The sequence below is a fragment of the Hippopotamus amphibius genome, chromosome 12, assembly GCF_030028045.1.
Source record: "Hippopotamus amphibius kiboko isolate mHipAmp2 chromosome 12, mHipAmp2.hap2, whole genome shotgun sequence".
Lineage (NCBI taxonomy): Eukaryota > Metazoa > Chordata > Mammalia > Artiodactyla > Hippopotamidae > Hippopotamus > Hippopotamus amphibius.
This window is the reverse complement of record NC_080197.1, coordinates 12142349-12430706: the sequence shown is the minus strand read 5'-3', so window position 1 is coordinate 12430706 and position 288358 is coordinate 12142349. Positions and strand designations below refer to the sequence as shown.

The window sequence follows — 288358 nt, the reverse complement described above, 5'->3', positions numbered from 1 at the left end:
GGAGGGAGGTTACAGTTTTAAATAGAGCAGCCAGGACTTCCCTGGTGGCGCAGTGGTTAAGAATCTACCTGCCAATGAAGGGGACACTGGTTCAATCCCTGGTCCAGGAAGATCCCACATGCTGCAGAGCAACAAAGCCCGAGTGCCACAACTACTGAGACTGTGCTCTAGAGCCCATGAGCCACAACTATTGAGCCCATGTGCCGCAACCACTGAAGCTCACACACCTAGAGCCCGTGCTCCACAACAAGAGAAGACACTTCAATAAGAAGCCTGCGCACCGCAACGAAGCGTAACCCCCACTCTTCTCAACTAGAGAAAGCCCGCATGCAGCAATGAAGACCCAATGCAGCCAATAAACAAATAAATAAATTTATAAATAAATAAGTAGGGCAGCCAAAGAGGGCCTTACTGAGAAGGCGACATCTGAGGAGAGACATGAAGGAGGTAAGGGAGAGAGCCACACAGACAACTGGGCAAAGAGCAGTGCAAGCACAGGGAACAGCAAGTGCAAAGGCCTTGAGGCCACGGGGAATTTTAACTGGCTCGTCCTGGCTGTTGGGGGGAGAAAGGGATTTCATGCGAGAAAAGTGACAGTGGTCATCCGGGCAGGAACCTGCCCTTCCCAGCACCCACCACCCTGCCAGGTGTACAACTGTCAATAAATACTTGAAAAATGAAGGAAGCTACAGAGCTGGGTCTCACTCACCTCCCTGGAAGGGTCCTGGCCTCTGTCACAGGATCTCTGACTGCAGCACTTGGAGGGTCTCCATACACCCCCTCCCACTACCACAATTTCCTTTCTTCATGCCTCTCGTGGAAGTTTGCACATGCAACCAGCTCCTTTGATCTGTTTCCGGCCACTTTTTCCTCTTGCCAAATTCCTCTTCCCTCCTCTTGTCAGGTTTGGGAATCCTCAGAGGACAACATCCATCTGGGTCTTTCTGGCTGGACCTGAGTGAGGTCCCGACCATTTCTCCACAGGCGTGCTGTGAAGGGCTTGGGCTCCTCGGTCACCTGGGGACCAGCTCCTCTTTGCAGATTCAGCAGAAGGATCCAGAAGCAAGAACGATGCTTCTGACTCTCCGGACTACTGAGCTGTTTTCAGAGGCAGCTGCCAAAGCCCATGAGAAGGTGAAGAGAAGGGGTGATGTGGCCGTGAGCGGGAAATGGGGACCAAGAGGGTGTCCAGCTGTGCTGTAGACGGGGTGTCAGATCAGCCGTGTCCTGGACATGCTCTTGGCTCAGCCACTTTAAGTCTTTTACTAGAAAGAAAAAAAAATTTTTTTCATGTCACTTTTCCATGACATTTTATTTTGAAAAATTTTAAACAAATTTTACAGTGTAGACCTTATACCCACCACCTACATTCCACCATGAGCATTTTACTATAATTGTTTTCACTCTATGTTTGTCTCATATCCTTCCAACGATTTCCTCAGTATCTGGAGAGAACACTGGCCCTAGGCCAGAAGGAGAAGGAACTGAGGGATTTCCTTAGAAACCAGCCCATGGATGGCTCCATTTGATGGCATAATTCTCTCTGGTTTCTCTCCAGCCACTGCTCACAGAGCAGGAAATAAGACTGATCCCAAAGAAACCCAGCTGACTGATAATTGATGCCTGGCAGTGCTCTGAGAGGGTCAGCACCAGGGACAGGGCTCACCATGACCGTCTCTCTAGCTCCATCCCACCCAGCCCAGGGCAGCAGACACGAGCTGCAACTCCAGCCTTCCTTTCTGAGTATCACAGACCCCAGGGCTGTAAAGTCTTTTGAAGGACACAGGCCAATTTTTATATTTGTTTTTGACAAATGAGGAAACAGAGGCAGAGGACTCTCAGGGAGATCATGTTTCCACACACGCCTTGGGCTGCGTCTACTCAGAGTCACAACGCTGGGCCTTGGGCTCCTGGTGCAAGGAGACCAGCAATGACATGTACAACAGGCTGGTAAGTGGATTTAGACCAAGACATGGGGATTGCAGTTGGATTCACAAGGATAAGCATCTCTATTCCTTTTCTAACATAAAATTGTTCCTAGATGTCCCCAAAGCCTTAGGCAGAAGAGATGTTAAGACCAAATCATATTTCCAACAAATATCTTTTGAGTCCTTCCTTTGCCCGGCAATATTGCAGGGCCTGGGGCTACAGTAGTGAATAGAGCAGACACAATCCCTACTCTCAAAGAGTGGAGGAGACAGATGATCACGCTAGAAAATGAATACATGTGATAATTTCAAAGAGGAAAAATGCAAAATAGGAAATAAAGGCAGGGAGGGATGTCAGATGTCAAGGGTGCAGGAGGCTGCTGCAGATGAACAATCAGGAAAGACTGAGCAAGGCCATGGGGAGGATCTTATTCTATTTAGATTTTTTTAAAGTTTTTTTTAGTGTGGACCATTCTTAAAGTCTTTATTGAATTTGTTACAATATTGCTTCTGTTTTATGTTTTGGTTTTTTGGCCACAAGGCATGTGAGGATCTTAGCTCCCCGGCCAGGGATTGAACCTGCATCCCCTGCATTGGAAGGTGAAGTCTTAACCACTGGACCACCAGGGAAGTCTCTAGATATTTATTTTTAATTTATTTAGACTTTCATTCATTTAGATTTTATTCTAAATGGATGAAAATCTGGGAAGAGGCTTCAAAGGGGGAGGGATGTGAGCTGACATAGGTTCCAGCAGGGAAGCCAGTGGGGCTGGAGCTGAGTGAGGGGGGAGGGGTAGGAGTTGGGGTTGAAGAGAGAATGGGCCATCAGATCATGAAGGGAAGGCCTTGGTGAAGACTTTGGCTTCTATTCTAAGCAAGAGTGGAAGTCAGTGCAGGATTTCTGAATGATAAAATATGATTATCTGACTTAATGTACTGAAAGAACCACTGGCTGTCAAGTGGAACATACAGGGTGGAGGTGTAGGGTGGATGCCGGAAGGCCAATTAGGAGACTCAAAACAGTCCAGGCAAGAGACAGCTGTTCGCACAGATTTAAGCCAAGACCGTGGGTCTACTGACTCCAGCTTCATTATTCTCACTCCCAACCTCCCTCTCTTGACTTTCCCCCAAAGCTCCTGCCATCACATAATCTACTTACCTATACAGTAAAGGCATTATCACATTAGTTCTCTACCACACATGGTCCTCCTGTGTCCCCCTAGTCCAGAATTGGTCTGGAGGTAGCCCTGTGTGTATCATCTACCCAGGTGAAGCAGGTCTCCTGGACAGAAGTCTCTGAACTGGAAAATTAGGTCTGAACCATCAAAATGTCTAGCAAATGCCAAATCCCAGTAAATGGTAGCTGTTGGGACCCAGTCCTTCAGAATACCCAGTTAATTCAGCATTTCCAAAAGTAGGTGCCCTGTCATGTCCATAAACATTATTTTTAAGGAATGCATTTATTTCAATGCATATTAGGAAAAAATAGAAAACATGGACATGAGCTCCATAATTTCACAGCCATAGCTGCATGGGCTGAGGTTTAATTTAAAAGAATGAGTCAATTTAAGGAATAACATGAATCCCTAGTACAGGCAGTGCACTGAGATGGCCCAGAACAACGGTCGTGAGGTGGGGTGGGAATGGGTGCCATGCGGGAACTGCTGTTACTGGCAGGCTGGTGTTTGGGCGTTGGAGTTCAAGTCCCATCAGTTGGGGGAGGCCTCACCCCCACCCGATTAAAGTCAGAGAGAGCGGTGTCAGGGTGACCTCACCCCCAGCCCAGTGAGGTAGGAAGGTTTGGTTGTGGAAAGAAATTGGGTCTGTTTTTCTCCACACGTCCACAGGCTAATGCTGGAGAAAACAAGTTTTGGTTGGCCGGCCTGGCTTCACTTAAAATATTTAAAACCGGCTTCTTTGGCCCTTCATGGCAACGTCTTCCAGGCGCTGTCTGTCTGCAGCAGGGCGGGGCTGCAGAAAGGGTATAGATCATATGTTTTTGTGTAAAAGATGCTGATTTATAAAGCCTCTCCATTAACGGCTGTTTTAATGAACCAGGTTACTGTCCCCGCGGGGAGGCTTAACATACAGTGTTACTTATGCATAGATGCTGCTGTCATTTAAAAGGATTGTTAAAATTGTACTTTAATAGCAAGTTCTCATAAACCTTCCACTGGCCTATTTGGACAGGCATGGGTGCATCTAACAAGTAAGCGTGCAAAGGGGCTTACAGGCAAAGGCACCCAACAGCTGACTGCCTCTGAAATGCGTAGGACGGAAACATAAGCACCCAAGACCCTGGTTTGATGCCTGGTAAAAAATAAGAAACGCCTCAGCAGCCTGCTAGCTTTTTGCCAACACAGCATTTGGAGCTGCTGACTGCAGCAGGTGAACCACTCACCAGGTGGCGGCTTCCCCTGCGCTTGGCGAGATGGGTCTAACAGGTGGATGGACGGCCAGCTTTTGCTCTTTTTGCTTCTAAGGGAGTCTCTGGAGACCCACAGAGGACAAGTTCTCAGCACGAACTACTTCATCGTGATTTGCGAAAAGCAGGCAAAAGGTGAATTCTGCCTGAGATGCTCTGGTTTCTGCAGTCAACAAATATTTATTGAGCACCTCCTATGTGCCAAGCACTGTACTTGACCAGGTCATTAAGACCTTTTAGTGGAGAGATAACATGGACTGCAATCCCCCCTGGCTGCGGGGTGGTCCCTGGGAGGGACCAGAGGGGTAGAGTGGACAGGATGAGGCAGGTCTGGTGGCGCCTCCTCCAACAAGTAGCTAACATTTAGCTCACTTTTAAGGAGCCCTGTCCCACACTGTAGGCGAGGTGTGGTCCTAAGCCATCCACCTATATGAATCACTTTACTTAACCCTCACAACCCAAGAAGTGCACAGCATTACTAACTTCATTTTATAGGCAAGGAAGCTGAGGCACACAGACATTAAGTAACTTAATCTAGTGAGTAAATGGCATGGTCTGAATGTGAACCATAGTTCATTGAATTTCACAGTCTATTTTAGTCACTCTGCCATTTTGCCTCTTCTCCAAGGAAATGCAATGGCTCAAAAACAGATGCTGAGCCCTAAAATTCAATAATCAGGACCTGGCAAGATTTTGCCAGTCTTGTATGGCAAAAAAGAGACAGGAGCTGGTTGCTAAGTAACCCACTTGTTGTCAATGAGCAACTCCTGGGAGCTGGGTCAACGTTATCATGTGATCAAGATCTGACCAACCAGAGCACCGCATCCTCCAGACTGTGGCGACTGGCTCAGGATGTGACCCAAGTTTCTCCAGATGCAGTTAGCCCGCGACTTTTCAGCAATGTTGGGAAAGAGGTGCTCTCCATCTGCTGGGGTGGCTAAACTGAGAGGATATCAGCCCAGAGCTGCTGGGGGTCATCCCTGCTGCTTCCAGGGGAAGGCCTGCTTTAGCATAAAGCCACTATGGAGATAAAGAGTCCAGATAACATTGGCAGCGTCCAGATTAAGCTGAGTTTTATATGATCAATAAATTCCCTTTGTGCTTAAGCCATTTTAAGTTGGTTTTTCCATCACTTGCAACCAAAAGTGTCATGACAGATATTGTAGGAAAAGCATTAGTGCTCCCATTTGACAGGTGATAAAACTGAGGCTCCAAGCAGAAGACAAGAAAAGGGAAGGAACTGATAGTTATTATTTGCTACTTGCAGTCCACTGTCCCACTGCTTTATTTAAGATTATGAAGCTGGGTTGCAAACCCTAGTGTGGCACTCACAGTGAGAAACTGCAAGTCACCTCATGCCAAGCTCAGTTCTCCATCTATGCAATAACTGAGCTGGGCTCTATCCATTTGTTCCCAAGGATGTTCCTTGTGTAAAGCTCTGCTATAGAAAAATTCCATGGTCAATGGGTCCGGGAAAAGCTGCACCCTCTGGCTTCCTCTTTAGAACATTAGCATGTTAAAGGCTCTGAAAAGCCCTATAGCCAAGACACATGTGTGGTTAACCTAGCATTTCCAACATGTATGAGTTTGCTTCTGAAGTTATCATGGATGTTAAAAATATGAAGAGAGGGACTTCCTAGGTGGCGCAGTGGGTAAGAATCCGCCTGCCAATGCAGGGGACACAGATTCAATCGCTGCCCCAGGAAGATACCACATGCCACGAAGCAACTAAGCCCGTGTGCCACAACTATTGAGGCTGCGCTCTAGAGCCCGTGAGCCACAACTATTGAGCCCATGTGCCGCAACTACTGAAGCCCACACGCCTAGAGCCCATGCTTTGCAATAAGAGAGGCCACCGCAATGAGAAGCCCACACACCACAATGAAGAGTAGACCCCACTCGCCACAATTAGAGAAAGCCCATGTGCAGCAACGAAGACCCAACACAGCCAATAAAATAAATAAATAAATAAATAAATAAATAAATAAATAAACATTTATTTATTTATTTTTAAAAAATATGAATAGAAAGAAAGAAAAAAAGAAATCCAATAAGTAAAATTCTGTTGTCTTGACATGTCAAAAACTTTCATAAGGATTGAAATCTTTGATTCACTTTGGAAAAGCTCATTTCGAGTCTAAGGGAATAAGTGGGAAGTCACCAAGCTGCAGCACGTGAGCCACAGGTTAGACAAAGAGAAAGACTGCCCTACAGAGCACACTGTCAACCTAGACATGGAGTAGTAAGCCCTTGGTCGGGAGATGTCCATCTGTGATAGTCCAAGGACTAGCTGACCTCCCCTTGAAATAGAAGGCAGAAAACAAACTCAGAAAATTCTTGTTCTAACAACATAATGCAGAACACAGAGGGGCTACCTACAGAAGCCCACTTGATCGAGACACCCCCATTTCTGTCCATTCCAGTTATCTAAGTTTCCTCAGTATTATTATCCCAAGTAATTAACCCCAGATGGGTTGGGGGTGGTGGGGGCAATATGCCCAGGGGCAACCTTTTCTCTGACTCTTGCTTTGTCTCCACCGTGTATGAAGTTGAGCTTTCCTCTGCTGGCTTACCTGTGCTTGTGTCTCCAGACAGACCTCATACCAGTGCTCCAACAGTCTGCCCCAGGCTGGGTCCTAGCAGGAAACAGATGGCAAATCTCAAGAGGGAAATTGAGGAGGGTGTGATGGAGGGAGTGTTTACACAGTGACTGCAGGTTAAGGAAACCAAGAAGGGATGGTGAAGGCCCCAAGGATTAGCATCAGAGGGAAGCTATTACCTCCCCAGGCCTGAAGACTCAGAGGAGGAAGTTGATATGGAGCCCAGGGAGGGCTGTGGTTGCGGGAGAGGGTTGCCTGACATGAGCAAGGGAAGGAAAAGAAACTCAGCCTTTGCCAATCTCTGCACTGCAAGTCCTTTCCCAGGTATGTTGGGGGGTGGGGGAGGCAGAAGTTTTTAATTTTTGTGAAGTCCAATTTATCTTTATTTGTAATTGTTATTACTATATATGTCCTAAGGAATATTTGCTTTCCTCAATTGCTCAAAGATTTCCACCTGTTTTCTTTAAGAGTTTTAGCTGTTATGTTTAAGTCTATGATCCATTTGACGTTAATTTTTATATGATATGAGTAAGGGGTTGAAGTTCATTTTTTCCCCATATAAATATTCATTTATTTCTGAACCATTTGTCAAAAAGACTTTCCTTTCCCCACTGAATTACCCAGGCACCTCTGCTGAACATCAACTGAATATATATGTGTAGTGTATTTGTGGAATCTCTCTTCTGTTCCACTGATCTATACATCTTTCCTTATGCCAATACCACCCTATCTTGATTATTATAGCTTTGTAATAAGTCTTGAAATCAGATAGTGTAAGTCCTCGAACTTATTTTTACTTTTTTTTTTTTTTTTTTTTTTACTATTCCAGGTCCTTTGTGTTTTCATTTAAATCTTATAATCAGCTCATCAATTTCTCAAAACGTCTCCTGGAATTTCAGTTGGGATTCCACTGAATCTGTAAATCAGTTTGGGGAGAACTGCTATCTTAATGATAATACTGAGTCTTCTAATCCAGGAACCGAGTATATTCTTGCATTTATTTCAGTGTTTAATTTCTGCTTGTAGTTTTTAGAACCCAGGTCTTGTGCATATTTGGTTAAATATATCCCGAGGTATTTTAATGTTTTCTGATGCTATTGCAAATGGCATTTTAAAATTTCATTTCCCAATTGTTCACTGCTAGTATATAGAATTTAAATTGATTTTTTCTATTCATCTTCTATCCTGTGATCTTTCTAAATTCATTTATTACTTCTTGTCAGTTATTTTGCTGACTCTTTAGGACAAATGTCTCTATAATCCAGCCGTGGTCCCCTCCTCGGAAGTAACCTTTGTCATCTGTTAAATGCATCTTTCCAGATCCTTTCTCATATAGTTTCCCCACATAAACATGGGCCCACAAAATCACATATTTTATCTTATTTCATGCAAATGGTATCAAACTGTTATTATTCTTTACCTTGTTTCACTCTTCAACTCGCTTTCACTCGACACCATGTGTTGAAAATGTTTCCATGACAGTAATAAAGATCTAAAAATTCTGTTAAATCACTGTATTCTTTAGTTTGGAGAAAATCATATTTATTTAGCTATTCTTCTGTTGAGGGATATCTAGGTCATTGGCAATTTTTTGCTACTATGAGCACTGCTGCAATGAGCATCCTCAGACGTAGCTCCATGTCCACGTGGATAAAATTTTCCCCAGGACAGAGTGTGACTAAGGTGGACTAGCTAGGTCATGGGATACACACACCCGACATTTTCAGAGATGATGACCTCCCTCTGCCTGGGGCCCCTGGTGAGACTCAGACCTGCAGGGTATTGTGTTGAGTCCAAAAGGGAGGGCAAAGAAGAATTGGCCCTGCTGGGGAGAGGACGAATGTGTGCGGGCCTGGGGAGTGCGTGTGTGCATGGGGGACACAGATTGTGATATGCATGCACGCATGGAGATGCGTGTACATACGGCGTGCCTGGGTATATATATGCATGTGAACACATGTATGGTGTATGTGGTACATGTGGGGTGCTGATTTGCAGGAGTAATGTGCAAGTGTGCAGCCTGGGCTCGCTATGCCTGTGCACACGTGAACATGCATCTCCACGTGTGTGCTGCCCAGGCCAGTGTTGGTGCAGGTGTGGGAAGCGCAGGTGCATGCAGGTAGGTGCTCACAGGGGACGCAAGTGTGGAAGTGTGTGTGCACCTGCGCAAGGGACTATGATTATGACTGGCACCTGCTAAGTGCCCATTGTTTGCCAGACAGTCTTCTAAGCACTCTCCGTGTATTACATGATGCGTATAATCCTGGCAAGAGCGTTATTTGGGATAGGTTCCTAGGTTCAAGGAAACGGAAGCACAGAGGCGATAAATCACACGACCCAAATCACAGTTTGGTGCTGGGATCTGGATCCAGATAGCCTGGCTTCAGAATCAGTGATTCAACCCCCTATATGTGAGGGTGTATATACACAGTAGGGCACTGTGCATAAAACTGTTACAGGCAGTGTCCACAAGTGTGTGTGAGACGGTAGGAAAATGCTCTGCGTGTGTGCGCACGCGCACGTGCATGGCTCCTGGATGTGTGCATACCTGGGGGTGTACGTGCATGCAAACACACGTATGTGCTGTGGACAAGCTTTGTACACACGTGGATATGCGCTCACACGTGTATCCACAGCATTCCCGTGGCTGTTGTTCAGTTAAGCACGATCACTTGGGGACAAGGTGTGGATTTGCACCCAGGGGTGATGGAGGGATCGCAGGGCCCTGGAGGAGCTCTGAGGGAGCCCGACATCCTCCCTTCCCTCCTCCCCACACTCCTTGCCCTGCGGCTTCTCCTGCTCCTCCCTCTGTGTCGCTGCGGGTCCTCTCAGCTGAGGAGGAGGGAGGCAGCCTGACTGATGAGTCTGCATTCGATGCTGCTCACCTGTGTTTCCCAGCCTGGGGGTGGAGCACTGGTGGGGTGTCAGCAGCCCCCGGGGAGGAGGGCGGGCTTCCTGGGGTTGCTCACATGTCACAGGTTGCTTTCAGGGTGTGCATATGAGGCTTGTTCTCATGAGACAACGGGTTCGGTTTCAGAGAGAGGCCCCCACCCATGACCCAGTGCCTCCTGGGAATTTCATGGGTGTCATGGCTGGAAAAGAATGAGGACGCCGCACATATCCAGGACCGCTGGCGACACCTGGGCAGATGGTACCCGCACAAGGGGCTAAAATCCCTGCCCCCCAAGCCCGTGTCCTGGCACAGGGCTGCTTCTCCCAGGAGAAAGGGGCACCTTTCCTAACTGACACCAAGACACCTCAAGGGGTAGCCCTGACCAGGAGCAAATCCCATCACACTGACCCCAGTTTTTGGGTCAGAGATGGGCATGTGACCAGGTTGGTCCACAATTCCTGGGAAATAGAAATAGAATTGTGGGTAATGAAGTCTAACCTTTTTCTTTTCCTCGGTGCTTTGCCTGGTTTTGCTCACGCGTGCAGAGGCCTCCGTGCCCTGCCCTTCAGGCCAGACCTCCTGGTGGGAAGGGGCTGCACGGGCCCTTCAACCCCCATGGCGTGCAGAAGCACAGCCCGCGACACTCAGTCCAAGATGGCGGTGAAGAGCCGTGTGCAGACGTGCGCCGAGCGGCACTGGGCGTGAGCAGCACAGCTGCGCCTGCGCCAGCCCTGGGAAAACTCCGCCCCCTCCCCTCCCCACTGACCCTATAAAGCAGCCCCGCCCACGGCCTATGGGAGGTGTGGGGGGAGAGCGTGGGCTCTAGAGCCAGAGCTCATACCTCTCCATTCTTTGATTAAAGAATAAAGCTTTGTTTTGCTTCTGAACTGGGCTCTGTCTCCTTCTATTGGCTCAAACAACACAGGCGGGAAGACCCTTGTGCAGACTGGACTCAGGAGGGTGGAAGGAAGAGAACATCTTCCCTCTAGGGTTGCTGCACTGGCAGTGGCTCCTTCCCCCAGCAAGGGGAAAGGAGGGCTGAAACTGACTAGAAAACCTGGATCCAGCCCTCCCTGAGGCCAGAACTATCCTCGGGCCTTTTCAGTTCTACGAGCAACCATACGTTCCCACTTGCTCGCATCTGTTGGCACTGGATTTTCTGTCAGTGACATCTGCTGGAAACCTACCTGTTTGACCCAGGAAGCGGGGCAATGATACCCTGCAGGGCAACTGGGTGGTTAAATGAGACCTAGTCCTTGAAAAGCACTTTGTCTTTTTTAAGCACTTCATGTATAGGAAGGGCTGCTTGAGGTGCTGGCAGACTCTGACCTCATCCCCACCAACCCTCCTCTCCCCCACCCCCCCACCCCCAAATTGCTCCCTTCAGGAGTCCAGACCCCTCCCCAGGGCAGCCGTTGCCTCCTCCTCCAAAGGGAATTTCAGGTGCTCGCGACTCCTCTCTTTCCGCCCAGTAATTTTCTTCTTTGCCATTCTGTCATTTGTAAAGATGGCAAATCGAAGCACTTAATTTTCCTTCTCCAAACCAATTAATATGAAAGTGCATGGCACTGAAGTATGACAGCGAAGGCAAGACATTTATATCAATTAGCAAAAATAAACATGAGCTTTGTGCAAACTCAGAATAAAGAACAACCTTAGAAGCATGAAACCCAGCAGGAAAGCCCAGGAATTAAGACCTCTGGAATCTCTTGGAGCAAGTGGGGGTTTGGGTGCCATTAAAATTGCATCTCATCCCTCACCATTCCATGAGATCCCAAGGTAAATATGTCCAGGAATCAAGAGAATTTCCAGGCAAAGTCACACCTCACTGTTCCCAAATGTCAACTCAGCCAAGCTGGAATGCTGAGTCTATCTCCGAAGCACGTCCTCTGTTCACCCATGTTTCTCTATGGCCACTTCCTCTCTGGGCTGAGCCCCATCATCCCTCATGACCTTCCTGGAGAATTACAACAGCCTCCTTCCTGGTCTCCTGGCTTCCACTCAGCTCCCTTCAACCCAAACCCCTAGTCGTTCAACACACATTGCAGTCAGGGAGAACTTTAAAAATGTAAATTAAATCACGTCACCCTCTGCTCCAAAACCTTCAATGGCTCCCCACTGCTCTTAGAATAAAATCTAAACTCCAGATCATGGCCTCCAAGGCCCTGTATGGTCTGGTCACCTCTCAGAGTCATCTCCCTACGGTCTCCCCTGGCTCACTCCACTGCAGCCACACTGACCTCTTTATTGTTCCTCCAACTCACCAAGCTTAATCCTACCCCAGGCCCTTTCCACATCTTTTCCTGTTGGCCCTTTCTTATCTTGCATGTCTCAACTCAAATGTGACTCCTCCACCACACTCCCTGCAGTCTAGTGTCACTGCCATTTATCTCCTTCACATTCATTCAGTCCACACCCATCTGCTGAATGTCTTTTGTGCTCCAGCCACATTCTAGGCCCTGGGGATACAGCAATAAACAAGACAGAAAAACACCCTGCATGGTGGAGTTACATTCTGGTCTGGGGAATGGGGTGGATAAGAAAAATAGCAAGTGCTCCAAAAAAAATTTATCAGGGTGAATCCCCTGAGTACTGAGCAGATGGAAAGCCCCTTGTCAGGGTCAGGGTTGACTGGAGAAGAGACTGGGATAAATGCCAAATTCCAGAAACACAGATCAAAGAGGGGGGTGACAGACTGCCTGCAGGGAACTGAATCGCCCAGCAGAAAGTGACAGGTGTCACCAGACCTCCTTCTGAATTCTAAGAGGGCAAGCAAACAAGTGTTAATGTAACGCTTGATGTCTGCTCCAGCAAATTTATGGGCCAGAGAGAGCTGTATTTTAAAGTGCTGTGTATGTGTTTTATTACATAAAAGAAATTTGTGTAATCAATATGTTTCATTAAGTCCCAGCGCATATGTTCATTGTTTTAACTATTGATGGAGATGGAGGTATAGCATGGGGTCTCTGCCCCCCAGGGAGTTCAGCAGAGCCCCAGGCACTGGGGGTGCTCCCCAGGGGGCAGAGGGAGGGTGTGCTGGGTAGCCAAATAGCAACTAAGTCTTCTGATTTAATGAGCACATGTTACATGCCAGGTCCCATGTCAGCCTTCACATGTGTGATTTCATTGACTCCTCAGGACAAACTGAGTCTTGTTATTGTTTCCATTTTACAAATAAAGGACCGGAAGAACATAGTCCTATGCAATTGTATCACATATATAGGTTCATGTAACCAAGACAGCTGTCAAGATATAGGACTATCCCTTCACACAAAGAAAATCTCTTGTGCTGCTCCTTTATATTCACACCCACTCCACTCAAAACCCCACTCCCAGGGGCTTCCCTGGTAGCACAGTGGTGAAGAAACCGCCTGCCAATGCAGGGGACACGGGTTCCATCCCTGGGCCGGGAAGATCCCACATGCTGCAGAGCAACTAAGCCCGTGAGCCTGTGAGCCACAAGTACTGAAGGCCTGTGCTCTAGGGCCTGTGCTCTAGAGCCTGTGCTCTGCAACAAGAGAAGCTACCGCAATGAGAAGCCAGTGCACCACAACGAAGAGTAGCCCCTGCTCTCCTTAACTAGAGAAAGCTCGCACACAGCAATGAAGACTCAACACAGCCAATAAATAAAAGTAAATACATTTATTAAAAAAAAAACCCACTCCCATCTCTAGCATTTTTCACAAGGTCACACAGCTCTTAAGCAGCCAAGTTGGGACTTAAACCCAAGTCCACATGACTTACCCAAAGCTAGGGTGATCAACTGATCCCAGTTTGCCCAGAACTGTCTCAGCTTGAAAACTGAAAGTCCCACATCCTGGAAACCCCTTGAGTCCCAGAAAACCTGGAACTTTTGTCACCCAAAACAATGCCCATACATTGAACCACAAAGTTGAACATCTTTTTTTTGGGAAAGCACACAAGAAGGTGGTAAGGGTTTCCCAGGAGGTAAAAAACTCATGAATAGGACAAGAACCTCGGGAAGGGATGAGAATGCTCGAGGAATGGGAAGCAGCCATATTTCATTGGCATTTTTAAATTTTAAAGTAATTATAGGCTCACAGGAAGCTGCAATTAATATTACCTTGAGTCCTGTGTTCCTTTCCGGCATTGTCCCCCATGGTGACATTTTATATAGTTGTAATTCTATATTAGAACCAGGAAACTGACCTTGGTACACAACTGTGAACTAGACGACAGACCTTATTCAGTTCCATCATTATTTCCATGCATTCATTTGGGTGTCTGTGTGTGTGTGTGCATGCCTGCAAGTGCATACAGTCCTATGCAATTTTATCACATGTATAGGTTCATGTAACCATGACAGCCATCAAGATATATTTCTTTCTTCATGACGAAGAAAACCTCTTGTGCTGCCCCTTTACATTTACACCCACTCCACTCAAAACCCCACTCCCATCTCTGTCACCTGGCAACCACTAATCTATTCTGTCTCCATAGTTTTGCCATTTCAAGAGTGTCATGTAATGGAATCACAGTTTGTAACCTTTTGCAATTGTCTTTTTCATTCACCACAATGCCCTTGAGATCCATCGGGGCTGTTGCACGTATCAATAACTCACTCTGTTATGGCTCAGTCGTATTCCATAGCTCCATGACACGGATGTGCTAGAGTTTGTTTAAACATTCACCTACGGAAGACGTCCGGGTTGTTTCTTTTTTGTTTGATTTTTTTAAGCTCTGTCAGAGGTAAAGGAAGATGGGCCTGACTGTGAGGAGCCCAAGTGCCAAGATGGAAAGCTGGGGCTTGATCCTGCTGACCCTGTGCAGTCAGAGCAGAGTTTAAATGAAGGGGCAGCTGGGATGTGGGGAGCTATGTGTTAGGAAGTATGTTGTTATTCAGTCACAAGTCACAGAAACCCAAAGCAAAACAGAAGAGTCCAAGAATTGTACTGCTTCAGGCATGCTGGATCCAGGGATTCCAACTATACCATCAAATCTGGTCTTCCTCCTCTTCTCTCTTCTTCCTCCTCCTTCTCGTCCTTCTTGTTTTTCTTCTTCTCCTCCTCCCTCTCCCTCTCCTTCTCCTCTCTCTCCCTCCTTTTGGCTCTACCTTCCTTTCTGTTGACTTTATTCCCCACAAGCCCACTCTGAGTAGTGCCACAAGAAGCCCCCAGCCTCCCTCATACCCTCTCAGATCCTCAAGGAAAGGGAGTGCCTCTTTCCCGCAGGTTCCAGGAGCTCTACCTCCTGAGCCAATCACTGAGGCTGGGGGAATGCACTGCTCTGATTGGCTAGACCTCGGTCATGTGCCCTCTCCCAGAGCCAGAGTAGAATTGGCCTGATAGTGGGGAGGGGAGATTCTCCAAAGGAAACCTGGGGGTCACTGGCACCAGAAGGCAAAGGAGGAATGGATGCTTGATGGGCATCTACATCAGGTGACCACTGCTGAAGGACTGCTCTGCCAGCGTGTTTGGGATGGGTTGCAGGTGAAAAGTTAGCCATTGTCATAGGCCAGTGGAGAGGTGAACAAGGCACATTGGGAACAGTGTCTTCCCAAAAGCCCATAAAAAATATTTTAATTTCTTTGAAAATCATGAAGAAAAAAATGAATATAATCCTTCCTGGAATATACTCATCTGTATACTAACATTGTCATAAAACATCATTTTTAATTATTTATTTTAGGAAAAGGGGCCCATGAAGGTTAACACAGTAGGACTAGGTGTTTGCTTGGACGTGGCGGACAAAGGCAGGCAATAGGGAAGGTGCCCAAATTTTGACCCTGGCATCATCTTAAGAAAGTTGAGTGAAGAGTTACGTCTCAGCTGACTTAGTTGGAAGGGCTAAAGGGCTAAAGTTATAGCCTTTGGAGTTTGAATCCCAGATCTATGACCACCTGGCAAAGCAGCCTTGAGCAAGGCCCCTTACTTCTCTGAGCCTCCTGTTGCCCATCTGTAAAATGGACACAAGAATCATCTTCTCTGGGTTGTCATGGGGATCAAATGAGACACTGTATGTGCTTAGCAAAGAATTCAGCATATAGCAGGTGCCTAATAAATGGAGTCTGAATCTGAGTTTGGGGAAACCTATGATTAGAACTTGAGAGAGGTGGCGGGACCAGAAATGAGGACACTTGAAGCTTTGAGCAAAGAGGAGCTGCCCAAGGGAGCATGTGGAGGGAGGAGAGGGGGAGGCAGAATCCTGGGACATGCTGCCCTTAGGAGCAGGAGGAGGGAGGCAGCGAGAGAGGAAGGAGGAAAATCCTGACATTGGGATCTTGGAAGCCAGGAGAGCAATGAGCATGAGGAAGTTGGAGGTCATTACCAGGGCTGGATCTGGCAAAACTGTCCAAAATAACTGATGGGGAAAGAATTTGGGAAGAAATGGACATCTGTGGTATGGTCTGCGCAGTTTCTAGGCCCCCTCCTTTTCATTCATTATTCATTCATTCAACCAACAAATACTCACTGGGCTCATTCCATTGTGTGTTGGTCTCAAGGTCACCCACTTAGGGAATTTCTGCTGCAGGGTTGTTCTGGAACGCTCCTGATGTTCACCTGTTCTATTTCCCAGCCATCTCTGGTCATCTGAACAACCTTTTTGCATCCAGTAATTTCCCATTTTGCCTCAGTTAGCTGAATTCAGTCTCTGTTATTGGAAACCAAGGAAACCAAATGGATAGCTCATCCCCCACAGTTGGTCCATGTGTTTTGGGAGGAGATGACTCCCACAGCCTATGTAAGGGTGGGCATGTGACCTGAGCCTGGCCAAGCAGAGCAGACAACCCTTTAGCCAGAGTGATGCTCACTATAGTCCAGTGAGAGTCGTTTTGGGATACTGCTGGAACTCTCACAAAGGAGAAAGTATCATTCCACTGGGGTTGCTGCTCTATCACTGTGAGAGAAGAGCCTTCCAGGGAATGAGGGATGAGAGATGGAGACAGATGCTTTACAGTCACACTCAAACTCCTGGATCCAACTCTTGGACTTGCCCATGGCTGGGCCAGTAACTTCCCCTTTTGGCTTAAGTCAGTTTGAACTGGCTTATGTCCTTTCAATCAAAAAACCTTCTATCTACTACAAAGACTACAACGCCCTAGAGCAAGTGGCAATCTCCATGATTCTTCATGGACAAATGGCTTCATAGACAAATGTTAGAGTAAATGTGAGCACACAGCACACAGTAGATCCTCCATATTTGTTGCTCACCTCCCACATGAGACTTACACGTGAGTTTGCCAGTAAGAAGAAAGGGTGGGGGGTGAGGCTGCAGGCTATTTTTTCAAATAAACAACATTCCAAGGTCAACAACAGGAATTTTATATCTCCCTGCTAGCTAAACTCACACACCTACCCCCATCAGCTTTTTATCACAGTCTTGGGCCACCCAAATTATTCCAAAATAGACATCCTAAATTCTAAGAAGACAAGTAAAGCTAGTGTTAATGAAATGTTTAATCCTGTTATAGCTCATATGTTAGTTTTACATCAAATTTATGGGCCTGGAGAGGTACATTTATAATGTATGATGTGTACATTTTTATTACATTGGAGGACCTACATGTAATCAACATGAACTCCTGATTTACGACCATCTTTATAAAACTTGGAGGATAATGTCATTACTTTTAAATATTTACAGAGGTTCAAAGTTGGAGCTTTCCTTTTACGGCATATTGTGACATAACATGGTCCTGTCTGTGACTTGTTTGATGCTAAGCCCTTGGTTAGGAAACAATCCCCAAAAAGAACCTTGGGTCTTTGGGGGGATGTGAGTAGTGTTCCCATGACCCTGGGGAGAGACAGTGTCCACGGGCAGGGCCGAGGGAGGAGGGAGGACGTTTAAGTGGAAATAAACCCCCAGTGAGCGGGCCAGCAGGGCTGCCTCGGGGCTCGGAGAAGACCTAGTCTGGTGAGCCAAGAACTGCAGAGCAGACTCGGGGGAAGAGGCAGGACTGGGCCAGGTCTTGTAGGGCAGGTGGGGCCTCAGGAGATAGGAGCTAGGGGCCGAGCTTCCCAAGGGAACCATGTGACATTACCTATGTGACAGTTGCCATCATGGGAAAGTTTCCTCCCCTCCCAACATGCTGTGGTTGACAGCCCCAGGTTCTCAGGAACTCAGGTTTCACTCCGTTATTCCTTCCATAAATCTTCCCCAGATGCTCCTGGAGTAGAGAAATGAAGGGACAGAACATAAATCCACAGGGGGATGATGACACTCTTTGTCCAGAGGAGGGAAGAGTCTAAATGAATATCTTGCTCTGGGTGCACGGTTGTCAGTGGGCCTTGTGAGTGGGCACTGGCTACAAAATGGGATCAGTATGCAGCTCCCCGCAAGGAATCTGGGTGATGTCATCAGACAGAACGCAGCCTCCCAATGGTTTCCACAAGTAAGGAAAAGAGACTTGTGTGTGTATGTGTGCGCATGAATCAGCAGTAGATTCAACTGCAAGAGACAGTAAATCTATTTTAAAAGTGCCTTAGGCAAAACACAAGATTATTTTCCTCTCTGGTAAACAAAGCCCAGAAGTGAGCAGCCTTGGGATTGCTTCACTCTGATCAAGGATTCAGGCTCCTTTTATATTATTATTATTATTGTGTCAACCATAACACGTGGCTCCCACCTCATGATCCAAAATGGCTACTTGAGCTCCAGCCATCACACTCACATTCCAGTCAGCAGTGAGGAGGAAGGTACAAAAACGTGTGTTCCCCTTCCTTTAAGGCACTTTCTGAAAATTACACATGGTACTTCTGCTCTCCATTGACAATTACTTAATGGTCACATCTAACTGCAATGGAAGCTAAGAAATGTAGTCACTATTTTGGGCAGCTATGTGCCAGCTAAATTCTTTCTTCCCTAAGGAAGAAAGGGAAAACCACATTGGAGAAACAGTTAACAGTATCTTCCATACTTTGCCTGAGCGTTGAGGACCCTAGCTGTATTGTTTGCATGTGTCCCTTCCTGTGGTTGTAACAGGGGTTACTATCAGTTACTAAACACCCACTCCATAAACACTGCTGAATGAATGAATGAATAAATGAGTAAGTAAGTATGGGCCATGACTGTCTTAGAGATGTGCATGTGTACGTGAACAGACAGGGATTAAGCATGAGTGTGTATGCTCACACACGTGTGTATTCACTACTTCACTTACGTACTCATCTAATATTTATGAGCACCTACTATGTGCCTGGGACTGTGCTGCGCACTTGGAATCAGCAAGTTAACATGGCAGTCAAGGTTGCTGCCCTCATGGAATTATAGTCCAATGGAAGAGATGGACAAAATCCAAGTACACCAATCACCAAGTAAGATAATATTATAATGACATTAGTATGATGAAGACATCCTTTAGGGATAAATGGGGAAAACAGAGGCATGCATTAAGGACAGAAGGGTTGTGGGGGGGGGGGGTGTCCCTGAGGTGACATTGAAGGAAACATGCACCCCTAGACATCCGCCTCCAGCTCAGACCCTTCTCATGGCTCCAGCCTCTGAGCTCCAGATACTAACTCAGTATCTCCTCCAAGGTCCATTCTGACCCCAGGTCCATGTGGCTGAAGGGAACTTCTGTTTCGCTTGCCCCAAACTGCCCTTCCCCCTGCTCAGTCTTCCCCAGCTCAGTCTGTGGCCCCACTATTTACTAAAAGATGGAAAGAGCTAGTGTGGGAAGAGCCAGGGAAGAAGAATTCCAGATAGAGTGAGTGGTAAGTGCAAAGGCCCTGGGCCAGGCATGGTCTTCCTGGAGTGGAGGAACAGAGAGGAGGTCAGGGCAGGACCTGCAGGAAGGTGACCTGCTCCAGTGTGGACTGGAGCAGCACCATCCACCTGAATCAGGTTCAAACCCCAGCCCCACCCCTTGCCGCCATGTGACCCTGAGAAGTCGCCTCCCTGCTCAGGACTCAATCTCCCCATCTGTAAAAAGATACATCTGATACTTTATTGTCAGAGTATCAGAGTCAATCTGTCAATGTGTAAGCCAGCCACATCCTCCACACGGGTCCAGTCTCCTTGTCTGGAGTCTCCCCAGTGGGGCTCATGGGGAGGGGGGACCCCAAAATGCTGCCCTCACAGTCTCACCACAACCTTCTCTGAGCCAACAGCCCCCCTGGGGACAAGCCTGGCCTTGTGGGATCTTCATCTCACTCACATCTGGAGGAAACGCTGGGTGGGGATGTGGGCAGAGCTGGGATTTAGCACCAAACACACCAGAGTGCGTGGCCTCCCTCTGGAGCTCACTGGCCACGTGATCCAGGATGACTGTGTGACCTCCCCTCTCCGAGCCTCAGAGTGCCGCTCTGTGAAATGGGGATGATGGAAACATCGGCCCCACAGGGCAGTGGGGGCCATGTGTACAAAACTTCCTGGTATAAGTGTGTGTCCTGGTCCCCAGCAGAACAGCGCAGACAAAGGTGTGCAGGTAGAAATGAGTCTCCCCTCCTGCCTAAAGTGCAGAGAGGGACAGGAGAGAGAGACGGCTGGAAGTGTAGGGGGAACCAGAACTCACAAATGACTGACACTGATTGTGGACTCCACATTCCTAGCTTGGAGGGGTCAGTGGTAGGAATTCTCAGCTGGGTGGTCCCCTAGGAGTGTTCAAGAATTGTAGAGACATTTTTGATCATCATAATAATAGGGGACCCCACGAACAAGCATGGGTGGGGCCGGGGATCCAGGCATCAATGCTCTTGATGTATGCAGGACAGTTCCTCACAACCAGGGCCTGTGTCCAGCCAAACTGGGTTTCCCATGCCTGCAGACATTCACGGAAGTGAACGCACCTCGTAAGGATCTGAACCACAGTCTCACTCAACTGGGTCTTGGTTTGGTCTCCTCAGAAACAGACCCTGAGTCAGGCTTCTGGGACAAGGACCCCAGGACCCTAGGGCAGGTGTGGCGGTGGGGGAGGGGGGAGGCAGAGGACATGGGGTGTCGATAAGCCTGTTGCCTGTGATGGTGCTGATTCTGGATCCAGAACGCCTGGTTTGCATCCATTTCCTCCCAGCTGTGTGAACTTGGCCACTTTTACTCAAATGCTCTGTGCCTCGGTTTCCTCACCTATGAAATGGGGCAATAATATTTTCTCTTAGTGCGGCTGAGAGGATTAAAAACATGTTCCCATAAAAGCACTTAGAAAAATGCCTGCCATGTTAGCTATTTTTATTTCTGCTTGAGTCCCTTTTCTGCATGGATGGTGGAAACTTGACCTCAGACAATTTGCGGCTGATCCTTCCCCTCTCCTGAGGATCTACCTGGTGCTAGGTGACAGGGTGACCAACGTGGTCCTCAGGCACCATCTCTCTGAGCCAGAACTCACTGAGACGTCCACCCTCAAGTGGTTGCCATGGAGACACTCCTTTCACCTGTCCCTCCTCGCCCGACCATTCACTCTATCTCCATGACATCTGGGGCACATGGAAATCACCCCACAGCTCTGGCATTGGGGGAAACAGGAACTCTTCGCCATCTTCCAGTACTTGACCACTCAGGGCAAAGTTTGCAAATGCCTGAAGGGATGGGCTAGTGAATGGGCCAGTGAGGGGTGCAGGGGGGCATGTGCCCCATGTGTAGGGGTGGCCGCGCCCCAGCTCTGCCGGCTTGTTGTGTAAGGGAAGCCAGGCCCTGTGTTGCTTACTCCTCTGGTTTTGAATGAAGCCAAGGATTATGATATGAAATAAACTAGTGTCTTTTTTAAAATATTGGCAAAAATACAATCTTAAAAAGCAGCATGTGAAGGCAAGAATAAATGGCATATAGATTGGAAAAGAAGAAATAAAACTATCCTTATTTGCATCCATATGATTGCTTATATAAACAATACCAAAAAATGTACGCGCACACACACACACACACACACACACAGAAATCTCCTACAAGTTGATAGTGAGGTTAGCAAGGCCTGCACACAAATATCAACCATATTTCTATATAATAGCCATGTACAATTAAAAAACAATTCTAAATACCATTTATAAAAGCTCTCCAAAAATGGAATACTTAGGTACAAATCTAACAAATACGTATAAGATTTTATGCTTTAAACTATAAAACACTGATGAAAGAAATCAAAGAATATCTAGATAAATGGAAAGATATACCATGTTCAAGGATTGGAAGACTTAACTAGTAAAATGTTAATTCTCCCAAATTTGTTTACAGATTTAACACATATCAATCAAAATGCCAGCAGAGGTTTTATACATACAGATAAGCTAATCGTAAAATGTACAGGCAGAGGCAAAGGAACTAGACTAGCTAAGACAGTTTTGGAAAGGAGTAATAAGGTTTGAAGAATCGCTACCCTGTTTTAAGACTAACTATAAAGCTACAGTGGTCAAGACGGTGTGGTATTGACGAAGGAACGGGCACACGGGTCAACAGAAGAGAACAGAGTCCAGCTCAGTCCCACACTAATATCGGCAGCTGTATTTGACAAAGTACAAAAGCAAGTCAATGCGGAGCAGACAGTTCACTCCACAGTGAATGGACCTCAACGTAAGCCTCACCTCCTGTATAAAAACTAACTCAAAATGGATCACAGATCTAAATGTAAAACACAAAATGATAAAATTCTCTCACTTCCAAAGGAATGGTGGCTTGGCATAAGAAATTAAATTGAGGTGGGGAGGGGAACAGGATAGATTTTCTGCTTACCCAACTGTATGGACGTGCATTCAACCCAGAGCCTGACTTACGTCCCTAGCTGCGGGACTGAGGGTGGGGACAGGGTCCCTTTCTTCCCTGCGTCCCCAGCACCCAACCCAGCCCCAGCCCACGGGTGAACACACACTGCCGCCATGTGGCACGTCCCAGTGAGTGGTCTGCAGGCCATGCTCCCCCCCTCCACCCCCAAGACTGGGGGCTGGGGCAACCCCCCCGCCCACACACACACCCCACAGCCTGGAGCCCAACAGCTGCTGGGGAATTCCTCAGCCCCAGTCTGTCTGCCCAGACTCCACAATCCCTGACCTTTGGGGCCTGATCAGAGAGGGAGGGAGGGCGGGAGGGGCAAAGTGAGAAAAAAGACAAGCAGACAGGAAATCCTTCAAGGCCCTGGAAAAGGCGCCCCTTCCGCAGCTGTTAGAGCTCGTGGGGCACAGTGACAGGCCTCACCACCAACTCAATAATATGTACCAAGTGCCCACCGCAGGGCTCACAGCTGGGCATCTCAGGGCAATTCCAGCCTGCAGGTGCGCAGGGGTAGAGAGTGTTCAACACTCAGACAACAGGTAAATCACGACGGACAGCAGAGCTGAATAAGCGGCACTGCCCAGTCGGTGCCCCCCTGTGAGTAGCTGCCCTGCCCTGTGCCCTGTCGTGCTGCCCTCATTCGCCTGCATATCCTAGGACTCTGCAGTTGTGACTGATGAGGGCTTTGTCAGAGCCACTTTCAGAGACCTGTGTCTACCCACCTGCCAGGGCATCCCAGAAGCCAGGTCCCCAGCGTCCCTGCCTGTCACAGCCCTCGTCCTAAGTGTCCAGTTCTGGGAAGCAGTCCCCTGCCGGGAAGCTTCAGCTGACAGAGTATTGATCAGAGTACTGGTCGATGGGAGCCTTGAACTGCCCAGGCTTCCTGCAAGACCTCCGTGACCCTCCACTCCAGGAGCCCAGGGCCAGGAGAGCATCCCAGAGGCTTCTGCAGGAGGCAGGTGGACACAGGAAGAACAGGACCCCAAAGGAGTCATGAGCTGGGGTTCTGCTCTGCCACCATCGTGGCCCCAAAAGTGGGCATCTTTATAATAAGTAATTAATAGGAGCAATTTACTTTCTGTGATTTACAAATGCCTGGAGTCTAGGCACAGTAACTTGAAGGTCCTGGGTCTCATGCTGCTGGGGCAGGAATTTAAGGCTTTTTTCCCCACTGCTGTATTCACACTGTCTAGAAACAGCACATGGCACTTAGTAGGAGGTCAAAAGACAATTATGGAATAAATGAAGGAAAGAAAATGAAGAGAGGGAGTAGGATATGGATGGCGCTTTGGTAACACTTCTAGGGAGCCTATCACATGCAGGCACCTCTCTGAGGGCTCTACGTCTTATTCATTCATTCATTCACTCACCATTCATTCATTATTTCACCTAAACAAGTCTTTACTGAGCGCCTACTATGTGCCAGCAACTGCTATGTGTCTAGATGTAAAGCAATGAGCAAAACAGATAAAAATCCCTTTATTCAGGGACTTGACGTTGGTGGTTGATGGGGGTCAGGGCCATGGAGAGAACTGAGGGGGAGAAGGGAGGAAGTGGTAAGGGGCGGGGTTGGGACTTTAAATGTGGGGGCCAGGGACACAGTCTCGCTCAGAAGTGACTCTTGAGTCAAGAGCTCAGGAGGCTGTTGGATCCTTCCAGCAACCCTAGGAGGCAGAGGCCACAATCATCTTTATTTTCCACGGGAGGAAAGTGAGGCTCAGAGGGGTTCGGTTACCATCCCACAGCCACACAGCCGCTGAGGGACAGAGCTGGTTCCAGCCCCGCAGCCTGGCTGTGACTCTGCTCCTTCCCCTGTGTCCCCCAGACCCTCGGGGCGCTCCGGGTCTGGGGGCGTCCTGGGCTGTGTCTCTCCGCCCCCCCAGCTCTGGGACGGCTGCCAAGGAAGGAGTGGAGCACCCCTCATGCTTCCTCCGGGGGCTCCTCTCCCTCCAATCCCCCCAATTTTCTAACAAGCAGGGAGGAAAGACGTTGCGAGCACAGCTAGAATTCATTTCAATATTAATTGTGGAATTAATGTTGAATTTTCAGCAGATAATTAAATTACTTTTTAATTAGAAACAGACTATGTGTGCATTCCCTGTGAGTGGGCTCGGGCGGGTGTGGAGGGGGGACATGAGCCCAGCTGGGCAGGAAGGGGCCGGGCTGGCATGTCCCGTCCAGGTCCCCGCACGGCAGAATCCACACCGGCCGCCCTGCTGGGGCCCAGCGAGAATGGTCCCCTCCTCTGTCACGTCTGAAGGTCGTGAGCCTGTGTCCAGGTGCCCCTCCTGCCCGCTCACCACTCAGACCCCTCAGATCTTCCCGCGGGCTCTGCGCCACGTGGGCAGCACATCCTCCCGCAGCCCGCCTCCTCCCCGAGGCCTGCAGCTGCTCCAGAAGGGAGCACCCGCCGAGTCCCCGCTAAAACAGGGAAAAGCAATCACTCTGAGGTCAGCGCTGTCAGGTGGGCTCAGGCTCAGAGGGGCGTCCGCAGTGAGACAGCGGGTCATCCTGACCCAGGGGCGACTCCCGCCCCAGTGCGCAGAGTCCCTGCAGAGACGCAGCCCGCAGACCTTCCTCCCCGGAGACGCAGGTCTGCAGCGGAGCTGGCAGGGGAAGGACCCTCCCCTCTGGCTAGCCCCCTGGGAGAGCCCCTCCCTGTGCCCTTGACCTGGGCCGCCCCTGGCTGGAGGGTCCAGCGTCCAGGCCAGGTCAGTGCCGGAGGGAGCCTCACGGGGCACAGCTTCCTGGTCACCCAGCAGGTGCGTCCTGGGGACTGTCCCCAGCTCTGGCCATGAAGGGACTGAGACAGGATGGCCCGGTGGGCAGACCCTGGAGCTGGGGGGAGGCGGTGCAGATCCTGGCTCCTCGGCTGCCCCCCTGAGAAGGGCTGAGTGGCCGCTGCATCGGAGCAGCCTGGCCCTGGGCAGGGAGGGGACATCTGAGTGGAGCTGAGCGAAGACCCGCCTGGGAGGGACGGGCACAGATGGTGACAGCGGCCCCGAGTGGCCCTGCCCCTCAGAGCCACCCTCGGCCCTGAAAGCTCCTTCTGTTGGCTTCCTCGTCGGCCTCAACCCTCCGCCCTTGTGATGAGACCCGGGGTCTGAGCACAATGTGCTCCACGAGCAGATGGCGGCCCCCAGTCCCCGTGTCATGTCCTGCCTGCCTTTCACATGAAAATGGGGGGAGACAGCCAGACAGATGTCCACCAAGCCAGCCTGGCCAGGCAGAGGGGACCCACGTCCACGTCCACACCAGGTGCCTGGAGCAGTCCTGGACACACAGGTTCTGGTCGGTGCACCTCCCGCCCATCGCCTCGCTCCCTGCCAGCCCTGTCCATCCTCCACCCAGAAGAACCACCCCTGTTTCCTCCCCCTCCTCCATCCCCAGCCCTGCCTCTGAGGCCACAGGATGTGATCTCCCAGGGGGCTGGACTGCCTGGGCCTGGTGAGTGTGCGCAGGGCCTCCCACTCTAAGCAGTGCCCCCCAACAACGTGAAGAGCAGAGTGGGCATCGCTGCTGGACCAGAAACAGCTCCCAAGGGAGGGACTCCCACCCGAGCCCATCACAAGCCCCTCCTCTACACCCTCACAAGACCTCCCGGGCAGCAGAGAAGGGGGTCATCCCTCTGTTCATTCATTCATTGTATCGTTCATTCATTCAACTAGTGCCTTGGGGGGCTCCCTAATCCGTAGGTGAGGATGACGACAGTCCCCACTGAAAGGCAGATAGAGGATTAACTCAAAGGTGCTGGGAGCTCCTGGCAAGGCCTGGCTCAGAGGGTGCAGCCACTAGCGCATCCTCTCAGGCCTGAGCTCTCCTGGAAGCCAATGGTGATTGGATTCCCCTATCCACCTTTTCTAGCTTGTCACTCTGAAATTACCTTATTTATTTGTTTATTTGCTCATTCTCTATTTTCCCACCAGAATGAGGCCCCTGAGAGCAGGGACCGCGCCTGTCGTGTCTACTGTTGGATTTCCAGGCTCTAGAACAGCAAGTCCTGGCACGCAGTCAGGCTATAAAAGTATTTGCTGAATGAATGAATAGATTAAGTGAATGAATGAACAAATGAAGGACTTTATACGACCTTGGCCTTGCTCCTGGTCTGGACTCGTCACCCCCCATCCTCCCTCCCCCTCACTCACCCCTGCCTCAGGACTGCCCAGGAACACCTGCTCTTTCTGCTCCTGAAACACTCTTCCGCAGACCTGTGTCTCACCCCTTACCTCCTTCAGGTGTCTGTTTAACCGTCATCGTCTCAGGCCCTCTCTGACCACCTCACCTAAAACTGCAAAGCATCCCCAACTCCTGGCATTTCTTCGGCTTTCTTTTCTCCACAGCACTTAGCATCATCTAACATAATAATAGCTTCTCTGTTTTGTTTACTGTCTCTCACTCCCCATGAGAACATCAGCTCCAAGAAGGAAGGGACTTTTTTCTGTTTTATTGGCTGATCTACTCCCTGCTCTTTGAACATAGTAGATGGTCAATAAAAATGCCACATGAATGAGTGAACTAGAGGTCAAAGGAGCTGAGGTAAGTGGGCTTGGGTGAACAGAGAGGACTTCCTGGAAGAGGGGACTTGAGTTGGGACTGATGGGATTAGGAACGGCATAAAGTTGGTGGGAGAAAATTCCAGGTAGCATAAAGGATTCGAAACCAAACGCAGTTTCCCCGGGGCCTGGAGCTGGGATAGCACAGGTACAGACTTCCTTTTTGTCCCCCTTCAAATGCTTAGATCTTATGCTGTCTGACAACAGTTCTCTGAAAATTTATTCAATGTTTTATTCATCTTTAAATTCTTTAAAGCCGCAAATCACACAGTCACAGGGTGCTTTACTAACCAAGTTCCAGGCTCCTGTGTTGCAAATAACTCTGCTCTTTTGCATACCAAGCAGACCTTTCTCTGTCCCTGGAAAATGAATTTCTCCTGGTGTTCATCGCTCTAATTGCACCCACAGTGGGGCAGAGCAAACATCTTCTCTTCCCGATTTGCATTATGCAAAACCTTAATCTCAAGTTTCTAAAAGCACTGTGAATGATTCACAGCCTTCCGACGCCAGGAAATGCACTGCTTAATCTGCCAGTTCATATAAATTAGATTTATTGGGGGAAAATAAAGGAGCCTTGATACTATAAACTATTGGGGAATAATCATCCCTGAGTGTGGATACCCCATAAATCTGCTTCTTAGGGAAAAAAATGGGGCAGCTGACCACACACATATTGCTGGATTTACAGCCTTCGTTCAATTATCGAATTGAAAAGGACAGTGGACTTCTGTCTCGGGCAAACTCCTGTGCTGTCTGGGGCGGGGCTGGTCCTCTGTGAACTGGGGGCAATCTGGCCTAAGAAACGCCCCTGGAAGGTAAGACAGGAAAGGAGGACGCTCAGGGTTGTAGTAAGAGCACAGTATGAGAGATCTGGCTGTGTAGCCCAGCTGTGCACGTTCATTGCTTTGTGACATTAGGCAGATGACTTAACCCCTCTGGGCCTGAGTTTCCTCATCTGGCACTGGGGATAACAAAACCTACCAGTACAGGTGGTTGAGGGTTAAATGCAGTTCTGAATGGAATCTTTGTTGGGCACTTTCTCTGTACCAGGCCCTGGTCTATGCTCTGGGGAAGGAGGAGAGACCTGGATGGACACGCACCGTGACCTTAGGGTGCTTGGAGAGAACAGCCCAGGGAAGAAACCTGCTGCCTGGGGAAGCTCAGACAATGATAAGGTCTGGGAAGTGAGAGCAATGGGACCTGTGACAGTGACTAGGGAGAGGGACAGTAACATTAGCTAAATAACACACCAGACCCAGGACTGTGGCAGTGAGTGTGGGTGAGAACAGCCCTCTCACGTGCTGGCCCAGGTCGTTACAGCCAATTAAAGCCATAAATCCATGCAGATTTGGTCTTCAGCAGCCACCAGCCAGGGGTGTGCTGAGTTCTGTTGCTAGGTATCAGGACTGAATGCGACCAAATATATTAACTGACCTATTATTATCATTACTATTTTCATTACCATTGTACAGATGAGGAAACTGAGACCTACGGTGGAATCTACAACCAGCAAGACATTCCTATTTGATACATACCCTGTCTTCCACCTCTAAATTCACTTGCCTGGATGACTAAGGAGAGAAATGCCTTTTACCAGTTCTCCTTTTACCAGTTCTTAAGCTACTGTCTCTCCACTGAGAAGACTCCCTCCACGTGTTACTTTGTGATACTGGGGTTGTCTCTGCTCCACATTTCAGCTTTCTTAGTGCTCCAGCAGGGAGGGCTAGAGGAAGACCTGGAGACTGGACAGGGAGAAAGGATGTGCTCTTTCCTGTCTGCCATCTGTCCCTGTTTTGCTGCTTCTTCCTGTTTGTTTTACTGACCCTGTTAATGTCACCTTAGTGCCCTCAGACAGGCCAGCACCGACCAGCCAGGGCTAGATGATTATCAGCCCCCGTGGTTCCAGCTCTGCAAGGTCCCTCTTCTAAGCTTCTGGTTTACTCATAACAGCTCTTCCCTTGGTTCCCCAGCCTTAAAGGGGTAGCTGATTCCTGCTGTTGCCACCTCTGTGACACCTGAGTGTAGGGGTGGCAAGTTTTTTTGTTTTTTAACAGCCATACAGTAAATACTTTAGGCTTGCAAGACCCGTGACCTCTGTTGCAACTACTCAAGTCTGAAAGCAGCCACAGACAATATGTAGACAAGTGGGCGTAGCTGTGTGCCAATAAAACTTCATTTACAAAGACACACTGCTCACCTGTGATCAGTGGTTTGCTAATCCCTACCTCTCCTTGCATTGCAACTTTTCAATACCTAGTTAACAATTATAAATATATCCTATTTTTATCGTTGTTAAAATATTTGGCATGGTTTCTGTCTCCTGACTGGACTCTTCCTCTACAGAAATTGCAACCAAGATTAGGGTTCACAGTTCACTTACTAAATAAGGCATTTAATGTGCTTGTTACTTTTTGCCCATTGAGACTAAACAGCAGAATGCCAACCATGTAGTGGAGGAGCATGATGTTTGGTACAATGAAAAGATGCTCAAGAATCTCTGAAGATGATATTTTGGCAAAAAGCAAGAGAGTTGACATAGATCACAGGCAAGACTTTGAATGTACACGCTGGTTCTGAGCAATAAAAGCTAACTGCTTCTTATAGTCCTTGCAAACTGGTCTAGAAAAAAATAAAGCATCTGCCAGGTCAATAGCTGCATAGGAGGTGTCAGGGGGGTTGCTGATCTACTCAAACAAAGATAATACGTCTGCAACAGCAGCTGCAACTGAAGTCACCACCTGACTAGGTTTATGGTAATCCACAGTCATTCTCCAAGGACCATCTGCCTCTGAAGAGACCAAACGGGTAAATGAAATAGAGATGTGATTGGATTCCCCAACCCTGCATCTTTCAAGTCTTTGAGGGTGGCATTAATCTCTGCAATTCACCCCCAAATGCTATCCTGGTTAGGAAGGAGATTACCAAAGGGTTTCACTTGGGTCTTATTACTACCACGGACTTTACTCCAAGAGCCCTTCTAGTTGCCAAGAAGCTTGGGAAATGGCCTAGGGTGGATCTGCAGACCTACTGGGTCCACTGGGATTTGAACTTGGGTCAGAATTCAATTTATTACCTGATCTCTCAAAAAAAATTAGACAAGAGGTCAAGACTCTCCTTTGTAATGCTTTCTGGCCACCAGATCTTTCTTTATTGTATAGTTCAAACTATATAGTGATTCACGGCCCATCTATTTCGTTTCTAGGGACACCGTGATGAATAAGCCATGAAAAGATTTCCTGAGACATTCTGATGACCACTTCTCTTCTTCTGGAAAATACAGTACGTGTGCCCATCTTGTGTTCGGGGGATAAATGCTGTCACTTGTCCTCATCCCTACATCTCCCACCTGGCATCTCCCTCTGGCATTTCCACCATTACATCTGGCCTACTGAGAACAGCCACACAGAGACACTCAAGGATACAGGTGCCCCCTTGCTGATGCATTCCTCAATGCCTTAGGGAAAGGAGTGTCCGCCAGACCCTTGGGGGCAGGCAGAGGGCTGGGGGGCTGGTCGTGCACGTCATTCACAATAAAGTCACTCCAGCATCCTTGTATCCCTCGGCCTTTGGATTTCTTCCTTTACATCATGCAAGGAACATTGTCATCCCAAACTCATTAAAGGACGGCCACCATTGAGACCAAGGTTTGTCACCAACCAGATAAACAGAGCCACTTTCAGCTTCATGAGCTAACCATTAAATTTAGAATCCCTACTAAGTGTACCCATATCAAAAATGTCCCTTGATCCAATGTTATTAGCTGTCCTCCTTAGTATGTCTTATAACCTATTCATAGACGTACTCCCCAGGTTTCTGCCAATGTGAGTCAGCCAATCTTGCAATCACTTTGGTGTATATGCTGTTTCCTTCCAGGCAAGACTTTGTACTTGTCCCCCTGGAACATGTTGACCTCTGACCCTAGTCTAGTAGCAACAAGGGTAGTTGGGGTGGGGCTTGAGGGGAGTAGGTTGTTCCTTGCAAGGAAAACTTGTAACAACCTTGCAGGGAGACCTGGGAAGGAGGCTGCTTCTACTTAGTTCCACCTGCTTCTACTTGGTCCCTGTTCCTTTTTTTCAATGTTTGTGTGATTACCAGTGCCCACTACAAGGGCAGGCACTTAGTAGGTACACAATAAAAGTTTTTTGGATGGATTAATAACATTTTAAGGTAAGAGTCAAGCATTTGAAATTCTTGTTTTTTTTAAAAAAGTGTACAATTTGATATTTTTTTCCTTATTAGTAATGTATAGATGGCAATCCCAATCTCCCAATTCATTCCCCACCCCCCCCACCCCCCTGCTTTCCCCACTTGGTGTCCATATGTTTGTTCTCTACATCTGTGTCTCTATTTCTGTCTTGCAAACCGGTTGATTTGTACCATTTTTCTATATTCCGCATATATGTGTTAATACACAATATTTGTTTTTCTCTTTCTGACTCACTTCACTCTGTATGACAGTCTCTAGGTCCATCCATGTCTCTACAAATGTCCCAGTTTTGTTCCTTTGTACAGCTGACTAATATTTCATTGTATATATGTACCATATCTTCTTTATCCATTCATCTGTTGATGGACATTTAGGTTGCTTCCATGTCCTGGCTATTGTAAATAGTGCTGCAATGAATATTGGAGTACATGTGTCTTTTTGAATTATGGTGTTCTCTGGGTATATGCCCAGTAGTGGAATTGCTGGGTCATATGGTAATTCTATTTTTAGTTTTTCAAGCAACCTCCGTACTGTTCTCCATAGTGGCTGTATCAATTTACATTCCCACCAACAGTGCAAGAGCATTTCCTTTTCTCCACACCCTCTCCAGTGAAATTCTGTTTTATTTTTAATTTGTAATAAGCCATCTATCAAAACTTAGCCTTTTCCTCTAGTTAAACCTCATTTAAACAAAACCCCCAACTGTCCAGCTCCTCAGAAGTCCTCTCTGGCTAATGGGAAGCCCCTAAAGGGCAGGCCTGATGCCTCCCAAACCTTCACATCTGGGAACATGATTCTTGGCACCAAACAGATGCTCAGTAATGGCTAAGTGAATGAATGTGGGGGATTGCCTCCAGAGGCCTCTTCCAGAACCATCCATCTCTGCTGGGTATCAGTCACACTTTTGCTGCCCTGTCTCCTCTGGGTCTTGCTCAAAGAGATAAACTGATCTTTCATTCCCACCAGCAAGTTCTCTCTCAGGTGTAAACTGATGCAGTTCTATGACCAACAGCTGGCAGGCCATGAGTGTGGGGGGTTTCCACTGTCGGGTCTCAGGGCTAAACACAAACCCCGCTCAGCCTCAGTGGCCCTCTTGGCATCCTGGGGCCTCTTCATGGCACTCCCTCCCAGACATGGACTGTGACTCAGTGGCAGCTAAGGGGCTGTGCATGGGCGATACGTCTGACATCATGGGTGCCAAGCTGACAGCCACTCCCAGCCTGCAATCTCAACCCAACTCCGATGTGGTTCAGGTACCAGGAAGCCATGAGTTTCAGAGTGCAGACTCCCCGCCCAGCCTCAGGATGTGAATCTTGATGGATTCAAGCCAGTGGTTCTCAATCCCAACAGACCCAATGACCTCTGCAAAGAAGAAATGTACTTAATGACCTTTCTACTGCCCTGAAATGAATGTCATAAATAATTAACCTACAATATCACAAGTACTTAAAAACCCATTATAATGCTCTAAGTGGATTATATAAAAAGAAATAAAAGGAAAAAAATTTGTAACAAATCATATTTCAGTATGCAAATGAACAGGCACAGAAACATGAAAAGACATGATGAAAAGTTAGATCCTTGACGACATCTGGAGAATAAGTTTGGATGTAAGAGAAGTGAGATCAGGAGTCACCCTGCAACAGGAGCGCAGGAAAATGAGAGACTAGACCATAAATAGCATATTCAGTCTACATTAAAATCTTGCAAAAATATTTTGTTTGGATATAAAGTTAACATAGGTTCTAGGCTAAGATGATTAAAGTGGTTCTTCACACATGTGAACGACCAGTTTGTCCTTTATAGACTGTCCTACACAGTGTAGGCCATCCAGCTTTCCTAGCCCCGCCCTCTTAAATGCCAGCCATGTCACCAATCATTGAGACAAGCCAAAACACCCCTGTTTCCAAGATGTTTCCTGGGGGTGTACCTCTCTGGTGGAAAACCACTGGCCAGTCATGACCAGCCCATTTCTTCTGCCAGCAGCTGCTCTAGGAATAAGCACGGGATGCAAGTTTGGCTGAAGTAACATGAGAAAAAATCTGCTGGGGGCCTCTGCGAAAAATGTCCTGAATCTTATAAAGAAGCAATAAGAAGAAAAACATTTTTCTTCTCCTTCTACTTCCAGGCACCGTCGCATGAGGTTGTGATATCTGGAGCTGTGGAACCTTCCTGCAATGATCATGCAGAAAGCCTGGGAATCTTGCCAATGGAAGGAAGGCAGCACAGCCAGAAGCTGGAAGGAACCTGGGTCCTTGAGACATGGCCTCTGAGCTAGCTAAACCCACAGCTGCCCAGAATGTGCCCTGGATTCCTTGGTTTATGATATAATAAATTGTCCTTATTATTGAGCTATTTGTCTGGGAGTTCTCTGTTTCTTGAAGCCAAAAATACCCCATCTGTGACAGGTAGGGCCACTTCTGCTCATTACCATAATCCCTTCTACGTGGTGAGCCGAGACTGTAATTTACAAAGCACCAGAACTGCATTCCTATCACCCCTGTGAGGTGTGAATTACAATCCCCATTTACAGGTAGGTATGTTGAGGCCAAGGAAGTCAGACACACAGGTAGCGGCTGAGCTGGGATTTGCTCTGGTCCTGTGCTGAGTCCCATGATAGAGTTCCCCCCTGACAGCCCCCACTGCATCCAGAAGGCCTCCTTACTTCTGTGATTTGATGCGTTTTCCAGGCCTCTGTGCCCTAAATAACCACATTCCCTCATCACCATCACTTCACATTCTCATTAGTGGGGTAACCTCCCTGGATTAAAAACCCGAGTCTCTAGACAGTCCTTATTAAAATATGCATATCTCATCTTGAAAGAACTAATACATATTTATTAGCACAAATGAGTTCTTCATTAGTTCTCAGATGTGGCAAGCTTGGAAAGAAACTGGACACAGGACAGGTGAGTTTTGAGCTGAGTCGACTTATGGTACCAGAGTCGTTCTCATTCATTCACTCATTCTTTCCTTCATTCCTACATTCATTCGCTCAGTGAAAACTTATTAAGTGCATCCTGTGTCCTGGAGTCCCAGTCTCGGGCCCACCACGGTCCCGCCCGCAACAGAGCTCGCATTCAAGTGGGAGGAGACAGTCAATAGTCACATGAGTAGGACTTGATTAAACCCCATGAAGGAAACAGTACAGCGTGACGGAACAGGAAGAGACTCCATAGGAGACGGGCTTCCTTAGACAAGGTGGTCGCAGAGACCCCAGGGAGAGGAGCTAAGACCTGCCTGATGGGCAGACCTCTCTCCCTCGACAAGGCGGGCCTCTGAGAATGGCCCTGTGTGCCCAGGAGCCCGGCGTGAGGAATGAACAGGTGACGCCAGGCAGAGGGGAAAGTCGGATAGAAAGGCAGGAGGCCAGAGACGAGCCCCCTCATGCACACTCCCACGGGGGGCCTGGAACTTGGGAGCACTGTGGGGCCGGGCAGGAGCACCAGGGCGACCCGGAGCCAGGCTGAACGGCCTTGGCTCTGGAATTTTCTACGCCCAAGCTGGCATCTCCAGTGTGCAGAGTGGAGCTGGAGACGCACTGTCCAAAATGAGGAGGCGTGAGGAGCATCTACACGGGGCTCCTTTCCCACACCTGCTCTCGGGGAACTTGTGTTTGTTTAATCGGGGCTCCGTGGGCCGGGGGCACTGCTGGGGGGCAGGGCGTGTGCAAGCTCCGAAGGCTTGTGAAAGTCTCACACACACACCCCCATACATACACATACACTCACATCCATGAGGGAGACTGTTTAATTGCTATAATTAAGACAGAAGTTCTTTCCGCAGCAACCACTTCTCTTTGGGAACTGACATGTAGGCAGAAGCACACGATTCCTGCAGAATCAAACAAATCCTGTTTTCACCTCCTCATGGGGTTAGTTTTGCGACCTGAAAGGGATTATCCAGGAGGGGAGATCTGAGGGGGAACTAGCTACAGGCCACGCTGTTCTCCACGAGGCATCTACTGTTGAACGTGCGTCACGAATGAGGAGGAGGCAGTGGAGGCCCCGCCTCCCTTCACCGCACACCCTGAGAGGGCAGCACCGCACTGTCTCCCGCTGGTCACGCTCTTGGAGGCAGTGACCAAGTTCTAGTTCCTGGGGAATCTCTGGAAGTCAATGGTGGTGTCCCCCCTCCAGGCACACACAGGGCTGCACTTCCTGGTCCCCTGTGACTGTGGCCACGTGACTCCTTCTGGCCAATGAGCTGTGAGCAGCGATCACGCCACCCACAGGCTGGGGCGCTTAACTGCCAGAGTGAGCCTCCGCCCCCCAAGCTCGTCTTCTTTCAGCCAAGGCAGTGGTGACACTGGACAGGGCGGCTGCCCCTTCACCCTGGGTCACGAGGAGGAAACTGAGCGTGGCTCCCAGCTGCCCCTCTGCGGACCTGCAGTTTGAGCAAGAAATCAGCCCTGATGGGTCAGGCCTCCTCGCGCGGGAGGCTGTTTGTTATGCAGCATAAGCCCGCCCTGCTGACAGGGTATCAGGTGTTCAGAGGGGTGATCCACCCCCCAAGGCGAGAACCATCCCCATTTGTGGAGCCCTCCACACAGTGCAGGCCCTGTGCTTGACATATAATGCATATAATACGTACTACAAATATCAAATTTTACAAAGGAGGAAATAATAGCAACAGCCCACGTCCGCTGAGCAGTGACGGCGTGGTGGCGGGGACTCGCTCTGTACCTTAACAGAACTCCTTCCAGCCTCACCACAGCCCTGGGAGGGAAGTGCTTTTATTTATTCCCATTTTACACATGAGGAAACTGAGGCTCAGAATGGTCATGCATGTACCCGGGACCACAGAGCCTGTACGTGGAAGCACTGGAATCTGAACCAAGGCCCATCTGACTCCTCATTTCCGGTTCCTGCTGAAGTCACCCTGGGGCCCTGGAGGTGACCTGAGGGCTGGGGCAGGCTGGGGGGTGCCGATGCCCAGGGGCTGTGTGTTCTACACCCTCTGCCACCTCTAACCCTGAGGGTGCCCGCAGAGGGCGCTAGTGTCAGAGCAGCACAGGCTTGAATCCTGCAGCTCCTGGCGGCTGGGGGGAGGGGACACCCCTGGGCAGAGGGCTGTGTGGTCAGCACAACCCTTCACCCACTTTGCATTCAGCCAAGCAGTCTTCCTCCTCTAATCCCCATGCCTCTGGGTCTGGAAAGGACCCCTCTTTTGAGTAAACCTCGTTGATTCCGCCTAAACAGCTCCGCAAATGAAATCGGGGTTATTTGGGAGCAGCGTCCTCACGAATGTTTCCCTGGAGCATTCAGGTGGGAAATGCAGATAAACACACCTCTTTGTAAAATACGTGAATGCAATTCGTTCCCAGGGTCCAGCCTATCCCAGGCCTGGGCTTCACTTTCACAAAAGGGGTGAACCTTAGACTAAGTTGCCTCCAAATGAGGCTGCATCTTGAGTCAAAGAGACACTGTGGGATGTGTGGCCGAATAACCATCGTGGCTTCCTGAGCAGCTCCTGTGACCCGGCGCGGATCAGAGGCTTTACTGGGACTCACACAGCCAAGCCCCACACCAGCCCCGTGAGGAACAGCAGCTGTGAGCCTGTGTTACAGATGGGGAGGCTGAGGCACAGAAAGTCAAGTCACTTGTCTGGGAATTTGAACCCAGGAAGTCCAGCCACAAAGTTCAAACACTAAATCACCTACATCTTCAACTGTCCCTCCATCCCCATCCTCATGCCTACGTGCACCTGGAATTGGTGTGATTGTTTTTAATCAATGTCGTTCTTACTTTGTGAAAGTATTCACTTGTCCACCTCAACAATTCAGCCAGCCCATGATTTTCACAACACTGTTTCGCCGTTTCTTCATGTTTTATATACCAGGAGCCCCAGGAGAGAATCACGCTGAGGCTCCCCTCTGTGATGGACCCTGTGTTCTGCAGCAGCGTCTCTCATTCCACAAGTGGCCGGCAGGCCCGGGGGGTAGGGAGCAAGAACCTGGGACCAGACGCCATGCACCCAAACCCTGGCTCTGATGCTCCTGAACCTTGTGACCCCGAGTGAACCCTGCAGCCTCCCACCTCCTCCACCACCTCCACCTCTACAACAGGAGGGTGCTGGTCACAGTGTCCCTTCCTTGGGAGGAATCAAGGAAGTGACAGGTACATGTGAACACCAAGCCCAGCGCATAGTAGCTGTTCAATTAACACTGCACATCACATCAACTCTCCAGTCCCAGATGGGCACGGCGATCCCACTCCTCTGTTATTGGGAGGAGAGAGGCTAGATTTCCTCTGATGCCCATCAGGCAGGATCAGGCATTCTGGGCCTCCACCATCAGGCAGGGTCAGGCATTCTGGGCCTCCACCATCAGGCAGGGTCAGACATTCTGGGCCTCCACCATCAGGCAGGGTCTGACATTCTGGGCCGCTGCCACTGAGTCGGACCCCGCTGGCACAGAGGAGGGCTTCATGGGTGAGGGAGGCAGGGTGGTCCCGGCCCCTTTTTACAGCTGAGGCTCTGCACCCAGGACCCTGGTCTGGCTTGGCTGCTGTCAGGACACAGACTTGGCAGCCCCACCCACAGCCCCCCAGGCAACAGCGGCCAGGACCCCCGCCAGCTCCCTGACAGCGAGTGGCGTGATGGATGGAGGGGCAGCACTGCCACCCCACCTGAGCTCCCCACCCCCTCTCCTGAGGCTGGTCCCCAGCAGCCTGTAGCTCCTCGTCCTCCAGTGTCAGCCACACACCAGGAAAACAAGTCCCACCTGCCAGGGTCATCCTGTGTTCTTTTCCTAAGAGCTGTTTGGGCCAAAAGCCAGGAAAGAGAGAGGCGAGTCTGCGCGGCCCCCGCAGGGCTGGCCCTCCCCCAGCCTGTGGGCCTGCAGTGTTCCTGTCCCTGAAACAGCCCATCCCCCGCCCTGTCCTGGTGTCTGAAAAGCCCCCATTCGTCGCCCACCCCAGCTCAAAGGGGGCTCTGGTGAAGCACAGATAGTTTCCTGGGGGCAGTTCCCTGTTACCCATGGGCCCCGTGCACTGTGATGCACGTCCCTCAGCAGGGCCAGAGGGAGGGGGACGGAGGGTGGGTAGGCTTTGATTGGAGAGAGGGTCACATGGTTGAAAGGATCTGGAAAGATCTGGAGGCTGAACCCAGGGCAGCAGGGATGGACCCCATGGTGGGGATGCTGGGGCAGCTCTGCACTGGGAACCTGGCCTGGAAGGTGCTGGACGGCAAACAGCAGGGAGGATGGGGCAGTGTCCTCCCCACATGCTGGGCAGAGGCTGGCAAGGCCCACCCAGGAGGGGACTGACTTGTGGGACCAGGCCCCTCACTGGAGCCCCTCGGGTCTTCTGGGCAGGAAGGCAGAATGGCCGACCCCTGCCGCAGAGATTCAGGGAGAAGAGCCTCCATCCACCCGCACCTCCTTAGACCCCAGGACCTGCCCCGGGGCCACACCCCCGCTGGAACCCTGGGCTCAAATCCCAGCCACTGTCCCTGTGAGAGGATTTCAGCTTCAGTAACAAGAGATGACACTGGTGAAGGTGCTGACCCCCAGCACTTCCTTACCGTCATCGAGGAGAATCTGGAGCAGAAGGTCCACGGCTGACAGGGGATCCTCTGAGTCATGGGGGTCCCCGCCCAGGCTCCCCATTCAGCTCTGCCTGACTGGCGAACAGAAACCTGAAGGAGTGGGGGAGGAAGCCAAGGGGATTCTCGGGGAAGAGCATTCCCAGCACAGGGGACAGCCCGTGCAAAGGCCCTGAGACAGCTGCCTGGTGATTTCAGAGAGACCAGAGTGACTGGAACAGAGTGAGGGGGAGAGAAGCAGGGCAGGAGGTCAGGGAGGGGGTGGGACAGGGATGGAGTGGGGCCTTGTAGGGGATGGGGGGTCTTGGGCTTTCACTCAGAGTGAGATGGGAAGTCCCTGGAGGGTCTGAGTGAGGAGGACATGGCCTGACTTAGATTTGACAGGATCCCTCTGGCTGCAGTTCGGGGAAGGGGGGCGGTGTGAGCGTGGGAGCAGGGAGACCAGTGAGGAGACCGTAATATTCGATGCAAAAGATGATTATCCGGATCAGGGTAGTAGCAGTAGATGTGGAGAGAAGTACTCAAGTGTCCAAAATCTAAAGCAGGGAGGCACAGGGCCCAGAGAGAAGAGAAACCTTCCTCACCTACCCTCTCTTTCCAGGGAAAAGAGACTTTCCCTGAATCCCCCGGAGCACAGTGCTTACATCTCATTGGTCAGAGGTGGGTTAACATCCACCAATCTCAGCAAAGGGGCGGGATCCTATGATTGACTTGTATCCTCATGCAAGCTCCCCTTCACAATTTGTGGGGTCCAACGCAAAATAAACATGTAGAGCCCCTTGATTAAAAATTATTACGAATTTGAAGACTGTGACAGCAGAGCCTTAAGCCAGTCACAGGCTCTTCTGAGCACAGATCCCTGTGGAACTGCATAGGTCACATGCCGGTGAAGGCAGCCCAGACCCCAAGATTCACCCCCTCGGCTGAGCATGGGGCCCCCCAGACAGACTGCAGGAGGGAGGGCAGTGGGGAGGTGGCCCCGGGGTGGGCTGCAGCCTCAGCAGCATGAGATCCAGGTACCTGAGTTACTGTGTCCGGCTTTGCTGGTCCCTACAATGGGCTAACGGCCCCGGGAGCTGCTGGGAAGATGTTTGAGTGACACACACCAAGTGTTTAGAACAGTGTCATTTATTATTTTCGTCACCTCTAGGGATGAGATCCGCCTCGTGATCAGCCTGTTGGTGCCACAGAGTTGTGACCCCAGGACTCCAGGAGAACTTCTCTCCCCCCCCCAACCCCCCCACCAGCCTGAGTGCCTGCAACTCCCCCGTTAGTCACCTGCAGTGTCTCCAGAATAGCCCTGAAGCCCCTGCTTTGGAGTTCATCAGAGAGGTGGCTGCAGAGAATAGACAGAAATATAATTATATGTCACCATAATGCTACACATTTCATAAAACACAATAGGAAAAGCACAACATACTATAGAAATAAAATGTTATAATACCACTTTTGCTCTGGAGAGTACTCTCGGCTTACTTTTGAAAGCACTCAGAGGCGGGGAGCTGTGACTGCTCTGTTTTCATATGAGAAAAGTGCTTGTTGTTTGCTCAACCCACCCCCAGTGCTTTCCCGATTCTAGACATGAACTCCGAAGCCACCAGCCACCTATGTGCCTTGGTCCTTGCCTGCTCTGTTACATCCCCCTCTGCAGGCTCCCTGCTCCATGGCCTTCTCACTCCTTCTCCAACTCACCAGGAGAATTCCCACCGCCGGGCCTTCACACCTGCTGTTTCTTCTGCCTGGAACCAGCTATCTGCTCCTTATGTCTCCATTCACGGGTCTGCCCTGCAGAGGGCTTCCCTGACCATCTATTAAAATAGCTCCCACACCTGTCCCTGTCCTTCCTCCTGCCTGATGTATCTTATTGGCATTTATGCCATTTGACACATTACACACCCACATGTCCACTGGCTTTTTTGTCTGTCTCCTTCCAACAGAAAATAAACTCCAAGAACCCTTCACTCATGTGACTATGGGCCTAGAACAGGGCCTGGCACTCAGCAGGCCCTCAATAAATATTTTTTAATGATGTTGATGAGCATAACAGGGGAGCCCAAATGAGTTACCAAACCAGACCTGGAATCACCTACAGGCAGACCTCGGAGATATTGTGGGTTAGGTTCCAGACCATCGCGATAATGGGAGTCATGTGAATTTCTGGTTTCCCAGCATATGTAAGTTTTATTTACACTATACTGCGGTCTATTAAGTGTGCAATAGCATTGTGTCTAAAAAAACAATGCATGTGCCTTAATTTAAAAATACTCTATTGCTAAAAAATGCTAACTATCATCTGGCAATGCAGGGCTGCCATGAACCTTCCATTTGTAAGACATGCAATATCTGCGAAGTGTAATAAAGCGAAGCTCAACAAAATGAAGCAGGCCTGTATGGGTTTCTGCAAACCTCTCGTGTGCCAGAGCGCTGGGTGAGGACACGTTCTGGACACAGTGGGTGTCCTCAGCCCATGGTGGCTTTGCATCAGCAGCTGTGCCCTCCTGCCAATCAGACCCAGCACTCAGTGACTCAGACCCAGCCTGATGGAAGAACATTCTTGGGGGAAGAGTCAGCTCTATCCTGGTTTCCTGCAAGGGACCTGAGACCACAGTGAGGGTGGCAGCTCAGCTGTCAATCACCAGTGAAGGAAACAGAAAGAGCAGAAAGGCTTCGAGGGAGGCTGGTTCAGGGCCTGAATTGCCACAGCCAGTAGAGAGATACAATTGTGGACTTTACAAAACCTGAAGATTAAACTAGCGTCAACATCTCTCATGGGGGGGGGGGGGTGCGGTGCAGGGCGGGGCGGTGTGTGTATTGATCAAAATCCTCCCTCATTCACTGATTCAATCCACCAAAGTCAACAAGGATTGACTGAGTACCTCCTATGCACCAGCCACTGTGCTAGGATACGGCTGTGAGCAAGGCAGGCAGGGCCCCTGCCTACTGGTTGGAGTAGACAGACAATACATGAGTTTAAAAATACAAAAGTAAACTAAATAAAGACTGGGATCCGTGCCATGGTAGAAGGAAAGAAACAGTGTGCTGTGTTAGGCAGTCAATAAGTGATGCTATTTTTACTCAACCAGGAAGGCTTCTTGGAAGAGTTGTTTCCAACTGAGACCTGAATAGCAGGAAGGAGGCAGCCATGGAAGAGTCAGAAAAGAAGAGGGCTCCAGGCAGAGAAAACAGCAAGTGCAAAGCTCCTGCAATGGGAACAAGGAACGAGACCAGAGAACTTGAGGAACAGAAAGAAGGCCCTGGCGGCTGACAGCCAGCCCAGTGAGGCAGAAGGCAAGGGGTGGGGGTCAGGCTGGAATGGTCAGCGCCCCTGCTGGCTGTTTGGCTGGCCCAGGAGGCCTTGGTGGTGCTGAAACAGCTGGGGCTTTGGCATCAGTCACTCTCGGTTCAAACCCCAAGGCTATATGACCTCAAGGAGGTCACTTACACTCTTGGTCTCTGTTTTCTCATCTGTAAAATGGGACTAATAATTGTCTTTTCTCACAGTCCCCATGAGGACGGGTGAGGTTTAGTGATCAGAATCCTTGTCTGGGAGGCTGATCTGTCCTCCTGGCCTCGACCACTCATTCACTGATTCGTTTCACAAAAGCCAACACGTAGTGCTTGAGCACCTGTGACAAGTACTGACTGGGCACTGTGCTAACATGTCCAGAACGGCAGCAGGCACACAGGAGATGTTCAAGGCACAGCTGCTGTAGTGTCTGTGGTCCTTCCCACTCTGCCAGGCCTCAAGTGGGTTTCCTCTCCCTCCACCTTGGCAACAGGCTCAGCATTTGGGACACACGGTGGGGGCAGCCCAGAGCCAGCACAGCCCTCAGTGCTGAAGTTACTAGCCCCTCTCTGGGAGCTTTAGCCTTTGTATCCAGAGGGGAGACTGTCAGGGACTCAGGAGGCTGCTCTGTTATTAAAAGGCCCTTCCCACTGTCTTGGTCCGAGCGCAGATTGGGAAAGAATTTCCGGATATAAAGCAAGATAATAAAGAAGATAGGATTTATTAAAGAGAAGGGACACTGCTAGAACCGCGGACCGACTTCCTGGTAGCCAGGGAGTCGACGATGAGCACGGGTTGCTTGTCTGTTTTTATAGCCAGGGAACAAAGGGACTTGAGAGTCACCTGCTAATTGGGTAGGGTCTGCATGTTTCCAATGAGCAGAGTGAGGAAGAACGGGACGACCACCTTTCCTTATACGGGACGGGAAAGGAGCAAGGCATGTGCTTGGGAAGGCTCAGAGATGTTGCAAGGGTATCACTGTGTGACACAGTGATAACGGTCCGGTAACTCTCTGTTCCAGTGATGGTTTCGCCCTTTGAGTTTATCTTGTTCTCTGTCCTTGGAGCACACCACACCCACCACATTCCCAATGATCTGGGGTCACTAGTAAGTGAGACAGACAAGAATCCCTGCTCTTGAAGCACAAGAGACAGAAAATGACCAAATAAACACATGACAGATTTCTGCCAGGTGAGAAAAATAAAAAGGGTGAGGGGAGAAAGGGTAATAGGAAAGAATGGAGGGTGTGGTGACATTTGAGCAGTCCTGAATGAGGGAGCAAAGCATGAGGCCATCTGGAGGAATAACTCGTGCAAAGACCCTGGGGCAGCACCACGACAAGAAGGCAGCAGAGCACCTTCTGCTTTCCCACCACAGCCATCCTTTTGTTAGTCAGGCAACCTCTTCAACTCTTCCGTTCCCCTGCCCCCATTTCTGCCAGGTTCTAGGAGCAAAGCCAGATTCTCCCATGATGCACTTGGGCAGAGAGTCCACAAAATCCAGTGACCACTGTGTTTCCCACTTACTAAATGTAATATTGCTACCACCACCCTGGAATCACCAGTATTTCTGAGCTGTGTGACCATGGGTAACTCACTTAACTATCAGAGCCCATTTCCTCCTCTGCAAAATCAGGCCTTAGTAATACCTACCTCTAAGGGCTGGTACGTGTATTCTATGAGATGATGACTTTAAGCAAAGTGCCCAATAGGTACTAGGCGATCAACACACGTGAGAGATTCTGAATGTTGCTATTGGTCCTTCAGAGACGTCTACGAGAGGCTGGCTAGAAGACCAGAAGTCCTTTTTGAGGAATTGAGTTTATGTCCTCCCATCACAGGTGGGAGAACTGAGGCACAGAGGAGGACAGGGCCCTGCCCAAGGTCACACAGCACATCAGGGGACTCTAACTTGGGCCCTGTCCTCTCCTCCTCCCAACCCTCCAGGGATGGGCAGAGAGGGGCAGCTTTTGGCTAGGCTTTCTGATACACCTCCCCTCAAAGCCTCGAAACCCTGGAGACTTAAAACGGAAGCCCCTGCAGTTGCTCAGAGGCTCAGCCAGGACAGCCTGGCCCAAAGCGCCACCTGGTGGTCAATGATTCCACACAGGTCAGGGCTCCCGGACAAGGATGGGTGTAACTGCGGGTTCCTGGTCACAGCTCTCACGAGCACCTCACTTTGCAGTTTACAAGGGTTTTTCACATCCTCCTCATACATCCAGTTGCAAGGGAAGAAAGCAGGGAGAGAAGGAAAAGCACACAAGAAAATATAAAAATAGAGTGCAGCTCACAGATGAATGTTATAGGACAAAGGAAAAAAACTGAAAAGCTAGGAAGGAAAGAAAATGGAGGCGGAAGATAAGAATAAGAAAGAGAAATAAAGAAAAAAATGTTTAATAGAGAAAAAACCCATACCAAGTTAGGCCAAGCCTGGCCCAGAAGGGCCGGGGCCAGTACCCATCATCCAGATGTCTCAGCCCCTGCCTCCAGGCTGCCTGCGCCCCAAATGTGGGCACCCAGGAACAAGAGTTTGGACTGGAAGTCAGGTAGGCAGGATGTGGCTGGACTCAAACCAGTAACCGCAAGCTCTGGGCACTACATGGTCCCTCGCGCCATCTGCTGGACAGATAGGGCACAGCATTTATCCCCTGGGAGTTAAACTTGGCGTAAACGTTTCCATTTCTCAGAGAAGGAAACTGAGGCTCTGAGAGAGAAGGTGACGTCCTATCTCAGCCTGCCAGGTCCAGGGGGCAGGTGAGGGTATCTGACTTCAAAGGTCTCAATCCAGACCCTCCTAGTCAACAACCCAGCCTGGTCTGAGAACAAAGCCAGGTGCAGAGCATGTGGTTAGAGGCATGTGCCTTGGCTGCACACAGTTGGGGTGTAGGTTCTTGGCTCTGATATTATGAGCCTTTTTTCTTTTATTTAGCCGTGGTTCACTGACGCCCAACACAGGGCCAGACACTGGGACACAGCAGACAGGATGGATGTGACTCCTGCTCTCAGGGGGTAAATATAAACAGATTTAGATAAAAATCACAAAGTGGCCAACACACTCCATCCCACCTTTGGCTTCCTGAGTGACCCCTAACACAACCTACACCAAAGGACCTTATCTGAGTCGGCTCTGAGGCTCAGAGGGAGCAGAGAACTGGGGGTTCGAGAGACTCATCAGCTGTGGGGATTCACCCACCACGCGATGCTCTGCTGGTCAGCACGGCAACTCCTGGTCACCAGCTCCTTCCTCAGCCAACATCGCTGTGGCAACTCCAGACTGGAAGATCTGAACGGTTAAGAGGCCAGCGCTGGCCAAGCTTGCCTGGGAAGGGCCATCCTGGAGCTGAGCAGGTCAGGTACTGGGCTGGGGGGGGGGGACGGAAAGCTGGCACGCTGCCCAAAGGCAGTGGCCGCTCCTCAGCTCCAGTGGACACGTGACCAGGCAGGACACGTGGTCCCACAAGGGCCACTGAGACCACAGACTCTGAATTGTCAAGACAAACCCCAAATCAGAATTTGCAAGTGAAAGCTGCTGGTTCTTAAGTATGAGTGTCTAATTCAAAATTGTAAAAACACCACATCAGGAAAACAAAAACAAAAGCCACAGCAATTTCCAAGTTTCAGCCCGCTGGCGGCCTGTTTGAGACCTCTTGTCTCTTAGAAAACACCCTCTTGCTGTAAGCAGCCCTTCATGCTCCGTTTCGTGCTGAGAAAAAGGCCTTCCAGAGAAAGAAACAGCCCCAGGCTTTCACCCCGTTTGCTGATGCAGCTCTGTTGTCTGAGAAGGAATGTGACCCGCTTAAGGCCGCAGAGACCCCACTTCTCAGCTCCAAACCAAAGCTGCCCCTGTTCATCACTGCAGGAGAATTCACTTCTCTCGTCGCAGGCCCTTGGGGTGCAGAACAGGCAGACACTGCTGCTTCCTGTGAAAGTGTCTTCCTGGAGAAAAGCATCAAATCCTCCCTGTTAGAGATGGAGGTGATGCCCCTCCCTTTAGAGTGATTTTCCCTGGATCCAAACACTGGCTTCAGATAATCCAAGTAATCAGTCCATTACTGTGCCTGAAATCCCACCAGGATTCCCTCTCATCAATTACAGTATTGAGTCTTATGAAACCTGTAATTGAAAGACACAGGGCTCTCCCTCTGGGAGGGACCCCGTCTGGGCCTGGAGAGAATGAGCTCCAGACAGGCAGTTTGGAAGAAAAGAGATTAAAAGAGAAGGGGCTCTGGTCCAAAATATCAGGACTCAGGGGAGTCCCAAGCGTGGCCATGATAGTGGGGATCCTTCAAGAGGAAGGCACCCCAAAGAAGCCTTTCAGAGGTCAGTGTTTTCCAAAGTGTGGGAAAGGAGGAAAAGAGAGGAAGGAGGGAAGAGGGCGGGATGGAGGAGAGGGGAGGGAAGAAGGGAGGGAGATAGCGAGAGAAAGACAGGCATAGGGCAGGCCTGGCAAAACAGGTCTACAGGCCAATTCTGCCCAGGGAATGAGAGTTCTCAGCCTGGGCAGACGGACTCCCGCAGCTCCATAAAGATGGTCCGGCTCACAGCCTGGAACCCAGACCACAGGTCCTGGTGGGCGGGCACCGTGTTTGCACTGGCGTCTGTTCCGATTGGTCCGTTTGCGGCCAGCGTACATTCTGATTGGCCGGGAACCAGCCCAATCACATGTTGAGCACCTGGAACTCCACATCCACGAATTCCAGATGGAATGGGGACTTGCAGGTTGGGGCGGAGGATGGCTCATCCCTGAGACCACCCTGATCCGCGGGCACATGTGAGAAAGGGAGTCCTGGTAGTGATACCAGGAGAAGGCAAGGAAACGCCTGGAAGAATAATCACATTTTCCCACCATCACAGTGAAATGGGTACTGAGAATTCAAAATAAAGGTGAAATACAATATAAAGACGGTAATTTCCCTGGCATACTTGAGGTGCAGACCCGCCGCACAATCTCGGGTAGTCCTCACCACTCCCCTGCAGGGATTACATATATACTACCCTCATTTTAGAGGAGGAAACTGAGGTTCAGAGTGGTAACTCACTGAGCAGGGATCGCTGCCTCTAGGACCCTGATGGTATCGATGAGAACCGTCCTCCATTGGGGTCTTCAAAGCCGTTTCTCACTCCGCCTGCGACGCTGCACAGCCTAGTCATCCCCACGCCACCAGGGTCGGCCCCAAAGGAACCCACCACAGATCAGGATCTTTGTATTATAAACCGACTTTTAATAATAATTAAAAAAACCTATCATGAATTGAATGAGATCTGTACATTTGAAAGTAAACCAGTGCACGAGGCCCTTGCCCTCAGGGACCCCTCTCTGTTTCTGCCGCGGGGTCCTAGTTTGTACCAGCACCACCTCTGTCCAGCAACAAGCCCACCTCTTGCAATCTGCTACAGGGTGGCCAGAGAGGGAAGGAGGCCCCTGGGGGTGCAGGGGGCCAACATGGTGATGGGGCTTCAAGCCTCTAGGCCGGCAGGAAACCTACATCTGATCTCACCCATCAGCCAAGGCTGGAAGGACTCCTCCCTTCTGTCCCAGCTGTGACATTTCCCTGCTAGCGAGCTGGAAGGGACAAACTACTGAGGTGGGGGGTGGGGGGGAGGAGAGGATGAGGAGGTCCTGTGTGGGTCCCTGTGCCCAGGTGGGTAGGGTAGCTTCCCATCTCTCTGGCTGGCTGAGAAGTCCCAAATGCCCTGCTCTGAGTTAACATCAAAAAATAAATTACAGAAGCTACCACTCAGTGTTTCCCAGCGGCCCTTCTACCCGCAGGGGACAGATACTGCTATGGGACTGCCTCTCCAGTGGATGGTTCAAGCCCCTCCAGCACCCAGGCCTGCCCCAGCCACCTCGCAAATTGGCCGTTCAAGAACAAAGTAATTCACCCTAATACAGCTGGTCGTTCAAGAAGAAAGTAATTCACCCTAATATAGACCAACCACTGGAGAACCGAGGGTGGGTGGGTGAGAAAAGGAATCCTAGGTGATACCTGTAAGCGGTATCTTAAGACCCTAAAACTGAAAAAGATGAAATACTGCCATTTTTTGAATTTTCAATAATTTAGTTTTTCTTTTTTTCTTTTTTTTTTTTTTTTAGTAGAATCTGGAAAAGTTGTCAATACTACCTTATGTTGGTCCCGTTAGACAATATAGTTTTCTTTGAAATTTAAAATGTCAAATATATAATCACACAACCTGGGGGAGAAAAAAAATCTCAACAACACCAACGACAACATAAAAATCCCCAAATAAGTCACAGAGCGTTCACGCCATATAAATAAAGTCAGAGCAAATCTGGTGCCCAGGGCCAATGGCTCCAGTGCCAATGGCGCTGATGGCTGAAGCCGGGCTGGCTTTCGACCGTCCTCTTGGAAACAGGTGTTGTGCCCTGTCCCTCTGTCATTCCTGGCAGAGGCCCGGCTTTTCCAAGTCCATCGGGCAGGTTAGTACAGGGTGGGGGGGGGGGGAATCTGGAAGCTAAGGCGGGGGGAGGAGACACATGTGGTCGCCTGGAATGTGGACATAGAAGGAAACCAGAGGTTTCCAAAGTGCAGGTTGAACCATCCCGAGGGAGCTGGGGCCGCAGGCCTCCAGCTGCAGCACCCCGACTTCTCCCGTGTGTCCTGCGGGCAGAAGCCCAGGCCCTGGCTGCACCCATCAGTTCTGTGGGTCCCCAGCACCCCTCGGGCTTCTGGCACACGTGTGGTGAACATGCCAGCCCAGGGCCCATCTGCCAGCTCATCCAAGAGTGGGGGCACTGCTTATCCTCCCAGGAGACGATGGAAGAGGCTGGACAGATCTTGAAGCAGGCGGGAGAGGAGGCCTCGGGCCAGCTCTGGAGAAGTCCGCAAGGCCCCCTGCGTCCTCCCAAATCCCGGTTCCAGAGGCTGCAGCTGAGCACCAGGCACCTTGGTGTCTAGAGGTCTCCATCCACCGGCGGCTGGCAGAGGCGGTAGAGCCTAGTGGATGGAGGTGAAGAGGGTGAGGAGTGGCCCTGCAGGCCAAGGCCTATTATTATTACTGCAACACGTGATTTATGTGAACGTGTAATCCATGCCCAGAAAACAAAACTCAACAGGTGTAAAAAGACGCAGAGTGAAAAATTATTAATGCTACCCACACTTTCCCCTAGTGGTCCAGTCCCCGCCCCACAGAAGTCTTGCTCCCTCTAGACTGGCAAGGGGTTTACAGAAACAGACACATACACGTGCGCGTTTGTGTGTTAAGATACATGTGTGGGTGTGTGATTACATGTGTGGGTATATGTGCATTTTTCCACACTAACGGTGGTAAAGTAGACCCAGCACGCTGCTGCTGGAGTCTTTTAATTAATGTATCTTGGGGGCCTTTCCCTGCAGCACACGGGGAGCTGCCTTGCTTTTCTTTCTGCAGTGGGAGGATTCTGAGCTCCACCCTCGAGTAAGGAGGAGCCACTAATGAGTTTCAATCAGGAGAGAGAGCAGATCTGCCCTGTGGAGAAGGATGGCAGGGGGACCAGACAGGAGGCTGTGGCAGTGACATGGACAAGACAGGGAAGCCAGGCGGCCCAGGGGTCAGGAGCGTGGCCTTTGGGCCTAGATTGCTTGGGTTCAGAAACGCAACTCTGTGATTCTGTGTGCTAGCTGTGTGACCTTAAACAAGATACTTAACCTCTCTGGGCCTCAATGTCCCCATCAGAGGCCCAGATAATGATAACAGTACCTTGCTCAGAGTTGTTGTTTGGAACAAATAAGTTAATATAGGTAAAGGGACTAGAATGGTGCCTGGAGCAACAAAAGTATTTAAAAGTAATGAGGGGAGAGACTTCCCTGGTGGTCTGGTGGTTGCATCCATACTTCCATGGCAGGGGGCATGGGTTCAGTTGGGGAACTAAGATCCCACATGCCACATGGCGAGGCCAAAAAATAAAAATAAAAAAATTAAAGTAATGAGGGGAATTCCCTGGCGGTTCAGTGGTTAGGACTCTGTGCTTTCACTGCCAAGGGCCCAACTTTAATTTCAGGTTGGGGAACTAAAATCCCACAAGCCACACTACATGGCCAAAAAAAAAAGTAATGAGGGCTAAGAGAGGGCATGCAGAAACTAGTGAAATCTACATGAGATCTGTATCAGTTCTTGTGTTGCTGCAGCACCGTTTCCTGGTCTTGACAATGTCCTGTGGTTACCTGAAACATTATCTTTAGGGGGATCTGAGTGAAGGACCACATGGAAACTCTGTGTACTGTGTTTGCAACTTCTTGTGAGTCAAACTATTTCAAAATGAAAAGTTATTTAAAAATCATGGGCTGATGTCAACAGCAAAGCAGGGCAGTGTGGACAGAGAGAGAAGATGCTCTAAAATGAGTTACTCCTGGGAAAGAGGGCCATACATGGTACCACGAGAAGGTCTGACATCAACGTGGAGCCAATGGGCCACGAGGACAGGAAGAAGCAGGTGGGCTCAGGGCTCTGGGGGCAGCAGGGTGGCAGAGAAGAGCGGTGGCTGAGCGGGTGGGGGGCACACAAATCGCTGACCCATGGCTCATTTTGGGGTCCCTGCCTCACTTTCCCAGCCAAAGAAGAAGCTCTGGGAGATAACAGACTGAGTCGTATTTGTCGTTTCCCAAAGTGGGGTCCCTGTAAATGAGAGGGGAAGCCCCATCTGAACACGAGGGGGTCTGTCTGGGGTGAGGCCCAGCCCAGGTCCTGGCCTTCACGGAAGGGGGGGGAGGGAAGGAGAAGGGGAGGGACAGCCACTCACCGCGGTGCACCCTGGGGCATCTGGTCCTTAACTCGGAGGTTTTTGGCCAGAATCTCCACCCTGGGGCCCTGGGAAGAAAGAACAGTGAGGCCCCGGGCAGCCTCTGCAAGGAGTCCAGGGCACTTGAGGAAGCATCTGGGCGCAGGAGGGTCACGGGAGGCCCCCCAGACAGGGAGACCATCATCAGCCCAGTCCCCAGACGGCTCCTCATCCGCCTGGGCCGTGAGTCCACCTTGCCCTCTGCCCACCGTGCCCAGGCCTGGGCGCCCCGCACACAGCCTGGCAGGGCCCTGGCGACGGGTCCCCTCACCTGCTTCCGCATGATGTCCGTGGCCTGCATGATGCACTTGGGCAGCAGCCCGTGGCTCCGCGCCAGGATGGCCGCCTGCTCCAGGGAGAGGCTCAGGGTGCTCCTGCGGGGGGTGGCAGGTGAGACGGGGGCGACTTCCTGCCTCCCCCACGGCCTCCAAGACCCCAATCAGAGCAGCAGGGACAAAGGACAGAAGCGGCAGAGAGTCCAGTTCTGCCCCCGCCAAGAGGCGTGATCGTCCCCATTCATGCTGAACAGACGTTCCAGCAGAACCAGGCTGCGCAGACGCTCAGTCACACCAACCAGAGTGAGAGAACCGGGCAGTTCACAGCCCTCCCAGGACCACCTCCTCCCAAGGTCCCATCTCACAGCAGACAAACTGAGGTGGGGGCGGGCACGGCCCTGTCTGGGCACAACAGGCAGCGGCAGAACCAGGATTCAAACACGACCTCCAGCCTCCCATCCTGAACCCCAAGCCGCCCAGAGGCCCGCCCAGGCCCCTCCTCGGGGCCCGGCGCACCTCTGCATGCCTGTGCGGCACATGGCGATCTGGCAGGCCCCCAGGCGGTAGCAGAGCTCGGAGGAGATGGGGATGAGGCCGGCGCCCAAGGTCCCAGCGGCACCAGGCTTGGGGTGGACGAAGGACTTCATGAGGCGGCAGAGCTCGTCCAGGGCATTGATGGGCCGGATCAGCTGCGAGGCACACATGCCTGGACGGTCAGAGGTGGCCCCCCTCGGCCGTCCCCCCCTCCCATTCAGCTCCGTTACAGCAGCGGTCCTCCCGGCTCACCTCCTCACGAGGGTGACGGCCCCAGGAACCTTCCATGACCCCTGTGGCTGCCCCACAAGCTGGCATTTGGCACTCACCCTCCCATCTAATTCTCTTCACCTGCCCAGGTGTGCCCGCAACCAAGCCTAGCAAATGCCCCCTCCTGTCCTCTCCGAACAGCAGCACCTTCCCAAGAACAGCCTTCCCTCCTGCTCTGCACCCCCTCCCCTTTCCTGCGTCACCTGTGCGGGCACAGAACACTGGCTAGTGCTTCCTGTGTCTTCTTTAAGACTCTGCCAGCCAGGCTACAAACTCCCAAAGGGCCATGCCCACCCCTTCTCTCAGAACCCCCGGCTTCACAGTCCAAGGCTAGAAGCCCCAAAACCACTGTCACGATCGAGGCCTGATGGAGCCTGGGAGGAGGGGAAAGGCCTGCAGCGTGCCGGGCGGGCCCAGCCCCTGGAAGGCCAGGAATGTGGCCTGACAGCCAGATCTTTGCACTGCTCAAGAGAAGTTAGAAGCTTCGTTTTATGGGAAATCTTTTGACTTTTAAGTGCTGGCAACAAATTGGAAACAAAAAGAACACTGTATGGCCACATCCGGTGTGGGGCTCCAGCGTCAGAGAGATGCTGCGATGAGCAAGAGAGATGCAGGAGGCACAGGTGAGTGGCTGTCAGCAAGAACACATCATTTAAGGAATTTCAAAGCAGGTGGGGAAGATGTTGGGACTTCTAGAATGTGGGGGGAGTTATCCCAGAAGACTTCCTGGAGGAGGGACTGCAGAGGTCTCCGGGGCATCTCAACCAGGGTGCTGGCTGGGGTGTGACCCTGGGCCCTGTCTGACCCCATGAACCCCCAGCCCTGCCCAAGCTCCACGGTAGGTGAGGAGGAGGAGGACATACCTGGTCTATCTTCACTGCCGTGGTGCTGGCGTCCGTGGGCAGGTTAGACCGTTCCAGGTAAAACGCCCTGGGAGAGAGGGATGGGGGTGAGAGTGGGGCCGCCACGCCCACCGTCCTCCTGGCCCCTGGCCCACCGCCCACCGTCCTCCTGGCCCCTGCCCCACCGCCCACCGTCCTCCTGGCCCCTGCCCCACCGCCCACCGTCCTCCTGGCCCCTGCCCCACCGCCCACCGTCCTCCTGGCCCCTGCCCCACCGCCCACCGTCCTCCTGGCCCCTGCCCCACTGCCCACCGTCCTCCTGGCCCCTGCCCCACCGCCCACCGTCCTCCTGGCCCCTGCCCCACCGCCCACCGTCCTCCTGGCCCCTGCCCCACCGCCCACCGTCCTCCTGGCCCCTGCCCCACCGCCCACCGTCCTCCTGGCCCCTGCCCCACTGCCCACCGTCCTCCTGGCCCCTGCCCCACTGCAGCCTCTTTGGCCTCCAACAACTGGAGGAAACAAATTACCGAGAGCGGCTGGCACAGCTCTCCATGCCCACAGTCACCTGTTCACCCAACAGCCCTGAGGGAGGCAGGAAGGGGCCTCCTGGGCACTCCTCAAACACCACCTCCCCCCAGCTGCCTGTCAGAATCAGCACCGGACCCCCCACTCTCTCCCGTCCCCCTCTGAGCACCCTCCTCACTTGACACATCACCGTGCTATTTACTGGGTTATCGCCCATCTCCCTTCTAGAGCAGCACTCAGCCAACTTTCTCTGCAAAGGGCCAAATGGTTACTATTTTAGGCTGTATAGACCAGTCAGTCTATCGAGATGCTACTCAGCTCTGCTGTTGCAGCACAAAAGCAGCCATAGACAATATATACATGGATGAACGCGGCTGTGTGCTAATAAAACTTTACTGACAAAACAGGAGGGGCGGGCCAGACCACGGCTGCTCTAGAATCTATGCTCCATGAAAAACAAGCTTTGTTTGGTCACTACCGACTCCTAAGAGAGGACCCAGGACAGAGCCTGGCCTACAGAAGGCCTCGACGGACAGGCGCTGAATGAAGGAAGGGATGAATGAATGATCACGGAGGCAATGTTTTAAATATTCAGCAAACAGCATGGGACAGACTGATGGCATCAAACGATCCAAAGAGATGGCAGTTGTAATAACACAGGTGGATGTTTTCCCTGAACAGACATATGAAAGCATCATTCGCCCATTTCCAAATGGTAAAGCCAGGCTCAAAGACAGTAAAGCCCTAACAATACCCTGAAACCCCGGTCTCCTAATTCTCAGCCCACTTTCTTCACGGAGGGAGAAGGTGAGACAGAAGCAGGAAGGGACCGGGGTGGGGGTGGCAGTAGCGGGAGCTGCTTCCTTGGGCCCCAAGCTTCCTTCTGGTGGATGTGACCCCTACTCTCCTCTTCTCTCTGGGGGTCTCCTCTGAACAGGGCCAAGGCTCTGGGGCCACACCCCTCACTCACAGCCTCAAGAATCCCAGGGCCCCTGTCCTGGCTCCCACTCCCACGTAGAATGAAACACATCTCCTCCCAGATGGAAGGACCTGCTTTGAACCCAAGTAGATGCAGTCCAGCTGTGTGACTTTGGCAAGCTGAGTGTGCTCTCTGGGCCTCACTTTCCTCATCTGCAAAGTGGGTTAGAATGGCCGCCAGTAACTGTTGTGAGAACCCGATGAGCAAGTGTAGCGCAGCCGAGCTGGCGCACAGTAGGTGCTCAATAAAGGGCACGCTGCCCACCCCTGCGCCGGGGGCCTATCTGGTGCCTCACACACTGATGCTCACTCCCCATGACAGTCCAGAATCCTGTCCCCAACATGCAGTCCATGCAGATACCTGAGTTTGCGGTAATACTGCTGAACCTTCTCCAGGGACTGGGCATTGATCTCCTGCTGCAAATCTTCCGCAGCCTGGCTGCCTGGAGGAGGCGGCCCCTCCACATTCTCCAGAGCTGTGAAGGAAGAAGAGCGAGGGCAGGTGCTTGGCTTCCAGGGTGCCCAGCCATCCCCCATGGGCCCCACTCAGCCCATCCCTGCCGCTCACCTTTCGTGAAGAGCACGGTGTGTAGCCTCAGGCTGGCCCCGCTCTCCAGGCGGGAGGGCAGCTTAGAGAAGTGGTAGCTGTCCAGGTAGAAGATAACCTTCAGTGCCTGCCGGCTCCCCTCGATGTGGTAGAAAACATTGGTGTCTGTGGGGGGATATGGTGGGGTGGGGGGCTCACCATCAAGGCTGGAGGGGCCCTGCCCCACCTTCACGAGGGCAGCTTCAGACCCTCCTTCAGACCGCCACTGTGATGTCCTGGGACCTCCCTTGTCTGCCCACCCCAGAGCCATGGCTTCAGACGTCCCTGGCCTCCCACCATTTTGGGGCACTTCAGACAGCCCCATCCCCTCCTACTCAGAAGAGCAGTCTCTGACCTCCCTTTGCACCTCTCTCAACAGGTCCCAGTTTCCACTGCCTAATTCTTAGGCCTGACATTGATTCTGCCCAGCTGTGGAGTTGTCCGTGTTTGTCTTCAGAGCCTCACCAATGCTCCTTCTACCCCTCACCTGGTAGCCAGGGTCTCTACCTGGCAAAAACTGCCCTCAAACAGCACCTGCACCTTATTTACACCCATAGCAAAGAGCTATGGCAGGGGTGGTATTAACACCCCATCCTGCACCCATAGCAGACATCACTAATCAATCAATAATTCTGCCTGAGCCCAAGCTGGCCTACAGACAGGCAGCCACTGCCAACCAATTCCAACTGATACCCAAAACGAAACCCATTGTCCTTCTAGACTCTAGTCTACACATTCTCAACAGAGTGATACCACCTCCAAGGAGGTAAAAACTGGTTTTGAGGGCAAAGACTAAAACAAACAAATGAAAAATGACCTTCTTATGTTTTTTATATATAAAGCACATATATACACATAGTACATAGACAGATATATAGTATATTCATGATATTAAATTTTCATAGGGGTGTGGCGATTAGGAAAAAATTGTCTAAACAGACTCCTTAGGGAGGTGATAATTTTAAAAACAACAACAACAAGAAAAGAGCAGGGGTTCTCAAACTAGCATGCTTCAAAATCACCAGGATGGCTTGTTAACACACAGATTTCTGGGCTCTACTTCCAGTTTCAGATTCAGCAGGTCTGGGATGGGGCCTGAGAATTAGGCTAACAAGCTTCCAGGTGCTGCTGGTCCAGGGCTCACACTCAGAGAACCACGGCTCTAGAACTGAGCCCAGTGGTTCTCGGTCCTGGCTGTACATCAAAGTCACCTGGAAAGCTTATCTAGAATCCCAAATGCCCACAATCCACCCCACAGACTGAATCCAAATCACCAGGGCTGGGACTGGGACTGGGACTGGGGCATCAGTAGGTGTAAAGCTCCCTGGGTGATCCCAGTGCAGCCAGGGCTCAGACCCACTGGGCTACACTGGGAGCTCCAGGAAGATAGAAACCATGGCCGTATTTCTCTCCACTGGGGCCCCAGACCATAAAACTGAGCCTGACACATACTGTGTGCTCATCATTATGGGTCTGTGGATAGATGGATAAGTGTGTGGGTGGATGGATGATGGATGGAGGAAATGGTGCATGGATGGATGATGGGTGGTGGATGGATGGGTTGAATGGGTAGAGGGATGGGTGGATGGGTGGATGGATGGATAGATGGGTAGGTGGGTGGATGGATAAACGGATGGGTGGATGGATGAGTAGATGAATGAGTGGATGAGTGGGTGGGCAAGGGGAAAGATGGGTGGGAGGGAGGGAGAAAGAAAGAAGAAAATTATGGTGTAAGTTCTTAGAAAATCTTAACACATCTTCATTCCAAAGAAGGATATCTCTAGGAGTTTTACTAAGAACTGGGTACTGGCTGTTTTTCCCTCTTAAGTGTTATTGGAGACAGTTGGGTTTATACAAAAAGAGACCCTCTCCTTCCCTGTACGTTGGGAACATGAGGTTTGAAAGCACTGGGTCCTGGGTCAACTTTAGGCAGCTGGCCTGGTGGCAGGGGGAGTGGCAGGGTGACCCCAGAGCAGTCCTTTCCACCCCAGAACACTGACTCTCACAGTGAGGATAGGAGAAATCACTCACTGGCCACGTAGTTCTCGTCAAGCTGCTTGAAGGAGAAGGTGACATTGTCCAGCTCTGACAGAGTCACCCAGATGTCCTCCAACATGGTCCGTTCCTCCTTCTGCAAGAGGAAGATAGGGTGGAGGAGTCACAGGTGTCACCCCTGCCCCAAGTTTCACTTCAAGATGCTGTGATCCGGCTTCCTAGGTGGCACAGTGGTTAAGAATCTGCCTGCCAATGCAGGGGACTCGGGTTTGAGCCCTGCCCCAGGAAGATACCACATGCCGTGGAGCAACTAAGCCCGTGTGCCACAACTATTGAGCCTGCGCTTTAGAGCCCCGAGCCACAACTATTGAGCCCATGTGCCGCAACTACTGAAAGCTCATGTGCCTAGAGCTCGTGCTGCTCAACAAGAGAGTCCACAGCAATGAGAAGCCTGCGCACCACAACAAAGAGTAGCCCCCGCTTGCTGCAACTAGAGAAAGCCCGTGTACAGCAACGAAGACCCAACACAGCCAATAAATAAATTAATTAATTAATTAAAAAAAAAAAGATGCTGCGATTCAACTCTAGTTGACACACCAGGCTGCGGCTCTACCAGGCACGAGGTCCTGCACGGGTCTCTCTGGGGCTGGACATGAGATCATGTTCACTCCAGGCCTGTCCTGCACCTCCCAGGTCAGGGCTCATTTCTGTCCTAATGTGCCGGGTGGCCCTCTTACCTGGGCCCACCCACCAAGCCCACTGAACCATCCAACCCAGCACCCAGCTCAGAGCCCGCATATCCTGGTGACTGCTGAATTAACACACTGGGCCCCGGTGCCCTCATTTGAGAAGAAGAAAGTGAGGGCTGGGTGTTCAGTTCCAGAAACCAAGTGAGAGGGGTTCTCCCACCAGGCGGGCATCTGTCTGCAGCATCAGCCAGCAGAGGGCGCACCACGGCTGCTCTCTGCCAACCCGCCACAGCTGTGGCTTCCCTTCTGGCCTGGGAAAATGTTTAAGAGGCTCAGGGCTGCAAGGTGGAGGCAGCGCGGGCCTGGGCACACAGGTGGAGGAGCAAACAGCACAGAGCAAGTGCTTCTGCTGGCTTGATTTCTGGGGGGCATCAGCTCTGGGTACCAGTACCCTACAATGCTGAGTTGTTGGCTCTGCCTCCCCCCCGGGGCTGGTAGAGGGACCCGCCCAGATTCTGAGCCCTGCGAGTGGATGGACAGGGCACTCAGAGATAAAAGAGGAGATGCAGAGAAAGCAGGGCAGCCTGGGGGAATGGGGCCTAGAGTCAGACTCCCAGGGTTCACAGGGCTCCTTGGGCCTCAGTGTTTGCATCCTTTAAAGCATCTGCCTCAGGGCTACTGCAAGGACTAAACAGGATGCTATCTGCACCAGCAAAGTTCACCTGGATTATCACAAAAGCCTGCTCACTGGTCTCCCAGCTTCTGTCCTTGCCCCTCTACACCTCCCCACCCCGCAGCCTGGGTGATCCTTTAAGTATCAAAGTCAGATCCTGTCCCTCCTCTTCTCAAAACCCTCCCGACTCCCACCTACTCAGAGTAACAGCCAAAGTCATACAACAGCCTGCAAGACCCCACACAGTCAGACCCCAGTTAATTCTCAGGACTCACCCCCCCCACCCTCCTCTGGCTCACTCACTCTGTTCCAGCCACACTGGATACCTCGTTGTGTCACAAACACTGCATGCAAGCTCCTGCCTCAGGGCCTTTGCACCTGCTGTTCTCGCTGCCTGGAGGACTCCTCCCCAGTGTCCTCATGGCTCACCCCCTCCCGTCCTTCGGTTCTTAGGTTAGATGTCACCTCTCACTGAGGCCCTCACTGGCTGCCTTATCAAAACTTTCAACTGCCGCCACCCCAGACCTTCCTGTCCCCTTCCCGTCTCCTTTCCTGCTTAATTTTTCCCCTTAGCCCTTAACACTATTAGGGTTTCTCAACTGTAGCACTACTGACACTTGGGGCCAGATAATTTTCTGCTGGGGGCAGGGGGCGGTGAGCATCCTGTGTGTGTAGGAGGTTTAGCAGCCTCCCCAGCCTCTACACACCAGACGCCAGTAGTACCTCCTCTTCCCTCAGTTGTGACAACTTAAAATGTCTCCAGACATTGTTAAGTGTCCCCTGGGGCAAAACTGCCCTGGTTGAGAACCACTGGTCTATACCATCCCTTGTCCTTGTTTATGTCTTTCTTCCTAAAATCAGGATATAAGGTCCCTGAGTACAAGACCTCTATTTTGTCCACTGCTGGGTCCCCAGTGCCTCTGACAGTGGCACACAGTAGGTGCTGGATAAACAGCTGCTGAATGAATGAATGGGGTGAGCGACAGTCTGAACAAGACCTCGCCCCCCCTCCCCCCGCCCCACTCACCATGGCTGGCGAGAGCAGGGACTGGCAGTGCAGGAGGACGCCGGTGGCCGCCACCTGCTCCAGCCACTTGCGGCTGGCGTCCCGGCTGCTCTCCTCGTACTCGCCGTTGTTGTTGTAGCGGTAGCTCAGGGCCGCCAGCAGCTGCTCAGAGAAGGTGCACACGGCGGCCACCAGGGCCTGGCAGAAGATGCTGTCCCTCCGCAGCTGCAGCTCCGTGTCTGTGGGCAGAGGGGGAGGGGCCGTGCTGGGCAGGGGGCTCTTGCGCCATCAGCAGGCCCTCACCCCAGAGCTTGGGGCCCAGAACCAGCCCCCTCTCCCCATCCCGACCACCCATCTGGGACCAACTTGCCAAACAAAATTAATTCCTCCCAGGCACCAAAACCCAATTCCACAGAAATCAACTCTCCAAAAGCAAGCCAATTTTTGGAAAACTCAACTCTCTCAATGACCCATCCGCCTATTTAAAAAAAAAAAAAAACCACCTGTGATTTTCCTAAGGCTTTCCCTAAACCCTTACCCTTAGCTGTTTATTTATTAGAAATTTCTTGGCCTTGATTAAGAATGACAATGATGCCAAGCTCCATGTTTTAAGAAATGCAGTCATTCAGGGTGCTAATATTCCAGAAGGGATTTTTTTTTTTTTTTTTTGGCTGTGCCACGTAGCTTGCAGGATCTTAGTTCCCCAATCAGGGATCAAACCTGGACCCTCAGCAGTGAAAGCACTGAGTCCTAACCACTGGACAACCAGAGAATTCCCTGGAAGGGATTATTTCTGATGACTGGCTCTAGCCAATGGTTTTTCAGTAACCAATTGTGACCTAGATCCTACTCTAGCTGGCCTTGGCTGAGAATTTCTGGAAGGAAGGGAGGGAGAGAAAACACCTCCAAGGTTCTCCTAGGCCCCCGTCAGCCCCTCCTCCTCCCCACCGTCTGCAGGGTAGGAAGCCCAGGCTGGGGCTGAGGGCTCTACCGGCAAAGAGCCTCCCTAAGCGTTGGTGCTCTATCCTGTGTCCTTGTCAAGATCAGCCCAGGCCTCAGAGGTGGCAAGAGATAGAGCTCCTGGCTCCAGGGCCCTGAGACTTGTCTTCTGGACACAAAGGGAAGAAGTGAGGTCTAAAGAGTTCTTAGGGGCCACAGTGCTACCTCCCCCCATCAGGCTCTGATGACCAGGAGAAAGTCAACCTTGGCCGGCAGAAGAGGCCTTCCCTGGCCTGCACTCATCAGCGAGAGGTTGGCCTCTTTCAGATACACCTGGGTGTATGCAAATCACAGACAGTTGCCCCTTCAAAGCCCTCACCTGTGCATTTCAGCAAGGCCAGGAGCAGCTGGTTCTTTCCATCTGGAAGGAAAAGGGACCAAGAAAAGAGATAGGCTGAGTTGACGGAAGAAGCCAGCAGAGCCAAGCCCTCCCCACAGCCCACATGCTCTGACCCCTTCGTAGTGAAGCTCTGGGTACACACAGCTGTGCTCAAGAAGCTTTGATTGAATGTTGAGCAGATTCCAGAAACCCTCGGACACCCAAGGGATGCAACCCCAACTGTTAGCTTCACCCCAACTGTTTATACGACGGGAGTCAAAATTTATCCGCACTCTGGCTGTAGAATTTACAGAAGTTTTAGCATAACCAGAGTGAGGATAATTTTTGACTCACTCTCATATGTACCCGCCAAAAAGAAACAGAAACCAGCCCCTCCAACTCCTGGGCCAGAGCCCCCAGCCCACACCTTGTACCTGCACTAGGACACACACTGACACACGTACAAACATACACGCGGGTGCATGCTCAGACCACATATGCTCACACGTGTCCTCAAGCACTTATTCACATCATGCTACACAGCCAAGCCCTGCCCATGTGTAGACAAAGCTCAGACCTTCCAGATACAGGCCTAACATCCTGGTCTCTTTCCTTCAAATAAAGGCTCTTGGTCCCAGAAGGGGCTTAAGTGAAAAATCTGAAAGGCCCCAGGATTTGGCCTCTAGTGATACATTCTGCCCTGGGGAGGCATTAAGATGCAGGGCTGGGTGTGGTAATAACACCAGCATATGCTTACTGAGGACTCACTGTGTGCCGGGCACTGTACTATGTGCCTTATTTGTATTGACTCACTTACTCCTCAAGACAACACATGAGGGAGGTAGCCCTATGAACCCATTTTACACATGAAGAGACTGAGGCACAGAGAAGTCAAGGAACTTGCCAAGATCGCACAGCCAATAAGTGTCAGAGCTGGAGTTCGAGCACTGGCCATCTGGCTCTAGAGTCGGTGCTCTTAACCAATGACAGTTTTGGAAGACAGGACGGCTCAGGGCCAACACAGACTTCCACCTCAGAGGGTGCTGTTCCTGGGGTCATGACCCTGGGGCCAAGCACCTCCTGCTATCCTGGTCAAATGTCTCCTGGCCTGGGGTCCTTCTAACCTAGGGGTCCCAGGCTCAAATGCTACCACGGGCCAGGAAGGTAACATAAGGTGGGAAGCAGACCCCAGGAACAGGGCATGGTGGGTCCGTATGGACTGGAAGGCACCCCACCTAAAGATGGCAGCCACCACTCATCTCCAGCCAAGTGTGAATGTGGGATTGCAGCCCTGTAATTGCCAGATCTTCTGGTTGTTCAAGAATAGTCAGAAATCGGGACTTTTATGTGGGATTATAAATGCCCACAGCAGATTCACATTTTCTAATGCGATAGCATCAAAAATTATCTGGGGGCCCATGTCTGATCAGGACTCACCCACCCCACCCCCAACTTATAACCTTGATAATAAACAAAGGGAACTGAACTACATTCACAGTTTTGGAAGCTGAGAAGGAAAAAGTTCAGCCTTCTTAGCCTCCTGACTCTACAAGGAAGCCCCAGGCACCCCCAAATCAACATTTCCTTGATCAAGTGTGTACTGCTCCAAGGCCCTGGCCAGGGCAGGACACGGCTGAGAAAGGGGAGCTTGCCCTTCCTGTCCTCTCCCTGGGCGTGGAGAGACATGGGGCACAGAGATGGACCCATTTCTGATCCCTCCACGTTCCACATTAAGAACCAAAGGCCACAAAACCTCCACATTCCAGCCTTCCCTGCCCAACTGACCTTCCACGTATCTCTGAATGTTGTCCACTAGGGTCTTGATGGAATTGGGGAGGTTCCAGGGGTCCTCCTGGATGCTGATCTGGATCAAGCTCCGGCCACGGATTGTACACTCCTCTTTCTGTTTGAATTCTGGGGCAGGAAAGTGATGTGAGGGCAGGAAAGGGACAATTAGGTAGCTTCGGAAAATGGTGGCACAAAGGCCTCTGTCCCATCACTAGATTCCAAAGCTCAGAATCTTAGGTCAAGGATGCTGGCAGGACTCTTGGGTATTATCTGGTTCATGGAAGGCAAATACGTGGTAAGTGTGCTACTAACTCATAGTAGCACACTCATGGCAGACATCACTAATCAATCTCAGCACTCCTTCCCGCTAGTCTGAGGCTGTGACTCCTCACAGATGCAACAAACCCAATGCAGACATCACAAATCACTCATGGCATTCTTTTCTCCTAAGCCTGAATATAGTCACAGGAGGATTCTCAGATACTACCTCCTCACTGCTATAACCAATCAGGTTGGCACATGAGCTGTAACCTAGTGTAACCTTTTCCCTATACACAGGAAGAAGTCCAGCCACAGAGTGGGAAAGTGACTTGTCTAAAGTCACACAGCAGGCTAGTGACAGAGATGGGACTTGAAACTGACCCCAGACAAGCAGACACAGACCACCCACTCCTCTGGCTCCTTCCCTGCTACAAAGTTGCAGGTGTCTGAGGTATTTGTGGCTGTGGCTCCTCTGTTTGACAGTTCTCCTTTCTAAGGTCCATCCCAGGGAGAGATATGATCCTGAGACAGCAGGAGGAGCAGCTGAACTAGGGTGCCCCAAATCTTCACCACTTCTGATTCTCGCTTAGGAGCAACTTCCTGTTTCTTTTCCTATCTCCTGAACTCTTCTGGAAGCTCCTTGAGGTCAGGGGCAGTGTCCCATTCACCTCATGGGCCCCAGGGCCCAGCACAAAGCCTGGCACAAGCTGGTTCTTGGAAATTATTTACTGGATGTATGAATGCATGGATGCATGGGTAGCCAGATGGGTGGATGGGTGGGTAGGTGGGTGGGTGGATGGATGGATGGACGGATGGATGAACAGATGGGTAGACAGATACATGGGTAGGTAGATGGGTAGGTGGGAGGAGAGGTAAGTAGAGAGACATAAAAGTCAATCTTTTTCTCTCAGTCACTTCTAGGAGAAAGTCTCCATGTGGTGCTGGTAAGTCTAGCATTTCTTTAACTCACTAATCCCTCTTGTGAATAAAGAACAAAAGCTCTCTGGGCAGGCAACAGCGCCTAACTACAGTACAATGACATTTTGTTGTTGTTGTTGTTGTTTCCATTGGATTTATCATTATTTTATGACATTTTATACTGGTTTTCCATTTACAGGGAGTTTAGTAAGTTCCATTGGAAACTGAACTTTTTCAGACAAGATCTATCAATAATAACATGGGCAGCAAATGAATATGGTTTAAAAAATGTAAAGATGTTGGCAGATTCTATGAATATATATAAAATGATGAAGAGGGTGTCTGAAGTTTGGCAAACTGTGCTCCAGTCCTTCCCCTCATGTTATAAACAGGCAGACAGAAGCCCAGAAAGGCTCAGGGACCAACCCAGGGGTCCACACACTTTTTCTGTAAAGAGTCAGACAGGAACTGATTTAGATTTTGCAGGGCGTATAGTCTCTGTCACGTATTCTTTCTTTCATTCATTTTGGTTTGACAACTCATTGTAAATGAAAAATCACGCTCGGCTCACAGTCTGTACAAGAACAGGCCATGAGCTGGATCTGGCCCATGGGCGGAACCTGCTGACCACCTCTGGACTGGCCCACGGCCATTCAGCAGGCGAGGGGCAAAGCTGAGAATGTGGCCTGCCCCCCATCCAGCACACGTCCCCCACTGCAGGTTCTCTCCTTGTGGGATGCTGGATGTCATCCCTCGCCCTGCCTGGGGACTCTTCTCTGCTCACCTTGTAAGCTGTGGTCCATGGGGAAATGCTTGGTCTCTTCAAAAGCCCTGCTCATGACTGGCCCCTTGAGGAGTGCATGGATGGAGTCCACCTGGGCGGCAGGAAGCTCTGGGTTAGTTAGGCCCCCAGGGCCCTCCAAGTTGCAGGGACCCATGACCCACCGCCCCTGCCCTGACTCCTGGCTTATGGGTAGTTACCAGAGATGATGGGAAGAACTCGAGGTCAGGCCAGGGTTGGGACAAAGGTCCTACCTGGTTAAAGAGATGCTCCAGGCAGCCATGAAGCTTGTCCTGCTTGTCTGATGGGATCCTCATGTCACACGGCAGCTCGTCCCCTGGCAGGAGGAAGAAACCACAGTCATCAACTATTTCTGCCCCATCTCACACCTTCCCAGCTTCTTTCCCAAGAAAGCAACGTAGCTACAGAGCTCCAAACCCACAGCAGACCTGGAGTCTGATAGACCCAGGCCCCAGCTGTGTGACACTGCACAAATCACTTGACCTCTCTGAGCCTCAGTTTCTTCACCTGCAAAATGGACAACAGGAACTAAAACATTACACAATTGTAAGTCGTTACTATTTTTCACTCTGCAAACAAGGAGATGGAGAGCCAGAGAGAAGGAACCGGATCCCACGTCTCCTGATTCATCCCCCAGCCATTTCATTTAGATCAGCTGCCACATGTCAGCGCCATCCTAAAACCTCCCCAGGGATAGTTTTTGCAGCTGAATATCTTATGTGATGAAATATTTATCTAAAGTTCAGAAATATCTCTGATTTTACTTGAGCTTCTTTTTCTTCTGTTAAACTGAAGTATAATTAAAATTAAACTTTTATGCACAGATTCTACCTCTGGAAGGACACACAGAACAGCAGTGACAGTGGGAGCTTGGGAACCGGGAGGCTGGGTAACAAGGGCAGGAGGGAGGTTTGTCACCACCCAGCCTCTCATGCCTTTCGAATATGAACCATGTGAATGTCTGTCCTATTCACAAAATTTTTAAAGGCTGAAATCAATGAAACTAAACTAAAAACAAATTTCAGTCTTTCAGTGAAAGTTCCAAGTAACATAGAATCTAAGTTATAAAATCTTATTTACGTCTGTCTCTCCCTCTAGCTGTCCACCCACATTTCTCCACATCTGTGCAGAAATGCATGTGCACCAGTGATCCCCAAATATCATCAGTGGTCATTTCCAGGGGAGAGGTTGAGATTTTGGCTGATTTTCATGTACTTCTTTTGAACTTTCCTATGTCGTCTGGATTTTTGGTTTGAATGTGTATCATTCATGGAAACCATTAGGTCTCCCTATTTTAGCAACATTGGAGCCCTCATCTCAACCTGTAACTGAATCATGTATGTTTTGCTCCATGCCTGTGACATTCATGGAGAACGTGAGCTCCACAAGGGCTGAGATTTCTGTCTTTCATGCACTGCTGTGGTCCCAGCACATAACAGATGCGTAATAAATGTTTGCTAAATGAGTGAAGGAAAACCACTCCCATACCATGCAAAGTAATAGAAGACAACATAACATGAAGTAAAGCCTAACAAAATAAAAATAAACAAAACAAAATCTCGCTGGGGGATCCCCTCTGCTGGAGCACGAGCCTCTGCACTCACCAGACCCCATCTCATCGCTGCCCAGGTAGGAGCTGTTACTTCTCACGCTGGTGTAGGACAGGACGGAGTCCCGGTTGCTGTTACACTCGCTGCAAGGCAGCAGAGAGGAAGGCATGAGTCACCCTCCCGCTCACAGCCTCTGGTCCCAGCACCCAGAACCCACTTGCTGGAGTGTAGACAAAACCCACGGGTGGACAATTGGCCCAGAGAAGGCACCATGGGCCAACTGCCAGGGCCAGACACAGGGAGGGTTGTCCTGGTGGGTTTTCTAGGTCTGACGCTGGGGAAACATTTCTAGGCCTCGGTACAGAAATGGTAGGTGGTGAGTGAATCATTTTCGCTCCGGTGTAACTCCTGTCACTCCCTTTGTGGGACAGCCTTGTCCCTGGACACACCTGCACCGCCACTCTCAGCCACACGGCTCCATGTTCTGTCTCCCAGCCTGGCTGGAAACCTCCTAAGAACAAGGACTGTGTTTGCTTAGCGTGTGTCCCAGGAACTCAGGAGGTACCGGGGATCAAAACCCACAACCCTGAAATTCTTCCCTTCACCTTTCTGACAATTAAAGGAAAAAATCAGAGGACCCAAAAGGGTCAGAATGGAAACCCAGAGAGATGGACAGATCTGGGTCTGTGGACATGAGGCTCCAAGAACACACGGTACCTAGTCAGCCAGGCTATCTCGTTACACAGACACCAAGACACACCGACCAATCAGGTCCCTTGAAGACTGAAAGGATGTAAATGCTGGGAGGACGGGGCCCAGGGCCTTTCTTGCCAAATTCTATCAGTTCTGTATTTTGTCCACAAACAACTGAAGTCCCCCTCCAAGATTCCACTTTCACCACAAAAGTCAGATGTTATATAACATTTCACTGGAGGCCACGGTGCTTGTTTATTTGTGGTAAGGAATTCCATTCACTCACTCTATGGTTTAATACAGAAAATTGGGTTTTTAGTCTATTTAACCCACTAACTAAGACTTCACTGACCTTGTAAATAATTAACTTAACCAGGAGAAAACAATTCAGATCCTCCGGCTTAGGAGGGAAAAAAAAATAGTCTTACTCCCTGGATCAAGTAACAATAGTGTTTGCTGCAGAAACCAGAGGTCTTACGTTGATTTTAAAACACACAAGATTTAAAAGATCTTGACTTTTCCTTGGACCACATTCCAGCAACGTGTGCAGAGTGGAATCGAGGCAGAAAGAATGGGTGGTGTCCACAAGGGGACAGGTCCTATGACATTAGCCTGGGGGCAGGGGAGCCGAAGGGGGGGAGGTGGGGCACGCTGTGGAGCTCAGAGAAGCAGCCAGAACCACACGGCTAGGCAAGAGTGCCCCGTGCCACTGCTTCCGGGGCAATGTCCTCTGATTCTGCCTCTCCCGTGGTCGGGGCCTCAGCTGTGCCACTGGCCAGCCACACCCAACCCCACGAGACACTCCCAGCCGGCCCCCACCTGTAGGAGTCCCGGTAGCTCATGGTGTCGTGACCTGAGTCCTCCTGGTCCTCCTCGGACACCTTGAAGCACACCTTCTTGCTGCCCCCGTGGTCGGTCCTGTCCATCTCGCTCTCTTCGCTGACTAGTGGCGGGGACGAGGCCTCCTCGGCCAAGGGTGGATCGCAGGACCCGCCCGAGGTGGGCTCCGTGATAGTGGACAGCAGCCTGTGGGAGCAAAGACTTTGAGCTTAAAGGCACAGGCCCGTGGCTTCACTCGCTTCCACGGAGGCCCCAGACAAGGCTCCAACCTCAGGCCTCACCTCGTGACCCTAAGCAGAGGGGACCATCCAGCGCTCTGTGTCCCTTCCCTGAAAATCCCCCAGCAACTCTGCAGACATGAATACACTGTCCCTCCTCTAGGGCGTGTGACACACAGAGGGTCTTTGTTTCACAGCCAAGCTACACAAGGCTCCAGAGCAAAGAAGGCAACTGGGAAACATGGTCTCTAAGCGCCGCACGGTCTCAGTTACAACTAATCAACTCTGCTGCTGTACTGTGACAGCCCCATAGACAATATGTAAAGAAATGGGCATGGCTGTGTTCTAATAAATCTTTATTTAAAAAGAAAAAAAAGGCAGTAGGCCGGATTGGGCCCATAGGCCCTACTACGTCACTCCCTGGCAATTGTTAAGACTATAGATTTTTAAGACAGACAGGCCCCAGATTCAAATCCTGATGCTACTATTTCCTAGCTCAGAGACCTAAAGCTAATTACTAAACCTCTCTGAGACTCAGTTTCCTCATCTGCAGTAATATCACTATCTATGTCCTAAGCTGCTGTAAAGATTAAGGGAGTGAAAATATGTAAAGTGCTTAGAAGAGTGTCTGGAGCCTTGTAAGTGATCAGGAAACCATGGCTGATATAATTCTACTACATCTCAATGAGGTCAGTATTATGATTAGCTCCATTTTAACAGGTAAGACCATCGAGGCTCAGAGAGGTTAAGTGACTTGCCTAAGGTCACACAGCTAATAAATGGCAGGGCCAGGATCAAACCCAGGCCTCCTGGGTCCAGATCCTACATTATTTTTTCTTTTATCAGGGACAATTTCTATCACACACGAGAGGAGAGGGGCCAGTACGGTGAAACCCAGGTATACCCAGCTGCCAGCTTCAACAATGGCAACTCAGGATCCACTTCTCCTTCCTCAGTCTTTCCTGGCGCTTTTTCTTTTGCTGGAGTGTTTAAAACAAACCTAAGATAAGACACAATTTCCCCTATAAACACTTCCACATGTGTCTCTAGCACACAAGGAATTATTTTTAAAGCAATGGGTCTCAACTGGGGGTGCTTTCTGCCTACCACTCCCCCATCCCAGGAAATGGTTAGCAATTTAGAAGTTTCCTCAGGAGCAAACATTTAGCAACGCCCAGAGACATTTTCAGTTGTCACAACTGAAGCAGGGCAGGGGTGGGAGGGGTGAGCTACTGGAATCCAAGGAGCAGAGGCCAGCGGTGCCATTAAGTACCCCGAGACAAAGAATTATCGGGCCCAAAATGTTAACAGCACCGTGGCTGAGAAGCACTGCTGTAAACATAACCAGTTGCTATGACCACACCTAACACAATCAGTCATTCCATAACACCATCTAGTTCCCATCAAATGTCCCTGATGGTCCCCAAAGTGCCTTCTCACACATGCTGTGTTAGAAACAGAATCTGAACCAGGTTCAGACGCTGCATTTGGTTCGTGTGTCTCTCAAGTCCCTTCCCTAACAGCTCCTCCTCCCCACTGTACCTGCTCCCCCTCCAATCATTTATTTGTTAAACTGCGTCATTTGTCACCTAGAACCACCCACCCTCTGGATTTAGCCAACAGCGTCCCTGAGGTGCCATCTCATCCTCCCTTATAACGCACGTCTTCTAGCTGAGTAGTGAGACCTAGAACTTTGATCGGAGAATGGCGTGACCTGGGTTGGCAAGAACACTTTGTAGGTGGTGTGGTTTGTGCCTCCTGCTGCATCGCACCCAAAGGGAGATCACATCTAGCCGTCTCTCTACATTAAAATGATCAAGTTCCCTGCAAACCTCTCACCAGTTTTAGCCTCTACTGACAATGCTGCCTACATCCATCCTTTATTAGATCAGTGGTTCTCAATCAGGGGTGATTCTGCCCCCCCACCCCACCCCCGCGAGGCATTTGACAATGTCTGAAGACATCTGTGATTGTCACAACTGGGAAAGGGGGTGCTACTGGCATCTAGTGGGCAGAAGCCCGGGATACCACTAATAGCCTATAACGTACAGGACAGCCCCCCACTCCAAAGAATGATCCTACCCAAAACGTCGATGCTGCTGACATTGAGAAATCCTGACCCTGACGCTTGGGCCATTCCTTCCTAGGCCCAGGGCTCACCTGTTGATCTGGGTGACATACTGCTTCATTTCCTTCAGGGCCACATCCAGCTTAGTAAAGAGCTGAAGGTAGGCATCCTGGATCTCACGGTCCTCCTGCTTGAGTAGGAAGCTCAAACCCCGGTCCTCCTGGCCAACGGCTCCATGGGCTGGCCCAAAGCTGCTGTCGTTGGGACCCTGGCGCTGGGGGTCCCCATCCGCAGCAGGCAGGCACTTCCAGGATGGGGCAGCCATGGTGGTGATGCAGTGTTGGGTGTAGGACATGGGGTTCAGGTGACCTACAGTGGAAGGAGGGAGAGCTCACCTGGAAACAGCCCCCAGACACCCATAAGCCCCTTAGAGGTATACAAACCCATTTTAAGGATCCCAATGAATGAGAAAAATTTCTCTTTTAAATATTCCTTTAATACATTAAATTACTTCAATAAGAAAGTTTCAGTATGGTGCTAACATGCTTTTAACTACCATGATCTTTTTCCTGCCTAGAATGTAGACATGACGGCTGGTACACCAGCAGCCATTCCATACCATGAGGCAGCCTTTAGGGTAAAAGCAACATCTAGAGATGGTGGCACAGAAAGACAGAAGAAGCCTGGATCCCTGATGACTGTGGAGCTACCATTACAGCTCTGGACTGCTGGCCTTCAGACATGCTTCTGTTTAAGCATCTGTAGTATGAGATCTGAACACAATTTTTGATACACAGACGCAGTTACCTTGCTCTGGGTCAAGGCCGACGAGGGAGGGTTTGCGACCAAAGCGGATGCTGAAGGACCTGCCAACCAAGGGAGTGGTCTTGGGGTAGGACACTTCCATGAGGTTGACGTGGCAATTGGTGGGACAAAAGTCCAGGCCACACAGCGGATGGGTTTCCAGGGGTGCTTGTTTGAAGGGTGGGCTGACCCTGCTCTTTAGCTGAGCTGCAAACTGAGAAAGGTGGGGGACACACGGTCGTGATTCAGGGGTCTGGGAATTCTGGCCCATCCCCAGTACCCACTTTATCCTGGCCTAGACCAGACATTCCAAAGTTGGACAAAATACCAGTAGTTCCAAATGGAAAAGTAAATTCCTCTGCACTGCCTTTCAATGGACCCAGATTTCAGGCAAGGCCTGGAGAAAAGTGAGGCCTCCAAGCACCTACCCATGTACATTTCTCCATCTTAGCTGCACCAGAGCTGTCCCTAACGAACATCTCTCCCTGACCCACAGTCCATGAGGTTCAGGTAAGGCTGCCTCCCCATCCCTGAAGAGACTGGTACAGGGCTAGACAAGGAGCCCAAGCCAAGCCAACAAGAGCTCTCATCAAGTTCCATTTCTACCGGGGTTGCTAAGGCTAGAGCTACTGGGGACCATTCTGTCACCACATGAAAAGGGCCTGCCTGAGAGCAAAGCCAATATAGGGAAAAAAAAGTCAAGAGGAGAGAGGCCCTGTTCTTATAATAGTGTGATATCTGAGTGCCTGGATACAACCACGTCTGAAGCTCACCTCTGGACACTTCAATAATATAAACCAATAAATTCTCCTGTCTATTTAAGCTAAGTTGGGTTGGATTTTGACATTTACAACCGAAATACCCCAAGCTGAGACCCTGTAGGGTGCAGGCACCTCCTGGTAGCAGGCGATCCTCTGGCCGATGCACTCCAGCTTGGTGTCACAGATGTTGCGGAACTCAAAGTGGGACATGGTCCTCATGTTGTTGCTCAAGGCCATGAGCCGCCCACAGTTCTGCACGAAGACACTGTCATCAGCAGCAAAGGCCTCAAGGATCTGCAGAAATATTAACAGCTACTGAGCACTCACTGTGTACCTGGGAGGGTCTTAAGGTGTTTATCTGCCCTGTGAGGGCAGGTCTATTACTGGCCCATTTAGCAGATGAGTAAACTGAGGCTTAAGGCTAACAAGTCAGTTAGTTCTAAGCCCCACAGCTGTCAAGCGGAGGGGGAGGAACGAGGTTGCAGGGCTCCAGGCTAACTCTGAGGACAGGGGAATCAGGCTGCTCCATCCCGCCCAGGGCAGGGCGGCACCCAGCAAGACCTTGGCAGTGAGGCCGAAGCAGCCGCGGGGCTCCACAATCTTCTCCAGTACGTGGCACTTGATGCCTGCTGTGCTCACATACTCGTACACCACGCCATGCTCCAGGTGCACGTTGTCCACCGTCAGGCTGATCACAGGGCTGTCCTCGTGCAGGCTCAGCTGGGGACCCAGGGACAGCAGGGGGAAGGCTGGAAACCAGAGGGACAGGCAACCCTGAGGAGGGGGCGCCAGCCCACACCAAGCCCGTCCCCTGGCCCAGCACTGTGGATGGTTCATGTTAGAGAGACGGGGAGACTGAAGCCTGAGCTGCAGTTCTGTTCATTTGTTCACCTCTTGTTCTAGAAAACTTTCCTTCTAGGAATCAATGCTTGAGCCCCTTTCTCAGTCTGTGTGGCTCAGAAAAGGGGACCCCTGCATCCACACCCTCCCCCAGAGGCAAAGGCCTGGCCAATCAGCATATCTGATTTCCTCTATTCATAGTGATTAGTTCAGGAATGAGCATGTGACCCAAGCTGAGCCAATGAGAGTGAAGTCTGGGACTTTTGTTGGATCTACAAAGAGAAGGAGACATTCTCTTTTACAACTGGATTCCAAGTTACCAGAGCCACCAGGTGGAAAAAACAGCATCCAAGCAGGGAACTAACACAGAGGGAGCACAGCTGAGAAATGGAGAAAAAAGAAAAAGCTTCCTCACTATATAAAGTGCTGGATTGAGCCAGACCTGAAGCTTGTTGACCCTACTCAGACTTTTTAGTTTGCTGACTCAATGTTTGTATGTAGCCCAGTTTCGGTCCAAGAAGGATGTGACTCCTTAGAGCCACATAGCTAGGCAGTGATGTATCCAGAAAGAAAGCAAGCACTTCACTGGAATGAACTGCTTTCCTTCCCACCTGCTCCAAAGAGGACCTCTCAACAGATACCCATCACTCTTTCTCCCCTCGCCCTCATACTATGTCACCACTTGCCAGGTTTTTTTGTTCTTTTGTTTCTTGTCTGGCTCCTCTCACATCAGTGCCCCGAGGGCAGGGACCTTGTCTGCCTTGCTCACTCGTGTCTCCCCAGCTCCTAGAGCAAAACCTGGCACAGGGCAGGTGCTTCTACTCATTGAACAGAAATGTGGAAGCCGCCAGCTCCTCTCAGTGTGGTTTGCAGTCATCATCAGGGGTCGCCCACGTGCTGGGAGGCCCACAGCCCCTTCCTCTCAGAGGCGCACAAACTGAGCTCAAAGCTGCCAGCTGGCCTCTTCCCCCTCCCCATCAGCCTGGCCCCTTTAGGACCCCTCTGCCAGGCTGTGGGCGTTCCAGCAGCATAGGATGTCTCCCCAGCCAACCCCTTAAACCCTGGTTCTTTGCTGACCCCAAAGTCACCAGCAAGGAGCCCAGAGATGTCAGACACAGAGGCACCCAAAGCCCCTGGTCTTCCCATAACATCTGCCCCCACCTCCAGCCCAGCAGAAGTCTGGGGCAGAATCCAGAGAAGCGACTGGAGATGAGGAGCTATTATTCAAACTACAAGTATTCACTCAGCACCTACTATGTACCAGGCATCTTTCAAGGCTGGGAGGATACAGCAGGAATAAACCAAACAAAATCCCTGCCCTTGTGGAGCTTATGCTCTAGCGGGGAAAATAGAGAAAAGCAATAAATGACTGTATGATATATGTTAGCTAATACATGTGGTGAAGAAAAATGAAATGAGATCAGGAGACACAGAGGGACCAAAAGGGCTTATTTAATTACAGCACTCAAGGTGGCCTCTCTGAGGAGGTGACATTTGAGCAGAGAGCTAAGTGAGGTGAGGAGCCTGAGGTAAGAAGTACTCAGGGGAGAGCACTTCAGGCAGAGGGAACTGCAAGTGCAAAGGCCCTGGGGCAGAGGTCCATTTGGTATTTAAGAGTAAGAGGCTGGAGTGGATGAAGCAGTGAGGGCAAGTGGGAAAGTGATGAGAGATGAGGCTGGGGAGCCAGGCTGGGCCTGGAAGACTGTGACAAGGACTTGGTCTTTGCCCTGCATAGGGTGGAAGCCATTGGGAGGTTCTGTTCTATTTTTTGAGACTAGCCTGTAGAAGGAGAGGTAAGTATGGGCAGGGAGAAGAGTGAGCAGGCTACTGCAATAGTCCTGGTGAGAAATGATGGTGGCTCGGACCAGGCGGTGATGGAGGTGGTGATTCATCCCAGGCACTGAGCTGGGATGCTGGAAGCAAGGTGGCAAGATACAGGAGAAACAGAACAGTCAGGGAGGACCCTGAGTTTGGGGCCTGAGAATCTGGAAAGATGGAGCAGGGATACTGAGGGGAGAAACAGGCTTCAGAGGAAGGTCAGGAGTTCAATTTTGGCCATGATGCCTGTTAGACATCCAGGGGGTGTCAGGTAGAAAGACAGGTCTGGGGTCCAGGGCTGAGGCTGGGCTAGAAAGAAAAACATGGGAGTTCATGGTGGACAGAATAACAGCCTCTAAAAAAATGCCCACATCCCATCCCTGGGCCCTGTGCGGATGCTATGTTACCTGCCAAGGAGGAATTAGGGTTGCGGCTGGAAACAGGGCTGCTAATCAGCTGAGTTTACAGTACGATTATTCCAGATGATTCAGGTGAATGCAACGTAATCCCGAGTGTTCTTAAATGGGGAAGACGGGATCGGAAGAGTCAGAATTAGGGATGCAGCATTGTGAGGAGGACTCAGGCCAACAGGCTCTGAAGATGGAGGAAGGGGGCTGAGAGCCAGGGAGCGCAGGCAGCTTCTAAAACCTGAAACAGGCAAGGGAATGCATTCTCCCGCAGAGCCACAGAAAGGAATGCAACTCTGCAGACACCCTGATTATAGCCTGGTGAGACCCATTTCGGACTTGTGACCTCCAGAACTACAATATAATAAACGTGTGTTGTTTTAAACCACCAGGTCTGTGGTACTTTGTTTTGGCAGCAATCAGAAACAAACACAGGACTGATGGCATCGAGATGGACTGATGGGATGGAGGAGTGTGGACACAGAGGAGGACCCAGTCCCCACTGGCATCTCCATCACACGGCCCACCTGTTCTGTTACCTGAGTCGGGCTGGTCTTCCTCTCGAGCTCCCTCGCCATTGGGGTCCTCGCTGGGGGCCTCCCGGGCCTTCTGGGCATCCTCATGGGTGTGGTAGACCCACTGGTACAGGCCCTGTGCGGGAAGCAGAGTAAGAGGTGCAGCCACGATGCCAGGAGCCCAGGGAGGAAGGGACGGGGCCAAAGGGAACACTGTTCCCTGATTCCAAAGCTCAGGCTTTTAGCCAGTTGATGACACCACCTTCAGACAGCCCTCCCATACTTCTCTCTGGAAACTTCCTGAGGGACCCTCCAGTCATGTTCAGCCCTCACTGTCTATAGCCTATGCTCCACACAGAAGCCAGAGAAGAAGGAGCCTTTGAAAATGTAAGTCAGCTTCATAGGAGCAGAAACCTTGTCTCTCCGGTGGCCCCAGGGCCTAGAAACATGCCAGGCACACAACAGGTGCTCAATAAACACTTATTAAATGAACCAATGAATGAGGATCACCCTCCACAGAACCCTGGTCCCTAACCAAGTATAACATTAACTTTTTACCATCAACATGACTATTTGCCCAACCTGTCTGTGCAATAAGAAAACAGGGTCTTATCATACCCATTTCATAGCTGTGAAAACTGAGGCCATGAAGTTTAAGAAGCAGAAGGGTCCTAGAGCCCCAGGCCAGCTCAACCTTGCCAGGTAGGCAGCCCCACCTAGAACACTGTGGTGCCGTCAGGCTTTTCCCCAAAGAAGGGAAGGTGGTCCTCAGCCCCCACCCCAACAAACAGGGCTTTCCTGATCCCCTTGGCCTCTGGGTGGCTCACCAGGGCCTCTTCTCGGTGGTTCCGGAAAGCCTGGAAGTGCTCCAGGACCTCTGGGGCGCCGTCGTTCATCACGTTGTTGCCGCTGACCTTCAAGATGCACTGGCCGGCACAGAGCCCTGCAGCTGCAGCCTCGGAGCCTAAGGGGCATGGGAGTGCTCGAGGCTGGATGCCAGGCGAAGAGAGCTCGCGCAGTGCCAGGCAAGGGTGAGCAAGCAGATGAACCTGTCCCCCACCCCACCCGCCACCCCAACTCCCCCAAATGCCACCTCCATGCCCCCCACCCTATGGCCACTCTCCACCCCACACCAGTGGGCAGGACAGGGACTGGCATTCCCATTTTGCAGAAAAAGAGACTGAGGCTCACAGAAGTAGCAGCTAGCCCAAGGTCACGCAGCCAGGGAGGCTGGACTTGAACCCAGGAAAGTTTCACTCTAGAGCTTCGTCTCCTTTAAAGTCCCACAACAACCCATGACACTGGGGCCAAGATCAGCCCCATTTTGCAGACAGGGAAACAGAGGCTCGGAGAGGCAAAGTGACTCTCTCAAGGTCACGTGCCTAGGATAAGCCAGGTTTCAAACCCAGGTCTACCAGACTCTAAGGGCATGTTTTCTCAGCTATACCACGATTCCCAAACAGTAGGGCTTGGAGCCCAGGGTCTTGTGTGGTTAATATGAAGGGTCTAGAAATGCAAGTGAATGTCAAGCTTTGTACACAGGAGAACATCAGGCATGTGTGGTGTGATGGGGACAAGTACAGGCCTGGACCCCAGGGGCTTGGGTTCAAATTCTGGTTCTGTCATTGACCAACTGTGTGACCTCAGGCAAGTTCCATAACCTCTCTGTGCCTTGGCTGCCTCATCTGTAAAATGAAGACACTAATAATATCTACTCATAGGGTTCTTGAGAGATTCAGTGAGTTGAAATATGTAAAACATTTAGCCCTGTGCCTGGCTTTTAGTAAGGACTCAAGAAATATCAGCTTTCTTACTATTTCTGCCTAGTTCACCTATAAACACCTATTCTGCTCTAAGGCCAGGTTTCCCTCCTCGATGCTACTGACATAACACTATGGGCTGCGTAATTCTCTGAGGCGGGGGCTGTCCTGGGCACTGGGGGATGTCCAGCAGCATCCCTGGTCTCTACCCACGAGATGCCGGTAGACCCCCACCCCACGCTGTAACAACCAAAGACGTCTCCAGACATTGTCAGATGCCTCTGGAGAGTGAAACTGCTCCCAGTTGAGAACCACTGCTTTAGGGATAAATCAGATTAATACCCACTTTAAAATATCAACAAATTCTCAGTAGCTTTCTATCGTGACATGTGTTTTCAATCAGTACATATTAAAAGTACAACTATGACCGCAAGCATAGACAATGAATGTTTAAACTTTAAAAACGGGGCCCTCAGATGCAAAGAGGGCTGGGAACCCTGTATCACAGGTCAATCTGGTTTCATCGCTGAGTCAGAGTAACCCCTTAAACAGCACCCAAGGAGAAGGCAATAAGAAAGCGGAGGCCTATGGTCTGGATCTGGCCACAGAAGTGCAGCCAAAATTCCTATTTCTGATTTCTTTTAAAAAAATCAAACCTGGCAAGAGGAGGTCCACATTCCCGCCTGGCAATAATGAGCTTGAGCTGAAGAAAAACTGCCCCTTTTCGAGTGAACATGTGTTTTTCTCACTTTGCCACAGTCCCCACCACTTCCTAGTGCCTTCCTTTCAGGTGCCCATTTATAACTGCCTGACCCGCTTGCATTTGCATTTGCAAGCCTTGGCTTCCAGCAAAGAAGGGAAGTGCTAATGGTGCACTAAGAGGCACAGGCCTGCAGGTAACGGTTTGGAAGCCTCTGAACTCCTTCCACACACACACAACAAACCCGTTTCCCAAAGCCCCCCTCTCCGTCTCTTAGGCTCCTGCTCACCTCTCCCCACAGCATAGACATACGGCGGGGCAGCTCCACGGATCTGGAAGCACAGAGCCTCTGGACGGTCAGGGACTTTGACGATCCTACACAAAGCAAAAGCAGCCATAAGGTAAAGCAGTACCACTCGCGAGCCCAGGGGGCCACCCTGGGAGCCCCTGCCTCCCAGGCTTTTGGGAAGTCCAGCCCCAGAAAACAGCAGCGCCAGGCTTTCCAAAGGCAGAGAGAAACTTCATTTAACCACAGCCCAGGGCAGCAGGATCTTTGATTAATCGGAACCAGCCGGCCTGCCCTTGGAGATCCAGTCCATGCACAGAAATTCCCGCTCACCCTCCTACCCCTTTGCCATCACTCTCTTGGTGAGAGAAGGCCTCGTGGTGGCCAGACCAGCACCTTGGCCAGTGAATATTTTATTCATTAATCACAGATCTGGGAGGGTGACAAGTGAGCCAGCACATATTGGTGCCAACTCTAGAAAAATGCCCACGTGTCCCCTAGAGAGCACAGTTTGAAAGTCCAGGTCTTGGCCATTCTGCGGGTGGGACACCAGAGCAGAACAGGCGGCACCTGGCCAGGGTTGTACAGCAGGTGTCATTAATCCAGGGGCTTCAATGCAGCTATCGGCTTCCCTACCGAGGCTGTGTCCTCCACACTGGGGCTTAGATCGCCCCCACCTGCCAGATAAAGCCGTTTTGGGTGCCTGTTCTCAAACCCCAGGTATTTCTGGAACTTGAAGCAGGCACGTTTCACCTTGGTGATTTCTGCCACTTCTACATACCAAGCAAACTATCAATCATTTTCCCTAAATTGACATGCCTTTTTACAGAAATCATCCTATTTAAAACTTTCCATCCCTCCTGTCAATAGAAAACCGGGAGCATCTGCCTTAAATAGAAGAGAGAAGCGAAAACCAAATGCACAGGTTTTAAAATAGAAAATGCTTCTCCCTGTACCTATATCTGGTACCTGACCACTTCTCACCACCCCACTGCTGCCAGACGGGACCAGGCCACCAGCCTCCTCACCACTCCCCCTGCTTCCACCTCTGCCCCTGACATCCAGTCTCCACCTATAGCCAGAGAGATTCGGCCAGAACCTACATCAGATCATGCCGCCCCTCTGCTCAGGACCTTCCAGTAGCTCCATGGTCCTTACCGTGGGCACAGGTCCTACAGGGCCTGGCTGACCTCACTGTCCACCCCTCTCATTCACTCTGTTCCAGCCCCATCAGCTTCCTCATTGTTCTTCAAACACACCAGCCACAGTTCCACCCCAGGGCCCTTGCACTCGCTCTTTCCTCTGCCTTGAATCCTCCTCCTCCAGAAGTCCCCTTGACTCCCTCCCTTACCTCCTTCAGGTCTTCATCTCAGTTCTCAGTGGTGTCTCCCTGACCACCACCCCTCCACACAGCCCATCTCCTGTCCCAGCTTTATATATCAGTCCACTCACTACCACCTGGTTCAGTATGTCTCTTTTTCTGCTTTGTTGTCTGTCTCCTGCTCTCCTCTCCAAATACACTGAGATCTATGAGGACAGAAATGAATCTCTCCAGATGGGGCTGCATCCCCAGAGCCTAAACCACCAGCAGGCACACAGCAGGCACTCAGGAAACATCTGTCGACTGAACAGAGGCAGCGGTCCCACGCCACGTGCCTACAGAAGGAGCCCCAACCACAGGGAACCGGGGCGGCTCGGGCCTCCACCACCGCCCCCAGGACTCAGGCAATCCCCAACCTGAGAAGAAGGTCACCAGACACCCCAGCCCTGGGGACACTCACTCTTTGGCCTTGGTGGCTACCAGGAGACGCAGGGGACGGCGCGAGCAGAAAGACTGGTTGAGGATGGACTCCACCTCCGCCAAGGGCCGCAGGAACACCAGGTCCTCGTTGATGCAGTAGATCTTCCTCCCCACCTGCAGGCCGGCCATCTGCAGGGGTGGCGGGAGACAAGCACACCAGGTCACTGGCCCCTTCTCCTCCTCCTCACGAAGGCGTTCTGAATGCATTCAGGCAGCACAGAGCCGGTCCCGGGGCCCAAGCATGACCAAAGTGAGCCCTCCACGGGTACTCGGCTCCCCTTTGTGTGAACAGTTAGGGGGCTGGAGAGACCCGTTCTGGCCAATGAGCTATGAAGGGAGGCCTGGAGGGGGCGCTCACGGGAAAGATGGTTTTCCCTGAGGAGGAGCTGTCAGTCCACCCCTGCTTCCTGCCCTGCCGCGTGAGGACACGAGGCATCCACCTGGGGCGGCCACCTTGAGACCACGAGGGCTTGGCCGGGAAAGTCGAAGAGATGTCGACCCTGAACCAAGACTCACAACCAGCTCCTTCTAACTGTTTATGTTACTAGAAAAATGAAGCCCCACAGCTCCTGCCACCGTGTGGCTACTTGCAGCCAAAGGCATCCCTAATCGCAACAAGGAAGCAAACAGAGCACCTGGACAAAGTGGCAGATGCCTCTCTCCCACCCACCTGCACCCCCCCACCCCCACCCCCCGCCCCGGGAACAGCGGAGAGGACCTGGAGCTGAATCCTTGGCTGCCCTCCTCCAGACCTTGTATCCATGTCAGAGCAACAAACGTATCCTATTCAAGCCACTGACTGTTCGTTTTTTCCACAATCAGAGCTGATTCAGACCCTCAGGGGTCTTCGCGCACCTCCCCGCAGGGCCAGCAGAGGGAGCTGGTGGCACACGCTGGGAGGGCAGCCCTGAGCCGGGGGCTCTGCAGACCAGACCTCCCTCTACTGTTTCCCCATAAGGGCAATGAACAGGGAGGAACCACTGACATGCCAGGGCTTTGTGCGCTGGCCTGCCTCGAGGAATGAGAAGAAATGCCCCACTTTCCCATCCGCACCCAACCCGAGCCAGGGCAGCCCCTCTGTGCAGCCTCACCTCTGCCAGCGAGCCCCTTTGGACCGACTTCACCACCACGGTCTTGTTCTTCTCCTCGATGTCAAAGCCGTAGTCGTCCTCCTGGGGCAGGATCTGAGGGTCCGAAGTGGGAGAGACGGTGAGGCAGGGAGGAGGGCCTGGAGCCAGCCCCACCTTGGCCCCCACAGGGGGACCGTGATCCTGCTGGCTCCTCGTGCCCCAGATTGACTCGGGGTAAGAATGGGGGGTGGGTGCAACGGGATGTAGTAAAACACTAGCAGCGCCCAGGACGCGTTAGGTGCTCAATATGTACCTGTCACGTGAGGACCCGCCACTGGGCTTGTGCTTCAGCCTGGTGCTGACCACGTATTTGTTTACTTTCACCGCCTGTCTCCCCTTCCTCCCCGCAACCTGAGGACAGAGCCTCCTTATTTACGCACCAGGCTCCTCATCTGCTGGCATACCGTAGGTGCTCAATAACAACTTACTGGCTTAATGAATAAAACAGATCCAAAGATGTCCAGCCACCAAGAACTTGAGGACAGGAAGGGGGTTTAGGGAGGAGCCACCCCTTCCCATCGCAGGATGACAGGAAGGTTGGGAGGTTTGGGGGGTCGGTGGTGGTGGGGATACAGGGAAATGCATTAATTCGTTCAATAACTATTTCACTGAGCTGCTGCCTGTAATACAGACCAGAAACAGCGCTGAACAAGACAGACGGTTCCTGCCCTCGTGCAGCTGACTATCTAGCAGGGGAGACAGACTCCACCAAATAAAGAAATACAGAATGTGGTGCAGGGAGTGTATGTAGTTTGAATTAAAATAAATGACCTAAGGAGACAGAACATTGTGTGGCAGCAGGGCCGGTGGAGGTGATATCTGAGCTGACACCTGAATGAAGTGAGGAACAGAAGTTTATAAAGAATGGAGAAAAGTGCTCCAGGCAGAGGGCACGGCACGTACAAAGGCCCTGAGTCAGGCTCCAAGGTACTGGAGGATAAGAAAGAAGATCAGGGTGGCTGGGGTGGGTAGGGTGAGGAAGGGGAGACCACAGGAGATGAAGCTGGAGAGACAGGAAGAGCCTTGCAGACCATGGTGAGAGGCTGGATTGTATCCTAAGTGTGATGGGAGCACTGGAGGGCTTTGTGATGGGAGAAACGGGAATTGGACCAGCAGGCCCCATAGTACTATGGGAGAGAAGGTAATGGAGCCGCCTTCACAATAGGCAGACTTCGGCCCCAACTCTGGCTATGGCAAGAGAACAACGTCTCCGAGCCTCTGTCCCGGTTGCCTGCTGGGGGCCAGGCCTTACGATGGAGGCTGCTGCTCACCAGTAGGCAGAGAAACACGGTTTGGTGGGCTGGGCTGGAAAAATATCTGAACAGGCTGGTAAATGTTCCACCTTCACTGCAAGGCTATTTACAGCAACTGAACAAGGACAGGGTGCCAGCCCAGAAGATCCAAGGCTCTGGTGCACAGAGGAGTCATTTCAGGAGGCCATCCTCCCTACACAAGGCGAGGCTGGGGTGTGGGGTGGACAAGGGGAGATGGGAAGGAAAAGAAAGGGAGCCCAGAGAGCCCAGTCTCGTCTGTGAAGCGTGCAGTCCGGCCGGTACAGCGGCCTGGCCTCTGGGCGGTGCAGCCAGCCACCATCTAGAATCCCCCACACTCTTGGGTCCTCCAAGTTGAGCCCAACTTCTCCAGCCATAACCTGAAGGCTGCCCAGTTCCTGGCCTGGAAAGGAAGATGCAGCAGCTCAGCTCTGCTCCTACCAGCAGGCGCTTGGCCAGAATGTTCTCCACCAGCTTGAAGTCGTTGCGAAGCTGTTTGTTCTTGCTGCTGGTTCCCTCCATCTCCTCGTCTGCGTGGAAGCGGAAGTACTGGGACTCGTCCTTGAACTCGCTCTTCTCCAGCACTGCGAACCCACAGACATGCAAGCGCAGGGTCAGGCTCACACGGGAAGCTTTCGGCACCATCTGCCAACTGGTGGAACCAGCCTCTGGACAAGTTTGGTTTGGCCAGCACGATGTTCTATTAAGTAAAATCCTGTGCCAACACTAACACGCTAGGATATTCAACATAAAAGCCTGGCTTTCTGACTTCTCTCAAAAAATCTAAACTCACCCCACCTGCTATAAAGGCATATTACAAAGCCATGGTAACAAACCCAGTGTGGAACCACAGCAGAAATAAAGAACCAGCGGAAGAGAACAGCAATCACGTAAGAGGACACTGTGTTTATGGGAGCTTAGCATGTGATGGGTGATGAACGATCACGTGGAGCATTCCACAGATGGTACAGGGAAAGCTGACTCACTTACGGGAAAAATAAAACCAGATCCCTACCTCACACCATATATAACAATAAACTCCTGTTGAATTAAAGAACTAAATAAGAACAGCAACACTAAAGCTCACCAAACAAAATGCAGAGGAATATCTTTGTCCTAGAGCAGAAAAGGAGTTCATATACAAGACCCCCCCAAAAAGCACTATGATAAAATTAAGGACTCCCATTCAACAGGAAGGCCATAGGCAGATTGCAGGTTCAAAATTAATTGTACTGTCTAATACCTAGAATATACAGGAAACTCCAACAAATCAACCAGAGAGGGCTGGAAAACTCATAGATAAAAGGGCAAAGAATATGAACGGGCAATTACCAGATGGGAAAATCTAAGGGGGAGGCAAGTATATGCAAACGATCTCACCCTCACTAATAATCAGAAACAGACCACAGTGAAACCTTGTAGGCCAGGGACTAACACACTCAGTCCCTGTGAGCCAAATGTGGCCACTCCCGCTTTTTATAAGCAAAGTTTCATTAGAACACAGCCACACCCAACTATTTACATATTGTCTGGGGATGCTTTGGGACCACGATGACAGTTAAATAACTGCAAGAGACTGTATGGTCCACAAAATCTAAAATATTTATATCTGGGCCTTTACAGAAAGAATCTTCTGACCTCTGTTCTAAGACAAGTCAGGAAAATGAATAAAAGCATCAGTAACCATCAGCATGCAGTGTGGATTACAATTTAACTAAATACCTTCTAGTGCAGGACACACCGGGGATACAGGCTTAAGTTCATTTACCCCGCAGACAAGGAGGGACCTGCTGTACCCCTTTTAAAGAGAGGAAGACTAAGGCCCAGAGGAGCTAAATAAACTTCCCAAGGTCACAGAGCCCAGGCTCCTCCTCTTCACCATACTGCCCTGCCGGGCCTGAGAGATGGGGGCGAGGATGAATTAAATAAAGGGGAGAAATCGAGGCAGTCATCTGAAATCAGCAGGCCCCTGAAAGAAGGACAAGCAGCTGCCTCAGCTTCACAATGTCCCCTCCATCCCTGAAGACCTTTGGGGACAAGAAAAGCATCAGGAGGCTTCTCTTCTGTCTCCTTCCTTTCCCGGGACAGCTAGCTGTTTGTAAGCATCGTTCTCAGGCCACCTCTGTTACCTCCTTCGAGGCAACAGACACACACATTGCTGCTTTTCCCAGAGCTGGGAGCCAGACCCCGGGAGGCTGACTGGCTTCCCCTCCACTGTAAACACGAGGCTAAAAGACTCAGGGAGTGGGAGGAGGAAGCGCTGTGTTGCGTCGCGTGTCTCGGCTGAAATATTTGGGGAAACAGCTGGAATCCCAGAGTCCAGGAGTTCAGCCAGGTGAGGGCTGACCACTCCCGACTGCCAGTCGAGGCCACTGGCCAGGCTTCGTGAGACGGGCACAGATCCGTGTTCACATCCCTGCCCGGCTCCTCCCAACTTCAAGGCTGTTTAGCCTCTCTGAGCCTCCGTTTCCTCATCTGTGGGGATAATAACAGCACCAACTTCCCGGTGTGGCTGCGAGGATTAAACGGTGAGCCTCTGTTTCCCTGTATGCGCCTAAAGCGAGCCGACTGGACCATTGGCCCCTGGGTCCCTCCCCGGGGACACCTCCGGGCCCTGGGAGCTCAGGTCGGACACCGCAGGAGGCGCCACACAGACCCCTCCCCGCCCTCCACCCTAACCTGCACTTTTGTAGCAGCCACAACCCTAGGATTTGGCCCTTTCCTCTTTTAGCCTAGTTTTGAGTTCGTGGCAGGAACAAGGCAGGAAGGGCCGCGCCCTGCAATTTCTCTCCCGGAGCGACCCTGAGGGTGTTGGTGTTGCCTGAAGTCACCCCCCGCAGAATGTCCTGAGCCAGCCGCCTTCCCGAAATAGCAGCTGGGGTGGACCCCTAATTACTCTCACCCACAAATGAGAGGTTCTGCCCAGCTGACGGGAGGGAGGGAGCGAGATGTGAGAGGGTCCCGCGGGGAGCAGGGTGGCTTTCGGGAATGACCGAGGCTGCCCAGCTCCCGACCTGCCCTAGAGTGAGTCCCAACTCCGCAGAGCAGAGCCACGGGCCTGCTGAGCTCAGACAGGGAGGGAAAGATGGGGAAACTGAGGCCAGGGAGGAGCAGGGCTTTGCTGGCAGTCTGCTGAGTCAGGCCCAGAACCAGGCCTGCCAGCGACAAGGCAGGGGGCAAACCTGATGACCTTTCACCTCATGGGCTCCTTTCTCTCCCTGTTGAAGGCACAGCAAATCCAACACCTAGACCAGGGGTAGGAAACTGTGGCCCCCAGCCTGTTTTTCTCAGTAAAGTTTTACTGGCTCAGAGCCACGCCCACTTGTTTACGCATCTCCTGTAACTGCTCTTAGGCTACAGGGACAGAGCTGAGCTGTGACAGAGACTGTGCGGCCTGCGAGGACTGAGATATTTACTGTCTGACCCTCTGCAGACAGACTCTGCCGACCCCTGAGCACAGAGCTCAGAGTGGAAGCTGGGAGGAGGAACGGCCAGAAGCCCTTCCCGAGTCTCAGCCCTCCGGGGCCACCACCTGGGTGCAAGCCGCGTGGTCTCTCCCCTGGATACGGCAGCCGCCTCCTCCCTGGCCTCCCTGCTCCCGCCTTCGCCCTCACCGACACTCTCCACAGGCAGTCGGAGGGGACCTGTAAGAACCCCAGTCAGGCACGTCCTTCCTCTGCTCAGAACCCTCCCAGGACACCCACCTCACCAGAGTAAGAGCCAAAGTCCTCCTCACATGTTCATAGTAGTCCGGAAAATGGACTTATTTCACTGTTGTGTGAGTCGCGCGCGCGCGCGCACGCGCACACACACACACACACACACACACACACACACACACACACACACGAAGGCGGGACTTGTGTCTGTCTTGTTCACCCCAGTCCCCAGAGCCCAGCACGGTGCCTGCTGGCAGAAGGCACCCTCTAGAAAACAGCAGGATGAACAAAGACAGAGGGGAGGCGTGGACTCGGCCTCACAGGGGCAGAGCAGCTCCAGGAAGGGCAGTGAACCTGAGCGGGTCCAGCGGGTGAGGAAGGAGAGGGGAGCTATTCTAGCAGGTGGTCGGGTGGCCTCGCTGGGGAGGCGGGAACTGACCAGAAAATGAATGAGTGAGGGGGGAGGCAGGGAGGGAGGGACAGCCGCGCGAGGGAAACCGCAAGTGGCAAGGCCCCGGGGCGTGTTCTGGAAACAGGAGAAAGGCTCCTGGGGTGCAGGGGCGTTAAAGTCCACTCATCCTAAAAGGGTGGGAGCCTCGGGGCTCCCCCAGGGCCACGAGGACAGGCCACAGCGCTCAGGGGCTGACATGTGGCCTGTGACGCCAGGCTGTCTGGGCTCAAATCCCAGCCCCTCCTTGTCACGTGACCTCGAGCAAGTGTCCTGACTGCCTGGGCTTCTATTCCTCTTTTACAAAGGCGGTGCTGTTCACAGCAACATCACAGGATCGTCCCAAGGGTGAACCCCGTGACTACACGGAGCATGCTTAGCAGGAGGCCAGGCACACAGAGCATCACTTCTGTGATACCTGAAAATGGTGTCAGCGGAACAATTTTCTCCCTCCCTCTCCCCAGCTTCCTGCCTCAGGACCATCTCAGGACCGTCCACCTCGCTCCCCTCTTCTGTGCTTCTCCCTATGGGAGGGGGAGTGATGGGCCTGAGGGGCGAGGCCCTGCCTGGCCTCCTTCCTCTCACGCTCACAACCCGCCCGTCCTCTGTCCCCACGGACCCCTCTCCTCCCCTCCCCAGAAGCTCGTGGGCCAGGCCTGCATCGTCCAGCCTCACCGCCCACCCGGCGAGGCCACATCCCATCTGGGAGGAAGGGCTTAGGAAGCCCATGGACTTGACCTCAAACCCAGTTTATTTTTCCAGCTAATCTTTACCAGCCACGTTGGTCCCCACTGGACACCTGATGTGATCTCCCCATCAGGGCAGAACGCGGGAGAGGGAGGGAGGGAATCCATGAGCTGCCCCAAAGCCCCAGTGGTCCACAGGCCCAGAGACCTGGCACCCAGCCCAGGCTCACCCACAGGCATGCTGGGCAGCTGCCAGCCCACGGCTTGCTCTCTCTGGGCCTCAGTTTCCCCTCCCTGTAAAATGCAGCGGGGACCAGGGTCCCTGCCGGCTCTCCTGCTCCAGGACAGGACCCCCCCAACCCCTGGGGGAGGCTGGGCTGAGGGGAAGGGGCGGATTACCGTGGTGCATGAAGCCGTTGTTACACAGGCCCACGCCAAGCGCCACCGCCTCCTCGCGGGTCTGGCAATCGCCCTGGAACAGAATGAGAAGGGGAGGGTGTTAGAGGGACCCGCACCCGAGGGGCTGAGCCAGGCTGGGAAGAGCCCACCACCACCCCAGGAACGGAGGCTCCACGAGGGCAGGGACGAGTGTCTTGTTTCCTGAGGTTTGTGACTGTTAGTAGTAACCCCCAAACAAGAAAAGTATTTAATTGTATGCTAATCATTCAAATGTGATAGATGCATAGCGTATCATGTGATGACCACCACAAAGGAGAAATGGAGATTTTATGTGGCAGACATGGCTGGCTGCCCAGCAACAGCCCTCCCCGGCCCCACCCTGCTCTAGCACTGAAACCCTCACTCTTACAGACAGCAATGCAACTACCTAGACAACCACAGATCCCAACCTCCCTTACAGCTAGAGGTGACCAATGAGATATAAGCAGAAATCACTAATAGGGACCTCTGGCAAAACACTCTTTGTCCCTGGCCCTTCCTTTCTCTTCCTCCTGCCTGGAACAAAGATGTGATGGCTGGAGCTCCTGCAGTCATCCTAGACCACAATGTGATGTTGAAAACAGAAATACACTAAGGATGGCAGGGCAAAAAGAAAGAGCGTGGTCCTCAAAGATATCCTGAGGTTGTCCTAGCAGCTCTGGACCACCAACTTCCGGGCTTCTCTCATACTAAAGAAAAACAAACCCCTAATTTGTTTCAGCCTCTGTAGTTGGCTCTCCGATACTAGAACTCAAGTTCAACTCCTAACTGACCTGGCTCTAGCCACTGAGACATCTGGGGAAGCCTATCGGGGGATTGTGGAAATTATCTTTTTCCCTGATAAAAGGGAAAAGCAACAGCACCCCTCCCTGCCTGGGATAAAGTCCCGTGAGGAAGTGATGCAGGGGCTGCGGGGCTATCTCATGACCAAGGTGGCAGACTTTGCAGAAGATGGCAGAGTGAAGGCTCCATCCTCTGCCGAAGATGGGGGAGTCCTTGATATGTGGCACGACTGACGTGTAGCACATTATCTGCTTAGACCAGTGTTTAGTCGCTTTTTCAGTTTTGCAACTGAAAATACTCCTAAGTTGGGACATCTGGCGCATCTCAGGCTTCCTGGAGGAAGTGACATCCAACCCGAAACTGAAGAATGAGCAGGTGTGGCCAGTGTGCTGGGTCCCTGCTGGGCCTGCCTTTGGGGCCAACTCTCCCACGTGGAATGCCGCTCTGGTGGGACAGTTCCCCAAGGCTTGCCACCCCCCGCCCCAGGCCAGGTTGAGGACACATGATCCAGGCGAGGCCTGTGCAATGCCCCCCACCCTGGGAGCACGAGCTGAGCGGAGGAACCCCAGGTCACAGAACAGCTGGTGCCGATCCTCCCTGAGAGTGTGCCCTGGAGACGGTGCCCCCCCGCGCCTGCTCCCGAGAAGCTGGGAGTCTCCTGGTGCCAGTTCCTCCTAAGGCCTGGCTCCTGGGTCTCCCACTGACTCTGTGGGCGCTCTCCATGGCCTTCCCAGGAAGTCATCGTCTCTTTTTTACTTTCCTTAAGTTCGCCAGATACGATTTCTGTTTTTCTTGCCACCCAAATGATCTCAATATATCCAGGCAAAATATGTGAGTTGTGTGTGTACGCAGGGTTGTGGCAGGCAAGGGGAACAGCACGGACAAAGGTCAGAGGTGGACAAAGCTTGGCGCACGGAAGATAGCGCGGCCGGCAAGGACAGGGTGAGTGACAGCTCCGGACGCTGATCTACCGTGTCCCCTGCTGAATCCTAAGTGCTCAGCACAGAGCCCAGCTTACAGTAGGTGCTCCGTAAATATCTGCTGAATAAAGACACTGTCAGCAGGGACTGGCTCACGCATTCGTCTGTAGCCAGGTCAATGAGCTTCACTCCGTCCAGACGGCCACAGGGCCTGACAGCCTCTCATGTAAACAACCGCCCAAGTGAGAAGGGATTTCAAGAGCCACTGGCCAGACACAGCCAGGCCAGAGGCCTCCCCTGTCAGTGCATTCCCCCCAGGCCCCTGCCAGCAGCACAGGGGCCAGGGAGGGAATTCCTCAGCTACAGGAGAAACGAATTCAGAACTGCAGGCTTCAGCCTGCCAAGGCCTCAGAGCAGAGCCTGGGGGAGCTGCTGGCCTCGAGGGTTTTGCTGCTCTGGCTGCCCCAGGCTGACTCACGGATGACAAATGTGTCCTGTGGGACCCCGGGCCAGCGGCTGGAGGGCCTGCACGCTCACAGCCCTGCCAGGGGGCGGCCATCCATGCGAGAGGCCGCATCCGGAGCAGCCCCCCCCCCCCCCCCCCCCCAGCTGTGAGGGGCCCGGAGGCGGGCGGGCCCAGCTCTGCAGCCCGGGGCGCCCGGGCAGGCGTCCGGAGCCCACCTGGCTTTTTGAGGCTCTCACAACCTGGGCTCCCAGCCCATCCCAGCCTGCTCCTGCCCCTCGCCTCCCTAAAGGGCCCTGGGGTGACCCACAGAGTAGCTCCCACAGTCAGGCCAGCAGAGCGATGCTCTGGTCGAGCATGACATACACCAACCCTGGATGCGTCCACCGCCTGAAAAGTAAGCCCCCACCCCACATCCTGCCAGCCGTGGGGAAACCTAAAGTCATCAAGTCCCCGTTTTCTCCCCTCCCGGAGGAAGGCACAGGCACACACAGCCCTGTGCGGTCAACCTCACCAGCACACTTCCCCGTCACCCGCCACCCACCCACCAGCCCCCTCGCTGGGGGCTCCTTGCTGCTCCTTCCACACGCTACCGGTGACCCCACCTCAGGGCCTTTGCACTGACTCCCTTCTCCCCCGGAATGCCCTGCTCTGGCTTTTCAGGTCTCGGTGCCCATGTCAGCTCCTCCTAGCTATCAACCCAGAGGCAATCGCTCTTATTAACCCCATGTGACAGATGAAGACATTGAGGCACAGACAGGCTTGGCACTTGCCCAAGTTTATAGCACGCGAATGGCATCCTTTTACAGCTGGACCTTCCCTCCAAGTTACACACAGGGAAACTGAGACTCCAAGAGGGGAGGAGAGTTGCCTAGGGTTACGGCCAGGGCTCCTGCCCTGCCCTTGTTTATCCTTTGTTTCCTCTGCTGGTGCCTTGAGCTGCCAGCCGAGCCCTTTGCCTGCTCCCACCCCAGCCTCGCCACCACACCCTGGGTGCCGGAAACCCTGCCGCCATCAGCACCGCCATCCGCCTGAGCGTGGGGGCCAGCGTGGCGGGCACTGCAGGCACATTTCTGCAGAGCCAGCAGATGTGAGCCCTCCCGCATCTGGTTCCTGGCCTGTCCCTGCTCTCTCCTACCCCCAGCCACTGCCCCCCGCCCTCCTTCTGATGGCTACAGCCTAGGGCATCCTGCGGCCCAGGCAGCACAGACCAAAAACCGTGAGCAGAGCGATGAAGAGAGCAAACCCTGGAGCTGGATTCCCCGGGTTCAAACCCCTGCTTGGCCAAGCCGTGACCATCGGCAATCCCTTAACCTCTCTGAGCTTCGTTTCCTTATCTGTGTTTTCTGATCCCCGGATTTGCCCTTGACTTCCCAAGGCCTCTGCCACCCCTCAGTGGCGTTCCCCGCTCACGCTCCACAGTACAGGCTATATAATCACTACAGAGGGTTATTATTACTATTTCTATTATTATTGACTACCAAGGCATCATGAAACCCCCCCACACACACAGTCTTATAGGAGTACCCCATTTCTGGGTGTCTTGAGGCAAGTTACATAACCTAAGCCTCAGTTTCCTCATCACTACAATGGGGATAACAACTGTTTTCTGAAGATTAAATGAGACGATGCACAGAGATCAGGAATGATACAGTACGTAGCTTGTCAATCAAAGTACTAATATTCTCCTTATCCTCAAAGCGAAAAGAACTCTGATTCATCTGAGTAGCTGGTAGGGAGCCCCTCCCCTAGCCTCAAGGGATGAATTCTGAGGAATTCTAAGCCACTCTCAGCAACCCCTGTTGTCTTCCCCATGGAGTGGTTTAGGGGTACATGTGGGACCCATCTGGCCATGAGACCTAAGGGGAAGACCACTGGGGAAGGGAGAGGACTGGGGAAGTTTCCTCTCCCAAAAAACAGAGTGAGAAAGCTGTCTCCAACTGCCCCTGCTGCCTGCCTTTGGCCATAAGTCTACACAGATGTGATACCTGGAGCTGTGGCAGCTGTCTTACGACAAGAAGGCAGCTAACAAGATGGTGGAACAAAAAGATGGAAAGAGCCTGGGTGTAAATGGCACTGTTGAGCTCTAGGACCATGAACTCTGGAAACCTAGTTATATGAGCGAAAAATGTCTTTACTGTATAATTTATGTTTCCTATTACACGAGAGAAACACGTCTTGACTGTATAAGTCAGGTTTCCTATTATGCGCAGCCAAAAGCATTTCTAGATGATCTAGGGGTTTCAATCAATATTTTGTTTCAAGGAGCAGAATGACCTAGAAGTTAGAGGTGAAGATGTGTTCAAAGCAAAATAACCCTCCTGAACTACACAATTATGTTTTCTTCCTGACTTTCCTGCTAAGGTACAAGGTGGGGATGACTCTTGAAATGAAGACTTGCTGTAACCAGTCTGCAAGGTCACATCCTCATCACCAACTTCTCCCCCACAGAGAGACCCACACGCACACCATCCTCCCCTTTCCCTGACCCGGAGCCAGATGCCAGCTGTCTTTCAGTCAATCTCATGGAAGCCAGCCTACGTCAACTCCAATTAGCTTCCCTGTGTCCCCAGACCAGGCCAAGCCATGGGCAGCCTGCTGAAACGGACAGAGGGTTCAGCTACAACTTTCACTCCACCATTCTCCCGCTGCCTCCACTGCGACCAGATGCTAGGGACGGGAAGCGGGGGTGTCCTCAGGACCAACCGACAATGACTCAGGCTACTCCAGGGGGCCTTTGGCCAGGATCACAGCCAATCTGACAGCACTGGCCATGAGCAGGCCCCAATCACAAAGAGAAACCAACAGAGGCGGCTGCTCTGGCTGGTTCTCCTCCTTTCTGGGATGCTCCAGGGCGCACTCCTGAACCTCCCCAGCTCAGCCACGGACCTTGAAGTTGTTCAAGACTCCTCTCTGTCTTCCACTTTCCCCACGCCACCCATCCAACAGCAGACTCTGTTAGATCTACCTTCAAAAAATCCAAAACCTGACCACTTTTCCCGCCTGCCCTGCAACCACCCAGCTCTCAGCCACCGTGCTCCCCAGCCTACAGTTCTGAAGCCGCCTCCTCGCTGGTCTCCCAGCTGCCAGCCTTACCCCCCGACAGCCCGAGGATCTTATCCCACCAAAGTCAGATGCTGTCCGGTCTGCGCTCAGAGCCCTGCAGCGGGCCGAGTCCTCCCCCACAAGGCCCCCTGCGGCTGGCTGCCCGCCCACCGGCTTCCCCGTCACCCTCCCTCTCGCTCGTGCCACTCCAGCCGCACCGGCCTCTCCCCGCCCCCAAACCCACCAAGCTGACCCCACGCAGAGCCTGCGAGCTACTGTCCCCTCAGAGAAAGCTCCGTCCCCAGACGTCCCCCTGGCTCCCTCCCCACCTCCCTCCGGGCTCTATTCAAAGGTCCCTGCTCAACACAACCCTCTCTGCCCCCTGTGAACACCGCACCACCCTCCCACCACTTGAAAGGTAACTCCCCCCTGTAGCTCCCGCCAAGCTGGCACCTGGCATCAGCTAGCACCGTATTTTACTACTTTTCCTTGTTTATTAAATGCCTCCCTTACCCCTCACCAGAATCCAATATCCACGAGGGCAGCAGCACTGTCTGTCTTGTTCACTGCTGTCCCCCCAGAACCTAAAACAGTGCCTGATACACAGCAGGCGTTTAAAGGAAAAAAGTGATGAGCCCATGAGGCCTGTTGTCAGACTTCTCTACACTCTCTTCTACCCCGTCATTGTACGTACTGCCCAGGAGCTGACCAGGAACAGAGTATCGACAGCAGAGATGCCGCGCGAGCAGCAGGCGTGCAAAGCCCCCCCTCAACCTTCACTGGGGAGTCCGGTGGGCACCCCAGAGGCAGTGCCTTCCCACGGCCAAGGAGAACACGCAACTTCTCCCCGGCCTTCCCACCGCTGTGGACGGTGCTTCCAGCCACGCACCGCACCCAAACCCCAGGGCCCGTCCACGATCCCGGCCCCGCCCCACAGCAGTGGGTCCCATGCGTTCCATCTCCAAATGCTTCCCAGGTTCACTGACTTCTCGCCAGCTCGGTGACCCACCCCACCCCCAGCTCAGGCCTGGGATTCGCCACTTAAGGCAAAGTCCACGTCATGCTCTGAAGCCAACAGGCAGCCGCGGGTGCTAACGGAGCTCAGGAAACACAAGGCCACAAAGGTCCGAGGTGGGGAGAAGCAGCGTTCCAGAGCGCCCCGCACCACGGCACGTCTGGGCTCTGCACGGAGAACCTAAACCACAAAAGAAATCGCCCCTCCCCTGTCACAGCCCACTCAGAAGACGCGACCCCGAGCAGATGGCCCCTCGCCCGTCCCCAGCTGCCTGCTTCCCGGCCTTACTGTTCCTACGCCCCCAAGTCCCTCTGTAATTTCTTCCGCTTTCCTTCCACACTGCGTGGAATTTTGAGGCACTTTGAATCCTTTGTGAAGGAGATGAGGAATTATTAGAATAATAGTTCCATTTATTAAGCAATTACTCTGTGCCAGGCACTGTTCTAAGCACTTTAGATGATTAACTTTTTGAATCCTCAAAATAACCTACAGGGAAAGGCACTGTTTTTAGCTTCATTTTACTGGTGTGGAAACTGAGGCACGGAGCAGTTAAGCAGCTTGTCCAAGATCACTCAGCTAAGAAGTGGCGGTGCTGAGATTTGAACCCAGGTCTGCCTGGCTATAAATAAAGCACATGCTGTATACTGGCTTCAGGGGATCCTCAGGAGGGGCAGTGTAGAACAATGGTTAGCAGCTCTGCGCTTCTCAGCTGCGCAAATCTGAGTTCAAATCCAGGGTCATTTCACGATCTCCCACGTCTTAGGGCCCCACATCATAGCAAAATGCACCCACATCCTATATTAAATACTTGATTTAACGTATCAAGTTTTGGGGCTTGAAATTTTGTTTCAAGGATTTTTCTAAACTGGCTTTTGAAGTTATTTGACGCCAAGAAGCATTTACTTTGCATAGATTGGCTATGACTTCCAGGCAATCATCGGGAATTTGTTCGACATGAGAAAATCCAGGCAGCAAACTGTTTTGCAGTGGAATGAAGTTTCTGTGAATGCTAAGCTTAGCAATTAATGAGGCTGCCGGAAAGCTGCACTCTATAAAAGTTTAAAACATTGAAACTTTAAAAACATTCAAACATAAAAAGTATAAACACATTTATCCATTTCGATTTCACAGTCGTCTCCTCGTCTTTGAAGCCAATACGTTCCTCTTACAGACTACGAATGAACGCTCTCGCGGGCTTCCTGAAAAGTTCACAGAACCCAGGCATTAGTGGGTTAGATGGGCCCATTCAAGTCTCAGCGTTGCTGCTGCCAGGCTGTGTGCCCTTGGAGCAGGCACCTGGCCTCCCTGGGCCCCAGGTCCCCATGTATATGGGTTGGAGGACTCAATGAGATACTGAACAAAGCCCGGACGGGCCTGGCCCAGAGGAAGCACCCCGCGACAGCAGCCACGGAGCACAGAGGCAAGCAGTAAGTGTGTCCACAGCACCTCGATGGAACGATCACCTCTGGGAAGTTGCAGCAAAACCCGCACAGAGATTTTCCCAAGACTCTGCCCAGCCCCCACTCACTGGGAACCTAGGTGACGGGAATAACCTGGCAAGCTCTGTATGGAGGCTCCAGTTTGGTGCCAGGATGGGACCCACGTGTCCCAGTTTGCCCGGGACCGTCCCACTTTTAAAACGGAAAGCCTCAAGGTGGCAGCCACCCAAGTGTCCCTTGACTGATGGATAAATAAAATGTGCTCTACCCATACAACAGAATATTATTCAGCCTTTAAAATAAAGGAAATTCTGACACAGGACGTGGAGGAACCCTGAAGACGTTATGCTGGGTGAAACAAGCCAGACACAGACGCAGACCCACTGTAAGATCCCACTTGCACAGGGTGCCTAGAGCAGGCAAATTCAGGGAGAGAAAGTGGAAGGGCGGCTGCCAGGGGTGGCGGGGAGGGAGGAATGGGAAGTGACTGTTTGATGGGGACAGAGTTTCAGTTTTGCAGGATGGAAAGAGCTCTGGAAGTAGACAGCGGTGATGGCTGTGTAATAATGGAAATGGACGCGGGGCTACTGGACTGTACACTTAAAAATGGTTAAGATGGTAAACGTTGTATTACATGTACTTTACCACAACTGAAAAAATAATAAAAAAATTTTTTTTAAAACCTCAAAGGCCCACATCCTGGGTCAGCCCCTCAGGCCCGGGCGGGGGGGATGGCGGGTCCCACTCGCTCAGAGGAGCCCTCACCTGGGCCAGTAACCAGTCCACCAGCTTGCTCCCAGGCAGCACTGACTTGTACGTCTTCAGGTGGTAATCGCGGTCCCTGCGGAGAGGAAGCAGGACGTGAGTGGATCCGGGAGGAGGGAGGGGAAACAGTCCCAACGTCCCTGCTCCAAGGGCTTAGGGTCCGAGGATTTCCAGACTCTCCAGCCACAGGTCAGAGGCAGGGGGGCCGGGGAGAGCACCAGGCAGGGAGCCGGCCCCAGCTCCACACCTCACTTGCCGTGTCACCAAGGGCAGTTCTGTCCCAACCCAGGACCCCATCGGCATCAACAGCATGAAGGAGAAGGAGGAGGCGGCTCTAGGGCGCTGGAAACTTTCCCAGCCTGGGGTTCTCAAGCAGGGACCGATATGCCCCCCAAGGAATGCCTGGCTGTATCTAGTGACATTTTTGGCTGCCATGACCTGGCTGGTTGGAGGTGGGGAGGTGCTACCAGCATCTAGCAGGTAGAGACCGGGATGCTGTTAAAACACTCAAACCTGCCCAGAACAGCCCCCAAACGAAGAATTATCCAGCCCAAGATATCAAGAATGCTGAGACTGCAGAAACCTGGTTTACTCTGAGTAGTGAGAAAAACTTCCAATTCTTTCCTTTCGTTTTGCTGTTAATATTCATGTGTCTAAAGGTAACAAAACTATACCGACATGGAAACACCTCTCTGTGAGCTGGTGGGGCAATCAGGACAGGGCAGAGGGCAGGCAGCTGTAAAGGTCCAGGTTCCTGGCAAAGATGCCTGCTCTGACCTGTTGTAGCATCTAATTCCTGCTGAGTCTTGGTACAAAGGGTTATGCGGACCTTGCAGCCAAACTGCAATAATTTCTCAGCCTTTGAAGCTGACAAAAAGGAGTTTCTGCAGCCACCCCCTAATCAGGGCTGAGAAAGGCCAGTTGGGGAGTTCTTCTCAGGTTTTCAGGAACTGGGGAGCCCAGCAGGTCACGTGTGCGGTAAGTGGGGACCCGCTGCCGGCCCGGCCACTTTTTCCTGTGGGGGCTGACAGAGGGGCCTCTCCTGCGAGGGCTGAGGCTAGACCAGGGTGGCCCTGCCGGCCTTCTGGGCCTGCACACAGGCAGCAGGGGGGGAGCCAAAGCGGCAGGTTTGAAGATGAAAGGGGCTCCCTGAGCCTGACCTCCAGTGAATGCCAGGAAAAGATCCTTCCTCTCTGCTCCTGAGAGGTGATAAGAGCTGTCAGGACAGGAGGCAGAGGCCGCTGCAGCTGGTAAGGATCACGACACCCTCCCTGTCCCTTCATCCACAACCACAAGCTTCACGGGAAGGACAACCACCAAACACCGGCACTGACACAGCCTTCACTGTGTGCCAGGCGCCACTCAAATTTAATCCTCGTGACGACCCAAGCGGTGTGAGCTATTCTTACGCCCATTTCACCGATGCAGAAACAAAGGCAAAAGAAGTTAATTACCTTTCAACAATCACTCAACAAACATTTACTTAGGGCTCCTTTGCCCTGGACCTGCGTTCTCCAGTACTTGGCTGTTTTTCAATCAATTAATGTTAAATCAGAGTTCAGATTACAGTCTTCAGTCTCAAGAGTGTGAAAGTCATGTGTGACTAGTGCCTACTCTACCGGACAGCATAGATACAGAGCATTTCTATCAGTGGAGGACGTTCTACTGGCCAGCACTGCTCTGGGTGCCGCCAAGGGTCTGGGGACACAGCAGTGAACAAATTCCCTGCCCTTGGTGAGTGTACAGTTCAATGGGGAAGATGGTATACAGACTAAGAAATAAATATATAGTATGTCAGCTACTGACAAGCTTCAAGAAGAAAACCAAAGAGAAGTAAGGAGGGTAAGTGTGTTCAGATGGTGATGCCTTAGAAGGGTGGTCAGGGAAGGCCTCTCTGACTTGGAGACATTTTAAGGAAGTATGGGAGCAAATATGCAGAAACCTAGGGGAAGAACATCTCAGGCAGCAGAAACAGCAAGTGCAAAGGCCCTGAGGTGGAGCCTATTGCTATTTCCATTGCACAGAGGGAACAGTTGAGGCACCAGCAGGTTAAGTAACCGCCCAAGATCACACAGCTGCTAACCGACTAGCAGGCTGTGATCCAAACGCAGCCTGTCTGGCTCCAGAACTAACACCCTTCACCACCAAGGCTGCAGTGTTTCCCACAGATGAACTCACTTGACCCTCATGGCAAACCTATAGGGTAGGTGCAGTAATTAGCCCCATCTGATGGAGGAAGAGACTGAGGCTCAGGGAGGTCAAGTTACTGGCCCAAGGCCACACAGCTGAGAAGAGGCAGAAGTGAAACTGAAGCTTGGAGAGAGTAACTTACTTGATCACAGGCGTGTAGAGGCTGTGAAGACGGCAGTAAAGCCTCACACCCTGAAAGAGAAAAAGCGGGGTCTGGACCAGGCCACATCCTTCAGGGGCCTCCAAATCCAGGCTGCTGGGAGGCAGGGGGCAGGGGAGAGTGGGGACTGGTGGGGGCGGTGGAGAACAGGCCACTGGGGCACAGGCCTGCTCTGTGGTGACTGCGGGGTCAAGGTCATGGGGTCAGGGTAGAGGGGTCCTCACCTTGGACATGATGTCCTCCAGCTCACTCCGGGCCTTGTAGGTGCCGTCATCATAGCGGAAGCGGTACATCACCTGCTCGTTCTTGAACTGGTGCTTGTCAGAGACTGGGGGGACCCAGGGCTGGTAAGGCTGGGTACACCCCCCCGCCCCTCCCGACTCACGCCCACCATCCTCACCCTCCACTCGGCCAGGCTTTGTGTCAAGCGCAATTTCACCGAACCCCCTGCCCACACTCCAGTGTGGAAACCAGGCCCTCCTGCTATGCGCAGGGCGCTGCTGAGACCCTCAGCTTGGGGCTGGGCATCTGCCGGTCTCATGAGAGGCCTACAAATGCCCGCTCCAGCCTGCGCTGGAGACCCACCTGCCCAGCATCTCCCTGGAGCTAGATCACGAGCAGGCTGGGGTCTGAGACCTCACCATCAAGATGTGTGAAACCATCTCTATACAACAGCCCTGAGTCACCCCTGGTGCTTTTCTCTCTCAGTTCCCACTTTGGATCCATTAGCCAATCCTGTAGGCTCTTCCTTTAAACCACTAAGAACCAGACTCTATACTCTCACCCCGGTCCAAGCCTTGGTTATCACAGCTGCCTCCTTGCTGGGCACCCACTGCCACCCGGGCACGACAGTCTACTCTCTACAGCGGCCGCAGGGAGCCTGTTAAAACCTAAGTCTAAGCAGGTCTTTCCTCCTCAAATGTAGCACTGGCTTCACATCGCACTCAGAGTAAAAGCCACAGACCACACCATCCCCTGTAAGGTCCTGGACCTCGTCCCCAAAACGTTCCCACTTGGCCCCATGCCCTCTGACCTCATCTCCCTGCCTGCTTCACGGCACCCACGCTGGCCCCCTTGCCGTTCCCTGAACAAACCACTTACACTCTTGTCCTGGGGACTTCGCACTGGCCGTCCCCTCTGCCTGGGACCCCCGTGCCCACCTGGCTCCCTCCCTCTCCCAGGACTTGGCTCCACTGTCACCGTCTCACTTTCCCAGCTCCCCATTCAAAACGGATCACCACGCCTGCTCTCTCTCCCTCCCTAGCGCTTATCGCCACCTGTATACACATATTTCACTCATCCTGCTTATCTGCCCCCTCCAAATAGAACGGCAGCCCCAGGAGAACAAGAGCTTTCATCTGTCCCATTCGCTGCTGTGTGGGTAGTGCCTGCCACATAAAAGGCACTCAATAAATAGTTGTTGAATGACTAAAACAGTTCTTGCCTTTTTTTGAAGGGATACAGAAAATTCTCCTCCCCTGGCCCTAACTTTTCAAGGTGACCTTGTTTTGTAGGTGCCCTACGTGAGCGCCGGGTCTTCCAGCCCTGCGAGTGGTTTTATAAGGGCAGCCACGTCCCTGGGGCCACACTGTGCCCAGGGAAGAGGCGGCCGCACAGAAGTGTAGAAATGGCCTCTGAGTTAGTGGAAGCACAGCACTGTTGAGGTCTGAGGTCCTACCCCTCGCTCCCCCAGAACCAGCCCGCACTCACCATGGTGGATAATACCATTCTCCAACAAGGCTTGGCCCAGGTTCACGCCTTCTTCCGTCTTGCTGATTTCACCAATTTCTAGGAGCCAGGCAACAAACTCACTGCCAGAAACATAAGATGCAATTGAGAGGACCTCCCCCATCCTGGGACCATAGAGGCCAGCACTGAACTGGCCTGGCCCCACCACTCCCAGGAATGACAGCCAGAAGTGCCCACAGGAAAGCAGAGCTTAGGACCCCACAAGCCTAGGGGTCGTGCTGAGGCCTGATGCTTTTCCCCCAGGCCAATGGCAGAGAGGTGGGTGTGAGCAGACCCCAGGCCCTGCCTCAGGCTCACAGGATGGATGGATGGATGGATGGATGGGGGGGTGGGTGGATGGATGGATGGACAGACGGATGGACGGATGGAGAGGGAGGGAGAGAGGATGGACACATGAGTGGATAAATGAATGAAAAGTGAGCAGATGACTGGATGATCTGACAGATAAATGACTAGGTGGCTGGGAAAATTAGGGGGTAGGTGGGTGGAAAGGGGAACAGATGGGTGGGTGATAAGTGGAGAGATGAGTCGGGAGATGGATGATGGCTGGCTGGCTGGATAGATGGGTTTAGCTTTCCAGCGTTTGGCTGAGCAAAGACCTGCCTTGTGTGTAGGTAGCGGTGTGTGCCAAGGCATTTAGGGAGCCCTAGTGCGACCTGAGGGGGGTGTAGAATAAACATGTATTTTGTGGAGTGGGATGGACAGAGAGAAGGAATGAAGAGACCAATAAGCAGGAAGAAAGAAGGGCCCAGAAAGATGACCGTGGAGAATGAGGAGAGCTAATGGTGATCAAATCATGCCATTCTCCCACTTAAAATCCTCCAGTGGGCTTCCCAGTTACTCTCAGAAAAGCATCCAAACTCTACCCATCTGATGACAAGGCCCTGCATGGACTGCCTCCTCCTCATCTCCTATGCCTTTCGCTTATTCTGCTTTAGCTGCACCCACCATCTTCCCCTGCTTTAAAACAAACAAAAAAGCCAGACTTCTGCGTGCCTCAGGGCCTTTGCACTTGCTGTTCCCGCTGCCTACAAACACCCTCCCCCAGCTCTTCACATAACCTTTCCCTCCCATCTTTAGGTCTCAGCTCAAATATCACCTCTTCGGAGAGGCCTTCCCTGACCACCTCGTCAAGCCATGCTGCCCCCACACAACCCATCCCATCTTGTGGTTTTACTTCCTTCTCAGCTCTTATCACTGCAGTTGTACTATTTACAGATTTATGTGTTTATCAGCCGTCTCCCGAACCAGAATATCACCTCCACGCTGATGGCGATTTTTATCTAATTCACAGCTCTACGCCCACCCCGCACCTGGCAAGAGGGTCCAAAGCACAGCAGGGCTCAAAAATTTTTTGAACCAATGAAGGAATGAATCACCAAACAAGAAGGAATGTTCTGGGGTACGCAGGACAGTCTCAGCGAGAAAGAAGTGCTCACAAGCCCAGAGGAAATTAGGCAAATCCAATGTGACTACCCAGTGGGGCAGAGGCTTGGCCAGACCCTGGGTCCTGGCTCTCGGAGGGGCGTTTGGGTTCCGTGCAGAGCTCAACCCACTGGAAGTCAGCAGGCCCGGGGAGAGCCGGGGACGCGGTCAATCGGTACTCAGTGAAAGCGGGTGGCAGCTGGCCAGAGCGCGGAGCTTATCGAAACCAGCTGTCCCGCCTCCAATTACAGGGCCAGAGGGGGGCAGGGCTATTTTTAGCTTTCCAGTGTTTGGCTGAGCAAAGACCTGCCTGGTGTGTAGGTAGCGATGTGTGCAGAGGCAGTGCAAGCTGACGGGGGCGTACAAGAAACGGATCTATTTTGTGGAGGGGGAACAGGAGCCCCAAGTGGGGAAGAGATTGTTCTGGGTCCTGTCCGCCCCCAGTTCTATTCTCAAAGTCCCAAAAATCAGCAGCAGAAAGAAAGCTGCCAGCAGCCGCGGGAGGTGAGCAGATGTTGAGTGCCCACTCTCAGAAGCTGGAGACTCAGCCTCCGGCTGCCCACCAGCTGTCCCATTGGGGACCACCTCTGGCACGAACTGGCAGCCCTGTGGCCAGTGGGGGCGGGGGGGGGGGGACAGGAAGTTCCCCACAGCAGCTGCAAGGGCAGAAAAATGCAGCCCAGAGGACAGCAAATGTGACCCAGGTTTCTACCCTGAGCAGAGTCTTGAGCCTTTTTTGAGGGTCAATTTGCTGGGAAAATTTGGGCAAACCGCTGTCCCTCTCTGGGCCTCAACAGGGTCCACCTGGCAAGTGATTCATTTCGGGGCCTTCTAGATTTAGTCGGTAACTTTCAAATCATGTTGAATCATAAGTTGGGATCCAGCATACAAAACCAGACAAAATTCACCTCTACTGCAGGGACCTTGAACTCTCATAAATGAGTAAAAGAGGCCAGGTGGAAACTCTGCAGAACCAGCCAGTGCTTTTGAGGACAGCAGCCACTCAGTGAGGCCAACCGTGGCCACGAGGGAAGACTACAGCATTTTACAACTTTTCAAGATGAAGCTGGAAATCCAGCATTTCCTGTGAAAGCTCCCAACTGTTAAATGTTGATACTGAATCCAAAATTTTCTGAAAGCACCGTGTGGCCCATGGAAAACACATCTGCGAACCGCACTGGGTACGTGGGACACCATGTGCTACCGCTGGGGTGCAAGGCACAGTGTTACAGGCAGGAGGACTAGGCCCTGAGTGAGAAGGAAGGTTAGGAAACCAGCGGTCTGCCAGTTCGTAGGGGCTGGGGGGCAGAAAGCAGCAAGATCCAGTCTTCCAGAAAGACATAACCAGCAGCAGGGTGAGGTACGCTGGGGATACAGGGAGCAGGTCAGTCTGTTTTGGTGGGGAGTCTGAGATTCAGGGAATAGGGGACTTGTTAAGAGCCAGCATGTGTCAGACTTCATCCCTCTTCCTTCCTGCCCTCCAGTATCACGTACCCAGTAAGTATGTATTTCACCTACTATGTGTCAAGTCCTAGGCTGGGCACAGGGGACATACAGGCACGTCCTGGCAGTATTCCCGGGAAAGCCCCCGAGTTGAGACCCAACGTCCACTCGCCCTCAGTACAAGAATCCCATTTCTCTTGCTCGTCTCTTCCAGGGCCTTGAGCTCCACGAGGGCAGGAGCTAGAGGTTTTATGTTCATCCCTGTGACTCCACGGCCTGAGATGCTTCTGGGGGGTGTCTGCAGCAATGCCTGACGAATCGTTACTGATCAGCTATTATGCACTAATGCCCTGGACCTGTGCCCACAGGTGGATGAAACAGTGCGGCCTCCTGCACCTGGGCGCGCCCATTCTGGCAGACTTCAATTAATGAACGACACTTACTCTGTCAAGAGTGAAACCAAAGGCCTCTCCTTCCAGGAAGTCTTCCCTGACTGCCCTGCCAGACAGACCATCACACCTTACGCCCCAAACTCTTAAGGCTCTGACAATGCCCTCATTCTGGGCCTGTGTGATGAGTTCATCCTGGCCTCACTCTCCTACACAAACACTTTGAGTGGATTCCCAGGACACCTGGGATAGAATCTGAACCCCCCCTCACCTCTTACCTGCCTGATCTGGCCCCTGCCACCCGCTGTGGCCTCATCTCGCCCCCTTGGCCACTCACTCCCTCCAGCCACACTGGCCTCTTTGCTGTTCCTCAATTTACTCGAGGCTCATTCCAACCTTGGGGCTTTCACACCTGCTGTTCCCTCTTCCAGGAATGCTGTTCCCCCAGATCTTCTCGTGATTGGCTCTTGCCTGTCATCCAGATCTTGGTTGAAATGTCACCTCCCCCGAGAGAGGCCCTTCCTGACCACCCTGGCTGAAATGGCACCCCCTTCCCTCGCCTCCTCACATCAACCCACTTATTTCCTTACCGCATTCATCAACTCGCTGAAATTCCTTCCTTACTTTTACTTATCTACTTCCTGATTCCCTCACTGGCTGGTTGTCTCCGCGAGAGCTGTGCTGTTCACTGCTGGCACACAGCAAGGGCTCCGTAAACAATGATGGGGATGGATGAATGAATCAATTTTGTCTGCCTAGAATCTGAGGATCCTAGGGGGGAAATGCCATGTTCCTCCCATGAGCCCGCACAGAAATACACGGATTTTATTCCTTGGTTTCTTGTCACGTGGCATCTGTGAGTTTTGTCTGTGATGAGTGCAGAAACAGGCCACTCCTTAAGCTCCATATACATCTCCATCACTCTTGCCCATGATGTGCTGAGCATGTCACGTGTGTTTTCTCCCTGTTTCCTCCGACAATCCGGCAAGGCACATTTTATTTGCTCTCATTAACTGATCACTTACTGAGGCTCAGAAAGGTTAAGAAACTTATCCCAAGTCACACAGCTAGAAGGCGGGGGAATCAGGACTTGAACCAGTCTGATTCAAAGCCTAACCCCTGAAAGTTATAAAGAAAAATCAGACACTTTGTATTCCTGCAGTCACCCACCTAGTTGTAGAGACAGGTAACGATCAAGGAAAAATGAAATGTGCTGAATAGAGATAAAATGGATAAATACAGCAGTGTAGTGAGAGAAAGCCCTGGGTTCAAATCCCAGCCCCCAGTTTGTGCCCGTGTGACCTTGTGCAGGACCTTTTCCCTCTCTGTGCCTCAGTGTCCTCACCCTTAAAATGGGGACAATGGCACTAAATGGTGTCACACGAAGATTAAAAGGCACGGCCACGTGGCAGCACCTGGAGAAGAGAAAGGCTCCACAACTGTGTCTCTGCGGCTGCCGGTTCCTCTCACCCAAGGGGGCCTGGGTGCTCCTGGAGGAGATGCTGGGTCCCGGCTGGGAAGGAGGAGGACCAGGAGCCGGGGCTGAGTGCAGAGCAAAGCCGCGCAGGGAGGAGAGTTTAATTAGCACCATCTCCTGCAGGAAGTCTGGTCCTTAAGGCCACGGTCATTACAAAACAAGCTTCAATCCTGGCCCTGTTTCAAATGGGCAGTAAAAGAAATCTCCCCTAATCCTTCCTGAAGAGACAGAACATTCTGCTGAAGCTCTAATCACAGACAGGTTATCCCATCCGGTTGGATTAACCTCTCCAAAGGGTTTGGCAACAGGCAGGGAAGTCCTCTGACCCTGGGGGGCCGGAAGCAAACCCCTCCTGCAAGAAAAACCTCCTTTCTGCCCAGGGATTAGGCATTAGCTAATGGAGACCAGCCAGGCTGCCCCTTCCCTGCTTCCTGCAGGTCTGGGGCCCACACTCTCTCCTCCACGGACCCTCCCAGGGAACGTGGAGCTGCGGTCACTAATCCTGAGTGCAAAAGGGCAGCCTGACTCCAAGGCATCCCGGCCACCCTCTGGGACCCAACCACCCCCCAAAATCCCCTGCCTGCTGCCACACCAACCGTAAGCCTCCGGCCATGACCAACCAGCTCCCCCCCCACCCCTGGCTTCACACCGGGTCTCCAACTGCCCATCCAACATCTGTTCAACACACAAACGTCTGCTGAGCATCTCGACCTTAACACGTCCAGACCTCTGTGCATCTTTCCTCACCTGATCACCGCACTCGCCTGCATGCCTCCCACCTCTCTGCCTGCTCCCTCTCGGTTTCTGTTGCTGGTTCCTCCTCCAAACACTGCCAGGCCCCAGGGCCCAGTCCCAACCTCATCTCCCTCTCTACCCAGCCCCTTGCGGGTTTCTTTCAGTCTCATGGTTTTGAACACCGTCTAAATGCCCACATCCCTTGCACCACGACTTTTCTCCCCGAGTCAAGAGTTCATATCCCACTAACAAATCAACATCTCCATCCAGGGACCCGTCTCAAGGTGAGCATCAAGTGCAGCCTCTGGGCTCTACTCCCAGCCCCTGAAACCTCCCTCCGTCCTCCCCCTTCTCAGCAAGCAGCAATCTAGCCCTTCCAGATGCTCACAATCCTTAACTCCCTTTTCCCCACCCCATCACCAAATGCTGTCACCTTCAACATGAGCCAGAATGCAACCCCTTGCCCCCGTCTCCACGGTGAGTACCCTGGTCCACGGCACCTCTCACCTGGTCTATGGCAAGATAATAATTACAGCAGCTTTTAGCCTAGGCCTCTTCAAAAGCTTCTGGGAAGTAGGTGGGGTGTAAGTTAATAAATTCTAAACAAAATCCCAGCTTCACAGGCAAGCTTCTCTCCCCACAAGCTTCGTGACGTCAGGAGCCCTGGGCATTCTTCTACACTTTCCAGAGCACCAGCCACCAGGTCTAACACACAGGAGGGCCTAGGGACAAATTGATGGTTTTACAGGGACTGCATTTCTTCTGCTTCTCCAATCCCCAGTCCCCTCCCCCAGGTGAATGAGATTGAAACCTCGGTTTAGGATCTAATCCCATCTCACCTGTGCTCTGACCCTTTGATCCTCAGTTATAAAATGAGTGCAGGGTAATAATGTTTTATTATTAGGAAATAATGTGTTTCCCAAACAGAGAAATTGGAGGCCCTAAGTACTAAAAACCATATGGGACCTCCCCCTCCCTTCATGTATTTCAGGAAGAGAGGCCTTACCAGACACCAACCCAGCCAACACCTTGATCTTGGACTTCTGGCCTTTAGAACTGTGAGAAAATAAATTTCTGTTGTTTAAGCTGCTCAGACTGTGGTACTTTGTTATGGCATCCGAACAGACTAATTCAAAGGTCTACATTTTCTCTTCCAGCCCTTCCAAAACCTTTGAAATCAACTCCCTGAGTTAAAGACCTTTCTACTTGATACATCTATAGGGGCTTTTCTTTGCTTGAGTGCTAGAGCAATGTTTCCCAATCCATGGTGGGCAACCCACTTACAGTTTGTGAAATCAGTTTCATAGGTCTCATTCAGCATTATTTTGAAATGAATGAAGAAACAATAGAATAGAATAGAATAGAATAGAATCGAATCGAATCGAATAGGACAGACATTTTCAGAGTGTTATCAAGCACAGTAAATTCTGTGAAACTTTGGTTTCAATCATGTATTACAGGGACTTCCCTGGTGGCTCAGTGGTTAAGAATCCGCCTACCAACGCAGGGGACACGGGTTCAATTCCTGCTCCAGGAAGATCCCACTTGCTGCGGAGCAACGAAGCCCATGCACCACAACTACTGACCCTGCGCTTTAGAGCCCGTGAGCCACAACTATTGAGCCCATGTGCCACAACTACTGAAGCCCACGCACCTAGAGCCCATGATCCACAACAAGAGAAGCCATCACAATGAGGAGCCCATGCACCACAATGAAGAGAAGCCCCTGCTCTCTGCAACTAGGGAAAGCCCGTGTGCAGCATCGAAGACCCCAATGTAGCCAATAAATAAATTTATAAAAAAAATCATAGGGTTGGGGGGAGTCGAGGGAGGGAATACGGGGATATGTGTATAAATACAGATGATTGAACTTGGTGTACCTCAAAAATAAATAAATACAATGAAAAAAAACTCTATAAGAAAAACAAATATATATATATTATATATATATATAAAAAAAATCATATATTCATGGATGTGTGTACCAGGTCACAATATAAAACTTGTATCTTACAGTGAGTTGTGGTCAAAAACATTTGAAAGACCTGATATGGGGACCCCACTATCCTTGACCTCCAAGGGCTGTTCCATAAGGATTTGGGGTGCTTTAGTGGCTCTGCCCAGCAGGGCCCCTGGGGGAAAGGGCAGGGCTGGGAAAAGGCAGGTAGGTGCAGATGGCCTGCCCACCTCCAGCCTCCAACCAAGAGCCAGGGACCCAGCGGAGGCCAGGGTGGGGCCACTCACTTGCCGAGGAAGCATTTGGGGACAGTGCTCAGCTTTCTCCGACGGTCCTTGATCAGATTCACCTTCTTGTTCATCATCATGTGATAAAGCTTCTCCCCCTTCTCGGCGATCATGACGTAGGCATCCCGCTCCATGCCCAGCTTCAGGCCTACAGAGAGGACACCATCAGAACCAGCACTGGGGGGCAGAGGAGGTGGGCCTGGGGCTCCTGAAAGCCTGTTCCCCCAGCTGCTCCCCCACTACCGCCATAGCCAGTGGTCATCCACAGAGCACTCCCTGCATCTCGGACACTGTTCTAGGCACCTGCCATTGACCCTGCATAAGAACCTTGTAGGAGAGGGCGGTTAAGGTCCCCCATTTCATAGATGGCGAAGCTGAGACCCCGAGAAGGTAAGTCCCAGAGTAATAAGCAATCGACCCTTCAATCTGAGGATGGGTTTCCAAATTTCGAGGTTATCAGAAATCCTACTGAGACCTTCCTTCCAGGTTAGGGATGGAAATTTGCCTGTTTCTCTAGATAATTCACACAAAACTCTGATCCCCATCACTGCCCCATATTTTCTAACTGGACCCCATCCAATCCTGACGATAATATAATGACAAATAATAACAGCAAATGCTTTCATAGTGCCAACTCTATGCCACTTAATCCTCACAAGAAACCTACAAAGCAAGTTCCATTATCCCCATTTTCAGATGAAGAAACTGAGGCCCAGAGAAATTAAGTTCTCTGTCCAAGGTTGCCCAACTAGAAATAGTGGAACCAGAGATTAGACCCTCAAGTTTGGCTCCAGATCTGTGCCCTTGACCACAGCATGCACCACCCCAGTAAACTCAGCCCTGAGCTCAGGGTTTGGACAACACCCCGATTCTAACAACCAAGCCCTACTCAGACCACTCTCCACTCATGATCACATATGTCCAGCACTGACCATAGCCTTCTATTCTGACCACAAGGATACTGATCAGCCCCACCCAGGCCAGGCCACACTCCTGATCCCCACTCCCAGCCTGAACCACACACCCAGCCCTGATCAGTGTCAGAAGTCACAAACTTGCCCTAGCAGGGGCCAAGTTCAGTAGTTTATCTGACCTAATGGCATTTTAATAAATTCGATGCAACACTTAAAATTAAGAAATGTCACCTAAAAACTGAAATGCCTAACTTCTCAAAAATAAAACAAACAAACAAACAAACAAATCAATGGACCTGGCCATGCTGGGCCCATACTCATTCCTGAGAGATGATGGTGACTTGTACTTGGGTGGAAGTAGGGAGAGGACAGAATTGGATGGACTTGGCATATATATGGGAAGTAGAATTAAAAAGGCTTGATCTATTGAGTTTGGGGAGTGGGCAGACATCAGGGATGACACCAAGAGTTTGAATCTGAGCTCCTGGACGATTGAAGGAACCACTTACTAAGATGGGGAAGTTGAGGGGATGAGCGGGTTTGGGGCAGAAGACAGGGTGGAAATTAAGAATTCTGATTAGACATGGTAAGCGTGAGATGACCACAACACAGCCAAGTGATGATTTCAAGAGGATAGAATATAGATATGGGGGAAACTGGGCCTCTGTTTCCTCCACTGTAAAGCTGGGAGGTAGGCACCAATTATTAGGATTATGAGTCAAGTCTGCAAGTACTTACAATAAAATCCAAACCTCATTTAGCAGCACTACAACCCTCTGCAGCAGGGGCTTTATCCCCATTTATCAGACCACATCACTGAGGTCTGGGAAGCTGAAGCAACTTGCGCCCAAACACACCATGGCCTCCCCTTCCCAGCACGGTGCTCTCTGCACAACAGTTCAGTTTCCACCCCCAAATGCGCCCAAATATCACACCCAGCTCTGCACTTCCTTATGTGAGGGGCCTAAGAGGTGCCTGGGCCCAGAGATTCATGACCTCAGTTACGGGGCAGCCCCCAAGGACCCTCCTCCGAGACAAAGACTCGATGAATGTCAAACAAAAAGAGCCACGGGTAAAGGGAACAGAACCATGGAGGGGACAGAGGCACGTAGGGAGCATCTTGACTACTAACCCTCAAGGGTAAAGGAAGTGAAGAATCCCAGGACAACCAACCACAGTGGCACGACCTTGGGCAAGTCCCTTCCATCGGGCCTCAGTTTCCACATCTGTCTAGTGGGCTAAACCAGATGAGCTGAGATCCCACCAAGTTATAACAGTCCCAGAGCTCCCTGCCCCTTCAAAGATCTGCTTTCTGCAGCTCTGATCTTTCTGGAAAGGACCCTACATTCCTCCCCTAGACACAGCTCTCACTCTACAGAAGGGACCAGACTGGGAGAAGCTATATACACTCCAGGGGCCCAGGAAAACCCCCAGCTACTCACTCTCGCGCTGCTCCCGCTCACGGATGATGGCATCCAGCCACTTCTGCTTCTCCTCCGCTGTCTTGGCCATGCAGACAAACCACTTGTTCTTGGCCGTGTTGTGGATCTTCCAGCCATTGGTGACGGTGTAGCCATTGCTGTGATAATCCGCTGGCAGGGACAGGAGGCAAAGGGGGGTCAGCAAGAGCCCCACCACACACGCGACATTCAGCATTATACGCTTACGAGGGAGGACTCAGGACCACCCCTTCCTGCTCCAGAAAGACAGGGTGGCAGGAGCATCAGTGGGATCGGGATTTGAGAGTTCAACTTGCCACCCTTCCAAAGCTCCCTCTCCTACCTGCTCTCTGGTGGGCAAGGAAGACCTCAAGCAAAGAACTCTCCCAACCCCTCAATTACAAAGGGAGACACCTGACGTCTCCTTGCCCGTCTCCTTTGGGCACTCAGACTACTTAAAACCCTAGCGCAAGCCGACCATGCCAAGCCACGGGCCCTTACACGCTGTTGGCTAGGATGGGGACTGGCAAACCTCTCAGAAAACAGGCTGACCTTATCCAGGGACGTCACACCCAGCTGTCCCCTGAGTCTGAGGAGGGGTCCACAGGTGTCGTGAAGACTGCCAAAGGGGTCTGTGGCTCAAAGCCAATTCAGAACCCCTGCCTTGGATAAGCTCAAGGGCACATACACCAAGAGGTGTACACACAAGAATACTCACAGGATCACTATTCATAACGGTGAACAGCAGACACTACCCAAACGTCCCTCACCAAAGGAATGCGTAAACTGGGGACTATCTGCGCAAGAGAAAGCTACACAGCGATGGAAACCGACAAGCTACAGAGAGCTACATGCAGAAACACGGATGACTCTCACCACCATGGGGCTGCGTGAAAGACGCAAGATGTGAAAGACTACATGGTATACACAGAGAACAAACACATGGTTACCAGTGGGGAGAGGCAAGGGGGAAGGGACAAGATAGGGGTATGGGATTAAGAGATTCAAACTACCACGTATAAAAGAGAGAAGCAACACGGATATATTGCACAGCACAGGGGAATAGAGCCACTATTTTGTAATAACTAAATGGTATGCAATCTACGCAAATATTGAATCACTACGTTGTACACCTGAAAGTAATATATGTTGTAAATCAACTAAGCCTCAATTAAAAAAAAAAAAAGAATCCACGTGCTGTGCCAGTACTACCTGGAGAAACACAATGTGAAGCAATAATAATAATAATAATAAAAACATATATATGGTTTTATATATATTTGTAGTCATATAACCATTTAAATCAGGTTCAAAAACAAACTTTAACTAAAATGTTTAGCAATGCACATTTAGGAGGTAAAAATATTTTTAAAAAGCAAGAAAATAATCATCACAAAATGTGGACAGTGGTTACTCCTGGGGAAAGGAGGCACCGTGGCCAGGGAGAGGTGTTGAGGGGGTGGCTTCTGGGGTGCAGGCAGCATTTTATCTCTTAACCTGAGTGGCGACCACCCAGGGGTTCACTTTATGTGCATACGTTTTAGGCACTTTTCTGTGGGTAGGTCACCCTTCCCGACCAAAGGGAAAAACTGTTGAACTGCAGCAGAGACGGTGTCGTGGAGCAGGGGGGCTGGGCTCAGGCAGGACATGAGTGGGGGCCTACCTGTCCCGTCCTCCACGTTCTCCACCTCCATGACTTCAGTGTTGATTCGACCCCGGAAGATATACAGGGAGCCGTTGATGGATTTGGTCCTCTTGGTGGATTTCTTGCTCCCAGTGACCCTGAAAGACAGTGGGAAGTCAATGTCCCCTACACCTCCTCTCCTTGGGGCTTAGCTGTCTTTAACAGCACAAAGGGAAGCAGGACAGTAACACAGAAGGGCGCCCAGGGACCAGAGGAGCGTGGTAACTGGGTCAGAAGCATGGCATTTTGGCTAGTGGCTGGGTGACTTTAGCAAGTCACTTTCCCACCCTCAGCCACAGCTTCCTCATCTGGAAAATGGGCTAATAGCCTTGCTGACCTCCCAAAGCTACTTGTGAGCCTACAGGAGACATGGATGTGAAACCAACAAGAAGCAACAGAAACCCACTCTTCTGAGCTAGAAAATGGGTAGAGGCTCTCAGGGTAGCTAACAAACAAGAGCTTCCAGAAATAAAACCAGAATGGAAAGGAACGTGGAGTAGGCAGTCCAACCATCCATCCACCTACATCTACCTATCCACCATTCATTCATTCATTCATTCATTCATTCAGGTGAATTCTCTTGCCTACCCATTTAGTCACTCGACAAAGTGACTGACCAGTGGTTCCAATGTGAAGGATACCAAGTTGGGACCAGGGGAGCCACTCACCCATGCATTCAACAGGCACTCAAGAGAATACCTAGTGGGCACCAGGCACCACTCTAGGTGCTAGAGCTGCAGCAGGGAACAAAACAAAGTCTCTGAGAATACATCTTCCAATACGGAAGGGCAAAAGGCACCCCCAAAGCCCCCCAACATGCCCCCATCTGGTCACTACCACCCCACCCCACCCCAAGCATAACCACTATCCTGATGTCTAACCTCATGGATTCATTCTGCCTGTTTTGGAACTTCACACACATGGAATCACACAGGGTGATGGTGATGGACATTTGGGTTGCTTCCAGTTTGGTGCTGCTGTGAATTTTCTGGCACGTGTCTTATGAAGAACATATGTGTGCATTTCTTCGGGTTATCTATCTAGGAGTTGAATTGTTCAGTTACACGGAATGAACACGATCAGCTTTGGTAGACACTGCCAAGCCGTATCAATTCTCCCACCCCCAGCAGCGCAGGGACATGCCAGTTGCTCCACATCCTCCGTAACTGGTATTAAATTTCTCATTTTGGCCATTCTGGTGGCAGAGAGGAGTGTCTCTAAATAAAGATTTCAACTGTATTTCCCTGATGAGTAATGAGGCTGAGCACTTTTTCATGTTTATTGGCCATCTGGTGTCTTCCATGTATGAAATGACTGTCCCTTGACTATTTTTCTGTTGGGTTGTCTGTCTTTTTCTTAATGATTTATAGCAGGGCTCGGCAAGCTTCTTCTGAAAAAGGGCCAGAGAGTAAACATTTTCAATCGTGTGGGCCATATGGTCTCTGTTACAACTACTGAACTCAGCCCTTGAGGCATAAGAGCATCCACAGACAACACAAAAATGAATGGGCATGGCTGTGTGCCAATAAAACTTTATTTATAAAAATAGGCAGCGGGCCAAATTTGGCCTATATATTTTGTATATGAGTCCTTTGCAAAGTGGATTGCAAAGATCTTTTCCTCCTCTGTGGCCTGCCTTTCTACTCTCATCTTACTGTCTTCTGATAAACAGAAGTTCTTAATTTTAATGCAGTCTGACAAATCTATTTTTCCTTTATAATTATACTTTCTGTCCAATTTAAGACATCTTTGCTTACCCCTAGATCATGAAGATAGCCTCTATGCCTTCTTCTAGAAGTTTTATTGTTTTATCTCTCACAGTTAAATCAACAATCCAAGGATGACTTTTGTATATTGTGTGAAGTTAAGGGGTCAAGATTCATTTTTCCCACTGGATGTCAAACTGACCAAGCACCATTTATTGAACCTCACTGGTGCTCCTGTTGAAATTCAAATGGCCACTTACATATATGTCTACTTCTGGACTCACTACTCCATTCCATTCATTTGTCCGTTTTTTATACCAATGCTATATTGTCTTAATTACTATAGCTTTATAGTAAGCCTTGGTATCAGTAATAAAAGTCCTCTAGCTTTGCCCTTCTTTAAAACTGTCTCAGCTATTTTTTGTTTTACAAAAGCCTTTATTATCCTTGATGTCTCAGCTATTTTTGTCTCTTTATGTTTCCATGTAAACTTTAAAATCATTTACATACACACACACACACACACACAACCTCCCTCCTGGAATGTTTATCAGAATTACATTGAGGTTCGGGCCAACTTTTTTTTTTTTTTTTTTGGCTGCGTTGGGTCTTCGTTGCCGCGCATGGGCTTTCTCTAGTTGTGGCGAGTCGGGGCTGCTCTTCAATGCAGTGCACGGGCTTCCCAGTGCAGTGGCTTCCCTTGCTGTGGAGCACAGGCCCTAGGCGCACAGGCTTCAGTAGTTGTGGCACATGGGCTCAGTAGTTGTGGCTTGCAGGCTCTAGAGCACAGGCTCAGTAGTTGTGTGGTGTACGGGCTTAGTTACTCCTCGGAAGGTGGGATCTTCCCAGCCCAGGGATGGAACCTGTGTCCCCTGCATTGGCAGGAGGATTCTTAACCACTGCGCCACCAGGGAAGTCCCCTGGCCAACGTTTGATGAGAGAAGGCAAAGCACTTGCTGGTGATGTGGGGGTGAGGCAGGTCAGAATCAAGGACAACCAAGAATCTGGTCTGAGATCCTGGGTAAAATGGTGGTGCCATTTGTTGGGAATAAGGAAGCCTCAAGAAGGCAAAGGTTTGGGGCAGGAGTTGCAATGAAACTGAAGAGTCTTGTTTTAGATCCAAGTTAAATGTGAGCTGTGTGTGACACACCCAAGGGAAGACACAGATTTAGATTTCTTCTACCTTACACACCATGTGCCAGGCATCATTTTAACTACTTTACGTGTTTTCTCTTACTTAATCTATAAAAACAACCTCATGAGGTGGAGACTGCTTTCATCCCCACCACACAGATAGGAAAACAGAGGCACAAAGAGCTGACATAACTTGCCCAAGATCACACAGCTAGCAAGTGGCAGAGTCTCTGAGTCTTTCACCACCACACGCTGCTGACGCCTCCAGGATGTTAAACAAGCAACCGAGATATGTGAGACTTCACTCTTCTGCATCTCAGCTTCCCCTTCTGAAGAATGGGGAGGGGGGCTTTTAAAACTCTCCCTTCCACTTCTGACATTCCAGGAGCCTCTACTTTTGAATCAGACCAGGAATACTCTGGGTCAGAGACCTCCCCTGACCCCGACCCGGACGGGCAGTGCCTGGCCTGACCCAGGCAAAGACACAACCGTAGGCAGACACCTACCAGCGTCAGGCATGTCTACGACCCCCATCAGAGTCAGGCCAGGAGTTCCAGCCACCACTGCCCAATCCCTCCGAGACCTCTCGGGGCCCAGCCCTCTGGCTCGCGACCCGGAGCACAGACAGTGGCCGCCTGCCAGGTTCTCCCAAGCGACAGATGTGCCCTCTCCCTCCAGCCAGCCCAGCTTACTTGCAGGCCTAAGGAAGGAAACGGCCTTAGAAGATGAGCTCGTGTGGCCACAGGGCAGGCCTGAGAAGACCCGCTGGGAGTCCAGTACAATTGGCATCAGCTGCTACCGCTCCAATGGCGGAAGGACCTGTGCTAGGGTGGCTGAAGGCTGAGCAAACTCAGCTCAGGCTGGGAGGTCACAGAGGCCTGACGGGACATTCTGTTTTCTAAACCCCAGTATTCTGGGGAAAGTGTCTGCTTCAGACACAGCCTGGGGTGTGTGGTGGGGAAGGACTAGGGGTGGATGCTGGCAGTGGCCTTGGCATTGCCAAAGGAGGACTCTCAGGATGGCCCTAGCAAGAACAGGGAGGAAACAAGGAGGGAGGAGAAGGACCATTGATGGGGGGATAGGAGGATGTGAGACAGACACAGACAGACTAACAGAGTGGGCAGGAATAAACTATCAAATGAGAAAGAGACACTCTGACCCAGCCACTTGGTGAAAGAGGGAGATGGAGGCCTCTGACTAGAAGGACCAAGTCCTAGAACAGGGAGGAAGGTGGGCAGGGGGAGGGGCCTGTGGCTGAGGCACCTACTATGTGCCAGGCGCTGCACCGTGGCATTGCACCAAATAGGAGCACATCACGTGTGGAGCTAAGTTAACAGTAATAGCAGCTACTTCTTATTCCGGGCACTTACTATGCACCAGGCACACTTTACACGTTTGTCCTTCACAGCGACTCTATGAGGTACATGATAATTCATCCTAGTTTACAGATGAGGAAACTGAAGGAAAGAAAGGCAAAGTCACAGAGTCAGAGAAATGGCTGAATGGCGATTAAACAGTAAGGAGCCTGGCTCTTAACCAAACATTACTGTAAGAAGGGGTTTATCAACCCATTTTACAGGAGAGAAAACTGAGGTTCAGAGAGGTCAGGCTGGAGAAGGAAGACAATGAGAAGCTTCCTGGAACGCCCATCATTCATCCTGCAGAAAGTTTCCTCATCACTACCTTTGGAGGTCGGCAGAATCACTCTAGGAAAACGAGGCTCAGGGAGACAGTAAGTGACAAGCCCAGAATCACAAAGGAAGTTGGTGATGCTGACAGTAGGGCCCAGGATCTGCACCTCCCCTCAGCTCTAGCTTTTACTAGATAAAAGAGTAAAGAAGCCTCTGGAAAGTCACTATTTCATCCCTAAAACAAGGTAATAGGAAGTTTAATTCGAAAAGGGCTGCAATGGTCAGTTGAGACTATCCTTTACTTCCTCAGCAAGAAAACTGAAAGGCAGGAATTTTCTTGGTCCACCAATCTACCCACCTCTTCATCCATCCAACCACCCACTCATGTTCCTACCCCTCTGTCTCCTAACTTTCCCTCTCTCCAATCATTCATCCATCTCTCCATCAACTCAACCATCCAATCATCCAACTTCCCATATCAGAGCCCAACCACCCTGGCAACTATCAATCAATCATCCTTCAACACACCCATCCAACTGACTATCTATCCACTCATCTCCAAACCTCCACCACTCAGCCAGCCTCCCAATGTTATGGCCATCCAACCATCCATCCTTCTACCCGTTCACCCAACAAACCATACATAAAGGCCCCAACTCACCTTTCAACTAAACACACCTCTGCCAGCTCATCATGTCTTCACATCCATTTCTCCCAACTACCCAAACATTCAGAGATCCCCCTAACTTTCTATCTACCCCTTCGTCTAGCCACCTCCTAAACCTCTAACCACTCAACCACTCACTCATTCATCTACTCAGTCATCCATCCACAAATCAATTCCTGTACGCATCCACAATCACTCCCTCCATCTACATCCACTCAGCTCCCAAACCTCCAACTACCCATCTGCCCCTCTTGCCCTTTGCCCACACATCCAACCATACATACACCTGCCTCGGTCTACCACTCATCCACCCATCCAGTCACAATACAAAGTTTAAGAAGCTCCAGGGAAAAACACAAAGATGACAAAGATACTATCTTTCCCTCAAAAAACTGAACAGGAGGACCCCCTCCCCTCAAACCATCTACCTTTGGATCTTAGAATCATAGGATGTTGATGGCACAAAGAATCTCCAAATTTCCATGACCATCTCAACCTACACTGTCCACTATGGCAGCCACAAGCCACAGGTGGCTACTGAGCACTTAAAAGGTGCCTAGTACTTAAAAGGTGCCTAGTACTAGGTGGCGCAGTGGTTAAGAATCCACCTGCCAACGCAGGGGACACGGGTTCGAGCCCTGCCCCAGGAAGATTCCACATGCTGCAGGGCAACTAAGCACGTGCACCACAACTATTGAGCCTGCACTCCAGAGCCTGTGAGCCACACCTGTTGAGCCCCTGTGCCACAACTACTGAAGCCTACATGCCTAGAGCCTGTGCTCCGCAACAAGAGAAGCCAGCACAATGAGAAGCCTGCGCACCACAATGAAGAGTGGCCCCAACTCGTCACAACTAGAGAAAGCTCATGTACAGCAGCAAGACCCAACACAGCCAATAAATAAATAAATTTAAGAAAAAAATAAGAAGATGCCTAGTACAAATTGAGATGTGCTATAAGTGTAACATACAGACCAGATTCTGAAGCTTTAGTGTAAAATTTTTAAAAGAATGTAAAATACCTACTTAATAAATTTTTTAAGTTGATTAAGTTGGAATAATAATATTTGGGGATCTGTTGGGATAAATGAAATATATTACTTAAACTCATTCCACCTATTTCTTTTGCTTTTCTTAACGTAACTGCTAGAACATTGTAAATAATCTACGTCCTTGGATAGTGCTGATCTAGAGTAAGTCCCTCAACTCAGAAGAGAAACGGGAAGCCCAGGCAGGCGAGTGAGAAGCCTATGCTGTCACCATGAGAAGTGTCAAGAGTTCAACCCAACCCCAGCCTCCTGGCCCACCCGGGGAAGCCCTGCCCCTACCTCCCCAGCCACTCACCTGGATTTCCGCTTGCAATAGACAAGGAGGTTGTCGAAGAGGAAGAAGGCTCTCTCCTGGATGTTGCCCGCGGAGATTTTTAACAAAGTCCCTTGCAGGAGGAGCTGGGTGCAGATGTCGGTGAGGTTGGAGCCCTGGCAGAGCGGCGGGGGGTGCAGTGTATGAGCTGGCAAGGCCCGGAGCACCCCCGGGAAACCCCCTTCCTCACCACAGACAGAGCCTGCCCCTGCCTCCCCCGCGCCCCCAAATCTCAGTGAGCCCCTGGAGGCGCGACTGTGAACAGACAGAAACCCCACACCACCTGACGGACGCCTTCCCTCTGGTGAGGGTGCCAGGACAAGGCTGGCAGGAGCGCACAGAGATGACCCCTCCACAGAGGAGGGACCTGGGCTCAGCGAGGTGAAAGGACTCAGCTCACGCAGTCCTAGTTGGCATCTGGTTTTGTTATGGGTTTTGCTGGATTTTGTTTGCTTGGATTTTTGCCTATCCCCTCCCCGCCTTATTTATTTGTGTCTTGACTTGTTATTTCATCTCCTCCACGAGAATGCCCCTTCCCTACAGACAGGAAGCATCATCAAGCATCTACCAAGCACCTGCCACTGTATTCCCAGCACCTACCACATTCTCTGGCCACACAGCAAGTGCTCAGTAAATGCTTGCAGAACAGGTGACCAACACAATGTGAGCACCACCAGGGGCAGGACTCTGAGAGCACTTCCTTCTAACTAAGGATGTGAGAAGAGATGGGGCGTTCCCATCTATGCTAGGGTGGGCGTGAAGCTCACTGACCCTCCACAGGGTTCAGGGCGATGTGGTCAGGAAAGGCATCAGGGAGGAGCAAGATGGGCTGGGTGGATGGCGAAGATAAAGAGGCTGAGGACAGGGATGAGGCGAGGTCCCTGATGAAAGGAGTCCTCGGAGCCGGGGACCACACAGGTCTGTCTGGAGCTCTGGGGGGACCAAGGCAGGGGCAGAGAGATTCCAAAGTGCTAAGTGAGAGGAAGCTGGAAAGAGACCTTAGAGGGCACTGAATGCCGGCTAAGGTGGCCCCCCGGGGGTCCTCAAATCTGTGTTCCTCTTCCATCGCAGGAATGAGGTTTCAGCTGGCACATGGCTGCCCAACCACAGACTCCACTTCCCAGCATCCCTTGTGCCAAGTGTGGTCATGTGACTACATTATGGCCAGTGTGCCCCACTTCTACATCATTTCCTTGAAAGAAAACTGCCTCCCTCCCCTTCCTCCTTTCCCTCTTGCCATAGGCTGGAAGATGGCCACAGTGGTGGAACACACTGTAGCAGATGACGGAGGAAGGCATTGGAAGGGACCAGGGTCCAAATGGAGCAGAATCACCCCACCCCCAGCCTGCATCACTACTGAGAAATAAACTTTTATCACATTCAAGCTGCTGAAGTCTCTCTTTCTTACAGCTGCCAACTTTAAATACTTGATGTACTTCAAATACATCAAGATAAGGATGGAGGCCCCGTCAGTAGGTGGGCAAGGGGCTGCCCCTGACATTTAGGTGCAGGGGATAGTATGCCAAAGTGGTATTTTAGGGGAAATTCATTTCACAAAGCTGCAGATCACAGTGAAGGGAGAAACAAAGAGACATGATGCTATCTCTCCCTGGAAATGAACTTGGGGAGGAAAGAGAGAATTCTTCATAAAATCTCCTTCCCCAACACTCAACACCCAGAACTGACAAGGAGTTCATACACCAGAGAGATCTGCTGACTCAATTATTTCTGAGATATAGGATACTGGTTTTGGCAACTCAGAAATCAGTCTGTCTTCTAACTTCCCACCACAGTCTCCCCTGCTGCTGTCAGAGCCAGTTTGGTCTGTGCCCACAGGCCGGCTGGAAGCAGCAAATCCATTTGCTCAATGGTGCTAGAGACCCCCTCTGGGGCTCTATCAAGGTCCTGGGAAACCAACTTCTTTGCAGTCAAGAGCAGTGCAGCCCAGGACAGAAGCACATACCCGTTAATAGAAATCACAGCCTGGATGCCTGCATGCCACAGGCAGATATGCAATGCCCACAGCACAGCGACCCACCAAGGTAGCACGCCTGCTGCCCTGGGACTTGGGGACAAAGAGCCCCTTTGGAGCCCCAGCATCTGTGCAAACAGGGACAGTGTTTGCTGGGTAAGAAGATTCCATCAGTAGCCCATGGGCCAGCTCAGAGCAGAGAGCAGCTCGACAGTTCCTTCAAGACCATGTGCTCCCCATCTCCTCCACCCGCCTCCCTCATGCTCACCCATCAGCCCTTCCAGGCTCCAAAGGGGGACTCTGGCTGCTTGAACAGTAAGTCCCCCACATACAAACCTTCACGTTGACAACTTTCAAAGATGCCAACGTGCATTCACATGTCCAGTCACATAACTTAGTTCTCGTGTCTGGTGTTATCTGTAAAAGTTGGGTACCTAGGCTAACTTTGTTGGACTTAAGAACAAATTGGGCTTATAAACACACTCTCAGAATGGAACTCATTCATATGTAGGGGACTTACTGTTTATGAACCTAGTACCTGGCCCACCTGTAGGGGCCAAGAGCCCGGAGATCACGCAGATCTAGACCAATGTCAGAGGACGGCAGGGAGGAAGCACACCCAGCCTGGGAAGCTGCCTCCGTGGCCTTGGCCAAGGACCACCCAGCAAACTGCATCTGAAATGCCAAGGGCACTACAGGGGGAGGCCCCTTCCACCCCAGCCCTGCTAAGAAGCCCAGGTGACATTCAGTCTCCCTGGAATCCTTCAATGCAAGTCAGGGGTGGTGCTCAGGCTCAGACACACAGGGAAGAGGCTGAGCACCAAGGTTTCCCCCAGCCAGGGCTGGAGTCCTCCTTCAGACAGCGCAGGACTGAAGTGGTGACATTCAGAGAAGAGGATAAACGCTAACGCAGGCACAGGGCTTACCACCCGCCGGTTCTAAGGATCTTACAAGACCCCGTTAACCCTTACAACTCTCACTTTACAGGTGAGGAAGCTGAGGCACAGAGCAGTGAAGTGACTTGTTCAAGGTCATGGAGCTGGTCAGTGAGTGAGCTGGGACCTGAACCCAGACAGGTGGCCCCACCATCCTATCCACTCACCTCTGCTACCCTGTGCTGCATCCTAGAAGGTAACCTGTTTTCTTACGCAGTTGGTCTAAAGCAGGGGTCTTCGAAGGGGCAAAAGCACAAGGCATCCCAGGGAGGGTGCGGAGAACATTCGAGGTACTTCTGTTTACGGTCCTTCTTTTTAACACTTCTATGTTCCCTCACCCCCATTTCCTTCTGTCCCTCATGGGTGAGCGAGCAGCTGATGGCCTCTTAAAGCAGGGCTCCCAGAGCCAGCAAGAGTGGTGTGTTCTCTTTCTTTCTTATTGAGAACATGCACTTCTTTTCATGACGGTGAGTTTCTCACGGAAGTCTGTGGGGCTCGCATCTGGAGCGTCCCTCTGCAGGGGGGTCAGCCCACACTGGTAGGAGCCCTAGCCAGAGCTGTGTGACGCTCTCTCATCTACAAAAACGAAGAAAGAAATCCCGCTTTGCTGCCACGGCTCTTCCTGACATTTACTGAGCATTTACTCTGAGCCAATAAAGCAAGCACTGTTCTGAGCACTTTGCATGCACCCACTCCCTGAATCCCCAAGCGGCCCGTGGGGTGTTCCTGTCATTATCCAGACTTTTCAGATGAGAAAATTGAGGCAAAGGAACCCCTCCATGCAGAAGGGGTGGGCTCGTACGCTCGCTTCCACAGTATTGCGACATACTCCCGTTTCCTTGTGCTCAGTTACATGGATTTATAGATTAACTTATCTGGTTTTAACTAAACCAGTCCCACGACTAAAAAGGACAATTGGCTTACAGAGGATCAGGCCAAAAAAACCACAGATCAGAGATCAAACTGATGATGCAAGTCCAAGTGCACAGCAAGAAAGTGGCCAAGAAAAGACTCCCTCTGCTCCAGAAATAAGTCCCTTGCCAGCCATATTCAGAGAGAGATGACAGCCATCTAATTCGACTGGCAAGAGGTCAAACAAAAAAATTAGAAAGTATCAAGAAGAGAATCAGAAATCAGGATTTGCAACCACCATTATTCACTGTGAACCCTAAGTCATACTGTCCCCTTAGGTTCTAACTACTGAAGGCATGAAGCTATTGCAAGGAACTTCACTGTTAAACATTATTTTTTCTAGCTAGAACATATTATTTTCCCAAGTCACCTTGAAGATCAAACTTAAAAACCTTTCTACTATACAGAAAACCATTTCATGTTTTCCAAAGAACATTTGTATTCTACACTTCGTTTTACCCTCAAAATGATGGCAGCAGATAACTTCAGAGACATTATTTCTAAAATTAGACAAGTAGGGGAAAATGAGGCCAGGAGAGTGGGACAAACTTGTGTAAAGCAGGATAATCTGTAAGTTAAAAAGCTGGACCCCAAAGCCAAGACTCTGCACCTCAGTTTTCTCACCTGTAAAATGGGGATAACAACAGCCCTCGCTTCCACTGTTGGAAACGTGTAACAGGTGCTCAATAATTGCCAGCAATTCTTATTCTGGGTCACTATTTCCTACCACACACAGTGACAGTGATCAAAATAACGGCCATTCTCAAATTGCAGATATTTCAGGGTCAGAAAGGGCCCCAAAGACCCATAGTTCCTATTTCCCTAGGCCCTTACCAGAAGGCCTATGGAAATCACTTCTGCTCTGGCTGCCAAATTGCTTGCTTAATACTCTCTCCACAGGGGCTCACGTGAGAAATTTCCCTTCTATCTGGATGCTAAGAAACTCTCTGTCTCCCAGAAGAACTGCTCGGCTCTTCCTTTTTAGACTTAGGTGTCCTGCTCTTTTTACCTTGGCCACCAGGAAACTCAGCTGTCTTGCTCTTTTTACCTTGGCCACCAGGAAACTCAAAACCCAAACTGGCAGATGTTTAAACATGTCCACTCTATGTGCTCTTTAGGTTAGCATATTTGCTGAAAGTGGCCAAGTGACCCACTTCTGGCCAATGAGATGGAAAGGGACTTCTGGGAAAGGTTTTCCTCCACTAGGGAGGAGAGCTCCCCTTCACTGTCCTGGCCATACCCCTGTCTCCTTCTGCTTTGGAACACATGATGTCTGGAGCTGTTGCCATCATGGAACCATGGAGAGGAAGGCTGAGAGGATCACAAGAAGCCAAATCAGAACTCTGACATCATGAAGGTGAAATGAGATTCCTTAGAGGACACATCCTGACACAATTTTCAGTTGCAGGAACAGAAACCAAGCTATGTAATTTAAGCAGAAAGAAATGAGGGCCTTACTCCATCCCTGTAGGGGCTAGAGGAGCCTTGAATCACAGCTGCCATAAAACCAGGAACACTGCAGAACTGGCCCTCCAGGCAAGCCACTGCCTCTGCCTCAACTGGGGAAAGGAAGAATCAGACAAATACCTGTCCAAGCTGATACTCTCGGGAAATGCTGCCCAAGCTGCTTTCAGGCCCTCAGGAACTGTTGCCTCAACTGTCAGCTACAAAGCCACCCTGTCCTGCTAGATACACACCAACAACAATACAACAGATGCTCTTCCTCTTGACACCCAGAAGCTGGAAACTGGACCCACTGCAAATGCTACCACAGAAAGACAAACACAACCATGGCTGTGCTTTGCTGCAAAAACAGCATAAGGGTGGCCTCCATCCCACACCTGCCTTACAAATTTCAAGCAGCTGGATCTGATCTTGGTCAATCATATCCCAAACCTGAGCTACAAGGGAGTTTGAGAAATGCAACTGCTTGTTCTTCAGCCTCAGCCAGGCAGGAAGGCCCAGCCGGAGGAGAATGGGTACATGGCAAACACTAATCCATGATACTCGCCTCCTCCCTGAACACAGGCCCCTCCCCTCTGCAGCCACACCCTCAGCCTCACAGCTGTACAGTCTCATTTAGGACCCCCCCAACACAGGGAGATGAAGTGGAAATCCCAAACGTAGCAAGTGCCAGAAAATTCAAAGGTTCTAAGGCAGATGATTCAGAGAACAATCTGTGGCCAAGAGTCTTTTCTCTTTAGTCTTAATCGCCCATTCCAGCTGTACTTACTCAGATATTGACTTTTTTATTTATTCAGATTTTCCTATATCCTTTTACAGATTTTTTAGGAGAGCTCTAATAATTTAAGGAAGACACAACAGAAGATATCAAGAATCCCATCCCTTAATAATCATGATCATAGTAATATCCACACCTATCATTTATTGGGTACCTACTATGTGCAGGTATAGATAAGGAAACCAAAGTTTAGAGAAGTTAAGACATTTGCCTAAAGTCACACAGTAAGGGAGTGTCAAAGCCAGAACTCTGTCCTGGAGTGAACCCTTAAATGCTACCCTTGATCTTGGTGTCAAAAGCTCAAGGGACACAAGGCAGATAAGGCAACACGTGATGGAGAGTGACTGGGGAGTGGTGGGGATGGAGGGAAACTAGAGGTTCCAGTGGCTGTTGCCGTGGAAAATTGGGGCCCAGTATGACCAATTTTTAAGAGAAACTTGAAATCTAGACTTTTATGTGGACTTAATTGAAAAATAATTAAACAGTTTTTTTTTTGCAAACACCACGTAGGCCAAACAAAATATGCTGCAGGCCAAATCTGGTGCCCAGACGGCAGTCTGAACCCTCAGCTGTGCACCCCTCGGGCCTGTCTCCAGCCCAGAAGGTTCCTCCTGCCCCAGACATACCTCCCAGCCTTCGATGTGCGACTGCAACTGCTCCAGGGCCTCCAGCTTCTCCATCTGCCGCTTGGTCTCGTTGATGTTGGAACAGACAGTCTTCATGGCCTGCAGGGCACTCTGGACCGCAGGATGGTCGGGGTGCTTGCCAGGGGTCCTCTTAGCCAGTTCCTAGGGTAGAGGAGAGGGCAGGAGTGAGGGTCATCAACCCAGAGGGCACCAAACAGCCCCCAGGACGCCCGGGCCTGAGCCAAGTCCCAGCTCTGCTCTGGACAAACTGTGTGATCTGGAGCTGCAGAACATCGTTCATTCATTCTTCCACTCATTCATTTAATACATGTCCCCAGAGCAGCTCCTCCACAACAGGCAGTGTTCTAGGGCCTGGGGATAAATCTGTTAATAAAACAGAAAAATTCCTCACCTGGTGGATATTACAATCTAATAAAGGAGATGGGCCAAAATAAAGAAAAATCAAGTATATTATACAAGGTCAGGCAGTGACAAATGTTATGAAGACATATCAGAACGAGGGGCTAGAAGGTCTTGGGAAATGACGTCTTCTTTCAGATAGGGAGGTCAGGGAAGCCCCCTCCAAGGGGGTGACATTTGAACAGAGAGTCTGGATAAAGCAAGGGAGGGACTCCTGCAAAAATCGGGGAGAAGAGCATGCCTGGAAGCAGGAACAACAAATGCAAAGGGGCAGGGTGGGAGCATATGTGGTGAGTCAGGGAACAGCCAGGAGGCAGTGTGGCTGGAGGAGAGTAAATGAAAGAGAGAAGGAGAAAGAGAGACACACACAGAGACAGAGAAAGAGATTGGTAGGTCACAGAGGTGACCACAGACACTGCCCCTCCCCAGCCTCCAGTTTTCTCAGCTGTAAAATGGGTACAAAGAATCCCTTGGGGACGTCCCTGGCAGTCCAGTGGTTAAGACTCCTCACTGCAGGCGGTGCAGGTTTGATCCCTGGTTGGGGAACTAAGATTCCACATTCCATGCAGCCAAAAAATTAAATAAATAAATACTAATAAGGAAATCTTCATTTAAAAAATGCAGGTTCAAAAAACAAACAAACAAAAAAAACCCCTTTGCCTTCACAGGGACGTGGAGGACACACATAAAGAGGCCAGTGGGGGCCTTAATCTGCAAGCCCCTCCCCTACCATTTCTCACTCTCATCTCGAACCTCACCACAAGCACAGGCTAGGACATTCTAAAGGTCAGGCTGGTCTTAATCAAAGGGTCTCAGTCCTGTAGTAAGTGTAACGAGAAAGGAACTGAGACAGCAGAGACTAGCTGGGCCTCAAGATATCAGGGAAGATTTTTAGGCTGCATCACTCAGCTGACAGGACCACACTGGCAGAGATAAGTTTCTCTAATCATCTGGCCCTGACATGCCCAGATGTTCCAGCATCTCTTCTCCATCTCTCTGCTCCCTCATAAATCACAGAGATGATGCTCCAGTGAGCTGGTTCCCAGCACAGTCCCACATGGACTCCAGGGCTGGCTCCACCCCTGGGCTGCTGGGTGACCTTGGGCCAGATGCCCTCCACGCTGAGCTGTAGGCTCATTGTCTGAAAACCAATGATGAGGATGAGGATGGTGACGACGAGCCTTTCCTCTGTGCCTGGGAGGTAGGTTCTGTTATTACCCCATTTAACAGATGAGGAGACGAAGGCTCACCAAGATGGCCCAAAGGCTCCCAGAAGTAAGAGAAGGAACCTGAATTTGAACCCGGCCATATGGTTCTGCTCATGGTTATGGGGAGGGGTAAATCAGACACTGCAGGAAAAGCAGCTCCCAGGGAAAGTACAGCCTCGGTAAGCACTTGGTCTACGCTGGCCATTATTGGCCCTGCTGTTATAAGATAGCACACACATTAGCAGAGCCTGCAAGCAGCAACGGGCCAGCCGGGTGCTGTTCCAAGCATGCCCTGCGGAGCACCAGCTCGAAAAACAGCCCTTCTCTAGTCGCTTCATTTCTTCTCTGCCTGAACATGAACAGCTTCTTTTCTGGAGGGCAGATCCTAATGGGCCCAAGGCCCAGATGTTCTGTAACATCAGGACCCTGCGGGTTTGCTGAGCACCTGCCTTGGGCCCAGGGCCAGGCGAGAGGGAACACGGGGTGGGGGGTGGGGGGGGGGGCGGGCATGGAGCCCTCTCTCTGGAGGCAATTGAGCTGGGGAAGGAGCTCCCAGGGGAAGGGGGGGAGGGAAGGAAGAAGCGGGGCACAGACAACAGCCCCAAGTGGTGAAAGCGCTCGTGATAAATCAGAGAAGGGGAAGGACAGTGCGGCCGGAAAAGCTTCAAGAAGGAAGTGAGACGGAGGCAGGCGGGTCACTGAGGGTTGAGCGTTTTGTACAAAGGGGACCATTTCCATCCGCTCCTCACTCGACGAACACAGACGGAACAACGGGTCTGTGCGGGTCTGTGCCGGAGCACCAGCGTCGGGACACAGAATGAGACCCCTCAGGGTATTAGCACAAAAAGTGATGACAAGCGAGAGTACTGAGTGAGTGCTCACCCTCCTGCCGAGCTCACTGGATCCTCACGTTGACCTGTGAGGCCGTTACCATCCTCAGTTCACAGGTTTGAGAAGTAAGGCACAGAGAGGTCAGGTCATCTGCCCGAGGTCACAGAGCAGACTTGAGCCTAACCAGTCTGGCTCTGAGGTTAGCGCTCTGAACCTCTATACTATTTATAACCGTTCAGACAGTTAAATAGGAATACTTTCCTCTCTAGTAAATATAATTTATATTGTTGACAAGTGCTAGGTGACAAACTGGGCAAGTGAAGGGACAGGGAGGGAGGGGGGTGTGGGGGTCCCAGAAGGTCTCTCTGAGGAAAGGGGCCTCCGGGTGGAGACCTGAATGGAGCGAGAGCACGGGCCATACAAATGTCTGTGGGAACAGCACTCCAGGTGAGAGAAGAGCACGAGCAAAGGCCCTGAGGCAGTGAGAAACAGCCAGGAGGCCAGGGAAGCTGCGGCACAGTGAGCGAGAAGGAGAAGGATGGGCAACGAGGTCAGACCCGCACCCCAAACACAGATCAGGTAAGGCCAGGGTGTGGTCTCTACCTTTCATCCCAAGAGGCCTGGGGAGGTGACAGGGTTACGAGCTGAGGCCTGATGCGAACCAATGTAGCCCTTAAAGAATCCCTCTGACTGCCGAGTGGAAGATGCACTGGAGAGAACATAAGATGAACATAAAAGCAGGAAGACCGGCTAGTGCCTACTGCAATGGTCCAGGCAAGAGATGCTCAAGGTGGAACAGGAAGCCCTGAGCCCCATCCATCCATCCATCCATCCATCCATCCATCCATCCAGTGGGGCCTCCTACGTACCTGGCCCCAGGCTGGGCCCTCTGTTGAAGACACAGATGACACAGACACTGCCCAAGTCCTCCTAGAGCTGACAGCCTGACTGTAGACATGTCCACAGAGAAAACTACAATAGAAGACCTATGATGGGGAATTCAGTTCAATGCCCCAAATCACCCCCAGCCCCTGCTCCAAAACGAGTGGTCTTGAGCATCCAAATCTTTGTCAAGCCAGCCAAAGTGGGAGGGGGAGTGTGGCCAGCCAGCTCCCTGTTTCCTCCCCGTGAGCAGGGACAGAGGCTCAACCACCCAACGCAGATCCAGCATCCCCTCCTTCTAAAACAGGGGCTCAAATGACAGCCTGCAGACCAAGTCCGAGCCACCACCTGCTGCAATAAGTGAAGCTTTACGCTCAGTCATTTCCCCACTGTCCTCGCTTCTTTGGAGCCACAGCATCAGAGTGGAATCGTGACAGAGATCATACGGCCTCCAAAGCCTGTATTATTTACTACCTGGTCCTTTAAAGGAAAAGTTTGCTTGCTCCCTGGTCAAAAGCAACAGAACAGACTCTTAGCTGAGCACAAGGCCACCCAGAATAAAAACAACATTTTCACCCACGTGGACACAAGTTCTGATCACTGGGGTGCGTGCAGCTCCTGTTTTCCTTGCCCGTCTCTCCCTTCCCGGGCTGGAACGTTGATACGATGTGAACATCTGAGACCCCAGGGGTGGAAGAACATAAACCCTGGACCGCCTTGTACAGAAATAAAGTTACACGTTAAGTCACTGTTATTTTGGGTCCCTGTCACTGTAGCTAAAATATATCCAGATCCACGTGACAGATGAGGAAGCTGAGGTGGACCCAGAGGGGAGGTCACTTGCCCAAGGTCACAGATTGCTAAGGGGTGGGACCAAAATTCAAGCTCACACAATCGAGGTCCAGAGCCCACGTTTTCAACTGCTACTCCATGCTTCTCCAGCCTGTATCCCTGGGATCCTGCCTCCTCCCCCCGCCCCGCTACAAGTGCAAAGCCCTCACCTCTCTTACTCTTGAGACTAAAAGCTAATGGGGGACTTCCCTGGTGGCACGGTGGTTAAGAATCCGCCTGCCAATGCAGGGAACATGGGTTCGATTCCTGGTCCTGGAAGAACCCACATGACGCAGAGCAACTAAGCCCGTGCGCCACAACTACTGAGCCCGTGCGCTGCAACTACTGAAGCCCATGTGCCTAGAGCCTGTGCTCCGCAACAAAATAAGCCACTGCTATGAGAAGCCCATGCACCGCAACGAAGAGTAGCACCCACTCGTCACAACTAGAGAAAGACTGCATGCAGCAGTGAAGACTGAACGCAGCCAATAAGTAAATAAAATTTTAAAATTTAGAAAGCTAATGCCTGTCACACCCTGTGAAGCACTGCTACCACATCCCAAGCCCTGGAAGTTGGAATTTCACTGACCCTCCACTGATGGGTTCCCTGAGGGGCTGCCAACACCCAGCAGCCAGTAAAAATGAGAAAAGGTTATTTCCCTCTTCTGCCTGGCTGCCCCACCTCTTCTCCTGCCTTCTTAGTGCTGGGCATGGAGAACTGAAACTGAGCAGGATCTTCTGGCCAAGCTCCTGGCTGGGCCAAAACTGAGAGGAAGGCACTGGCTTTGATGTCTTGGTTCACAAGGTAGTGGTGACTCCACTCTGCTCAGCCACAAACTCAGGGCCCATTCCTGCCTCTAGGCCTTTGCACTCGCTGTGCCCTTTACCGGCACACTCTTTCTCCAAATTGTAAGAGGTGGTACAGTACTGGCATATGGAGAGACATACAGGTCAATGGCAAAGAACCGAGAGACCAGAAATAAATCCTTACATTTACGGTCAACAAATTTTTGACAAGGTGCTAAGACAATTAAATAGGGAAAGAACAGTCTTTTCAACAAATGTTGCTGGGAAAACTGGGTATCCACATGCAAAAAAATAAAGTTGGACCTCTTCCTCACACTGTACACAAAAATTAATTCAAAATGGATCACAGACCTAGCTGTAAAAGCTGAAACTATAAAACGGTTAGGAGAAAACATAGGTGTAAATGTTTATGACCTTGGGTTAGGCAAAGCATTGCTAGATATGATGCCAAATATAGGCAACTGAAAAAAAATTAGATAAACTGGACTTCAGCAAAACTTAAAACATTGTGCTTCAAAGACTATAAGGTGATGAAACAATCTATAGAATGTGTAAATTATATCTCTGACAAGAGACTTTATCTGGTATATACAAAGAACTCTTACAACTTAACAACAAAAAGACAAATAACTCGATTAAAAAATAAGCAAGGGATTTAAATAGACATTTCTCCAAAGACAACACACAAATGGCCAATAAGCTCATGAAAAGATGCTCAATATCATTAGTCATTACAGAAATGCAAAACAAAACCACGAGATACCACTTCACACCCCCTAGAATGGCTATAATCAAAAACACAAACAATAACAAGTGTTGGTGAGGATGCAGAGAAACTGGAATCCTCATACATTGCAGGAGGAAATATAAAATGGTGCAGCTGCTTTGGAAAAGAGTCTGGCGATTTCCTAGTGACAGCTGGATCTAGCCATACCTGAAACCATCTATCATGATACTTTTCAGTTACATGGGCCCATTTTTTTTATTAAGCCTGTTTGAGCTAGTTTTTCCATTCCTTATAATTTGAAAGAGTCTCTACTGCTTCACAACCCCAGAGAGACTGCAAGGATTTGGAATCCCAAAGGTGTCCCAGCCAGTCCCACACAAGCATAAAATATGGGTATCTTCAAAGTTAAGGGAAGCTTGAGCTGCACTAACAAATGCCTCATATGCAAAAGGAGGGAGCTGAGGAGGCTCCTGCCCAATTCAGAACTTAACACACTGTCTTAATAAGTTACAACAGAGTCAAGTTCAAAAGATATAAACTATGGTGTTGAAAGCCCTTGAAAACCCTGGAATCCACATCCAAGGTGACAAGGCTTAGCCCAGAGAAGAATGTTTCCGGAAGGAACCCAAAAGCTGGTTGTTAAGCCTCTTGGGAGAACTCCATGACTGAGAAGAAACCTGCTGGATCTGTAATACCTCAGAGGATCCAAGTGGATTGAGTATGTACATCTGTGAAATGGGATCACAGTCACATCCTAAGGTTGTTGTGAGGATCAAATGGAATAATGACAGTAAAAGTGTTGGTAATCAGTTTTATCATCATCATCATAATTATTTCCATATTAATAATAGCTCTTACACATTATTTCTATGTAGTAATGATAACAGCAAAAGTTGTTGCCATAGTAATCATAATAGCCAGCGTCTGAGTACCTAAGTGTGCCAAGCACTGTTCTAAACTTCAGTTTCTTAAGTCATTTCATCCTCAAATCATCCCAATGAGGTAGGTACTATTTTTATCTTCACTCTACAGGTGACGAGACTGAGGCACAGAGAGGCGAGGCCTCCTGCCCAAGGCCACAGAGCCAAAAAGCAAGACCTGGTGGACGCCTAACCATGTCCACAGGGCCCTCCAGAAACAGTACAAGAAGGGAGTGAACACCCCCAAAAGCAGGTTCTTAGAACAAACATGAAATGTCTGAGCAGGGGCAGGCCCTGGGGATTCCTTAAAAAAACTGAGGGCAGAAAAGGGAGGGTGTGTGTGGGGGGGGGGTCATCCAGCAAATTAGCAGCGGAAGCTCCCCGCCCCCAGAGCCAGGCTGGGTGACCTTTCCCCAACATCCGCCCCGCCAGCCCATGTGGTTTCACAAATGGGGCTTGAGGTGAGGGCTTCCTGGAAGAGAGGATGTCAGAGCAGAGGAGCCTGCCGCTTCCGCAAGGTGCCTCATCACGCCGCTCCTCCCCCACCACGTTCACCAAAAGGGTGCTCACTGTGTCCGCTCCGTGCGGCCCCGTCACGTCCCTGCTGGTGTGGGCATGGGGCCTCAAACTCCAGGCCAAACCCAGCATCAAGGAAACGTGGCTGCAGCCAACTCCCTGTTCTTGCTCAGCCTTGCTCGAGATTCAGAAGAGGACCAGGAGAAGAACACAGGGCCTAAAGGTACAGGAAGAGAGGGGCACGGAGGAGGAGGCAGGGAAGAGATAGGGCCCCTGTTTTCCCCTGTCCTCTCTCCCATCATGGAGTCCAAGAGGGGCCCCTCCAGGCCAGCTCCCAGGGCATGTTCTCGAGAGTCTTCTATCTCCCAGCTGTAGCCACCAGCTCAAGGAGAGCACAGAGGGGAATTCCCTGGCGGTACAGTGGTTAGGACTCCACGCTTTCACTGCTACGGGTACGGGTTTGATCCCTGTGGGACCTGAGCTGAGCCAACGGGCCCTGGGTCTGAGACTTTCTGTGAGATGGTCCGGAAAGACACGCTCTCTTTCCCCTCAGTGGCCGTGCTGGTCAGACACAGGCCTGAGGCTGCTGGAGGACAACGCTGCCACCATGAGAAGGGAGCCTCCCGAGAATAAAGCTGACACAGAGGAAAACAGAGCCAGGAGATGGGAAGAGCCTGATTCTCGACGGCATCGTCTGAGCTCCTGCCTGCAGCCATAAGAAGACGGATCCCTAACACCACCATGTGAAAACATAGCTGGATTTGCCACTGGAAGAAGTGACAACACCCATTACTTGCTGTGATTTGGGGTTGCGGGAGGTTCAAAAGGAAACCTGGGGTTAGAAAGTCATGCTAGGGCTTCCTAGGTGGCGCAGCGGTTAAGAATCTGCCTGCCAATGCAGGGGACATGGGTTCGATCCCTACTCCAGGAAGATCCCACATGCCGCGGAGCGACTAAGCCCCTGCGCCACAACTATTGAGCCTGCGCTTTAGAGCCCGTGAGTCACAACTACTGAGCCCATGTGCTGCAACTACTGAAGCCCACGCGCCTAGAGCACGTGCTCCGCAACAAGAAAAAACCACGGCAATGAGGAGCCCGTGCACCACAACGAAGAGTAGCCCCCACTCACTGCAACTAATGAAAGCATGCGCACAGCAAAAAAAGACCCAACACAGCCAATAAAATAAATAAAAATTTATAAAAAAAAAAAGAAAGAAAGTCATGCTGCCTTCTTGACAAAGAGAAAGACAGCTTTGGGGATGGGAATATCACCAATGAGGGCTGGATCCCACAGAGCACACCCACTTTCAGGGGATACCTCAGCCAGCTCCTGCACCCAACTGTGGCTCCGTCCACAGACCTCTGCCCAAGGCACCACCACTGAAGCTCAGGAAGCCAAGCTCCGTTCTCTTTATCAAGACTTTCCTGTATTTCAGTCTAGGTGCCCACATGCACTATCTAGGTGACAGCAAGATGCAAATGAAAGGACTTCCTAGGTGGTGCAGCGGTTAAGAATCTGCCTGCCAATGCAGTGGACATGGGTTCGATTCCTGCTCCAGGAAGATCCCACATGCCACGGAGCAGCTAAGCCTGTGGGCCACAACTACTGAGCCCGTGTGCCACAACTACTGAAGCCCACTTGCCTAGAGCCCATACTCTGCAACAAGAGAAGCCACCGCACACCACATGAAGAGTACGCCCCGCTTGCTGCAACTAGACAAAGCCTGTATGCAGCAACAAAGACCCAACACAGCAAATAAATAAGTAAATAAATAAATTTATTTTTTTTAAAAGATGAAAATGAAGAGGCAGTGACAAGACCTATCACCACTTGAAAGAAAAAGAAAAAAAAAAAAAGAAATGAAAAACATCTGGAAGTCCAAGGAAACTCAGAAGTGAAAAGCTGCATGGCATAGTAAAGAAAACCTCCATGTATGCCAACTATATGAAATACATTTCATGCCAATATATTTCCAATTTTAATAATTCCAGCCCCTCTGCAAGTTTGAAAACTGTAGCCCCTTGGAATAGGAATTAATGGGGGAAAGGAAATAAGGCTCACGGGTCTTAAAAAATCCTTCCTTCCCCTTGGAGAGATCGGGGGAGACAGCCGGAAGAGGGCTCAGGTCTGGGAGTTCACGGTCTGGCTTTGACGAGGACATGCTATGTAACCTTGGGCAAGTCACATCCCCTTTCTGCGCCTCAGTCTCCTGGCTACGCAATGCAGGACTTGATCAGAGCCCGGGTCACAATTTGCATCCTGCAGGCCAAATGCTATTGGCAGGTTCTCTCAGCAAAGCAGAAGTTCTGGCCACCTTGGGTCTGCGATTCCATCAGACAACAACAATTGGCTGACCTGAGTGGTGGCCACACCTTCAGATGGGACATGTGCGCTATAGTCTGCCACAGTCCCGACCCCAACCCACTGCGTTACATCCAATCTACTCACTCACTTCTTTCACCTGCACTGCAGGCACCCATATTTGAGACCCTGGATTGTGTCTACTGACACTCAGTGGTGGGGCTCCAACATTCAACGACTCTATATCCAAATTCCAAAGGAGCTCCTAGCACACCTCACTGCAAAAGTCTACATCCTGCACTTCCCAACTGCAGGTTCTATAGAGGCGAGAACCTCTATAATATTGGGAGACATAATGATAGTGGTAGTGGTAGTTTTAAATTCCAATTTAGTAGAAGCAAAAAAGAAGAAGAAAAGAAAGAAAAAAAGAAAACAAGAGTAACTAAACCAAAAAAATAAAAAACCCTAAATTTATACAAAATAAAGCAAGAAAGGGGGGAGGGGGAGGAAGAAGCATTAAAAAACAAGAGGACAAATTAAAAAATTTTATAAAGATGGTAGAAACAAGTTCAAATATATCAATAAACACAATAAATATAAGTGGACTAAACTCTCCTGTTCAAAGATAGAAACTGACAGGACAAATTTTAAGATTTTAACTCCACACTGTTTACAAAAGAAGTATCTAAACTCTAAGGGTACAGAATTGTTAATAGTACAATAAAAGGATGAAATAACATGTATCATGAAAAGACTAAATGAAAGAAACCTATGGTAGTTTTATTAATATTGAACAAAACAGACTTTGAGACAACAAAAATAGCTCATACTTACTAAGCACTTATAAGCACTTTATAGGTATTATTTCATTTAATCTTCACAATAACCAGTGATAAGGCACTATTTGACAGAGGAGCAAACTGAGACACAGAGAGTTTAAGTCATTTCTCAAAGAGGCAATACGAGCAAAAGAAGGAGTTGGGATCAATAAAAATAAAAATCATATTATTAGAGTAGCTAACATTTACCAAGCATGACTGACTACCTAGTAAAATGCAAAGTGCTCTCATAGGTTTTCACAGGCATTGTCTCATCTAATCTTTGCAGCAAAGGCTGGGAGGTAGCTGCCATGCCCATTTTACAGACAGGGTAATGGGGGCACAGACAGATTCAGCAACTTGCCCTCAGTCACACAGCTAAGAAGAAGTGGAGCTGGATTTCCAAACTTAGACTCTTAAGCATCACACAGAGCATGGCAGGACTCCCAGGAAGAGTGATCTGGGAGGGTCCCTAGGAAGATCAGGAATCCGAGCTTCGCTTTGAAAGGGAGATGTGAGAGCAGGTCCCCCACCCTGAGGGAGTCGAGCAGCCCGAGGCTAGTGTTGCTCACCACACCGGAAAGAGCCTGAATTGGGGCCGGTGCAGACAGAGCTGCTGAAGTATCTGTGGGCAAGGTGTCAGTGCTCAGCCCACGAGGCAAGGTGCAGGGTGGCACTGTGGTTGGGGGAGGACGAGAGCTGGGGCAGAGGGGGCCACAGCAAAGAGACCTGTGACTTCCTGCGCCTTCTCAGAAAGATGGTGACAATGCCACATCCCCAGCAGATAAGGAACTCATTTCTTAACATCAGGGTCAGAGAAGAATTCCAAGGAGGTGACCCCAGGTGGCCAGAATGAAGAGAAAGAACTCCGGCAAATCGATACAAAAGACAACTAACCAATAAAAAAATGGGCAAATGATGTGAAAAGGCAGTTGTCATAAAATGCACCCACCTCCACCACCACCGCCCTGGTCACCTCCTGCCTGGACCACTCACATCAATGCCTCCCTGGCCACCTCCTGATCCCCCACCTCCACCCTCATCACCCCACAGCCCATTCTCCACACACAGCCTGAGGGATCCCGTGAGAACTAAGATCTGGTCCCTCCTCTGCTCAAAACCTTCCCACGGTGCCCACCTCACTCAGAGCAGACGAAGACCCCACATGGGTCCACAAGGCTCCGCATAATCCGGGCCCATCACCTCTCTAACCTCACTCCCCCACCCTCTCCCTCACATCCTCCCCTCTGGTTACACGGGTCTCCTGGCTGGGCCTCAGACACACCCCTGCCTCAGGGCCTTTGCACTAGCTCTTTCCTCTGTCTGGAAGACTCTTCCCCCAGGTACCCGTATGGCCCGCTTCCTCACCTCCTTGAGGTCTTGGCACAAATGTCCCTTTCCCCATCCATCACTCCTGGACCTTATGAACCCTGATATTTTTTTTCCATAGCATTCATGCCATCTAAACAAGTATATACATTTCCTACTCATTCATTTGTTGTCTGTTTCTCCCCCCACCAACCCCAGTAGAACATCAGAACACAGAAGAGGTTTGTGCAATTTTTGTTCACTTGTATCTCCAGCACCTGGTATAATGCCTGACACCTAACAGTTCCTCAATAAATGGTTGGTAAATGAATGAACGGCCCCAAAATCCCTAGACACCGCAGCACCCATTGTGGCTCTCCTGGAGGTAATCAGGAAGACTGAAAGGGATCTGCTGAGAAAGTACTGTTCTCAGGTGTGATTCACTGTGCTTGGTGCTGTCCTCCCCCTCCCCCACCACCCACCCCACACAAAGTGTTCTCCTGTGCCACCTAAAATCCTTTGGAGAGCTGCGAGCGGTACACATCCCACGATCTGGGAAACATACCACTCCCCAGTCATCCCCCTACACCAAGAACTGATGCCGACTCCTCCTTAGTGATGGACCACGGTCCAACCCCGGGGCACCACACTCCTGGCGGCCATAAAGACAGAGGTAGTAAAAACGGAACGGCAAGGTCCTCACGCTGTGTGTAGGTGACAGCTGCATCACCCACAGACAGACGTGGGAGGTGCAGAAGACACCAGAGCCCGTGCAGGACCCCGAGGCTACAACCTGAGCAAAGATCCTGCAAAAGCATCCCTGACACAACCCCACGGCAGCAGCTGGCCCAGAAAATGGCTCCCAGGACGCACCCTGTTTGGGCCCAGAACACTTGATCAGGCCATTTACCGTGTTAAGGACGAGGGGGAAGGTGGGAGGGGAGACAGGTGTCGGGGAGGAGGAGAGCCAAGCGTTTAGCTTGGGATATGGTGAGTAGAAGACGCCTGTGAGACATACAGGTAGAGAAACCGAGTGGGCAGGAGAACAAGACCAGAGTTTAGGTGAGAGGTCTAGGCTGGACGTCATCAGACAGAGAAGGGGTCTAGAGCCATGGGCGTGTCCACCAAGAAACTTCGACGTGGGTGTTCACAGCAGCATTATTCATAATCACCAGAAAGTGGAAACAACCCAAGTGCCCATCAACTGATGAACAGATGAAGAAAGCATGGTACACCCACACGATGGAATATTATTCCGTCATGAAAAGAGATAAAGTGGAGACGTACACTACGCCGTGGGGGAACCCTGAAGACACTCCGCTAAGCGAAAGCAGCCAGACACAAAAAACTACGTATGATATGATTCCACTCATATGAAACGCCCAGAGCAGACAAATTCACAGAGACAGAAAGTAGATGAGTGCTTGCCGGGGGCTGTGAGGAGGAGGGAAAAGGGAAGTGGCTGCTCGTGGATTCAGAGTTTCTCTTGGGGGTGACGAAAATGTTCTAAAATTATTGCGGTGATGGTTGCACAACTTTTGAATATACTTTAAAGGGAGGGGGGAGGGTGCAAGAAATGGGGGAGGCCACTGTGGGCGCAACTCTAGATGGAGAAAAGGCCCATGGGCAGAGGCCTGGGGCCCACCTATGCCTGGAGACCTAGACGGTGAGGAACCAGCAAAGGAGACTGAGAGGAAGGGGTCAGAGAGGCAGGAGACAAAGGGAACAGGGGACTGGAGGGGCAGCTGCCCCTTTCAGACAGATGTGCCCCTCCAGTTTGCACCCCTGCCGGCCTCAGTCTGCTACCATTACGTACCAGGCCCTCGTGGGTGCAGTCGGAGACTGAAGCTCTGAGGGGCGGGCCCTGGGTCTGTCTGGCTCACGACTGTGGCCCTGAGCCGTGCCAGCAGCTGGTGCGCAGTCAGCGCGCCAGGAAGATCTGCACGTCACCAGGCAACAACTAGAATGGTCTGTGACAGTGGGTCTCCCCTCGGGCACCTGCCATGTGAGCACCAGGGGCATCACCCCAAACCTGAATCATTTTCCTGGAAACGTTGATGGAAAACTCAACAGAGCCTGAAAATGCCAACTGTCTATCCCAGGCCTGGGCTGAAGGCTGAAATAGAATGTTCCGGCTATTCTTAGGCAATGTTCAAGTTCAGGTTTTTGGGGCTGTTCCCAAAGACGTTTTCGTTCTCGCCTCTTCCCTCTTCCCACCCAGGCTCCCCGACCCTGTTCGCCCACTCGATTCAAAGTTCAGCTCAAACAAGGGGGCTCAGGCGAGGGCGCCGGAATCGGAGGGGGTGGGGGCAGGACTGAGGGTTCAGGCTCAGCTGCCCCAGGCTCCTGGGCTCATCTTTGAAACGCCACTGGAAAATGTGACAGGAAAAAGGAACTCAGGAGGGGTACGAAGAGTTCCCCTCAATCCCAGCTGTTTTCTGATGCAAACATTCCAGCTGTGGGTGCCAAAGGCCAGGACACTCTGAGCAATTCTGGAGGTGGGGGGGAGCAAGGCATGTCCCCACAGGAATCTCAGGCCCGGCTGGCTGGTCCCCCAGTGCTCTCTTGAGCCCCGGATAAACACAGCTGGAGACGGAGGAAACGGGGCATGTAAACAGTCACTTGGTCTAGAGGGAAACCCACAGCCCCGCTTCCTCACTGTTTCCTGTGGGCAGTCACCCCACCATCAAATGCCAGTGGGTTCTGTCTCTCTCTCTCTCTCTGCTCTCCTGGAAATCCAGAGCCCAGGAACCTTCCCAGCCCAGACTGCGGCCCCTGGGGCTGAACAGGCCTCAGAAACATCTGGACTTCACATCGAGAGTTTAGAGTCCACTGGGACACCAGGTCCAGCCCCACTGGTTGTTAAAATACGTTACAGAAACTGCCACTCGGATCCCAGACTTTCCCAAGATCCAGAAACCAAAGCGTTAACACCTAGGGAACCTGGGCTGGGGTCTGGGGCTATAGCTGGAGAGTCTTCCAATGAGTCAGATATTCAAGGGTTTGAAACAAAGGAAAGAAGGGGCAGACTAGTCACCGAGCCTCAAAACACAAGTCCACGAACCTTCCTAGACTCCCACCTAGGGAACAGAGAAGGTCAGCATCCCCAACACCCCTGCACTTGGGCAGCTTAACTCTCCAAAGTGCTTCTCAACAGGCAATGTAGCCTCGTGGTTAGGACACAGAACGCTAGAGTCAGACTGCCCAAGCTCTAACCATGGTTTCTCCTGCTTACCTAACGTGAGGCCTTAAACGGGCCACTTCCCTTCTCTGTGCCTCATCTCTAAATGGGGTGATCACACTGCCTACCTCATTGAGTTGCTATAAGAATTAAGTAAATAAATGTTTAATCATCATATCAACCCTATCAGTACTATTGATATAAACACTGTATTACAGACAGGAAACTGAGGCACAGGGAAGTGACTTTCCCAAGGTTACACAGCCAGTAAATGGCAGAGCTAGACAGAATTCAAACCCAGACAGCCTGTGACTGCAAAGCCTGGCTCTAATCCAGGGGTCAGCACATTTTTTCTGCAAAGGGTCAGATTGTAAATATTTTAGGCTTTGCTGGCCACATCCGGTCTCTGTCACATACTCTTCTTTGTTTTGGGGGCCTTTTTTAACAACCCTTAAAAAAATGTAAACACCATTCTTAGCTCATGGATTGTACAAAAACAGCCCATGGGCTGGATTTGGCTCACGGGTCACAGTTTTGTCAACCCCGTCCCTAAACCACCGCAGAATACTACCTCTTAAATGCCGGCAACGGATTCAAGTTTGGAAAACACACCAAACAAATCAAATGAAGCCCAGCTGCAGGTCCACTGCAGTTTACAGGTTACCAACTTACAAGTTTCACCTGGAGCTTCTTCAGCACCCAGGTGAAGAGTCAAGCCACGTATGGCATTTCCAACACCTGTTTGGGGATCAAAGCAGCTGCAAGAACTGTAGAAGGTTCTTTCAGCTCCCTGGGAGGGATAAATAGCAGCAGGCCAGAGGAGGCGCAGGGAGAGCTGGGTTCCACCACCCACAGCTCTGCACGTTAAAGGCTTGTGTTCCCAGGCAGAGCTGACAGCCCCCCAAAAGCTCTGGTCAAACACAGAGGTTCAAGGGCCACTCACTGTCTCCAGCAGAAAGGCAAGTTCAAGAATCCCCATCCTCTTCCCCTCCCCTCTCCCTTTCAGCTCATGGAGCAAAGATGCATGTGGCCCCGGTGAGCAGGTGCCTGAATGAGGCAACACCAGCCAAACTAACCCACCAGCAGGGACCCCAGGAAACAGCTGTCAGATGGAAGGCCTTCAGGATGGAGCCAGGACAGGTCAGGCCAACTGCCACCATCTCCAAGGGCTGGAAATCGTGGGCTGAAAGCAGCAGATGGTGGCAGAGCCGTCCACCTAGCTGGAGATCTGCCTGGAAGCCAACTCTGAAGTTGCAAATCAAGACTTCTGGGGTCCCCGCAAGCAGCACATCTTCTCCCGGTCTGCCTGACCAAGACTAAGTCAAATGTGGCTGGGCAGGGAAGAAGTCAGCAGGTGCGTGGATGGCTCTCGTTTACCCACCCAGCATCTGCCCCCTCACCCCTCTTCCACAAAGAGCTGGGATTTTGGTTGAGGGGGTCCCTCTCTCTCCAACACTGGACTTCCGGCCTGTGGGATCCAGTGATTGGCTGGAGGTTGGAGCATGTGACACAAGTCTGTGCCAATCAGATTGCTTGCTCAGGGTGATTGGCTCAGGGGTGAAACACCTGACTGTGGTCTCAGCCAATCAGATCACGACACTGCCCTGCTCTCTATCACTGGACCATATCTCAGCCAATCAGAGCACAACACTACCCAGTTGACAGTGATTGGTAAGAGGTATAGCCAAGTCCAAGCATATGAGAGGAGGACAATGGCCCAAAGCATTCCTAATATTGCATCCTCCTGGCCACAGATGACCAAAGTCTAAATGACTCTCTGGATTTTTGTCACAGCTACTGGAAGACAGGCTCACTCTTTCCCACTGTCTTTGAACTTGAGAGAGTGCAAGGCCACAGTCACTACAGCTACCTGCTACCATGCTGAAAATAAAGCTGAAAGGTAGGAAGCAGAATTGAACCAGGGAGAAGGAGGCAAGGTCCTCACTTGGATACAGCCCAGCCCAAAACCGACACTGCCCCTAGACTTCTCAGCTACCGGAAATAACAAGTTTTATTTTTTGATTAAGCCAGACAGAGCTGAATGTTCTGTTGATTCAAAATTGGGGAAAAGAATAGGGGGAATGTCTCACCTTGAGGAGGAGGGGGTACTTGCAGATCCTCTGAATAGGAGACAACAGGTAGCCCTCCAGAGGGATGTCCGTGGTTTTCCGGCCTCCCAGAAGCATGCAGCTCTGCAAAGGGACAGGAGACCTTCATTAGAACTCGCGAAGGACAGCAAAAGAATTTAGCCACCCTCAAATAAAAATAGGAAGCACTCGCAAAACACAGCTACAGATAATCACTTTGGAAGCAACTTAACAACACCTAGGAGAGGAAGAAATGTATATCCTACAACCCAGCACAAAGCCCAGATCAGAGGCAGGCAAACTATGGCCCATGGGCCAAATCCTGCCTACTCCCTGTTTTGGCAATTAAATTTTTATTGGAATACAGCCATATCCATTTGTTTACATATTGTCTATGGCTGCATCCAAGCTGTAATGGTAGAGCTGAGTAGTTGTAATAGAGACCTTGCAATTGCAAAACCTAAAATATTTACTATCTGGCCTTTTACAGAAAAGTCTGCTCACCCTCAGTCCACACAAACTCACACATATGTACCAGGACACAGGAACATGGACGCTCAAAACTGCCTTGTCTGAAACAGCAAAAAATGGAAAGTAACCTAAATATCCATCCACTGGAGAATGAAAGCTATGCAGCAGATTTCCACAATGGTACACTACGCAGCAGTGAAAATGGGAGAACTAAAGCTATGTACAGCAATGTGGATGAACCTCAAAAACATGCTCTCAAGTAAAAAAGAAAAACAAAAGGATATGTATGGTGTAAATCCATCTATATAAAGCTTTTAGTGACACACAAAACAAAACTAGGCATTGTTTATGGAGAAGCTATCGGTAGTAAAATAGAAAGTCAGGCATGGGAAAAAAGTGTACCAAATTGCATGTCTATGGTCTCCCACCACACCCCTCACAGTCCTGGGTCCCTAGGGCTCACCGTGTGCCGGTATATGAATGAATGAATGTATGAATGAATGAATGAATGAACTGAAAGCACATCCAGCAATGAAGAGGTCTCAGCCTTCCTCCTCAACACCATATTAGCAGACTGGAAATAGAACAGGACTCTTGGCAAAAGGGATTCCCATCCTATCATTCATTCACTCATTCATTCATTCTACAAATACACATCATGTGCTTACTATGTGCTGGGCACAGTTCCAAGCACTGGAAAAGTGCCCAACAAAGCAGACAAATTCCCCGCTTACAGTCAAGGTAAAATAAGACCACAGGACATCTACCATGTGCTTACCATGCCTAAGGCTCTGTGCCTCGTGCTTCACCCACAGGTAACGTTCATCCTCACAGCCCTAAAAGTAAGCAAGTTTCCTATTCCAGATGGGCAAACTGGCACTCAGAGCTGGAAGTGCTGGCCCAAGTCTCAGAGCTAAGGGCACTGCCTCTCAGGGATCTTTGACGACCCCCTCCCTGGAGACACAGTCCCAGGGACGCTGGGTCCCTGCTCTGGCAGGAGCTGCATGGCTCCCAGCCCCACGTGTACCCCTGGCACAGATGGGGGATGAGGGCTGCAGCAGCTGGGAGGTGCCCAGCCCCACACTGCTCACACTCAGGTCTTTGTCCTCCGAGCCAGCGCTCCCCACAAACTGCCCTGGTGATGTCAGCTCCAGGCAGAGAGAGGGAGTCTGGGAGTGGGGTGTGCTTTCCAACCGCCCCCAGGGCTTGGCAGGAGAAAGGCCTGTCTCTTTGTCCAGGATCAAGACGTTTTCACAGGACTGTCACAGCCACCAACTCCTCTTCACCCCAAACATCCTAGACGGTTGTATCACTTTATTTTCATTAAAAAAAAATAAAAGGGCAAGCAAGCACACACAGAGCTATTCACTATTCTTATAAGATTATGCCCCAAGCACTATGGGAAGAACTTTTGAGAATCCTCTCTTTCAACCATCCTAATCCACAGAATTGATTCAGGTGTGGTGTCATCCTCATCCTCTTTCCAACCTCCTAATGGCAGCCATGCCCCAGCGCCCTTCCACACTCATCCCCCTGCTGGCCTCATCCAGACCCATCGCTTTCACCAATTTAACCATCCTTTATGCAGGAACACTCAACTTCCTATCTCCAGCCCGGCCCCTCCCGGCCCTAAACCCCAGACTCACATCTCTGATTCTAGGCCCACATCCCCACCTGGATATCTAACAGGCATCCTTAAACCTCTCATACTTGCTCCTACCCAGCCTTCACCATTTCAGGAAATTGTACCTCCGTTCTTCCAGGTGTTTGGGCTCCAAACCCTGGAGTCATCTTTGATTCCTCTCATTCATTAATACCCCCAAAGGCAACCGCACAGCAAACGGTGTCAGCTGGAGAATCAGACTCTACGTGAATCCAACCACTTCTCAAACCACTACCGCCCCATCCTCACCACCATCATCTCCTGCCTGGACTGTTGCAGCAGCCCTAGAGCGGGCTGAACAGTGTCCGCCCAAATGCCATGTCCACTCGGAATCTCAAGAGTGTGACCTTATTTGGAAATAAGGTCTTTATAGACATAATGAGTTAAATTAGGATGAGGTCATTCTCATTCTGGATTAGAGTGGGTGCAGAATCAACTGGCTCTGGGTCCTTCTAAGAAGAGGACCCGTCGCAGAGAAGGCAGGCTGTGAAGAGGGAGGCAGAGACTGGAGTTCTGGTTCCACAAGGCAAGAAACACGTGAGGCCACCCGAAGCTGGAAGAGGAAAGGCAGGATCCTTCCCTGGGGCCCACAGAGGAAGCAGAGCCCTGGTGACAGGGCCTCAGAACTGAGAGAGAATAAATTTTGTTTTAAGCCACCCAGTTTGTGGTCATTGTTACGGCAGCCCTGGGACACACGCACACACACAAGCCCCAACCCTGCTCTCCTTGCTTCAGCCCTCACACAGCCAAGGGGATCCGTTCAAAATGCAGATTAGTTCACATCATTCCTCTTTTCAAAATCATCCCAAGCGTTGCCATCCCACTCAGACTAAAACTGAATATTCTATTGAAAGTACTGCCACATGCTCCAACCTGGACGAATCTCACAGACGTTCTGTTGAGCGAAAGAGGCAGACACAAAAGCCTCCTGTGTGATTTCATTCGGGCCACATTCTGGAACAGGCAGAACTAACCTTTAGTGAGAGAAATCGACACAGAGGTTACCTCTGGCGGCACAGAGGGGCATAACTGGGAAAGGGCATCAAGGGAACCTTCTGGAGTGATGGAAGCGTTCTAAATCTTGATCTCGGGGGTGGTTCCGCGGGTGTACACATATGCAAATATTCATTATGCTGTGAGTACATTCACCGCACATATGCTACACGGCAATAAATGAACTTTCTAAAAATCTCAGATTCGTTCCATTGTCTAAATGCGCCTTCATTTTCTGGCTTCTTTCAATCTTTCTGACCACATGTCCTTCTACCTTTCCTCTCACACTCTCCAATCCAGCCACCCTGGCCTTCTAGCTATTCCTCAAACACACTTGGACCTCAGGACCTCTGCATGTGCAGGTCCTCTACCTAGAATGCTTTCCCTCCAGATACTCCTCACCTCTCTCGCTTAACTTCATCCAGGTCTCTGCTTAAATGTCACCTAAGATGGCGTTTTCCCAAAGAGCCATCTAAAACAGCAGCCACCACCCAAACTTGCTCAAAACGTCCTCCCGTCCTTAACTTACTTTATTTCCTGCAGAGAACTTAACGCCACATGACATATCACAGAAGTCCCCACTAGGAGAATGGCCATTTGATGAGAGCAGGGACTTTTCTCGCCTTGGTCACTGTTATATTCCCAGTACTTAGAATGAGCCCTACCACATGACAGGTGCTCAAAACGAAGCTGTTGAATGAATAAATAAATCAATTATCCCCATTTTACAGACAAGAAACTGAGGCACAGGAAGATGAAGTTCCCGCCCCATCTCTCAGCTAGTATACAGTACGTCATGAATGGAAAGCCAGACTGTGTCTGTTCCCAACGCCTTAACATCCCATAATAGACTCAAGACGGCCCTTCTGCAGGTGGCCAGAAGCTGGGAGATGCCAGCAAGGAGGGAGACAGATGGCATGTGTGCTGACGCCCCACACTTCCTCTCCCTGCCCAAGCCGCCGAGCCCAGCTGCTGCTAGGAAAAGGGCAGCTTGGCCCTCCAGGAAGACTGCAGGAGAGAGAGGAAGGGAGAAAACAAGAAGTGAGGCCCCTCCTTCCCACACCACTGTAAACACCTTCCTGGCATCTTCCTGCTTCCCAAGACATAACTGAGCCCATAAGGTGGGATTCAGGGAGCCCAGAGCCTGAGCAGCAGGACCTCTGCAGATGGTGCTGCCTCAAAGTCTTGGGCCAATCATAGAAACATGCATGAGTGTGACCTTACGTTACCTGACTTATCTTTGCTCTGTGCCCAGACTCTCATGAATGTAACTGAAAAAAGACATGTAAAGATGCAGATACCAGCAACAAAAGACATCAGTCCTGAACGCTTAAGATGCTTGAGACAAAGGTGGAAATCAGTTGCCCAAGCTGCCCTGCATCAGATGCTCACTGGAACTGGGCCAAGCAACACAATCTCACTACATTTTGAGTGAACGAAACATACATTTTGAACCAAAATCCTCGAAATGTTTTGCTGGAGACTGTGCATTAGGGCAAAGTGTGATTAAGAACTGTATTATGTAGTTCAGCTTTCTGGGCACATGGTTAAGACTCCTTACGCCATGTCAGTTAACAGTTCTACTTCTGTATGCTGGATCCTGCGTGTGCCACTGGGAAATAAAACAGTATGGGGGCAGCGGGGGGTGGGTGGGGGGTGATCTGTGACTGAAGAAGCAGGGAATCTACAGGTGAAAGATGAAGATTTGAACCCATGAGAAGCTCAATCACTTTTCAAGTAGGTACTCTCAGAAAGTCACTTAATATTTTGGAGTCATCAAAACCACCTGTGGCAAAGGCTATGTGGCGTCCCCAGATGTATTCTTCTTCCAAAGCAACAGAACTTTCAGCTGGGCACAGGGCTGCGGAGAATAAAGCCTACACTTCCCAGCCTCCCTTGCAGCTAGGTGTGGCCATGTGACTAAGTTCTGGCTAATGGGATGTGTGCAGCTTCCTGTTGTGCCCTTCAAAGGGGAGAGGCAGGCCCTCCTTCCCATCCTTCCTGCATCCCACTACCTGCAGTGTGGAAGTGGGGATAAGTCATCATATACCATGTTGATGAGGGCACACACTACAGCACTGGCCCCTGACACTGGGGCCCCCATACCAGCCCCAGACTATTTCCATGTTGTTAACATGGGAGAGAAATATAATATCTACCTTGTTTAAACCACTGACTTGGGATGTCTGCCAGGCAGACAAATGTATATCTCAACTCATACACGACAGATAGCAGCTGGTAAAGCTCCAAGGAGATCACAAACGGGAACCCATTTTATACCCAAGTGAATTGTGCAATTGTAACAAGAAGACCATCATGGGTGTCTATGGTTTTGCCTGACCAACATCCATTCTCAACTTACTTCCACAAGTGCAAACCAACTGTCCTTTAGGGATCCATCCCATCCTTAGGGTCTGTAGTATAAGTGGAGTTGACCCCACCCTCCAGCTCCAGAAGTGACCAATCCGAGCACCAGCCAATCCCTCTGTGTACAGCAGTTGGTCCAGGGATATGGTCCTGAGCCAAGCTGAGCCAATGAGCATCAGACCCAGGATTTTTGCTGTCACTTAGAAAAGAGGAGCCCTCTTTATCCTGGAGTTGCGCAGCTATGAGAGGTATAAGCATGGAGCCCTGGAGGCCACTTGCCACCACGTGGGGAGAGTCTGCCTGGGAATGGAGCCAAGGTGAGGAACGCAGAGCCAAGAGATACACTCCTGATGATGTCACTGGAACACCAAGATTCTGCTGCACCTGAAGCTCTCTCAGGTCTTAAACTTCCAAGAAAAGTGAACCAGTAAATCTTTTTTTTTTTCCCCTTAAGCCAATGTTAACCAGATTTTCTTTCACTTAGAATTAAATAATCCCAATAATATTGAATACAATTATTACTACTATTGTTACCAGTCTTATCAGGATTATTACTTTAGACCAGGAATTGGCCAGCTTAGTCCTGGGGCCAGTCCACCCCTCTGTGCCTGTTTTTGTAAATAAAGTTTTATTGGAACACAGCCATGCTCCTTCCTTACATTTTATGACTGCTCTCATGCTACAGCACCAGAGCAGAGTCATCGTGACAGGGGCTGTATGATGCACAAAGGTAAAAATTATTCACTATCTGGCCCTTTACAGAAAACGTTTGTGATCCCTGCTGTACACAGGCTGCCCTAGCTGAGGAAGGACCAGGCAGCAAGGGTCCCTGTGGATTTGCAAGGCTGAGGCAGAGAGGAAGGGAAGGGCAGGGGTGGTGGTGAACTTACCAAAAGGAAAGCCCGCACGGTGGGGATCTTGTTCAGCTCCACAAGCAGCCGCAGGGCCTTCTCGTGGTTGCTGCAGTATTCCTCGTACACGCAGAACTTGTCCTTCTGCAAGACAAGAACAGGGCCTGTGGGAGACAGGTCACAGCAGGAAGGCAGATGCTCTGAGATATGCAGACGGCTGGGCCAGCAGGCCCAAGAGGAAAGGACCACCCAGACCCTGACCCTGAGAGATACCCAGCAGGTGGGATTTCAGCTGAAGTGGCTCCCACTTGCTGTAGGCCTCTCAGCCTCCCCTCTTGCCCCAGTTCTGCACCCAGCAACCTCGAAGGAAGCAGCAGGGCCCAGGGTCAAGAAAGGACAGGCAGCCTGGGCTTGAATCCTGGCTCTGCATTTCCAGCTGTGAACTCGGGCAAGTTACCTGATCTCTCCGTGCCTTAGCTTCCTCACCTGTTAAGGTGGAGTTAATTATAGTCCCTCACTCATGGGGTTGTTTCAGAAATTGAGTTAACAGGTGAGGTTTCAGTATTTAGTAAGTGCTTAATAAATGTCTTTAGTATCAAAACGCAAGCCAGATTGTGTCACACCACTGCTTAAAACCCTCCAATGGTGTTCTATTACACTAGGAATGAAATCCAACACTTTATTATACCCTTCAAGGGCCAGATAATGTGACCCTGCCTCTCTCTGACCTCATCTCACTGGCCTTCCATCTGCTCCTTGAATTTGCCAAGCCTGTGCCCACCTCAGGGCCTTTGCTCTTGCTGTTTCTTCTACCTGGAACACTTTTGCCCAAAGCCTGGCCACTCCCCACCATTCAGGTCTCAACTCAAATGCCACCTCCTCAAATGACACCTGGACCACCGTAGCTAACGTGGCCATCCAGGTGTTCTCTATCACCCCCACCCCACCCCATCTTCATTTTCTCTACAGCATTCTCACAATGTGGAACCATCCAGATTATCTGTTCATCATCTGTCTTTTCCCACTTGGCAGTCAGCTCCCCAAAGGCAGTGACCACATCCATCTTGTTCACTGAGGTGTCCCCAGATTCTAGCACAATACCTGGCACACAGTATGCCCTCAATGATACTTACTAACTCTACACACCTACTAGGTGCAATGCCCTGTACATATGAACCAGAAGAGTCTAAATAAGACTCAGGAATTTGGGGGAACAAGTAGATCTCTGGTCACTGCCACACAGCAGTGGCACTTCTGAAGCAGGGGGATAGCTCTCTTGACCTCCAGATACCCCTGAGCCCAAAGCTGGACTCTTTCCAGCCTTGAGGTCACCTGTGGGTCACCAGGTCTGCAAGCGTCAGTCAAGGTTTCCGGGACTAAAAGGGACAAGGAGCCATCTTAGCAGGAAGCTCTCCACTGAGCATCCTTGGTTCCCAAAGACTCACAGAATACCTCCTCCCAACCCGCCAAACCCCAAACAAGGATGTCCTGGGGAAGGCCACAGGACAGGAAGGGCTGAAGGGCCTTGACCTTGGGCTGGGGGGTGGCCAGGAGACCCCAAGAAGCTAAGGAAGGAAGAGGTGGGTCTGCAAAGTAAGCAGCTTGTCTTCTTTCTAAACAAGCCCCCAGTCATCCTGCCAGTGGGTGGCTGCAGGAAAGAGGAAACCAACAAGGAGAGAGAATGGGTTTCAGAATCAGTAAATCACCCCAACCCACCCCAGCCCCTGCTGGGGCTCCATGTGCATCCTCTGAGCAGATGCCCTGAGCAGCAACGTGCCTCCAGCCGGAGCCAATGGCCAACACGGAGCATGTGCTGAGCGGTTAGGACACCCCCCCACCCCCGCTCTCCTGGAACGCAGGTAGACTCATTCACGCCTCACAATAACCTGACACGGTAATCCCTGTTTTCGAACCGCTCACACATGGGAAGCCAAGGAACGGTCATGAGCCCAGGGCCTCACACCTAGCGAAGCAGCAGAGGCAGGATTCGACCTCTCTTAAGCCCCATGCTGATGTCTGGCTCTGCAGCCAATTGCCTAGGGGCCCTGCTATTAGCACAGCTCCAAGATAAGACACCAAAGCCCCCACGGCCATGATCTGTACCAGCCTCATAAGTGCAAGTCCAGGTTCTACAGCCAGACCACCCCGGTTCAGAACCTGACTCCCCAGCTCGCCAGCTCTGTGACCTTGGGCAAGGCATGTAATGTTTCAGAGCCTCTGCATTCATGTCTGTATATTACAGACAGTAATGACCTCCTGTCATAAGGCTGTTGTGAGGGTTATCAGGTGAGTTCACAATAAATGTGTAAAAGAGTGCATAGTAAGGGCTCCTTAGCTATTAGCCACTATTATTATTGCTGTTGTTGGTGTCGCTATTATTACCATGGTTATTATTTCGGCAAATTATTATCCCATTGGTGACTCCATCTATGACACGTGGGGCAGTGGACGGGTAGGTTTTGATGGCAAAAAAGAGACAGGCCGAGTCAGGAGGAAGGGAGCTGAGTGGACGCGTAGGTCTGGGGAAGGCCACCAGGGAAGGCACCAGACAGATTCTGAGAACTACGGTGGCTCCCACACCCCGGTATGTTTGGCTTCTCATTCTTGCACTGTCCATCTCCCCACAACCACCCCCTGGACTCTGAGCTCCATGGAGGCTAGGCTTTGCAACCTGCTGAGGTCCCAGCTGTGATGCCAGTGGGGACTGAAGTCCCAAACAGAGAGTAGACCTCGTGACTATTTAATGAATGAAGCAAGAGAGCAGAGGGAGGAACTGAGTGGTGCCCAAGACCCTCACACCAGACCCACACTTCTTCCAGGTGACCCCAGTCCACCACAACACAGCCTCGGCTCTTCATTGACCCGTGTGTTGTTTTACCCAGCATCCACTCCCCCTTGTTCTGGTCACAGCCCCCAGTTTTTCCCCAGGGGATCTGCCTCCTACACTCTGACCCCACTGACTCCACTCCACTCCCAGGCACTATGGGTGAGCATGTGACCCAGGTCAAACCAATCAAAGAGTTCCCAGTCCTGGCAGCAGTGGCCATGTGACCCAAGCTGAGCCAATTATAAAGAGAAGCTCTCTTTGAACTTTTGTTACTTAGTTAGCAGACTGTCACTCTGAAACTGCTGACGGCCACCTCTGCCATCACTCCAAGAATTAAGCCAAAACGGAGGACAGCAGAGCCTAGAGATAAAGAAAAACCAAGTTCTGAAAACATCATGTGGGGTCCTGGATCCAGCTATACCTGATGCCAACACTCCCTGAATATTTCATTTGTATGAACCAATAAAGTCCTTTTTTTGTTTAAGCCGATTTGAGTTGTTTTTGTCACTTGCAGTTAAGACAGTCCTAATATATGCACATTCCAAAAAGGGAAGAAAATGAAAAAAACGGATCCAAGTCTGGTGAGATGACAGTCTTCCTATTCATCTCCATCTGTACCATGAAAGGGTTGGACCAAAAAGTACTGCCAAATCTGTTTATTTTCACATGCCAACCCCAATCAATAAGTAGTGCTAACTGGAACACTAGTGAGAAGAATTCTGGAGCCCCATGGAGAATGCTGTGATTGATTAGCAATGTCTGCCATGGATGCAGGAGTGGGAGTAAGTGATAAGATTGCCACAGGTTTGTCATTCCTCATTCCCTGAGCCCCCTCTCTGACACTCTGCAATGTCCTCCTCTCCTTCAGCCAACGAAAAGGGCAGGGGACCAAGGATTGAGGCCTGCAGAAGTTAAATTTAGCAAATGACAACACTCCCTCTTCAAAACCATGCCCAGTTTCATTACTCCTATCTCCTTTCATTGAGTCCAACCCCAGCTGCATCTCAGGCCCAAGATGCAGCAAATGTGGAAATGCTACTCTTGACAGCTAAGACGCCAAGTGTTTGGTTTCCTCCTAGAAGCCCCACGTGGGGCTTTGATTGTTTGGCCAGGAGGAAACGGACAAACAGTTGTGAGCACACAGATGTGGGGGGTGGGGAGCATGTGGCTGTGGGTTTGGGCTGTGAAGGAAGGGACAGCTGCCAGCTGGAGACAGCTGGGGGAGAGGGTCTAGCCCCCAGGGAGGGCTCAAGGATTGTCAGGAGTAGTGGCTGCTGTCCATAGTACCCAGGGGGTGACACTAGCTCCACGGAGACCATCTGCTCCCAACCACTCACTTCACACACACAAAGACTGAGACTCAGAGAAAGGAAGGAGCTGGCTGTGTAGACATCGCTGGTGGGGAGGGGAGTATGAGATTCAGGTCACTTTCCCCAACCTATCATCCGCCTGTTCACACAGCTAGCTGTGGGGAGATAGGGCGAAAACCTAACGCAGAACATACCACTTCCTGCTAAACCCTCCAACTTTCAGAATGCAATCCCTGCAGGACTGGGCCCCCCATGACATCCCTGGACTCCCTCCATCGCTCACGCTGCTCCAGCCACACTGGTCTCCCTGCCTTCCTCCTGTGGACCAAGCCTGCTGCATCCACGGCCCCTGCCCTGGTTTCCCCTCCATGTGGAACACCCTTCCCCAAGATCCCCCACTTCACCACCTCACAGAGGCACCCCCTGACCAGGATCACCAGGTAAAACACAAGACACTGACCTGAGTGCTCATTTCAGACAAACAACAGGTGGTGTTTTAGTATAAGTATGTCCCAAACATCGTATGAGACACACTTACACTAAAATATTATTTGCCATCTGTCTGAAATTCAAATTTACCCCACCATTCTGGGTGTTTTTATTTGCTCAGTCTAGCAACCCTGTCCCTGACTTCCCAATTTCAGACAATCTCAAGGAGAATCGCTACTCCTTATCACATCTGCATTTTATATTCTTCACAAACCCGCATCCACATCTGAAATGACTTCCTCTGTCAACTGACTGACCCTCCTCATGGAGCCTCATGGCAGGAAAAAGCAAGTCTGTCTTATTTAGGGCAACATCCTCAGGGCAAAGTACAGTGCCTGACGCACAGTACGTGCTTAATAATAATATAAAGAGACTTTATCACATAAGATGGTGAAAAACACAAGCCCAGGAGTCAGATAACATTGGCTCAAATCCTGGCTCCAACACTCACTGCCTGGGTAAGCTTGTGCACGGACTTACCCTCTCTGGGCCTCAGTTTCCTCATCTGTAAAGTGGGTATAATAACAGCACCCACTGATCAAGGTTTTGTGACACTATAATGAATTAATACATGTAAAGTACTCAGAACAGCACCCAGCACAAAGAGAAGGTTCAGTGCGTGCTAGCTTGCAGTCATCTCAGTAGTCAGTGGTTGGGTTTGGGGGTGAGCGGGTGAGGGAGTCCCCCGCTGTCCACGGACTGGGCAGCAGCGGTGCACTGGTCTGTAAGCCAGGGCCCCTCACAGGGTCTGATGCGCCCCTTCCTCTCCCGGAGAGCCTGATTACAGAGCTCTGTCCCCAATCACCACCTCACGACCCCAGTGCTGTCCAGCTGGCACCAGTGCCCCCTCCCTTTGGGGCTGTGGGGGATGCGGCAGTGAGTGTGTACTATCCGTGAGCCCCTCCCCAGGGACCGCCCTCGGCCTGAGACAGCCGCCTGGCCTGTCCGAGGCTGTCCACCCACTCCCTGGGACAGCCCACGTCCAGCAGGGGTGCAAAGGCCCTGCCCCCTCGTGGCAATCCGGGGTGACCAGAAGGAAGAGGCACCCCAGCTCCAGAGTTCCCCCAACCTCAGGGGAGGTCAGGCTGGGTGGAGACTGTGCAACCTTCTTCAGCTGCTTCCAACAGGCCACCTGCACGCCAGCCTCCAGCTTCCGGAAACCCACCTACAGCACTGGCCGCTTTTACAAAGAATTCAGCACCATCCTCCAGGAGCCTGGGGGGAGGAGCTGGCGACTGCAAAATTTAAATGAAGAAAATGATTTTTAAATTAAAAACATTGAGTCACACGCTGAGAAAGCTGATTCCTTTTTCAACTGTTCCAATTACCTCAAGGAAGAGCCTCAGCAAAGGGTGCTGTGACACCAAAGCCAGCTTGACACTGTCCACCTTCCTTTTCATCAAACCGAGGGCAGGTCTCACACTCAGAGACTCAGGTGGGCAAGAGTTTCTAGACGGAATGCTGTAACACGGCTTGGTTTCTATTGCATTTATTTTTAATAGCAAGAGACACTCATTTTCCACGTCCAATGATGATGCAAATTTCCCTTTCAAATAAGTTTTTTTGACTCCCCACAAAGGCCTGAACTCCACCGTCAGCACACTGGGATTCCGAAGGTAAGCACTGCCCTCACAGATGTCCAGTCTGATGAGGCCACACGAGAAGAGTTCCGGGCAGCGCAGGAGAGGGAATGGAAAAGAGGATGCCCCTTGGGCTCTAAACTCCGCGTTCCTTCCTCCAGCCATCCCTGCATCTCTGAGCAAATTAGCCCAACTGGGGACTTGGGATCCAGAGACCCTCACTAACCAGAGTGTTCAATCTGTTTACCACACCTCTGTGGCTCAGGCAGAGAAGTCGGGGGACCCAGGGGGCCTGGGGTTATTGGCAAGCTGGATAACACACCTCAAGGACCCCTTCCCCGCTTTGGCTAAAGTACGGACTACTCCACTTTCAGCTCATACAACATCACTTCACAGGCAGCCCCAATGAGGCCACTGGCTCCCAAAAGCCTTCCCTGGTGCCCCAGCTGGAATAACGCCCATGGTTGACACTCATGTAGTACCAGCTTACAGCCAGGCCAGATCTCAGTGCTTTACTCGAATTAACACATTTCATCCTCATGACGGCACCCTACGGCAGGTACTATCATTGCTCACATTTTGCAGGGTTGGAGACTGAGGCCCAGAGAGGTGAAGTGACTTGTCCAAGGTCACTCAGCTTTTCAGTGGTGCAACAGGGAATGGAACCTAAGCAGCCTGGCTCTGGAGAAATGTGGGCTCACTCCTTCCTCTGAACCCAAAGAGAAGACTGTCCCTCCTCTCCAGGCCCCCTCCCCGACTTGTGACAACCAAAAATGTCTCCAGACGTGGCCAAATGTCCCCCGGGGGCCAAATCACCCCCTGGTTGAGAACCACTGCTCTAGCTACACACTCTATTGCTTTACCTCTTTGAGTCTTTCCATCAACCCAAGGAGACATCATTATCCCTACTTCTCCATCACAGGAGGAAACCAAGGCTTGCAGAGGAGAGGGGTTTGGTCCAGGCCTCATGCACGTGAGGCCAGTGTGGGTTTCCTCCCATGGGGAGGGTCCCGGGCAGCACAGAAGGAGCAGGTATGGAAAAGCTAAGATCCCCCCACATTCCTCCAGCTGTCCTCTCACAATTCTAAGTGACTTGGGATGGGAGCAGCTATTATACAAGCCCAGTCTCCCTGTCCAGCAGCGTAAGTAGGCACCCAAGGGTCAGATACCCTCACTGGCCAGTGGGTGGCCAGGCCGGGACCAAACACAGTTCTGTTCACCCTCTCAGCCTCTGTTGGTCACACTGCAGCAGAGGAGTCCCACCAGCCCAGAGGTCACAGGAGCCCCAAGACACAGTCACTCAGCAAAGAGCTCTGAGGAAAAGAGGGCCACACTCTACATGACACTGAAGGGCGGGAGAGCCAACTAAAAAGACCCCCAGTCTGCTGAGCCCAACCCTCTGCCCACTGTTCCTGGGGGGCAGTGGCTGGGCCCGCCTGCCCGCCTGCCTCTCTATCTCCCAGACAGACCTGCAGATGAAGCTGGCCAAGGGGAGCCAGGGGAGAAGCCCACTCCCCAAAAGCTGCAGGCTCCTGCTGAGGCTCGGGCATCGTACTCACGAATTTTAAGAAAACATTCCCAAGTTCGTGCTGAGACTGAGGCTCTGGATGTAAACAAAACTCCAAGGCAGCCAAGAAATCCTTATGAACTTCCAGGATGTCTTCAATGTTTGAGAACAGGATCTGCAAGGGGAAAGTGAGGCCCAAGGAGAGCATTAAATCGAGGAGTAGAGCGAGAGCAAAATGAAGCAACAAAAACAAAAAACAAAAAACATAATCCCCCAGTGCAGGCGAGAAGGGTGTGGGGAAACGGGCACTGCCATATGCTGGAGGTAACAGAAAACACAATAATAACAAAAATATTGCCAGCATTTACTAAACAGGATTAATGCCTAATCCTGTGCTAAGAACTTGACGTGCATTTATGGCATCTAATCCTCACTATAACCCACGAGGCAGGAACTATTATCATCCCCAATTCATAGATGCAGAACCAAGGCTCAGGGAAAATTATCAACACTCCCAAGGTCACAGAGTCCAGTGAAGCAGCAGAACTGAACTTCACACCCAGCATGCAGAGGATTATATACTAAGACATTCATCACAACCTTCCTCACGGCCAGACACACCTGGTATGTCCAACCACAGGACTGATTTTTAAAATGATGAGGGTACTTCCATAAGTCAGAAAAAGAAAGACAAATACCATATGATTTCACCTATATGTGAAATCTAAGATATGACATGAACCCACCTATGAAACAGAAACAGAATCGTGGACACAGAGAACAGACTGGCAGTTGCCAAAGGGGAGGGGTTGGGGGAGGGATGGAGTGGGAGGCTGGGGTTAGCACATGTAGGCTTTTATATCTGGACTGGATAAGCAGCAAGGCCCTACTGTATAGCACAGAGAACTATGTTCAACATCCTATGATAAACCGTGATGGAAAAGAATGTTAAAAAAGAAAAAGAATATACACGTATAACTGAATCACTTTGCTGTACAGTATTAATTAACACAACATTGTAAATCAACTAAACTTCAATTTAAAAAATTATAAATAAATTAAAAATAAAACGACAAGGGTACTTCCAGGCTCCTATTAAAATGATGTGATAAAAGAAAATACGATAGGGAAGGATGTTCAAACTACACCATTTAAAGTCTCACAAACAATACGAGCGCCTTTTCCCCAGGGGAACCTATAAAGCTGGAAACGCACAATCTGACCCAACAATTCCACATTTTAGAATTTAACATTTTGACCAGTCATTTCCAACCAGGGACAGTTTTGCCTCCCAGGGGACATTTGCCAATGTCTGGGGACATTTTTGGTTGTCACAAATTGGGGGAAGGATACTACCGGGGTCTCATAGGTAGAGGCCAGGGATGCTGCTACACATTCTATAATACATGAGACAGCCCCGTGGCAAAGAATTGTCCAGCCCAACATGTTCATTGCACCAAGGCTGAGAACTGGTGGGTGAATGGCCAAGACCATACACTGCAGCCTTATTTGCAGTAGCAAGAGATTGGAAAAAAGCCAAATAGCCACTAATGGGGACTTGTCAAATAGTTAAACAAACTGGACTGGTTACATTTAAATACATTCCATATTCTGAAGTATTTTGAGCCTCTGAAAAGAATCTGCAGGTCCATATACATGCATCTGGAGCCCTGCAATGATCTTTTTTTTTTTAATTCATTATTTTATTTATTTATTGGCTGTGCTGGGTCTTCATTGCTGCGTGTGGGCTTTCTCTAGTTGTGGTGAGCAGGGGCTGCTCTTCGTTGCGGTGCATGGGCTTCTCAGTGCAGTGGCTTCTCTTGTTGTGGAGCATGGACTCTAGGCACGCGGGCTTCAGCATTTGCAGCACATGGGCTCAGTAGTTGTGGCTCGCGGGTTCCAGAACGCAGGCTCAGTAGTTGTGGCGCACGGGCTTAGTTGCTCTGAGGCATGTGGGATCTTCCTGGACCAGCAATCAAACCCGTGTTCCCTGCGTTGGCAGGTGGATTCTCAACCACCGTGCCACCAGGGAAGTCCCTGATCCTTGATAAACACTGCTGAGTTGGGGGGGTGGGCGGGGGTCATAGCACCACACAAGATTCCAATATGGGGCCATTTGTGTAAAATAACACACACAAAGGCCACTCCTCTCTACACTGGCAGAAGCAGAGACCCCTCTGGACAATAACACAAGCTGGTAATCATCAAGGCCCCTAAAAAGAACTAGGGGAGATTTTCATTGACTTTGGGCTCTTTGAACTGCACAGATTCCTTTTTCTGTTTTTTTCTTTTAAAACAGGTGCATTTTTTTTTTATTTGGCCATAGCACGTGGCTTGCTAGATCTTAGTTCCCCAACCAGGGATCGAACCCAGGCCCCAGCAGTGAAAGCACCCAGTCCTACTACTGGACCACCAGGTAATTCCCTAAAGAGGTGCATTTTTAATTTAATTTTGAAGAAGGCATTCACAGGGTTCAAAAGTCAAGACACAGTAAAATAAACACGGTGCGGAGTCCCTCTCCTACCCATCCTCTCACTCGCCACCAGCAGCAGCTGGCAGCCAGGGGTCACCAGAGTCCTTATGGCTAGGGTTCCTTCTAGCGTTTCTCACACATTCATTCACTCAGCAAGTACCAGCTGAGCCCCTACTGTGTGCCAGGCCCTGCAGACACAGCAGCGAACGGCCATGTGCCTTCCTCCATGGAGGTAACATTCTACTGGAGTGGGACAGACAACCAACAAATAGCTATAGTGTTCTAGGTGATAAAAAGCACTGAGGACAAACACAAAACAGGAAGGAGTCCCAGGGTGGAGCAGGAGGAAGGGTTTGCACATTTAAACGCAGAGGCCAGGGACGGCCACTCTGAGAAGGTGACATCTGAGTCAAAGCCCCAAGGAATGAAGACACCCCGTGGACCCTGCGGAGGCAGCAGACAGTCTGCAGGGGGAGAGGCCTCAGCGTGGGCAGGGAAGGCGGAGGGGCAGGAGACCACTCGTCAATGCTGCAGTCCCAGAGGGCCAGGGACCCTCTTCCTCCTCGGCCTCGCCCTGGGGGACACTTGTCACGTGATGGGGCTGGATGAATCACCCACACTGTTGGGTTATTTTGCTCTCTCTTGTTCTGTCCAACTCACATGGTTGAATCTGCTTATGTTAAAGACACATAAGATAGACCCTATTCTTATACTTACTTCAAGGTATGGCTGCAGAATATCAAAATAAATACGTCTCCTGAGTGTACACCCCAAAGAAATGAAAGCCTGTGTCCCCCCAAAGACATAGACAAGAACGGTCATCAGAGCCAAAAACAGGAAATTGCACACATTCAACCTCCCACAGGAGAATGGACACATTCACACTATGGAATACTACACAGCTATGAAAAAGGACTCCAGGCTACACACAACAACATGGGCAAATCTCACACACATAACAGTGAGCAAAAGATGCCAGGCATGACAAAGGAGCTCATTTTTATATACAGTTCAAGAACAGGCAAAGCTAATCAATGCCACTAGAAGTCAGCGGCACTGGTTATCTTTGGGGAGGGGGCAGGCACTGGGAGGGGCACAGAGGAGCCTGCACTTGGGATTGTACTCTTTACTGTGAGTTACACCTCATAAAAAGGGTAATTGTTTAAACTGTAATAAATGACAAATTTCAATGATAATAGTTTTCAAGCTATAACAGGTAAATAAATTGTAATAAATAGATGTAATAAACAATATGCGCTCAGCAAATATTTGCTGAATGGATGGATGAATGAATGAATGAATGAATCCATAAAAAGCTTTGATCCCAGCCCTACCCGGGACCTGCCAGACACTGACCCTGAGCAGGTCTCTACATCTCTAAGCCTCAGCTTTCTTACCCAAAATACTGGACTCAGAATTGCCAAAATACTGGACTCAGAACTGCCAATGTACAAGGTTACTACCCATATTAACCAGGACGTATGCAGGGGGATGTCCCGCTTGACCAAGGCCTTTACGTGCTGTATGTGCAGGCACCTCTGACCCCGACCCTGCCCTGTCTCTCCCTCTCTCTGAGGACCAGGACCCCGGAGCCCCAAGGACTGGAGGCGGCTTCCCAGAGAGTGAGGTCACGCTAGAAAGCCAGGCCTGGGGACCGCTGGGGCCTCCACTGTGCACACAGAAGGCCTATTGACTTCCTCCCGAAACTCCCCAGAGCCACAGCCAAGGCGAGGCCTGGACCCAATTACTCATCCGCTCTGCCTCGACACTCAATGCCCAGTGCAGGGCAGGGGCCAGGGCTGCCAGGAGGGCAGCTGGAGGTGCCAGACTCCCAGGGGCGCTTGGGAAGGGATTTTCCACTGGCTCCAAGCCAGGGGCCCTGGCATGAGGAGGCTGGAGGACAGGATGGTTGTATTGAGCAAGGGGAAAGAGTCTCGACATAGGGAGTGGGGGCCCGAGGCTGGGTCCTCCTCACGTCCCCCAGGCACAGTCTGCTCACGGGACCCAGAGGCCTCCAGGGGTTGCAGGGAGCCATCCACGGGGAGGGCAAAGCCAGCTGCCTGTGGGGTGGACGCACCCGCCCCACCCCCGTGCACCCTCTGAGCATCACCCTGGAGGAGCAAAGTAGCTCCGCACACAGCAGCAGAGACCGTCGGGAAAGGGGCAGCCCAGGTCCACACCTTGACGTTCTCCTCCGTCAGGCCCTTCTCCACCGAGTCAGCCGCGTTCTGCCGGATGCGATGCAGGAATGCCTGGAGGAGAGAAGCAGGCAGAGGTGAGTGTCCACGCCTCCTGTCCCCCGGAGGTGGCCCGAAAGAAGGGCCACAAGTTCAAATGCCAATTCGGCCCTCGGAGGCACCACAGTCCAGGCAGGTGAGCAGGAAATAAGCAAAAACCTTCTCTGCCGTTCAGCCAGCGCGTGTTTACGAAGCACCTACTCCACCAGGCTCTGCAAAGACAAGCACAAACTCTGCCCTCATGAGCTGCATTCACACCCCCTTCATCACCCACGCGACCCTTTCGGACTACGATTCATTTTCCCTTTTTCCTTCTTGTTTAAAAACTCAACTTCTAAATAATAACCATTCACACCTTTCCAAAATCAAAAATATAAGAAGTCAAAAATATGAAAAGTCTCTCTCCTGTATCCCAGCCCCATCCACCCAGTCCTTCCCATCTCCCACAGGAACCACAGCTCCTAGTGGCTTATGTATCATTTCAAACAAACATCCACAGGTTGGTCAAAAGAGTACAAAGTTCCACTTATTAGGTGAATAAGGTCTGGGGATCTAATGTACAGCACAGTGATTATGGTTAATAATACTGTATTATGTACTTAAAGTTGCACTATGGTGGTACTCATTTTACAGGATATAAGTGTATGAAAGCACGTTGTACACCTTAAACTTACACAATGTTATATGTCGATTATATCTCGATAAAGCTGGGAAAAACTAAACACACAAATACATTTATATATATACATACACACACAGATATTCTTATTTTCCCCTTTTTACACACCAAGAGATAGCAGCGTACACAGGAGGCAGTGCACCTGCTTTCCCCACCTAAGATAGCTTAGAGATCTCTCCATATCATTCCATGGGCAGCACCCTCACTCCCTTCTCATGGCTGCCCAGGACCCTACGGTATGGATGGACCACAGCTGTTCTGCCACTTTTCTCAAGGCCTTGGAATAGAGACACCATTTCTCTCCTCTGTGATGTGACAGACGATGAAGGCGGGGCCTGGCGGGGGTTGTGGGGAACAGCCCAGCACACGTCCATGGAAGGAGGGGAGGCCGCTCACCCCCTCCAAGTGTGGCCAGGTGGGAAGGCAACAAGCCCAGTGTCACCAGATGTTCTGGGGTTTGGGGGGTTTTTTGGTTTTTGTTTTCAAGAGAAGCCAGAAATTGGAATTTTTTTTGAAGCAAAGTCTCCCAGCTTTTCGATGGTGGCAAAAGAGCCTTCTGTTTTCTGAGGAACTTAGGGGATCAGAGGAGAGGGGTGCAGCCGTGCTGAAGAGCAACAACAGTGGCGTGGCACTGGTGTGGGTGGGACGGAGCAGGCACAGGACGAGCCGCTGAGAGGTCCCGTGGACAGGCCGGGGGAACAGGATGCATGTGGGGGCAGGGAGGGGGAGATGGGAGACAGCGCCCGAGGGAGACCACGGCCAGCCGCACACAGCAAACTCTGCCGGGTTTGCCCCGACTCTAAGGCTTGGCCCCAGGCTGACCTGGCAACAGCCACATGAAGCCCCCTGTGAAAATGACTTCATGGTCCACAGGCCACAAGGTGGCATGGTGGCCTGCCAGTCACCCTCCCTGCCTTGGGTGGTTAGAGCACAGAGGGGAGATGGAGGGCATAGCCCAGGATGGAGGGAAGCAGGGGCAGGCAGGCAGAGAGGAGGCTGCCGGATCCTTTCCCATCATGGGAAGCGACATCCATGGATGTCACGGGGAGCCAGCCGCCTGCAGACTCTGCTCTCCCAGGAAGAGGCGCACTGGTGCTCCACATGGCAGGGCACGGAGAGGGAAGTTGGAAACACACAGCAAAGTGGCCTAGCCTCTGTCCACACTCACCCCAACCCCTTCTTGACCAGTCCCTGCAGCCCACGTGTATATCCCCAGCCTGGACTTAGCTGGATTTCTGACACGTCAACAATCCCACCTGGATGTCCAGGCGGCATGTCAAATTTGACGCCTCCAAAACCTAGTTCCCGAACTTCCCTCCAAACCCACACACCACCAAGCCCTTTCCAGCTTGACAAATGGCACCTCTGCCTTCCAGAGGCTCCAGCCAAACACCCGCTCCCAGTCATCCTCGACCCCCCTCTTTCTCTGACACTCCATTTCTGTCCATCAGCAAATGTTATCAGTTTCATCTGCAACATGTATTAAACATCGGAGCACTCCTCCCCTCCTCCTCAGCCACCCACCAAGTCACCATCACCTCCTGTCTGGACTAATGTAATCACCTCCTCCCTGCTCCTTTCTCCACACACAGCCAGAGAGATCCTTCTAAATATGTAAATCAGATCCTGTCAGTCCATGGCTTAAAACTCTCCACAGCTTCCCACTACACTGAGAAAAATAATCCATATCTTTCCACCACCCATAAGGCCCCCACGACCTGTACTAGTTTCTCTCTCTGAACTCACCTTCCAGCATCGCATCCCCCCACACCTCAATAATCTTCAGCCACACCTTCAATCTCTCTATCCCTTCCACCTGTTGGGCACCATCCCTGCCTCAGGACCTTTGCACATGCTGCACCTACTTACCAGGCTATTCTCTCCCAGTTTTGCCCTGGGCCAGCTCCTTCTCATTCATCAGGCCTTAGCTTAAATGTCACCTCCTCCAGGAGGCCCTCCTTGTCTTCATGCACTTACCACCTTCTCATCTTGCATTAAGAGCCCATTTGTCAGACAAAAAAACTGAGGTTAGAGAATCTACACCAGCTCCTAAGAGAAAGACCAAAACAAGAAGGGAGCATGGCTGGGATGAAACCTTTACCCCAAGCCAACAACAGAAGTCAGGTTTGGAAACTAATGATTTGGGTTTAAACTGCATTCCTCCTCCTTCCTGCTGTATGACCTCAGGAAACTGCATTAGTCTCTCTGAATCTCAGTTTACTCTTCCCAAATATGTAGATCATAGTAATACTGTCATCCTAGCTTCCAGGATGTACTAGGATAAAGTGCATGGGAGCTCCATGAGGGCAGAGTCTGCTCCCCAGCTGTACTCCCAGGGCCTAAACTAGTGCCTGGCACACAATAAGCCCTCATAAATCAAAGGAAGGATAAAATTTGCCTGGCACAGTGCCCAACACATGGCAGGAACCTCAACTTGGGCCACTTGGAAGCCTGATGATCTTACTTTTTAAAGGACAATGGGTAGAGGGGTCAGGAGACAGGAGTTCCTAGAGGATGTTTTAATAGGGCCTGTGGTGCTGCCCAGAAGTCCAGCCTCCAGCCTCTAGCCTCCCCAGACGGGAGAGTGACAAAGGCAGCCTCGGCCAGCACCACCAGGGAGAGCAGGAAGCTAGGAGCACAGCACGGCTGGCCTAGATCGGGCCTTCCTGTCCCACTTTCTCCACAAGAGCACGGCCACCACTATTGTGCTGGGACAACGTGAGGCTCGGGCCACCCACAGAGGAGCCGCAAACAGGCTGGTGTGATGGCCACAGTGGGCAGCTCGTGATCCGGAAAGAATGGGCAGGCAGGGGCTCTGGGCCCTCGTGCTGCCCACGGCACGACCGGCTTTTCCAGGCAGCACCAATGACCCCTGTTGCAGGTGGGATGGTGAAAGGGACCCTCCGGGCGACTCTGTGTGCAAACCTTGACGGTTTTGGAACACTCAGCCAAAAGCCCCTCTCATCTTGGAAACCGTCCTCAGAGACAAGCCTGTCCTCAGCATTCCCAGGCTGCCTGCAACTCTCCTCCGGCCTTGGAATCTTTGTCCCCGCCATCTCCATGCTGCAGCCCTGCCCGCACGGCTTCCCCGCATCTGGCCAAGTCCTCCACTTCTCTTTCTAATAATGATGATGGTGAAATACGTCAAGGAGCCACAAAAGGACAGGGAAAAATTTAACAAACACCCACAGACGCATCCCTACCCAGTTTGGGCAACTCTTATGTCCAATGTGCTTTACACCATTTTCAACAAGAAATTCATCAAGCCTGGAGGAGGGGCAGACTGGGAAGGGGCACAAGGGAGCCCCCGGGGGTGGGGGTGGGGGGGCTGGAAATATTCTACTCCTTGATCTGAGTGGCGGTTACACGGGTGAATGTGTATGCAGAGCCTGACCCGCGTGCACCTAGGGTCAGTGCCCTTCACCAGCGTACCTTGTAAACATCAAACCTCAGTGTAGACGCGGGAAAAGCAAGCATTACTGAGAGAGGGGAGCTACCTGTGCACCTGCCCATCCTGCAAGGCACCCACCACCCTGGATATGTGCGCCTTGTTCCCACACACGCCTCTGCCCACTTACCAGGCACGTGTGAACTGAGGGGCAACAGAGAATACCGCTCTGCACGTTTACCACACTTCTATAAAGGACGTCCTTTCAGCAACCTGCTTTTCTCGCTGAATATCACATCTTCCACCTTTACCCACATCAATACGTGTACCAGGCAGCGCCTGCCATCCAAACCCCACCCGCATCCCTTGGTTCTCAGCCCTGGGGTGCACCCCAGCACCACTTCGGCCACCAGCAGCCGCATCTCTTGGCCTGGGGACGCTCTCTCACATGCAGAGCAGGCCGCAAAGACAGATGAGGAAACTGAGGCACGCGAGCAACGCTGCTTCCCCGAGTGCCCCAGGGGCCCACACCGGCCACCTGCTTCACGACACACCTTTCCCAGCCGCCTTCCCATCCCTGCCTCCCTCCCCGACCCTGCGATCGGTGCTTCCTGGGGTGAACTCCCACGGACACTGCTCGCCCCTGAGTCAGTCTCAGGATCTGTTTCTGGGGAGCCCCACACTAAGCCCTCAAGTTGTTCATTTCATTGCTGTGCAGATGTAAGTAACCACTATCAGGCTGCAGATGCTTAGGTTGTTTCGAATGTCCTCTCTCTAAATGATGCGATGATGAACAGGCCCACTGGGGCCCAGGTGCCCAAGATCCTCTAGGTGTACCTAAGTCTCCTGAGCACAGGTGTGCAAGTTCCTCCAAGTGTACACCTAGGTATGGAAGGGTCGCCCGTAGATTAGAGACATGTTCCGCTTGACCAGTTAATGACAAATGGCTCTCCAACGTGACTGTACCAACCTACACTCCAACCAGCAGCGGATGACAGCCCCCACCATTCCACGCCCAGAACAAGACCCACAGGCGCTCATCCATTCACGCAACAGACCTTTGCGGAGACCTGCAAAGTCCCAGCATGAGTTCCCGACAACCCCCACAATCAGCGTTCAGGGTAGCTATTTTGGCCCCACTCTTTAGATGAGAACACTGAGGCCCAGACGTGAAATAACCTAACAGAGGTCATGCAGCCAGAACCCTGAGCCCAGGACTGTCTGACTCCTGCTTGCTGCTAGGAGGAGGGGACCAGAGAGGCCACTCATAAGAGCTCCTAACCCAAGTGCCTCCATGGTCCCTAGAGCTCTGAGCTGAACAGGAAGACACAGCATGATTGATTAGTGATGCCTGCCACAGCCGTGGGAAGGAGCAGCGTAGCAGGGTTGTGCATTCGCCATGTCCACCGAGAAACCCAGAGAGTGAGAGACACAGGTCTGAGTTCAAACAAAAAGCTGGTGATGAGCCACAGTTCAGAACCAGGTCTCCTGATGCCAGGCCAGCCCTGTCCCTGCCCCACTCTGCCTTAGAGCAGTGGTCCTCAAGTGGGAATGGAGGGGGGTGATTTTATCCCCCAGGAGAGATCTGACAATGTCTGAAGACATTTTTAGTTGTAACAATTGGGGATGTGGGTGCTGCTGGCATTTTGAGGACAGAGGACAAGAATGCTGCTAAACGTCCCACCATGCCCAGGAAGGCCTTCACGAAGATGCATCTGGCCCCAGACATCAACAGCGCCATGCAGAGAAACCCTTGCCTTAGCAGAGGCTCTTACTGAAACCTAGGAAATAATCCACCCCCTTCCACAGCCCACAAGACCCTGCAGGATGAGGGCCCTTCCCACCCAACTCGGGCTCACTCTTTCAGTCTCAGCCTAGCTGGCTCCTTTTCATTTCCTGAACACACAGACCCTGCCCTCCCGCCCGGGCCTTTGTCTTGCCACTCTCTGCCTGTAAAGCCTCCCCCACAAGATGTTCAACTGGCAGGGAGACTTCCCTGGTGGCACAGTGGTTAAGAATCCGCCTGCCAATGCAAGGGACAGGGGTTCGAGCCCTGGTCCAGGAGGATCCCACATGCTGCAGAGCAACTAAGCAAGTGCACCACAACTACAGAGCCTCCGTTCTGGAACCCGTGAGCCACAACTACTGAGCCCGCATGCCACAACTACTGAAGCTCACATGCCTAGAGCCCGTGCTCTGCAACAAGAGAAGCCATCGCACCGAGAAGCCCACCCACCACAACAAAGAGTAGCCCCCACTAGAGAAAGCTCGTGTGAAGCAACAAAGACCCAATGCAGCCCTAATTAATTTTTAAAAAGATTACACAGTCTATTTAAAAAAAAAAAAAAAAAAAAAGACGTTCAACTGGCAGGGGAGCCCGCTCCTCGAGGAGGTCTCCTTTTGGACTCTGGATAGAGGGTCTTACCTCACTCCCCACAGCCATCTGAACCCTGTTACCCTTCACGGAATTTATCACTGTTGGAGGCGCTCTTATCAACTAAGTTTTGCTTATATTTGATCGTTCAGTATCATCTTCCCCAGAGAACATCCACCCTCTCACAGCGGAAGATGGCTTCGGTCATTGCTGTCTCCCTGGCACCCAGAACACTGTCTGGCGCATAGTAGGTGCTCAAGAAACATGTGGAGGAAAGGTGGCAGAGAGGGAGAGAAACTGAGGAAAGAGGCCCAGAAGAGGCTCCAGAAGTAACAGGTACAGAACTGAAAAGTGTATTAATAATAATAATAGGTTGACTATTTTTTAGCAATTATTATCATTCTTTACACCTTTGGGCCTTATTATGTGATAGGTGCTACTCTAAGTGTTTTATTCCTCAAACACTCCTAAGAGGTAGGCACTATTATTACTGTGCCAATTTTACAGAGGAGGGAGCTGAGGCCCAGTGGAGTAAAGAGCTTACCCAAAGCCACACAGCTAGTAGGTAGCAGAGCTGGGCCTCGAACCCAGGCAGTCCTGCCTGGTGATGAGTCTCCAGTCTATTTCCAACACACAACAGCAGTGAGTAGCTGTGCACAATAAACCACAGAAGTATAAGACAGGCAGCAGCTGCCCTCGGGGGTGCCTCTGGGGAGGTGCCATCTGTCTGGAACCTGTAGCCACAGCCTTGGAGGATAAATCTCTCCCTGGAGATAAAAAGGAGGGAAAGAGGCCTCGAAGATGCTCTCTGAGACGGACGGACGCCAGCAACCTGATCACTAAGGGGACAGGGCCCGTCTGCCCCCAAGGACATCCCCGCCTCGGCTGGGGTGACCTCACCAGACATATGGCGAAACCTGAGAGGGCCAGGGGAATGGCTAGAAGTAGGGGAGATGGGGGCAGGGCAGTCCCCAGACCATAACAAGGGCAGAGGAAAGGGGGTGCCCTGAGGACCCCAAACCCCTGTGTGATCTGTGTGGCCCAGAGTCCAGGGAAGCAGAGTGTCACAGAATAGCCTTGAATCCAAGTAATAATAATAAATTAACAATAACAGCAGCAGGAGGGGCTTTGGCACAGCCTGCGCTAAGCAGCCCCACACAGCCTGGAGTCTGGGGAGACCCCCAAATGCGCAGTGACTCCTACAAAGCCCAAATCCTATGCTCCATCCATTTAAGTTCGGAGCATTCATCCTACAGCAAAAACTAAATCTCACATGTGGCATCAAGATTTAACTTTAGCATCTGATTTAAAATTTTAACACTTGGGATTTAGTTAAATAAACTGTCCATCTTGACAAAAGGACATCATGCTAAAAATGGTTTGCAGAAACCCATATAATGATACAGAAAAGACTGTTAATGTATCTCTATGGGGAAAAAAGCCAAGTTACAGAAGAGTACATAAAGTACGGTCTCATTCTTGGTTAAACAAATTATTTCTACATAAGCATAGGAAAAAGAAGTATGGAACAAAATACCCTAAACTGCGTGAGAATATGGCCAGGATTACTAGCTGTTCCCTAATATCTGGTCTTGCCTTTTCCAGATATTAGAATAAAGACTGTATCTCCCAGCTTCCCTTGCAACTAGGTGTGGTCCCATGACTAAGTTTGAGCTAGGGGGGTATAAGTGGATGTATTACATACGACGTCACAGAAGTATCCTTGGGGATAATGGGAGAAACAGGCAGGGATTCTCTCTTGCTATTCCTCCTTCCTGCTGCTTGGATAGCAAATGTGATGCCTGGAGGTCAAGCAGCCATCTTATACCATGAAGTAAAAGCCAGGGGTTGAAGAAGATGGAGCAGCAATACAGAAGGAGTTTATGTCCCTAATGACAGTGGAGCCAACATACCTGTCCTGGGCAACCTATAATTCAGTAAGAAAGAAAATTCCATATCATTTAAGGCATTGTTGTTTGGGTTTTATCACTAGCTATGGAACCTAACTCTGAGAGTAGAATTAGAAGTAATTTCAACTTTCTTCTTTCTTCATTTTTGTTTTTTTTTCCAAATTTCTACTTTGAAATCAAAAGTCGTTTTGTCACATAAATGTATGGTTTCATTTTTTAATTTTGGACAGGAGAGGTTACTACACGTACCAGGCTGCCACCCCAATTATCACTTCCGCAGCATCAAGAAGGCTAGTCTGCATTCTCCTCCTGGAGGGCGTTTCCCCATGAGGAGCAGGTACTGCCCACCAGTGAAGACGAAACCAGGCAAATGTGAGACAAGAAGGCTGTCCTTCTGCAGCTGGGCCTCTGAGCTGCCCACCCCTCCTTCTCCATGTTGACTCTGGAAACTACCAGGCTCCCCAGGAAGCTGCGCATCCTGGCCGGGCCTCCCAGGAGCTGGCCTGGTGCTTCCACAGCTTGGGGCAGAACACAAGCGCTTCTTCCACCTCCAGCCACCACCACCACCATCATCATCCCAGCTGAGATTAAAAACGTCTCCACTCCACTCTCCCCAAGCACCCCCTTTCGTCAGGCCTGAGCCAGGAGCCCAGAGCCACTGGCCCAGAATTAGCTTTCCCAAAAGACCCAAATTTCAGATTTGAGACGTCATCTCCAGCAAAGGTTACATAGTCACTCACAGCCCTACCTGAGAGGACTGAGAGAAGATAACGTTTCTTTCACAGCTTCAAACTTCCTCCTTTACATCACATCTCACATAGCATGTTATGAATAATACATATGTATAGATAGATCATGATGTGTTACAGTAACAGCACAAATACACTGCCTTGTATCATGTCTTCAACAGACTAATTTCTTCTCGTTAAGCACTAAAAATGAGCTACAACTCAGGCCTCCATACCGTTCTGTGAATATCCCAGGCACCATCCTTACCATCCCACCTCAGGGCCTTTGCACTGTTCTGTTTTCCTGGAACACCGTCTCCAGAAATCTGCAGGGCCCCTTCCTCACTTCCGAGAGGCCTTCTGCCACCACCTCCTTTAAAGCTGAAGCCCACCCTCCCCCGCCACCCTCTCTCTCTTATCCTTCTCTATTCCCCCTGCAGCACTGGCCTCCACCTACATGGATCTACTTCCCGGCTTGTGGCCCATGTGTGCCCAGCAACGGCAGCTCCAGCAGAGCAGTGGCTTATTCATTCAGCATCCACCCTGTGGGCCTGACCCATGCCGGGCACAGAGCAGGTGCTCAGTAAAAATGGCTTCAGCGGGTGACTGGCAACCAGCTTGCCTGTCCGTGGTGACAATCCCATGAGGTGTGTTGTAAGTAGCCCCTTTTTAGGAAAAAGGAAACCAGGACATGAATCACCAATGGGGCGCTGGCATCCGATGGCCAGGCTTTGTGCCCGGAGCTCCACCTTGCCAGGTGCCGAAGTGAGGACTAAATGCCCCACTGCACATCAGCAGCCTGGAGCCTTGCATCTCTCCCCACCTCCATGCAGGGACCCCCACGTAGGGACTGCTGATCGCCTCGGTGCCAGGCCTACAGGAGATGCCCAATAACTAAGATGAGCACAGAAGTGGGCGGGGGGGGGGGGGCACTTTTAATTCCACGTCACCCCTGAACGAGTGGAGGCCCCTTCCCGCCGGCCTCTGGCCATAGGAGGCACCGTTCCTCAGACCTACAAAAACACTGGGGGACTTAGGGAGCTGGGGCATTTATACACCAATCCTGTTGGTCACTGGATGGAGGGCAGGAGGCAGGGCGCTAATTCACCGGCATGTCCAGTCTGCCCTGGAAGTGTGGAAGCAGCTCAGCGGAGCCGAGGACAGAGGACGGCAAGTGCTGGCAGTGGGGAAACCGGCTGGAGTGCCCCGAGGGGCTGGGAAGCCAAAGGGGCCTCCAGAAGAAAGAGGATCTAGGGCCTGCCGAGGGTTGGGCAGAGGCTGTGTCTGCTCCAAGGCACAAGGCCAGCCTCTGAAGAATGACAGCCGCACTGGCTGGTTATTGTGACAGAGGGCCTCCCAGGTCAAACTGACGTTCACCTGGTCTGCATCAGGATGACCCTCCCGGTTGTGAAATACTCTGGTGACTGGCAACATCTCTAAGTGTGTGGGGGCCGAGGTCAGAGGAAGTAGCTGAGGAACCACGGGCAGGCCCGTCCTGGAGGGGACCTCGCACAGAGGCTGTGTCACAGGGCTTCTGCACACACCCACCACGAGGCCACAGCATCCCGAGGTCGCCTCCAGCTCTGAGAGACTCTCCCTTCTCAAATGCTAGAAGGGTCCCGCATCTCTTAAGGAAGCAGGATATGTGAGAAGGGCTGAGGTTCAGAGGCTGGAACCGGCCACCTGGTTCAGATCCTGCCTTTACCACTTAGCACAGTGTAACTGAGACCAGTACCTCACCTCTCTGTGCCCCATCTGTGAAATGGACACCACAGGCTGCCACGAGGCTGAAATGAAATACTGCAGGCAAAGTTCTCAAACACCGGCCCTGCCACTGACAGGCTGTATAACCTTGAGCAACTCCCTTAACCGTTCCCTGCCTCAGTCTCCACCTCCGTAAAATGAGTGCACAGGGTTCCAGTGAGGATTACAAATGCTAATACATACAACAGGCACTTTGAATGGTGCCTGGTACACAGTAAGTGCTCAATCAAGCATCAGCTGGTATAACCTCCACAGCCCCACCTTGAGCTGACAGGGAGATAAGACACGAACCCACTGTGTTTCCTAAGGAAGCTTCTGGAATTGGATCAACACCACTTACAGATCTCCTACTATGGGCCAGAGACTTTTCCATTTATCCTACGTGATGTTGGCTTGTTATTTGTCTTTTTCATCCTACAAACAGTCCTATTATCAACGGCTTCTCTGTCTCTGGGCTGAGATGAGGAGGAAGGCTTTACAGGCTGTGTTGTGCCACCACATCCTCCTTGTGCCGTGCAAAGCCGCCCGCCACTGCCACTGCACCTCGCCACCCAGTTCCATCTGCCTGCCAACCGTGTGACCTCAGAGTCACTGAACTTCTTCCTCGGACTCTATTTCTTCATCCAAAAAAGAAAAGAGGCAGTTGTGGAGGCGTAAGCAAGATGATGCAGGTAAAAACTAACTACAGAGACTTCCTGGAAGCAGTGGCACAGAGGTTGGGTGGAGAGAGGTGGGCTGCACCGTGCAAGGAAACAGGAACCGGCTTATGACTATATTCTCGGGGGAGAAGGCTGTCACCAAGGACCACCCACTCCAGCAAGTGTGACCTGGGGCATACTGTGTGCCAAACACGGAGCTGGGCGCTGGAGACACAGACACGACCTTGCCATGGGCGGGTGGATTCACTCCTGCACTCGCCCATTTACTCGACGCTCCCTGCACACCTACTGTGTGCCAAGCACTGTGCTAGGAGCCAACACCACAAATGAACAAATCAGACCGAATCTGCCCTCATGGAGAAGTGGCAAGACTGACTCTAAACAGATTTTATAATGAAATGGTAGGTGGGAATGAGCGCTGCAGAGGAAAATAAAGCAAGATGAGGGAACAGAAAGGGATGGGGGATGGAGCTACTTCACAGAGATGCTCAGGGAAAGTGTCTCTAAGGAGGTGGCATTTGAGCAGATGCTCAGGGACCGAGGTGAAGAAGCGGCTCCGCAGACATCCGAAGGAAGGGCATTCTAGGTAGCGGGAACCGTCAGTGCAAAGTCCCTGAGGCACATTCAACCCATCTAAGACCATCCTAACTGAAATATCTGTCCCTGCTCCTGGCCTGTTTTCTTCATAGCACCAGTTACTGTGGACATTATGTGTGTCCATTTATCTGTCTATTGTCCGTCTAGCCCACCAGAATATGAGTTCCAGGAAGGCAATGATGTTTCTGCCTAGGTCACTGTTGTAACCCCAGAGTCTGGGATTGGGCCCAGCACATAGAAGACCCTTGACAAGTATATGCTTAATTGACAAATCAATTAATCATCTGGAAAAGACTCCCACTACCCACCAGCCAGTTTCTAGGCCCTGAAAAAAGGTCCCCATGACCTCTGGAGCCCGACCCCGTTCCCCACCATGGAGGAAGTTAAAGCAAAAACTGAGTTGCTACAACCTGTTGTGAACAGGTCTGATGCAATAGAGGGGAGAGGGGGGAGGGCCACAGAGGGGAAACAAACACTTTTCCCCACACACCCCACCCCGGGGGCTGGGGCCTGGCCTGCAATCTCCCTGAATTCACCCGCGACCTGTCATTCCTTCCACAATATACACAATGCATCCAACATGCTACCAAGCTATAATCTACTCTCATGGGTCTCAAATTGGTGGCCCACAGGCATGTTTAGTCTGAACAGCAATGGGCTTTGAGGAAATTCAGGCCTAAGTTTGAATATCAGATTTCCCATTAAAATCTCAGCTCTTAGCTTCTCTTGAAAAAGCTGACCACAGATCTCAAAAGCCCATACGGCCACAGCTGGCTGTAGGAGCGTGGCAGCTGTCAAATTTACCCAGGGCAGGTGCAGCTCCATTTTCCACTACCCAACCTGTTGCTACAGTCATCGTCCTACCTGGTCCTGTGGGCATTTGAATGTGAGACCCTGATCCTAGACCTGGCAAATGTGAAGCCTGATGACTCTGCCCAAACTGGTACCCAGAGCAGACATCACTAATGGAGCACAGATCTCTTTCCTAATGAGTCTTCTCTACACTGTTGAGAATTTCTCTCCCCTCGCTCTTATCACCCACACCCATAACATGATCTGAGATCCTTCTTATTCTAACCTCAACTTCTCCCCAAGCCTTTGGGCCCTTCAGCCTTTTTTCCTGAAGAATGGGCTCATCAGAGTGGGATTAGAACAGGGTACCTGAACCTTGGAACCACTGATATTTGAGCAGATAATTCTTTGCTGTGGGGGCTGTCCTGTGTATTATAGGATATTGAGCAGCATACCTGGCCTCTACCCTCTAGACATCAGTAGCAAACCCCACCCAAGGTTGTGACAACCAGAAATGTCTCCAAACATTGCCCAATATCTCCTGCGGGGGCAGGGCAGGGGACAAAATCTCCCCCAGTTGAGAACCACTGAATTACATCAGAGTTAAGAAAATGTCTCTAGAGCCAAGCATTTTGGGTACAAATCCTGGCTTTGTCATTTACTGGCCACGTGACCTTGGGCAGCCTCTGTCTCAGTTTCTTTCTCTGCAAAATGCAGATACAAAAATGGTACCTGACTGCTAATGAGTATCAAGTTTTTTTGGAGGGTGATGAAAGTGTCCTTAAATTAGATGGGTAGTTGATGGCTACACAATTCTGTGAATATACTAAAAACCACTGAATTATACACTTAAAGTGGGTAAATTGTATGGTACTTGAATTATATCTCAATAAGCTTCTACACACACACACACACACACACACACACACACGCACACGCACACGCACACACAGTACCTACCTCACAGGGTATTGTAAGAATTTGATGAGACAGGATACAGTACCTTAGTAAATAAGTGCAAAATGAGTCTTAGCCCTTATTACTGGCATCAGCCTACACTGATCTGGGGATGCAGATGGGCGGCCAGCTTCGAGGAAAAGCCCACAGTGACCGAGACAGTGGTGGCTGGGAACGGGCTCCACTTTGGGTGGTATTTCCCACCGGAATGTCCCAGACAAAGCAAACCAAGTCACTCAGGGCCCCAGGATGCAGGGCCGGGCGGCTGGGCGTCCTGGGGTCCCTGTGCCTGTCTGTGTCAGGACAATGGGTGGAATGTGGTCTCCTCTCCACGGGGCTGACACTTGACATCTGAGGACAATGACTTTCAAGAGGTTTTGTTTTTTCCTCGGCCCAGCTTTTTTTTCCATCTCCCCAAACAATTGTTCCTCGCACTGGTGGGGGAGCGGTCCCCTCCCTCCCTTGGCTTGTGAAGAATTGTCTTTGGAGAGTCAGGAAACAATGCACAAAAGTGAGAGAATGTAAAAATAGTGGCACTCAGGGACCGGTCGGGGAGGGGTCTCAGCGTGGAGGTTTCCTCTGGTTTATTTTTCCCAGCGTCTGCTCAGGTCCCAGGGAAGGAATTCAGGCGCTAGAAGAGGCTGCTGACAGCAGCGCCCGTCTCAAGAGCACAGACATTTACTGCTCAGATGGAGTTTGGGGTCTTAAATGTAGGGAATGTCAGCTCTGTTCCCACTGCTTCCCACACTGCCTTATCCCAGACAACCTCACCCCGTCTTTCAAAAAAGGAGACCGAGGGTCTCAGTGGATGAAGCGCCAGCCCCAGAGTACACAGCTAAATAGACAGAGCTCAGATATGACCACTGGGCCACCAGAATCTGGACACTAGCCTTCTGCTGCGTCTACTGACCTAGTCTTGTGCTCTCAGCTCCCCTGACTGACTACCCACCCACGTCCACTTGTGATGGGGCCACTTCATTGAAGTCCTCTCCCCTCTAGCTCTATGACCTATGTCCCCGTGGTCCAGCACAGCCTCTGGCCTTCCGGGTCCAGAAGATAAAGTGAGGGAGACGTTGCAAGGGGAGTCTGTGGACACCAGAGGGCAGAGAGGCCCCTGATGCCCTTGACCACTGAGGTCAGCTGAATAAGGACCCCCCCAAAGATGTTCACATCGTAATCCCCAAACCTGTGAATATGTGACCTTACGTGGCAAAAGGGATTTTGCAGATATGATTTGGGTAATGATCTTGAGATGGGGAAATTATCCCAGATTATCCAACTGGGCCCTCTGAGGACACAGGGTCCTTAAAAGAGAAAGAAGGAAGCAGGAGAGGGAGTGTCGGGGTGATGCAGCGTGAGAAAGACCGGCTATCCCTGGCTGTGAAGATGGATGGGGGCCAGGAGCCGAGGAATGCAGGCAGCCTCTAGCAAATGGGTAGGCAAGTAAATGAATGCTCCCCAGAGCCTCCAGAGGGGACACAGCCCTGCCAACAGCTTGACTTTAGCCCTGTAAGTCCCACTTCAGACATCTGACCTCCAGAAATCTAAGATAATAAATCTGTGTTAAGTCACCAATTTTGTAGCAATTTGTTACAGCAGCAAAGGGAAACTGATAGACCCACCTACCTGGAGACACAAAGAGGAAAGAAAACAAAACCTGCATCACATCTCCATCAACAGCCTGACACAATCCTAATACTCCACTGTTAATTATTATGAATACATAGTAGATATTACTATACAGTGTAGCTACATATTTCATACATTTCTATTTAGTCTTATAATCAGTAAGCTATGAAATGTCTTCTTTCCCCACCACTGATGGTCTATATTAACAAATATTCATTACAAACAGGTGGTCTAATAGCAAAAATTTTCATAATAATTATAATAATACCAACTCTCCTTAACTACCCAGCTCTATTCAGCTCCTGAATTTAGAAAGCAAGGAGCCACTTAGTAAGATCAGATGTGGGAAACCGCAGGGCACCAAGTTATCTGAACTAGACGATGCTTGTGTTTCCAATGGGGTAAGGGCACAAGAACCAGCTGCAACATGAATTAAGTGCTTACTGTATGTCAACGCGAAGAGTCTATGAGGAGGTGACTGCTGCGTAGCCCTGTTCAAAGACGAAGACATGGAATCTCAGGTCGTTTGCTCAAGGTCGCACAGGGAGGAAAGGACGGAGCCAGTACAGAGCCCAGGCCCGTGGAACTCCAGAGTCAAGACTCTTTCCCGTGGGACTAGATTGTCTCTTGGGTTCAAAAGGGGGAGTAATTAGTGGGAGTGGAGAGTGGCGTGGCCTGATGGGAAAACCAGGAGTCGGGAGGCCTAGGTCTGTTAGGCATCCCTGGCTGGAGTGACCCTAGGTAAGTCACCAGGGGGATCTTTACAAAATACAAATGTGGTCCCCCGTTGCCCTGCCACACTTACCAATGGCTCCCCACCATTCTGAGGATAACAGCCAAAAATTCCATGCAGGACTCCGCCTCACCACCACCACCAAGCCTTCAGGCTCTTCAGGCTGTTCTGAAAAGACACCAAGCTTGCTCCTGTCCCTGGGCCTTTGCACATGTTGTTCCCTCCAACCACAACACTCAGCACCCTCTCTTTACCCAGTTAACATCGATTCACCTTCCCTGCCCTCCCAACCAGGTCAAAACCCAGGGACAGGCCCCAGCAGCACCGTAAACCCTGCTTAGAGCCACCACAGCTGTAATGTAACCTATGAGGTTATTCAATCCATGCCTGTCTTCCTCACCAGAGCACCTAGAGATCTTGCTTAGTCACGGTTTTACTCCTGTTTCATTCACTCTGTTTTATTCATAGTTACAGCCCCAGCACAGCGCCTGACATTCAGTACACTTCTGATGAATGAAGAGGTGAAAATGAATGAATGAATGAATGAATGGGACATCCCTTTCTCTGGGGCTCAGTCTCCTCATCTGTAAAATAGGAAGAGTAACAGTGCAGACCTCAAGGATAAACCGCGAGGATTATAAGAAATGATGCACACTAGCTAGATGATTTGGGGAGACTCACCCCTCCTCTCTGGGCCTCAGTTTCCCCTCTGCACAATGGGGACCACACAGTGCCCCCTGCTCAGGACCTGCAGACTTGGTTTCCAAATTACACCCAGCCATAGACTCACTGTGTGACCATGGGGAAGCCGTTCCCATATTCCATCCCCTATTCTCTCTTCTGTGAAATGGGGGTAGCAGGGGTCAAAAGAGAAGATCCCCAAGAACCCCCCAGATCTGGAATTGGGAAGTCCGATCCACACACTTTAACCACCCCCACACCCACCAGTAACAACCAGCCCCACCACCGACTGACAGATCAGACAGGTCACCAGAGATTTTTCCAAGTGAGTCTTTCAACAGCGCCTTTCCTGGGGGACTCCACCACCGCCCAGGGACCCCGTGAGGGAGGGGAGAGGAGGGCGGGGGGAGGCTCTGGTTCAAGACCCCACCTGCCAGCAGGAGAAGGTGTGTAAGTGTTAACCTTGGCTTCCTCTTCTGTAAACGGAGATTCAAACACCTCCCTCAGAAGATGAAACAGATAACGAACCTCAACTTCAGCGTCATGCCAGTGAGGCCTCGTGAAATGTCAGCGCTTACATTCCCATCACTGCTATTATTTTTATCTGTCAGTGTATGATGACAGAAGAAACCCCCGCCCCCAACACACAGACCACAATGTATTTGCCTCATATTTCCCTGACACTGGGTGTCTCACTCCACTCCAACCATATCAGCTAATCTGCCTTTTCCTATGACACGCCAGGCTTGTTCCCACCTCAGGGCCTTTGCACATGCTGTCCCCTCAGTCTGGAAGGCTCTTCCCCCAGGTTACTACAGCACAGGACACTCTCCCCCACCACACCTTGCTTTATTTCTTTATAAAGCAGTGATCACAATCTACATGTTATTTTATACACTGATGAGTGGTCCTTCTCTCCATGAAACGCCAGCTCCATGAGGGCCGAGATTTCTGTGTGTCTGGTTCACTGCTGTCTCCACGCCACTTAGACTGGTACAAGTCAGTTATAACATGCTCAAAAGTACTTATTAAGAGAAGAAAGTAAGGGAAGTTACATAAGCCTCTGAGCCTCTGCTTCTACGTCTGTAATACAGGATAAATAAGAGCCTCTATCTCTTAGGGTTCTTTGGAGGACTGAAGGAAACATTACATATAACAAAGTGCTTAGCACAGAGAAAGGAACACAATAAAAACTCAGATTTTGAAAAAATCACAGATGTCCGTCAATAGGCAAATGGATGTGCAAACTGTAGTGCATCCCCACAGTGGGATACCACTCTGCAATCAAAAGAAAAACTGCTGAACAAACAATGACATGGGTGTGTCCTAAAAACACTGTCTGAGCCAAAGAAGCCAGACACAAAAGGCTGTATCCTGTGGGACTGTACTTCTATAAGAGCCAGCAAACTGGCAAAACACATCTTTGATGACAGAAGTTACCAAAAATTGTTATTTTTCTCATCAAAAACACAAAGACGTTACTTTTTCTCCCCAGGTGCTAACTGGCAAGGGGCATGAGGTGACCTCTGGGGTCACTACCTGTTCTAGATCTTCGCTGAGCCGTGACGCACAAGTAAAAAGGCATCGAGATGTGCCCTGAAGACTGTACTTTAATGGGTGTAATTCTACTGTTCTAAAAATTATTCCAAAAATTTTTTTATTTCAGCAAAGGGATGGAAAGATCGTTCCCATCCACCCTGGTTCGTCCACCTGCCCACACGCGGGTCTCCCAGGCTCTGGCAGTCAACGTCCCTCTCACCTCAGGCAAACCGGGCCCCCCACCCATGAGGTCCTGGCTTCTGTGGGGCCTGCTGCCAAAGAGACAAGCCGCCCTCCACACACACACCCCGCACTGCCCTCCACAGCCCAGCTACCGAGAAGATGCGAGAACAGGAAGACTGTCTGCTCCGAGGTTCTGATGCAAAAAGGTCAGGGTGGTGGTGTAGGGGAGGGGGAGCTGCGAGTGGGGAGGGGTCGCCACTGAATGAGAAGTGCCATGAATACTGTAGGGGGGTCCTATCCAGGTAGTTGACAGCCGTCCCCCACCCACCACGGGCACAGAGACATCCGCAAACATTTGCTCTTTAACTGCTGAGGGGGGCATCTCCAGGAGCCCCGGCAGCGGGCATGCCCCGTGCATCACAGTCAATCACAAGCCACTGCATGGTGCGTCCCTGTTTAAAATCCTCCCACAGCGCCTACCATTCTCAGAATAAGACCACACTCCTGACCACAGCCTTCAAGGCCTGACGTGACTTCGCTTCCTAACCCCTCTCATTCCCTTCTTCCTCCTCACCTCCCACACTGACCCCCCTGATATTCCAGGAACATACCCAGCAGGCTCCTGCCACAGGGCCTTTGCACTGGCTATCCCCTCCTTTGCCTGGAACACCTGTCCCCAAGGAACCACACAACTCATTTCCTCCCCTCCTTCAGGTCTCTGTTCAAACATCACCTCCTCAGGGAGGCCCACCCTGACCACTCCTTCCCAGTACCCCACCACCCTTACCTTGCTTCATTTTCTTCCATAGCACTTATCACCTACTAACAGTATGGGCTTTTCTCACTTAATATCTTCACTGTCTAGTGCCACTGTAAACTTTAATGGGGATGAGGGCTTCTGTCTGAATCACGCACTGCTGCATCCCAAGCACCTGGTACACAGTACATGCTCAATAAATTACTTGTAGGCACAAGGCGGTAAACCAGAGGCTTATCACAGGATTGACTCTCCTATAATTTTCTGCACCATTTCAATCCTTTTCAATGTTATGAGCATGTGTTCTCTCTACAATTTAAAATTAAGGCACAACTAGAAGTCTGGTTTCAAAAGCCAAGTGGAAGCAGGGGGTCTGATGTCCAAAAGGTGGCATAAAAATAACCCAGGTTGCTTTTCAAAAGACACATTTGCCCAGGAGATGTACCAGGAAGTGCTAACCTGATTCAAGACGTATGGGAAAGCCAGGGAACTTGTGCCTTTGTAAGAGCTCCCAGATACCCTGCAGGGCTCAAGGGAGCACAGGGAGCGGGCAGGCAATCAAGGAGGGCTGCTCAGAGGAGGAAGACAGAGAGGATCCTGACAGCCAAGATCAGACTAAGCCAATTCCTGGGCCCTGCTACTCAGAGGCTCCAACGCAGTGGAATGGGTGGAGCCCTGGCATCTGCATTTGCAATACATTTTCCCAGGTGCCTGGGGCAGGCGCTGAAGTTTAGGAATCGCTGGTTGAGTCTAATCTTCTGGTCTGAATGTGTACAGTTGCATTTCAAGGCAAAACTGAACAAAATCACAATAAGAAAACTGAAAATCATGCATTCCAATGGACCCACCGTTATTACTTCGGTGTGTCACCTTCAATGGTTTTTTCTGTGCACTTTTGAAGGCAAAGATGCCACCACAGGCTCTACATAATCAGACATGTCACCTCCTTCCTGGTCTGTGGCAGCTGGAGAAGGGGGCGTGCCTGGTCACCTTACCATTTCCCCATCTGGGGACATTTAGGTTGTTTCCAGTGTTGAGTTCTCACACACTGTGCTTTGGTGAACATCGTGGCACATAAGTGCCTGGGGGTTTTCCCCCGTGCTCAGGACTTTTTCTCAGACTACATTTTCGGTGTGGGATCCAGGGGTCCCAGGGGATCATGTTTGGGAGGCTCCTGCGAACTCTGCTAAATGTTTCACCGAAGGGTTTGCACCAATTTACTGCCCCCAAATGATGCCCAAGGCCACGAGGTGCCTTATCAGAGGTGCAGCCCCACCACCTTACAGAGGAGGAACCGAGGCCCAGAGAGCAAAGTGTCCATGGCTAACGCTCTCTAGAAACTGACTCCGTGCTGGGTTCTGTTCTGAGTGATTCACCAACGTGAATTCCTGTGACTCTCACCACGATCCTGTGGCTGGGGTTGATGACCACGTACTGGCCTGCAGCGAACGTTCAGTAAGCGTGTTTCATCATCACCATCACCATCACCATCACCTGTGCTCGACTTTCCCATAAAAATGATTTGTCCATTTTTGGGGATTTCCTTCCTATTTAGGTCACCACAGAGCATTGAGTAGAATTCCCTGTGCTGTACAGTAGGTTCTCATTAGTTATCTTTTATACATAGTATCAATAGTGTATATATGTCAGTCTCAATCTCCTACCCCCCCACTTCCCCCTTGGTATCCATACACTTGTTCTCCACATCTGTATCTCTTTTTCTGCTTTACAAATAAGTGTAACTGATTCACTTTGCTGTACAGTAGAAACTAACACCACATTGTAAAGCAACTATACTCCAATAAAAATTAAATAAATAAAAGGAAAAACGATTTGTCCAGCCACATCATTCAGCAACATCAGGGTTCCAGGAAGCTGCGCTGGGTTTCTCGGGTGGCACAGGGGATGGCCTGGAAGGGCACCCACATTCCCGAGAAGGGACAAGAGGTCATCAGTCTACACCCTGTGGTAGAGCCGTTACTGGTGACGAGCCAGCCCCGGTCCCTGTGACACTGGGTGACACGTATCCAAGGGCATGGCTGGACTCTGCCTGCTGGAGAGATGCCCATGCCCGTGGCCCCAGGCCTGGGGCCAAGTCCTCAGGATGGCAGAGAACAAATGACTGAAGGAAGGCATGAGTCTGCAGAGACAGCAGCTAGCGAGGCAATGTCCCTCGAGGACAGCACCCTGGTGCCCAGAGTCTCGCCCTGACCCCCAGCCACAAGCCACGCGACGCAGACCCAGAATCCTGCACTCAGCTACACGCAAACATCCCAGTTCCCTTTTTCTCTCTGCGGAACTTCCCGCCACATCAAGCTAAAAAGGAAGTCAGGGTCCCAGCGGGAGGAATGATGACAGCAACACAAATCATTTCACGTCTGCTGAGGAAAGAGGAAGAGGCCGCTCGGACTGGCCTAGGGCTCATCTCGACTGCCATCCAGCCAGGGATGACCATGTGGCAGAGTGCCAGCGCAAATGGAGAAGCTGTCTGGAGAAATCAAACAAGTCTACTCAGAGACTGTGTCCATAGGCAAGGCACTCACTACCTTCAGTGGCCTCAGTTTTACTCATCTGTAAAATGGGTCGAACGGTGCCTACCTTAAGGGCTAATATGACAATTTAAATAAGAGAATAGTTGTAAAGCACTTACTGGCCCAGGGCCCAACACACAGTATGTGCTCCACAAACATCCCTAATAATGATTAGGTTCAAGCTTTTCATCCTGGCGGACTGGAGTTGTTGGGGGTGGGGGGGACGAAGGGAACCCAGGGAGGGGGCACCTGAATGAGTCCAGCTGGAGACAATGGTGGACCCGACCAGAGTGGTGATGTGGGGATGGGAGAAATGGTCAGATACTAGATGTACTTTGAAGGCAGAGCCCACAGGATTTGCTGATGGATGGGATGTGGGGGGTGAGAGAGGAGAGTGGAGGCCAACTCCCTGGTGTCTGGCCTGAGACACTGACAGGATGGAGGTCCCTTTTACTGAGACAGGAAATACTGTGGTTTGAGGGTAGGGGGAGTGTGTAGAGCAAGAGTTCAATTTGGGACATTTTAAGTTGTTGTCATGCAAGCCAGTCTGGCAAGAGGGACAGATCATCAGCCAATCATTGCACAATGCAGACTCAACAGCAATCGTGCTGAGTGCCAGGAAGCAGGACTGGGCAAGGTGACCCAGGCAGGGGCATTCAGGGAAGACTGCCTGGAGGAGGTACAATCAAAGCTACGATGAGAAGGTTGAGGAGCCAGGGACGCGAGGGAGGCGGTGAAAGCCGCTACCTCCGTGTGTCCTCCACTTTCCCCACTGCTTCACCTCCCACTTCACACCCAGAGGGGACAGAGTCCAAGAAAGAAGGCAGCGTGGCTTCTGTGGGCGAGCTGTGGGGTCAGACAAAGTGAGGTCAAGTCCCAGACTCACCTCTTTCTTGTTGTGTGGCCTTGAGCTGGCAACGTCACCCCTCTACGCTTCTGTTTCCTCATCTCTAAAAGGGGGTGATTGTGCCAACTTGGGGGGGAGCGGCATGAAGCCCTGAAACCCAGAGAGGGATGCCACCCCCCTCCCCCGACACAGCACGCCTCCCCCAAGCCTCAGTCAAAGCTGCTTTGTCAGAGAGGCTGGACTGAGTCAGGCTGGGAGCTGCGGGACCCACAGGGCTAAAACCACAGCCGGGAGCACCGGCTCCCACCCCCAGCAACTCTGGCAGGTCCTGCTGGGATTTTCCGTCGGTTCAAAATGGGACTCTCAGAAGATGCACAGCTTCCTTGGGACAGGGGCGTTTTTCCAGTGAGGCTGAATTTAGTCTTAAACTGCTGGGGCCACTGCCTTTTGAGGACGAGGAGGGGGACTGGGCAGCGGGCAACCCTCAGCTTTAGGGACACGGGATGTCTACAGGCCAGCTCCTCTGCCAGCCAGCTGCCACTTTCTCGCTCACATCCATTCTCTGGCTGGGAACATGCTGCTTCTGCTACAAAGTCATTCAAGCACTCACTCAGCAAGTAACACATTTAGCACCTACTAAGGGCCAGGCACTGTTGTGAGCTCTGGGGATAGAACAATAAACAAAAGAGGATGCTCCCATCCTCGGAGAGCTGATGGATGAGGCACAGGGAATAAACAAAAATACACTAAGTGTTACGAAGAAAACTCAGCAGAAAAGGGAGATATGAAGGGGGATGGGATTTTAAATGCAGTGGCCAGGGAAGGTCTCCCTGAGCAGGGGATGTCCAGTTCAGACCCTGAGGAAATGAGGGAGTGAGCCACGGGATACCAGGGGAGAGCCCGACCCAGGCAGTAGGGACAGCAAGTGCAAAGGCCCTCAGGCAGGGGGCTGGTTGGTGTGTCTGAGCAACAGCAAGGAGACCACTGTGGCTAGAGCAGAGCAAACAGGTGAACAGAAGGACTAGGCAAGGTGACCCAGGCGGGGATGGGTCACGGACTCAGGCAGATAGGGAAGCAGGAGCCGGAGCACGTAGGCTAAGGAGATGGACTGTGTTCTAAGCATGGTGGGCAAGGCCCTGAGGAGGAAGGTCACCCAGCACCTTGGACAAGCAGGGCAAAGACCCCAGTCCTCAGTGCTGGGGGGGTGAGTGCAGTCCCATTTCCCCCAGGGCAGAGCAGAGGACTCCACAGCCCCCTTGGGGCCCTCCCCTTCACAAGCCTCATTTGTCCCCATTTGCAAAACAGAGATGTGAGCCCTGCCCAGCCTCCCATGGGGGCCCAATGAGGAACATGCTGAGACACTGACGCTGGAAGCTGGGGCATCCCAGACCCCAGCCTCAGGGCTGTTCTGACTCCTTTCCCCCGAGAACGAACCTCCCAGGTTCCAGTCTGTAACAGAAACGCTGGGCCCCCAGTGACCCGACCCCCCTCAGACAGCCTGAAACAGGCTCTCTGAGAGCTAAGGTGTCCAAGGAGGTGGTGCCTGGCAACCAGCCGCCTGCCTAGCAACGGTGGGCTGGGATGGCAGCCGGACTCCATGGCAACCGGCAGCTGGGGCCTGAGGCTGGGCACTGCTTCGGAGGGGGAGTCCACGGGGAAGGGAGGGTTCCCAGGCTCCTGTCTAAAGCAGCGTGACTCATGGGCCCTCAGAAAAGCCAGCCGGCACCACTTGCAGGACTGGAGGCCCAGGCTTCACTCACCTGCCTAGCACTGGGTCCCTGAGTGGTTCATTTTGCTTCTCTCCCCAAGGAAGACCAACACCTACCCCACGGGGACATGTGAGAATCCACCAGTAATAAATACAAATCAGAACAGCAAGCACGTACAGGGAGCACTGCCTGTGTGCCAGACTCCGGGCTCTGTATTTTATGTGCCGTTATCTCACGTAATTCTCCTGAGGTAGGTGGCATTCTGATTAATCCCATTTCACAGACAAGAAACCTGAGGCACAGAGAGGGAGAACATTACACACAATTAGCAAGGGGCGGCATCAGCAAGGCTGACCCCCATGCCAGACCTCTCACCCATGCCACCATCCTGTCTCTGGTGTGTAGAGGGCCCGGGGTGCTCCTCTCACCTGCTGGGCCAGTCAGGAAGTATATCTACAGCATTAATAACGACGGTAATAACAGCCGCTAACGTTCACTGAGCATCTTACATGGGACGAGCGCTGTTCTGGGCACCTGACTGCACTGGCTCACTTCATCCTCACGACCTTGCGAGGTGGCCGCTATGAACAGCCCTTTTTATGGAGGAGCAAACTGAGGCCCAGCGAGGCAAAGAATCTGCCTAAGAAGGTTCACTAGGAAGTGGTGAAACTGCAGCAAAAATGCAGGCTTTCTGACACCAAAACCCGCCACGCGACACTAGGCACTTAGCAGGTGTTTGATGATCACAATTCAGGTCTGAATTTGGAAAAGCCTCCAAGCCCCCAGTTCTCTGACTCCCCAGACTCCAGCCTGAGGCCTGGAGATCCCGGCCACACCCCACCATTATACTTTCAGTAGACCCCAACCTCAGGCAGCCACGCAGAAGGCTGCTAACCCCAGTCCCTCGGGCGGGCCACTAGGCTGGATATTCATCCCTCTCCTGCCACCCAGAATTATCTACAGACAGCTCCTAAGGAAATGAATGGTCCCTTAATGCCACATTACAAACATCTGAGAACAAACCTTGACAACATAGAGCAGGGTGGGGAGGTGAGAACTGAGATGCTGATGAGGTCTCCACCCTCAGCCTCCAGGCAGCCAGAACCACAAACAATGGACTCTGATGTAACACAGGCTTGAGGTCACAGCAAACCCAAGCTGTTATGGCCCGGGGCCAGCAGCCTCACCTACCTCTCAGTTTCCACATCCGTAAAATGGGCATAATGAGAGTTGTGCCCTGTAGTGGCAAAGATCTGAGGAGAGATCATGGACCAAGGGCTTGGAATAGCGCCAAAAACAAAGCTCTGAGAGGAACTTCTGTTGCTCCATCACCATCATCAGGATTATCAGTAGGTCAGATCTCACAGCCAGAGGTGCCCAAGAAGTCTACACTAGGGACTGCAAATACCAATGCCTACAGAAGCCATGCAGCTGGAGTGCACAAGGGAAGATGGCCAGGTGTAGGAAAGGGGAGAAAGGAGGGACCATGGCAAACTGGACAGCAGATGCTCATCTAAAAGGGCGGCCACTACTCTGCTCCAATCAGCTGTCACCAGGCAGAAATAGAGGCAGATCTCTCTGTTTTCCAAGAGAAATTGGAAATCTAGAGATGTGTAACAATTTTTCCAACTTTTAAAACCCTGTCCTAGCTAAATCTAAAATGTACATGGAAAGGCAAAGAAACTAGAATAGCCAAAACAATTTTGAAAAAGAAGAACAATGCTGGAATGTTCATACTACCTAATTTTGAGAATTACGATAAAGTTACGGTCATCAAGGCTGTATGGTACTAGTGAAAGGTCAGACACATAGCTCGAAGAATGGAACAGAGACCAAAAACAGACCCCCACAAATATGACCCTTTGATTTCTGATGAAGGTGCAGAGGCAATTCAACGCAGAAGGGATGGTTTTTCAACAGATGGTGCTGGAACAACCGACATCATATGCAAATTAATGAGTCTCAACCTAAACTACACACTTGACACGAAAGTTAACTCCAAATGGATCCTGGGGATCAAAATGCAAAACTACAGAACTTTTAGAAGAAGACACAGGAGAAAATCTTCGTGCCCCAACCCAAGGTCAAGCAAAAAGTTCTTAGATCTGACATTAAAAGCAAGATCCACAAAAGTCGAGGATGGAAGATGCCTTAGAGGACTGGGAGGGGGAGGATGGGGGGGGGGACTCGAGGGATGGTGGGGGGGGAGTCGAGGGAGGGAGGGAATACGGGGATATGTGTATAAAAACAGATGATTGAACTTGGTGTACCCCCCTAAAAAAATAATAAATAAATAAAAATTAAAAAAAAAAATCCACAAAAGAAAATACGTGATACATGAAAATTTGAAACACTTGCTATGCCAAAGATACGGTTAAGGGAATGAAGAAGCAAGCTACAGACAGGGAGAAAACATTTGCAAGTGACGTATCTGACAAAAGATCTATATCCAGAATATAACTCTAAATTCTTCAGTAAGAAAACAACCCCCCAAAAAAAAAAAAAATTGGGTACAAGACCTGAACATACCTGTCTCCAAAGAGGCTATATGGATGGTATATATGCACATGAAAAGATATTCAACATCAACAGCCACTGGGGAAATGTAGATTAAAACCACAATGAGATCCTACTATCTTCTATGGGAATGACTTGAAAAAAAAAAAAAAAACTTGACAATACCAAGTGCTGGCAAGAATGTGAAACCAGAGCACCTCTCAGACATTGCCACTGGGAATGTGAAACGGCACAGCAACTCTGGAAAACAGTCTGGCAAGTTTCTCGTAAAATGTAACATCCATGTACCAAATGGCCCCACTCCTGGGCATTCACCCTGGAGAAATGAAGACTGACGTTCACACCAAAATCTGCACATGAATGTTTACAGCAGCTCTATCTATAATTCCCCAAGTTGGAAACAATTCATATGTCCTTTGACAGGTGAATGGATAAACATACTGGAGGAGCCAAACAATGGAACACGACGCAGCAATGAAAAGGAGCAAACTAATGGATACACACCGTGCCAGGATGAAGCTCAAAGGCCTTATGTCAAGTGAAAGAAGCCAGTCTCAAAATGCTACGTGCTCTGTGATTCCGTTTACGTGAAAGCTATATGTTTTGGAAAAGGCACAACTATTGGGACAGAAACCAGATGAGTGTTTTTCAAGGGATGTAGGTGGGGGCACGGGGGGTGGGGGGGGTGCCCTCTGGGTGGCAGCACAAGAGGGTTTTTTGGTGGTGATGGAACTGCTCTATATCCGAATGCACTAGGAACATGACTCTCTACATGTGTTAAAACTCACAAAACCCTACACTCCCCAAATGTCATTTTTATTGTATATAAATTTTTAAAATTAATCATTAAAAATCTCACATTGGGTATCAATACGAACTTGGGGTTTTTTTTTTTAACATACAGTTGCCCCTCTATAGCCACAGGTTCTGCATCTGGGGATTCAACCAACTGTGGATCAAAAATATTCCCCCCAAATTCCAGAAAGTTCTAAAAAGCAAAACTTGAATTTGCCACACACTGGCAACTATTTACATTGTATTATGTATTATAAGTAACCTAGAGATGATTTAAAGTATATGGGAGAGGACTTCCCTGGTGGTCCAGTGGTAAAAAATCCATCTTCCAATGCAGGGGACACGGGTTGGATCCATGGTTGGGGAACTAAGATCCCACATGCCGTGGGGCAACTAAGCCCACGCACCACAACTACTGAGCCCACATGCCACAACTAGAGAGAGAAAACCTGCACGCCACAACTAGAGAGAAGTCTGCACACCGCACCAAAGAGCTAGCATGCCACAATGAAGATTCCACGTGCCACAATCAAGACTTGACTCAGCCAAAAAATTTTTTGAAATAATTGTTTAAAACATAAATAAAAAATAAAGTATATGGGAGAATGTGCAGAGGTTACATGCAAATACTATGATGTTTCATATAAGGGACTTGAGCATCCTCGGATTTTGGTATCTGAAGGGGTCCTGGAGCCAATGCCCTCTGGATACCAAGGGATGACTATATACAGATAGAATGCTATAGAAATACAGATGTGTGCACCTGTGTGAATAGTACATATACATATATTTCCTAGCTCTAGCCACCAAGAGGGCCCAGAAGCAGTGACATGCAGTCGGAGTAGCAACAAGCACACCTGGCCCCTAGACCTAGGTCTCTAAATTACCATCTTCCAATAAAAGGAACCAGAGCTCCTTGGATAGCAGTTGTTTCCAGGGCTAAGATAGGGGAAATACAAGATAAGCCTGGAATATCCCACAGTATCAGCAAGTGAAGAAACGCTCAAAGGAAAGAGAAAGAAAAAAGAAAAGGAGGGAGGCACATGAAAAGAGCACAGGGGCCAACCAGAGAGAACTCCTAATGGCCAAAGTCAAAACAATCTCAACAGAATAAATAATGACAGCACACTGGACAGCTACATGTAAAAGAATGAGATTAGAACACTCCCTAACACCATACACAAAAATAAACTCAAAATGGATTAGAGACCTAAATATAAGGCCAGTCACTATAAAACTCCTGGAGGAAAACATAGGAAGAACACTCTGATGTAAATAACAGCAAGATCTTTTTTGATCCACCCCCTAGAGTAATGGAAATAAAAACAAAAATAAATAAGTGGGACCTAACGAAACTTCAAAGCTTCTGCACAGCAAAGGAAACTATAGGCAAGATAAAAAGACAACCCTCAGAATGGGAGAAAATATTTGCAAATGCATCAACAGACAAAGGACTAATCTCCAAAATATATAAACAGTTCATCCAGCTCAATATCAAAAAAACAAGCAACACAATCAAAAAATGGGAAGAAGACCTAAATAGGCATTTCTCCAAAGGAGACATACAGATGGCCAAGAGGCACATGAAAAGCTGCTCAACATCATTAATTATTAGAGAAATGCAAATCAAAACTACAATGAGGTATCACTTCACACCAGTTAGAATGGGAATCATCAGAAAATCTGCAAACAGTAAATGCTGGAGAGGATGTAGAGAAAAGGGAATGCTCTTGCACTGCTGGTGGGAATGTAAATTGATACAGCCACTATGGAGAACAGTATGGAGGGTCCTTGCAAAACTAAAACTAGAGCTACCATATGACCCAGCAATCCCACTGCTGCGCATATACCCAGAGAACACCATAATTCAAAAAGACACATGCACTCCAACGTTCACTGCGGCACTATTTGCAATAGCCAGGAGATGGAAGCAACCTAAATGTCCATCAACAGATGAATGGATACAAAAGATGTGGTACATATATACAATGGAATATTACTCAGCTATAAAAAGCAATGAAACTGGGACATTTGTAGAGATATAGGTGGACCTAGAGACTGTCATACAGAGTGAAGTGAGTCAGAAAGAGAAAAACAAATACCGTATATTAACACATATATGTGGACTATAGAAAAATGGTACAAATCAACCGGTTTGCAAGGCGGAAACAGAGACACAGATGTAGAGAACAAAATATGGACACTAAGTGGGGAAAGCGGGGAGGGTTGGGGGGGAATGAATTGGGAGACTGGGATACCAAATTGTATGCTCTAAATATGTGCAGTTTATTGTATGTTAACTGTATCTTAATAAAGCTTCCAAAAAAAACAAAAATAAATAAAAATAAATAAAAGAATAATGATAGCACTGGTGTATGAGCCCACACTGCTATAAATAGCTGAATGAATAAATAAGTAAACGGGGGAGAATTCTTCCTTCCAGAAGAGCTCCAGCTAATAAAAGCAGAAGGAAGGAAGGAAATAAAAAGTCACCATTAGAACACTCCAGTAAGAATTGACACAGGCGAGATACACTGATGGATGCTAAAATTAGTGGGTGAAAATTTAAGCTAATTTGGATATTTCCATAGTCTCAGTCTTGCCCCCAAATGCCTAGCCATTACAAAGGAAAAGATAGTAACCACCCTGGAGAATCCTGACTTTCACCATCTTAGCCAAGTGATCAGGTTAACATCAGCAGCAGTAAATACTGACACCATGTGCCTCTGATAGGATGTACTGAGAGGGACACATCACTCTGAGATATTCCTCCCAAGAATGCACAACCTCAAACCCAAATGAGGGACGATCTATAAAACACCTGGCCAGTACTCTTCAAGAGTGTCACGATCATGAAGACAAGGAAAGACTGGGGTACAGTCACAGATCAGGGGCAGACTAAGGGGAGCTGACATGTAAATGCAACGTGGTGCCCTGGCTTGGATCCTGGAAAGAAAACAAGACATCAGCAGGAAAACTAGTGCAATCCACATAAATTCTGCAGTTTAGTTAACAGTATTCTACCAAGACTGATTTCTTAGTTTTGCTCATTGCACTACATTTATATAAAATGTTAACATAAGGGGACGCTGGGTGAAGAATAAAGAGGAACTCTGTACTATATCTGCGACTTTGCTGGACATCTAAAATTATCTCAAAATCGAAAGTTTAAAAAAACCCTGTGCTGCATATATACAATGGAATATTACTCAGCCATAAAACGGAATGAAATGGAGCTATATGTAATGAGGTGGATAGACCTAGAGACTGTCATACAGAGCGAAGTAAGCCAGAAAGAGAAAAACAAATACCATGTGCTAACTCATATATATGGAATCTGAAGAAATGGTACTGATGAACCCAGGGACAGGGCAAGAGTGGAGATATAGATGTAGAGAATGGACTTGAGGACACGGGGCTGGGGTGGGTGGCGAAGGGGAAGCTGGGATGAAGTGAGAGAGTAGCATAGACATAGGTACACTACCAAACATAAAATAGATAGCTAGTGGGAAGTTGCTGTATAACAAAGGGAGATCAACGCAATGACGGGTGATGCTTTAGAGGGCCAGGACGGGGAGGGTGGAAGGGAGTCGCTGGAGGGAGGGGATATGGGGATATATGTATAAATACAGCTGATTCACTTTGGTGTACCTCATAAGCTGGTACAAGAGTGTAATGCAATTATATTCCAATAAAGAGCTTAAAAATAAATAAATAAATAAATAAATAAATAAATAAATAAATAAATAAATAAATAAAACCCACCCTGTGGTGACCACGCTACATCACCTACTGGCCAAATAACACACATCTACATGACAAATGCGGCCCAAGAAACCACAGGTTTGCAATGCTGGTTGTTATGGACTGTTTGTGTCCTGCCCCCCAGTTCATATGCTGAAGCCCTACTCCCCAGTGTGATGGTATCTAGAGATGGGGCACTGGGAGATAATTAGGTTTAGATGAGGCCATGAGGGTGGGGTCCTTGACATAAGACTAGTGTCCTTATAAGAAGAGGAAGAGACATCAGAATTCGCTCTTTGCCAGGTGAGGACACAGCCTGAAGGCAGCCGTCTACAAACGAGGAAAAGAGCCCTCACCAAGAACCAAATCTGCCCACACTTTGATCTTGGACTTCCCAGACTCCAGGCTGTGAGAAAACAGACGTCTTCTTTAAGTCACCAGCCTGTGACTTATGTCACAGCAGCCTGAGCAGACTAATACACTGGTCCTCAGCTGACACCACCATTCCTCCCCAGGGAGGCCCAAAACAGAACTCTCTGAACTTGTGCAGAAAAGAATCCCCGAGTCAGGTTCCCCAGCCCCATCCTCTCACAATTGGTTTTTCATGGCCACACTTAGAGGATGCAGCAAAAAGGGCACTAGCCTTCAAATAAGATCTGGATTCAAACCCAGGCCTTGCCACAAACTCACCATGGGACCCTGGATAAGGGACTAAAGGACAGGTACATTTCAACTACGATTTATAAGAGGAAAAGAAAATTCAAGTTGAACACAAGCACAGTCACACCTTGCTTCGCCTACAGCACTTTCCATGAGCATCAGAACTCTGCAAAGCAAGGAGGCGGGGCTGAGCAATGACCTCCCGCTCACAGCTGAAGGCCGCCTAGCCCACTTCCTCGTGGGGACATCCTCACACACAGGCACAAAAATGCTGTTAAAAACGATATTAATTACAGGAGGATTTAAACAGTTCTTAAAAATGATGGTCCATTTAAGACAGAGACAACTATGCAGCTGTGACAAAGAATGAGGAAGCTGTTTATGTACTGATAGAGAACAAGCTCCGAGACATGTAAACAAGAGGAAAGCAAGCAAAGGGGACCTCACAATCCAGCCCCTCCACTCCTCTGGCACATACGCACCAGGAGATGTTTCAACAAGGTTCACTGCTAGAGAGCCGTGAGGTCGGCAGCCTCTGAGATGGGCCCCTGTGAAACCCCTCTCTTGGTACTCACAACCCCTGGGAGTGTTGAGGCCTGAGCACCTGGAAGAATGGAGCTGACATTAACTGGGATGGAAAGACAAGGAGCTAGGTTTGGTATAGGTTTAGCGTAAGATGTTATGAGATATCCACGTGGTGATGGCAAGGAGGCAGTGGCCACACGAATGTGAAATCCACAAGAGAGATGAGAGCACACGGATGGAAAGAGGTCCATGGGCTAAGCCTGGCAAACCCCAAGAATCAGAGGCCAGGAGGAGGAGAATGATTCGGCAAAGGAGACTGAGTGGTAGCACAGAAGGAAAAGCAGGAACCCACAGCATCCTGGCACTGGCCCTTAATCATCCCCGCTCGTTTCAGGAGTGAGACTGGTCCCCTGGACCACTCTGCAACTTCTCCACAACAGAGACACATCTTAAAATGCTCCAGGGTCCACTCCACTGCCCATTATCCAAGTCTCCCCCCCCCCCCCAGGAGAAAGGCCATCCTGTCTTCAAAATATTCCAACCAAGCTGACCACTTCTAAAATTATCCCCCAAACAGCGACCGCTGCTTAGCATCCCTTCCGTATCTTTGCAGCTCTTGCTCTCCTGACACGCCACAGTCAAAATATGAGGCAAAATGAAAGCAAATCAGTTGCAAAGTGAAACTGCAAGTTTTGCAAAAGATGCTGGATTTCATGACATCGATGAAAGTGATGCTGGCAAACAGCGGCTGGTGCCAGGCAAAGCGGCCCACACCTGAGGACTTGGCACGCGGACCACTTCACAGAGAAAGGAAGGAGACAAGACAGCAGAGCTCCAGGAGATGATCAGACCGTCAAAGGGAGACAGGCGTGAGCACCAAAAACGGGCTCTAATGCTTTTGCAAAGTGATCCTTTATCATCACACTCTTTATCATCACTGAAAAGAGCAAATTTACGTGAAATGACATCATATCATACCATCTAATTGCATCAGAAAAATTATGCATCTCCCAATGGAAAAAAAAATCAACACTTGATTCCCTCTTTACTGATCTAAGAACTCATGCAAAGTGGCTACTATATCGTAAATCCCATATCCTCATTAATGAAAGGATAAAAGTCAACTTATTTTTAGGTTATCTGGTTTTCTTCTCCACAACGTAAAGTCCTCATCTAGCCCCATCCCCACTCCCAATATTGCTATATTAGGGCCTATTTCCAATTGATTCTTGGTCACAGTCCTCCTTCCAGTGTGAATCGTTCTGGGACAGTGAAACTGCCCTATATCTGCAGATTGCCGGGCCCCCCTGGACCTAAAGCCCACCCCACCTTCCCTGGAGAAACCTCGTCACCAGGGGCAAGGAGCTGATTTGCCCATGGGAACTGCAAACCCACCAGAAGAGAAAGCCTAGTGGACCTCTGGGTGTGAAGCCTTGAATGACAAGTGCCCAGCGCCTCTCCTGACCCCACCTGACCCCACCGCAGCCCCTCCCTGCCCTGCTGGCTGGGCAGAAAGCAGCTGTCAGCAACCCTGCCTGTGGCCAGCAGGTCCAGCCTGGTGAAATCTGATAATGACATGCCTTTAAATGGGTACATCTTATTTTATGTAAGTTATATCTCAATAAAGTTTATATATTTAAGAAGTGTTGGTTGGCCTGCTTATAGTACCCTGTCTGGGGTTTCCTGTAAGAGGCCAGCTGGAGGCCAGCAGGCAGCAGGCTGCCCAGGCCCCCACCAGGAATAGGTGAGAGCCAACAGCAGCACCAGAGAGCACCATTAGGACTCATTCATAAAAAATGCAAAGGATGCTAAGAGCCGCTGGTGTCCTGCTGCTGTCCACTCTGCCCTAAGAAACTGGCTTCGGGGCACCTCTCTTGGTGATGCTCAGGCTTAGCTCCAGCCACTGTGCCACCCAGGGCTCCTAAAACCCCTTCCAGGAGGCCTGGCACCAGGGCAGGAGAGCTGTCCCAGCCAGTTTCAAGCTCAGGAATCACTGCTGAGATGCAAACTCTGGGGCTCCTCCTCTCACCCTATGGAAGTGACCCTCAGCCTCTCGGCCACATGGACTTATCCGGGCTGGCCAGCCTCTCAGGGTTTTTACGGCCAACTTTCAAAATTTTACCTCCCCCCATAATCAAGCCCCAGCCCGTGGCCCCTCTTCTTTCCCCATTTAAGCCTGTGCACCTCTGAGGTTTCTGATCTCCCAATGCCCCAGCAGGAGAAAAAGTTTGAGCACATTCCCCCAAATTTGTTCCACAAATACTTATCAGCTCCCTACCACAAGTCAGGCAACGGGGGTGAAGGAACGAGAGAAACCCAGAGCCAACTTCTAGAAAAAGAAGACACATGATCGACCAGCAGACAAACATCCCGAAAGACCAGAGGAGAGGTGATACTAGGAAGGATAAAGCTGGGGAAGGTGGCTTTTCTCAGACAGGGTGGCCGGCAGGGCCTCTCTGCGGAGGGTCTTTGAGGGGAGAGAGGCCTAATGGGGGAGGGTTGGGTGGATCCTGGGGGAGGGCGCCCCGCAGCAGGAAGACCGTGAGGCAGGACCGTGCCTGGAGCAAGAGCAGCCAAAGGGGCTCCAGACAGAGGAAGCGGGAGGGTGTGGGAGGAGGGGTAGGGGAGCGCCACTCAGCAGAACCTGAAATCTAGGTTTGCACAAAGTTCCCTGGGAAAGGGACCTGGTGCCACATTCGAGCGGGGAGGGCAAGTGGTGAGACCCCTTTGCGGGACAAACAAGCAACAACTACCAAAATCTAAAATCCACATCCCCAGAAGAAGCAAACCAACCCCCTTCTGGAATCAATCCTGCCCGAGACACCAGCACCTGTGACCTAAGACATTACGTGCAAAGGAGGCAGAGAGCCAAGTGGTGAAGAGCAAGGATTCTGAAGGCAGAGCACAGGGAGAGAGGCGGGGAGAGGCGCAGGGGCGAGGAGGAGGGAGGGGGGAGGAGGAGAGGAGAAGAAAGAGAGGAAAGGGAGTGGGGGAGGGGAGGGAAAGGAGGAGTGGGAAGAGGAGGTGTGGGAAAGGCAAGAGGTCACTGGGATGGGTCAGAGCCTCTCTGGCCAATGACCCATGACCCTCCCAGCCCAGCTCCCCACTCCGTGCTCCTCCAAGAACCTCTCAGAAACCCCCCTGAGCACAGCATGCTGATGGCCCTATGGGGATTCACTCCTTGGGGCTCACTGGTGGCCGGCAAGTTTGGCAATGGTGGGTGAAAGGCCAATTCAGGACGCCCTCCCACCCCACCATGGTGGTGGGCAGTGCACCAGAGCACTGAAGAAGGACAGTAAGAATTCTTTCAACCCTGGAAACACTGACACCTGCATCTGCTTGCCCCAACCACAGGACTGCACATCACCTCTGAGCATGCCAATTTCATTATCAGGTAAAACAGTTCCAATGAGTTCTATTAAAAGGCATCATAAAGATCCTTAAAGGGACTTCCCTGATGGCACAATAGTTAAGAATCCACCTGCCAATGCAGGGGACATGGGTTTGATCCCTGGTCCAGGAAGATTCCACATGCCACGGAGCAACTAAGCCCGTGTGCCACAACTACTGAGCCCACGTGCCGCAACTACTGAAGCCCACGCGCCTAGAGCCTGTGCTCTGCAATAAGAGAAACCACTGCAATGAGAAGCCTGCGCATCACAACGAAGAGTAGCCCCCGCTCTCCATAACTAGAGAAAGTCCATGCACAGCAACGAAGACACAAAGCAGCCAAAAATAATTTTTTTTAAAAAAAAGGCTGATTCCAAAACATCACTCGTAATGAGTGTTTGAAGGGGCAACAGATGCCCAGATACCCGCTGGCAGCAGAGCCTCTGGCCAACCAGGGTCCATGAGAGACTTTTAAAAACCTGAGCACTTTTCTAGCTCATTTCCTCTTTCTGCTGCTCACAACATTATAAATTTATATAAAGGACATTAAAAAAAAAAAAACACAACCCTCTCGCAAGAAAGAAAAACTCATTCTTGCAAGAACTTTTATAAGCAGCTCTGAAGGGTGGGGGAAGGACTAAGAAAATCTCTAAAGAAGCCTGGTCTGGGGAAAAAAAAAAAAAAACCAACCTTTTAATATAGAAATACCCAATGATACATTTTTAAAGTCTAATTTTGAAGAATGATCAAAACACTTTTTTTTCCCCAAACATCCCAAATTACAAGTGGCCACCAGATGCTGGGGTCTGGAAATACAACTGTGGTTTGTTTTATTTTCTTTGTTTTTAAGAAATCTAAAAATTAGGGAAGTCACAAATACCCAGGGAAAGAAAAACTCAGAGAAGTGCCAATGTGGTGACTAAACTTAACGTGCAGACTGCCAGAGGCTTCACGGTGAACGCACCCAGACCCAAACCTCTATCGCTGGCGGGGGGGGGGGGGGGACCACAAGAGGTCATGTGCAAACCCAAATGGAACTTGTAATTCACTTGATGTGTTTAAAGGACCCATGGGAAGTGTTCTGTAAGCCGAGAGCATTTTCCTGTTAAGACCGCATCTACCATGAAACCCTGTTCTCCACCACCCAAGGACCAGGCGGGCAGTGTCCTACAGCCTTTTGCAGGATGGAGGGCAGATGTTTGAGGATATGATGTAACCTGGGTGAGTGAATTCATCCAAGAATGAGTCATGAAAGCAGCCCTCAAATGTCCTTCGGAAATCTCAGCTGTGGAACACTGGACTTAGACCCAAAGACCCATCCACCCCCACCTCACACAGGACTCTCTCCTCTTTCAAATAAGCTCTGCAGGCATCTCACCTTTTGTGATCAGCTTCTGTTTCCCCTTCATGTAGTAAAGCACCCCAATGCAGCTTGAGGGGGTGTTACCTGACTTCTACCTGAGCCACAAAGGGCACAAGAATGAAGGCAATGGGAAGGGTAGTGGAACAGAGACAAACACTGAGCACCTAGATCAAACTATACCTGAAGCTGATATCCCAGCTGCATGCGCTATCACATTTCCTCTCTTGTTTAAGTCAGTTTGGTTTGGGTTTTCTGTCACTTACACAGAGTTCACCATCCAAAGATTAAATAAAACCCAGACCTTCACGAGGAACCTAGAAGTCCAGCTATGCCCACCCTTCCAAATAACTATGAATTTCAGAATGAAACAAGTCCTTTAGGTGTCATGGGTGAAAGCATCTAGCTTCACCCAACATCACAGTAAAATCTGGCAATGGCTTCCTCAATGTCTCCATCCACCTTCATTGCTAGGACAACCTACTGAGCCTCAGGCCCTGACCCTAGTCCGCACCACAGTGCTTTTCTGGAAAAGGAGGGGGAAGGGGAAGGAAAAGAGAGAAGGAAGAAGAGGGGAAGAAAAGGGAGGGGAGGTGAAGGAGTGGAGGGGGTGAAGAGGGGAGTATCAACAGGAAGCTTTTCCTGAGTGCTCAGGATGGGCTGAGCAGTCTTAAGCCTAAGGCATAAGGACTTCGATATAGTATCTCATTTATTTTTTTTAAGCTCTTTATTGGAATATAATTGGTTTACACTCTTGTACCAGCTTATGAGGTACACCAAAGTGAATCAGCTGTATTTATACATATATCCCCATATCCCCTCCCTCCCTCGACTCCCCCCCACCCTCCCTGTCCTGGTCCTCCAAGGCATCACCCATCATCGAGTTGATCTCCCTTTGTTATTCAGCAACTTCCCACTAGCTATCTATTTTACAGATGGTAGTATATATATGTCTATGCTACTCTCTCACTTTCCCAGCTTCCCCTTCATCCCCTGGCCCCCCAACCCCGTGTCCTCCAGTCCACTCTCTGCATCTGCATCTGCATCCTTATGCTTGTCCTGTCACTGCGTTCATCAGTACCTTTTTTTTTTTTTTTTTTTTTTTTTTAGATTCCATATATATGAGTTAGCATACAGTATTTGTTTTTCTCTTTCTGGCTTACTTCACTCTGTATGACAGACTCTAGGTCTATCCACCTCATTACATATAGCTCCATTTCATTCCCTTTTATGGCTGAGTAATATTCCATTGTATATATGTGCCACATCTTCTTTATCCATTCATCTGTTGATGGGCATTTAGGCTGCTTCCATGTCCTGGCTATTGTAAACAGTGCTGCAATGAACATTGGGGTAAGTGTTTCTTTTTGGATTATGGTTTTCTCTGGGTATATGCCCAGGAGTGGGATTGCTGGGTCATATGGTAGTTCTATTTATAGTTTTTTTTTTTTTTTTTTTTTTTTTAATTTATTTAGTTATTTTTGGCACACGGGCTTAGTTGCTCCGCAGCATGTGGGATCTTCCTGGAGCTGGGATTGAACCCATGACCTCTGCATTGGCAGGCGGATTCTTAACCACTGCGCCACCTAGGAAGCCCTATTTATAGTTTTTTAAGGAACCTCCAAATTGTTTTCCATAGTGGCTGTACCAACTTACAATCCCACCAACAGTGCAGGAGAGTTCCCTTTTCTCCACACCTTCTCCAGCATTTATTGTTTCTAGATTTTTTTTTTTTTTTTTTTTTTTGGGGGGCACACGGACTTAGTTGCTCCGCGGCATGTGGGATCTTCCTGGAGCTGGGATCGAACCCGTGACCTCTGCATTGGCAGGCGGATTCTTAACCACTGCGCCACCTAGGAAGCCCCTGTTTCTAGATTTTTTGATGATGGCCATTCTGACCGGTGTAAGATGATACCTTATTGTGGCTTTGACTTGCATTTCTCTAATGATTAGTGATGTTGAGCATCTTTTCATGTGTTGTTGGCCATCTGTATGTCTTCTTTGCAGAAATGTCTATTCAGGTCTTCCGCCCATTTGTGAATTGGGTTATTTGCTTTTTTTGGTATTAAGCTGCATGAGCTGCTTATATATTTTGGAGATTAATCCTTTGTTGCTTCATTGGCAAATATTTTCTCCCATTCTGAGGGTTGCCTACTTGTCTTGTTTATGGTTTCTTTCGCTGTGTAAAAGCTTTTAAGTTTCATTAGGTCCCATTTGTTTATTCTTGATTTTATTTCCATTATTTTAGGAGGTGGGTCAAAAAGGATCTTGCTTTGATGGATGTCATAGAGTGTTCTGCCTATGTTTTCCTCTAGGAGTTTTATAGTGTCTGGCCTTACATTTAGGTATTTAATCCATTTGGAGTTTATTTTTGTGTACGGTGTTAACAAGTGTTCTAATTTCATTCTTTTCCATGTAGCTGTCCAATTTTCCCAGCACCACTTATTGAAGAGGCTGTCTTTTTTCCATTGTATATTCTTGCCTCCTTTGTCAAAGATAAGGTGCCCATATGTGCTTGAGTTTACCTCTGAGTTCTCTATTCTGTTCCATTGATCTTCCTGTCTATTTTTGTGCCAGTACCATACTGTCTTGATCACTGTGGCCTTGTAGTATAGTTTTATGTCAGGAAGCCTAATTCCACCAACTCCATCTTTCCTTCTCAAGATTGCTTTGGCTATTCGGGGTCTTTTGCATTTCCATACAAATCGTAAGATTTCTTGTTCTAGTTCTGTGAAAAATGCCGTTGGTAATTTGATAGGAATTGCGTTGAATCTGTAAATTGTTTTGGGTAGTACAGTCATTTTCACAATGTTGATTCTTCCAATCCAAGAACATGGTATGTCTCTCCATCTGTTTGTATTGTCTTTGATTTCTTTCATCAGTGTCTTATAGTTTTCTGCATACAGGTCTTTTGCCTCCTTAGGCAGGTTTATTCCTAGGTATTTTATTCTTTTTTGTTGCAATGGTAAATGGGAGAGTTTCCTTCATTTCTCTTTCTGCTTTTTTGTTGTTAGTGTATAGGAATGCAAGAGATTTCTGCACATTAATTTTGTATCCTGCTACTTTACTAAATTCATCGATTAGTGCTAGAAGTTTTCTTGTAGAGTCTGTACGGTTTTCTATGTATATTATCATGTCATCTGCAAAGAGTGACAATTTTACTTCTAATGCAGTATCTCATTTAATCCTCACAAAACCCTCAGAGGGAGGTATCGTTATCATCCTCACGTCCAGATAAGGAAACCGAGCTGCAGAGGGTTAGGTCACTTGCCAGGGTCATACAGCCTGGCCATGGCAGGGCCAGGCTATCAGCCAGCCCACACCCAGCCACCCAAAACGGTGATCCATCCACTGCCAGCAACCGCCCACCCCTCCCCCTTCCCAGACCCACACCTGCATGGAGCACTCCAGCCCTCAACAGCTCAGGGTTCCTCTGCTCTTTCACTCTGTCCTTATCAGTTACTCCATCCAGTCAAGCAGCCTCAGCCTCTGAGTCTTAGATTATGTCCTTCCTCTGCTCCAAGGGCTCTGGTGGCTTCCTCCCCACTGAGAATCAAGTCCAACATTCTCGCCAACGTTCTCATCAGACCTCACCTCCTGCCATTCTCTGCGCAAGCTGCTCCAGCCACATCAGCCTTCACCACACCAGCATGACCCTCTGCCCCAGGGCCTTTGCATTTACTGTTCCCTTGGCCTGGAATGCTTTCCCCAGATAATACCATGGCTTAAAGCCCTCTGTTCAAACATCACTACCTCTGTGAAGCCATCCCGGCTCAGCCTACCTAAGAAGAACAACTCACTCCCACCCCGGCATCCCTACATCCATCTCTGCCTTATTTTCCTCACTAGCATTTATCACTAGCTGGCACCCTGTATATTTCCTTGTTTATTGTCTGTCCTCCCACCCAAATGCAAGCTCCATGACGGTGGGGAACGCCTGGCCTTGTTCACTATCAGAGCACCTGCGGTGGCAGGCAGGTCTGTGAATGAATGCATCAACAGCTCTGCAGCCTCACACTCCATTCTGGGCTAGCCCACACTCAGTCTCTCTCACGCACGGATCCGTCATAGGAAGACAACCCTCATCCATGAGAGAAAAAAGAGCCACGGCATTTGTCTACAGATGAATGGAAGGAGGCAGCCCACACAAAGACCCTCTTGTGCGGCACTCAGAGAAGAGGGGTCCCCAGGACGCTGTGGGAACCACCAATGCCCTGTGACTCCTCCCTCACCGAGCTCTGGCTGGAAGACCTCTCTCCCTCCTGAAGCCTACAAGTCAGATGCTCAGCCAAGCTCTACAGTCGTCCTCGGAGCAGCTACAGGGGAAAGGGAGGAGGGGCTCACCCTCAGGGTCTCGCAAGTTCAGGGTCAGGCCCCTAAGAGGAGCACCCCCGCCCCCCGTCTCATCCTAATCTCCCGCAACTCCTGTGTCTCCCCGTAATCCAACTATCAGCAAATCCTGTCGGCCACACCTTCTGAACACCTGTCTCCTCTCTGCCCCCTCCCTGGTCAGGGCCCCCATTATCTCCCACCTGGACTACGGTGGTGCCACCTCCCTGGTCTGCCCCTCCTGCTCCAGTCCACACAGCAACAGAGGGATCTTTTAAAAATAAAACCCACTCGTTCCTGCCCTGCTCTCATCCCTCCAATGTCCAGCTTCCTGAGCACCCAGAAACAAATCCCAATTTCCTACGTTGCCAGGACAGATCTGGCCCCAGATGCGTCCCCACTCACTCACTGCTCTTCACACCCACCTTGCACCCCAGGGCCTTTGCACTTGCTACTACTTTTGCCCAAACAACTCTAAGAATTCTACATGGTTGCTCCCTCCCGTAGCTCAGTGACAATGCCATCTCCTTGCTGGGCCTTCCCTGCCTGCAGCTAACACAGCCCATCCAGACCCACCCCTGACGCTACCAATCCCAACCACTGCGTTACAGTTTTCACAGCCCTGACACAGTCTGAAGTGATCTGCGACTCATTCCTTCAGTTTCTATCTCCCACCCACCCAAGCAACCTGATTGTATGCTCCCATTAACCCCGTATACCCAGCATCCACCCACACCAGGAACTCGAAAAATATTTAAAGAGTCAAAATCCAAACCCTTACACTGGGTTTCAGCTCAAATGTCACCTCTCCCTGATGCTCTGGCCAGAGGTGATGTGACCTCCCAGAGTTCTTTACCATAGCTTGGTACCCTCCTCGCTGCCCTCCAGCTGGGAAGTTCTGGTCAGAAAGACACCCAGCCACCCCAGGCCTGCCATGGAGCTGTGAGCTTTGTCTCACCTTGTGACGGGATTCTCCAGGTGGACCTGGCAAGGCTGGGGACAGGCAACTGAGGGGCAGCACTCAAGAATATTTTTCATCTTGATCTTAATAACTACAGCTATCCTATCAAATCCATGAGTCATGAACACTGTTGCTTAGAAAGAGACTGAAGTTTTAGGGACTTTCCTGGTGGTCCAGTGGCTGGGCCTCCATACTCCCAATGTGTGGGGCCTAGATTTGATCCCTGGTGAGGGAACTAGACCCCACGTGCCGCAAGTAAGAGTTCACATGCCATAACTAAAGATACCACATGCCGCAACTGGGGATCCCACATGCCTCAACATAGATCGAAGATCCTGCGTGCCGCAACTAAGACCTGCCGCAGCCAAATAAATAATTTTTTTTAATTATAAAAAAAAGAGGAGACTGAAGTTTTAAAAAAGGAAGGAGAGTCAGATTAAGCAAAAATATTACATAAATCATGTTGTGGTCAGTATATGAATAAGACAAAAATCATGAGACTGTTGTTATTAACTTACTTATTGCAGTAAGTCTTAGGAAACACTAATGGATAGATGGATGGATAGATACGGATAGGTGGATGGATGGATGGATGCATGCATGGATGGATGGATGGATGGATGTGGATGGATGGATGTGGATGGATGGATGGATGGATGGATATGGATGGAAGGATGGATGGATGAATGGAAGGATATGGATCGATGGATATGGATGGATGGATGGATGGATGGATGGATGGATGGATGGATGGATATGGATGGATGGATGGATGGATATGGATGGATGGAAGGATGGATAGATGAACAGGAAGGAGGGAAGAAGGAGAAAAAGAATGAAGTGGAAGGGAGGAAAGAAGGAGAAAAATGGGCCACATGCATAGTAGGGGCTCAAAAAATATACTGAATTAACCCATCAGCAAAGGAAGCACAGTGCTGTGGTGAGGAGTCAGAGCCCTACAACTGCACTGCTGGGTCACATCCTGGTTCAGCCTCTCATCACTGTGGGGTCCTGGGCAAGTGACATAACCTCTGTGTGCCTCAGTTTCCTCATCTGTAAAATGGAACAATAAGAATTACCATTACCTCCATTAAGGTATCAGAAGAGATAAGCAAGCTCATGGGTGTTGGATGCCCAGGACACAGCCTGATATACCTTAAGAGCTCGATATGTGTCAGCTAATAGTAAGAAGTTATTGAATCCATCCTAGGACCAGGACAGGAAGATGACCCCAAATCTCACCACTTCACCCTTCCAAAAGCAGCCTGAAGTCCCACTGGCCTCTCCAGAAAGTTTTCCAGGAATGAAAGAGAAAAGAGGGGAACAAAGGCTGCCACACCCCACAGGCTTGATGGGGAAAGGAGGGCAGTGGGCAGCAAGGTAAAAAGCAAGAGAAACAAAGAACATGGGGGGCGGTGGGGGGAAGAGGCTAAACTCAGTAGCCCAGGCTGCCTCTCCAGATAGCTAAATTCTGTGGTGCTAATTCTGCGCGCTTCAGCTTTTCTTAGCCTCCAAGGAGCTTTTGCCTTAATTAGCGCCTGCAATATGCCGCGGAGAAGAAAGGGAAGGTGAGGAGTGGCAGAGAAAGACTCAGAGTCTGCTGGACCTGCCAAACCTGCGCTCACTGCCCAAAAGGTCAAAGTCAGATCACAGAGCCTTTCCCCAAGCCCACGGCCAGCAGGGTCACACCTACAGCCTGCAGCCCAGCCCTCAGTGCCCCCAACACTTTCCCTGCCACATCCCGACCTCCGACCTCCGGAGCAGCAAACACTTCCTCCATCCACCCACCATCTGTGCCCACCTGCCCCCATCAGCTCCCACCCTCCCCAATCAGCTCAAACATCACTGGCTGCTCAGGTGGTTGGGTTCACTGCCTGAGAATCCCAGCGTGTGCTTATTTCTGGGAATGTGCCAGGGAGAGAGCAAGCACACGCACGCATAATGTACACACTCTATTAATGCATGGCGATGCCTGTGCAGAAAATAGCAGCCCCGCTAGCTGGCTCAGGCCCGTGCAGCTTCAAGCACGCACACACACTAACATCACTCCCTGCAGTAAACACACAGAGATACGCACGCAGAAATAGTCACCTTCGCACCATTTCTGCCAGATGGCAGAGCCTCGGCAGTGACTGCGTCTGTCTGCACGTCTGTCTGTGTTTGTATGCATGTGATATTAATGATGGCTGACGTTACTGGGTTCCTACCATGTGCCAGGCACTGTCCTACATGCTACATCAACCCCATGACGGAGGTATTATTATTATTACCCCTATTTGACAGACTGAAACACGGAGGTCGAGGCACTTGCCCCAAAATCACGCAGCTGGTGAGTGGCAGACCTGGGATTCGAACCCAGGGAGTCCGGCCCCCAAGCCTGCACCCACGTCACCACTTTACGCGGCTGCAACCAGCCAGGCTCCGTGTGCACACTGATCACTGTTTATATACTAATTTCTGAATTAATGGATCAGGCCCATTTTGCGGACGGACAGATTAGAAAATGGAGGCACCAGGAGGTTAAACAACTCGCCCAAGGTCACAGCTGGAGGGGGCAGGGCTGGGCTTTGAACCAGGGATTGACTCTAGATCCCAGCCCCCGATGTGCCAGGCGGCTTCTGGCTGTAGAGAGGCAGTTAACGCCTAGAGTCAAAGGCAGGGCCTGTCCGGCGAGCACCCACTGAGCAAGCCACGGTGCAACGACCCTGGGGGAGAGAGGCGGGGATCCCAAATGATCAGACGCCACTGGGGCCCTCAACAAGCCCACCGTGCCAGTGAGGGGCCAGGTTTCAACACAACTGGCACAGACATGAGCCCGAAGCCCCCCAGGGAAGGTGGAGCCCAAGGTCCAAAAATGCCTTCATTCCAGGGTGCTGCCCAGCGATGCCCCTCCCCCACCAGCCAGTCGCCCCAGGGGCAGAGTGTGCAAACTGGCAACCCACGGGCTTGGCCCACAGACGTATTTTGTTTGGCCAATGCAGTGTTTGTTAAAAATATCACTGAGTTGCCAACGTTTAAAAATCGAGTGATTTCATACCCAAAACTCCACATTTCCGGCTGTTGGAAAACATCTTTAAAAAGTCAGGAGATCTGGCAACACTGGGCTCGTGTTCCCGCATGGGAACTGCTGCTCAGGGGTGAGGAGCGGCTCCCCCTTTACACGGGACACGGGACACGGGACAAGGGACACGTGACCTCCAGTTCTCCAGAAGGCATGGCGTCAGTGGCAAGGGCTCGAGAGCTGGCCCTCCAGGCCCACTGCAATCTGAGCTCTGCCATTTCCTCACCGTGTGATCGTGGGCCAACTACTGCTTCTGTGCCTCAGTTTCCTCATCTGTAAAAGAGTGGCCACCCCGTAGGATGGGTGCCTGGCACCCAGTAAGCACTCAGAAGTGTTGAATAGCATCACTGTCTCTCCAACATCAAGGCCAAAGGCTCGAGGTGTTGTTTTGTAATAGCGAGAGCTAGCACACATCTAGTACTTGCTACTGCTTGGATGTGTCCTAAGAGTTGTACTTTTAAGGGCTCATTTAATCTTCCCAAGAAACCTATGAGGCCACTCCTAGGCATATATATACACAAGAGAAACGAAAACCTATGTCTGTACAAAAACTTATACACAAATGTTCATAGCAGCATTACTCATAATAGCCAGACAGTGCAAACAACCCAAAAGTCCATTCACCGATGACTGGATAAACAAAGGTGATATATCCAGATAATGGACAAGTATTCAGCCATAGGAAGGAATGAAATTCTGACACATCTACAACATGGATGAACCTTTAAAAAGTCATGCTGGGCTTCCTAGGTGGCACAGTGGTTGAGAATCCGCCTGCCAACGCAGGGGACACAGGTTCAATCCCTGCTCCAGGAAGATCCCACATGCCACGGAGCAACTAAGCCCATGCGCCACAACTACTGAGCCTGTGCTTTAGAGCCCGTGAGCCACAACTATCGAGCCCATGTGCTGCAACTACTGAAGCCCACGCACCTAGAGCCCGTGCTCCACAACAAGAGAAGCCACGGCAATGAGGAGCCTGCGCACCACAACGAAGAGCAGCCCCCACTTACCGCAACTAAAAAGAAAGCCCGCACACAGCAAAAAAGACCCAACACAGTCAATAAAATAAATAAATAAATAAATAAATAAATAAAAGTCATGCTAAGTGAAAGAAGCCAGATTCAAAAGGCCCCACAGTGTATAATTAATTCCAAATCTGTAGAGACAGAAAGTAGACCGCTGGTTGCCAGGGATGGGGGAGGGAAAGAATGGAGAGGGACTGCTAATAGGCTTGGCGTTCCCTTTTGGGGTGATGGAATGTTCTGGAATTAGAAAGCAGTGATGGTGTACAACCTTGTGACTATATAAAAGCCAGTGGCATGGACACTTAACAGGGTAAACTCATGGTATGTCAATTATATCTCAATTTAAAAAAAAAATTTAAAGAAACATCTATGAGACAAATATTCTCATCTCCATTTTATACATGAAAAAACCAAGGCACAAGGAGATTAAAGACATCCAGGCTGCTGCGGAAACTGGAGAAACAAAAAGACAGATGATGAGGGTGATGTCATTTTCCCTACACCTGGCTACTTTACCTGTCAACCTGTGGGTATCTGGATTTGCAATCTCACCCACGTAAATCATTTCCTCTCTCTGGGCTCCCGTCAAAGGTCAGACTGAGATGACTCTTATTTAGATCCCTCTAAGGTCCTTGAGGATCCTATAAGACTAGGCCATTGTAGCGGAGCATTATTTATTCATATCTATAAGGACAGCTGTGGCCATTAATAAATGATGACTTTAACAACCCACAATGGGAAATGGCCCTCTCCCAGGTGCATGGGAAAGAAAATGTTCTGGGTTTTCCGAGTCCAGGCCCTTCACACGGCTGGCTCAGATGTCAGAGCAAGGGGGCTCAGCAGCCCACCTCCTCCCAAGAGGGTCTGACCAGGAGGACTGTCCCATTAGGAGAGGATGCCTTACTCACCAGGAAGGAAGATGACCTCACCAGGTTAGAGGACCCCCTCCCTTAGCAGGAGGAAACCCCACAAGACAAGAGGAGTCTCTTGGTCACAGGGTGGGAGGACCACCCCTCCTCTCACCAGGAAGACCCCCTCCATGGGACAACAGAAACTCCTCCCTCACAGGATGGGAAGACCAACCTGACCCCATTTGGGGCAGCAGGATCTCACTGGGCTGGTGGGGGCTGCAGCTGTGGCTTTTCTGCAAACAAGCCCCTACAAAGTATGGTCCCCTCTCTGAGCACAGAAGGGTCCCCAAAGGTTCCCAGTACTGGGGGGCTCTGAAGCAGCCCCATTCTCAGATGCAGGGACCAGCCTGCAAATGATGATGCATTACAAGCCAGACAGAGAGAGGGAGAGACAAAGAGAAAGAAACAGAGAAAAAGACCAAGGCGGAAAAGCACAGGGAAGGGAAGGGACAGACCCAAGTTGACAGAGAGCCCAGGAGGAAGCTGAAGGCAGGGCTGGGGACAGGAAGCAAATGAGGAGAATGAACACAAGCGTGCTGAAAGCCAACAGCAAAGAGGCCCGGATGCAGAGGGAAGACTCGCCCACAGAGGCCTGCTTTGGAGGTCCTTCCCACATGAAAGGGCAGCACCAGCCCTGCCCAGGAGCCCCCATCAGTGCGAGGCAGGGGAGTGGGGGTTAGGGGTGGCACCCCCAGCCGGGCAGGAGCCTGCCAGGGTGGCCTCAGGCAAGGAGGAAGGCGGCGGGTCAGGCTGGGGGCTGGGCTTGGATGTGCCAAGTGTCCAGCCAGGTTGTCATGGCCACGGAGACAAAGAGAGTTGCTGATGAGAGGCCTGGGATGGTTCCCCAAGAGGGGCCCCAGCCGCCTACCGTCCCCAGGGAAGCCCAGTCTCTCTCTAGGACCTGCTTAACCAGGGCTCCAGGCTGTTGGCCAACCACACCTCCACAGGGAGGCCTGCAGGTCAGGGCCTATCCAGCTGCCTGGGTTGGAGAGGGGCATGAAAATCATGGCCCAGGCAGGGTCAGCAAAGAAAAGACCCCCAAGCATCTACACCCTGTCAGCCAATTCTAAACACCTAATCTGCCTGGGCCTCAATTTTTTCATCCATTAAACGGGAAGAAGCTCCAGGAGAAAGGAGCTTATACGGAGAGAATCAAATGTCAGAATAACAGATTAATAATAAAGCGCACGTTTACCGAGCTTGTACTACGGGCCAGGGCCTGCTCTCAGCATTTTCCCCGTCCTAACGCAGCATTCCTCCAACTATCTGTCGGGAAGAACTATTTTTGTCTTTAATTTCTAATCCATTTGAGACTAATACTTTTGTAAACTGCAATAAAAGTGAATTATTAGAAAAACAAAGTAAAAAGGCAGACTACAAGCCTAATTTTTCTAGGCCTGGACTAAAATGGCATAAAATGACTCTGCCAAATTGCTATTAAACTTTAAACGCTTACTCTCAGTTTCCATCCTTATCTCTAAGCAAACCACACTGAGTCACACTCTTAGTGCAGGTGACCCACACGACCACCCAGGAAGTAGGTCCTGGAGTGGGCATGAGGGCGGGCTGCACAATGGTTAAAGAGTTCTAGCAGTCCAGGTCTCATAACAGCCCTGCCACTTCCAGGCAAAAGACTTTAACACCTCTGTGCCTCAGTTTCCCCATCTGCAATACGGGACTACCACTAATGGTATCTCATAGGGGTTTCTGGTGGGGATTCAGTGAGCTAATCCTGTGAAACTCTTTAGAATGGTACCTGATATATTGAAACCCTCACGACACATCAGTTATTAATGTAAAATATCATCACCTGTCAGGTGGCACTGTTATTGTGACTCTCTTCCTCCTTACCCTCACCCATCAACCACCACCGGATGAGTCAGGTATCTATTAGAGGACTGGCTTACTGTCTGCCATTCCCACAGGAATGCTAGCTCTACGAGGGCAGGGATCTGGGTCGGTCCTGGCACCCATTAAATACCCAACTCAGCCTAGAACCATGTTTGGTACGTGGTGGGTGACCCCAAAATGGGAAGAAGCTCAAATCCTGGTTTTGCCAAGTATTTGCTGGCAAATGACCTTAAGCAAATGACTTGACCTCTCTGGGCCTCCATTTCCTTATCTGTGGAATAGAAATACAATAATGATACCCTTGTCCATGCGCACAGGGAGGCCTGGAGAAAAGATGCACCCTATAGCATTTCTCGGCACTCCATCTGGCAATGTCTGGAGACATTTTTGGTTGCCACAACTGGGGGGGAGGGGTGCTATTGGCATCTAGTGGGTAGAGACCAGGGATGCTGCTAAACACCCTACAGTGCACAGGACAGCCCCACACCAAACAATTACGCAGCCCAAACTGTCAATTGTGCGAAGGTTGCCAACTCCAGATACAGAAGAAAAAGAACCACCTAGATACCTATTAAGAGGGGAATGGATGTATACACTCGAGTACAACTGTCCGGTGGAAAGATCAGGCGGAAGTTAGAAGGAATGAGCTGGAAGTATGTAAAACAACATAAAAAGATCCCCAGACAAACACAGTCGGTGAACAAGGCTGTGGAATGCTGGCTGATCACAACGGTTTACCTTGAGAGAGCAGGTAAAGGGACGGAGCTAGAATTTAAACCAGGAGGCTGGCTCCAGCGCCTACAACTCTAAACACCCACCTGCTCCACAGCTTCAGTGTGAGGACTTCTATTTAAACAAATGCCCTTACCTAAAAACACACCCTGTCTTTTCCACACGTTCACATTTATGTACGTCAATGACAAACACACAGGGAAAGATCTGGAACGCTGCACAGCAGACTAGTAACAAGAGAAACTAGAGGTGGGGCAACCAAGGTTAGGAAGGAAAAGTTTCCCTTAATTTTCTACAGGGGGACTGCATTCATCTCTCTCATGTAATTAAAGATGAGCGACACATTACACACGGACAGACCCTTTGGGGGGATCACTTGGTAATGTATAGAAATACTGAATCACTACGCTGTGCACCAGGAACTAACACAGCACTGCAGGTCAACTATACTTCAAAAAACAAACAAGCTCACAGAAAAAGAGATCAGATTTGTAGTTACCAGAGGCGGCAGGGTGAGGGAGAGAATTTGGTCAAAAAGGTACAAGCTCCCAGTTATAAGACACACAAATACTAGGGATGTGACGCACAACACAATACAATTAACACTGCTGGATGTTTTTCATGAAAGTTGTTAAGAGAGTAAATCCTAAGAGTACTCATCACAAGGAAAGAAAAAATTTTTTCCTGTTTCTTTTCTTTTTTATCTGCAGAAGATGATGGACGTTCACTAAATTTACTATGGTCATTATTTCATGATGTATGTAAGTCAAGTCATGATGCCATACATCTAACACTTACATAGTGTGTATGTCAGTTACATCTCAATAAAACTGGAAGGGGAACTAAAATAAATACATTAATACGAAAGTAACCAATGTAAACACCCTTTAACCCAGAAATCCACTTCCTAGAAATGAATAAGCCTACAGGTGTGAAGTAGTCCGCGTCTGTCATACCATCATTTGTCATGGCGAAAGATGGGAACAACCTGTGTCTATCAAGAGGAGACCAGCTTAAAAATAAACCCACTATGCATCCATCCAGTGGAATTCTATGTACTATTACAGAACAACCTCCATGATACAGGGTGAAAAGGGGGACAAAGCCAAGTGCAAAAATGTGAGTACAATAAGCTACCACTTTCGTGGAACAGAAGGGGCGTGTCCACACTACATGAAGGGCCCCAGGTCAGAGGCTGGCTTTGGGCAGGGAACTGAGAGCCTGACTTTTTTTTTTTTTAAGAGACTATTTATTTATTTATTTATTTAGCCTGCCAGGTCTTGGTTGCAGCATACAGGATCTTCATTGCGACATGCGGGATCTTTCAGCTGCAGCATGGGGGATCTTGAGTTGCGGTATGCGGGATCGAATTCCCTGACCAGGGATCGAGCCCAGACCCCCTGCATTGGGAGCATGGAGTCTTAACTGCTGCACCACCAGGGAAGTCCCAAGAATTTATTCTTTTAGTGCAGTTTTGGGTCCACAGCAAAATGGAGCAGACAGTACAGAAATGCCCCCTCTACCCGCTGCCCCAATACATGCACAGCCCCCCCATTGCTGGCATCCCCCCCCCCCCCGCCAGAGTGGTACATTTGTTACAATCAATAAACATGCGATGATACATCATTATCTCCCAGAATCCACGCCTTACACTGCGTTGTGTACTGACAGACATCTATCACCATGCCCCCACACAGAGCAGTTTCACTGCCCTAAAGCTCCTTTAGGCTCCACCTTTTCACCCCCCGACATCCCAACCCCTGGCAATCACTGATCTTTTCACCATCGCCACAGTTCTGGGAGGCTGACTTTTTAATCTGCATTACTTATGCCTTTTCAATTTGAACCACGGCAATGATTACATACAATACAGATAAAAATAACACATAGTACACCCATATAATGTTTAGGTACAGATATATATACATATATAGTTATATATACATGTACAGTTATAGTATTTTTTAAAAATTAACTTAAAAAGCACCAAAGAGCATATACTGTAAGATTCCATTTTACATAAAGTTCAAAAACAGGCAAAACTAACCTGTGATGACAGAAATCAGAACAGTGGTTACTTTGGGGGATACTGACGTGGGAGGGCACGCCCTCTGGGGTGCGGGCAATATTTACCAGCTGCTGTGGATGAAGCTTATACAGGTAAATTACATGCAAAAGTCCATCAAGCCGTACACTTAACATTGTACATTTTGCTTGTAAGACATGCCTAAAAAAATTAAAACTAAAAAATTTTCAGGAAAAAACAAAGTTCAATCATAGCGAGGGGGGATTTCTAGAGAGCCCCCCATGACCAGAGAGAGCATTCTGCTTGGGGCCCTGGGAGGGGGGGCCAAGGTGGGGTCGAGGCCCCCCTCCACCCCCCAAAAGAAACTAAATGGGAATCAAGCTGGCCTTTGTGGCTGGGTCCAGCGGAGCAGGACAAAGGGCCAAATGACGGCCCCCTGCTCCCCGCCAGCCCCCCCAGGACACTGAAGCCCATTCACGTTGGAGGCTGGCCATTTCCCCAGAGCTCCAGCCGCCCTTCTCTCCGGAGCCTGGAACAATATCCCCTTTTACCACCCCCTTGTCTCCCACTTCCGCATTTAATTGCAAGTTCATGGGTATTAAGTGGCCCATACAGCTGACCTAGCTCCCTCCCCCCCCCCCACCCCCCAAAAAAGAGGCCCACAGCGCTGTCTCTGTTCACGGCACCTCTGTGCGCCCGCTCCTCCTCAATGATCTGCCCAGAGAGCAAAGAGAAAGGGCCCCCCTTCCTCCCCCCTCCACGCCTTCCTCAAACAACTCTGTTCTCACCCAGAAAGTGCCGCCTTGCAAACCAAGCTGCCCTGGGCCCTGGCGCAGGGGCGGCAGACCCTGGAAAGGCACCTCTGTTCCCACCTGCCAGGCCGCCACACGCTCGCTCTGCACCTCCCTGGAATCCCAACTTGATACCTGAGGAAACTGAGGCCCAGGATTAGGTGGGTGACAGGCCAGCCGTCCAGCCCGGGCCAGGGCTAAGAGCCTCCAAACTCCTCCGCCTGGGTGTCCTGACCTTCCCTTAGCTGCCTTCTTGCCCCCACTCAAGGGGGCGACCTAAACTTTTGACCCTTAAGCCCTCCTCTAGCTTCGAAACCGCAGGGACAACTCTGAGCGTATCCGGTGACCTTTAAGGGTTGAAGAAGGTCACATGAGCCAATCCCCTGCCCTTCACATGAACCCACTTTGGCCCTTGCTCATGGATTCCTACCGCCTGAATGTCCCCAGCCTGTCACGCCCATCCTGACCACCTACACCTCCTCCAGAAAGCCTTCTAGGTTACACTAGTCAAGGTCTAACTTCCTCTCTGCTGAAATGCCTCACCTTCCACATTCCTCCGGCACCAATTCAAGTCTGAGCCAGCTCTATCACCATCCTAAATTTATTGTCCTCTCTCTGTGCCCCCTCCTGGTCCAAGCTGCCACCATCCTTTGCCAGTTACTGCCACCCAATCAGTCTTGCTGCTCCTACAGCCCAGCCTCCACACCCTAACCCGTGTAGCCCCTTTTAAAACATAAATCAGACCATACTCTCGCCCTGCTTACAGCCCTCCAGGTCCCCATCTCCACTCACCTTTACCTGCCAGGCTCTGCACAAGTGCCCATTACCCTCCTCACCTCATCGCCTCCCCTCCCTCCACTCCAGCACCTGCGGCACTTCAAACTCACCAAGTTCTCTCCCACCTCCCAGCCTCTGCCAACGCTGTTTCCTCCTGGAACTCTCTTCACCCCAAAGTGTCACATACCTGGCTCCCGTGCATCATTTATGGCTTTGTTCCTAGGTCAGGCCTTTCCCGAGCGCCCAGGCGAAGGCAGAACTTCCTCCAGGTCACTCTTCATCATACCCACCATCCTCCCTCCCCTGTTTCCATCCCAGCATTACAACCTGGAATGGTCCTGCTCATTTGAGCTTGTTATTTCTCTGTCGCCATTAGAACATCAGCTTCGCCAGGGCAGGGATTTTGTTTTGTTCACTCCTGTGTCCCCAGGACCTAGTACAGCACCCAGTACACAGAAGGAGCTCAATAAAGATGAAGGCTTTCATTAACTAATGAAAGATTGTTCCTATTCTTCTTTAATCGCATATAATTCAAGAGCAGCCTCATACTCCGTTACAGTAAGCAGGCGCTACTAACCAATTGCTATTGCCCAGCTCTTGGGCTACTAACTGGACCAGCAGAGATCTCCCTGCAGTATGAGGAGAGTCTGCATTTTGGGGTGTCCGTACAGCTCCTGAAGCTGGAGCAGAGAGAAGGGGCAGGGGCTTCCCACCAGGTGCCGGGCGGGGATGGGCAAATGCAGGCTCGCTCTGGGGACCGACCAGGCCTATCCCTCTGCTGGCCAGAGCCTCCCCCTCTCCGTGGGTCCATTCAATCAGGGCGCCCCGGAGGCCAACCCTCCCATGAACGAATCACCCACTCCTTTCCCACATTCTCAGCTGCTGCACCGCTGAGCGGTCACATGATGGTCAAGAACAGTGTTCTGATGTGAGGCAGCCTGAGTTCAAATCCTGACTTCCCCCCTTGTCATAGATTCTTAGAAACTCTCCTGCCTGGGCAGGCTACTGAGCCTCTCCGTGTCTCAGTTTCCCCTTTTTTAAGGCATTCTACCTTGCAGGGTAGTTGCAGAGACTGAAAGAGAGAAAAACAGCCAAATCAACACTTCCCAAACTGCAGCACGTTCAGGAATCATCAGGGGGCTTGTTAGGAACAGATTCTGATACAGTGGAGCTGGGGTAGGTCCAAATTCCCTTGTTGATGCTGCCGGTCCCTGGAGCAAAACCGGAGGACAGCAAGGACTTGAGGGCTTTTGCATGTAGTAGGTGCTCAGTAAAATGTATCTCCTACAGTCAGTCATCTGACTAAATGAGTCTGCAGAGGTCCTCCTACTGGGATGACACTGGAATCTTTCCAAATGTCTGCAAGACCCTGACTTAAATCTGTAAGCATAAATAAATAAAAGTTTGATTTTAAAAAATTAGCAGCTACCATTTCTTGGGAAGCCACTCACTCTCTTCCACTTAATTCTCAAGACTCCCCTGCCCGCCGGGCTGGGAGCGGCAGGGGCTCACTGCATGGGGACCCTTGCAACCACCAAGTTTAAGATGCTCCCTAGCACACTGTCTGTAGCATCCTAAGAATAAAGACCAACTTCTATAAACCCTGTAACCCTTCTTTGAGCAGCACAGTCCTACCATTGCCCTGGAGCTGGTGTGTGTTCAAAGCATCAGTTGGTTCACAGTAAAATATTTCAAACGCCACCATCTGGGACCGTTTGGTCCGACACGCATTTTGTTAACACAGCCCAAGACTGGAGGGGCCCTTCTGTGCACCGCGAGGGGAGACTCTAGCATCCCCATTTAGACAGGAGGAAAAGGAGGAGCAGAGAGGTTGACCAGCCTCTCTGGGGTCCCACTGGCATGCAGGCTTCTGCCCACCCCAAAAGGACCAGCGAGGGGCTGTGTGGGAGGTGCAGGGGCTGCCTCCCCTCTGCCGGGCACCTCCAACCACGAAGATAGGATCTTGTGCTAATCAGCCGCTGCACCAGGGGCCCAGCAGCTCCCTGCCATAAAGGGGCCCTGGGAGAACTCTGATGTGGTGGAGGATGGAGCCAGCCTGACTCGGAAGCCAGGGCCAGCTGTGGGGGAGGGGAAGACCTTCAGAGCCCCACACTCAGCCTTCAACACGGTCTCAGCCTCTCTCCAGTCCACTTGGGCCCCCTAGACAATTTGAATGCAACTATTCCAGCAAACCCTTTTACTCCTGATCCCATTGAAACTTCACAAAAATCCTTTGAGTTAGGTACAACAATCGCTCCCCATTTTAGAGGTGGGGAAACTGAGGCACAGAGAGGCTAAGTGACCTGCTCAAGTGGCAGAGCTGGATTCAAATCTAGGCTCAGCTGACACCAGGGCCTGAACTTATTTACAGACACTTTAACCAGAGGGTGACCAACCATCCTGGTTTATCTAGGACTGAGGGGCTTCCTGGGATGCAGGGCTTTTAGTTTTAAAACCAGGACAGTCTCAAGCCAACCAAGGCAGCTGGTCACTCTATTTACCACTCTACCCATCAATAACAATAAAGATGATAACAACAGTAAAAGTAACAGCAGCTGAAAACCACTGAGCAGTTACACATGCCAGGCTCTGTCCAAACCCCTGAAGCAGGAGTTTCCTTGCATTCTCACCACACAGGCCTCGAGGTGGGCCTTCGTGTGCCTCCCCTCCTCCTCCATTTCACAAATGAGGAAACTGAGGACCGGGAAGGCTGCAGAACTTGCCCACAGTCAGCACCAAGTAGAGGGCACACAGCCTCTCAGATGGCAGGAATGTCCCACTCCCCATGTCCTGAGCTCTCAGAACCACAGGAGCCATGGTCTGCTTTCAACACCAACCTTTATGACAGCGATGCCTTTAATGTACAAGACAGGCAACCAAACTCCTGTGGCTGCAAATCGTCAAGGGATTTCTAAAAATCCCTTGTGCCACTTACAATGTGCCACTTCTGAATTGAGTGGCCTTTGGGTGAGTTCCCACACTTCTCTGGGCCTCGGTTCCCTCATCTGTAAAATGGGAATAATAAGAGTCCTCTCCTCATAGATTACAGTAAGTATGCCATGAGATCACACTCCGGGGCTCAGTACATGAGCTACAAATGAAACATTCAATAAGTATCAGCTATTATTACTAACGGCTGTAGTAGTATTGGTACCTATGTATGGATAGCACAGGCAGCGTACTTTTATGGAAACCATGTAAGCAAGATAAGGCATACTCCCTCTTTCAGCAACTCTCCATGTCTGTGTGGACAAATGATGTCAAACTGTGAGAGGCCAGGCCCAGCTGGGCCCTCCCCAACACCAACAAGCACTGAGATGAGACCCAGCGCTAGCCATCTCTGCAGAAGCAAGTCCAGACCGACCAACCACACAGCAGCACCCAGAAGGCTCCTAAAACCCTCCATTAATGGGATCCGTTCTGGCCAAAGCATGATCCTTCAGTAGGTGAGAGCCAAGGCAACAGTTTCTGCTACATGGAAACTGGCTTTTTGCTCAGAAACCAGCCCAAATCCTGATCTTGGCCACTCCTCTCCCCTTCTCCCCATCCATCTACTTTCTTCACAGAAGCCAGAGGGATTCTTCTAAAATAACTCATTCACTGTGATTTCCTGGCCAAAAACCCTCCGCTGCTCTTAGAATAAAAGCCCAGCTCCTCACCTGGGCCTCGTGTGAGGCTTAGAATAAAAGCCCAGATCCTCACCTGGGCCTCGTGTGACTGTTCAGACCTCCTCTCGTACCCACTGTCCCCTCACTCACTCCACCCCAGCCCCACACCGGCCTCCCCGCTGATCCCAAAACTGGCCAAGCTCATCCCTGCCTCAGGGCCTTTGCACAGGCTGCCCCTTCTGCCTGGAACACAATTCCTCCTTCCTTTCTTCCCATGCCCGGCTTCTTAGCATCCAGGTCCCAGTTCAAAAGTCATCTTATCAGACAGGCCTTCTCCGATTCTCAGACCCAAAACAGCCTCCAATGCTATCTAACTCACATGCCTGTATTACGGTATTCACAGCACTTGTCACTTGCAGGATTTTTCTTGTTTATTGTCTACCTCCTCCTATTTAAATGCCAGATGTTTGAAAGCAAGTGTTTTGTCTCATGTTCACTGCTGTTTCTCCAATGCCTGGCACCTAGTAGGACCTTAATCAGTATTTGCTGACAGTATGAAGACATCAGAAAACAAGATTCCTGGAGCTTAAAGTGTATCTTACATAGTAGATTACCCACTGCATGTGTGACAAGGGCTCTGAGAGAGGACAGGCAGTGCAGAGAGTAATGAGGGATCTGACCCAGCCTGGGGAAGGGGAGGGAGGAGCCAAGGAGTAGAAAGTGCTTTAGATCCTCGTCCCCCAGAGTGTGGTCCCCAGACCAGCAGCGTGGGCATCTCATCTCCCGGGAGTGTGTTACAAATGCAACATCTCAGGCCCCACCCCAGACCTGCTGGTCCAGAATGTGCATTTTAATTAGATCTACCCCAGGCAGTTCCTGTGTACAGTAAAACTTGAGACATCCTGAGTTAGACCCCACGATGAGTAGGCAAGGGCAGGCATGTCTGGTTCAGGGCATCCCTGGGAACCAAAAGGCCCAGGGCAGGCCAATGAAGCCACCCTCATATAAAAAGTGGCCCCCGAGCACCTCAGGTCAGAAGGAGTGGAGAGGCCCATCGGGGTCCCTGAGCATCCTTCCTCCCTCAGGCCCAAAATAGGATCTGAAAAGCCCAGAGCAGGCATCTGTGGGTGGGGAGGGAGAAGGGGGATACAGACCCAACAGATTTGTGTGGCAGACTCCCCGAGAGCCGCGCCATCTGGAGCCCCTTTGTGATACTGGGAAGGGAGGACAGCAGAGAGGTGGTGAGCTGGGAATATTTATAAAGCACAGGGCGAGGGACCAAAGGAGGTAACTGCAGGGAGAGGCAGTGGGCTACCTGCCACCAGGAAACCTGCAGCCCTCCACCTCCACCTCCCAACCGCCTGCAACAGACAGGGCCACACACCCCAAAAACCCCTTAGAATCTATGTGAAATCCACCCTTTCTGCAGCTCCTGGAGATGTGACCTCCTGAAAGTCAACTCTGAGCCCTGCTCTTAGTATATGTACCTGTGGAGAAGCTGATCCCTCACTTCCATGGATAAGGATGAACACGTGACCCAAGCCAGGCAATCCGAGTTCTGGGCTCCTAGATAAGCAATACTTGGTTCATAGATAGGTACTTGTCCTAACGGTCAGGCCAGGGAGCACCTGGATCCAGCTATGCCTGAAGCCATTAATCCAGAGTCAACTGAGACCATATAGCCTTTTTTCTTTTCCTTAAGACTCTGACTTAGGGGACTTCCCTGGCAGTCCAGTGGTTAAGACTTCGCCTTCCAATGCAGGGGGTGCAGTTTCAATCCCTGGTTGGGGACTTATGATCCCACATGCCTCACGGCCAAAAAAACCAAAAACATAAAACAGAAGCAATGTTGTAACAAATTCAATAGACTTTTAAAAATGTTAAAAAAAAAAAAAAAAAGATTTGGAGTTTCTGTCATTCACAACCCGAAGAATCCTAATTAATATATGTGTTAAAGCACTTACCACCCTGTAATGTCATTACTTGTGTCCATTCTCTCCCCTAGACTAGAACTCCTTGAGGACATAAACCACTGTTTGATTTAGCTCTGGCCCTGATGCCTAGAAGAAAGCCTGACACACAAAATAATCTCAAGAGATATGGGACAATGAATGGGTGACTCTTCCATCACTCTACAAATATTCACTGAGCACCTGTTGTGTGCCAGACATTGTTCTAGGTCTGGGCGCAGCAGGGAACAGGAGAGACAAAAATCCCTGCCCTCCAAGAGTTTAAATTCTAGTGAGGGGAGAACAGACAATTATCAAACAAGTGAGTAAAATCTAAGTGCAATGGAGAAGAGGGAGAAGGAGCGTGGGGAGGAGGTGTGCTTTTAGATGGGAAGGTCAGAGAAGGCTGCACTGAGAAAGTGGGATATCAGAGCAGAGACCTGAAGAGGTAACAAACCACATGAACACCTGGGGAGTGTTCTAGAGTGAGCGGACAGTAAGTGCAAAGGCCCTGAGGCAGGAATGTGTCAGGTATGTTTGGGGATGAAGTCAGAGAGATGGACACGGGGAGCAGGAAAAGCAGATACTGAAGGGCCTCCTAGGTCACCCTTGACATTTACAGCGAGTGAGGTGGGAGTCATGGGAGGGTTATGAGCAGATGAGGAATGTGACCTGATTTACAGAGGATCTGTGTGGAGAACCACCTGTCAGGAGCAAGGGCAGAAGCAAGAGACCTGGAAGGAGGTGACCGCAACAGTCCCAGCGGGAAACAATGGTGGCTGAGACCATGGGGGCAACTGCAGAGGGGTGAGAAGGGGCCAAATTCTGGATGCTTGTTGAAAGTGGACCCAACAGGATTTCCTGGTCATTGGGATGCAGGATACGAGAGAAAGAGCAGAATTAAGACAGCCCCAAGGATGTATCTGAGCAGGCAGAAGGATGGAGAGACCACTACCTAGACAGGTGGGGCCGTTAGCAGGGTGATCTGGTGAAGATGGGGTGTTGGCAATGCCCACTAGACACCCAAGGAGACATGTCATCATCATCTGGAGACAGATGCCTGGAGGTCAGGGCAGAGGTCAGTGTAAGAAATACAAATTTGCGAAATGTCAGCAAAGGGATGGCAGTTACAGTGACTGAACAAACTGAACTCAATCACAGAATGAGGATAAAATGACAGAGGGAGAGAGGAAGGAGCCATCCCCATCACCTTGCCACTAGGCTCCTATCCCCACCAGCCTCCCTGACTGTGTGCTGGGGGAAAGCAGTGATGGAGAGTAATAATGACATCAGCTCCTCCTTCTAGAATGACCTGCTGCGGACAAAGGAGTTGCACATCCAGCATCTCACCTGCGTCCAAGAAAGAGGCAGGGCAGGATACAGCACTCCCCGCCCCACTCCATCACCCAGCTGAGAAACTGAGGCTGGGGGAGGGACAAGGCTGTCGCCAGGTAATCCGGAGGCTGTCAGCTGGCAGAGCCGCCCAAATCGGGCCCCGGCTGCTGACACCATGTGCTGCTGCCAAACTCAGCTTTTCTTGAGCAAAAATAAAAAGGAACCCCCCCCCACCCCACCTTCCAGGGCTGCCAGCACAGAGGACGTGACAAAGACTGACACATGGGGAGGGGGCTGAGAACATATCTTGGCCCGCGGCATCATGGTGACTGGCAGACGACAGTGCTGGCACCAAGCGGGGGAGCCAGGAGGGGAGGCCAGCACCAAACTCAGGACTGGGTCTCCAGACTCTCCCCAGCGTCGGGGTCTCCCTACTTCTTGCACTTACGGGCCAGCCCTGAACCCAGAGCTCCACCTCCCTTCCCCAGGGATGGGGCATCCCACTCCCTCCTCAGTGACGACACCTCTCCAAGCCCCAATTTCCTTGTCTGTAAGATGGGCGGGAAACAAAGACATGTTTATGTCATCTTTTCATCACAGCAGCTAATATTTGTTGAGCTCTTAATGTGTGTCAGACACTGATCTAGCTCACGGTTCTCAATCTCAGCACTATCGATGTTTGGGACCAGGTAATTCATGTCGTGGGGGGGGTCCTAAGGCACTGTAGGATATTTAGCAACATCCTTGGCTTCTACCCACCAGTAGCATCCTTCCTCTGCAATCTGACAACTAAAAACATCTGCAGACGTTGCCAAATGTCCCCCTGGGGCGCAAAAAGTGCCCTCGTTTGGAAACCCCTGTGCTCGGCAGAATTCTATCAGAATGTCAGCTCCACAAGGGCAAAGATCTTTGTCCACTGGTCAAATCTGAGGCCTATATTTAACTTAAGGGGCCTGGACTCAGAATCTTGGTCACCCACCCGTTATTCCCATTCTCAAAGGACTACGGGACGCTTTATATGACCCAATATTATATACAGGTCTGCCGCACATGGTGAGAAACCAGCAGCTATCTTTTTTTTTAATGGTCAGTTTATCTTAATTTGAATAAGAATGTGTTAATTATAACTAGTGAAACAATGCAAAAAAAATACAAAGATAAATAAAATATCTTTATCTAAAACCCTCCCCATTCTCAGCCCAAAGCCACCAATGTGAATATCCTGGGGTGCATCCTACAGTGCCTTTCTCGACTTTCGTAAATACCCATCCACTGGGTCTTTTGGCTGTTGGGTTTTTTTCCTACAAAATTGGGATCACCCTCTACCCTTGACTCGCAACTTAACCTTTCTTGCTTAGCAGTACAGTATGTACAGCCCTTGACATCGAGAGATCAAGCTCATTCTTTTAAATAGCTGCCTGACATCCCAACTGTGGCTGAGCAACAACCTCAGCCTCTTCTCTGTGACTGAATACTCAAGTGGCTTCCTTTTGTGCGGGGGCGGGCTATCACAAACAAAACTGGAGCAAACAACTTTCTAACTGACACCTTTACATACTTTTTCTTCTTGGTTCTACAGGAGAGATTCCCAAAGGAACTGAGTCAAAGGGTATTGTGGTTTTTCACTTTCAAAATCACTGCCAGACTACAACATGATAAATATCATTAACGCTGATGTATGTTCTATATACAAGTTGTTAAGAGAGCAAATCCTAGGAGTTCACATCACAAGGAAAAAAATCTTTTTCTGTTTCTTTTATTTTGTAGCTCTGTGAGCTGATGGATACTCACTAAACTTATTGGGATCATCATTACATGATGTAAGTCAAATCACTATGCTGTACACCCTAAACATATACAGTGCTGTATGTGAATTATATCTCACTGAAACTGGGAGGGAAAAAAAAAAGAAGGAAGGAAGGAAGGAAAGCAAGCAAGAAAGAGAGAGAGAGAGAGAGAAAGGGAGGGAGGGAGGCAGGCCAGACTATTTTTCCCAAAGGCCAGCAGCATTAATACTCCTGACAGCAATCATATGGAACTGTCCATTTCCCAGCAGTCATACCAGCACTGGGTATTATCACTTTTTCTGTGTGTGTGAGAGAGATAATGGTAATGCTACAGAAGGCAATGTTGATTGATGTGGTTTCTCAGTAGAAATGTGGTTCCACATAGTTCTCATTCCACAAAATACTACCATTCAAGAGCATCCTGGACCCACATGAGGCCAGATGATGGTGGGGGAGCAGGCTGTCCCTCTACAGGGCACTGAGATATCTTCCTCCCAAGCCCCTCCCCATCCTCGCAAGCTGCCTGCTGAGCCTGCACCATCCTCATTTCTGAGATGGATTTCACACCCAGGCATAACAAAGATGTCTTTGTCCCTAGGAAAGAGGGAGCGACTGTTGCCAGAACATTCTGGGTTCTGTTCATTCAAATCTCCATGTGTGGGGAGGAGGAGGGTAGAGTTGGGGGGGGGGGGGCGATGCTTCCCACTATGGGGCCAACCTCAGGGGTAGATGCCTTGGGCAGAGCTGGAGCAGCCCCAAACTCCCTGTCATTCACTAACTGGTTTATTCCACAAATATTTGCTGAGTGCTTACGACGTGCCAGGTACTCAAGGAAGCACTTTACGTTTATCATCACATACAATTCATGCCCACAGCCTGATACAAGAAGTAACACCATTAACCCCGTTTTACAGATGAGAAAACTGAGGCTCAATGAGCTAAAGCTGGAACCCAAGGTCACATAGCTAATGAACACCACAGGAGCACAAAGGAGGGGCAATTAACTAACTTCTAGCCACTGGCAGAACACCCCAGACCCCTGCTGCCATGTTGTTCCACCCGGGCTACCATGCAGCCTCGTCCTTCTGCCTCTACCCTGCCCCTCTACAATCCATTCTCCACTGGTAGCCAGAGGGATACTGTGACAACTGAGATTCTGTCCCTCCCCTGCTCAAAAGCTCCAAGGGCTCCCACCTCACTCAAAGTAAAATGCAAAGTCCTTACAACAGCCCACAGGACCCTGTACAATCTGCCCGCCAGCCTGCCTCATCCTGCTGTTACCTCCTTCACTTCACCTCTGATTAATGCTTCACCTGGCTCACTCTACTCCAGCCACTCTTGCCTCCTTGCTGTTCCTGAAACATGCTCCTGCCTCAGGGCATCTGCATTTGCTGTTCCCTCTGCCTGGAATGTTCTCCACCCAGATAACAGAGGTTAAGCCATTGTCGTAAGGTGACAACACCTAAAGAGGCAGAATCTGGATTGAAACCCAGGTTGTGTGGCCCCAGAGAAGACAAAACACACAATGGAGCCTCCAATAAGAAAAAAGGATGCTGCGTGACCCTGAAGCCTCTCTGGTTGCTGAACCTCTCTGAGCCTGTTTCCTCATCCATAAAAAAGGCAACAGAGGAACATCTTCCCCGTCAGATTCCTGGGAGGCTATGTTGCTTGAGACATGTGCACTGAGGACATCTCACACACGTAGATGCTGATGCTATTATTAGATCCATGGAAAGAGCCAGAACAGTCAGGGAAGGCCTCTTGAGGAAGCAGGAGATAAGCAAGGTTTTGAAGGAAGGATGTGGAACAGCCACAGGACACTGCAGGCAGCCCAAGTGACAACAGGGTTCCCCTGGGACTCAAGACTCAGAAGGTAAAGGCTTCCTATCTGGGATGATGGTACCCACACAGAGGAGGAGAGGTGCTTCCAGGTGGCATCCCTCCCCTTCTTCCAGTCCCAGCACCCTGGAGTCTTCCTTGCACAAACCACAACTCCCCCACTGCCATGTGGTACAGGTGGGTCCCTGACCCAGACCTGACCAGTCCATCTCAGTCTCCCTGACTAGATCAGGGAATGGCACGTGACTCAAGGCAGCCAATCAGAGGCCACTCCAGGACAACAGACAGACACTTCCTTAACAGAAGCCAACCAATTACCAGCTCTGCTGAAGGCAGTTTAAGCTAGGGTTTCTGTCACTTGCAACCAAAGAATCCTGACAACCAGCATTTGCTGATCCTGTGAGGAAGAGCAGAGCTATTACTGTTGTTGTTATTAATGTTGTTTCAAAACCTTCTAGATTTGGGAGAAACAAAGCTGGGGAGAGGTCTCCATGCAGCTGCACCCGCACACGAAGACACCAAGCCTGACTGGGATGGTATCAGGGTCCTGAAGTCTAAGAGGAGGCTCCAGACGGCAGCTGAGGGACCTCCTAACACGCGGGTAGGAACCCACTGCTTCCTCTCTGGGATCTGCACCCCAGGATCTCCCAAAGGAGCATAAGTACAGAGAAAGATTCAGGAAGTAGGACAGATGAATGTGGGAACCTCCAGTTCAACAGCTGATGTTGCAAAACAGAAAAGAGAATGACTGTCCACAGGCCACAGGAAGTGGGAGCTGGGGTAAGAGACTCACCCTCTCTAAGAGAGAACTACCTTCTCCCCCTCCACTCACCTCAGAGAGTAGAAAGACCACCCACAAACTATAAGATGCATCTCAAACTCAACTGCCTAAGTGGGGAGGCGGGGAGACTGGATCAGTATCCTTCGTAAGGACAATGAAAATCATATCCTTTTAACAAAAAAAGTACTTTTTTGCTTACTAAACATATCCTCCTTCCAAAGGAAAACCTGCTCCTCCATTGTTTCTTAAAACATATAACCCTCTTGGTCTGACTTTCAGTTTTCCATTTGATAGAAACAAGGGTTAGAAGAACTAGTCCAATGTCCTCTTAAGTCTATTAAAAAAATTTAAAAACCAGCAGAGCAAGCACAATGGTAAACGGCAACCAATGTTTGGTTTCAGTGTCAGGGACATTAGGGAAGGGTGGAGACTGTGGCAAACTGAAGCCTGCAAGTCCTGCCTAAAGAAGGCAGCTGGTCAGCTCCAGCCAAGGGTGTGCCTGTGGGCATGCAAGCTTGATGTGGACAGATCTTCTGACTATTTAAGAAGCCAGAAATATAAATTTTGTATGAAATTTCTGGATTTTTCAATATTGGCTAATAAAAAAATTTTAGAACACTGCACAGGCATGACAAAACCTACTTAAGGGCCTGTACTGGCTTGAGGATGCCCAGTTTGGAACTCGTGGTGCTATGGACCCATGGAGAATGAATGATAGTAAGACAGACAGACAGACAGACACAAACACACACACACACACACACACACACACACACACACACCATTTATGGTCACTAAAGTCAACAAATCTGAAAATAAAGTTTCCCAAAGACAAAGGCATCCTCTAGGCACAAAGGATTTCTCCAATTCATCTGGACACAACTTAAACCTCCCCCTCTGTCCTCCAAGCATCTGAGCTGTGGGACAAAAGCAGAACATTCATGAGATAGCAGTCAGGAAACCTGCTTTCAATTCCAAGTTCCATCTCAACCACAAACTCACTTGGTCAGCCTGGACCAAGTCACTGGACAGTGCTAGGCCTCAGTTTCCTCTTCTGAAAAAATGAAACCAATGAGTGAGATGACGTCATGGTCTCTTCCAGCTCTGACAACCCGATTCTAGGATTCTAGCTGCCAATGATTTCTCTGGGTTAGTAAAGACCAAAAGGCCCTAAACCCAAGTTTCTTCAGCCCCCAGTCACTGAATCAATAAACGAACTGGCAACTTGAACAAAGGTTCATGTGGTCTGTAATTGTGAAAAGCTGAAATCTATGTAAATACCCAATATGAAAGGAATGATAATAATAATTTTATTAGTATATGATTATATTATAATAATTATTATAATTACAGCTAATACATATGGAACGCTTACCCTGTGCCAGGCATTGTTTCCAGAGCTTTACAGATCTTAATTCATCTCATTCTCCATCAAACTACGAGGTGGGCACTGTCCGGAAATGAGGCAGGCCCAGGTAAAGCAGCTTGCCTACCATTACACAGCCCGTAAGTAGCCAGGATTCTGTTGCAGGAAGGGGGACCCCCTCCAGGGCCCGAGAGTGGGCTCTTGCCCTACACTTGGAAATGAACTGTCCGAGGAGACACATGTGCTGACAAAGCAAGAGACTTTATTGGAAAGGGGCACCCAGGCAGACATCAGCGGGTGAGGGACCCCAGGAGGACTGCTCTGCCACGTGGCTCGCAGTCTCAGGTTTTAAGGTGATAGGGTTAGTTTTGGGGTTGTCTCTGCCAATCATCTTGCTTGGCCCATAGTCTGACTCGGGGTCCTTGCTAGTGGCACGTGCATCTCTCAGCCAAGGTGGATTCCAGCATGAAGGATTCTGGGAGGCTGGTCGTCTCCTCCCTCTTCAGGCCCCTCCCAAATTCTCCAGGTTGGTTTTCCACTGATGCACCCTGTTCCTTATCAGGACCTCCTGTTGTGAGACAACTCAGGCAAGCGGGCCTGGCCAGGGCGGGCGGTTTCGGTCAACAGTCCCCTAACAGCTCGACCTGGACCCAGAGCCCCATGTTTCACTATGAAACCATAAAAAGGTTTAGTGATGAAGAGTGCTTAGTAGTGACACACAGAACTGCACAGAAGGGGCAAGAGAAGTAAGAGAAAACATGGTGTGTGCTGTGTGATCACACCTCAGCTGAAACAGAATGCAAAGAACAAGCAGGAAATGTACCAAAAGGTGAAATGACTGTTTGGAAGGGTGAGATCTTTTTACTTGTCTTTATTTTCCAAATGTTCTACAATGAACAGAGACAGCAAAAACAGTCAATGTGTGGAGGGTGTCCCTGGGAGCCAGCTCCATGCCCAGCACCTACTATTTCACTCCACGCAACCTTCTCCTCTCGGCCACCACCCCAAGGGCCCAGATGTCTACCTGCCCTGTGACTGCTGAATCCCCAGCATCTACGACAGAGCCAGGCATGCAGCAGACACTCAATAAAATGTGTGGAAGAGAAGAAGCCTATGGGGGAAAAACAGCGATTTCCCCATTTTACAGCCAAAGAAACTGAGGCCCAAGAGGCATTTGCCCAAGGTCACAGAGCTGGTAAGTGGTGGCCCGGGACAAGCACTGGCAAAGCCACATCTCAGTGGAGTGTTTCTACCACCCACACGAGGTTAAAAGTCATACACAGTCAAAATCGCCAAAGAAGGCGACCGAATATGACGCCCGGACCCTAGACTGGGGATGGGGAAGCGGGGAGGGTAGATATAAAGGACATTCTTGGGAAAATAGGTAAAATTTGAATATAGATTGTGGGTTGTATAATTTTTTTTTTTTTGGCCATACCATGCAGCTTGTGGGATCTTAGTTCCCTGACCAGGAACTGAACCCAGACCCTTGGCAGTGAAAGCACAGAGCCCCAACCATTGTACAGCCAGGGAATTCCCATAGATGGCATAATTTACTATCAATGTTAAGTTTCCTGATTTTGTTCAGTGTCCTGTGGTTATAGTAGAGAATGTCTGTGTTCTTAGGAGATACATGCTGAATTATTTAGGGGCATCATGTCTGCAATTACTCTCAAATGGATCAAAGTAATAACAATAGTAATAATAATTGTGTGTGTGTGTGTGTGTGTACACACGCACATGTGTATATGTACAGGGTGGGGGAAGTGGGGAGGAAGGGCAAAAGGAGCTGAGAGAAAAAGGGAGAATTAGCCCAGGGCTAACAACTGGTGAATTCAGGTGAAAAGTATACAGGGTGCTTTATATTCTTGAAATGTCAAAATAAAAAGTTACCAAAAAATTAACTTTGAAAAAAATGTATTAAAATGTCCACAAATACAGCACACTGGAGTTTTATGACTAGACCCCTGAACAGATGTAGAAATGTAGAACATCTACAGTCAGGTACATACATAAAACATCATTTTACCATACTCGGTTCCATAAGAGAGCCTGTAATTGAACAGACATAAGGGAATGGGCTTTGACACACACGCCCCTACTGTATTTATTACCTTTGTGATAGAGGCGAAATAAATCTTAAAAAATCACCCAGTCAACAGCCTGGCCAGCCATCAGCTGGCAGCTGGGACCACACAGAGCTCCCTCTGCCCTCCCGGTGTGGTAAAGCCAGGAGGCCAAGGACGCCAGTCTGCAGCCGCTCCCCACGCTGGGGTCCACACTCCCTAAACTCAAGGAACCATGGAGGCCTGGTGGCAGGAACTAGGAGGGCCTCTGCCACAGAGTGTACCCCATTCTATCCCTTTCATTCACACATTCACTCCCTCGACTCACACTAACAGAGTGTCCATTATGTGCTAGGTGCTGGGGGGTTGTCAATGAATATAGCAGTCCAGGGCCCTGACCTCATATGACTTATATCCTAGTCGGGGAGACAGACACTAATCAAATAAATAGACAAGATTATTTCAGGGAGTGACAGGTACCAAGAAGAAAATAGGTGTGGTGATATCGAGACTGCGACTCGAAGGCTCTCTAAGGAAGTGACACTGGAGTTACAGCTGAACAAGAGGGAAGGGCCCCGATGCACCGCACAGTTAAAGGTGACATAGGCAAGAAGAACAGCAAATGAAAAGGTTCAGAAGGTGGAAGAGCAGCCTAGCAAGTTCAAGAACAGAAAGAAAGCTGATGGGGCCAGGACACAGTGAATGCAGGGGGAGATGAGGCTGGCATGGTGAGCAGAGCCCAGGTCGTAGAGGCCTTGTAAGCCACAGCAAGTCTGAATTTGATCAAACTCAATTTCCTGCTCCCCTTACCTCTAGCACAATGGGGACAGGAGAGGAAGGAGATCTTTTTTGACTGCTATTGCCTCATCAAACAAACCAAATGAAATGACAGCATGTTAGACCTAAACCCAACCCTGTCAATAATTACATTAAATGTATGTGAGCTAAATAGTCTCATTAAGAGGCAGAGACTGTCAGAATGGATAAAAAAGCAAGATTCAGCTCTGTGATGCCTTAAGAGATGCACCTGAAATATAAAGACACAAAGAGGCTAACAGGAAAGAGATGGAAAGCAGAAAGCATAAGAGAGCTGGCATGGCTATGTTAACATCAGAATAACGAGACTTCAAGACAGTGAGCATTATCGGGGTAAAGAGGCATATTTCATAATGATAAAAGAGTCAGTTCATCAGGAAGACATAATCATAAATGTGTTATGTTCCAACAAAAGGACTTTAAAGTAAAACAAAGAATTCAAGGGAGAGATACACAGACCTACAATCATAGTTGGAGACTTCTACCAGTAAGTGGTAAAACAAGGGGACCAAAAGTCAGTAAGGATGCAGAAGACCTGAACAACACTATAAACCACCCTGAACTAAATGACATTTGTAGAACATTCTCCCCAACAACAGAGGAGTCCAGGCAGACCTCATTTTATTGCACTTCACTTTATTGTTTCACAAATATTGTGTTTTTTACAAATTGAAGGTTTGTGGCAATCCTGCGTCAATCAAGTCTGTCGGCACCATCTTCCGAACAGTATTTACTTACCTGATGCCTCTGGGTCACTTTTAGTAATTCTCACAATATTTAAAACCTTTTCATTATTATTATATGTTACAGTGACCTGTGATCAGTGATCTGTGATGTTACTATTGCAATTGTTTTGGCTTTTTTTTAGCAATAAAGTATTTTTTAATTAAACTATGTACATTGTTTTTGTACATTGTTACTGCATACATAATAGACTACTGTAGAGTATAAATGTAACTTGGGGCCAATTGGTCTAAACAAATTCAGTTGCTTATTTCAAGCCCCAGGAATGATCTGAGGCACTTTTTTCAAGACAAGACCCTATAACTGTCCTTGTACAAAAAGTAGGGAAATACTAATAATCTAAAACATAATAATTTTAACAAAAGAATGACCACCATTAACTGGAGCTGCCATGTACGAACACTGAGCAAAGTGTCCCAACTCATTTACAGATGAGGACACTGAGGCCCAGAAAGGGGACATTCCTGGCCTAGGGTCACGCAACCACTCAGAGGCAGAGACACAATTCAGACCCAGACAGTCTGGGCCAGACCCTGGGGCCCAATAGTCCACACAAAATATTGAGCAGTCATATAAATCAAGAGAATCACATTATATTTTAAAAATATGGGAATTCCCTAGCAGTCCAGTGGTTAGGACTACGTGCTTTCACTGCTAAGGGTGTGGGTTCAATCCCTGGTCGGGGAACTAAGATCCCACAAGCCACGCAGTATGAACAAAAAAATGTGTGTGTGTGTGTGTGTGTGTGTGTGTGTGTGTGTGTGTGTGTGTGTGTAAACATGTATACAGAGAAGAAACTTTCTTCTTCATTCAACAAATATTTAATGAGCATCTACTATGTGCCAGGCACTGTTCTTGGTGCTGGAGAGTGAATAAAAACCACCCAGGGAAAAGGAGATAGGAAGTGGTGAGTGGGGGTGAAGTACAACTGTGAATTGGAAGGGTGGGGAGATGGTCAGGAAAGACCTCACAGAGACCATGAGGTTTGAGCAGAGGCCTGAAGGAGTGAGCCACAGGGATACTGAAGGAAGAGCATTCCTGCGAGAACAAGTGAGAAGACCCTGAGGCAGGAGCATGCCTGGTGCATCTGAGAAAGGGCCAATGGGGCTGGAGGGGAGTGAAAGCAACAGGAGATTCTTGAATTAGATGGTGGTGATGATTGCACAACTTTGTGAATATACACCAAACCAATGAATTGCACACTTTAGGTGGTAAAATTTATGGTATGTGAATCATATCTCAGTTTAAAAAACTATATGAGATAAAAAAAGATGACTAGGAGAGGGATGGGAGAAGTGATGGGGCAGATCATGCAGGACTTTCCAGGCCATTCTAAGGACTTGGCTTTTACTCTGAGGGTGGTGGCAGTTACAGGAGGGCTTTGAGCAGGGCAGCAGCATGACTTAAGTGCTAACTAGACTCCCGGACTGTATATGGAGAACAGACCATGGAGGCAAAGTGAGAGCAAAGGAGGCGACGGCCAGTTTCCAACGGTGTGTCCTTGGGCAAGATACCCTCTGTGCCTCAGTCTTCCTCATCTGTGAAGTGGGTCTGAAAAAGACATCTCCCCCAAGGGCAGGGGTGAGGCTGACACCAGGTAAAGTGCTGTCATGATGGCTGTGAGCGGAGGGTGGAGTCCAAGGTGCCACCTAACAGTTTCTAATCATGTAAATCAGTTTCCTGAACAGAAAACAAGGGGTGCCCCCTCCCTCACGGCAAGCAGGAACCCATCTCACATCAACAGCCCTCCCAAGTCCACACCCAGGCCAAAAAGAGGGGCCCAAACTCCTCTCCAGGTATGGTTGGCTCAGACACAGTACCCCCCTCCCACCCCCCAGACAGGGGACAGAAACAGCCAGGGTCACAAAGCAACCTGAGTACAGACAAGGGATCTGCCTGGGGGAGGGGAAGGTGTGGGCCTCCCTCCTGGATGGGTATTCCAGGCTGGAGGCAGGAGGCATTTGCTGGACCTTGGGAAGGGCACCACGCAGTCCCGATTTTCAGATCATCAATCAGACCATGCCACACCCAAGGGGCACCTCAGCCCACTAAGACTCAAACCCAAACTGCTCACCATGCATGTGAGGCCCATGCCACCAGGCCCCGCTGCCCATGCCAACCTCCCCTCCCCTCCAGTCACCCTGGCCTCTTGCTGTTCCTCAAACAAGCCAAACACCCTGCCTCAGGACCTTTGCACACACTGTTCCCTCTACCTGGAACACACTTCTCAAGACGCTTTCCACAGCTGGTTCCTTCCCTGCCACAGGACTCAGCTCAGATGCCACCTCTTCAGAGAGGTCTCCTTTGACCACCCCATCTCAATAGATGCCACCCTCCCTGTCACCAACATATCCCCATTTTATCTCTTCCTTGGTGCACCCACTCCCAAACTGTGCGGACTTGAACAAGTCACTCAACCTCTCTGGGCCTCAGTTTCCTCACCTGCAAAATAGGTATAATGACAGTCTCTACTTCAGAGGGTTGTTGCAACAGCTCAAAAAGATAACTCACATAGTACCTGGCACATAGTAGGGCCTCAGTGGATTATTTTATCATTATTACACCTCTTGCCACTTTCTCAAGTGATATCTTTTTGTACTGTCTGAAGATTCCACGAGGGCAAGAACCTTGTCCATCTTATACTGGCCACATGCCAACACCTAGCCTAGTCTCTAGCAGTTAGTAGGTGTTCAACATCTGTTTACTGAAAGAACAAGTGAATTTGTGAATGAAAGCACTGACTGCCCATGGCCCGCTCTGACCCTGGCCTCACCCCGCCTGGGAGTAGCTCCTTGCAGAAACCACCCACTCTCCCCAGTGAGGGGAGGAAAGACCTCAGATCTCCGTGGCAACTGGCCACCTGCCTCTACCAACCTTCAGTGGCCCTCCCACCAGCCTGAAATAGCCTCACCTCCCCTGGCCCAGAACCAAGGGATCAACTGTCAGCTCCACCCTGGGGAGGGAACCAGGCGGGTAAACACAGATTGTGTGTCTGACCACAAGACAAAAGGGGATGGCCTGGCAGATCCTCTTCGGGTCCTCCAGGAGCCGGGAAAATAAAAATAAACCTAAAAATCCACACTCAGCTGGGAGGCTGGAGGGCTTCCCTCCTTCCTCAGGGGCTCCCTTTTGTGGCAGGTACTTCGCGGAGACTAACCGCACCTTGGAGCTCAGCTGTGCCAGGTGCGCAGATGACTGCACTTGATCCTGCAGCCACCCTAGGAGGGCTACGACCATCTTACCAATGGGAAAATCAGGGATCATAGAGGCAAGAGGACTTGTCCAAGGTCACAGGGCTGGGTTTCAAACCCAGGCCACTTGTCTCTAGAGCCTGTGCTCTTAATCATGAACCCAAGATACACCGAGGGTGAAAAGAACAAACCATACCATGCCATTTATGTAAATACATACACATTTACACATACCACATCAATGCTATACATGTCTACATATGCATGTAAATCCCCTAAAATGGTCCGAAAACAGGGCTGGTGGATAAGGGAGGTTTTAGCCAGTAATTCCCAGCCCTGGGCTATTTTGTCCCCAGGGGACATGTGGCAATGTCTGGAGACATTTCTGATTGTCCCAATTGGGGGAAGGGGATGCTACTGGCATCTAGTGGGTAGAGGCCAAGGCTGCCATTAAACAGCCTGCAATACACAGGACAGCCCCATAACACAGAATAAGCCCACCCAATATGTCAGTAGTGCCAAAGGTTTAAAGATGGAGGGATCCATCCCAAACCAGTTGCTAGGGCTGGAAATGCCCCTTGTACAACCTGTTTAAGGACGTTGAATCCAGGCTAAAACACAAATCCCCAGAGAAGGCCCCCAAGCCCTCTCACCCCAGAACTCTCATGATGGAACCCTGACCCAGGCTGCAGAGTCACCACCCTTGACCAGGCTCACCTCCCTCAGGGGGCCACAACTTCTGCAGGGGGTCCCTCTGGAAGTCTCATGTGCAAAACAAGGAGATTCAGACACTCCACTCCCTGGCTTGCTCAAAAGCTCTATGTCTCCTAATTTCTGGGGCAAGAACCAGCTCTGACCTCACCTGGTGCCTACAAAACAAAGCCAGTGGGACACCGTACTCTAGTTACCCACCTCCCATCAGGGTTCCAGCCAGAGAACCTGTGTCTATTGGAAAAAAAAAGAGGAGAAATCACAAAAATCTGGGAGGTAAAGTTCTGCAGCGAGACATGGCCTACTTCAAAGACTCAATTCTTGCAAAAGCTTTGAGAGGGGCGGCTGTAAAGCAGAGAGGATGTGGGTTTCTTAATCTGAGGGTGTGGCCCCAAGCCCAACAGTTCTTCTGCTCACTGGCCTGATAAAGGGGGATACCCTCTAAGAAAGGGGTGCCCTTGAAGCCTCCAAAAGCCAGGGACACCAACCCCATCCATCTCTTCTTAAAGTGACAGAGAAATGGTTACAAGAGCAAAAAACACCAGAATAATAGTGAAGGGGTGTCTGGGATGCTTATTTGAAGAGCACGCTCACTCAAATGCATGAGTTCTAGCATCCCTGTTGAGTCATCTCTGTCACAGGGGTGAGGACCACATTTGTCCTGTTGATGGCTGCATCTTTGTGGCCTAGAACACTGCCTGGAATACACAGCAGGTGGTCCCTTATACACTTACACTCAGAAAAGCAGTCATTTCTTTCTGGCTTTACCTGTACGTAGCTCTGTTTGCCACACACAAAAGATGGGCCCCATCTAACTCCTGCTGATGCTGAGGGTTTTATCAGCAGAAAATTTTCACTGGCTTCCTGATGATGTTCAGCCCAATATAAAGTGACCTGGTCCTGGCCCATCAGCATCCTGAAGCTCAGATAATTTGGACCTTTTGGCTTAATTCTTGCCTAGTTGGGCAGCCCAGAGGTCTCACAAAGGCAGTAATTTGGGTCATGAACACAGCACCATGTTGGGGCAATTCAGGGTAGTGGTAAAGAATGTGGGTTACGCAGCCAGACTACCTGGGTTTGAATCCCAGCTCAGTCAGGCTGTGTGACCTTGGGAAACTGACTTGGCCTCTCTGTGCCTTTGTTTCACTTGTAAAATGGGAAGCACAATAATATGTGGAACTTTTGAGCTGATATACACAGAATGCTTTACACAGGGCTTACAAACACCTAGCACTACGTAAGTGTTAGCAAAATTATTCTCACTATTGCTGTGCATTCATTTTATAATCGTGTTGAAAATACAATTCCTTCTGTCGGTGATTTGTTAAAACTGTATTCTTATACATACGCATAATCTTACATGGAAAGGGCATTACAAACAGCATTTCTTAGAACATTTTTTCCCTTTTTTATCTTTCTGCTTGCCTTTCTTCACAAGATACATATCTTTCCATCCTTTTCTCCAAACTCCTGTAATACAAGGTACATCATACTATGGTTAGTGCTTTTTTCCCAAGGCGGAACTTCTTAGCATCCTACTTTGCACAACACAACCTTGCGAAAATCCCCACATCACTAGGTAGGTCATTCTGTTTCAGTGACAGCACAATTTTAACGTACGCCCCCGCCCCCCACTCCCCAGCACTACTCCCTAGTGTCAGACTAGGAGTACAAAACCTTTAAAAAAAAAAAAAAAAAAAGACAACACAAAACCACAGTTTCTTGTTTTGGCAAGCACAGCTCCAACAAGAAGAAAAGCTTTCGTCTCCTACTCCCAAAAAGCAGAACCACAGAAAGCATTCTGGGAGCTTTCTGTCCACATGCCTTGATCCTCAGGGACCCTGGCCCAGCCAGTTCAGGTAGACCCTCTGGGTGCCTGAGAGTGACAGGTCTCTGTCCTCGGCCAAGAGGAGCCCCTCGGGGGGGCTGCTGACCACTTCCTACCCAGGAGTCTCTCTGCTCATCTCCCAGGCTGGACGGCACACCCATCAGGGGACCCGCTGGCATCTGCCCCTGAGCACAGACTCCCCCCGCCTTGCAGGCAAAGACCCCAAAACAATCCAACCAAGAGGCAAGTGGGTTCAAGACTCACCCAGCCTTTCCTTAAGGGGGAAGACTTTGAGCCCCAAAGAGACAATCTCATCTGCCCCTCACTGCTGTACATCCCCCCAAAAGGCACCAGAGCATTCTGACCACCTACCACATGCCTGGCACAGTGCTAAGAGCGTTAACCTCGGGCTCACAACACCCCTATGATGCAGTGGGTGCTGTACTGTGCCCATTGTACAGATGGCAAAACTGAGGCACAGAACAGGCTGGTAACCTGCCCAGGGCCACCTACAGGCGGTGTGGAGTAAAGCCAGGATTTGAACACCAGCAACCAGGCTCCAGAGCTCCATACTCAACCCTCACACCGTGAACAGACACGGAGTTCTGTTCCTAAGGAGGAACCCAGCAGCCTGACGTCTCCATTCTTGTAAGTTCTGCCCATTCTGCGGAAGAGAGAACAGGAGTCACGGAGGAGAAGTAACCAGAAGAAGCACGGGCAGAGGGTAAGGGTTACACAAGACCTGGGTTCAAATCCCAGTGCTGCCACCCTAAAGTCAGGTGTTAAGCCCTTTATAAGCCACAGACAGTCTGCGAAGTGGCTAGGGACGTGAGTTCTGTGGTGGGCAGCTGTCTACATGACCCAGGACAGCTCACTTGAACTATCTTTGCCTCAGTTTCCTCATCTGCCAATGAGGATAAGGACAGCATTTCCTTCATACGGGTGCTGGAAAGACCAAATGAATGGACAGAAGGGTAAGCAATGAAACAGTGTCAGCTCCTACACAGCAATGCCTGTCATCATTACCATCACTATAAACACTGCCCGAGAGCACACACAGCGCACCCAACACAGCCCGGGCTTCCACATGTTGAGATCCAAGGTTCAGTCAAAACGCAAGGCATTTTCTCCAACAACCTCTATGGGGTCCCCCAAGAGAGATCCAGCATCTATGCAAGAGGGCTGTCCTTGCCTTTCCATGACCCTTCAATAAACATACAAAATATGACACCAAAGTCATCAGTCCCCATCAGAGATAGGGGAGCACGTGTAATCAGTTCCTGAAGGAGATGGGGAAAAATAGGGAGATTCTGGAGGAACCAGAGAGCCCCAGGCCCGGAACCAAACAAAACCACTGGTTCCGGAGCGCAGATGGTCAAAAGGAAATTCACTCAGAGTTCCCGTCTTCCTTTCAGTGCTGACTCAGATCTCACTTCCTCCAGGCAGCCCTCCCTGACTACTCCTGCTTGCTAGACGCTAGACTTCTATAATCCTAATCATTTGTAATGTTTAATTATCATATAACAATTAATGATAAGTAATATTTAGAAATGCCTTATTACCTGCTAGACACTGCCCTAAGTGCTTTATAAACATTTATATAGCTCACTTATTCTCTTAAAAACTCTATAAGATCTATTATCAGTCTCCATTTTACGGATGAGGAAAGTGTAGTTCAGAAAAGTCAAGCCACTTGCCTAATGTCACACAGCCCAAGGACCTGACCCCAAAAAGTCTGGCTCCAGAGCCTAGCCTCATACTTGGATTTCTGTAAACACCCATTTTGCCACCCCTGGCTAGAACATGGCCCTTCTCGAGAGCAGAAACTTAGACCTGGCTTTTCTGTATTTCCCACAATGCTCAGTCTACCCCAAAGTATTCATTTCTACTGGCAATGAGACCTTAAAACGATGTACACAAGGAGGCCAGGACACCCTTCGAGACCTGCCTCTGCCACATGGAATTAAAAGCAGGGAGGGATTACCCAGCATTCTTCCGAGCAGGAACAAGCCATTAGTAAGTAGAAAGGCCGGGAGGAGAGAGTGGGAAGATAGGATAGATAACAACCTGCAGGCTGCCAGCCTCACTGCCATGCAAAACCTTGGTAATTAGCAGTTCGTGAAGCTCTAAGCCCTGGGTTTTCAAAACTGAAAGATCTTGGGTTGTTTAGGGACCATTTCTAATGGACCCAAACAAGAGAGGTCTCCTGCAGCTCACAAACGAAGTAAGGCTGGTCAGGTTACACAATCAGTCCATTTCTGACACCAGCTTGGGGACACCCAAAAGGACAAGGCAGAAAGAAAGCCTGCATTCCCCTCCCCTCACTTGACAAGTGGGGAAACTGAGGCCAGAACAGGTGCATGAGTGATCTGGGACGTCCAAGTCGGAACCAGCTCATCTCAAAACTGACAGGTCAATCCAATAAAAAAAAAAACAAAAACTGATGAACTCAGTAAATTCAAAGTGTCAAGGAGATAATATGGAAGTAGAGAAATCTTTTTTTCCCTGTTTCTTTAATAATAAGAATGGTTGATTACAATCAATTTCCATTATTCCAGTTTCCTCGGACTCTACACATGGACAATTTAAAACCGCAGTTAACCCCAATGCCATTTCTATCTGTTCTGAAAGACGCCACACCATCCAGGGCAAGGACGTGGGAGGAAGAGGTATATCTTCTTTCCTGTTAATGTAAAAATTGGCTTGTCTTTCCTCCTTCCCTTTCAGACTGAGAAGCAGGGAGTGGCTCAGAAGGAGAAGTGAGGAGTTCCCTAGAATTTGACATTGCTCAAAGATACCAGGGCTGTCTACATCTTTAATTCAGAAACTGCCAGCTTCAAACTGAGCAGATTTTTTTTTTTTAAACTGTGAGAGAGGGAGGGATGGGAAAGAAATGCCAACCTTGCCTCATTCTCACAGGCCTTTCTAGAAGGGTCCTTTAGCCAAATGATTTTCAATGCCTCTGCACAACTCTCCTCCCCGCCCCCCCACCCCCACCAACACACACACCTCTTTTCACAGAGAGAAGGGCTCTATCCTCCCTGAGTTAAAACTGGGACCTCACACAGCCTCAGCTGCACCCCCAAGCCACAGGGGATCCCAGAGGATGCCAGTCTCCCTCTTTCCCCCGGAGACTGGGAGCTGCAGAGCCCGGCTCTGGGGTTTCTGAGGGAACCACCAACCGCCCCCCCGCCCCTCCACCAGCCCTTACTGAACCAGGATTAAAAGACTTCCTAGAGCAGAGAAGGGAGTAAATGAGGTCCCAGCAGGAGGCTCGAAGATTAAAGCCCTCAGAGTCTCCTAACTTCCAACGAGGCTAGCCCCAGGCCCACCCCCTCCACCCGCCTCGCCAGTTTTCTCACTTCCTAGGAGAGTAGGGAAGTGGCCCCTTCCTCCCTCTCACAGAAAAAAAAGAAGAAGAAGAAGAAACAAAAAAGAATAGGGGTTTGGAGCACTGGCTGGGGCTGCCCTGGTTCAAAACCCGGTATCCCCAATTAAGCAGCTGTTTGATTCTGGGCAAGTTACTCAACCTCTCTGGAGCTAAACTCTCCCATCTAAAAAGTGGGGGAAATATTCGTCCTTACTTCATAGGCCACTTGTGAAGGTTCAACCTTGTCATGACACACGTAGACGCCTGGCACATACTAAGCGCTCAGTTGTTATTTTACAGAATCTGACGCCGTGGTTTTGCAACTTGGAGTGGGAGGCGGGGGATGGGACTGAACCGCCGTGTCGTGAGTTCGAAACCCACCGTCCCCAAGCTCCAGCAAAAGCGTGTGCATGGCGAAGAAGGGCCCTACCCCGGGGTTGTGTCGACCTCTGTCCCTACTCCGGACTTTGGGTTTTATCCTACTCTACTGGGCGCTTGGGACACTGGGCTCTGGGATTTCTAGGGTCCGTCCTGGATGAGTAGTCCGTGATGCACTAGGTGGCGAAGAAATCCCCGGGAGAAAAAACGCAGGAGCTCAAGCTCCCGGCGCCTGGGTCCCAGAGACCCTACCTCACGGATGTAACTAATCTTAAAACTATGTGAAACGCGGAGAGGGAGAAAGAAAAAGACAAAAGGGCAGCGTGCCGGGGGGGAGAAACGAAATGAGGGAGACCCCGGGTCGGGGCTGGCTAGGCAGGCGACCGCCCTGCTCTGGAGAAGCCGGATCTCCCCAGTCTCTGCGCGCCCCGCAGGGCGCCCCTGAGGCGATTCTCGGGACCCCCGGGGACCGAGGCCACAGGTTGTGGGGACCGCCCCGCGCCGGAGGCCCTTGCGCTCCGCAGCCGGGCTGGCGGCTGGAGCGGAGGCTGCCCCGCGCTCCCCGGGCAACACTCACCGACTGCAAGAAGCGCAAGGTGCCCACGTAGTCCCTCTCGGTGCCCAAGATTTCGTTGAGGACGCAGAGGCGGAGGCGCAGCTGGCGCTCCGAATCCCGGGCGGCCGTGCACGGGCCGGAGCTGGGCGCAGCGGCGCCGGGGGCCCGGGGGTCCGGGTGGGCACAGTCCCCAGCCCCGTCGCCGCCGGGACCGCTGCCGCCGGGCACCTCCATCCTAGCGCGGCTGCGCGGCACCGGCTCCTTCCCCCGCGCGGAGGTCGCGCCGAGCGGCGACTCAGGAGTCCAGGCGCCCCATCCCGGACGGGGCGCGCCGGCGGGCCGGGCTCAGCGGAGGGCCCAGCGCATGGCGCGGCGGGCTGGCGGGACTAGGGGCGGGCAGCCCCGGCTGGGGGCGGAGGCAGCGCGCGGAGGCTGGACGAGGGGCGGGAGGGGGCGGGAGGGGGCCGGCCCTTGGGGCTCCCAGACGGCGGGCCTCGCCGCCGCCGCCGCCCCCGCCGCCAAGGGAGCGTCTGCCAAGTGCCACGCCGCTCTCGGGCCGCAGACGCTCCGCGCGCGCACCGGGCCCCTTGGAGACGCGCGGCGGCGCTGGGCGGCTACGGCCGAAGCTCTGCCCCGCCTGAGCGGGGTGCCCGGGGCTCTCGGGCGAGACTCCTCCGCAGGGGGCCCCGCGGAGCCCCGAAGTTCCGAAGCAGCGCCCCCGCCGTGGCCAGCGCACCAACTCCGCGCCCGGACGCGTGGCGCCCCCTACCCCGCCTCCCGCCGCGGGCTACGCCACTCCCACCCCGGCACACGCGACACCCACCGCGCGCAGCACACGCACGCGGGTCCGGCCGCCGCCGCTCGGGCTGAGTCGACACCCGGTCGGAAACGCTGGCCGCGGAGCCGCTCAGGGGCAAGCCCGCCCCGCCACGCGCGCCCCCGCCGGCCCCGGGGAAAAAGCGGCGACCCCAGCCCCAGCCTTTGGGACACCCAGCCCTTTGGGTGCCCTCGGACGCTGCCACGACCTTGGCAAGGAAGCTGCACGGCTCTCTGGTTCTCTCTTACCCCCTCTCTTTTCTCTTTCCCCTTCCTTTTTCTTTCCTTCCTTCTTTTCTTTTTCGCTTTCTTTATAACTTCTGTGCCCGCCGTGAGATGAGCCTCCCCTTTCCAACCTTTCCCAGAGGAAATTATCTGCTAATCCGATGGCAGCCGCTCTGCCCGTGCCCCCCTCCCATCTACCTAACCGCCCCCCGCGGTCCCCCGCCAACAGGGCCTTGGGAAACCAGGCTTCTAGTCTAGGCTGCTCTGTGTGACCTTGATAATCAGCGAACTGGTAGACAAATGTCCTCACCTGCCTCACTGGAGGATGTGAAGGGATGATCCCTCTGGGGCCTATTCAGGTTAAAATCCCAGCTCCTGCGCTTGGTGGTTTTCTTGGGTGACCTTGCCCAGGTATCCTTGCCTCAAGAGCCTCAGTGTTGTCATCGTTACAGTGGGAATAATCATGGTACGTTGCTCATGGGGTCCTACACAGGGTTATGTGTTAATTCACAGAGGGTGATTTGGAACAGTGCCCAGCACCTAGAAAGTTCCCTGTAAATGTTTATTCTTAATTAATATTGCATATATGAACAGCCCTCGTAGCCTGGCCCCACTCTCCAAACTGGCCGCACAGTTCCTAACCTGCTTCTGTTCACAGGCCAGAGATTGTGTTGTTTCTGCGGCGGGCTCGCTGATTCATGTGATATCCCCTGTAGACTGTAATCATCCTTTAGGCCCAGGATTATTCTCCCAATGGCCTCTGGGTAAATATTGCAAGGGCATAAGGACACAGGGTGAGAGTGAAGTGTTTTCTGCCCTCTCAGAGTTCTGTTTCCTTGTGATCTTCGACAAGGTGACATTTGATCTGGGCCTTGGGTGATTGAAGTCCCCCTGGACAGGCAGTCAAGGGTGTGAGGTAGATGAGCCTGCCAGGTTTGGGTAGTGGAGTCAGTTGTGGCCGAAAGGTGACTGGCTCCCTCGGAAAGAAGTCTCTGGAGTCACTGCTATGTGACCTTCAACTGGTACCCATCACCTCTCTGACTCTCAGTTGCCTTGTCCTTAAATTAATTCTGTCTACCGCAAGGGGAGAGCATGGTGGGAGCATCCTGGCTGTGGAATGAAACTGGCTTGCATGTGTTTCCCAGCTCCAAATCTAACTGGCTGGGGTGACCTTGATCAAGACACTTCACCTCTCTAAGCCTGTTACCTGTTCTGTAAAATGGGAGTCTTTGTAAGAGAAAAAAAATTATGTATGTAAAGCATTGTTTCTCAACCCCAGACTGTTGACATTTGGGGCCAGATGATTCTGAGTTATGAGGGACCATCCTGTGCATTATAGGACACTTAGAGGCATACTGTACCCACTAGATGCCAGGAGCACTCCCTCCCCAGATGTGACAACCGAAAATGTCTCCAGACACTGCCAAACGTCCCCAGAGGGACAGGATCACCCCCAGTTGAGAACCACTGATACAAAGTACCTGACACAGATAGCTGGCGCGTAGTAGGTGTTCAGCAAATGTTAGTCCCTTTCCCAGCTGTGACCAAGGAAGATCAGCTTCAACTTCAAAGATATTAGTTTCACACACGCGCGCACATACACAGATCCCACCCTGCCCAAAAGACCATCCAAACATTTCTGCATTTGTGCATAGGGCCTGCCCCATCTCTTCTACAGTCTCTTAATCTCTCAGATCCCTCTGGGATATTTCTCCCCCACCATCCCATCCCTAGTGAAAGATAATACAACTTTTAATAAATTACTTAAGCTCTCTGTACCTCGTTTTTGTCTTCTATGAACTGAGGATCATAGCTATACCGACATTGTGAGGTTGTTGCAAAGATTCCTGAGTTAATAGTGCTTAGAGCAGACAGTAAGTGCTCTGGAAGTGAAGGCTTTTGTTTATTCAACTTGTGGATTGAGTGCTGAATCCATTTGGATGCATTTGGCTGTGAGGAGGAGAAAAATGGGCCACTTGATGGGTTAAACCATAGGATGTTGTTTATTTAACAAGAGGTCCAGAGGAGGTTGGCTCCTCAGGCTGGTTCAGGACTTGGTGACATCATCATGGACCAAAGCACCTGTAACCCTGCTAGCCTCATCATGGTGGCTTTTCTCCCAAGGTTTGGGGCCTCAGAGACGCAAGATGCCTGCTACACAGGCCACATCACCTGTTAACGCAATTCCAAAGCAGGAAAGGGAAAAAGAGGATAAAGGAGGGGCTCCTCTGTGCCTCTCTCTTATCAGAGGGGGAAAACTTTCCCGAAAGCCCATAGCAAGCAGACTCTCCCCTACACTTCACAGGCCAGACTGGGACACGGGGCCACCTTTAAATAGTCCCTGACCAAGAGCAGGGTTGTCAACATCAACTTAGAACACACCTGCTCCATCCCCTGGGACGTGACTGCCTGAACAACTTGGGGTTCTGTTGTTAAGAGAGAAGTGTCTGCCTCAAGCACCTACTATGTGCTGGGCATGGGCTGAGGTGCTGGAACTGCAGAAGTGAACAAGACCAACACCATTCAGGCCCTCCTGGAGCTGACGTCCTTCCAGCAGGGGGAGCAGACGGTGATGAATTAAACAAAGAAAGACGGCAAGTCCCTCTGTCATTCATTCAACAAATGTTTATTGAAGGCCTACTATGCGCCAGGCTGGGATACAGCAGTGACCACAACAGGTAAGGTTCCTGCCCTCCTGGTGCCTCCAGTCCAGAACAGGAGGAGAAAAATAATAACCAATTTAATGATCAATCAATGAACAAGCAAACAAACAAACGAGATCCTTTCCGCTTCTCCAGAGTTGTTTGGTGGCACCTCCAGGCCTCTGCCTCAGGTCACTGCCTACCCAGGTCTCATTACTCAGACAGACAGCTCAGCGCTGGTGTGATCAATGGGGACTCCCTTGGTCCAGGGCTGGCTGTCTTCCAGCTAATCCTGGCACAGAGCAACTCGCGGAACCAAACATGACGAAGGAATCATGAGCTGGAGGAGATTTCCTTTTTCTATCCCTGTGTCAGCCTGACCTCTCCTCCCTTCTTCCTCATCCCTTCCATTCCTGCCCTTCAGGATCTTCAGCTGGAAGCCTTCAGGTCCCTGTCTATCTCCAGGACAGGGCCTAAAATAGGCTATAACTGGGAAACATTCACCAAAAGAACAGAGAGAAAGGAGGAAAAAAAAGAGAAAAAAAAAAAAACCTTTCAGTCAGTTCAGCAAAGAAAAAAAAAAGCAATGGTAATGATACGGAAATTCTCTTCTACAGGGACAGTTTTAGAGTTTCTCTTACCACCTGCTTTGCAAACAGTGGGAAATACCATTTTGTTTCTGTTGCATAAGTTTCACAGTTGTGAAGAAGAAGTTGGTGCTGCTTGGAAACATTAGACAGCTAGTTCCTTTTTCCCTGATGAGACTCCCAGGTTCTGCAGGCTCAGGATTTGAAGGCCCCCACTTTCCAAGCTCTGCTTTCTAAAATGATAATAATAAGATAAAGCAAGGGAAAACAAGGAGTGGTTTTTTTCCATCCCAAGTTGAACGAGCCAGATGAGAACTGAGTTATCAGACTGCCCAGGACTGCCAAACCTTTCCCAAATGCAAATGAGTTCTCAGTACATCAGGCCAGCTGCCCAGAGAGTCTTTTCCCCTTCCAAGCACCAAGAGCAGCTTTCTGAGAAGAGGAGAGAGGTATCTCCACCCTTGGCGCTGGACAGAATAGCTGGACAACCCGACCCAATGCTGGACACGCAGGCCAGGGTTCATTTCTTCAGACCAAAATACAATTCTCTTCCTGCTACTCTTAGAGGAGCCACCCCCAACACCCCAAGTCAAAAGTTCTCCAAAGAAAGCCTTGCTCTTAGAAGCAGATATCTCCAGAAAGCCCTGGTTCAAGGTCTGATTCAAACATAATAGATATCAGATTAAGTCAGGGCTCCAGAGCTTTGCCAAATCATATCCCTGCCAGAAAGCACTGGAAATAGAGCCTGGAGGAACGAGAAATAAATGCTTAGGACCCTCAGTTCCGATCCTGGCTTGGCCACTGACATGGTACCTTCCTTTTTTCCAGCCTTTGGACATTGTTGTAGCTCTAGAGACCTGGGTTCAAATCCCAGCCCTACCACTTCCTATTGTATAACTTTGTGCAGGTGACTTAATCTCTTCTGACTTTGATGTATCTATCTGTAAAATGGGGCCAATAAGAATTCCTATCTCACAGGGTTATTGTGCAGATTAAAATACTTAATAGCTCCAAAGTGCTTAGGATGCTGCCTGATTCTCAGTTGAGTGTTAGGTATTATAACTGGGTGAAGCCATGATATTTGGAGGTGTGGCAGCCATCTTGACATCATGAGGGAGGACATTGCTGACCAGTTGAAGATGGCAAAAATGACAGATGGAAAGAACCTGAATCTTTGATGTCACTGAGCTCCTGAAGTAACCGACTGTAGAGCCATCCTACCTCTGCACATCTTGTATTATAAGATAATAAAATTTCCTTATTGTTTGTCAGTTGTTTCCTTTATTTGCAACCCAAAGCATCCTAATTGATATCTCTTCCCCTAGATTTCTCTCCACTTAGATGACCTCAATCCTCTTTCATAGGATAACCAAACATCCCAGTTTGCATGCGACAGTCCCAGTTTGTACCTGTTGTCCCAAGATAATTATTATTAATAACATCCCAGTTTGGATGGCTATGGTCACCCAATCCTTCGAAATAAGCATTACCCAATTCCTAGTTCTCTCTTAAAATACAGATGCCCTAGAGAGGACTGCTCTCCACCATATTGCTTTCCCAATGAAGCAAAGATCTAAGATTTGTAACATGAAGCCTGGAGTGGGAGTAAAAGTTAAGAAAAAGGTTCAGAAAGAGATTGATGCATAAAAGGTAAATTCTACAACTTAGTTAAGCCTGGAGGTTGACCTGGATGGTGTATCTTGAAATTCTGCAGCAAGGGATGCCAGATGGTTTCAACAGACATACTGGACACACATTTATATGTCTGGGTTTTTTTTTTTCAGTTTGTTTCCTGGACTGAAAGCTCAAAAATAGGGCTGCCCACTCCAAATCCAGACACCTGGCAATCCCAGTGGTAACTTTTACTGCAAACTGATGGTTTCCTCTTTAGCCAGCAGAAATTCAAACAGCCACACCCTCTCCAAATGCCATTTATACTGCAGCCTGCCTTCCAAATTTCCTGGGCAAATTCTATTCCTGGAGCCTTTGCTGAAAGGGAGAAAGTGCTAATACCAACTGTTACCATTTTTTTGATCACTCAGGATGCACCAGGCACTGTTAAGAGGTGATATCAAATTTTCACAACTGCCCTTCGTGGTGGTTATTTTTACTGCCCCTTTTTCACAGATGAGAAAACTGAGGCTCAGAAAGGAAGCTGATCAAGGTGGCTATATGAGTTAGGATAAAGACAGACTCTGTGACAAGACCCAAATAGTAATGAATTTTTTTAAAACAGAGTTTATTTCTCTCTCATGTCATAGTCCAGGCATAAACAACCCAAGGAGGTATGGAGGCCTCAAGGTTTTGGGGCCCAGGTTCTTTCCGGCTTCCTTCACATGTGGTTTCCACTCTGTGCTCCAAGACGGCTGCTCTGGCGCCGCATTCCAACCAGCAGAAGGAGAAAGGGAGACGGGAGGGGAATGCCTGGTTCTTGAAAGACCCCAAACTAGAAGTTTTACACATGACTTCCACCCAATTGGCCAGAGATTTGCCACCCAGGTGTGTCTGACCCTAAATCCATGCCAAGCCGCCTCTCAGGTGTTGCCAGAGGAGTGTGAGACTCTTGTTTCCCTCATCACAGAAGAATGCCAGGCACACCTAAATATGAGTGAATGATTGAATGAATGAATGAATATCTCGATATTCATTCTTGGACTCCAGGTTAACAGAAAGCTCACTGTGAGTGCCTGACACTGCTCTGGGCACTGAGAATAGCAGACAAAACAGGTCAGAGTCCTCACCCTGCTGGAGCTGACATTCTAGTGGCGGAAGAGACGGCCAACTAAGACCTCAATGCATCGAACACAAAGTCTGCCAGAGGGTGGTAAGGACTACGGAGAAAAACAAAGCAGGAACAACGACAGGGAGTGCTGGGCCAGCACATCCCAGGGTGGGGGAGAGAAGGCCTTGCTAAGGAGGTGACATTTTAGCAAAGAACTGGAAGAAAGAGGTGAGGGAACAGGCGCTAAGTGTGTTCCAGGCAGAGAAAACAGCAGGTACATGGGCTTGGAAGCAGGAACAGCCAGGAGTGGAGAGAGCGAGGGGGAAGGGTAGCAGGAGGAGATGTGATTAGAGGGAAGCCAGATACGTGAGCTGTGCAGGTGGCCATAAGGACTTCGGCTTTTTCTCTGGGTAAGTGGGAGCCATGGAAGGTTCTTAACAGAGGAGAGAGATCATCTGACAGGTTCTGACAGGATCCTCTGACTGCTCTACGGGAAGAGACTACAAGGGGTGAGGTCAGAAGCAGTGAGACCTGTGAGGAGGACACTGCAATAGTCCAGGTGAGAGATGTTGATGGCTTGCCCTGGAGGATGCCAGGGAAAATGAGGAGAAATGGTCTATTCTGGATATATCCTAAAGATAGAACCTGCAGGATTTGCTGAAGTGTTGGGGGTAAGAGAAACAGAGTTCAACTTGACTCCAAGGTTTTTGGCCTGGGCAACTGAAAGGATGGGCTTGGAATTAACCAGGATGGGGAAGGTGGTGGGAGGGGTGGGTTTGGGGGAGAAGATAGAGAATTTGGTTTTGGTCGTAGGAGATCGCAAATTCAGTAGCCAGGTAGAGATGTTGGGTGGGCAGTCAGAGACACAATCCCAGGGTTTAGGAGGGAGGTCAGCCTGGAAATAAGAATGTAGGCATGGTCAGAACATAAGTAATAGTTAAAAGCTACGAGATTGGGTGAAATCACCCAGGGAGGGCATGTGGATGGAGAAGAGGACAAGGACAGAGGCCTGGGCCACACCAGCCTTCAGAGCGGGGGCAGCCAGTGAGTAGACACGAGAACAGATGCTACAGGGAGTCCGTTTCCAATTTGTTGAGTTTCCCTGGCTTTCTCAGGAAGACTGGACATAGTGATAGAGTCTCCCATGACCTCAAGAAATGGAGCAAAGGTCAGGTTCCCAGTCTCAGCTCAGTCAATTCCTTCATGGCTCTGAGCCTCAGTTTCCTCATCTGTTAAGTGGGGCTGTCAAGCATCCTGCTCTGCCAGCTCTCCAAAGGAATGTGAGGACACAATGAGATCTTACAGACCCCAAAATGCTTGAACAAAATGAAGAGCCCTATACAAAGGAAAGGAATTTCTTCCCCTACCACCCAAATTTAGGTCCTCAGAAATGTGAAACTGAAGCAGAGAAAAAAAAAGTATGCAGATTCAGAGTATAGAAAAGAGAAGTTGTGGCAGAGAAAGAACATGTGGATGAATTTTTAAAACATAACATGCCATTTGCAGAGATGTGGGTGGACCTAGAGACTGTCACACGGAGTGAAGTAAGTCAGAAAAACAAATATCGTTTAATATCGCTTATATGTGGAATCTAGAAAAATGGTACAGGTAAACTTATTTGCAAAGCAGAAATAGAGACACAGATGTAGAGAAAAAAAATGTATGGATACCAAGGGGGGAAGGGGGGGTGGGGTGAATTGGGAGATTGGGATTGATATATATACACTACTATGTATAAAATAAATAACTAATGAGAACCTTAAAAAGTGTAATATGGAGCCAGTGAAGTCAGATATAAAAAAGCACATTATGTATGATTCCATTTATACAGTGCTCAAAAGCAGACAATATTACACTACAGTACTTAGAGGTGCACAGTTGGATGGCAAAGCTCTAAGGAAAAGAGTGCAGCATTTACTGTATGAGTCAGGGTGGTGGTTTTCTCCCAGGCTAGGGAGTAGGGGTCTGGTATTTGGATGAACTGTACAGAGGCATTAGGGGCCTTGGCAGTGTTGTATTTCGTACCCTAGGTGATTTCACAAAGGTTCACTTTATAATAATTTATTATGATTTACATATGTGTCTTCTCCACTTTTCTCTCTGTGTTCTGCATTTCTCAACTTAAAAAATGCATCAAAAGCCTTAAAAATAAGCATACACATCTACATTCATACCCTTTGACCAAGTTATTCTTATTCAGGGAATCTGAACGACAGAAATAATCACACACTCACACAAACTTTAATTCACAAAGATGTTCATTGCAGTGTTACTTATAATAGCTCAGATTTGAAAGGACCTAAATTCCCACTAACAGGTAAATAGTTACATACATTATGGTATATCCACAAGGTGGAAAATTATTTAGCCCTTTAAAAGTCTGCTATCAAAGTATATTTAATGGAATAGAAAAATGGTCATGATACATGGATAAGTGGGGAGGGAAAGAGTAGAATAAATTACATATAGACTGTGATTCCAATATTGTCAATGTATATTTCATATTCATACAAAAAAAGACAAGAAGGAAATGTACAAAAATAATAAGAGTAAGACTTCCCTGGTGGTGCAGTGGTTATGAATCTGCCTGCCAATGCAGGGGACACAGATTCTAGCCCTGGTCCAGGCTAGAATCCCACATGCCGCAGAGCAACTAAGCCCATGCACCACAACTACTCAGCCTGCACTCTAGAGCCCGTGAGCCACAACTATTGAGCCCATGTGTTGCAACTACTGAAGCCCTCGTGCCTAGAGCCCCTGCTCGGCAACAAGGGAAGCCACTGCAATGAGAAGCTGCATACAGCAACGAGGAGTAGTCCCTGCTCGCTGCAAATAGAGAAAGCCCGCGCGCAGCAAGGAAGACCCAACTCAGCCAATAAATAAATTAATTAATTAAAAAAAAATAACAAGAGTACTTACATCCCTCAATAAAAGTTCTTAAAGAAAAAAAAAGAGTAGCTACATCTCGGCAGTGGAATTACAGGTGTCTGACTGTTTGATTGATTTTTGGCCGTTCCCTACAGCATGCAGGATCTTAGCTCCCCAGCCAAGGACTGAACCCGCATCCCCTGCAGTGGAAGCACAGATTCACAACCAATGGACATCCAGGGAATTCCCTATTTTCTTCTTTATACTTATATTTCCCAGTTCTTCAATGGCTGTATATTACTTTTATTTTTAATACATTGCTTCCTCCACCTTTCTTTTTAATTTGGACCTCAGATGCACACAATTAGTTAATGACACTCCTCAGGCCATGGCGCACCATCAGTGACATCAGAGTATGACCTCTACCTTGTTTTATTTTCACTTATTTTTGCCTTCATCACCCATCTCTACTCCTCCTGTCCCCCCGTCCCCCATGGACACCTGCTAGGGTATATTTAAAGTGTGTTCTTTCTACCCATCTAACATACATTTGTTTGGATATGTGTGTATCCAAATATACATAGTAAAAATACATAAACAGACAAAGTGTTGTTTTATGATTGTTTTTAAATGTTTACATAAATGGTACAGTTATACATTTCATGCTATGTTACTTTTTTCACCCAACCTCATGTTTTTTTGAGATCATTCCTTATTGCTCTTTGTAAATATAACTCATTGCTTCCAACTATTGCTTAGTATTCCATTATGTGCATGTATCACAGTGGTAGACTTCTGGCTGTCCCCCAAATGTGGTGTCCTCCTCGTCCAGGACACACCGAAGGACTACATTTCCCAATATCCCTTGTAGGTAGGTGGAGCCACATAATGAGGCTTTAGATGCCAGCAGATGCGATGCTTTGTCTCCAGTCCTGGCCCATGGAATCCCTCCCATACCCTTTCCTCCACGCTCTTTTCCCTTCGAAACTGATTAGGATGATGACCCCAGAGTGACCTTGGAAACCATGGGTCAAAGGTGGCAGAGCCACCCTCAGCCCGGGTCTGAATGCCTGCATATGGAGGAGACAGACCTGTGATCAGTAACACTCATCTAGGAGCACTTTATGTGAGCAAATAATGAAATGTCCATGGGGTCTGAGACTTCACATACTTTATGGTCTATTTATTATAGTTAATATTAACCCTAACCAAAAAACCATGTTGTAATTATCCATTTCCTAGTGCTGGAAACTATTGCAGGAAACTATTGCAAATCCTTTGAAGCAACTCTACAACAAACATTCTCATACATATTTCCATTTCTATCTGTGGGCAAGTTTTTTTAGGTTGTCAGCCAGAAATGGAATTGCTGAGCCATAGGGTCTGTGTGTATTTTGCTTACCCCTGACCAAAGCAATGGCAGAGGCATCCATCTCTGGGGGACAGTGACAGCAGAAGTTTTGGTTTTCAGTCCCCCAGGGTCAGAATTGCCAGTTGGGGTGTCTGGCCTCAGCAGGGTCATCGCTGGAGCCATCCCACAGAGTGGTTTGGGCATTGTTCTTGGGGGCCTGGCTGCTGAGACTGACTTCCTGGGCACCTTTGAGATTCTGTGAGCTTCCTATAACCATTCATAAAGTTCTAGAGCGGGTTCTATTGTTTACAACTGCAAGTCCCTGACCTATGCTAGATTAGTGGCCTGCAAACTTGTTCTGCAAAGTACAAGATAGTAAATAGTTTAGGCTTTCAGGGTCGTACAGTTTCTGTCACAACTCCTCGATTCTGCCAGAGTAGTGCTAACAGCAGCCAGGAGACAATATGCAAATGAATGGGTGTGGCTGAGTTCCAATAAAACTTTACTTATACAAACAATAGCCTGCAGGCTGCAGTTTGCCAATCCTTGAGCTAGACCAAAAAAAAAAAAAAAAGAGATCTCTCCTTTCTCTAAATCTCTGTGTAGACATTTATGTCATGTTTCCTGGTCTTAGCTGTTTGGTAAGTTCCTTTCCTCAGTCCATTTGGGACTAACACAGGGGTCCCCAACCCCCCAGGCAGCGGACACATATCTGTCCTGTATCTGTCCGTGGCTTGTTAGGAACCAGGCCTCACTGCAGGAGGTGACTGGCGGGGCAGGCAGGCAAACAGGCGAAGCTTCATCTGTCACTCCCCATGGCTCCCCATCGCTGGCATTACTGCCTGAACCATCCCTACTCTCCCCCGCCCCGCCTCCCCCCACCCGTGGGAAAACTGTCTTCCACAAAACCAGTCCCTGGCACCAAAAAGGTTGGGGACTGCTGGAATAACACACTACCTTGCTTGCAGTGGACGGATGGAACGAATAAAGGAGCGAATGAATGGAAGACAGACAGCACTGATCTAGAGGAGGTCCTAATGAACAACCCAGGCAAAGGCCAATCAGAACAGGAGCTGGCTGGAAACCACCTGTAGGACCAAACTGTTGCACCAGCGGCGTCCAGCCCTACTCCACTGAGCCCACCCTCTGCCCCCCAAACCCCACACCCACTCAACCAGGCTTCATCCCACATCCCTGGTAGGCACCAGTTTAGGGGTTCAGTTTCCAAATCTCAGAAGGAACAGAAGCTAATAAGGAACAAGGGCAACTGTGGGGGACTCAGTTCTCAAAAGCGAACTGTGTTCCAGTGACTAATCCATCTTTCACTCCCGATATTTGTATTCATCCCAGCAGAAACGTGTATGAGTCACAGCTCCTGCTGGAGAATTTTTTTAAATGCATTATTGTGTGTGTATCTCCAGCCTACAGACCTGCAAGATCTGGGTGCTGTTGGCAGGGGGCTAATGATTTCAGCAGCAACAACAAAAGCTCTCAAGTCACACTAACCAGGACTCCTTTTCCCCACTCTCATCAGCATCCAACAAATAAAAAAACAGGAAGAAAAAATAATAATTGATTCGGTATCTGATCGAGGACGTGGCCCATGGAGTACTGAGGTGGCCGCAGACTTATACATTCTCCTACCAATACCTTTTCCTTCTTTTAAGATCCTGCCACAGCACCCCCTTCCTTTCAGAAAGTCTTCTGAATTAATCTGGTCTCAGTGACCTTTTTCCATCTCTAAAACCACTATGATTTGTGAATCAAATCTCCCCATCTTCTGATCACATCTCTGTCCTGCAGTGGATTTCTCCTGCCTTTATGTAGAAAATTCCTGTTCTACTCCTTTCAACCAATTTGTAGCATTCTTTCTGAAGTGTGAAGTCATTTCCATGTGGGTGTGCTCTCTCTCTCTCTCCAGCCTGGTGGGGTGGACAGAGCTGATTTGGAAATCATAAAGAGATGAAATCAGATCTCCCCTCGACCCTCACTACCATGTGGCTTCACCTCTCAAAGCCTCGGTTTCCACGCCTATAAATGGGGATGACACAGATAATTATAATAACAGAATAAACACTGCTAATGTTTCCTGAGCTATTAGACTATATGCTCAATTAAAAAAAGGGGGTTTTATCTGTTTTGCTCATTGTTTTATCTCCAGGGTCTAGAACAGAGCCTGGCACTGTATAGGTACCCAACAAACATGTATTGAACAAATGAATGAATGAATGGTTTCCCATACTTGCCTGTACCATCCTCCCAGGAAGAGATCTCCAAGGTCAGCCTTGACTCTCTCTTTGTCCATATCAAGAACTCTCATATCTCAAATCCCCTAATTACTGTATCATTTAAGGTTCCTTAAGATGCAAGTAGCAGAAATCTAACTCAAACCAGTTCGAGCAAAACAGGGAACGTATTGGCTCATGTAAGTAAAAAGTCTACACGAGCTTTAGGCACAGCTGGATCCAGGTGCTCAAAGAAAGAGACCGTTTCCCAAAAGTCCAACTTGTAAGGCTGTCTGATTAGACAGAATTGGGTCATATGGCCAATCACTGACTCTAAACAGCCAGGCCTGGGTCATGTATCTTCCGCTAGAGAGGATGGGAGGATGGGTCCCACCCGAATCTTGTGGACTGAAAGTGGGAAGGGGATGTTTCCAAAGGTCAGGTAGGGCCCTAGCACTAGAAAAAGGGGTAAGCAAAAACAAAGGACTGGGGAGGCTTCTCCTGCCTCCAGTCTCACCAGTCTCCATTCCATCCCACACCACTCTTTCAGGTTAACCCCCATAAAGGGCAGCCATGATCCAGTTATTCCCTTGCTCAAGCACCTCCAGTGGCTCCCTACTGCTGACATGTAATTATGATTTGCTCAGCTTGGCATGGAAAGTCCTCTGTAACATGATACCAGTTTTCTCCAGACTGAGGAATCAGTGAGAAAGCTATTCTAAGAATCCAGAAAAGCGACTTCTTGGTGGTGCAGTGGTTAAGAACTCACCTGCCAATGCAGGGGACACAGGTTCAGTCTCTGGTCTGGGAAGATCCCACATGCCGCAGAGCAACTAAGCCTGAGCGCCACAACTACTGAAGCCTTCGTGCCTAGAGCCCGTGCTCCACAACAAGAGAAGCCACTGCAATGAGAAGCCCACACACTGCAACAAAGAGTAGCCCCACTCTCTGCAACTAGAGAAAGCCCACAGGCAGCAACGAAGACCCAACGCAGCCAATGAATAAATAAAAATAATTTTTTTTAAAAAGAGCTTCTCTTAAAAAAAAAAAAGAATTCAGAAAAGCAATGGTAAAGCATGGAGTTGGGCAGCAGCAGTGAGGATGCAGGCATAAATTCCAGAGACCTCCACCATTCCACTGCTCTCATCAAGGCCAGCGATTTAGACCTCCAAGACCAAATCTAGTGACTATTTCTCCATCCTTATTTTACTCAGTGATTCAGTAGCACTCAGCACAGTGACATCTCTCTTCTTAAAATATCTCCTTTGCAGTAAATGCTAGGGGTGCCCTGCCCACCTGCCCCCCATTTTCTTGCACTGACACTTCCTACTGGCTTCCTCTGGTCATAGGACTATGCTCAGACCTCAACTTCTGAAGACTAAAGACACCATTTTTTGCAAACAATAACCATCTCCCCATCTCCCTATCAAAGTTCCAAGTTTGGCCACCATATGCTTCTGGAGAGAAAGAACCCTTTCCCATCTGCAATGGGTAAATCTTAAGAAGTCTTAGCCAATTGTGAGGAACAGACATATGACCCATTTTTAGCCAATAAGACTTTATGCAATAAGACTGGGGGCTTCAAGTTTTCCTCTGTCTTAGAACAGGACTCAGGAAAAGAAAAAGATCTCTTCTGTTCTTCTGACCTGTGGATGTTGCATGAAGACTCCACGTCTGGAGCCATGGCAACCATCCTGGACCCACAAGGAGAGACTGTGCCATCATGGTGTATGGAAAGGACCTGGACCCTTGATGCTGATGTTGAGTCACTGAATTAACCAACCCTGGGACTACCCTACCTCTGGACACATCGTTCAAACCACCTGGAGTTGGGTCTTCATTCAGTTTTAGAAAAAAATTATCCTGATGGATATACCCTATATATGGTGAAACTTCAAGAAACGTAGCTGTAGCGTCACTCGAGACCCATGTGTTAGGTGCACAGTGAACATCTTTCCAAGCAATCCCACAGACACCTCAAAAACATGTCCCAACTTGAACCAATTTTCTGCCACTTATCCACTCTCCATTAGGTGGATGGCATCTCCATCTATAGTCTCTCTCATGAGACTCTGAATCCTAGAGCCCTTTTCTCATTTCTGCATTCATTCATTTAACCAAATCATATTTACTGCACACCTACTATATACTAGGCATTATGCTAGATGTAGGGGAAAACACAGTGAATAAGACAAAGTTTCACCCCTTGTGAAGTTTATATTCTAGTCGGGGGAGAGAGGTATTAAACAAACAAACACATAGCCAGTGATAGCTAAGAAATAAACAAGGTACTTTCACAGGGAAATACATGAATGCATATACCTAGATAGGGTGATTTGGAAAGACTCTCTTAAGGAAGTAATAGTTAAGTTGAGATCTGAATGCTGAGCCAGAACCAGCTCTACAAAGTGTGAGAATTGGCTTCTTAGGCAGAAGAAAATGGCAAGTGCAAAGGCCCTGAGGCTGGACCACACTTGGAACATTCCAGAAGCAGCAAGGAGGCTGGTGAGGTGGGAACAATGAGTAATGAGAAGAGCAGTAGGAGATGAAGTCAGATTAGTAATGTGGAGACAGTCCATGCATGGATTTTATGCCAAGCACAGTGGGCAGTCAGGGGAGAGGTTTAAACAAGAGCATGATACAACCAGACTCGGGTTTTTAACTGGTCACTCTGTTGGGTGGAGAATAGCCTGTAACAATAAAAAATGACCATAACCAACACTTCTGTAATACCTACTGTGTGCCGGGGACTTCCATATATTAAGCGATTTCCATATATTAACTCATTGTGTCGTAACAATGGGAATGATTATGGTCCCATTTTACAGATGAAGAAGCCAAGGCACAGAGAGGTAAAGTGACTTGCCCAGGGTCACACAGTGAGGAAATCAGAGCCTGGACTATAGGAAAGAGGGAGCCTAGCTAGAGGCTATGGCACATGTGGTGCGAGCGGGCTGCCTGGCTTGGTCTTGGTGGCCAGTACTGGAGTCAGAGAAGTGGATGGAGGAAGAATGTAACGTCCAGATATGGGAATCCCCTGGCAGTCCAGTGGTTAGACTCTGCGCTTCCACTACAGGGAACACGAGGTGGATCCCTGGTGGGGGAATTAAGCTCCCCCGCAGGCTACGCTGCAGTGCCAGTCAAATTAAATTAAATTAAATTAAATTAAATTAAAGAAAAGTTTTAAATATATAATGTCAAAAGAAAAAAGAAAGAACTTTCTGATGGTGTGTTCAGTATCCTGTCTGTACCTTCTGATTCCCTTCCAGCAGGACTTTCAACAGGGCTCTGGATGGCAGACAGGTCACTGGCTGCCAGGGTCCTCCCTGCCCACTTTATAGATGGAGGTCTCCAACCCCCCAGACCCTGTTATCCTGCAGCACCTCAACTTGTTCATCTCACGTGACCACCTCCCCTTTTGAGAACAGCCCGACGCTGCTACAACTGACTCCGACCTTGGTCTTGCCCTGTCCCTCCACAACTTCGCCTGGATCCAAAGATAAAAAGCCACCAAAAAGCCGGGGCCACACGCAGCGCCTCGTTCTCGAAGGAGAGCACTTTGCAGACGCTCCCTGGGCCTCAGCAAAACTTCTATTGTGTGGCGGGAGGCAGAAAACAATGCGAGTGGCCCAGTTGCTCGCAGGCCAAAGATTTCGAATACACTTTGTCCCAGCCCCGCCGTGGGCCTGAGCTCCCTGGAGGCCAGAGGGGCAGGAGGAGAGCAAGATGTGCTCTTGACACTGCTGTCTGCCGCAGTTTACAGTCTCCACCCACCCATGCATCTCAAGGAAGCCAGAAAGGGAAACCAGAAGGGGGGGAGAAAGCAGGACAGAGGTGACCAGCTTGACCTTTCAAGGCGAGGCAGGAGTTTCTGCCAAGCATCTGGGAGTCCCCTAAGTATCTGTTCCCAACCCCAAGGGGATAGAAGGTCAACCTCTCGGTTCCTCCTCAGCCCAGGATGGGTTCAGAGTGAGGTGAAAGTGTGAAAAGCTAGGGACCTACCCACGCCTGGGGTAGGCTCTGGGGCTTTCTAAAAAAAATGAAGAGCACAGAGCCTGAGCAGAGAAACCACCTCGTGCAAAGCACAATGCTAGGCTCTGGGGATTCAGAGAAAAAGGAAGCAATCTATCCAACAGCAGCAAGGTGGAGGTAAGATGAGTCGTGCAGAGGCAGAGGTTTGAAGGAGAAATCGAGGAAGGCTTCATGGAGGAGGGGGCCTTTTTCAACTGCTCTTTTAGAGGCAAAGAGGATTCATCACAATTGTAAACTTCTTGATTGCAGAATCTATTGCCCTGAACTATTTTTGTTTTCCACAGTAAACTGCACTGAATATTGCTGCTTTCCAGTTAATTTTTTGTTGAAAATAAAATAAGAGAACTGAAAAGATCCCTATTCTTGCCCTCCTCCCTCTTCCTTTTCTTCTTAAAAAAAAATCTTCAAAATGACTAAACAAATAAAATATGCACAAAAGAGACATATGTTCTTTTTTTAATGTAAATGTATGGGCCACATCCTTTACTTTTTTTTCCTAATCACTAAAGGACTATCTGTGCTTTGCTGGAACTTTGGAAAACCCCAGATGAGCAAATGAAGAAAATGAAAATCACCTATATTTTCACCATTTAGAAATAACACTCAACACGTCAGCGTGTTCCTCTCCAGGCTTTGGTGGTTATTCTATTATTAATATTAAGGTGAAATTCATTACAGTGAAATGCACAGTTCTGAAGTGAATGATTCAATGAATTTCGACAAATCCCTACACCATGTACACCCCTCACTGAAGATCCAGAACATTCCTGTCATCCCGGAAAGTTCCCTCAGGTCCCCTTCCAGTCAACCCACAACCCCCACAGGCAACCATCCTTTTGATTTCTATCACAGTAGGTTAGTTTTGCCTGTTGTATAATTGGAATCATGTGATGTGTGCTTTTTTGTGCCTGGCTTCTTTCACTCAGCATAATGCTTTTAAATCCAATCACGTATCAATAGCTTGTCTGTTTTTATTGCTGAGTAATGTTCTAGTGTGTGGACATACAGCGCGTTGGTCTAGCCACCGTGTGATGGTATTTTGTGTTGTCTCCACCTTGGGGCTGTTAGGAATAAAGCCAGTCTGAATGTTGGTGGACACATCTCTGTATGGACACAGGTTTTCATTTTTCTGAAGCAAATGCTTAGGAGTGGAATTGTTGAGTCACATGCTTAGCTTTTATCAGAAATTGCCAACAGCTTTCCAAAGTGGTTGTACCATTTTATATTTCCACCAGCACAGTAGGAGGGTTCCAGTTGATTACTCTTATGAATTTTTCATTACATAGATAATACATGCATATAGTCTCCCATAAAGCTAAAGTCCCTTTGGATGATCTCTAGACGCCTGCCACTCCCCCAGAATAACACTGTCAGCAGTTTGAGGTGCTTCCTTGCAGACCTTTTCCTGTGCATTTATATACATAAATAAATACCCATAGAAAACACATTGTATTATTTTTTGGTGATTCTTTTTACCAAAATGGGAAAACATCTTCCATTATATATTTCTTCCTTGTGTTTACCACCCCTGGCATACAATTTATTCCCTGCTCTACTCTCCCCCTAGGTAGGATGTTAGCTCAGCTAAGGAAGGGAGTTTGTTTTGCTCCCTGCTGTGTTCCCAGTGCCTTGAAAAGTGTCAGGCAGAAAGCAGATGCTCCATAAATATCTATGAAATGAAAGGATAGTTTAAGTATTGTTCTGGAACTCGTTTTTTTTCCCCTTCTGCAAGTCATGGATCTTTCTAGGTCCGCACTTACAAATGTTTCCTTCCTTAATCACATGTATTCTGTGATACGAATGTGCAGATTTTCTTTTTCATTCCCCTATGGATGGACACTTAGGTTGCTTCGATTTTTCATTATTAGGAGCACTGCTGCCGTGAACATCCTGGGCTTGCCCCCTTGGGCACAGCATTTCTCTAGAACAGTAGCCCAGAAGGAAACGGAAGGGTCAGAGGGTCTATGCAGTGCAAATTTTAGTAAAATTGGCCAAAGAGGCAGGATTTCTACTCTAAAGAGATCAACATATTGTCCACTTGAGACATGGAGGGGAAATTAATGGTAAGTGGATAGAATTTCTATTATTTGGCAAATTGGGGTTGGGGGAGAAGGTAGCATCAGAGTCATACTGGAGGGTGATTATGTTTCCACACCCTGGAGTCAGACGACCTGGGTTCAAATTATAGCTCTACCATCAAGCTGTATGACCTCAGGCAAGTTATTCAACCTCTCCGTGCCTCAGTTTCCCATCTGAAAAAGGGGACTAATAATCATAGCCACCTCCAAGGGTTGTTATGAGAATCAACACCTATGCAAAGTGCTTGGAGCAGGGATGGTCCACTGCTACTACTGAACAACCAACATGTGTTTGTGTTTAAAAACACCTGCGGCTCACTTCAGTCATTTCCTTCACCCTCCTGGCCCGTAGGCATTGGCTTTTCCATCCACTGATTCAGGGCATTTACTCTAGGGGAGGAAGGACAGGCCTGAGAGGGGAGGGCCAAGGGAGAGGCAATCCAGGGAGGAGTAACTTTGCAGGAACCAGCGGAGTTTCCAGAAGCAAGGGCTGTTTGTTCAATGGCAACAAAAGCCCCAGAGGTAAGTTCAGGGAAGATTTAGAAGCGGCTGTTGCAGCCAGGCAACAGCAGTGAATGTCAGCAGTGACCTCTGAGAGGGACGCTGGGGCAGAAGCCAGCTTCAGAGGGCCAGGGCCAGGGCCTGTGCTTGCAGGGATGGAGTTGGTCAGGCGCACCAGTGCCCTTCAGAGAAATCTGTCCAGACTGGACTGTATCTGGAAGGGGAAAAGCATGTCTTGAAAATCAAGTGTGGAAGATCTGAGCAGCTTTAAGGAGAAAAAATTTTTTCCAGAGCAATGACTACAGGGTCTGAGAGGACTAGAGCCAGGGCTGGTATATTCGGGGCCTGACCCTCTCAGAAAGTTCCTGCTGTGGTTAGGTGTTCCATGGATTTCTATTGAACAGATAACGACGGGGAGGGAAAAGTTGCCTCACCCACCGACCCACCCCCACATTCACTAATTTCATCATGAGACACCAAGACATAAAGAGCACAGTCCTCGCCCTTAATTAAGGGTGGATTCCAACCTAGTTTGGAGAAAGGACACAGGAACACTGAAAAGGTAAAATCATAATGAAAGATTTAAAGCATGGGAGGCAGACCTGGTTTAGAAGAAAGACTGCAAACTAGCAGCCTCCACAAGGCTTTAGTGGCCCAGAGGGAGACGTTTTCAATTTTGACTTGTTGCCATCAATTACATCTAGGAAGTTTTCACAGTAACAACTAAATTTCTTGCATCCCACATCCTAAACATCAGCAAATTGTATAACTCCACCTTCAAAACATGAATATCCAAAGTCTAATGATTTCTCCCCACCTCCTTTCTCACCGACCTACTGATCATTCTGCAGAGGCAGCCAGAGGGATACAGTGAGGACCTAAGTCTGGTCCTCTCTCTCTCTCTCCTCTCCTTAGAACCCTCCATGGCTCCCACCTACTCAGAGCAAAAGCTAAAATCCTTGCAGTGGCCACAAAGTCCTGCATGGTCTGTTGCCATTACCTCTCTGCCCTCAACTCCTTTGACTGTCCCCCTCACTCCCTCTGGTCCAGCCACACAGGTCCCTCACTGTTTCTAGAACATTCCAGGCAGGCTTCCTCCTTAGGACCTTTGTATTTGCTTCTCTCTATACCTGGACTGCTTTTCTCCTTAGGGGGAGGATACCGCATAGCTCATCCTGGGAATCTTTCCAGCCTTTACTCAAACCTCAGAGGTTTCCCTGATACCCCACCTAAAAGTTCACATTACCCCTGACACTTCTGCCCCCTGCCCTGCATTGTCCATAGCACTTACTACCATCTAACATGCTCCGTAGCCTACTTTGTTCACACCTGTCTCCCATTAGTTTGTAAGCAGTGTCCTCAGGCTGTTTTGTTCTCCAAGAACTCTCCAGTGCCCGGAACCATCCTGGCCCATAGTAAGCACTCCAAAAACCTTTGTGCAACACATGCATCTCCAACTTCTCTTAACAATCAGAAGAGGGACTTCCCTGGCGGTCTAGTGGTTAAGACGCTGTGCTTCCAATGCAGGGGGCGTGGGTTCGATCCCTAGTCAGGGAACTAAGATCCCACATGATCCCACATGCCACGTAGCATGGCCACAGAAAAGAAAAATCAGAAGAATTTGGCAACAATGGGCTAGAAAGGGAGAAGCCATCACTCTTCTGTTCACCGAAGTCCCCACCCAGCCAGCTTCGCCCTGCACTTTTTGTCCCCTGGGCAGGTGACAGAGCACCACACGCACGGAGAGACAAGTGCTGGCATTTTGATCCCCACTTTTCTGTTAAATCTTTCCCTCCCTGTCCCTGCACATGCCAGCCTCACTGCCTGGAACACCCTTCTCCCATCAGGCTGGCAAACTGCTCTTCATCTACTAAATCAGGGGTCAACAAAATCCGGCCGCCAGCCAGATGCAGCCCACCACCTGTTTTCGTGCAGCTTGGGAGCTAAGAATGGTTTTCACATTTTTAAATGGCTGGGGGAGAAAAGAACTAACGGAAGACTATTTCGTGACGTGAAAATTACATGAAATTCAAATTTCAGAGTCCATAAATAAACTTGTATTGGTGCCCAGCCGTTTACCTGTCGTCTGGGGCTGCTTTTGCACTGCAACGAACAGAACAACAGAACTGTGTGGCCTGCAAAGCCTAAAATATTTTATCTGGTCCTTTACAGGAAACATTTGCCAACCCTGGTCTAAATCCCTTCTTGAGATGAACAAAAACCAAAAACCACCAACGTCTTTCTCAGCCTTAGCTCCTCTCTGAAACCTTCCCTAGTTCCTGGGACCCACTCTGGCCCTGGGAACCAGTCATATCACTGCACAGCCCACACTCACTGGCCACAACTTCTCTGCTCTGTATTCGTCCCCTCCCTCCTCAAGGACCAGGACCTGCAGGCTGAAATCCTCCAGCATTGAGCACGTTGCCTGGTAGTCAGTAAATATTGGTTAAACTTTTCTGCAGGCCTCAGGGCCACCCCTTCTCTACTCTGGGCTCAGTTTTGTCATCTGTAAAGTGGGAGCCTTGGTCCCTAAAATCTCCAACACTGCAGGGAAAGCACACCTGAGTCCTCACCAGGCTGACTGGGACTATTTGCCAAAACAGTTCTTTTGGTTTTTTTTTTTAAAGGGCATTGTGAGAACACCAAAAGTCACAAACTCGTGCACTGCAGGCTTGATTTCAGCCCAAATATGTTTTGCTTGGTTTGCACTTTTTCTAAAAATTTTTTTTTTCACTTTGATGTCAGTAGAAACCAAACCTACTATAAACTGGCACACTTCAGTCACGAGTAGGATCTATCCAGCCCTTGTGGGCACTTGAGTTTGCCATCCCTGGATGGAGAGTTAAAAGATCATTACAACCAGGATGCCCAGGAACCCTGGAGAAGCCTCTGGAGTCAAAGGTTAGGAATGTAATTAGGCCAGTTTTTTGCCCAGACCTGGATGGATGTCAGAATCACCCAGACAGTGTATACAGTGAAGATTCCAGGCACACCCCAGACCCACTGAATCCTACTGTCCAGAGTTTGCAGAGCTGGATACGGATTTTTTTTATTCTCCCCAAATGCTTATGCGTGGCCGATGGGAATGTGTATCAAATCAAACTCTGCAGATGTCAACTTGTCTGTACCTGTCAAAATTATAAATATATCTATCTCTTGACCCAGCCATTCCACTTCTGGGAATCTATCTTCCCGACCAGTGCTTCTTAAACTTTAATATGCATGCAAATCCCCTGGGCCTCTTTTGAAGACACAGATCCTGATCCAGCAGGTCCGGGGAGGGGCCCGTAAAGCTGCAGTTCTAATGATGCCCCCAGTTGATGCCCAGCTGCTAGTCCTGGAGCATTTTGAATAGCAAGGCTCTGCATCTCCCCACACACATACCTAGTGATGCAGGTGCAAGGGGACTCACTGTACTACAGTCTGTTGTTGCAAGTATTGGGAATAACTTGAATGTCCATCAACAGGGGACCAGTCAAATAGGTGCATCCCTACAACAGAGCATTACTTGGCCTTGAAAAATATCAAGGCAGCTCTTTATGAACTGGCATGGAGTGATCTCCAGGACATATTCTTTAACAAACAAACAAAATCAAGGAGCAGAGCACTAAGTGGAATGTGCAACATTTTGCATATAAGGTGTTGGGTTGGAATATTTATTTCGTACTGACTTGTAGAAGCACAGAATAGCCTAGGAGGAGAAACTGAAACTGAGCGCTTCTGGAGAGGGGAACGGAGTGGATGGAAGGCAAGGGAAAGATGGTGACATCTTCCTGGGCCCATTCGAATTTTGAATTATGCGAATATAATACCTTTTTGAAAAATGAATAAGCATTTAAATTATAATGATGCCTAAATAAAAAGACTCACTGTGTGCTTCTAATGCTCACACATGAATTTAGGCCACCAGAAAAGCAGTTCCAGGGTGGGTCACCTCCTCCCGTGGTACACCATGTACACATGCGCGCGCGCGCACACACACACTTGCATCCAGCTTTAAGGACAGTCTCTGCAGGGTGCTGGCAAGCACGCTGGGCTTAAACTCTGCAAACCTCCATCAGATCCCAGTTCCACCAGCCGAGTGGCGTAGAGCAAGACGTGCCGCCTCAACAAGCCCCATTTCCTGGGGGTGATCGAAATAACACTGGCTGCCCTGCAGACCTCAGGCGGCGTGGCAGGAAAACGCTTCAAACACTAAGTGTTCGCATGAAAAGACTAATTATAATATGAACCCTGATGGTGAGCGGGGGTGGGGCAGCCCCCGCCTGGTCTCCACAGGGTCTCGTGCTTACCTCCCAGGGCACCATGCAAGGTGGAAACCCAATACCTTGACCTTTGCAGTCAGGCAGCTGCTCTGAGCAACCCCCTGGCAGTGCTAATCTCCAGCTCTCCTCCCACCATCTGGTCCAGCTGCCAGGCTGAGTCACACCGGGCAAGGGACAGCACATGACCTGTGTGTGGGCCTGTTGTGAGAGTGGTGACCAGGGGAGGATGGGAAAAGCCACAAGAGGCTGCCACTCCCCTCTCAGTGGGAAATTTCCTGCCAGAGAAGGAGATCTAAGCTTGACCTTAGGTCCTGAACTCAGCTGGTTGCTTGAACATCTGGCAGAACTCCTCCTCCAGGAAGCCCACCGTGCCCACCGTGTGTGTGTGTGTGTGTGTGTGTGTGTGTGTGTGTGTGTGTGTGTCAGAGAGAAAAAGTGTACAAGGAGTAACCATATGCCAATCTCTGTCCTAAGTATCTCGCAGATTAAACTCGGGGAATCTTCACTGACACTGGCAACATTGTCATCATCCCCACTTTCCAGATGAGGAGACTGAGGCCCAGGGCAGCTAATTAACTTGCCCCAGGTCATATAGCCCAGAGTCAGAGACAGGCAATCTGACTCCAGGGCCCCGACTCTGAACCTCTCAGCCATAGGGAATTTCATTCCTGGAAGGGGTTTCTTAGGTGTCCCTTATGTTGGCATCTGGCAGTGTAACCTTGGGCAAATTAACCCTGTGCTTTGTGTTACAGAGCCTCAGTTTCCTCACCTGTAAAATGAGCATCATCACAGCAATAGTCAGCTTTCAGGGCTGTTTTGAAGCTCAGTGCTGAGGTATGGAAAGTCCTGCACACAGGACCTTTCACCTGATATCAACTCTTCTGAAAATCATCATTGTTAATAGGATTATTATACACATTATTATCCAGTACTATTGAATGAGGTATAGAAAAGCCCCAGTCCTGTGCAAAAAGGAATCAAATCTCTCTTTTTAGCAGTTTATCTATATCATTCATCTGTAACACGTAATGTAAATATCTTGCCTCTTTTCCTGTTTCTGTCAACCCCTGTAAGAAAACAAGATTGGGTTAGCAAAAGAAAGTTTGCAGATCTTGGTCATGATCAAAACCACTTTTTTTTTTTTTTTTAAGACATCAAGACTCTTGATTTCTGCTGAGAGATTGTCACAGAAGAGAAAGCTACACAAGGCAGCAAGTCCAGCCTGGTGGCAGGGGGACAGATGAAACTTATCTTTCAAGGCCACTTCCACCTCTGTGTCCCCAGGGAAACTAATTCAATTCAACAATTATTTAGTAAGTGTTTAGGCTGCTCCAGACTCCTGCTGGGAACTGGAGAGATGGCACGAAATAAGACAGATAAAAATCCCCATCTCATGGAGCTGACTTTCTGGGGGAGCACACAGACAATAAACAAGTAAAGAGATCACCTAATGTCAAGTGTCAAGAAATGCCATGAAGAAAAATAAAACAGAGTAAGGGCATGGAGAGTGGTAGGAGTGAGGGATGGGGGCTGTTATTCAAACAGGGTGCTCAGGGAAGACTTCTTGGAGACATTTAAGTAGAGAGCTAATGAAGTGAGGGTAGCCGGGGAAAGAATATTCCAGGTTGAGAGAGTGAGTAGCCTGTGCAAAGGCCCTGAGGCAGAGCCAGGGGAGAGAATGGTAGGAAATGAGTCTGGATAGGCAGGCAAGGCCTTACTTCTCTCCTACTTTCTTCTCTGCCAAACTGGGATGAAGATGGCGGCTTGCTACCCCACCTCCACCTGGGTGGAGGGAAAGTGCTTTGAGAGGGAGACCAGGGAAGTAACCAGAATGTTACAAATGGACACACTGTACAAGGCCCATGCCAGGGGCACTTTGCGACAGCATCACTTCTCCTCCCTCCTGGTGATTCTTTATTCTAAAGACCATGCTGGGAGAGCCCAAGATTCAAATATTTTCATTCTCTTACTCAAGGGATGGAAAAGGTAGGGCCCAGGGAGCAGGGAGACCTGCCCCAGTTCACAGACCACTTTCCTGCTAGAACCCCAGTTTTTAGGACTTGGCTCCAAAATATAACAAATATTGCCCCATCCCATTCACAGGTGAAGGTGAAAGCAAATGAAATCAATAGTCGTATCTCCTTAAGAAGTTGTTACTTCCCCCAGGACAAGAGGAGGTGAGACTATTTACTGAGAGGTTGGGCTGGGTGAGTAACACTTTGCAAAGCAAATTAAATGTGTTAAATGAGCAATTTCTCCCTTAGACTGGTTTCTTTGCTCTCAGCCACTTCTCATTTGTGCTTTTCAGAACATTCCCCTGATCTTCTTAGGTCTTCACAGCCCATGCTGAGCAAGGGTTAGAGAAGAGTCTGGGTTCTTTGTCACATTTCCACAGATGAAGACACTAAGGTCCAGAGTCGTGAAATCGCTCATCTGAGGCTGTACAGCAAGTTTGTTCATTCAGCAGATATGCATCATGGTGAACGGGAAAACTGGCGGGGGGCAGACCACATAGACAATAACAATGAACAAGATAATTTGAGAATACTGAGAGTAGGGATGAAATAAAAGAAAGGGACTAGCAGGACTAATTGAGTGTGGTCAGAGGAGGTTCCCAGGGGAGGTGGCATATGAGTGTGGGGGCAGGGGGGTGGTGACTTGTAGCTTAAGAAGCAACTAGCCATGTTCAAAGCCAGGCAGTAGTTCCAGCCAAGAGACAGCATGTGCAAAGGCCCTGTGGTGGGAACAAGCATAGTGTTGGAGGAACAGAAAGGTAAGGCTCGTGTGGCTGAAGCAGAGCAGACCAGGAGGAGGGAAGTGAGAGATGAGATCAGAGAGGTAGGGGCAGAACCTTGCAGGCCACTGTGCACTCAGTCCTAAGGGCAGTGGCTGCCAGTGGAGGGCTCTATGGTTGGTGTCAGATCTCCTTCAGAACCAAGGCTCACTCTTCCACGACTCCCTTTGGCCTTCTACACATCCCAGTACTTCCTCAGCTGACCCTGGAAGTTCCTGGTTGTACTCCTGGCACGTGACTCTACCTCCCACCCCCACCCCCCCACCCCCACTCCCAGCTCTGATTTCCCACAAACTCACTCAGCAGCAACTGCCTTTCTCACACACAGGCAGATCTTCACCTCAGTTTCTCAAGTTCACGCTCTCTGGGAGCCTTGCAGCAGATGAATTTACATCTCCCTCCTCCCTGGCGGCGGCAGGAATCAGGGGTAGGGAAAACGAGCAAGCAAGCAGAGAAATTGTTCAGGAGTGAATCTGCCTGCAAACTAGGTAGAAAGGCAGAGAGAGAACACAGGCCAGACCTGACACGAGGGTCTTATCAGCCCTGCCCTGGGGACAGGCGTCCAGGGGCCAGAGCTGTGTCCTCTGGCCTCACTCCTGGTGTTAGACGGTGGCAGGTGGGATCCAAGAGTGAGGCTGGCCAAAAATAACTGAGCACGGGGACAGCTTCTAGGGGACCCTGGTGGGGGAGGTGGATGTCCTAACCCCCCCCACCAAGTCGCCATCAGACCTCCAAAACTCTTCCTTGATGATATCTTTCTTTGATGTAGACAGTTGAAGTCTTCTTTTTTAATTGAACTATAATTGACATAGAACTTTATATTAGTTTCAGGTGTACAACATAATGATGCTGTTTATAAATATTGCAAAATCATCACGACGATGTCTAGTTAATATCTATCACCACACACAGTTACAATTTATTTTTCTTATGATGAGAACCTTTAAAATCTGCTCTCAACATCTTTCAAATATGCCGTACGGTATAGTTAACTATAGTCACCGTGCTGTATGTTACATCTCCAGGACTCATTTATTTTATATCTGGAAAATTGTACCTTTTGACCCCCTTCACTCATTTCGCCCATCCTCAGCCCCCACATCTGGCAACCATAGTCCTCCTAACAATAATAAGAATAGCTCAGATTTATTGAGCACTTACTGTATGCTATGCACTGTATTAAATACTTTGCAGTTTTAATTCATGAAAGCACCTACGTCCAATGGAATTAAAGAGTCTTAGAAAACTTGGTGATTTTTATGGATTTTTCAAAAGCCAGCTAAGTCAAAACAACTACAAAAACAAAACCAGTGAGTTTGTTTAATCCCCCTCCCCGCTTCCCAGGATGTGCCACCTGGAAGACATTCCCACATGATTGCACACAATTGCTCTGGAACCATCCTTCCGGAAGACCTTCCAGATACAAATCGAGGTACTTGGCTCCCCTCACACCCATTAGAATGGCTGCTATTTAAAAAAAAAAAGGATTGGCGAGGATGTGGAGAGATTGGAACTCTTATGCACTGCTGGTGGGAATGTAAAATGCTGCAGCCACTGGAAAACAGTACTGCAGGTCCTCAAAAAATTAAATTAAATTACCATCTGACCCCACAATTCCGCTTCTGGGTATATACCCAAAAGAATTGAAAGCAGTTACTCAAACAGATATTTGCACACCCATGTTCATAGCTGCATTAGTCACAATCGCCAAAAGGTGAAGGCAAGGGTGTATCAGTAGATAACAGATAACCAAAACGGGACATCTACATACCGCAGAATATGCTCCAGCCTTAAAGAGGAAGGGAGTTCTGACACAGGCTACAACATGAATGAACCTTGAGGAAACGATGCGAAGTGAAATAAGCCAGTCACAAAAGGGCTGACATCGTATGACTCCACTTCTAAGCGGTACCTAGATAGCCAAACTCAAAGAGATGGAAAGTATAACGGTGGTTGTCAGGGGCCAGGGAGAGAGGGGATTGGGGAATTTTTTGTTGGGAGGGGCTGCATTGCATGGCTTCTTTACAAAGAATCACATTTCCCACATCGCGTGGGATTTTAGTTCCCAGACCAAGGATCGAACCTGGGCCCTCAGCAGTGAGAGAGCAGAGTCCTAACCCCTGGATCACTGGGGAATGGGGAGTTATTATTTAATGTGTACAGAGTTCCAATTTTGCCAGGTGACAAGAGTTCTGGAGATGGACGGTGGTGATGGTTGCACAACAATGTAGACTTAATACCACTTAAAAATGGTTACGATGACAAGTTTTACATGAGGTATATTCTATCACAATGGAAAAAAAAAAGATGCCCCAGACTCTTCGCTGGGGCCCAGAGAGGAGGTCTCATTTTATGATGGGGAGAATGGAGGTGACTGCACCCCAGCAGCCCTGTGGCCCCATCCAGCTCCCTCTGCACATTAGTAATCTGAGGCTGGCCTCTGTGATCCTAAGAGAAGCCATCTCAGCCTTGGCCCCAGAACAGTAGAGCAGTGAAAGGAGGTAGAGATGAGTTGGAGTTCTCACATTGATTTTGGGGGGACCTTGGACAATTTCACTCTACCTCCTTGGGCCTCAGTTTCCTGATCTTTACAAGTGAGGGGGATGGACTTCAGAAATTGCCCAGCAATCATATCTGGTCCCCAACATGTCTTGTTTGACCCTCACGAGATTTAAAATTGGGAGATTTCCCACTAGAAGTTCCAGCCACCTGGGGCTCTGTTCCTCCATGGTCACTGCCATCTGAAGGTAGCACCCTTGGATAAGGCCAGTGTACCCCAGTTCACTGCAGTCCTTGCTATGGGCCTGACCCTTCCCTCCCAGGGTCCTGTGGGTGGTTGAGTCTGCAAATCCTGGACAAGATAACATCCAAGGGGACTCCTTCTTCAGTGACAGTTTGTTTACAGTTTCCTGGGTGAAGATTTCTTTGAAAACACAGCTCTGAGGTTTCTGATCATGGGACACATTGTCCCTGGGACCTCTTTTTTTCTCAAATCCTAACCCCAGCATTCTGCAGACCAATTCCCTAAATAGGGGAACCCCACAACATGGTTTCAGAACCCCCACTGTAATTCCGCAACTTGACTTCCTACCTCAGTTTTCCAGGGTTCCCAGCAAAAAAGGAGAAAACCCTGCAGTGACCCCCCGCCGGCTCCCACCAGGCCTTGTTTGAGGAGCTTTAAGATAATAACATCCTTTCCACCTTCCATCTCAAAGCTTATAGCAAGTTAAAAACATAAAAACAAAATACACCCTTCCTGGGAGATTGGGATTGCCGTATATACATTACTAATAAGAAAAAAAAATCAAATTGTACACTTTAAATATACGTGGTTTATTGTATGTCAATTATATCTCAATAAAAGTTATTAAAAAAAAAATACAGCCTTCTTAAAGTCTTGTGATTCTTCCCTGACAATTCAAACAAGAGAAACAGGAACTGACGTTGTCATCCTCTTCCTCATCCTTCTCCTCACCATCAACTAATACAGATAGTTTTTTTAAAATATTTATTTATTTATTTTTTATTTTGGCTGCACCAGGTCTTAGTTGCAGCACGAGGGAGGCTTTGTTGTGCATACATGTGGGATCTAATTCCCCAAACAGGGATCGAATCTGGGCCCCCTGCATTGGAAGTGCAGAGTCTTACCCACTGGACCACCAGGGAAGTCCCAATTAATACAGATAATGGCTAACTTTATTTGAGTATTTGCTATATACCAGGCTTTCTTCTAAGTGCTTTGCATATTGTTTCATTTAATCCTCACAACAATCAGAGAAGGTAGGTGCTATTTTAACCTCATTTTACAGAGGAGGCAACTGAGGCAGAGCCCACACAGGGGTGATGTGTAGACATCCGCTGTCTCACCTCTCATGATATGATCTTGGACTTGTCACCTCCTCTTTCCAAGCCTCAGTTTTCTCACCTGTAAAGTCTCGAAGCTGTACAAGGTCATCATGACAGTCTAAACTTTTTGTTATGCTTTGAACACACTTCCTAAAAATCAAAGCATACAGAAAAAGAATGAATTTGAAACCACCTACGTGCCCATGTAGGGGGGGTGTGTGTGTGTGTGTGTGTGTGTGTGTGTGTTTTAAAAGCCAATTAATCAGTAATCCATCGCATTTTTTCTTTTCAACCTGGGCCAGCAGAATGGTTCCCACAAAGAAGGATGGTGAGAAGAATGGCATTCTGCCAGCAACAAGGTGGTGACCAGAGACTACACCATCAACATTCACAAGTACATCCATACAGCAGGCTTCATAATGCATGCTCCTTGGACACTCAAGGAGATCCAGAAATTTGCCATGAAGGAGATGGGCACTTTGTGAGCACTGACCCGGGCCAGAGGAGTAAGGAATGTCCCCTACTGTACCCATGGGTAGTGTCCAGAAAACAAAACAAGGATGAAGATTCACCAGACAAGCTCTGTACATTGGTTCCCTGTGTCCCTGTCACCACTTTCAAAAATCTGCAGTCAATGTGGATGAGAACTAGTCACTGATTGTCAAATAGTTATGAAACAAAGAGAGCCAATTAACCAAGCTTTTAAAATTGAGTCTATACTTTTAAAAAAATTAATGGACTTCTTTAGAGCCATTTTAGGTTTACAGAAGAATTGAGGGGAAGATAGGAAAGTACAGAGAGTTCCCCTATACCCTCTCAACCCCACCCCAAGTTTCCCCTATTCTTAACATTGGCCTGGTACTTTTGTTATGATTGATTAACCAATATCAACACATCATTATTAGCTAAACCCATAGTTTACATTAGGGTTCACTCCGTGTTGTGTATTCTACGGGTTTTGATGAAAGTATAATGACATGTGTTTCCCATTGGAATACCATAAGAACAGTTTCAATGTCCTCAAAATCTTCTGTGCTCTGCCTGTCCATCCCTCCCTTCCATCCCCCTAAACCCCTAACAGCCACTGATTTCCTTTTTTACTGCCACCATAATTTTGCCTTTTCTAGAATGTCATGTATATAGCTTTTTCACATTGGCTTATTTCACTTCGTCATATGCCTTTAAGGTTCTTCCTAGTCTTTTTGTGGTTTGATAGCTCATTTCTTTTTAATGCTGAATAATATTCCATAGTCTGGATGTACCACAGTTTGCTTATCCATTTACCTATCAAAGGACATCTTGGTTGCTTCCAGATTTTGGCAATTATGAACAAGGGTTTATACATTTTTTAATAATTATTTTTTCCAGTTGTAAAAAGCAATGACATGTGATCAACATGGATTAGGACAATATAGAGAAGCAGTGAGAATGAAATAAAAATCTTCCATTTTACAGATCAAGAAACAGAGGCTCAGGGAGGGCAAGTGACATGTTCATTCATTCTCTCCTCCAGTGACTATTTACGGAGGACCTACTATGTGCAGGTACTGTGCTGGAGCAGGAGGCGCTGCTGGGAACAGAAAGATTAGGTCTCTGTTCTCCTGGAGTTGACATTCTAGACAGACAATAACCAAATAAATAAATAAATAATATGGATAATGAAAGAACAGCCAATATTTGTTGTGTACCCTCTTTGCACCAGGCATTGTTCCAAACTCTTTGTGTGCATTAAGGTAGTTGATCCCTACAAGCACACTGGGAAGTTAGACTATCATTATCCCATTTGCAGATGGGAAAACTGGTGTCCAGAGTGGGTAAATTACATACTAACCTAAGGTCACACAGCTTGAAAGCAGAGGAAGCAGGATTTGAACCCAGGTCATGGGGCTCCCAAGTGTGTGGGCTCACCACTGCTCTAAAACAACAGGAGGTCATTTTAGACTGAGGGATGGTGACAGAGCCCAGGCTAAACCCTGCTCTTCAGCTTCTCGTGTTTTTTGTGCTGGGGCCCCCCTGCCTTTCAGGGTGCTGAGCAGCCAAACTTCACTGTTCTTCTGGCTTCTTCCAGTCTCTGAGCTATGGTCCCTGGGGGCTGGGGGGAAGGGCTCGTGGCTGGCCAGGGCTCCTGAGTGCAATCAGATCCCCTTTATTTTTAAGCCATTAAATCCCTGATGACAAATGCTGCTCTTCGGAGGAGCAGACTGACCTGACCAAGAGAACAGAGTCACTGGGTGTGGAAAAAAGCTACACACCTCAAGCTGGTGTTTTTGACAATCAGACAGGGAGGGGCTGTCTTGCCCAACTCTGCTTCCTACCGGTATGGTTCAAAATCAGCAGCAGAAAAAGCCAAAAATTTCTGGAATGGTGTTGGTGAGGCTCTGGGGAAACAGGTACTCAGGCACCGCTGATGAGACAAAGTGACTGTAGCTGATCACGATTACTCAGCTTTAAAAGAGCACAGCCTTTGATCCAGCAATTCCAGGGCTAGGAGTTCATCCTACAGACATCCTAGTTATCCACATGCACATGTCTAAGATGATATATGTACAAACCTAAACATTACAGCGGTTTGTAGTGAAATAACTGGAATAACCCAGTAGTTCTCCTATTCCCCTAACCAGGTCCCTGGTGAAACAAATAAGGTCCATACTTGCAAAGAAATTCTATAGTTTTGTCAGAAGAGAAAGTCAACTCTCCACCTACTGCGATTGATATTTCTTCAAGAAAAACTGATAAGGAGGAAAAAGCAAGCCTCAGAACATTATATGCCATCGCGGCTGCAACAAAAAGAAGAGAGGAGGGAGGGCTTTGTCTGTAGAGGTGTTGAATCGTGAAAGACATCTAGGACCTAGGGTCAGACATCCTATTTCTGGCCCTCCCTTACTGTGTAATGAAGAGCAAAGTACAGTTAGCCCTCCATATCCAAGGATGCTGAACCCACGGATACACAGGGCCGACCACATGCACTGCATCATTTGATATAAGCATTTCATTGAGCATCCACAGATTTTGGTACCCACTGGAGTCCTGGAACCAATCTCCCCCGGAGGCCAAGAGATGATTTACTCAATCCCTCTATGCCTCAGTTTCCTCAAAGCAAAATTGGGTCCTAATAGCTTGACTTGCTGGAAGAATTAAATAAAGTAAGCTACATGAGAGGCTCTGCTCAGTATCTAGGACATAGGAAGTGGTCAGTAAAGAATAGGTATAATAATAATTATCAGCATCATGCACAAACTTTCTTTGGAGGAAGACACAAGAAACGGGTACAGGGGCTACTTCTGGGAACTGAAGGATGTGGGTGGGAGAGAGGGCTGCTGATTTTTCAGTATACACCCTTTTTGAAGAGTTTGAGTTTTTTTGGTTTGTTTGTTTTTTTACCTTGCGCATGTACTATATGTTTCAAGAATATTATTTAAGTAGGGGAGCAGGGCAAATTCCAGAAAAGGAGCAGCTGAGTAATTTCAGGTGGTTTTCCAGCTGGATTTTCTGAGCCACCAGCAACCTGGGACAGTGGTTCACGGTCTGGCTGAACCCGCGGATACACAGAGCTGACCACGTGCATGGCCTCACGAGCATCACCTGGGGAGCTAGAAGGGCAGGACCTCAACTCCACCCCAGACATACGGAAAGAGAACCTGCATTTTGACAAGATGTCCAGGTGAGTTGCACACGCGTGCAAGGTTGAGAGGCACTGATTTTCAGGCTGCAGCCCTGGAGGAGGGCTCCAAGGGCCAGAGGACAAGAGTTTTTCAGTTTTGTGACTCAGCCGAGCAGAGGATGAATGGAATGAGGGGCCCCTCCCTCGGGGTGGGGGTTGGGGGAGGGGAGAGAACAGGAAGAAGTCAGAATTCTGCTTGCTCTCTCTCCACAAGAGGTTGTAGCACGTGAGGTCTGAGGCGTGTGGCTTTCAGCAGCTCCCCGCTTAGGGTTTAAAATAACTTTCTGGTTAAAAAAAGAAAGAAAGTAAGGAAGAAAGAAAAGGGAACTTCCCACTGCAGCCCACACAGCCCCAACATGAAGGGAGGTCTCTGCTCCCCGCACCCCAGCCCCAAGCCCACTTTCTGTCTCTTTGGAGACAGTGACAGAAGCATTGCTCAAGAAGGAATCAAGTGGGAAACTCTTAGAGCTGAAGGGCCTCTAAGATAATTCACTTTAAGCTTCTCATTTAACAGGTAGAGCAATCAAGGCTCAGAGAGGGAAAGTGGTTTGTCCAAGGTCACACAGCAAGTTAGGGGCAGAAACAGCTCAGGAATCACAGAGGTAGGAGAGACCTTGAAACCACCTACTTAAGAGTTACAAACTTGAGAGGCCCCCAGGTAGTGCCTGAAAGGGAAGCCAATCAGCCGTTTCAGCCCACAGGCTGTAGAGCAGGGACGAGAACCCAGATGGGCTCATGAGAATTGGTTCTGGAACTTTTGTTAGTACCAAGTGCCATCTTTGCATCTATTCACAGGCACGGAGCCTGTCAACATTTTTTTTAATTGTGGTAAAATGTACATAATATTTACCATCTTAACCATTTTTAAACGTTCAGTTCAGGAAGATTAAATGCTTTCACATTGTTGGGTAACGAGCCTGCCACTCTTGGTAGAGACATGGGGATAGGAAGTATATCACTCTTTTAGTTCTAGTCTAAGAAAAACCGCAGGGAGCAAAATGATAAATGGCCACAGACACTGGGGTCAGGGAGCCAACAGGGAGTGGTGGGGACCGTGGAAAACTGGAGAGCGTGCAACCCCATCTGAGAGGCAGCTGCTACTTAGCTCCAGCTGACTTGTGCCTACAGGGATGCTAGATCATCTATATATGAAAACACCTGATTTGTTCTTTTTTTTTTTTTTTTTTTTTTGCAACCTGAACTTATTTAATTCATTTGGTGCTACTTTTTTGGAGGGAACAGTAGCAGTATCAGCATATGGTTCTTTGGGATGGATCAGACTGCCCTCTGCAGACTCAGTTATTAACTAAGAACAACCTTAATTTGGGCATCAGGAGATGACGGTATGGGAATCTGCCCCAGGGACTGCAGCTCCCTTTCTTTAGAGAATTCCATCTAAAAGAGGCGATACCCCATAAGCACATCAACAGGATCAACACAGCAGATTAAATGAGATCGGGTGGGGTGGAAATTTGGAGGGAATGGTCAAAACTGGTCAAACTTTCTCAGGTAACTAGGCTCCTAGGGCCTAGGCCAGTGGTTCCCAAACCTGTCTGCACATCAGAATCACCTGGGGAACTCGCTTGTTACTACTTTCAGAGACTGTGATTTAATTTGTCTCGCCTGAGGCTGGGGCTAGGCTTTTGAAAAATTCTAACATGAGGGAAGTTGGAAACCAGCTCCTGGGGCCAGGATTTTTTAAGAATCAAAGACAAACTGTCTACTTCTATTTTGCTAAGAACCACTTGAAAATGATACACTATTGGTCACACTGCAACCCAGGGAATACTGGAGTTGAAAGGGAACTGAGATCATTAGACCAGCGACTGTACAGGGGCAAATCTTAGGTCATTTATGGCTTCCAGATCTGTTTACCCTGCATAATGTTCTAAACAACTTGACAGCATTCCCATAACTATCTGGATGTTTGGTTTCTTTGAAAAATCAGATCTGACAACTCTGGACCTGCAGAGTAGCAACAAACCAGCACCCAGCAGTAGTGCAGTCCCTTAGCTGGGCACCTACTCTCCAGTTTGCCAGTCTGCACCAGCCTGACCCTAGTTGGCAACTGATTTGGTCTGACTCTTGCCTTCTACAAACTAAAAACGAACTTTTTGCAACTTTCACCCACTGCTCCCAGCTCTGCAGCACAAAGGAAGCTCATTCCTTATTCTGCATGACGGGGCTTCAACTTCTCAAGGGCAGGATTCTTGCTTTCTCTCTAAACGTTCTGATTTGTTCTTAAATGTATTTTATTGAAGGATCGTTGATTTACAATGTTGTGTTAGTTTCTGGTGTACAGCAAAGTGATTCAGCTATTCATATGTACACATTCTTTTTCATATTCTTTTCTACTGTGGTTCGTCACAAGATATTGTATATAGTTCCCTGTGCTATACAATAGGACCTTGTTGTTTATCCATTCTCTATATAATAGTTTGCATCTGCTAATCCCAATTCCCAATCCATCCCTTCTCCACGCTCCCCCCCACCCCAGCAACCATGTGTTCTCTATGTCCGTGAGTCTGTTTCTGTTTCATAGATAAGTTCATTTGTGTCATATTTTAGATTCCACATATAAGTGATATCATATGGTATTTGCCTTTCTCTTTCTGACTTACTCCACTTAGTATGATAATCTCTAGGTACACCCATGTTGCTGCAAATGGCATTATTTCATCCTATTTTTATGGCTGAGTAGTATCCCATGCATATATATATATATGCATATGTGTGTGTATATATATATATGCACAATGGTATATATATATACACCACATCTTTTTTTAATTGAAAAGATTGAGAATTTATTATTAAATCGAGTTGTAGACATTCTTCAAGAAGCTATTTTTCACATCTTCTTTATCCATTCACCTGTCAGTGGAATTTAGGTCTTCCACATTTTGGCTATTGAAAACACCAAATGTTTTAAACTATTTTTTAATTCAAAATTGAACACATTCTGAAAAGATAAACAGAAAAATTCTCCCTCCCACTTGGGTCCCCCACTCCTATAGGAAAAAGTTATTGATTTCTTATGAGTACTTAAAATTTCTTTATAATTATACAAGCAAATGGTAGCATATACATACATTTTTTTTCTTCTTTTCTCCATTTTTACACAAAAGAGAGCATAATAAAAACTTTGTTTTACACCTGGCTTTTTTACTTAGCAATTTATCCTAGAGAACTTACCTGATCAGTACTGGGCAGTGTCCTCATTTTTCCCAGCTGCATAGTATTCCATTCTATGGATGATACCTATTCAATCTAACCCATCCTCTACTGATAGGCACTGGGCTATTTTCTGAAACTGTTGCACTACAAACAATGCTCCCTGAATTACCTCCAACATATATCATTTTTCTCATGTGCACAAGTATCTGTGGGCTGGTTTCCAAAAAGGAGAATTTCTATATTTGCATTTTTAATATTTAACAAACTTGCCAAATTGTCCCCTCATAGTGGTAGTACCAAGATCCACTCCCACCAGTCATGTGTGAGTGACTATTTCCTCACAATCAAACACTTTGTTGTTTTGAAGTTGACGAACTAAAATGAAACAAAACAAAAACCACGTGCATCCAAACAAACATGGCTGTGGGCTACGTTGGTTCCAACTTTTCCAATTCCAACCCTTCAAAGCCCAGAAACATTGACTGACTTGCCTCAAGTTGCACAGTGAATGAACTGCAGAGTCAGTATTCGAATCTTGACAGCCTGATTCCTATGCCTGTACCTGATCAACTTCCCAGCCAACTGCCAGCTTGGGGAACCCCTTACCTTTGGTGGTAAGAAACTAGAACTTCTGCAGAGTTACATTGTTAACTTAACCAGTTGAAAAAGTCCCAGGCTTATTTGTAAATGGTGACTGTGGATGGAGCTGTTGCCACACCCAGCATGTACCTCCTCTCAGATGTATCAGTCAGCTTTTGCTGTGTAACAACCAACCACAAAATCTTATTTACTTCTGTTCTTTTAACCTAAAGCCCTTCACCCAAGTGTTTGAGAAGTGAGTCTGCAACTAAAACTCAGGAAGTAGCTTTGGATCCAGACAGACCTGAGCTCTACTCCTGGCTCAGTTCTCTTGTAAATTGTATGACTTTGGATAATTGTCTCTTTTAAGCTTCCTTTTTCCTCAACTATAATAAGAGGGTAAAAAATAGTCTCCACTTTGAGTTGTGGTAATCACAGTGGACACAAAATAAGTACCTTGAGCAAGAGAATCAGGTCCAGCTCACCAAGATGCTCAGGCTAGGAAAGGCTCAAAGAAACAGGGCCTGTGTGAGAGGAGAAAAGCTTCAAGGGTCCCTTTCACTTATAGTCCTCCACGTCACACCCTCATTTAGTCAATAACAGTGAACAGAATCGCCCATACTCATCATATCAGGATTTTTTTCCATCGAGTGCATATAATTGGATATGTGTAAGTTATATACACATGTAAAACAATCCCTTTGTATTTATATTGTGTTTATCCAATCAGATTGACATCGGGGACTGTCTTCTAGTGGGTAAGACAGGCATGGGAATGGCTAAATATTTTGCAAGATAGAATAAAATAAACGGTGGCTGCAAAGGGCCATGAGGAAGGGCAACTGATTCAAATCGGAGCCTGGGAGGCCTTCTGGAGTCTTCTGAATCAGCCCTTGAAGGGAGGTTAGGGAACGGAAGAGGACCCAGCACTTATTAAACAGCCGTTTGCTTGGCACTCTGTTTCCTTATTCAATTTTTTTCTATTGAGTTTTTTTTTCTCTTTAAAAAAGAACACAAGTATGATATCACTTACATGTGGAATCTAAAAAATACAACAAACTAGTGAGTGTAACAAGAAAAGAAGCAGACACAGCTATAGAGAACAAACTAGTGGTTACCAACGGAGAGAGAGAAGGGGGGAGGGGCGATGTAGGGATAAGGGATTAAGAGGTACAAACTATTAGGTATAAAATAAGGTACAAGGATATATTGTACAACATTGGGAATATAGCAAGTATTTTATAATAATAACTGGAGTATAACCTTTGAAATTGTGAATCACTATATTGTACAGCTATAATTTATATAATATACGTCAACTATACTTCAATAAAAAAGGAATTAAAAGAGGAACATGAAAAAAAGGATTTGTTTAAAAAAAATAACACAAGTGAATAAGTCAGCTTCTGCTACAGAACAAATTCTTGTTTATTTCTGGCTCACACACCTGTGGATTTTGGGGGAAGCTACTGTCGATCTCATGATCTCAGCTGGGTTCCAGAGACAGGGGGGATTGATTTAAAGATCCCCCAAGGGGTCTGATTTAGAAATCAAATTGGGCAGTGGGATTTATTTAGAGATCCCCCACATGTCACTCATTTTGGGGGGACTAGTGGGCTACCCAGAGCATGTTCTTCTCATGGTGAAATGCAAGAGCCTAGGGGACAAGTCCAGCTCCGTCAGCACATTTCAAGTCTTTTTTTATATCATGCCCAGTAATATCTCATTGGCCAAAGCCAGTCACATAGCCAAGGCCAAAGATAAGAGATGAAGTACATCCCTGCCACAGAAATGGAGGAGGAGAGGGTTTTCTCAACAATAACCAAGTCTACCGCAACCAGTAATATGTGAATGCAGTTGAGTTAAAGATCCAAACAAGAAAGTATAAAAGCATAACAAGGGAGGAAAATACTTTACCATCCTCCCTGTCCTCCTCTCCCCAGCCAGGCGTAATCACCCCATCAGTTTGGGTTGACTACTGTCAGACTTTTTCCCACACTTTCACACACGCACAGAAGGTTTTTATTTTATACAATGAGCTCAAACTCTATGTATTTTCACATGACAATTGTAAGTTATCTAACCATTTATCAATTATATGGACCCTATGATCACTGTTTTATAAGCCAGGAATCTGGGGTTAAGATGCTTACCCAAGATCACCCACCTCTTCAATAGCTGAACTAGGATTCAGACCCAGAACTGTCCAAAAATTATTTTCATTACAATGAGGCTATGTCTATAAAAGGGGGATCCAGTTGTGCACCCAAACTTGTTACCAGCCCACTATGTCTATCCTCTGGGACCCCAGAGAAAGAGATGTGTGTGTGTGTGTGTGTGTGCGCGCATGTGTGTGTGTGTTTTGAGAGTGAGTGAGTTTTAGGAAAAGGAAAAAGGAGTTATCACCATGACCATATTTGTGTTAGGAGCTTTGGGAAACACGAGGTAGAGAAAAGACCCTCACCCTCCGGTCACTTATAATTAAGCCAAAGAAACAAGGAGCCTCTCTTGAGGCAGTTGAACAACACTGCAGGATGTGCTATTGGCGGCAGGATGTGCTAGTTGGCGGGTTGGGCACCGACAGGACATTTGTTCCGTCCGTCCAGGAGCAGAACGCTGGAGGAGGAAACGAGCCTTAACCACGTTCCTAGAAAATGGGAAGGACTTAGAGAAAGAATGAATCTTGGCCTGAATTGGGAACAGTGGTCATTGCTACACTCGTCGGAAGCAGCAGGTGTGATGTGAGTGTGTCACCAGGGAGCTTAGTTTAGACTGAGTCAGGGAAGGCTTCTCGAGGAACTGACCTTCTAGCAGAACGCTGAAGGCAGAGTGGGAATTAGGCAAAGACTAGGGGAAGAGAGAACAGCACGTGGGAAAACCTGGACTGAAGCAGGAGAGGGCTTGGGCATCAGAGGAAGAGAAGGATTCCTGGGTGGTGAGGTAGAGGGTGGGGATGGAGGTAGGGAAGCTGTGTGAGATAAGGCCGGGCAGTCGGCAGGGGTCAGGCTTGTGGGGACTTGAGCTGATCTGCGTTGGGAAGGCAGATAAGAGGGGGAACGTGCACGTGACCATGAGCTGGTACCAGAGGAAGATGTCACACGTGTGTGACCATGTAAGAATGGCTTCGTGAGCATATAAGAGAGAAAGGTCGGAGCAGCACATGGCTTGTGTAAATCGTGTGATGGTTCCGGATAGGACTTCCTTTGTTAAGGTCTGCAGCTAAAACTTCAAGGTTTCAACAGGGTGCCTCGGACAGCAAAACTTGAGAAGACATTTACATGGAGTTGGAACAAAGCCCATGAGAGACAGATTCTGATGTGTCTGTGGTGTGGAATAGAGGAACAGGTAGGGGAGGGATTGGCATGTGGGAGGTGCCGCAAGGTGACATTTGAGCTAGGTCTTGAGGAGTGAATGGGAGCTCACTAAGCCAGGATAGGAGGCAATGGCAGGGTGTTCTGAAAGTGCCCGATGGGCGAAGGAAACAGGTCGGAGGGTGTGAGCTTAGATTCCCGGAGGAGAGGGGCACAGGATATGCTGGAGGTTTGGCGGGGTCAGGCAGTGCAGAGCCTCCCACACCAGGCATGGAAACTGGGGAGCGGCAGGATCAGATGGTTCGTAACAATATATGGGGCTCGCCTCCGTGCTCTCACCCCAAGGGACAAGAACGAGGCATTTGGGGCCCTTCCCCCTCTTCCTCTGCACAAAGACACACCTTTTGGAGAGGCCAAGGTGGCAGATGGAGGTTACAGAGCCTGTAATTTTATCCCCAATCCCTGAGTCAGGAAGCCTTTTCCCCAGCGGGCTCCAGCCCAAGTCTGCTGTTAAGACAGAGGTTGGAAAACTGTTTTTCTCATCCACCTGGCCTCAGGTGGGTGGGTTGGAAGCCAAGTGGCGTCCTCTGGAGACAGTGCTCACTGCGGGATCGGCCCCTTGGAGGACACAAATGAAACCCGATACAACATGAAAGTGACCAAGTGCTGATCTTATCAAGCTAACTCCTCCTTGGAATCAAAGAAAAGAAATAGAGTTTCCTTGTTTTCTCTCCTTTCACCTCCTGGTTAATTGCTGGCCAGTGGTCTGTGGGATGGGAGTTGTGAGCGACTCTCAGTCTGTAATCTGGCCTGGGAGGCAGACAGATTTCCCAGCCACCCTGGATTTTTAACATTTTCTTGTTGGAAGTCATATCCTCCAACAAACTGTTGAACACCATTTAGGGGGAGGGAGAGAAAAGGTAAAAGACTGTCTTTGAGGAAAAGGAGTCTGTAATCTAGATAAAGGCAGGAAAAGAGGGAACAGGTCCTTCATCTATCTCACTCAACTGTGAGCTCATTAGGAGCAAAGACCTAGTCAAAATCATACTGGCATCTGTTTGTGCAACCGAGCTTATAATGGGGCTCAATATACATGTCAACTCATTCAGAATCCTTTCGGTTGTGAGTGTAGAAACCCAGCTCAGGATGGCTTAATGAAAAGTGGGATATGTTAATTCATAGAACTGAGAAATCCAGGCCTAGAATGACTTCAGGCATGGCTGGATCTAGGGGTCATCCAAAGTCATCAAGGTCAGATTTTCTTCCTCCCCATCACGTATTCCTGTGCTCTTTGTGTTGGGCTCATTCTCAAGTAGACTTTTACTAAGTGGTGACTCTTAGTGGCGAGAATTATGTCTTTAGCAACCCCAGTGGAAAGAGTTTCTTTTCTCCCAATAGTTATAGCAGAAGTGCCTGGACTGGATCTTGCTGGACTGATGTGGGTCACAAGCTGATTCCTGATACAGTCACTGGCCAGGGGAATGGAATATGCTGATTGGCCAAGCATATTCCATTTCATGTTTGTTACATGAATAAATATGAAAGGCTAAAGATAGCAATATAATATTTTACTTTTGAATAACAGAGCAGCTAGAGGGATTCTTTTTAAAACCTACATCAGATCATTTCAGTCCTCTGCTCTGAACCTTCCATCTCACTCAGTGCAAAAGCCCAAGTGCTTACAATAGCTCACAAGGCACTGCATGACCTGCACCCCTGCCCAGGTCTGATTCCTCACTGACTTCCTTTCCCACTAATCTCCCCTTGCTCACTACGTTCCAGCCAGGCTGTCCTCCCTGCTGATCCACAAACCATTAGGCATGCAGTAGCCTCCATTTCTTTATGAATAAGATGGGGATGCTTGTAGGAGACATCTGACATTCTATATGCCCAGCATTCTTCTTTTTCTAGCACTTCCATGACATGCCCTCACCTCCATATGTTTCAGGAAGTGTTGGCCCCATCCTAGATCCAAAGATGGACTTGTAACTGACCAATCAGAGCATTCCAGCAGCATTCAAAAACCATTCACAAAGCCTGGTTCAGGGATGGGCATGTTACCCAAGTCAATTTAATGATATTCAATCCTGACACTTTCATTGGAATTATTAGAAACAAAAAGCTTTCTTTATGTTACTGTTGTCAGAAAGATAATACAAGTATTAAGTCACCCGAGCTACCACATAGAGAGAGACTCTACTTGACAAACAGCAGGGAAAGCAGTGCAGTAAGGTGAGAGAGGAAAATCGAGTTCGGTGGTATCTTTGAGCTCCTGGATTCAGCCATGCCTGAATCCCACTAGACTTAAAGTTACATGCCTTAGAAGATCCCCTACTTTGCTCAAGCCAATTTGAGTTCCGTTTCAGTCACTTGTAACCAAAAGACCACATTGAAGGGCTGCTGTTGTAAGTGTTAAATGAGATTGTGAATTATAAAGCGCTTAGCATGGTAATTGCTCAAAAAAATGGGGGTCATTATTATTAGTATTTTATGATTCTATCTTCTGTACACATATTGAAATCTGTTTTCACTTATAAAGCTTTTGCTTAAGAAAAAAGTATTTAAAATTCTGTGTCATCAGGGCTGATATTCACTTGGTACCAGTGTGGCCACATGGGTTATTAGAACACTGAAATATTTTCATAATGGTTGGTAAATAGCACCACTCTGAACCTCCCAAGTACTCCCTGGATCTCTAGGATGCATCCAACCCCTCTTTTGGGACTCTCAAGCCCATCCTATAATCTAGCACCTAAAGAGTTAACATCAGGGCTGGCAGGAGCCTCCTGGACCTGCTCTCTGACTAAGGCTACATGTTTTTAATATCACCTCTGGGTAATCTATCAGCTCTTCAATATGCATGCATTAGATGGAAATGCTAAATTATCAACAGCTCCACAAAATAAGAGCCTCACCCTCCACCCTTAAATCACCAATTATTGTTAATGATGTAACCTCTTCTGACCCTAAAGATATCAGAGACATAGCCTGGCACAGTGGTGACCAAGCAGGCAGTGGCACCAGGCCAAGTCCCTTTTTTCTCTCTGCCTGTTACCTTGTAGCACTCCTTCCTTTATTTCTACATCATGGTCATATTTGTGATTCCTAGTGGCAATCTGATATTCCTTTGTTTTAACACATGATGGCTGGCCTAACTGTTCCTCCACAGTGGGACATATGGTCCATTTTTGTTCAGCTTTTCAAATTTTAAAAACTCACTCTGTTGGAAATTGAATTTCCATGTGGTGCCCATCTTTCTGGTAATAAGCAACGGATTTCCTTCCTGACTCAAACTTCAGTTTTGCAAATCACAAGACAGTTTAACTATTTGCCTGCAAATGATTTTTGTTGGTGCCCTTTGAAATCAGAATTCTTGCACTCAATTGTGTAATGCTGGCATTTAATAAATTATTTATTTTGACTCTAAGTCCATAAAGGATTTAAAGTGGTTTTTAAAAATATGTACAAGATGAAATCAATACAAGAGGGAATCAGGGAGAAGAAAAACTAAGGAGCAGTACATCTGACAGGTATTGTGCTCAGCTGCTGGTGAGAAAGACCAGAAATAACAGTGGCCCAAACACCATAGACATTTATTTTTCTCTTACGTAACTGAAACCTGGAGGGAGGAGGTCCAGAACTGCTGTGGCAGCTCCACAGTAACTGAGGATACAGGCTCCTCCTAGCATCTTGCTTCATAATCTTTAGAATGTAGCTTCCATCCTCAAGGCCACCTCATGGTTCAAGATGGCTACAGGATCTCCAGCCATTGCAGCCACATTTAGGCAGCAGGAAGTGGGAGGGAGAAAACCCTGCAATCCCAGCTTTCTTTTCTTTTTTATTTTCCAATACATTTATTTATTTATTTATTTATTTATTTATTTATTAGCTGCGTGGGGTCTTCCTTCTGCGTGCAGGCTTTCTCTAGTTGTGGCAAACAGGGCCACTTGTCATTACAGTACACGGGCTTCTCACTGTGGTGGCTTCTCCTGTTGCGGAGCACAGGCTCTAGGCATGCACAGGCTTCAGTAGTTGTGGCACGTGGCCTCAGTAGTTGTGGCACACAGGCTTAGTTGCTCCACTGTATGTGGGATCTTCCCAGACCAGGAATTGAACCCATGTCCCTTGCATTGGCAGGCAGATTCTTAACCATTGCACCACCAGGAAAGCCCCCCGGCTTTCTTTAGGGAGCTTCTTGGAAGTTCCAGCCCCAAACTTCTATTTATCTACCACTGGCTAGAATTTAATCCCAGCTGCACAGGGAGCTGAGAAGTGCGGTCTCTGCTATGCACATTTCCACCTCAAATAAAATCAGGGCTTGGTTACAAGGAAAGAAGGGAGAGTGGATAATGGCTAGGCCACTAGGATCTCTGTCACAGGTCAGAAAATGGAAGAAAGCCAGGAGTTCGGCTGATTCACAAAACTGCCTGCCGTCAAGTCATTTCAGGTGTCTGGCGACCGGATTATCTCCAAGCATCCTGGTGACGACAGCAGAAAGGAATCCGTGACTAAGCACAAAGTGTGTTATCTAAGCAAAGAAAGCAAACCCGTTGCTCAGGAAAACAACAGCAACAACAACAACTGGGAATTCTCTGGCAGTCCAGTGGCTAGGACTCCGTGCTCTCACTGCTGAAGGCCTGGGTTCAGTCCCTGGTCAGGGAACTAAAATCCCACAAGTCGCGTGGCCAAAAAACAAACAGCAACAACAAAAACTTACCTTTTCCCAATACAGAGGTTAAAAGGAAAAGTCTCCCCACAGGTCTTCATGAGGAAGACATGGTGGGTAATATCCTTAACAATATTCCTACAGTAAAGGAACAACACGATTCTGGGATTTGCTTCAAAAATTCAGGGTAAGGGAGTGAGTGGGAGTAGAGCTAAAACTAGATGGGCCGTGAATTGAAAATTGCTGGAATGGATGCTGGAGACATAGGAGTGTGTTATATGTTTTCCTTTACTTTAGTGTACGTTTAAAATTTTTCCAGAATAAAAAAAAGATTTGAACTCTGCAATAAATCCTTTCCTACAATTGCTTTTTAAAATGTTCCTTTTAATAAACTTGCTTTAAGTTTAATTGACAGGCAGTTTCTAACATAACTATTCCGTCACATATTTTTTTTGCCTTTTTATCTACTTTACTTATTAACCACTTCTTAACAATTTTATTGAGCTAGAATTCACCTCCTGTACTAGTCAGGCTTTTAAAATGTACAATTCATTGGTTTCTCACAGAGTTGTACAACCATCACCACAATCTAATTTTAGAATGTTTTCATCAACCCCATCAAAGAAACCCCATACTTATGCGCAGTCACACCCCATTCCCCTCCCCCACTCCCTCCCCCACACCCAGCTCTAGACACCACTTGTCTACTTCCTGCCTCTATGTATTTGCCTATCCTGTATATTTCATATAAATGGAACCATACAATATCGTTTTTCATGTGTGACTAGCTTCTTTCGCTTAGCCTAATGTATTCAAGGTTCATCCATGTTGTAGCATGCATCAGTACTTCATACCTTTTTACAGCCAAAGAATATTCCATTTTATTGATATACCACATTTTGTTTATCCAATCGTCCTCAGTTGGTGGACATTTTGGTTGTTTCCAATTTGCTGCTATTATGAATAATGCAGATGTGAGCTTTCACGTACAACTTTTCATGCAAATATATGTTTTCATTTCTCTTCGGTACATAACCAGGAGTAGAATGGCTGGGTTAAACAGTAACTGTATGTTATACATTTTGGGGGATTGCTGACTGTTTTTCAAAGTGGCTGTGCCATTTTAAATTTCCACCAGTAATGTATATCAGTCCCAACATCATATCAGTCCCAACTTCTTCATAGCCTCACCAACACTTACTGTGGTCTTTTTTATTTTAGCCATACCAGTGGATATAAAGTAACGTCACATGCCTTTGATTTGCATTTCCCTAATGATTAGTGATATTGATCATCTTTTAATGTATTTACTTGCTATTTGTATATCTTCTTTGAAGAAATGTCTATTCAGATCTTTTGCCCACTCTTCAATTGGTTTATTGTTTCTTTATTGTTGGGTTGTAGGTTTTTTTTAATATATTCTGGATACAAGTGCTTTATCACCTATGTGATTTGCAGATATTTTCTACCATTCTGTAGCTTGTCTTTTCACTTTCTTGATGGTGATCTTTGAAGCAGAAAAGTTTTTAACTTTGCTAAAATTCATCTATTTTTCTTCTTTAGTCATTTGTGCTTTTTTTGGTGTGATATCCAAGAAGTCTCTGCTTAACTCAAAGTCACAAAGATTTGTTCTGATGTTTTCTTCTAAGGATTTTATAGCCTTAGTTCTTACCCTTAGGTC

The 288358-nt window shown here is 49.6% G+C and overlaps 1 protein-coding gene across 1 annotated transcript; it reads right to left on the bottom strand.

Annotated features, from left to right (window-relative positions):
- Window positions 1-47313: 47313 nt before the first annotated feature.
- PREX1 (phosphatidylinositol-3,4,5-trisphosphate dependent Rac exchange factor 1) lies at window positions 47314-240565 on the bottom strand. The gene is made up of 40 exons (XM_057703163.1): window positions 240353-240565; window positions 160035-160106; window positions 155434-155556; window positions 147708-147812; window positions 141327-141428; window positions 124486-124647; window positions 117781-117914; window positions 111281-111399; window positions 109621-109770; window positions 107265-107412; window positions 99513-99613; window positions 98027-98130; window positions 97785-97834; window positions 95453-95528; window positions 86984-87056; window positions 82233-82375; window positions 80482-80574; window positions 79371-79519; window positions 77593-77678; window positions 75671-75807; window positions 74868-74979; window positions 71825-72012; window positions 71396-71557; window positions 70506-70716; window positions 69791-70067; window positions 67392-67598; window positions 65934-66022; window positions 64563-64645; window positions 64312-64402; window positions 62346-62474; window positions 60561-60602; window positions 59264-59481; window positions 56911-57010; window positions 54862-55005; window positions 54655-54769; window positions 52812-52878; window positions 51661-51833; window positions 51141-51243; window positions 50831-50898; window positions 47314-49049 (listed from the first exon to the last, which is right to left on the bottom strand). The coding sequence occupies exons 1-40, from the start codon at window positions 240563-240565 to the stop codon at window positions 49007-49009; spliced, it is 4962 nt and encodes a 1653-aa protein (XP_057559146.1). The 3' UTR covers window positions 47314-49006.
- Between the last annotated feature and the right edge of the window lie 47793 nt (window positions 240566-288358).

Bases quoted from the DNA above. Each gene is read 5' to 3' on its own strand.
- PREX1 (XM_057703163.1), bottom strand. From the start codon at position 240,565: ATGGAGGTGCCCGGCGGCAGCGGTCCCGGCGGCGACGGGGCTGGGGAC. The intron at 117,915-124,485 runs GTATGTCTGGGG...CCGCTCTGCCAG, and splicing joins CGCACATCGAAGGCTGGGAG to GGCTCCAACCTCACCGACAT. The intron at 55,006-56,910 runs GTGAGTGATTTC...ATCCCCCCACAG, and splicing joins TGACGAGAACTACGTGGCCA to ACACCAATGTTTTCTACCAC.